The sequence below is a fragment of the Gymnodraco acuticeps genome, unplaced genomic scaffold (assembly GCF_902827175.1).
Source record: "Gymnodraco acuticeps unplaced genomic scaffold, fGymAcu1.1, whole genome shotgun sequence".
Lineage (NCBI taxonomy): Eukaryota > Metazoa > Chordata > Actinopteri > Perciformes > Bathydraconidae > Gymnodraco > Gymnodraco acuticeps.
Window position 1 is genome coordinate 4,481,447 of NW_022990274.1, and position 288,358 is coordinate 4,769,804.

General features: G+C 39.9%; 5 protein-coding genes across 10 annotated transcripts in view; 3 read left to right on the forward strand and 2 right to left on the reverse strand.

The window, feature by feature from the left end:
* Positions 1-9,644: 9,644 nt before the first annotated feature.
* LOC117549510 lies at positions 9,645-13,126 on the reverse strand. Of its 5 annotated transcripts, none has more exons than XM_034221502.1 (12): positions 13,053-13,126; positions 12,222-12,291; positions 11,823-11,942; positions 11,680-11,712; positions 11,491-11,580; positions 11,336-11,394; positions 10,673-10,733; positions 10,550-10,600; positions 10,294-10,338; positions 10,116-10,177; positions 9,942-9,999; positions 9,645-9,855 (listed from the first exon to the last, which is right to left on the reverse strand). In XM_034221502.1, exons 3-12 carry the CDS (start codon positions 11,880-11,882, stop codon positions 9,796-9,798), a joined length of 579 nt encoding a protein of 192 aa, XP_034077393.1. In that variant the 5' UTR covers positions 11,883-11,942; positions 12,222-12,291; positions 13,053-13,126; the 3' UTR covers positions 9,645-9,795. The 5 variants fall into 5 exon arrangements, with proteins under 5 accessions (XP_034077393.1, XP_034077391.1, XP_034077389.1 ...); XM_034221500.1 differs by having other exon boundaries at positions 12,034-12,291; XM_034221498.1 differs by lacking the exon at positions 13,053-13,126 and adding an exon at positions 12,372-13,046 and having other exon boundaries at positions 12,221-12,291.
* A 23,799-nt stretch (positions 13,127-36,925) lies between these two features.
* On the forward strand, positions 36,926-38,973 carry LOC117549515. The gene is made up of 2 exons (XM_034221507.1): positions 36,926-37,483; positions 38,446-38,973. The coding sequence occupies exons 1-2, from the start codon at positions 37,172-37,174 to the stop codon at positions 38,908-38,910; spliced, it is 777 nt and encodes a 258-aa protein (XP_034077398.1). The 5' UTR covers positions 36,926-37,171; the 3' UTR covers positions 38,911-38,973.
* A 43,665-nt stretch (positions 38,974-82,638) lies between these two features.
* Positions 82,639-148,813, forward strand: tfpia (tissue factor pathway inhibitor a). Its single transcript, XM_034221509.1, has 7 exons — positions 82,639-82,780; positions 121,991-122,191; positions 141,540-141,716; positions 142,556-142,633; positions 143,308-143,367; positions 147,432-147,620; positions 148,069-148,813. Exons 1-7 carry the CDS (start codon positions 82,693-82,695, stop codon positions 148,134-148,136), a joined length of 861 nt encoding a protein of 286 aa, XP_034077400.1. The 5' UTR covers positions 82,639-82,692; the 3' UTR covers positions 148,137-148,813.
* A 1,619-nt stretch (positions 148,814-150,432) lies between these two features.
* calcrla (calcitonin receptor-like a) lies at positions 150,433-208,075 on the forward strand. The gene is made up of 13 exons (XM_034221494.1): positions 150,433-150,603; positions 175,706-175,814; positions 182,915-183,068; positions 183,434-183,544; positions 186,888-187,000; positions 189,953-190,044; positions 190,150-190,276; positions 191,193-191,346; positions 191,626-191,686; positions 194,132-194,198; positions 194,996-195,214; positions 202,433-202,474; positions 204,436-208,075. The coding sequence occupies exons 2-13, from the start codon at positions 175,740-175,742 to the stop codon at positions 204,655-204,657; spliced, it is 1,437 nt and encodes a 478-aa protein (XP_034077385.1). The 5' UTR covers positions 150,433-150,603; positions 175,706-175,739; the 3' UTR covers positions 204,658-208,075.
* Positions 208,076-286,166: 78,091 nt separating this feature from the next.
* The window catches only part of LOC117549532, an 8,498-nt gene continuing 6,306 nt past the window's right edge, over positions 286,167-288,358 (reverse strand). For both annotated transcript variants that reach the window (XM_034221531.1, XM_034221530.1), the window contains one exon: positions 286,167-287,292. In XM_034221531.1, the coding sequence (XP_034077422.1) occupies positions 287,014-287,292 (279 nt within the window). In that variant the 3' untranslated portion in view covers positions 286,167-287,013. The remainder of the gene's footprint in view (positions 287,293-288,358) is intronic.

Sequence of the window (288,358 nt, forward strand, 5' to 3'; positions counted from 1 at the left end):
TTTCTCAGCAGGAAATTGTGGCGTTGTCCAAAGTAGTGGAAAATCACTTAAATGCATCTAACACAGCCATGTTAGCCGAACATAAGGAATTACAGGAGGTTAGGACTGTAGCATTACAAAATCGTATGGCACTGGATCTTTTATTAGCCGCCCAGGGGGGCACATGCAAGGTGATTGGATCTGAGTGTTGTTCTTTCATCTCTGATGCTACACCTGAGGTCATGGATATGGCTCATGATACCGCCAGGGGGATAAAAGAGTTGCATGAAACTCATGGGTTTACCCTTGGGGATTTAACTGGAACTTTTGGATCGTGGGGTGCGGGGTTGGTTAAATTTGCAGTGACCGTTTCAATGTTTATCTTAGTTGTGCTAATTGTGATAATCTGCTTGGTCACTGTAGTTAAACTAGCCATACGAAAGATGACCAAAACCGCCCTCCAGGCTCCACAGAGACTAGTGGGATATTCCACAGTGGATGACTCCGTGTTGATGTACGACGCCCAGCTTTCAGATCCGTGGGGCACAATCACGGCTTCTGCTCCATGGGGACCCCCACAAAATGAATGACAAGTTGATTAAAATTGACACTCAGAATGTAGAAGATGTATATAGATTTTACCTTTTCGGGTTTTTACACTACGCAATAAATGTCTGATTCTTCTTTTTCAGATTTTTAAACAATGTATTTGACTAAAATGAATGTATAGATAAGTGCCTTACTTTTGACTAAAGCGTAGTGAAGTAATGTTAAAGCTTGAGGACACTGCAATTTTGCAGATTACGGATTAATCGAATCACCACTGTGAATGTTATACTTTGAACTGTGAATTTCAACTGGACCTTTACAATCCAGATTTTATACCTCAGGTGGATTGCTAATAATCCTAAATGTTAAATGTGTTTTTACTATAATTGTCTGGAAGCAAATCTTTGAGATGCAAGCTATTTTTAAAGTTTGTAATTTGATGATTAAGGAGGACTAAATGATAAATGATAAAAGAGGTTATTTGGAAACATATATTTTACTATTTTCTTCTATATATTTTTTGGTATGTTTATTTTTGTGCTATTGATGGACGATTTGTCTAAACACTGAGGATATATTTTGGTATTTCTACACGGTCATATGAAGTTGATATGTGGAGCCATTCCTGAATGTTTAAATAGTCTGAATCCCAGGTTATAATGTGAGTGTCTTGAAATAGTTGATCTCTTAAAATGAGACCAAAAGGGGGATTTGTAAAGTTATATTTGTATTTATTCATGTTAGCAAACTATGGATAAGCTTAAAAAGGGAATAATTTGGGTGGAACTGTGAGCTGGATGTGGGGCCTGTTTGACATATGTTTTTGAGGACAGAGGAAGATGGGGGAAGGTGAGAGCATGTCTTGAGTTGCCTTCAGTTTAGATCTAGCTACAGTGATTGGGGAAGCCTAAGGTCTAAGGGGTCTGTGATATTTGGGGCGGCCAATCAATGATGTCCGAATGGGAGGATCTGATAACTCCTCCCATTGTCACAGAGTAGAAACACAGAAACACAGGCGGTGTTCAGCCTCTTTCCTCTGGCTGGCTCACGTGCAGGTAAATTCGGGATCCCAAAGATTAACTGTATTGAATTTGTACTGTATTGATTGTATTATTTTGTCATATTACCATTAAAGTAGATATTGTTTACTTGGTGGCACTGGATTTCTTCCTGTATTATAACCAGCTTCATAGGAACGCGCGGAGATTTGAAAAGCGGATCAGATATCCCTTTTAATCTCTAACAGCACCCCTGTACTACAGCAAAAGTATTCTCCGTCGGGACTTCCTGCAACAACACCACGCCGTTATCAAAGATGTTCTATTGAGAAGACGATCACTACGTGACAAAAGTTTTCAAAACCGTGGTTACTGAAATCAATCAATCTTACTAACTGCTGTCTGTGCAATTTACTCCGCGCGAGTTGGCAGACTTTATTTTGCTTACTTTAACATCATTTTTCATGGTGGGGCTAAGCCATTTCTTGGTATGGGTGTAGCCTACCCCAGCCATACCCTGGCGCAGCGCTGCCACTGTTGGCACCGCGTATGGGGCGGGCCATTCTGCACATGCGTTAAATGCGTTAAATATTTTAACGCAATTAATTCAAAAAATTAATTACCGCCGTTAACGCGATAATTTTGACAGCATTAATTATATTATAATGTCACAACATGTAAAGCAGTTCCCAGTCACTATGTGGGCTTTTTGTTGAAGTTGGGAAGTTCTAGCTAGCGGCCAATGCATCTTAAATTAAATATAAATATCACAATAAATATATCTTTGTCAATAAATGGTCCTGCCCTAAAGTTAAATTCCTTATATTTGATTACTTTCAAGGCTTTTAATAAAACTATTGCATCCAGATTACCCCTTTGCTATCTCAATGGCAGCTAATCTTTCCATTAATAAATATGAGGAACAATCCATTTCCCTCTACATGCTGTGTGACAAATGCTTGATCTTTCAGCAGAGGAAGTCAGAGTCGGCTCTGTCTCCCAGCAGAGGCTGAGACCTGGGGGGTGTGCCTCACATGGAGACACTTGACCTATAAGTTCACCAACAGAAACCATCTTCCTGAAAAGGGGGCAGCCCTTGTTGGATAAATGGAGGGTTACCTGTGGCAAGACTCCAGTTTTGGCATCCCATTTTATTGTAACACTCTATACATCATCAAGGTTCAAGGTTCTTTATTGTCAAACTAACATAGCTACAGAGTAATTATGTAGTTGAAAATCTTAGGTCACAGGCTTCTCCAACAATGCAACACAATAATTATGTTGGCTGTTCGGTTTTTGCTATCCCACATCTGGTGTCTTTGTTTGTTTATTTTCTTTTATCTTTTTATTCAATGCATTTTTTGTTCCTATTCCTATCCCCTTTGTCCTTATTTCCTATTGTTTTATTCAAAAATAAAACCACATATATTTCCCCTTTGTCATATATTTATGTTAATTATATCTACCCCAGGTTAAACCAATGTTTAGATTGATGAAAATAATGTTTTAGGACCATTTAGTAGTCTAGTATAGTAGGTATTAGTTTGGTGTTTGGATTGGTTTAGTTTTTAGGGGATTTAGTTGTTAGGTGTTTTTGAGCTTGTAAAAGTTTCTGTGTGATGCATGACCGCTCCAACTCTAGATTTCTAAATTAAGAAATTGCTGTGTTAATATGACATTTTTGGGCATTTTTCTTCCAAGTTCCAGCGTAATTTGTTCTAGCACAAAGGTCTCTTGAGCAGTATCAGAGAACAGAATGTCCCTATTACTGACATAACAAGAGACCTCTGAGATATGATGGATGTTATGACAATTCTGTTTGTGGCTCCCTGGTCCTAATTGGTAAAAAGCAATATGGTTTCCCTCAGTGCAGCTCTAACCGAAACCAGGTGGAATCTGTTTCAATGCTTCACCCAAAAGACTGTCATAAAAGGATGATGATATTGAACTATAGAATTATTTATGGTGCGAATATATCCAGCAGATGGGTCACGGCCCATTTCCTCTTCTAGCTTCGGATCCATGCAGACACAGCTTAGACAGTCAAAGAGGAGATGATTAAAATGGGTTTAGAGAATTGGCTTTGCGTTGCATGATGTGATTGCATCACCTCAGAGGGAGCCTATTATTTGTGCAGCGGAGGAGAATAGCTTGTAAAGGGGAATCACTGCCATTTGGCTAAATTTGTTGAGAGGATGGCCTCTAATTTCAGCCTCTAATGTAATTATTACAGCATAGCCTTCTCCGCATCTCCTCCCTCACTGAGGGCCAGACAGGTTAATGTTCCCTCTCAGGCATACTCCTGTGAGTCAGCAACATTCATCAATTCAAGTTTGTCATTTCTCAATCTCTGATATGGGGATAGTACCTGAAAGACTTACGGAGCCGCTGACAAAGTCCAGCCAACAGACTTTTGCGGGGTTTGTATTTTACTGCAAACCCATATTCAGATTTAAATATATGGTCACATGAATAGGTTTTCCAATACATAGTTTTATGGGCTGTGATTATTGAATTGCCACTAAACTCTAGGAAACTGGCAGCGTTCACCCAACAGCTGTTGCAGACAGCGCTGCAGGAAGACAGTATAACCAAATCATCTGCGAAGTGAAATAAAAAGATAATGAGATTACTAAAAACACAACCTGTTTTATAGTCATTTAAGTGCCAGAACAAGTCATCCATAAAAATACATTTATTCATTTTTTCCGAGTTCATAGGCCACCCTGCTTCATGCCATCAGTGACATAGGAATAGTGGCATGGCTCTCTCCAGCCTAAATGGCATTTTATTCAACAATTCATTGAAACAGATAGACAGCAATTAAAGATTCTTTTTTTCTTGATGGTTTAAAAAAAGGAGCTGCCAGAGTTTGACAGTTTCTAAGCATTTTCAGAAATGTAGAAATAACTGCATCAACCATTTGTTTTCTTCTAAATCCTTAAATGTATATCAGTGATATGATTCTTTTTTTTTTTAAAGGAATGAAAATATAGCTAGCTTTGGATCCATGCAGACGCAGCTTAGAAGTTTTTTGCTCATTTTATTTGTGTGAACTCTTTTGTATATATAATGGAAATCAACATATGACATCACCAACAACTTAATATTTTTGATATAACTATATATTTATAGGGATTAAATCAAAGAGAATGTCCTGAATAGGAAACAGAAGCAAATTCTGAGCTTTGACAAATGCAGAAAACAAGGATGCATTTAAAATAAATGCGAACAAATTGATTGCCAGCTTTATTTTTGTTCTCTGCAGACTTAAAAGATAAAAGAAAAACGTTAAGAAAGAATTGTGTTACATCTATTCATTTTCATGCTCATTAAACCATGGGTCATTATATGTCCTCTTGCCAAAATGTTTCTAATCAAACACGGCATTAAGCTATTCAGTGAGCATGAAAGCATTTCCATTCATCATATATCTCTACTCATTTATTCAGCTTCTGCATTTTTAAGGACAATTCCGGTTAACATATTTCTAATTAATGTAAATCTGTAGGTCGGGTACTTTTTCCCTTGCCACCAGGCGACCTCCATGTTTGAAAGGGTTCATGTAAAATGTAGCATGCCCTTTAGAGCCACAATAGCAATATTTAAGGGTTATTAAACCATTTGAACTAAGCCATCATTAATGTGTCTTTAATTTGTATAATTGACTAATTATTCATGCTTTTTAGTTTTAAACCTTGTTGTTTCGGGATTTTACACAGTTTATATTTGTCTATGGTATACACTCGGATCCTGTTGACAGATCCTCAGATGACATTAGAACATTATCCTCTCAAAGTCAGGGGGGTTTATGTTCATCTCTGGGCGGCGCAGTGTGGGAAAGCTCTGACAGTCAGTCTGACCCTCTCAAGTTAAACAACAGTAAGTGATAGCACATGTTTTGGAAAGGCAACAACCACACAGCAAAATCAGCAGTGCTAATTTAACTCTTATAGAGTCAAATACAACACTTTTAAAGTGTCTATATTGGTCCACAGTTTTTAGTTAAAACTAGACTTTTGAAAGTGTTAAAAAGTTTACACTAGGACAGAGTTCCAGCAACTCTCTCTATAGTTAAAATGTAACGCTGGTCAACACTGGTCAGTGTTACATTTACGCAACACTAGCGTGCAGAGTCAAAAGTTAAAACCACAAGTGTAATTTTTTTTAACACTAAATGGAGTTAATGTCATATTAACACTATTAAGGATATACAATGTAACTCAACTGAGTTGATTCATATTTTAAAAGCACTGTATGGTGTCAATTTATAATCTCACACAATGCAACATTATTTAAAAAGACGATAAAAGAAAGACACAAGCCAAGTTTCAAAGTTTGCAGTTAACATCGAACTGTATTTGTGTAAAAACAACATATACAGCATTGGCTTACATTAACATTCCACAGTACGTCCATTCAGTCCTTAACAGCACAGGTCACACAATATGACAATGTGGCACTATGTATGTTTTTCCATCCATCTCATTAGAAAACTGTTTGTCATTGTCTACAATAACGCAAATCATCAATAGAAATAACAGAAAATTAATCAATTGTCTCCTCGATACAGTATGAATTATAGTGTTCACCAAAATACATTGTCCACTTTGCAAATCAAAATGAAAGCTTGATCTTCATTTAGAATGATATTATTGATTTTTCCAAAAACAGGAGTTTCTTTATCAGTTCTTATCATAATAAATATTCCAATTTGATAATCAGTTCCATAGTTCTTTACCCAGTTAGTAGTTGACACGTTGCAGTATGCATTCACATTAAATGCAGCACTTAAAGCCTCACCATCCTCCAAGCTGTCAATCATTTCCTTCCTGACTGGACCAAACTCGAACCTCTGAAAATTAAAATTCTCCCAGTGATAAGCCAACTTTCTTTGGTGTTGTTTTACTAAGCTTTTTGAAATTCTTTGCTGATCTTTAAAAAAAATTATGTTTGGCCTCAAATCTCATGCACCATACAGGGAGGAGTGGAGCTATTTTTTGATGTATCATAAAAAAATGTATCATATAATGATGCTTTGGAATAAGTCTTCTGCCAGGAAACAAACAGCGTGTGGTGATCAATGATTAAATGCTTCAATTAAAATGTCATACCATTTGTAATAATTGGTGAAAAAACCATATTCACAATCTGAATCAAGAGGAGGAGCAGATTCCAACTAGAGAATGCAATTCCTGAAGAAATTGCTAGTGGGAATGCTTTATGCTGAAAATCTGATGCTAAACTGCTATGCTGAAATGTAATGTGTAAGAAGAAAGTGAAGAATTTAGATTGAAATGATACATGAACACTGGGGGCTTGAATGTGTGATGAGAGAAGAAAAGAAAGTAAAAAGGCTTGGAAAAGCAGCAGAATATTTGAAATGCAAACTTCTGAACTAACTTCATGGTGAATGATCTGTCGCCATGCCAAGGGCATTTGATGACATCCCATAATACGCTTAGATGCGTTGATGGCTGCATCGTTACCAAACCTGTGAAGTTTTGAGCCATTTGGAGCATTTTCACTGAAGTTATGAGAAAACCGTGTTTCATGGCGGGCATTGTGTTGGCATGGCAACGGCATGTCCCGTAGATGTCTTCACGGCTGGACTGTTAGCACACATGTGAAGTTTGAGCACTTTTTGAACATGTTCATAGGAGTTATAGCAACATCGTGTTTTATGGCGAGGGATGCGTTTCCATGGAAACGGCATATGGTGAGATCTCAGATTTGGCGTAGAGCTGTTGAGGCATGGACCGGTGATATACAAGTGAAGATTGGGGGACGATTGGACCGTGTCCTTTGGACTTACAGCGACATGGTGTTTCATGGCGAGTGGTCTGTCGCCATGGCAACGGCATTTGACGACACCTCATAATACGCTTAGATGCGTTAATGGCTGCATCGTTCCCAAACCTGTGAAGTTTTGGGCCGTTTGGAGCATTTTCCCTGAAGTTATGAGAAAACCGTGTTTCATGGCGAGCATTGTGTTGCCATGGCAACGGCATTTGAAGAAATCTCAAAACTGTCCCGTGGATGTCTTCACGGCTGGACTGTTAGCACGAGTGTTGGGCAAGTTACTTCCAAAATGTAATATATTACTTATTACTCTCTTTTGAAAGTAATAAGTTACATTACAATATTACTGTCTCTGAAATGTAATGAGTTACACTGCTTTAGTTACTTTTTAGTTACTTTCACCAAAATCACCGCAAAAGAATGGCTAGGTATTTTAAATGCTAAAATGTAGTTTAGTGCAGCTCATTATACATCCAGTGAAGAGCAATGTGGTATAGCTTAACAACTGTGTAGGCCCTTAAGGCTACTAACAACTTATATTACACGGCTTAGTTGAATACTTGATTCTGATTGTAAATTCTTAACATGTGACACGTTGTTAATACAGCAGTACAGACCACTGTCAAGGACTGTAATGAAGGTTGCTAAGGAGGATCAAGAAAGAGAAAGGAAAAGAGGTTAAAAGACGGAGCGCTGGGCGTCAGATAAATCACCAGAAGAAGGCAGACAGGAAGTAAACACTAACAGGACACGGAATGGGCTCTGTAGTTTGTTTAGTATATGGCCGTGTACAGGCCCGGTTCCAGAACAAAAGGACTCAGGGTGCCTCTGAGATTACAGGGGGCGCAGCAGTAGTAGGTTTACAGAGCAATAGTGCCGGCAACAGCAATGAAAAATAGCATTGATGGTCCCCAATGAACAGATTATGGCATTTGTTATGTTTTGAAACCAAGCAAGTGAGAACATTTCAAGTGAGTTAAAAGTGCAATCCTGAAATATTTCATATAGTCCAAAGTGGACTATGGCAAAGAAAAGCACAAAAGCTTCAAAGCTGTACTGATGAAACAAATGAGAAGATATTGTAAATCAAGGCAAATATTATTTAAACCAGCTCATGGGTTGAAATGGCAAACATTGAAAAGCAAAAGTATTATTAAAACCATGTACTAAATCATCACCTTGGTCCCATCATATACTCTGGGAAGACAATATTTACTGTGCTTAAAAACTGGTATCACATCATCATGTGAGGTTGACTTTGTGACCTGGAGAACATTTCAGCTGCAACATTAGCTCGTTGATAAGCTTGGGATATGAGATAGTTTTGTAGCCATTCGTGGTGAAGGCATCTGTGCTATTGTATGCATTATGTTTGACCCAACATTTCTACAGGCATGGCAGAATATGGCACTATTTTCACATGAATATTCTAGCCCTTGTCTATTTTTATACCACAAGCTGCAAAATGACCGCCTAACCCCACTGTACAGGCGGGTACTTGTTTAGATATACCTGGGCAGGCTCTGTTTTGCCGTGGTATCCTGGCGCCTGCGGGCCGCTGAGGGGCTGCGTAGTTTCGGGCGACGAAGACGTAGTGCCCCTCACTGCAGTGCGCAGTACCTCAAGATGGGCGGGAGCTCAACACGGGCGGAGCCTCAACGCCCCTCCTTCTCAACCTTTGAGGCACGTGACGAGCTTCACAGATGACGCGTTGCATCCTGTTTCCGGGGTAGTAGTTCTGTTCTGTTAATCATAGCGTCAGAGTATTAACTATTTTAACATATTATATCTTATATTATTAATATATATATATATATATATATATATAATGATACCGGTAATATAATGATACCTTGAGGTCTGTGATGATGGCGAGTGATCTGTCGCCATGGCAACGGCATTTAAAAATGTAAAACTCAAATTAAACACATTAACAGCCTTCAAAGCATATTTTAATGTCTATTTGCATGTTAATTGCATCAATTATTTCAGTTATGACTTCAAGAAAGGGCCTTCATTTGTTTTTTAACGTACACCTTTTTAATTTTAATTTCAGAGGCAATATTGTATATTTACTCACTTTTTACTAAAAAACATGTGATATAAATGAAATCATATCACATTATTTCCTACCAGTATTTAAAAAAATATATTAAAAAAAGTGCCATCGTATTGACAAATTGATAGAATTGACAGGATAATATCAATGGTAATAAAATACTGTGAACAGAGCCATTCCACATGTACTTCTACTTTTGATACTTCGAGTACATTTAGCTGATAATACTTATAATCTTTTACTTAAGAAACACTTTGAATTCAGGACTTTCAATTGTATTGAACACAGAAAGCAACAGACAAGACAGGACAAAATAATACACAGACAGATCGTGACAACTAATACATTTTGAGGCATTAGTGAACCTAATACAGCTGATTGTAACAGCTCCCCCCCAGCAGCGGTCACTCATGACCCCATCTCAAATGATGGTCTGCTTCTTTTGTGGAACCTCACAACCTCTTCATCCTGAAATATATTTGACAAAGAGAGGTTAAATGTTTAACACTCACACTGGTTCAAGACTTTATCATTTGTGATTCAACAACTTCTACCTGCATTGCCTTTTCCTCCCGTCGCCTCTTGCAGTCTTGCGACCTCTCTTGTTCAGACCTTGGTGAATGAAAGACAAACATTAAAAACATTCATTAAACATGATATAGTCAGGTTACAGTGTAATAAATAGTCTCAAGAATGCAAATGTAAATTGTAAAATTAAAGAAACATACGGCATGGGAAAGTTTTTGAGGAGAACTAGGCACCACCAGTGCCTAATTTGCTGCATGTTTGTCTTGGAATATATAAAGCACACAACCAGATGGGTCAACAACACATGTCCTGAAAAGTCTTGTATCCACAAGTGATATCAATGAAAAACTGAAATATGAAACCCTTATTTCTACATACCTCATTGAAATCAAATTGGGCTCTTGCCACAATGTAAAATGCGTACTGTAAATAAAGAAATAGTATATTATGTTAGGTTGTTGTGATGCTATGGTGTTCATTGACAAATAATATGAATGTTGTTTTGGATATAAATAAATCACAGCATGAGCAATAATGGAGTGCATAGCATGCTGAAAGCAGTATACATTTGTATACATTATTATAAACAGAAAAATAGGACTACTATATGTATACTGTACATCCAGTATCTTACCATCAAAACAAACACCCCACAGTTGTTCGAGAACCCTTGTCTTGGAAGGCCCTGTAGTGTGAAAAGTGTCAAAATTGACAATTACATCATACTCTTCAGTAGAATAATTTTAACAAATCTAACCTGGACATCATCTACACCAAGACTTGCCCAAGGCCCAGGGCACAAGATCTGAGCAAGGTTTCTGTGAACACAATGCATGTGAAAGTTAAGAATAAGTACCATTTAATTCAACTTTATAAGTACTCGAAAATCATGCAGAAAATCTTTGAACACTGTTGGAACAGGAACAAACTTGAACTTCCAAAAAAAAAGTCATTAAGGGGTCAAACAGAACAGCCCCGCTGTCAAGTGGCATCTATGGTTCTGTTCAATGCCTTTTATTTAATACAATGCATCCCATGTTAGTTCAAATAAAACAGAGCCATAGATTCAAAAAAGATAGACAAGTGGTCTGAAACAGAACTACCACTGTCCGGATGTGATGGAACTGTGCGCCAAAAAACCTGAATGGTTTGGTGCGACTATCATCTCTCCAGCCAGCGCCACGGAGGGGATCTAGAAAGAAAATCTCCCTAGCTTGTGGCCTCAGTATCTGTTAATATCACATGTTCCAATATCAACAGGTATACTTTGACATACAAACGTTATATTATAAAGTTATAGGATCTGTATTATACAACTAAATGAAGCGTTGAATTTAAAGATAGAAACACTATTTGCGGCATGGCAAACTGCATTGTACAGTAAACAAACAATAGCAAAGACTGAACTACATGTACTCACACAGAGTGTCCAGGTTCCCACGCTGGAAGGAGAAGCCGTTGGAGGTTTGCTGCATTTTCCTGGAAAAGCAAAAAACCAGTTGTGTTGATGTGACTACAGTAATGAGTTGGTACGAGAACATGGAGCAGCAGCATGGATAATCATGATACAAATACCGGCAGGTGTTGCATCGGATTGATGGTGGAAGATGGTGGAAACCAGGCAGCTATAACATGGCTGTTGGCAGCAAACACGCCATCTACTCTCTGTAACAGATAGTTTCATAATGTAATATCTTATAATTGTTTGATATAATATAGTATGTTTTATACATATATTTACATATTTTAGAACAGCTTCAATACCTTCTCAATAACTGTAAGACAGCTGTTCAGGATCTGGCAGAATACAAACACACAGTCAGTAAAATACATGAAACATGCCAACAATTAAAACAAAATCAGTTAGAAAGAGTACAAGAAACAAAGAGCGTGATCACTCTGAGTACCATCCCATCCATGCCATTAGCCAAACACAAACTCCAAAGATCTGACCGCGTGAGAGCCATCTTGCTCACAAAGGCTAAATGTGTGCTTGGGCTTTGGGTCTTGTCCAGAACCTGTGCCAGCTAAAGGAAGAAAAAGTCAAATGAAAACCGGCATTTTAAGTCATATTTAGCAAACATACAATATTTTGAACTGCTGACTAGTTCACTTGACTTGTTTGTTTGAACCTCCTGAAGCTCCTGTCCCCAGCAACCTTTGCTTGCCATAACTGTGTTGATACTAGTAAAGTCTCCCTGGTCCTTGGCATCATTCACTTGATAACAAATCAACACAAAATGTATGTCTTTATACAGTACAACTTGTATGAATACAAGTTGTCAATATCAAGCAGATAACTTAACTCCTGTTGCTCCTGACCATCTCTGTGGTGTTCTGAAAATGCAGTGGCCTTCCCAACTTGTGAAGGAGGAGCTGTTGAAATGAAATAATATGAGTTCTCCAGATAACCACATAAAAGAACAAGAACATAATGATTCTAAGAAATGCTTCACCTAATGATATCCTCCCATTGACATCAGGCTGTATTTCCATATCTGCTGGGATGATACTTTTCAGATGATCTGTATTGCTCTTTAGCTTTGTTGTTTGTTGTCACATTGTAGTGGTGTAGTATATTTCTTTGCAGAAATATGTGTGTTAAGGGTGTTGTCATGTTCAAAAAGTAATTGTTTTTCCTCATTCCTGAGAACAGTTGTTCCGCACATTGACTGTGTATGCACCCCGCCAGCTCTGGCACAAGCTCTATCCTTCAGAGAACATCCCTTTCATCAGTGTGTGATGTGTTTCTGGTCAAAGAAAATAAACACTAACAAAATAGTTAGGCAATAGGCAGGAATAAAATAAGCTGCATATACATTTATTTTGTAAAAATCGAATTGAAATATAGGTTAGTATAGTTATTAGTATTTCTCAAGTAGTGCAAAAATAATATTAAAACTTTCCTAAAGTTTTCAGGACTTTGTTTATACAGCAATCCTACTATTTTGAAGCAACACAAATGTAGTTTGTAGTTATAATTAATAGTTATTAAATGTAGTTAGTTTCTGCATCACTAGGACATGCACGTCCTCGTAGCGACAGCGCACATTTGACAGCAAATAAGTGAGACTTAAAGTCAACACATTTTAAACCGCAGCAAAAACAAATAGTTAATTTATTCAGGGATTACTTACCTCCATCTTACTCTGACGCTATGATTAACAGAACAGAACTGCTACCCCGGAAACAGGATGCAACGCGTCATCTGTGAAGCTCGTCACGTGCCTCAAAGGTTGAGAAGGAGGGGCGTTGAGGCTCCGCCCATGTTGAGCTCCCGCCCATCTTGAGGTACTGCGCAGTGCGCACTGCAGTGAGGGGCTTCTCACGAAGACTGCTGCTCCGGGAGCGAGGGCGGCGAGTCAGGCGGGAGTAAGCTAGTGTCCACAACGGAGGGTAACGTGATGTCCCCATCTGACCTGTTGCTACTGTCTATAGTAGATGCAGTGTTGCTGGCGTTTAGTGATGGTTGCTTTAACCATGTTCGTATAAATGATTATCCACAGATGTGTGTCACTGCTGTGGAAGCACTTTGGAAATGATGCACGCGCAGCGGAGCAGGTCACGCGCACCTGACACAATTAGTTGTTTGTATTTTTCGCTCCGTTCTCTTTTTTGAATAGAGGGTGCATAACATTCAACTGCCCCGAAGATCCCGACGCGAAGCCTGAAGGGTAAACACACCAGGTTTACTAATCTACCCGCACAATTTGTCTGGTGTCGGAATGTCTCGCTATGTTAGTACTTTCTTAAAAAACAAAACACCATTTAATTTCGGGTCAAAATGTGTTGTAACTGCGTTACTGAGCATTGGAACGGGTAATATATTACCCACATTTCATTAGTAATGCGTTACATTACTTTGTTACAGCAAAAAGTAATATATTACTGTAACTCCATTACTTTTGTAACGCGTTACATCCAACACTGGTTAGCACACATATGAAGTTTGAGCACTTTTTTAACATTTTCATAGGATCTGTGTTTAGCCCTGAGCCTTTTTTTCAGGTCTCAGGCTCAAAAATGACATTCCCAGAACAAATGACCATATCTTCCCTTCTAAAAGCGTTAAATTAATAATATTTGTTCTCAAAGTAATGATAAACCTGTGAGTTGGATGTAGAAAAGTTAGAATCAATATAGATGTTTTTTATTTTAAAGAAAATTCAGATTGAACATAGTAAAAAACTGTAAATTATAGTGTCCATCCAAAAATTATTTTTTACTTATAGTGAAAACTACCCTTGGATTTAGGAATCCAAAGTACAACATATAATAAGTACTCTGTATCAAGACTGATGCAAAACAAGTGACATTTGACCTTTTTAGAGAGGTTTAGCAAAAAAAACTCCACCTCTGCTCGGAAGTGATTTGGGTGGAAATGGGGGTTTTACCGTTTCTCTGGAACCCATTGGTCGATTTTGGTGATTGACATCTCTTTCTGACCGTTAGAGCCAATAGAATCGAAGGGGGATCTCCCCGCTCACACACATGCTAAAACAAAGGTGGGGGATTCACTGGGTCATTTTTGTATGTGGTGCCTTTGGTGTCCCCAGTACAAAATGTTTTTTTTTGTCTAAATCTGGACAAATACTAATTACATTTTGTTTTTAATGTGTGTTCAATTGTTAATTTATTATTAATACAATAATATGCACATCTAAGTTTTTTTTTTCATTTTAAAAGCATTGGTTAAAGGGATATCGAGGAGTTTTTCCATGTCCCCACTGCTGGTCATTCAACTTAGATCTAAAATATAGCTATTAAAAACAAAATTAATTTATAAATATGTTATTATTATTTTATTTAACTTGTCAAAATCTATCTAATCAAATAATGTTTTTATTCAAATTGTAAAAAAAAAATAAGGTTTAATGTTTGTCCCCGAGGGTCGCTGTCCACCCTGTTGAGCTGTGTATCTGTCCCTTTAAGAAAAATACATATTTCTCAGTGACATCACACCTATGAACTTAAATGACACCAGAGGCGGGAAATTCAACTGAGGTAAGCTGTGTGGGTTTCTACTGCTCTTACAACTGATTTGGATATTTCTGTCAATTTTGTTTGATGTGTTTGAACATAACATGTCCAACCTGTTAGGCCTAAGTATGAAGGATATTAATCGAATTCTATTATTTTAAAAAGTTCCTTTAAAAAGTGATTGATTCCTCATAAAGTATCCAAGGTCATGCTAGCAAATATGCTAACACAGGCAGGGTAAAGGCTAACTTTTGCTCAAAATGTCCACCCTGTTAGGCTTATTAAACTAACAGGGTGGACAACATCCTAACAGGGTGGACATGTAAGTATTGTTTACTTATTACAACATTTGTTAATATTATATTATTTATTGTTATATTATTATATTACTATTATAACATTATAATAATGTTTTTATAATATAATAAATGATCACCACCATTAAATCTATAGGCACAACACAAACTGCTGCAAAAAATCTTAGGGAAACACTGATGGGTATATTATCTAGTATATTATGTACACAAGGGTTATAGGCAGGGCTGCACATAACTGGTGCGCATGCGCACCTCCACCAAAAAAAGAGCACCGGGTCATTTGAAACAAAGCGCATTTGCGTACCAACATTGAGAGAGAGAAGGGAGAATAGAAAATAGAGGAGAGAAGAGAGAGAGAGAGAGAGAGAGAGAGAGAGAGAGAGAGAGAGAGAGAGAGAGAGAGAGAGAGAGAGATATAGATATATTTATGAGTTGCATATGAACCATGATATGAACTCAGGGTCGGCCCGTAGCACTGGCTAGATGTTCGCCTAGGCCCTAGGCGCCAGATCTGTGGAGGCGCTGCGCTGGCAGTTCTGGGAGGGAAAAAAACATTTTGACCGTTGGGGCTCATCCTAATTTTCGGCCTTGATGTAACAATGTTCATAATTAAGTAAATGTAACACCCTTTTCACCCCGGTTACACGTTTCATTTGCCCTGTACGATGGGCGCTGTAAGTGATGAAAATGGGGGATGTTGGCTTATCTGGCGCCCGCAGCTCACAGCCAAAATGCGAGTGAGCGAGGGAGAGAGGGAGGGTGCACCGGTACCAGCGCTGTTGTTATTAGCATCTGGTGCTAGCTGCTCTAACGGATATAAGAAGAAGATGTTTCTACAATAATGTGGAGGGAGAGTCCTCTCCATTCAGACTGATAACTACAGCTCAGTGAGGTAAGGACTCTGAGTGTTTAGATAGTTCACTTTAGTCTAAGTTCAAACGGTTTGGTCACAATTTATGTAAACACATATTTCCAAGGCACTCCTTTATAATTATTGGGATCAGGTTTTAAATCATTTCAATAAGACAGTAACCAAAAATATCCTTTAAAACTGGAGAGATAAAAAAAAAATGCATAAATAAATAAATGTTAAGGTAAAATAAGATATGAATAAACAACACAAATAAAACAAGTTACATTCATTTGTTATTGGCTATAGGTTATTGGTTATGTTCACATACTTATTTGATTACATCCACTTGTCTAAGATGACAACAGAGACTTTCGACCCAAAACCAGCTGTTGACTTGTGGATGCAAGCAGCTAATCGCAGACTCAACCAGAGAGGAAGAAGTAGGCCTACATCATCAGCTACCATGTCTGACAGAGAGGAAGACAGTGAGGAGAACAGTCAGGAGGGTAGTGATGACAGCTTGTAGGATTACTGGTCGTGCTAATGTTGTCTTGTGTTCACCTCTGCATGTGTGTTCAGTGCCGTGTGTCTGGCAAATAAAGTCAAGACCCCCTCAAAAGTTACGGTTTATTTCATTTTAAGGATGAGCACCAAGCAACATCTCCAGGTGCTCCTTTGAGAACCAGGGCAAAAAAGTTATGTGCACCCCTGATTATAGGTATAGTTCTTAAAGTAATGGCATGCATTTGTATAGGAATGGCACCCCCGATAAGTGCAGCTGAATCACAGCGGTACTACAGAGCACGCCGTGATGCTGACCCAGAGAGAAGACAGCAATACCTTGAAAAAGAGAGAGAGAAATGGAGGAGGGACAGAGAGAAAGGCATAAAGATGGGTATTAATGAGGTCTGTGAGAGGGAGAAAAGGGCAAAAAGGAAGAAATGGAGGGAGGCAAAGAAAGCCGCAAGGGCCAACGTTTCCAGAGCCAGGGATTCCCTCAGCACTCCCCCTGCAACTCCCGAGAGTCAGTCACAGGGTTCGTACGGGTGCTTGAAATCCTTGAAAATGCTTGAAATTTGACGTGGTGTTTTCAAGGTTGGGAAAGTGCTTGAATTTTGGGAATGGTGCTTGAAATTGAGATAAAGTGCTTGAAAATGTAAATGCTTTACTTTTACAATAAATTGCTGTCTGACTGAATAGTTCGCTTTTTAGATTAAAAGAAAAATAATTGCTTCGCTTCTAAAACAGCTCCGCTGCGGCCTTCCCGCGCTATGCGCGCGACCTGCAAGTGTTTGTGTTACGTGTGACCTGGGCATTCTGATGAGCGATAGATGACTGTGTGCCAGGAGGTTGCCGTTTCAACGAGCGTTGGCTAGCAGAAGACAAATACAAGCCATGGCTAAGACGAGGGTCAAGCCCACGAGTAGCCTCCTGCAAAGTTTGCAAAAATAACGATGCGAGAGTCTGCGCTGACGAGCCACATGAAAGGTACGCCGTAGAAGAGCATTTTAGATTAGGCTAACGTTGCATGTTACGTTTGTTTAAGCTAACGTTAGCTAGCTGAATAGCGAACTCGATTGAGAGATAATATTAATTGCAGGGGACAATCATTTCAGAGGAGCGTACCTATGTTATGTGCGTTACAGTCGCCATCCTGTGGTGTTCAGAGGATGAAGCACTCACGGCATTTCGTGTTATAGTCACGAAATATAATCTATTGATTCGACACAGAGCGATTTTGAAAGCAATGTATTTCTACTGGTAGTATGTTTCGTGCCTAAACCAAATGTGACTTGCTATATCGAAATCAGTCACATTGACCCGAAGACACATTTTCGTTTGTATTACTGGTCTGGGGGAAGCTCGCGAGTGTGTTTGTGTATTTTTGCGTTTGTTTCCCGGGGAAACACTCACAAGAAACACCAGCTGTTGTTATGCTTGCTGTGAAGTTAAGTTACTCAGTTCTCCGCTTGTAATTATGCCGAAGCTTCAAAGTTGTATTTATCATCTGAATTTGCCGAAACAAGTTTAATATAAAGAAAGCCAAGAATTGTTTATTTGAAAACAGATGAAAACAAACTGTCTTTATATAAAATTGAAGTATTATACAAGTAAAACTACATGTTGCTTTAATCCCATGTAATTGTAGAATGAACACAGTCTTCCTTTGAAGATGTATAAGTCAGGTGTCTTGAGTAGTCAGCATCACCTACAAATCATTGTACACATTTGTAAATATTAGTTTCCACTTGTTACCATTGTGAGTCTATTTCTATGCAGCTCTGCGTGATTTTGTAGCTACAATTCAGACTAATACGCTACCAGAGGTGGAATAAGTACTCAGATCTTGTAGTGAAATTATAAGTACTCAGATCTTGTACTTAGCAAAAGTAGAAGTACCAGAGTGTAGGAATACTCTGTCACAGTAAAAGTCCTGCATTCAAAATATTCCTCAAGTGAAAGTAGAAAAGTATTCTCATCCAAATATAGTTAAAGTAGCGACAGTAAAAGTAGTGATTGAGCAGATTGGTCCATTTCATAATATATGATATGTTTTATAATGATTGATCATAAAAGTGTTCTCAAAGCTGGTAAAGGTGCAGCTAGTTTGAATGACTTTGTATACTGCAGGGTAGCTTGTGGATTTACTCCAGGTGGAACTAAAGTCTGATTCAACACATGGTTAGATTTCACATCATTCATCCACATCTGTGAAGTAACTAAAGGTATTAAATACATTTAGTGGAGTAGAAGTACACCATGTACCTCTGAACTGTAGAGGAGTAGAAGTACACCATGTACCTCTGAACTGTAGTGGAGTAGAAGTACACCATGTACCTCTGAACTGTAGTGGAGTAGAAGTACACCATGTACCTCTGAACTGTAGTGGAGTAGAAGTACACCATGTACCTCTGAACTGTAGAGGAGTAGAAGTACACCATGTACCTCTGAACTGTAGTGGAGTAGAAGTACACCATGTACCTCTGAACTGTAGTGGAGTAGAAGTACACCATGTACCTCTGAACTGTAGTGGAGTAGAAGTACACCATGTACCTCTGAACTGTAGTGGAGTAGAAGTACACCATGTACCTCTGAACTGTAGTGGAGTAGAAGTACACCATGTACCTCTGAACTGTAGTGGAGTAGAAGTACACCATGTACCTCTGACTTGACTTGACTGCCAACCTAAAAGTACCTCAAAAATAGTAATCAATAATGTATTGAAAAGTTATTTGGCTGATTGTTTTATATTGGCTCAGACAGGTTATATGGGACATACAGATGGGTCACTCATTTTGAAATATTAAACTTTGTTTTCTTTTCTTTAATTTTTCATCCTCGTGTAGAAGGCTATCACGAAACACACATTTGGTTGTTTATAGCATAAAGAACATCTGATTTAATGTGAGGTAGGGAAATAATCATTTGAGTATGTGCATATAAATATGTAATTTACAGCAGCTGTAAGATGCTTGAAAAGCTGGAAAATGCACCTTGAAAATGCTTGAAAAGTACTTGAATTTGACTTTGGAAAAGGTGTAAGAACCCTGCAGTCAGAACCAGAACCAGGGCCTTCAAGGTTAGTGCAAGTTTATAGGAAATGTACTCGGCATATGGAACACAATACACAGTTTTTAACACTTTTTGAGCTGTTTATAAGGACTTATTATGTTTGCTTTCGCTGTGTGTGTGTTTGTGTTTAGGCAGCGCCTTCAAGGGGAAAAGAGGGCAAGAAATGGAAGGAGAAGACTCCAACAGGAGCTAGCCTTTTTAAAGGCCAAGCTGGATAGAGAGATAAGAAAGAAAGAAAAGTATAAAAAAAGATTTTTACGGTGTAAGAAAAGCTCCTCATCCCCACGTGCATTGGTGAATAGGATGCTACATGATCAGAGGGTTTCTCCACATGTTCGTAAGAGCCTTATTTTTCAGTCTGCCCTAGTTGCGGACATAGCTCAAACATACAAAGCCTCAAGAAGAGAAAGGGTGAAGCAAACAATAGCCAAAGTGGCATGTGGTAGGCTATTAAAAAAAGTACAGACTGCAGTCATTTGCATTCAGGGCTCTTGGATTCTCCAAGAAGAGGGGGATGTTGGACGGGGATGCAGACCTTAATACTTTTCAGAGGAAGAAGAGTTCAAGGAGTCTAGAAAGTAAAGCCAGTATCCATACCTTCTTTCTTCGTGATGACGTGAGTCGTATGACAACTGGGCGCAAGCAGACCATCACAGTGAGGAAGAAGAAGATGCAGAAGCGACTGCTTTCTGACACACTCAAGAACCTTCACAGGAAATTTGGATCCAAAAACTCAGACAACGTGTCATACTGTCTTTTTTGTGCATGTCGGCCATTTTGGGTCGTGGCCCCTACTGATGCTGATCGGGCCACGTGCCAGTGTAAAACCCATGAAAACCTCCAGTTCATGGCTGACACCCTCTACAGCCATGGGATTGTCGTCTCCAAGAATATTGAGGAGATGGTTGACCGCACTGTCTGTGCCACAGAAATGAAAGCTTGCGCCTATGGTGATTATGTAGAGTGCCGCCTCACCACTCACCCAACCCTGAAATCAGCCACAGAGGAAATTGTACAAGTTGTACAATGGTCTACTGAAAGGACAGGTGAGGAAGAGAGGAAGACCATTACGCTTAAAAAAGAGGTCCAGAGCACTGAATCAGACCTGGTCAGCAAATTTCAAGAGAATCTATTCAAATTCCGTAAGCACCTTTTTAACATCAGGTGGCAATACAGTGCTTACAGACAGCTACGGGAAAGCCTCCAAGCCAACGAGTGCTTAATCCACATCGATTTCAGCGAAAATTACTCTAGCAAATATCACAACGAGATCCAGTCTGTGCATTTTGGAGGGTCCCATCAACAGGCAATGCTGCACACTGGTGTACTGTACACCACTGAACAGACACCACTGTCATTCTGTTCAATCTCATCCTCACGACGACATGAACCACCAGCGATCTGGGCCCACCTGGAGCCTGGTGAAGACCAAGTGTCCAAAGGTGGAAAGGATTCACTTCTACAGTGATGGCCCGGCAACCCAGTACAAGCAAAAGGTAAACTTTTACTTTCTCTCCACTAAGCCATTCAGGCTTGGTTTCAAAGAACTGACCTGGAATTTCTTTGAGGCCAGCCATGGCAAAGGAGCTCCAGATGGCATCGGAGGGACATTGAAGCGGTCAGTGGACCGAATTGTGCGCTTGGGGGAAGATGTTCCAGATGCCATCACTCTTTTAAAAAAACTCAAGAGACTGGAATCAACAGTGGAGCTCTTCTTTGTCAGTGAAGAGGAAGTTGAAGCAAAAACAGAGGTAAAGATGCCCCGCACCCCTGCAAAAACATTCACAGTAGTCAAGTATTTTGAGGCTCTCTATACGTTGATAGTTATTGTTATTGGCCAAATATTTTGAATATTATATCTCATACTACTGTATATCCTCTCTTTTCACCTCAGGTCCCTGCTCTGACACCTATTAAGGGCACAATGAGGATGCACCAGGTGATCAGTGTCTTACCTGGGCATATCAAGTACAGGGACATCAGTTGTTTCTGTCAGTCAGGATGGTCCACTGGATTGTGCCTGCTTCGACCTGAAAGTAGCTACTGTGAATGGAGTTCCTGTGACCCCCCCAAATCAGAATGAAGAGACCCCATGGCGACCAGCGGCAGTTGACAGCACACACATTGGAGGGTGGTGCGTCATTAAGTATGACGATGATGTGTACCCTGGCATCATCATGGACGTGGAGGGCGATAGCATTCAAGTGAAGTGCATGCATAGAAATGGAGTAAACAAATACTTCTGGCCAAGACCACATGAAGATGTCAGCTGGTATGCAGAGGAACAACTTATCTGTCTTATACCAGAGCCAAAGGCACTCAACAAGCGATCAGTCCAACTTGAGAAGCTTACATGGAAGTACCTAGAAAATAACTTTATGTAAACTAAAAATGTACTCGAAGTTATGCACGATGATCAGAGCTCTTGGTTAAGGTGTTCAGGCTACCAAACCCAGTGGTGTTCCACAAGCCACTGGTGGTGGCAAAAAACGAGCATGATTATAGTTGGCCTCAGCAAAGTGCCTCATAAAGCCTTTGCCTACCTGTTTGAGCCCTCCAAGTTTTGGTGTTGGCCTTTATTTTTCTGTGATTTTTTTTATTAGAAATTCTGCTGAATAAATGAATTATGAAGCAAATTACTGTCTTCTTCATTAGCTGCCATTTTCCTCAGTCTCCAACGTAGGGCAATAGCCTACGTGCCCCACAGCTGGAAAATATTATGACATCACACAGACTTGCTCACAGGTCCTAGGGGCGTACCAAAGACCCCAAATCAAATTCTGATATTTTTTTTTAATTCTGTTAATATTTGTTGCTACTCTAAAAGTACACATTCTATAAGAAAACCCTGCAACCACAGACACAGCAGACCTTTGGGACGGAGATAGCCTTATGAAGAAGCAAAGGCAGATATACAAAGTTGCAGCTCCAGCTCCAAATAGTGGGTATATCAAACCAAAACGATTTGATATATTCAAACAATTTTAATAATTTAATATAAAAGATTGTTTTAACAATAGAATGAATACTGTAATATTTTAACCAAAAATTACACTTTAAAATGATAGGGCCTGGAGAGAAGGTCCTGAAGACAGACTTCCACTGGTGTCCACCCTGTTAGACGTATGTCCACCCTGTTATGTTATATCAAATATCAAGTGTATATTTGTACTTTTATAAAGAAATGAGAGAGGTTGATTATATATTCTAGAAACTTTTAGTAATTCTTATTGTATTTAAGTTTTCTCATGAAAAACAGTGGAAAAATATGCCACGTTGTCATAATCTACACTTGTTTTTCTCAATATATACTACTTAAAACTAATTAGGTATGAAATATATATCTAATTAGAGTTAGGGACATACAACTCTTGTTAAAAAGTCACTTTAATTGTAAGAATGCACTGAAAACTCATTTAAGCAGTTATGTGTATGTCCTTAACAGGGTGGACATATCCCGGGTGTCACGTGTTGTTAATATATCTATATATATAAAGATTTAGGTGCCTGAGCTTGACCAAAATGTGTTTTAGCAAATTAGATATGTCCTTTATAGAATAGAACATTAAAAAGTAGGTAAATCAACTATTTATTTCACCCAACTTGTGAAGTCCAAATGGCACCCTATAAAAAAAATGACCCGCATAGAGTTTTGCATCAGAGTGAAAATATTTCTAGCTCTGACTTCTAGAAACGAAAAAGCAGGTTTATTGCTTATGGATTATCAGAAATCATTTCAAAGGGACACAGACACATTGGATTAACCTTAACTTCAGCAGCGTTTTTATCGTTGTAATGCCATTGAAGACCACTTTTGACCAGACTACGACACAGGTGAGCCATTTTAGCGTTTTTAGCTACCTAGCGCCACATGTTTTGATGTCTGTTCTTGTTATTATCTCCGCAAGTTTGTATTATTGAGTGATATTGTCTGCACCTATCGATCCTGTGTCATCTCACGATGTGAAACGATGTGTTGTTGGATGTGCAAAGATAAATAATAAGGTTTTGTGAGTGAATTTCGGGGGAAGTAATCTGTTAGCATTTTTCGCTCATTGCTAATTCAGAGGCTCAGCCTTAGCATTGTAGGGGTTTTTTTTTTTAAAACAAAATTAAAATGATCAGTTAGATGAGTTTATTCCCGTTACATGGATATAAAACATTCATAGTTTATTAAATGAACATGCCCTCCGACACTGTTTCCTGCAAGATGTTGCGGGAGGGCCCCGGTATCGGGCTCTGTCGGGCTTAACAGGTTAATGTATAGCGACATTGTCTTTTATGGCGAGGGATGCGTTTCCATGGAAACGGCATATGATGACACCCCATAATTGAGGTAGAGCTGTTGAGGGCAGGACCATTAACCATTATCTGAAGTCTGCTGCTCCGAGCATGTCAGTTGGAGTTATGACATCATCATGTTCCATGACACAGGTGTTTATATTTGAACTAACGACATGTGCAGAGATCACAGGTTTCCATTGTTCTGAATGAGAGATAAACCTCTTACATGTGAACGTTTTGTTGAAGAACCGTGACAGATATCGGTGAAATATCAAAGCGTGAAGCATCTCAAGGACCTTGAGTATCTGAAGTGTGCTTTTTGTGTACTTACGGGTCAATAATGTGGCCTTTTTGGCAGATTAACTAAAGGTGTGCGGCTGCTGCTGTGAGGAAATTTCAGCCTGAAATTACAATGGGCTTTAATGGAGACATGTTGAAAGTTTTTGTCACTTCATGCCCTCAAGAGGCATTTTCTTTAATTATTTTTTGCTTAATTATTAGTCATTTTTCAAGCTACGAGATGTTTTCCTACATTTGTCATGAAAAATTATGTCTCAGGAATGTAGGGTTTGGGAATTATGGCAGTTGTAAAAAAAATATGAAGGCAAATGTCAAGATTTCCTACACTCTAGCTGTGACATCACGCACTCTAGTTAATGTTAACATCTGAAGAAGGCCTCTATACCCGGGTCTAAACAAGTATTTCGCAAGATATTTTAGCTATGTCTCATCCATTTTTAAACCACTTGGCCTGTTCCGTCTCTCAGTATATCCATAGTTGAAACTTTGGATCCTCATTGACAGTGTTTCCAGAGATAGACACTTCTTATTGACAAGGTACTGAAATACAAGTTTCAGTTCGTACTGCACTACACCTTCAAGCAAATCGTGCATGATGTCCACCGCGTAGTTATTATCAGAGGTGTGGACAAATGTTAATGTATTGAGCAAGCATGTCTTCTTGACACCAAATGCTGACCCTAAAATAGGATTTTCTGTAGAGCTGCACAATGTTCAGTGAAGACAGAATGTAAATCTTCTTTTGTAGTTAAACAAAATCTACAACAATATGTTGCACTGAAACACTCAACAAAACCAAACAGCCAGTGTAAACCCAGATTATCACCTGTTGCTTGAATAACAGATCCTAGCAATGGTGAGTCCGAGAAAGGCACCTCTATCCCTTGCATTTCCAGTATTTTAAGATCATCAGGGAGAGGCTTTAGTATTGCATCAAATCCATATTTGTTCAGGTCTTGTGCATGAAAAAGTGCCACGACATGAACATTCATCAGCACAGAATTACATTTTGGGGGTAGGTTCCTCAATATAAAGTAAATACAACCAAACTTGTGTATACCCTTCTTTGAACCTAAGGGATTTGCTGTCTCAAAATCGTCATAATAGAGTTGAGCCTGTTTTTGCTTGGAAAACAAATCATTGCTTTTGAAATATGAACCATCACTTATGTCTTTACAAGTACCTTCTTCTTGTTCAATCAGGAGAGACTGTTTTGATGTGATGATACATATTTATTGCGCAGATACACAAATGAATGTGACAGTAGTTTTGGCGATTAGGCCCTGTTGTGCAGGAAGTATCATTCGGGAGGGTAGAACCGATCCAATGAAAACCCCCCGGGGTCTAGACACTGGTGGTGGTGAATGGATAGTTGGGTCGGTCTGAGGAGGAGTGGTTTAGCTTGACCCTGGATTCGGAGGGACGGGAGGTGAAAAGGGGTGGAGGAGGGTTGAGTTGAGTCACCTGAAATGACAGCTGTCGGAGGGGAAAGAGCAGAGTTTAAAGGGTTTGACGGCACGCTATGATAGGCTCTTGGGAATAGAGCGAAGTGATTGACTAAGCTGAAGAGTGACGCCCCCGGTCACTTATTGAGAGGAGAGAGAGTAGAAACATGGAGATATAAATACATGAATGAGTAAAGACGGTCTTCCTGGTTGAACTTGCGCTAAGCTTAATTTGTTTTGCCTGCAGGAATAATTCACATAGTTCCCTGTTCTTAAATATAGACTTAAGGGTTCCCAACAAGGGCACTACATACACAAATGTATCTGTTACAGGTATCTGATTCTATACTCCTGTTGTTCGATCTCTGCGTACATCAAATCTGACCCCAAGAACATACTCAACAGGTTCAACAATCTCCCACCTTTCTTCAAAGAACCTTTGTCGTTTGGATTGATGAATCAGACACCGCAGAGGATGAAGCATTGGTCACGGAGGATGAGGTGTCTGAAACGTCCGACTCCAGCAAAGTGTACGATCGATTTTGAAGCACAACTGCAAGATAGATAAAAGAATGACATACTGCACAGAAGAAACAAAACATACTTTCAGCCCTCGTAACGATGTTACAGGGTCATCTCTCAACAGCAAAAACTCAGTATGATCCCTGATTTTTCATTGTGAGTCTGAATCTTACCTGAAGACTGTAAGGTTCCCTGCTGTAAGGTTCCCTCAAAGACATATGCATCCACCACTGTCCCTGATTCATCAGTCAAGTGCAGCTCACTCTGAAGTGTTAAACCTAACTTTTTGTATGACTGAGAGAGAATATTAAAATGTACCACCTGACAACAATGATACATTTAACTAAAACAAGATTCATGTTTACACTCAAACAATCAGTGATACAGTATGTATTAAAGTTATCCATGCCTTTTTGAAGAAATGTACAGTAGCTTTCATAGCCTTCTTTAGTCTCAGCCACTTTCACATATTTCTGGCTTTCGCCATATCTTACTTTCACTAACATGGTGTCCTATAAGAATACAAATTCATAAGAAAACATATTACAGAAATGTCTAACAGACCTGTTGCTACAAAAATATAATTATGCATTTAAGTGTCGTTGAAATAATTTACCAAAGATCTTTCAAATTATTTAAACTACTAAAAATTGGACTGAACACCCACAAACCAGCAATGTAAATTATATGGTAATACTAGTGCCTTTTAATACACATTCTCTTACCAAATACAGCAAGCAACTATGAACACATGCAACCCAACTCCTGCCACTGCTAACACTGTTGTGCACCAACAGAAATGTTGAGATAGTCACATTTTATGTTGGTGTTTGGTTGTATTGTCTTCCACTTCCTGTTTTGTTTTGTCACTCATCGTTTACCCTGTCATTCCAGGCTCCCTGATTGTCTACCTTTTGTGTGTCTCCCGCGCTCATCAGCACCAGCCCTGCCCCTGATTGTTTCCACCTGTGTCTTGTTGTCGTGTGTTTAAATTCCCCAGTCTCCCAGTGTTCCTTTTCAGTTCGTCTTGTCTCATGCCTAGGTCAGATCTATGCTCTCCTTGTTTCAAGATATTTTGTTCCTCACTACGTGAGCGATTTTCTTTTGTTCTCTTTTTGTCATCTCATCCAGAGATTTGATAGTGATTATTTGTGTTCATCTATTGAAAATAAAGTATCTTACAAATACTTTACCTCTGTCTCCTGGCCCTTACTGTCAATATATTGCATTATTTTGTTTTCTGATTTACTGGTTAATTGAACAGATTTAATAAAATAAATCTTGCTGTTGGCTACACCAACTGATACTGATTAATAATCAACATGCAAAACATATTTATTCATATCTACAAAATATATTGAAGATATATAGAATAATATATTGTGTTAATATATTACAATATATTGATATGTAGAATAATATATTGTGTTAATATATTGCAATATATGGGATAATATATCAGTAATTGCCGCTTTCCATATATTGAGTAATATATATATATATATAAAATATATTGGTTGTGTATATATGTGAACATACATTTACTATATATTAACATTCATATGGGGACATGTATGTAATCTATATTCAGATGTATATGGAGACATGTATGTAGTATATATTCACAATCATATGGGGACATGTATCTACTATATATACAGATTTATATGGGGACATGTTTGTACTATATATTCACAATCATATGGGGACATGTATGTACTATACAGATGTATATGGGGACATGTTTGTACTATATATTCACAATGATATGGGGACATGTATGTACTATATATTCAAATTGATTTGGGGACATGTATGCGCTATATATTCACAATTATATGGGGACATGTATGCACTATATATTCAGATTTATAAAAGACCATGTACGTACCATATATTCCGAACATGAGTGCAATATATGTTCACAATGAGGAGAAATGCATGTTCTGATAAAAAAAATCTTTAATTCGTTTTTTTCTATCAATGTGTAACAGTTATCAAAATACTCATTAAAAGAAGGACAAGGAAAAATAAAATAAAAGGCCTATAAATAACATATTATGTAATGACTCAAGACAATTTCCACGTAATTATGTAATAAAACCCACATTTTGTAATAATCTGCTGCATTCTGTAATCAACAGCCTGAACACAATATAAAATACATTTCCCTGCATTTTGTAATAAATTATTATATTTTGCAATGGTTATTACAAAATGCGTGAGTTGCCCTTTTAAAAAACTGTAATATTCATTATGTAACCATACCCAAACTGTAAATATATCCCAAAATGTATGTTGATATACATGTTGGCTAATGAATATGGTAACACTTGATCTAGTTTTGGCCAATGAAAGATATTCTACTGAAATATTTTTTAATTATGAGTAAGGATGATTCATGTTTGAATAAATAAATAAACAGTTGTAATGTTATTGTTTGCAACTCATTTTGTAATAACCACTGCAATATATAATAATATATTTCAGAATGTGGCGACATGTATTACATATTTGCATTGACCTTGTTTACTACATAATGGGCAAATTATTACAAAAGGAGGTGTTATTACATAATGAAGGGAAAATGTATTACATTTTGTATAGGTATAGTTAATAAATGATGCATTGTTATTTCATACAGGGCCACAAAGAGCAGTCTGTTATCCTATTTAACAATCTTGTTTTTTGTTTCACCTGGTGACAACTTTAAACATGAGCTGATAACTCAAAAAAAAAAAACAAGGTCCGGAACAGGGCCAACAAAACAGTCTTGGACCCTATTTAATCGTCCATCTTGTTTTTTTCGCTTCACCTGGTGCCTTAACTCACAAATTATTGTGTTAATGGATTTTCTTATATCTGATGTCTTGGTCCCTGGATGGTGGTTTACTACAGCATCTGTGGAACAGAACAATTACAAATAATTAGAAGTTCACAAAAGACAGCAGGAATTATAACAATATATATATTAAAGCATGGGCTGGCTTGGTGAATAATGTGGGAATGCAAATAGTGGAAGAATAGGCTTTGTACATTTTCGTCTGAGTGTGGTCACTGGTTGGTATATTTTATGGAATTTGGACCAAGCATCTGCATCTGTAACAGTTCTGTTTAAAACTTTTTATATGTAAATGTAATTGCATTCATCTTTAAAGGTGGGGTAGGTAAGTTTCAGAAACCGGCTCGAGATACACTTGTTATATTCCATGGAATGCTCTTAACATCCCGATAGCAATGAATATCTTAAGTTCTTTGACAAAAAATCCATTAAAAAATGGCATCTCTGGAAGCCGTAGCGCTGTAAAAAGCACGACCAATCATTTTAGCCGGCCCGGCTGAAATGACTGGATGGCCTAACTGCCTGTCAGCCTTCCATCTGTGCACAAACTTATCTCGTGCCCTCATTGGTCATGTGCGCGTTCGTGTGTGTTGGAGGAGGGGCTCTGTAAGGAAGTGGCAGATTTTTGCCGGCTGTGTATTTTCAAATTCTAGCGCACTCAAGCTGGTTTCTCCAAAATTACCTAACCCACCTTTAAAAGACTACTTTTATTGAATGAGAGTTTTACCTAGCACAATGAGCCTGGGTTGGTGGGAAGGGAGAACTGGGCTTCGGCATCGGCAGGAGTTGTAGTCACCTATGAGTATTAGAATTTAGATGAACAAAGGCATAGAAAAACCCTGAAATATGTACTGACACAAAGCTACAACCCTCGATTTTGTAAGTAGTAGTAGTAGTAAATGCATACGTATATACAATATACAACAATATGCATAGTGCAATTAGCAGTACCAGTAATAAAATAACTGAATAAATAACTAAGCTGAATAGTGAATAAAGTGATATATGAAAAGTTAAATTACAGTTAAATTAAATGACAGTGCGTTCCTCACCACTGCGATCTGGCTCCTCTGTCCTCGTGTATTTTGGGTCTGATTCCTCACTACTGATGTCTGTCTCTCTGCATGGGCCCTCTCTCCTTATTTATTCTGCCTCAGTCACCACTGCTATCTGGCTCCTCTGTCCTCTTAACTTGTGGTTCTGCAGGCTTAGTTCGACCTATGAATTTCAACAATGCTCCTGTAAAATATATAGATATATTGTATTATGGGTCAACATTAAAATAACATACATTGGAGAGCAAAATGTGAAATTCCATTGACTGTAGGCTACATATTATCCACATAATTGTCAGCAGGGGCAATAACAACTCAAATGTGAACTAACTTGAATGCATTAGTCCACAACACATAGCCTAACTAATGTTAGCCTACATAGTTACTAACATCAGAACACATAGACTAACTGTGGTTACATTACTCGACTAGCTCATCATCTTCACCAGTCAGAAAATGTCCGTTAGCCACGAAGCTAATTTCCGCTATGTTAAACTCCATTGACTTAGTGATCTAAAGGTCCGCTATTTTTGGCTGTTTTGGGTCGACTTCAGTTGCCAATCAGATCAATCTATTGCTGGAGAGGGAGGGGGGCCTCCCCGAAATCTGTGAGATTGATTGGTGATGATCACTGGCACGTAATGTGTCCAATGAGAACGTTAACACGTTTTAGAGAGTTATAAAAAAATATTTGTTTAGCGAAGACGGAGGTCAGCCACTGTCAGCCGGAAGTGGCGCATTCGATTACTGTTTGGGCTTACTGCCGTGGATCATGGATGTATAATAAGAACGCCGTGGATGGGCTGCATTCCACTCCAAATAGCCGGTCGGCCGTAATGAAGTAAAGTGTTACAGCAGAAGGTTTAATACAGTGTATTTAAGTGTGTTAAATTTGAATGGCAGAAAGTCTTGTTGCAGTTTCCAGATATCAAGAGGGGCCCTGAGTCTCTTTGTTAATCATCAATGGTTTTTGCAATTAACAGGGGAACTCCGAGAGAGATTTTCCTCAGATATAATGCAGTTAAAGTCTTGTTAGTTAATGATTAATTCCCTGCAAGGCTCATAAAGAGGGCCTGAGGGTATGGGAACCGTTAACTTTTCTTGGTTGACTGATCCTGGGGAGGTCATGGGAAAAGGACAGTTAAAACCTATCCAAGCATAGCTTTCAGAGAGGAAAGCAGGTGACATTTGTGTGGGGGGCTGCATGTGTGTTCTCTATATATGTTTATGTAAGAGTTCTCACTGCTTGAGAGCAGAGGTAATGTTTTCCTCGTTATTATTGATATTAAAGTAATTTACATAGATTGCTTGTATTAGTGAACCATAAACAAACTAGATCTTAGACTTATCTTAAAAATGCCAAGGGTGTGTGGAGCTGGGTGAACTGATGGGGGAGGGGGCTGGAGAGAGGGAAGTCTCTGAAGAATGTGTGTGTGTGTGAAAGCTGCAGTAATACGAGACAGCGAACACCAGATGTGTTTGTTTTGCTTCAAACTAAGAGACTGTTTCCGGATCATCTCGGCTGGCGCGGCTGATTCGCTGCGACAGGCTGTCGTTTGTATATGGCCCAATAGATTACCTGTATGGGAGGAGCATCCACATAGCTCCTCCCGTTGTTCTTACAATATCTCCTGTTGAGTCCTTAGAGGCTTCTCAATACTCAAATTTCCCCTCCTCGACTCCTCGGTCCTCCGGTAGTGACCCGGAAATTAATTTCAGCGCGCCATTTTGAAGGACATCTAATTTCTCTAAATGCACACCGAGGACCGAGGATCGAGCGTCGAGGAGGCTCTCTGGAGGAGCTATAACCGAGGATACACTGATGGTTCCTCCACGGCTCCTCCACGGATGCATTTCCGGGCACGGTGGAGGCGTGACGCACGGCCGGACTTATCTCAGCCAATGACAGCTATGCATGCATCCCCTGGATATTATTTTAGAAACTGCTTTCATCGGGACGCGATGTTTCCAGAGAGAACAGCTGTAAGGTCCGTGCAGAAAGCAGAGCAGTGTGTATAATATATATCACTCAGTATAACAGGCCTACTCTCTTTATTTGCTTTAGTTTAGTAGATATCTACAAACAAAGAGTCGATATTTTTCTAAGACCATTGCTTCACATAATCAAATACACAACGGCTTATGCTTTAGGAGCTGTAGGTGTGTGTGGTACAGTGTGTATGTGTGTGTGTGTGGTACAGTGTGTAGGTGTGTGTTGTACAGTGTGTAGGTGTGTGCGTAAATGCGGCGGACAGACGGGTCTCAGTTGGTTTGGTGTCCTCTGCTTACTTTTAATAGGCCTACTTGTAAATACAACTTTTGGCCCGTAATTTCAATGGAGAGGATGAGGAGGAGGAGGAGGAGGAACTGGAGGAATTGGAGGAGGTGGAGGAAGACGAGGAGGTGGAGGATGAAGAGGAGTTGCCTGCCCCTATTTGGTCACCTTCAGAAGTAACTGGCGCCTTAACTGATGCCATTTTTAGAAGGGCCAAAGCTGAAACAAACAAGAGGATTAGAAGATAACTATTGTTACCACTAAGGGTCAGAACATTTACAATAATCTTTAAACCTTATATTGTGTGTTCAGAGTTTCACGCAGATCGGTGAAAATTCATATAGTGTTTTTCACTACATTTGAAATAGTGAAAAATATCGTGACCTGAAATGTTAGGTAAGTGAAACAATTTGTTCTTTAGGATTTATGGAATATGTGAGATAATTTTCATGACTCTAGTTCAAACGGGGCATGTGATATGCCTGTTCCAAGTTTCCCCCGAACAAACAGACTCAACATGTTTTAACAAGTGACTGTTCTTTCCCTCTCAATCCAACCCTCTACTGTCGGTTGATAAGTGAGAGAAGTGAGCTGGAGCCTGATCTGTCAAGCTCCACTCCACCATTTGGTGCTGTCCGTCCTATATGCTTGTCATGATATGTTGGCAGTGAAATGACTGAATTGCTGATGCAACTAGTCATCTGCAAGCATGTATGGCCTCATGGACTGTGATGAGAAATGTTGTAGGGCTTGGTGTATGTGCCTGTTTTTTTTCTCAAAAGCTATCAGATGCCAATAAGTAATTATTTAATCATTATTGATTTGCTTACCCTCAGCCAGCTGTATCCTCAGATAGTCCCTTTCGCTTTCAACAGTTAATAATTTGTCCTTTGAAGCATCTAGCCTTATTTTCAAGGCATTATTATCTCTGTTTCTGCGCTTCAGAGCTGCTATGGCTGTGGGAGCTGCAGAAACATCTGTAATGACAAAAATGGCAAAAAAAAACAACATTATCTTTTCTGTAGTTATTACACAAACAGTATGTATAGGCAGATTGTGGTTCCATGCCTTTGTTTAGCGTTTTCAAAAAATGTACAATAAAATGTCAAAATGATAGATCTAGGACCGCCTGTATTGTCGTGAAGTTGCAGACATGTCATTGATCACATTTAATAGAGACTGTTGAATTCTATATTGGGACTTGCAACTGCATTTAAACACTGCAAAACCTATGATAATACATTACAAAACATTACTATATTCACTTCAAGGCAACTGTAAGATCATTGATTCTGACAGGGGCTTCACAAGTAATTGCAAAAAATAACTTCAACTTTTAATATGCACTCAACCACACAGAAGTAAAATGGGCTCTAGTACATTTGCACAAGCGTTTACATTTTCGTTATGTAATATTTTCTTGTTCTAGTGTATTGTGCGATATTATATATATATATATATAAAGATAACACAATCAAAAAACAGTAACCGTAGATAAAATGTAAATGTAATGCAATGTCACAACACAACCTAACCTTTAGTTGATGCTTTAATAGTAGACTGCTGTCCTGTGAATGCATCCGAGTCAGACCCATCACTGCAGTGCACTACAGCTTTAAGAGGGGAGACAGAAAGTTCATAAATTAGAAATAGTGTTGACAAAATGGTACATATAGCGATAGGGAATATTTGAAATTGTGTAAAGGTCCAAAATGCCAAATTAGACCAAAAAAACATGGATGTCGTCCAAACCACTATCTGCCCACCCTGACCTCTACCACCAACAAAGGTATGGCAAAGCACAGTGGAAGAATCTCCTCAACACAGGAGATAACAAGGGGCTTCACTTTGTGCATGTGACATCTTTAATCCACTATACGTTTACATATTGTTTTTTTTACTGCTATCTGCTAAGCAACTACTTATTAGTACACCATCTGAGACTGAGTGGATCCTTAAAGTATGCTTAACATTTGAAAGCAAACACTTACCCATTTCCTTTGCCACAGTGTGGGAGCTGCATGGCTCTTCCTCAGACTGACCAGCCAAATATTGATCCGCTGTAAGATTATGGAGCACAGAAAGAGTTGTTGATGTAGAGAGCATTACTATATGGAAGTATGTTTGTTTTTTTTCAGCTATATTATAACTTCATTGGAACTATTTCAAAATTGGATATCTGAAAAGCCACTCTTGAATGAATGTATGAATGTACTGTTTTTAATTATATTTTCATTACATATCGCCCAATGCTGTGTTAAAATCAAAATACTCTCGTTTCTAGTGCCCTAATGTCATTTACTTATTTAAGAGTTAAGATAAAACGTTAAACCTTCGTAATTGAGATATTTCAGTTTATTTGACGATTTAACTAATTTAACCCATAACAACCCAGACCCATTTCTACTTTTGGGGAAATTAAGGGGAACATAATTTAGACTAAATAGACCACATTTCTGACAATGTGACATTGAACTTTAATGGTAAAGTAACTCTTATTTATAACTTAATTAATGAGGAGGATTTTTTGATTTAAATTTGTTTTAACATTCTTTGAATTGAAGAATAAAGAATATATTAACTAAATATAATTGGATCACCTAAATTAACTGAGCAGATCATACTCATATTTCTAATTGTGACATATGTGTTACTCCAGATTTACTGTGAAAGTTTAAGGTTAATGTCCCGATGTGACATCAGTGTCACATCGATATTTATCTAATTTGTTTCATATCAATTTGATCAAGAAATGTTAACAGGTTCAATGTAACAAAGTACATGTTATGTAAGCATTTTAATTCTTAAATGGCTTGATTTGTACCTTTAGCAACCAAAAACAAGCCTCTGAAATGTACCTAGTTCTGTCACATGTCTTAGCCCGGCACATGACCCACCAGACTTTTCAGGGTGTGTCACTTAAGGACTTTATGAGATAAAAACAAGTCTAAAGCTGTATAAGGAACTTTACAAAACATTTAAATGTCATGTAAGCGCTTTGAGCTCCAGCAAGGGGCTTTATACATGTAATGTATTATTATTATTATTATTATTATTATGTAACACGTGGGTCCTCGTGGTTTAGCTAGCAACCTCAAATCAGATAGCACAGAACAAAAAGTGTAATAACATGTGTCAATTGAGATGATTTCGCGATGCAGTGTTACTGATTTCTGAAATGACAAAAATAAATTTAAATTCATACTTACATTCTGACACTAAACACTTAGGGGGCCCCATCCTCTTTCGCTTGCTTCTCCTCGAGTCCATTTTCAGTTCTAAGCGTGTAGACTAGAGCATAGACTGTAGTGTACATATAAGATGGAGAGGTTGAGTTTTATCACTAGCCGAGATGCACGTGACAGGCTCATGGCCAATCGTAGCACTTGAATGCTATGAAGGGGCGTGTCTTGCATAGTGCTCCAGCCTGATCCCGATCTGCAGCGTATTAACACTTTATTACGGTTTTAATATTTTAATTGTATATCAGTGAATATAAAGAAGCTGTGCTTTGTCAATTGAACAAGGAAGATGAAATACCTGATTCAAAACTATTGGTTTGAATCGTGTGAACAAGAAATGAGGATCAGGGTGCTAGGGCGCTAGTGCGCTCAGCGGAGTTCCACTTCCGGTCTGGCCCAGCGGCAACACATCTTGAACTACGCTGGGTGTTAGGTTTTGTGGACGGGCCGGGGCCGCACTGCCGCAGTAACGCAGTAGTAACGCCGCAGTAGTCAGGTTTTAGATTATCATGACACTGCACACCAAAGTACTCAGTCTTATTGACGGAAGACAGACTTTTAAAAAAAAGAAAAAATTAATTGAATGGCTAATGAAAAAGGAATTGCTTCAAGGAAAAATGAAATGCAAACTCTGCAAAAAGAGGATGAAACTGGAGAAACACTCAAACGTCGACGGACTGCAGTGGTAGGCTAAGTCGTACATTTTTAGCACGGGTTTTAATGACGTTATCCATTATATGTTAGCATTGAGCTAGCAGACCAAGCGCTAGTTATTTGGCTATTCACAACGCAGGCTGCTTGGAGGTGTGGCGGGGCACAATGGCGCCGCTTTCACACCAAGCCCCCAGGAAGTGCGCCGGACTCTGAGGAGAACATTCGAGAGTTATTTCCCTCGGCATTATGAACGCGCATCCAACCCACGGGACCGCGCCGCCCGGCACCTTCATGTTACGTGTTCTGTACTACATGCGTTTTACCCTTAACCATAGACTGTATATATAAAGGTTTTACCTTTACCCATGGATGCACAATAAGAACGGACCCGTATCGCCTTGCCGTTCGGGTGTTCAGAGCAGAGCTCCCTGTTGGAGCGGCAGAGCGTGATGTGAACAGAATTTTTTTTCTGTCGCAATATTATTTAAAGAATCGTTGAGCTAGCTAACTAGCATACATTGTCACTATCTGCTAACATTAGCTTTAGCTTTCGTTTTCTAATAGTTTTTCTCATAGGCTATAAACAGAATAGATCTTGTACTTGAGTAAAAGTAGAAGTACTCAGATATTGTACTTGAGTAAAACAGAAGTACTCAGATATTGCACTTGACTATAAGTACTCAGATCTTGTATTAGAGTAAAAGTAGAAGTACCAGAGTGTACGAATACTCTGTTACAGTAAAATTCCTGCATTCAAAATGTTCCTCAACCAAAAAATGGGTTCAGAACGTTACAATGTGTGATTATTCTAATAGCTTAAAAATACATGTGTAGATGCTCTGATACAGGGAAACTTGATAGATAAAATTAATTAGCAACATTAAAATATTCTGTTTCATCTTGAGTAATAACAAATGTCTAATGTGAATTATAATTATACATTAGCCACTGGTGCTGAATGCGTTCTTCTTCATATGCTTTTGTTCATATTTAGTAATTCTATATTGATCTTTAACAGATTTTCCCAGGGACTGCAGCTAATGCAAATTGACTTGCTGCAGGATGGCGTGGCAGGAAGCAGTCGCACGCTGTCAAAAATTAGCCTGAAGTTGAGGAAGGTCTGCAAGAGTGCAATCAAGAGGAGAGAAAGGAGGGGAAAGCAGAGACTTGGAGGACCAAACGAATTTGTCATGCTGGACGAAAGCAACTTCTACCACAAAAGGAAGGTGTGTATAAACTACAGAGCCTTAGCCTTTGGCCTCACTAAAACTAAAACCTTTGTTTTTCAAGGTGAAATAACAACATATATTTTAAGGTCAGAGATTAACAAATGAATGAGCAAAGTAATGTAATTTTATAATTGTGTCATTCACACCCTTGTGACTGGCGAGACAAAGTATACATTAGAGAGAGCCAGCTCCACAGTGTATACACAGTCAAATAACTAAGAATTTAGAAGCTAAGAATTATCTCATCCAATCAGATCATTAAAGATGGGGTAGGTAAGTTTCAGAAACCGGCTCGAGATACACTTTTTGTTATATTCCATGGAATGCTCTTAACATCCCGATAGCAATGAATATCTTAAGTGCTTTGACAATACATTTAAAAAAATGTCCTCTGTAGAAGCCGTAATACTGTAAAAAGTACATCCAATCCGGCTAAACGGATTGGATGGCCTACCTGCCTGTCAGCCTTCCATCGGGGCACAAACTTATCTCGTGCCCTCATTGGTCATGTGCGCGTTCGTGTGTGTTGGAGGAGGGGCTCTGTGAGGAAGGGGCAGATTTTCTCCGGTTGTGTATTTTCAAATTCTAGCGATCTCGAGCCGGTTTCTCAAACTTACCTACCCCACCTTTAAGGAAATAAATCCTTATTCTTACTTTTTATTACTAACATTTTAAAAGTGCATAATCTTATTTATATATCATCTAATTACAATATCTATCTTACATTTTCATGTTTCTTGCAGCAAAATAAGCAAACTTTAACTTAATAAAATTAAACAGCCTTTTCTGTTTGTAGCACTACATTTTAATTTTTTTTCTCTTCTTTTTTGAGAAAGGAAGTGAATATTTTTAAATTGTAAAAGAAAGCAAATAAACACATTTCACTTTGTTTATCAATTGAAATTCCTGATGTTTATTTTTATATAACTGTGTTGTCCTTTTTCACTGCTTTATTACAGTATGGTAGGGGAAGATTCGGTCCTACGTGGAGGAGGAGAAAATGGGTCTTTGGAATGCTGGGCATCAGAGGAAAAAGGAGAAGACCTATCCTGAGGCTGGTGAAACAAAGATCACGGCGCCACTTAATTCCTCTGGTCACAAAATACGTTCGCCAAGGGACCACGGTGATAACGGACATGTGGAGGGCATACACCACTGCAATCGCAGAAAGTGGCTTTGTCCATTTCTCTGTGAACCACAGCCGGTCATTTGTGAACCCAGACACAGGAGCCCACACCCAAAACATTGAGCGGGCTTGGTCAACGTACAAGTCACAGGTCTGGAGACTGCGAGGAAACCGCACAGTGAACACTCTGAAGAGTCATCTTGCTTTCATCGAGTGGACACATTGGCTGGCAAATGAACACAAAGATGGTCCCTTAGGCAGATTGCTGCATGACATATGCCACTTTTGCAAGTTCTGATGCAACCTTGTTTTCATTATTAGTGTCCTTTGGATTGTTGTTTAAATAAAAATGTAAACTTGAGTGCACAGGGTTTGTTTATTTGTTTACTGCTTAACGAATGGTTAAGTAGGCATTAGGTAATGGGTAACTACTGTTTTTGATGCATTACTTTACTTGAGGGGACACACAATGCTTAACAAATGGTTAAGTAGGCATTAGGTAATGGGTAACTACTGTTTTTGATGCATTACTTTACTTGAGGGGACACACACTGCTTAACGAATTTTTAAGTAGGCATTAGGTAATGGGTAACTACTGTTTTTGATGCATTACTTTACTTGAGGGGACACACAATGCTTAACGAATGGTTAAGTAGGCATTAGGTAATGGGTAACTACTGTTTTTGATGCATTACTTTACTTGAGGGGACACACACTGCTTAACGAATGGTTAAGTAGGCATTAGGTAATGGGTAACTACTGTTTTTCATGCATTACTTTACTTGAGGGGACACACAATGCTTAACGAATGGTTAAGTAGGCATTAGGTAATGGGTAACTACTGTTTTTGATGCATTACTTTACTTGAGGGGACACACAATGCTTAACGAATGGTTAAGTAAGCATTACTTAATGGGTAACTTCTGTTTTAGTAACGGTAAGGTAATCATTAGGTAATGGGTAACTACTGTTTTTGTTTGCGTTCCTTGAGTTTACCATACCCAAACGGCCTAAGTAATGGTAAGGTAAATCGGATCCACCTCCACCAGTTGATCCAGGGTGGGACCCAAGCCAGCCGAAGATGGCAGGTTTAAATGTGCCCTGCTGCAGCGGACCATTGCTTCAATCAAAGTCTCCCAGGAACTCCTCATTAAGTAACCATTAACGAATGATTCATTAATACAGTACCCCAGTCTGTTTACCAGTAACTAAGCATTAGTTCACTCAGGAACTCCTCATTAAGTAACCATTAACGAATGATTCATTAATACAGTACCCCAGTCTGTTTACCAGTAACTAACTAACCATCCATCGCAGTCACTGAGGAACTACTCATTAAGTAACCATTAACGAATGATTCGTTAATACAGTACCCCCAGTCTGTTTACCAGTAACTAACCATAAGTTCACTGAGGAACTACTCATTAACTAAACATTAACGAATGATTCGTTAATACAGTACCCCCAGTCTGTTTACCAGTAACTAACCATCAGTTCCTCAATCGCAGTCACTGAGGAACTACTCATTAACTAACCATTAACTATCTAGTAGTTCCTCAGTAACTAAGCAGTAACTAAGCACATTTTGTGTACCTTATTGTAAAGTGTTACCTGCAAAAAGACAAACAAATGCGTCTATGATGTATTTTCGAGCAGACGAGATCTCTCCCCCTGTGTGCGAGGGGGCGGGGCAGTTTACACACACGTGGCTGCTACATGCAGCGGAGCACACTGCGGAGATGGCGGAGAGAACGCGCTCCGAGGTGTGGTTAAACTTTACCCGTCTCGATGTGGACAATGCTCGTTGCCAAAAGTGCAATAAGAGTTTATCATGTAAGGGCGGTAACACGAGCAATTTGTCTAAACATTTAGCAAAAGTGCACCACATTCAGACGGAGGAATGCACCAGGTTTGACAGTCTTTCTAGTTAGTAGCTATGTAGCCCAATCCACGAGTAAGGTTTCCACGTCAGGTATTATCGTCTATGGGTATTATGTATGCTAGCAGCAACACACGGAGTTAACTCCATTATACAAACATGGGTTAATGATTAGAGGTAACCGAGTTATTTATTTTGTTAAAGTTTCAGCTATTCTGTTTACAATTCTGTTATCACATTATTTAATACGATTTGCTAAAACATTGTTGTTTCTTTTTATGTGAAATATTATTTATTTTATTTAAATAAAAAGCAATGTTAATTTTGTTCAAAATATGTTTAGTTAATTTAATAATATGTATTTTTGAATCAAGTATTAATCTTTATTGTCTTCATTGTTAGTTTCCACATGCCTAAAACAACCTCAAGCTAAATCTAAAAGTTGATGGCTAAATAAGAGCGCTTGAGAAATTGTGCAAGGCATAATAGTCCGAATAGTCGATTAATCGTTTCATTAATCGATTATCAAATTAGTCGTTTGTTGCAGTCCTAATATATATATATATTAGGGCTGTCAAACGATTACACATTTTAATCAGATTAATCACAGCTTTAAAATTAATTAATCATGATTAATCACCATTCGAACTATGTCCAAAATATGCCATTTATTTATGTATATTGTTGTGGGAATGGAAAGATAAATGAAAGAAGGCGGATATATCCATTTAACATAGACTACAGTATCTATGTTTATTGTGTCAAAATGAAAGACCACCCACACACCTATCAATCATCAAACCGTGGGGTCTTAATTCATTACGTGTTGATTTCTATCAACGGGGGAGTACTTCAGGAAAGTCGACAGAGGGGGGGCGGCGGCTAGTGGAGTGACCACAGAGTGTGAACGATCAGCTGTTTTAGCGCAGTTTTCCAGTGAAGGGGGGGGAGGCCCCCTCCGCAGCCGGTTGGCGTAGTTTTGGCACAATTCCGTTGTACAGACCGACGTTAACAGCAGCCCTGTCTGTGCACACGGAAACCGACTCTGTCGTCCGGTGATCTAACCGCCTTCTGGAAAAGCTTCACAAGTAGGCTACGTCGGTACGCAAATGCGCTTTGTGACACAAGTGACGGTACGCATTTCAGATTACACACATAACCTGCGTACCAGTTATGTATGAGGGGCCGTACAGGCCGTAATTCATACTGGTCCTCTCACGCACATACATTCTCCTTTTACATACATATATTTTCACTCTTACATACATACATTCTCCTTTTACATACATACATTTTCACTCTTACATACATACATTCTCCTTTTACATACATATATTTTCACTCTTAAATACATACATTCTCCTTTTACATACATACATTTTCACTCTTACATACATACATTCTCCTTTTACATACATATATTTTATAATATATGCATGTCTGAAGAGAATATATGTATGCAAGAGAAGAATGTATGTATGTGTGAAGACTGTAAGAGAATATTTTCATCTGATCTGTTTATAGAGTCTTTTATGGTTCCTTAGAGTCTGTGATACTGCAAACATCTGCTTGTAGTCACTCAAAGACTCCACTGTAGGTGGAGGTCACAGGTCAAACGCTTCCCCGATATCCGTGGGGGGGGGGGGTTTGAGATCTAGCAGCATCTCTTTGAGACAAGCAGATCATTGTCTTGCATCGGCTAATTGATTATACGCGGGCTTTCTGGAAGCCCGCCTCTCCTCGTGTTGGTTAGATGTTTTGTGTCTTTTGGTTCAGAGATCGCTGGTGGAGCACTGGGCATGTGTGAAACTTAGATGATCTCCCCGGCCGTATGTAATTAATGTACTGTGATCAATAAACTCTTCAGTGCTTTTGGCTAACAACGGTTCCAGACTCCTTCATTCTACCTCAACATTGCAACAACAGAAGTTTACCTTCACAAAGACAATATATGTATGTGAGAGAAGAATGTATGTATGTGTGAGAGAAAGTATAGTGGAAACGGAAGGAGTATGGTTGAAACGGAAGGCAGGTTATTCTTGCGCTGTGATTGGCTCAGAAGGTCGAGCGGGGCGGGCTCATGTTCAGAACTTCTTGATTCAAATCAACATGATGGAGGGAGAGGGTTAGGGTTAGATGACTCCGTGTATCTACGGACCACTTGTTTTTCTTTATTAAACAAGTAAACGGAAGAGTGTCTGCGAGGCGTTTTTGCTTGTTACCTTACTAAATGGTCTAATGGTCACTGTAGCGAGGGGGGGGGGGGGGCGCGGAAGTGATTTCAAAACAAAAGCACTCGTTTGCTTGGAACGTTGAACATAATTATAAACAAGGGGAAACAAGGTGAATTTAGCGATCACAACGAAAACGGCCAAGACACACATTGAGCCCAGAAAATGAATGTTATTAAGGCTGTAAATATAATAAGCATGTTTCTAAAATGGACAACATTGTTAGGAGATTTAAACTATACAGCGATTCTGCGGTCACTCAGCCGTCTCTCGCGTTTGTCTTTTCAAATCAGCTGCTCTTCATATTTTACAAATATTTTTTACTGAAAGTTCTTAATAAAACTGACACTGTTGGACTCGAGGGGAGAAGAATAAATGGACAACATTGTTAGGAGATTTAAACTATACAGAGAGCCGTTTTTTCAAATCAGTAGCTCTTCATTTTCTTTTTACAAATATATTTTACCACAAGTTCTTCATAAAACTGACACTGTTGGACATTGAAGTACTTTTACTGTGTACTTTGTGAGAAATACTCTGTCAAAGTCCCCTCCATATAGCACATCATCTAATGCATCAGTCCGTCCCAGGCGGGAGTTTATAAACCAAAGAGTAACCGCCCTTACGGCACGCTCTGATAAGTAAAGCGAACGCACCCGCAAGGACACCTGGCCAGGGATGTGACAGTTTCAGGGGTTGACAAAATGTTCCTTAAAACCCCTAATGCTTGCTGCAATCTACGCGATTCATCTCCCTCCATCATGTTATGTTGATTTGAAATCAGAAGTTCTGAACATGAGCCCGCCCCGCTCGACCTTCTGAGCCAATCACAGCGCAAGAATGACCTGCCTTCCGTTTCAACCATACTCCTTCCGTTTCCACTATACTTTCTCTCTCACATACATACATTCTTCTCTCACATACATATATTGTCTTCACACATACATACATTCTTCTCTTGCATACATATATTCTCTTCAGACATGCATATATTATAAAATATATGTATGTAAAAGGAGAATGTATGTATGTAAGAGTGAAAATATATGTATGTAAAAGGAGAATGTATGTGCGTGAGAGGACCAGTATGAATTATGGCCTGTACGGCCCCTCATAGTTATGTGTTACCTGTACTACAGCAAAAGTATTCTCCATCGGGACTTCCTGCAACAACACCACACCGTTATCAAAGATGTTCTATTGAAAAGACGATCACTACGTGACAAAAGTTTTCAAAACCGTGGCTACTGAAATCAATCTTACTAACTGCTGTCTGTGCAATTTACTCCACGCGAGTTGGCAGACTTTATTTTGCTTCCTTTAACATCATTTTTCATGGTGGGGCTAAGCCATTTCTTGGTATGGGTGTAGCCTACCCCAGCCATACCCTGGCGCTGCCACTGGTGGCACGTATGGGGCGGGCCATTCTGCACATGCGTTAAATGCGTTAAATATTTTAACGCAATTAATTCAAAAAATGAATTACCGCCGTTAACGCGATCATTTTGACAGCACTAATATATATATATATACGTGCATATATATATATATATGCATGCATATATGCATATATATATATGCGTGCATATATATATATATATATATATATATATATATGCGTGCATATATGCGTGTGTCTGTATATATTTATAAACTGTATATTGTTTTCCATCATTCAATGGACAATGGAGTATTGTACTTTGTTACGACCCTGGGTCGTTATGTTGTTTGTGTGCAGGTATTTTCTTCTTCCTCCTGTGTCTGTGTGGCTGCGTATGAGTGAACAGGTGGTGCCCGGTAGCTGATTGGCTGCCCTCGACAGGCTGATTGGTCCACCTGGGGAGACGGGAGGATATTAAGCTGCAGCCGTGCAGTTCCTCGGCCGCTCTCTCTGACTCAACTTCTCCTACTCCCAACGCGGCGCTTGATTAGATATTTTGTTCTGTGGTGCTGTGTTCGCACTTTGGTATTGTTTTGTCCTTCTCCGCTGGCTGCGAGCTAGTTTCACATTACCTGTCTTTGTAAGACAGATTTATTTTCTCAGGAGTGCAAACCCTTTTTTTCTCTTTTCCCTTTCGGATTGTTCGTTTTCTACGGAGCCCCCTAGGGGACATGGAGAAGAAAAAAAAAAGTTATTTAAAAAAAAAAAAAAAGATCTCACAAAACCCCGTTGCAGTTTGTAGACTATCCCTAAGCACTCCTCTCCCTCCTCCAGCTGTGGATTGTGACCAATTATTGATGTTTAGCTCGGATGACGCGTGTATCGAACTGTTCTGATAAAAACGACTCTGTAGCTCGTTGTCTATCTTGCTATGATTGTAAAGTCATGTTGTTTGTATTTTTACAACGTTATGTTCATGAGTTATTGATCTGCGAAATTCGAATCTGTCAATAACTCAGCTCAGAGGGACGTGCATGTCCCCTCGCTCTGAGTGTTCTCTTGAGGTGTCTTCACTTATGTGAAACCCTTTTATATATACAGTCTATGTGTGAAACCCGTGCCTATTGCCAAGCACTGATGTTATATCTTAACATCTTTAAGGCCAAGCTCAAAGTAAAATCGATGAACCACTCCATTGTTGTGGTTTCTGTGTTGCCGTAGCAGCCGAACTGACCAGGAAATACTAAATGAAAAGTATTGCGAGATCTCGCAAAGGTTTTGCGATATTTCGCAAAGGTTTTGCGAGATATCGCAAAACATTATTTTTTTTTTTGTTCAAATTATTATTTTTTTTAATTTTCTCCATGTTCCCTAGGGGGCTCCGTAGTTTTCTCCTGTTTAGGTTAGTGTAGATAAGAAGCCTGTATATTTATTTTCTCCGTTAGGTAAGATTTTGTGTTTAAAGGTTTGTTATTTTTTGTTGGTTTTGTTACTCCTGTTTGTGAATAATTGTTGGTAATTAAATCTACCAAACGCTTTCTCTGACTCAGTGTCCATGTTCTTGGGAGTGGGGAGAGTGCGAATGTTGTGCTGCGCCTAGGTTCCCCTAGACCTGGGCGTAACAACTTTTTTAATATACTGTAACGGACTGGTTATAATGTTGATGTTTGATGTGTTTGTTGTTCAGAGTTTGTTTGCATTTTACAGAGTGTCAGTGAACGTGCCACTGTTTTTGATGGATGGTTCTTGTGACCTGTAGCTGTGGGGTTGGGTGGGAGAGTGTTGTCTGGTTGGTTGGGGCTGGAAGAGGGAGGTTCCTGGGGAGAGAGACGCGGGAAGCTAGGAGAGAGCTAGCGGGAGACGTGACGGAGAGTGAGAATATGACAGGGTTAGTGGATTGTTTTGGCGTGGTTACGGCCAACAGTAACCTGTGATCTATATAATAAACTCCCGGATAAAGGACAAACTAAGCCTCCATGTGTTCATGTAGCGAGACGCTACAATACCATCAACCATTATGTTCATATTAGGGCTGTCAAGTTAACGCGTTAATAACGCGTTAACGCAAAAAAAGATTAACACCACTAATTATTTGAACGCGATTAACGCATGTGTACTTTTTTTTCCTCGGCCGCCCCGTAGTTTCAGAGCGCATCGAGTTTAAAATACCATCTACAAGCTGATGCTGACAGCCCCGCTCCTGCCGCCCGCTTGTGGCAGACCACACTTCCACGCTCACCGGCAGGCTATTGGGAGGACCGGGAGGGTGTGTGTATGTGTGGCCCGAGCGAGCGAGAGAGAGACCTTACATGCATTGTTGTTGTTAGCATCTGGTGCTAGCTAGCTGCGCTAACGGCTATAAGGAGCTGTTCAAATGAAAACAGAGGAGTGACATTTCGCCACAACTGCGCCGAGCACTTGACTTTATGCAGGAAGCCAGACAGTGGGACATTGTACGAAAAGTCAACACACTCAGCACGGATAGTGCGCAACATGATTGCAGCGTCCAGGCAGCTCCCATTCGAGCATATGCCTTGAGTTGGACACAGCTCCAACGCGCGCGCACACACACACACACACACACACACACACACACACACACACACACACACACACACACACACACACACACACACACACACACACACACACACACACACACACACACACACACACACACACACACACACACACACACACACACACACACACACACACACACCATTTGTATTGTATTATTGTATGAGAGAGGTTCCAGATTGAATTGAGGCGAATATTTGTAATGTTCAGAGGTTGTTGTTTAATATTCATGAGAATATTTGTCATTGTTCAAATGATAATAAACATTAGCATAAAGCATATTTGTCCACTCATATGTTGATAAGAGTATTACAAACTTGAAAAATATTCCTCTAAGGTACATTTACAGTAGAACAGATAAAAAATGTGCGATTAATTTGCGATTAATCGCGATTAACTATGGACAATCATGCGATTAATCGCGATTAAATATTTTAATCGACTGACAGCCCTAGTTCATATATAAAGTGGGTAATTAACTATACAAAACGAAGTGAGATAACTGTTTATGGATATCTGTTCAATTGTATGTAAACTTGTGTAACTCATGAAAGATAAAGAGTGTTTCAATAAAACTATTACATATAAAAATGTATAGTGCAGTTTTTGTTTTCATTGCAATCTTTTTTATATGTATCAATATATAGCCATACATGGTCCATGCATATATTGCAATATATTTAAAAATATAAGGACTACTTTCCCAAATGTGGAAATGTATGATCCAGTATATTGTATTATATTTACCAATATATTACAATATATTTTTGTTTCATAAGGGGGGTCGTGCAATTGGGTCCTATACCCTGAGATTCTGAGTTTGTAACAAACACTCTGACATGACAATAGCCAGCCCAAGTCCCATACAAGGACCTGTAGCTAATTAACAATAGCAGCCAACCAAACACCTGCAGCTAGCTGATGATAAAATCAATGGTGCAGCAAGATGGCTGCCAACTATAATATTACTAACATATGTTGCTAAACACCTGTAGCCGCTGATAGTAGCTAGTATTGCTAACAGTGGAGCTCAAAACCAGTGGCTACCGATAGCAGCTAGCATGTGTTAGAAATTAAAATCAATGTTTGATAGCATAAAGTAGCAAAACATACCGTCAGTTTAAATGCTATTTTATTCTGGAAAAAACCGGAAGTTCTCAATACCAAGCTTTTATTCTGAAAATCCTTCATCTTCGGTTAGCATTTAGCATGTGGCTAATATATCATTTCCTATAGATGTGAATTTAGCAGCGAAATGACATGGAGTGATGCACACCGAAACCTACTGATTTAACACTACAACTAATTGAACCAAGAGATTATTATTGCTGAATATCAAATTAAGGTACAGTTTATTTGAATAAGTTATTGTTTACAGACGTGGGTAGCATGTGACAACTTCCGGAACTACCGGAAACCAAAATGCTGTGAAGTATTTCCTGTATTTTTTAGAGTGTTGATTTCAGCGTTTGAAATGTATTTAGATGAAAAGTCATGAAAGAGATTAGGAGGAGAAGAGGCGTGTCTAGTTATACAATGAATGTAAAATGTCGAAATCCTCCGTTTAACGCAATATCGGACACAGAAGAACGAGGGGGAAGTCTCCTACGTCACAGCCCCTAGAGAGGAGGAGCAAACAGCCAGCAAGCGGGAAGGACGAATGCTTGTGAGCTCTCTTCTGCACAGCCACCACAGGGAGAGGAAGCTGCAGCCTTTCTCTCCTGACTGAACAATCTCCTGCTTGTAACATTACCGTGCCTTTTTATTAATTAAAGTACCATTTGAACCTTCTCAGAGACTCAATTTAGTCTCCTTTTAAAGCTTCTCTCTTGGACGCGAGAATAACTAACATAGATAACACATGACATGTGGAGCTAAACACGTGGCTACCGATAACAGCGAGTATTGCTAACACGTGGAGCTAAAAACCTATGGCTAACGATAGCAGCTAATATGACTGACAAGTTGAGCTATTAGCTACTATTGTTAGCCTCGGGTGTTTAGCTTCACATGTTAGTAATATATTAAAGTAGCATCTATAAGCCTCACATCTTATTAATATTACAGGAGTTACAATTGTTGGTCACGGGTGTTTACCTCCACGTGTTAGTAATATTAGCTGCTATGGCGTTTAGCACCACCTGTTAATACTAGCTGCTATCGTTAGCCGCAGGTTTTTAGCTTTAACTATAGCAATCAGTGTTTCCCATACATTGATTTATTTGTGGCAGGCTGCCACCCCACAGATCCTCAACTCCGGTGTGTCTCACTCATTAACAACGCAACACAGACCAACAAGAACGTTATCTACAGTAGCCATTAACTCGCATGTGATTGAGGGGGGTGCAGTGCCCCCACAAATAGAATCAAATTATGTGGGAAACACTGAAACGTACTAACACTTGAAGCTTAACACCTGCAGCTAACAATAGCAGCTAATATTACTAACACATGGAGCTAAACGCCTCAATGACAGACTTTGTAATGATATTACAAAGAGGTTAGGCTAAACAACCCTGGCTAATGATAGCAGCAAATATTACCCAGCACGTGGAGCGAAGACAGCAGCCGTAAAAGCATTAGTATGTATGTAGCTGAAGGTAAGCGCTGGTTTATTAATCAGCTAAATAAATAAATACCTGTACTAGGCAACTGGGTCGAAACATTGACTGAAGTACTTACCATTTGTTCAGTTTATCCTCCAAATAGAATGTGGTGGTATGCTCCTCCGACTTGGTCTCCCGCCTCGATTGCGCACAGTCAAAGCCACACCCAACTGAGCAACAGCCAGTGAGTGATCCACAGAAAGAGAGATTGTAACACTGGCTTTGTAATTAAATCAACACTCTAGAGTTGTTTGGAGAATTCAACAATTGACTCCCTGTTTCAACACCAACTCGTTTTGAATAATAACTATCTTGGAGTTAAATGACACTTAAAATGAGTTTAAATAACTATATTTAAATTCCCAACTCCAACACTGAAAATATAACACTTTTGATTTTGCTTTGCAGGCTGTTTTCTTTTATCCAACACAATTTGTGTCTTTAAATAAACCTCTAAAGCTGAAACAGGTGTACACATAACTGTGTTTTGTTCCTAATGGGCAAACAACATTAGATGAAGGATGTTGTGTCTCTGTAGCAGTGTTGGCAACCTGGAATCAAAAGGAAAATTCATTTTCTTTTGACCTTGTGTTTAATGCACTTGTGGTTAATTATCTGTTCTGTGTGCGAGGAAAGCCTTGTTCAATTAAAATACATTTCATTTTGCTGAAATTAACCTTGATTTCAGGACAATGTGCTGATGAGGTTTCCCATTCTCTCAGGATAAAAACAAAGGCAAACAAAAAAAGTATTCTCTTTTCTTAGCAGATGCCTGCAAGCACAAAATAAGCAGTCATGGCATTTGTTTGTGTGTGTGTGTCTGTGCACTTATTTTTGCCTGTGATCCCACTTGAAAGCTTATTACTGACTTTGCTTTTGAATGAACGATTTCTTCAAAGTGGGTCTGCAGTGTCATCTTCAAACTAAGAATAGCTATCTAATATCTTGATGTCGTGCTTGCCTTTTATTTCTGCTACTTTTAGTTTAGCCATGTAGCCTAACCACAATCAGATACTCAGAAATAACTTGGTAAGAACAAGGACATTAATTGCAGAGCAAAGCCTTTCTAGTCCTATATGAAGTAATTGTGTGAGCTGGAAATCCCCTCAGGCTTCTTGTTTGATATTAGCCCACGTAATAAATCCATTTTAATCAAGTTCCAGTAGACTTTGACTTTAATTTGTGCATTCCATCTGACCTATTCATGCAGAGAGAGATATGTTTATTGCGACAAGAAAGAATTGTCCTTACTTGAACTAAGCAAAATGTTAACATGGTAATATGATTTAAAGCAGTAGGCTAGTTCCCAACCAGGGGTAGTCTAATGGTTTTACTGCTTGCTAAGTGGTATTAGAAAACATTGTGGAGTAGAATAACTACAAATAAATAGAAATTGTGATTTTATAATAAAGAATCTGCATTTGTCAGAAGGAAATTGCCATCAAGTTGAAACCATTCAAATAGCAAGACTTTCACCAACCTTACAACTTTATAACAATTATTGGCCCCCCCAACACAAGTCAGGCTCAGTGGCGGCGCCAGAGATTTCTTTTGGGGGTGCTATGGGCTAGCTTGACGTTTCATAGAGGGTGCTCAAACATTTAGGGTTTCCCATTAATGTACCGGGCGCTAGAGTGGAAATTTCTACTGCAACACTCCCCACACGCACATACACAGTGTTCCCGCAACTGTCACAATGAAGGCTCAATAATCAGCTCACGGCAGGTGTAAGCAGGGGTAAAGTGCTATTTTTATAAGCTCCCCCGGGAAGATTTATTTTTAAATATTGAAGTTAAATGCATCAATCTGGTGCACTTTGAGAGCAAAATGAAGAGATCTATGGATACATCTCTCAACACCCATTTGAAACAGAACTGTAAACAGATTTACTTTTTCTTTATGGATATTTTACAAATCATATAGTATTTCATAGCTGTTTTTCATTTATTCTCTTATTTTTTTATAACTATAATGATCATATAAATGTGTGCCTCGGAAATAATTGTTTACATTAATGGTGACCAAAACGTTTGAGACCCACTGAGATAACACTGAGAGAGTCCTTTAGTTCACTGAGTCTCACAGGCCGTGTCTCGATTCAGGGGTTGCATCCTTCGAAGGGTGCATTCGTAGACCGCTTACGTCACTTCCGCCAAAAGAAGGCTGTCCCAATAAAAAAAAAAGACGAGACTCCTCCGAATGCGGCCCACGAATGCAGCCTACTTTTCCCCAATTTCAAGGATACATCTGATGTACACTCCGCGGCCTACCATATCCCAGGGTGCAATGCGCGCAGGGAAGAGGGAGTTTTTTTCAAATGAAATGGCTTCAGGTCTACCCAGCAGAGTGGATTTAAAAGCAGCAGCAAGCGGAGGAATCACTAATAAATGTGAGTATTGGGTTTTAACTTACTTTAAATTAACTAACGTCACACATGTCAAACCCAAGGGGCATTAAAACGTAAATTTTCGTTAAATAATACGGATAAATATGTGACGCTAACTAGCTAGCTGGACGTACTGCACTGTTGTTCACACTTATTTTTAATTCAATTCAGAAGTTTACTAAAGTCATACAGAGATCTTGGCTCTGTTATAGATAAGTTATACTTTATATTACATAAAATGGTAAATGGAAATGGTCTGTACTTATATAGCGCTTTATCTTTACGACCCCTCAAAGCGCTTTACATACTACATGTCATTCACCCATTCACACCCATTGATACAGAGCAGTACCACTTGCTCTAGGACCTAACATTCACACACATTCACACACCGTTGGCCATGCCATCGGGAGCAAGTCAGGGTTAAGTATCTTGCCCAAGGATACATCGACATGTTGGCTGCACGGGCTGGGATCGTAGACATACATAGACCAAAGTGAAAACATTTAGACTGGTATAGACTACAGTACGGTGGGATTTATAAAACGCTACCCTGACGTTAGGGGGACCCTGATGTAAACAAGACGAAAGTCTTTCTCTGGTCTGCATCCCCTTAACAATTGTATGTTTTGCGCTGTACTGTACCCAATATACAAGCTGTTAATAAACTTTTCAATCAATCAAAACGTGTAGCTGCTGTTAGCTTTATTTATTTCTCTGACATGTTGCAATGTTTTACTGTTTATTGAACTTTGGGACAACATTACAACCTTTGTATTCAGCTCATGCTGCTACGTACGGCAAAAAAAAAGCCTATTTTCAATATTTCCACCAGATTTGATCATCTTTTATTTAGGTTAAAGTGTATTTAATTTATCCTGATCCCATAATAATAAGACAATCACAAATAGACAGCATCCTTTAGCTTGATGTTAGTTTGTGCTGTCAAAGGGATGCACGTGTGACTGTCATTTCATCTCTTTAGTTTTTTAAAAACCAGAACAGTACATCATTTTAAATAATCCTTTAGGGATTGTTTGTCTGAAATGCTGAGAGTTACATTTTGCAATAATACTTCTGCAACACTGTGTTTTATATGATTAATTCACTTTTTTATTTTTCTCTTGTTTTTCTCTGTAATTAGGAACATTCTGGAGAAATGGATCTGCTGGAGAAGGACTCCTAACCCCAGCGGATCATCAGGACAGAGCTGCCATCCACCTGAACCCCCCGAGGTGCTGGAGAAAGCAAAACGGCGATCAGGAGCATCCTCCACCCAGACCTCTGCTTACTGCACTCCTCCAGACTTGTGTCTTAGTTTCAGAATTTGATTTTGTATGTGTCCTTTCTTTTAATAGATATCTAACGATTATAGCTTGAGTCTGTCTGATTCCCCAAACAGCTGCTTCTATATACTTGCTGCACATATAATACAAATAAACAACTTGATAAACACACTTTTGCTGATATTTGTGTTACTGCTGTTGATGTTAAAGTACATGATTGATTTCCTCTGTCTCAATGATGAACGTTATAATAATAGAAGACATGAAGCTGCAGAGAGGATCGATATATTCTTACCTCTACTTTGTGATAAGATGAAAATACAATATTACATTGTAATTATTAAACACATTGTTTATTTCATTTACTGAGGTTTTAACCATTATTTACCACATGTGTACATAAGCAGTGGAATAATAGGGTATCTATAGGTCCTTAAACTGTCTTCAGTTTAATTTTATTAATACAAGAAATAGGTCATAGAACATGTTTAATTGTGTATTTCAGCAGAGCGGGGGGTCACGGTGCTGCTGGACCTGGAGGTGCTGACCTGGGGTCAGTGGGATATCATCTGGGCAGGTTTAGGGCAAGAAGGAGAATATAAACTGTTATAATCACAGCTATTAAGATTAGAACACTAATATTGTTAACAATCAATCAACAACATGCTTTTGTTCATTTAAAAAAACATTGTTTTATTAGTACAGAAAAATTAAGACTTATTTTAAATATGAAATATGATTAAATTACATCAGCTATATATACTTTACTTGTTAACTTACTAATGTAACATTACTGGGGGCTAAAGGAACAGCTTCATCTTATTTACCTGCACTGTAAGACTTTTTCCTGTAAAATAACAGTAAAGAGCTGGCAGCAGAGACGCCAGCCATTTACTGTTATTTTTACGGTATCTAACTGTGAAACGACTTGTCAGCCTATTGCTGTAAAAGAGAAATACATTATATCTTTCCTTTGTTTACATTTACAGAAAAAGTATTGGCATCACAGACCCCAGAAGTTTATTGTAATGTTACAGTATCCATACTGTTGAACAATTGTTCAAACTAATTAGCAGTTCAGAATATCTAAAAGGTTTATCTTAAATTGAATTCAAATATCATTCTAGCATTTTTGTTATGTTGGCTACATCTGCTTTAAAAAAGTCTTCATAATGAAAATGGTGCAAATGAGAAATACACATTGATTTATATCCATCAAAAAACATTTTATTTAAAAGGACAGTGTCAACATAAATAATGCTTTTCCAAAATACAAAAATGTTTGGACAATCCAGAGAAACAAGAGATAAACATAGCAAAATAAAATCTGATAATAGCCTGGGAGACCTTGCATTAAACAATGTGTCTTAATACTCAAGATAAAATAATATGAACAAATAATAAATGATACAAATAATTCTGTGACGTAAACCACTTAAAAGATATTTCTCTGAATTTGCTGCTGTGGATTATCTCGTAACTGAACTAAACTAAAGTATTTGGAGACTAAGAACATTGCATTAAGAACATTTGAACATCAACATTAGTAAAGACATTTTAACAATGTTATCGATAGCAGCATGTTTGCACGCTAATTATCTCTCTTTAAAATATATCTAATCGTTGTTTATTAAGGTTGACCCTGAGAGTTTAAAAGTTGAAATGTTTAACTTCTGAACCTTATACGAACATCTTGAAATATAAAATCTTACTTTAAACTTTTACTTTCCTTCATTGCTTTTGTTTTGTGCTGATTGTGCTGATTGTCTTTTTGTGTTGATTGAGTTCAAGCTAAATGAAGTCCCACTCAAAGTCCATTAGTTTCTTTATTAAGACGGACACATGTGTGTTTACCGTGGCAGACTTCTTCTGGACAATCCGTCCAGACTTCTTACCCTGGGCTGCCTTTGTGCCTCTCTCCGGATTTATACCGATGAAGCGCCTGAAATCAGAATAGTCTTAGATAAGAGACTGAATAGAAAACTATAAGGAACACAAAAGGGTAATTTGGGTATTTCAGGTTTAAAGAGATTACCAAGTTTGGAACATTAATTTGTATCAATTTTGGTCATTTATATTTTTTTGGGGAAATTGCCAGTTTAATAGTATGCAATTTGCATATTGACATTCACACGTCATCAGAGCTTATAGGCATATTATAAGAGAGTCAGCTCTACTACAATAGGCGCTTTCACACTGCGGTACTTTTCCCACAAAGGTTCATGTGAACTTAGTTCATGTGAACTCTTTTATCGCGTTCACACCAAAAAGAGCCGGTACTAAAATTAGTTCATGTGAACCTTTTTACCCCCTCGAAAGTCCCTGCTAGAGAGCAGGGACTTTCGAGCGGCTCTTTTGTGAGAAAAGAGCTACATTTCTGATTGGCTGGAAGGATTGCAAACCACGCCCCGCAAAACTCCCAAAAAGTTTTGTGAAGCCGCCATTTTATTATCCTCGCATTAGCATTATTAGCATTAGCATTAGCCCAGCGCAGAAACACAGAGAGACTAACTTAAGGCAACACAAAATAAAACATGGGAGAGGTGGAGATGAGGAGGTGTCGGCGTTCTGGCGATTTACTCGGAAGGCTTCAGTAGAAGCTGCTGGGAGTCCCAGTAGCTTCTACTGAAGCCAGTCCCCAACTCCGAGGACTTCCGGCCGGGGACTTTGGGCGGCAGTATACGCCGTGAAGTGGTTTGCGGCCTGCCAGTAAACCCAAAGCAGAAGAAGAACAAGTGACGTCAGCGGCTTCATTTGCCTAATCCACCCACAGGAACTTTTTCCAGTGTGAACGCGATCTGTACTTAGTTCATGCGAACTAAATAGTTCACATGAACTAAGTTCACATGAACCTTTGTGGGAAAAGTACCGCAGTGTGAAAGCGCCTAATGTATTGAAACAAATACATTGTTTTCAAGATAGAAAGATTGGACACGAGAATTATGCAGCAATGTTTTTGTGTGCTGTTGCTTCAAATGTTTTTGTTACCTGACCACAATTTACCTACTGGCAAAGACATTTCTCATCATGGTTATAATCTCAAACCAAGTTGCAATGTTAACTTTGGTAGGCTTGTCTATAAAATCAAAAGAAAATAAATGTTTTAATTGTATGTAGCCTTTACACACTTTTAGACAACTTTTCTCTTAAATATAAAGCACTTTTCTGCTTATAATCATCTGCATCAACATTATAACATTCTTGTTGAGTGTGTATTTTTGGTGAAGTTATTTACAAGCGGCAAGAGGCTATAAGGTAACGTTAGCTAGCTAGTTGGCTAGGGCAACCATCTTAGCTAGTGCGCGAAAATCAACAGCAAAAGAAAATGTTATTTTAATTGTATACACGTGTAGCCTAAACACTTTCACCCGACTTTCCTCTCAAAGATAAAGCACTTTTCTGCTTGGATTTATCCGCATCAACAACATAACCATCTTCTTTATTCAGTGCTCGATCACCAGAGTTGGGTGTAACGCGTTACAAAGTAACGCGTTACTGTAATAATATTACTCTTGTCGGTAACGGAGTAGTGTGGCGCGTTACTTTTATAATTCAGTAATCACACTACAGTTACTAACATTGCCCCGACACGCGTTACTTCGTTACTTTTATAAAATAATCACACTCACTGACAGACAAGAGGGGTTTCCGCCGCAGGTTTACAGTCTATGGTTTATATACATGTAGGCCTATGTAATCTGCGCAACTTGCGAGACCACATCTCCGCGTGCAGTGCTGCATAAACATGGCTGAGTCTTTTCATCTGTAAACTCCCTCAACGCCGGGGCCGCTCGCTCTCTTTTGTTGATCGCCCTCTCACGGGTGAACAGTTCAATGCCCCGCTTCATTGTAGGAATTCTGCCATGTCTCTACCACTTTAGTTTGACCATCTCTGTTACTAAGTTATGGAATACTAAATAAATAAGTAATTAGATACCTTACCGTTACTGCGCTCAAAAAGAATGATAAGAATAATGCGTCTTGAACTGGTTTAATTAATTAGTGTCTTGACGTTTCACAGACTGTTAGCTTGTTGTGGTAGGCTGGTAGCCTATTTTAGAGCATAAAGAAAGACTTGTGTTATGTCTTCCTTAATGCAATAGTAATTGGGGGTGCAAGTGGAGTCTCGCAGAGGCAAAACTGTGGCACGCTTACACTGTAGGTGCGCCGCAGTCTGCGTGATCTGCCTGTAGGTAGGGGCGGGCCGGCCCTGCGAGTAAAGTAACGAATAAAGTAACGAGTTGTAATATGTAATATATTACTTTTTTTTAAAGTAATATGTAATATGTAATATATTACTTTTTTTTAGTAACGACCACATCTCTGTCGATCACACAGTCAATGCTTCAACAGCTTGCTGGGCATCCGTTTTATTTCAAAAATTATTTTTGGGAAATTCCCATTCTTGAATTAAACACTGAGAAAGAGAAAAAAAGGTTTGTAATCACCGTCGATTTTGTAGATGCAGCCAGATGGATGAACCCGGAGTTTCTGTTGATGAGAAGCGTGCCTCTGAGCTGCAGGCGTGTTGGCTCCATACGCCCGATTTCCCAAAAATACTGTAGTTTACCGTTAGTTAACCTTAACCCTGTGAAGTCGGCCGGCGCCATCAGATCATGTGAATTGTTCAAGCCAACGCCGCATAAAAACAACATAGCGGACATTGCAGACTTTCTGTCGAAAGTATACTGGCTTGAAACTATAAGCCAGTCTTTGTTTCATTCAAATCGACCCAGTAAAAACGGAGATACGATGATTTAAAGTTGATAACAATATATTTTGTTCACCCGCTCAAAGGTATGAAAAAAGGAAGCGCATATTTGAATATCTTTGCCCTATTTTATAATTTTACTGAACGGAAAATGATGCTGGAAACTGTGGATCCTGCTCAACAGGAAGCATATACCCGGAAGGGGGGGCGGGTTATCAGGAATAAGCATTGAGAAAGGGGGAGACCGTTCTTATTATACATCCAGGATGTAAACGCAAACTATAATGTAGACGAAAACTATAAGCTTGTGTTTTGACATGGAGAAGGAGGAAGACAGTCCCTCCTCCTCACACTTTTACCTCATCATAATGACATCATTTTCAATATAAATGTTTGCGCTTTTGTGTGATTTTGGGTAAAAAAAACGTCATATAGTGTGTCAAAATGAAATAAATAACTATCAGGTTACATGATGAGGTTACATAAGATACACAATATTGACATGTTAAACATTTCATTGGGGTTAAGAAAGACAATTTAAAAGTATGTGAAAACGGCCAAATTAGCCCCAGGAGAGGAGTGCACCAGCTGGGCGTAAAAAAGTAGGGCTTAACTCTAACGTCGGGCTTAGCTACGTCCGACGTAGTGATTCGAATTTACACCGAGTGCACCAAGTCCATGTGAATACACGCGAAACAGTAATTGTCGCCAAGCAACGCCATTTTACCATTTTACAGACTCAGAGGACCGCAGAGAAGAGGGAATTCCCACACCCACAGCGTCAGCGATGACTCAAGGGGAATCCCAAATGGCCACACCCCGAAAGAGAAAGAGGGATTTGTCAGAGCTACAGCGGGAACTGACGGAGAAAGAAATTGTTCGTGTGGAGGTGGAGACCGTCAAATTGAGAGCGGAACACGAAAAAATTTTGCTGGAGAAGGAGAAATTGAGACTCTTCTTAATGCCCTTTCATTGTTAAACATGTAAACAAGACGCCCTGCCATCGTTAATATCCTTCTTGCCTGTTTTACGTTACTATGGATACTAGTCTGTCTTTCCGATTTACGCCTGCTCCATACTAGGCGTAAAAGTTACACCCGGGCGCAACGCATACAGGGCTTAAGTCTAAGTGGTGCACTAGTCATAACTTTAGTCTGGTCTTAACCTTCGGTTCTACGTCGGACGTAGAGTTACGCCCAGCTTACGCCCAGCTGGTGCACCCCACTCCAGGACTCCAGAGGGTTGATGAGAAGCGTGACTCTGATGCCCCGGCCACACGAGGACGAAAACGGTCGTTTGCGTTACTGTTTACTATTTTTCCTCCTGGTCTCTCGTGCCCCCTCTGGCATGCCTCTGCGCCCCCAGGGGGTGCGCGCCCCCCACCTTGAGAACCACTGGCTTAAGGTAATGAATGAACAACTGAAATAGTTAGCTAAAACTAATGATAGGCCCAAATGATTTGAATAGGCTAGTAGTACAAATACCTAAATGTTAAAATTGAGAACTTAAAGTAATGTATAAACTTCAACATCTTTGATAAACAGCTAGCTAGCTAAAGGTAATGGATAGACGTTAACAAGCTGAAAGTAATTGGTAAACATATAGCTAGCCAAAAGTAATAGGTAGGCTAAACATGGCTAGCTTGGATGAACAATTGAAATATAAATATTCTGGATGAATAATAGTTTAGGTATTGCATGTCTAGTAGCATGACTGTAAACGTAATCAGACCAGCTGAAACATTGACAAATTCAAGAGACATATATATATATATATATATATATATATATCACTGTTGTAGCATTACGTGCACTTTATTTCACTATAGCTCAATACATTTTTTACTTGTGTTGTCTATTGAAGGTGCAAGTGATATGGAAGTATGACCGACAAAAAGGTTTTTTGGAGAATATTTAGAGTAGTAGTAGCTTTTTGTTTTCAAGCACAAATTGATAACCTTGATATGACAGATTATCTTTTGTTTCTGGGTTTTGAATTACTTAATACCAATAAGCCTTAGCAAAAACTACTTTTCATTAATTGTCTTTCACATCATTTTAGTGGCATAACGGTGATACTTGATGATAGTAGGGATGTTCTTGTTTCCTTGTTTTCCCATGCATAGCCTACAGTAAATGCTAACTGCACAGAGGGAAGATTATCCAATTTAAATGAACTAATCCATCAATGTAGTTGAATCTGTTTTGGTCTTAACTTGTGAAATTAACATTTCCTGTATACACGCAGGACTGTAAAGTATAGTATTCGACTGTCTTTCTCCTAATGTTAAATGACTCATCAGAGAGATGCAATGAAATCGCAACTACTACTTGAGGTTAATGCAACCTGGGTTCAGACAGTGCCAAGGGAACGACTGTAAAAAGTAATGCATGGTGTAGTGTTGTGTTATTTCCTCTTGATAACTAGGCAACAGTCGCTTGTATTTTAGCCTTAGGTGAGAGAGCTTTTGCACACCGCCTTCTGTCAGTGTTCACAACCAATTCTAAGTTTCAAACATATCAGTGTGGCTGCCTGTGGGGTATTTCTATTACTTTGTAAGAGTAAACCCCAGCTCGGTTCAATAACCAGAACCCAGTGACCAGAGATAACAGGACTCATGTTTCAAGTTTACTTGCTGCACGGAGAATCGGCGAGTGACATGTCATGTCAACTCCTTAACCAACTCCCAGCTAGGAGAATCGGCCCTCAGCTAGGAGAACCAACTCTCAGCTAGGAGAACCAACTCTCACCAACTCTCACCAACCTTCTCTCAGTGCAGTCTTTTTATTTCAACAAACAGTAACATGAGACAATCATGTGGTGTTGACAAACGCCTTATTTGTTAGTGTGTGAATCTTGTGACTGTCAGTCATGTGAATCTGTGTGTGTGTGTGTATGTGTGCCATTTGACAGAGAACAGACTGTTCTCTGTTGCTACATAACACATTTTATGAGAACACATTTTATGAGAATACATTAATGAAAACACATTAATGAAAATAGTATAACATTATGAAAACACTTTTATCCTTCAATAAACTCTAACATTCCCTCCTGTTTTTCATAATTACTAGCTGGTTACAGTGTCTTTATAGTCATTAGTGTCAGACCCAGCAGGGTCACTACACACAACACCTCTCCCAACATAGTCTAGTTGTGATAGTGGTTCTGTTGTTTTCTTCACCGGGGTTGAGACCAGTATTTCCTAATGAAACACCGCCCTTTGTAGCCGGACTTCCACCACTTATCCGTCGTTAAGTTGGAGAGGTATTATCTTTTTGCAGTGGCTCTGATGTATCCACGTAGTTCTTTCGGCGATTTTTAGTGCAGTCGGTGTTGTCAGCAGTACCGTGTAGGGACCGTCCCACCGTGGACAGTGCCAATGCTTCCTCTTAATCACCTTCACGAGGACCTGGTCACCAGTCTGCACTCGAGTATCCTGTAAGGGAGTAGAAATGTCTGGCAGGTTATTTGTTCGAGCTATCTCATTGCTTCTGAAGAGTCTGCTCATCCATTCAGCTAATGTAGTCTCTGCCTCAGCATCATCCTCCTCCCTCACCTCGTCTGTGATTGGTAGTCTGAATTGCCTTCCTGTTATGATCTCAAAGGGAGACAACCCTTTTGCCGTGGGTGTGATTCTCATGCATGTTTCTACTTTCCTCTCTGTGGTCGCTCATTGCCTTGAGCATTGTCTGCAACATACTACACAGGCTCTACAAAAGTTTTTAGAAAATGTAATATAGTTGTATGTATGGAAGTGTTCATTTATTATTGTCACCATCCCCTCCTGTTGAGACATGGCACGGCCCATGACTCAAATGAGCTGCTGTTTAATAGAGACTAACAGGGAGTACTATCTTGTTGTTTATTCTGAATACTTCAGAAAGGTCAATGTGATGTGTGTGGACGTCCTCTTCTTCCTTTTCTACGTCTAGTCAGTTGTCATAACTATGTAGGTTATGTGAAGGGGGGGGGCCATGTCTTTCGTCTTTGTACTGTCCCTTTTGTCCCCCTTCTTTGTTCTGTGGTCTCTGTTCCTCACAGTCTCTCGCCATGTGCCCCTCCTTTCCGCACCTGTAGCAGAGGAATTTGCCTTCTGCGTTTCTGCCTCCTCCTCTGCCTCTGCCTCTATCATTCCCTCGTCCTCTGTTAAACCCGCCTCTCCCCTGTCCTGGTCCCACAAAGAAAATCTGATTTTCTTCCCCATCTTCTCCTATGAAGAAAGCTGATGCTGACGCTTTCTTATGTATTTTTTTCTTTGATCTGGGTTGCTGCATGTTGTTCTTATATCTAGTAGATATATTTTTACTTCATGTTTTACTCACAAAACAATATAACATTCTTCAGACTAGTAGTTAACTTTATATAAGTTGTACTCTCTCTGAACTCTTCAAAACATCTACTTCTCCTGTCTCTCTCTCTCTGTGCCCTGCAGCTGCTCCTGCACAAGCTTCTCTCATCAATCACCTCTCTGTGTTTAGCCAACAGTGTGCTTTTAGCCTCGTGCAGCACCTCTGTCATGTTTAAACATGAACAGATCCCTCCTGTTTACTTACTCTTTCTTCATAAACACAATTAATGTCTACTAAAGATATTACAAAAACTACCTAATGACAAATACCACTAAATTCACAATGCAATGCAATAGTAACAATCAGTTCTCAAAACTTCTCATGAAAACCACAATGTGACGTAACTGCATCCCACAAAAACTATGCTAAAAACGACAAATTATAGTTTCTTATTTATTTAAATATCTACGACACATTGATCTATTAATTTTCAATGTTATTCACTCCAACTTCAGACCAGTCGTTGATTATTCACTCCTTGTTTTAAATTCAACGCTCAGCAGCCATTTTTGAGGCATTTTGAGAAGAAGCACAAGCAGTCATACTTCGGGCTGCTGCTTCAGCAATTAGAGGAAAGCTGTGAAGAAAAAAGGGGGGCTTTCTTTTTATTCTTTGTTCCTGCACTTTGTGTTCTTCCACTATCACTCTCTCTTTCTCGCGGCATACAGCGTTAACTGACCCTGAACGCCCTGTCTCCTCGTCTGCTTTCACTGAAACAGCCGCTGCTATCATACCTTCTTCTGCACCACCTTGTTCAGCCCATAAAGCTGCAACCCGCAGTTGAGCTTCTAACTTCTTTCTTTTCTTGCCTTGTGTTGTTCCAGCTGTTACTGCTCTCAATTTGTCGCTTAATTCTCTTACTGCTTGGTGTTCCTACTGGACAACGTGCCGGTCAGAACCTAATTCCTAATTCACCACTAGTGTACTTCAACAGACCACAGAGTTGTTTGTAAGAGAATATTTTCATCTGATCTGTTTATAGAGTTTCTTATTGTTTTATAGAATCTGTGATACTGCAAACATCTGCTTGTAGTCACTCAAAGACTCCTGTGTAGGTTGAGGCTTGTCTGGATCTCTTTGAGACAAGTAGACTATTGTCTCACATCTGCTACTAATTAGGTATACGCGGGCTTTCTGGGAGCCCGCCTCTCCTCGTGTTGGTTAGATGTTTTGTGTCTTTTGGTTCAGAGATTACCTTGGTGGAGCACAAGGACAGTGTGAAACTAGGATGATCTCCCGGCCGTACGTAATTGTCTGTCTCTCAATAAATATCAGTGTATCTACAGGCGAATCCAGTTTCCCTCATTTGATGATGCGCTCAACATTGCTGCAAAGAAGTTTTTACTTCACAAAAGCGTCGCGAACGGTTACCAACAAATCGTCGAGCTGGTGAGTGTAATTTCAAATCTATATTTTGACATTGCCTCGCCAGACTCTGTGATTGACGGTATAAAATTACCTGTGGAACAGATAGATGCAATATTTTTGGTTTCCTCTGTGTGTGTGCACGGCAAATATTCGGAGAGACCTTAAAGAGGGCATCAGTAATGTGGAACTTCGGTTTAAAAGCAATGTAAAGATTTGTACTGAAACGAATCGCCGAATTCTGGAGATTTCAACGGTTTAACTAGTTAAATCAACTCGCCTCGAAATGTTCCTGTTGCTGCTGCGGGGTGCAGGGTGTGGGTAATTCCCCCCCCCCCTGTGAGGAGCAGCACACACGAGGATAAACACAGCACAGTGTCGTATCTTCTTAAATCGCACCATTATGAGTTTTGGAACTAAACAGAACTCTTATTAACGGGAAACGTGATACGAAATATTACGTCACGCTGTGTTTCATAAACTGAGGGGTTGTTGAATTTGGCTGTTGTTAAAATAAAGGGTACTGAATTCATTAAAAGTCTCTGCTCTCCGGATCGGGGAGGGCAGAGCACCACTAAATTAGCATAGTGGTTGTTGATTGAGAATAATGTGGTTATTACTCTTCAGCAGATTCCGTTCTTAGAATTAATTAAATTAATTAATATCTCTGCTCTCGGTCGGTTGAGCAGTTTTACCACTACATTTGCATAGTGGTTTTGATTGAGAATAAGGTAGTTTATTTCTCATCAACTGAATTAATGTTTAACAACACAGACTTGTATTTTTTGTTAATCACACCATAAGCTCAAGAACTAAATTGAGCTATTAAATGGGAAGGGTGGTGGCAGAATATTACATTCACACTGTGTTTAATAAACTTACGGATTATTGAATTGGATTTTGTTTAAAAAAAAAAATTTAAAAAAAAATTAATTAAAAAAAAAAACAATAAGTAAAAATAAGTACTGATATTTCCCTACCCCCGCTGAAGTTTCCCTAATTCGGATTAAAATTAAACTGGATGAGTTTAGCTGTCACCTGATATTTGTTGCGGGTTCATGTTTGTTTGTATAATTGTTTCGTGTTTGTTTGTATACCTGCCGTCTTGTGCATGTTTTTGTAACAACTAATAAAATTAATCAGTCCACAGCCAAGGTAAAATGAATCTAAATTTCCGCAAAAGGAAAATAAATAGCAAAAAAGCCTCTGTTTTACACCCGGGAACCTCAGAGGCATAACTGCAGGTCATCTGTCTGCTCAAATAGGTCAATGTTATATTATTTGTTTCATTTATTCTTAATCTATGTATTGTATGGTAATAATGAAAATAAAATAACCTAATGTATTGAACACATTCCGAAACAAAGCAGATAAGACAAGACTTAGACACAATGGTGATTGAACCTTTTGCACGATTGATGCAAAATGAAAACTTTGTCATTATCTGTTTCCAACTGGCCACTGGAATCAGATAATGGATATGAGTTGAAGTTCAATTACAGTTTTAAATATAGTTCAACATTCTTTATTTAACTGTTTGAAATTATTTCTAGTCAAAATCCCCTCCTTTTCTATACTCTGCTTGGTGCTGCAGAAGAAGAAAATAAAATAAAACGCAAGACACGGGGTCAGAGACAGGCGTGACCTCTGGAAGGAGAAGATAATCTGAAGCAGACCACGGCGTGACCCATTGGGGGTTTTATGACCACAGCACAAAGGAAGATCTAATTTCAGCAGTCAGTTTTTTTTTGGCAGAACTTTTGAGCATTTTGAAAATGTCTTTTCTTGCCTCTGTGCAAGGCTTAGTCTTTCTATCTGTATAGCCACTGGTGTAAAGTAACTAAGTTCATAAACTCCACAAGTCCTATACTTGGGCACAATTTTGAGATACTGGTACTTTATTTGAGTATCTAAAATGTTTTGCTGCTTTATTTTTCTACTCCACTACAGTTCAGTGGTACATGGTGTACTTTTACTCCACTACATGTATTTAATACCTTTAGTTACTTCACAGATGTGGATGAATGATGTGAAATATAACCAAGTGTTGAATCAGATTTTAGTTCCACCTGGAGTAAATCCACCAGCTACCCTGCAGTATACAAAGTCATTCAAACTAGCTGCACCTTTACCAGCTTTGAGAACACTTTAATGATCAATCATTATAAAACATATCATATATATTATTCTGAAATAAACCAATCTGCACAACGACTACTTTTACTGTCGCTATTTTCACTATATTTTGATGACAATACTTTTATACTTTTACTTGAGTAACATTTTGAATGCAGTACTTTTACTGTAACTTAGTATTCCTACACTCTGGTACTTCTACTTGTACTCAAGAACAAGATCTGAGTACCTAAGCTAACGTTAGCCAGAAACCTTCCATTTTGACACAAAGAACAATGGGGTAATTTCAAAGTAATTCGAAGTAATTCACACAGCCTCTTCCCTATGGGAGGAGCAGCAGTTTCAGCTTCATTTAAATATGTCGTGCAGTAATAGATGGATTTATTTTTTTCATCTCAAGAGAGAATGTGTATTTTATGTTAGTATTTCAAAAATCTCCTGGGGGAGAATCCCCCCAGACCCCCTGCGGGGGTTGGGTTTTCAGCATGTGAACTCTTTCACTTGTGAGGAAATGGCAGGATTGGCTCCAGGTCGCCTTTTTATTTACTACAAGACAAATGTTTTTATTTTATTTTAATTTCATACAGTTCAATTTGGATTGAGACAGGGAAATATTCTAAACCTCACGCGTGGCGTTTCACTGACAAGGGGGCGATATAGCGTGTATGTAATTACATTTCAAATACTGATTTGAGCCCCACCACTGTATGGGTTAGCCCTACCATAGATTATCTAACACAAATACTCGGGAGCCGATAAGTCAATAAGTTGCTTATCGCGACAGGCACACAATAAAACAGTGGAAACAAACATGTGTTTGACTTTCATTATTTAATGAAACTGTGTGCCCTTTATAGTCTGTGTCCAATATTGTGTATTTGTATATATATATTATATATATATATCCTAAATATATGCTAAGGTCCCGCTACGGACACGATAGCAGTCGCTTCGTGCGCATGTGTGTAATTAAACCCATGATATCAAAATCTCACTCCAGCCAGGTACCCAAAGTTAGCAACCCTGTCCATACCCCAATAATATTTTATTGATGACAAGTTTGCATCCCTGCCTGTTATCGTTTTCATCACGGAGCTGAAAAAATGGTGTATTGATTACTGATCTGTGCAAGTCAAATTTGTTAACTGACTTTGGTTCTAATGTTATGTTAATTTGATTTCAACCCATAAGTAATTATTTAAATTAACTCAACATTCCACATGATGGATTAGTGTTCCACATTTTTCCCACTAATTTGTTTATGATTAGGCCAATGGTAAAGAGAGACATTTATGACCCTGTGTCCTTTTTGTTAGCACGTGGTTCCATTTTGTCTAATGGCGTTGGACAGCTTCACTAAGAGTCACCCAGTTCTACCCTGCTACAGTCCGGCTGAGTGCAGTCACAGAGATGCTATGGCTGCTCTACATGACATTAATGGTTTGGTCCGAGAATGGACACCATTTCCTGCTCCCAGAGAGAATGACGCTCCTCACACTGAACAATACAGCCATTGACACTGTCTCACGTGGGTCTGCTCCCCCCCACCGAGCCATGAACTGGAAGCTGGAACACTTGGAACTGTCACACCAGCACCAACCCTTGGGTCAGTTAGATGAGACTAACGGCTTCACTTAGGGCATATGGGTCAGAAATATGACTCTCGTTACCACGGAGTGGGTTGTTTGTTTTTTTAAGGCTATTCATACTGCTATGCAGAGTGACGAGCCCCTACTATTTTAACAAATACGATGTCAGGGGCCTCTTACTGTCTACTTCTGCATGTATTCACATTATATGGACCATGTTTACACCTGTTGAAACTAGGGCTGCACGGAACTCAGGCTACAATACAACCATTTTGTTCTGCTCTAACGATTCAATTTATAAATTCTACATCAAAATAGTTCGGTTTATTGTTTCCAATGATAACGTCACCTTAAGTGGAGGAATGCAAACCTGTTTTAAAATGTAAGGTTTTGAATTTCTTTGACATTTCTCAGTAATGACACCCTCAGACGCCCACTATCATTTATGCCAGTGGTTCCCAAACTTTGTTGTGCCCAAGGCACACCAAAGGACAAGTAAAAAATCTCAAGGCACACCTATTGTGAAAAGATAGCCCTTATAACACGTGTTATCACTCATATTATGTAAAGTATCTGTAAATGTGCATAATTATTTACTAATGCCAAATAAAATGTGACAAAGACAACTATATTACGAAATATTTCCGAAATTAATTTGAAACTTTATCAAATTAGGCTTCATCAAACCAGCAACACACTCATTTACACCAGACAGGTCACAAAATAGAAAATGAGGCAAAGGAAACTCAGCAGAAATTCAACACAGACAACTGTCAATGCAATGAAGCTGCATTGTCCATGGTCCGGAACTACAAATTATAAATGTATTACTTTAAAAAAAATGTAATATATTACACTACTTCGTTACTATCTACATAAAGTAACTCGGTACTTTACTCGTTACTTTCCTCGCCGAGCACGTACAAACTGCGCATTGCGTGAGTGGCAATAACTTTCCTTACCAGCAGGCGGCGGTAGTCAAGCCCCCAGGTAGTGCGCCGGACTCAGATGAAAATATTCGTGCTGGCCAAACGGCGGTACTACACTTCCGGTTTGGTTGCCAGGCCCGGAAACACTTTTCCCATTGACTTACATGGGGAAAGAGTGGTCTGTAACTCGTTGGATAATTGTTTTAACTAAATAAACTACCCAGTATGAACACTTGTATAGCCCTTATTAAAAAACATTCGTTCCTCAAAGTTGTAAAACATTTGCTAATAACGTTATTCTGAGAGTTATTTCCCTCTGCATTATGAACGCGCATCTAATCCACGGGACCGCGCAGCCCGGCACGTTCATGTTACGTGTCCCGACCAATCAGAGCACACTGTGCTCACAGGGAGGGTGCTGGAGCCAGGCTCTGGCTGGAGCTTTTGGAGCTACAACGAGCGTTAAAGGCAGAGAGTGAAATTCAGTGAATACACGTAGTTTACAGAGATGCTGTATGAGGAACCAATGTGAGTTGCGTTTATCTTTACCCATGGATGCAGAATGGGAACGGATCCATATCGTCTTACTGCCATCCCACGGAGCTGTAATAATGGATATATTGCACATGTTTGCTGTAATTCATTGTCATACTACATGGGCTGTATGATTGAATCTTGTACCGTAAATGTTGTATTAAATGGAGTTAATATTACCGATATCACTAGATCATTACTAGCTAGCCGCTAGCTGCTAACTGCCGCCTCGTTCATATCAAATCCATGGCGGTAGTGTGTATTTGTCATTTAATACAGGCAACAACCGGAAGACAGAGAAGAAGAATAGACTGCGTGATATAAAAATAATGGGCATACCTCCACCCCTCGATAGTTATCGCTGACTCAGCCATGTTTATGCAGCACTCCACGTGGAGATGTGGACGCGCAAGTCGCGCAGATTACGTACATAAACCTACAAAGTACTGATATAGTAAATTAAAAAAAAAAAAAAGATTATTTTTGTGTAGTTGTATATTGAAAAAATAATGTATGGTTGTCACAAAATCCCACGGCACACCCGGACTTGCCTCACGGCACACCAGTGTGCCGCGGCACACCGTTTGGTAACGGTGGTAACTCAGATGCTTACATGGACTTGTATGTTTTTCCTTCATATCTAACAGAAATAAGAGAGAAAGAGATGGGAAAGTGAGTAAAGAGGGATAGGAAGGAGGAGAGATATTTGCGAGTTGCATACTGACTCTGAGTTTTCTCGATTAATAGCTTATATAGACAATACCATGCTTAGATAGACTCCTAAGTTATTATTTCATATGTGACAATATGTAAGAAAAGGGAGGGAAGAGTCAAATTATATTGAGAAATTGAGCAATTGATTTCATATTGGAACATTAATTTCTCAAACCTATGTTTTATGGAAGAGGAAATGTACTTCTGATAAACTAATCCTTGATCAAACGGTAAATGGTGAATTAATATAACATCTAGAATCATTGAGAAAGGGTTATTCCACAGGGACTAGCTCACATTTAACTTAAAATAACATTTATCTGCTTTGGACTGATGAGTATATGATTCTTGCATGTTAAATGACTAACACAAACCTTACATTTATAATGTGCATGTCTCAGGAAGGCTCCCAAATCATTCTGAGGGGCCTATCCTATTTTTGTAATTGAATGATAATGTGCTAATCCATTACCTTGAGTTGTCTGCACTCAGGAAAACATCCCTATCAAGTGTTAACCCAATAACTAGGAGAGCTCTGAAGGCCAAGGGTCAGAGAGAGAGGATCACACTCTGCGGCTGCAGAGAGCAACTTATCCACGGGCAAGGAGGTCGTTCGAGATGAGAGGATTCTAATCTTCAACTTTCTGATGAGATGGGATGCTTCTTCATTTGAAGCCATCGCTCGTCCTGCGAGCGATGGCTTCAGAGGCTTCATACAAGGTTCATGTTTCTTGGAGGAGCAGATGTTTTCATAACCTCTCCCATCACAGGGGGGGGCATCTGGATGTGCCACTTGGAATAGGCAGGTGCACTGCTCTCAAGCAGATAGCAGAAGGAATACAGGCAGATGAGCCTCTGTTTCACTGGGAGATCATAAAGTGCTCACTGAATTGAGCCACAAAAGCAGAGCAATTGGGGGGGATTGAGATATGGCGCTCTGATGAAGAAGAGTTTTGAGCCAATCAGCACCTCAGTGCTAATCTACAGATAATTGAGATATGGCGCTCTGATGAAGAAGAGTTTTGAGCCAATCAGCACCTCAGTGCTAATCTACAGTATCAGGATGCCTTTACACACCAGACATTCTGTGTCATAAAGAGAGGAGGAAAACATGTTCTTCTAGCTCTCGTACAAAGATAACATTTGAATTGAATGACCAGATGATTACAGATGTACAATTAATGATTGTTTTTGTATTCCCAATGAACAGATATGTGTTAAATAGTGGTGATAAATATATTTTATCAGATTACACTTTCACACTAAACTAATTAATTAATTGATATTTTCAGATTTATAAGGTATTGAACAATAATATATTTCTAATATTATAACAGACAATGTTACTATCCTTAATCATTACCAGGTAAAACAGATGTTTTGATATTGATCTCAGTTGATGCTCTGAATAAAGAACAGATGTTTTGATATTGATTACAGTGATGCTCTGAATAAAGAACAGATGTTTTGATTTTTTCCTTTTCAGGTTGTTATACAATAAAATGTTTGATTCTTCAGATTGTTAAACATTTTGAGAATTGTTTAGCTTCCCCTTCAGATTTTGAAATGACATAATGATTGATAGTTGAAGTAATGTAATTAATTAAATATCATGCCTTACTCTTGAATAAAGCGTAATGAAGTAAACGTAAAGTAATGTTAAAGATTGAGGACACTGTAACTTTACAGATTACAGATTGATCGATTCATCACTGTGAATGTATACCTTAACTAGGAACCTTAGCTGGATCTCTCATGATTCTGATTTATTACCTCAATTGGATTTCTTATAAATCCTAAATTCTAATTGTGTTTTTAATAAGTAATTGCCTTAAAGTAAATCTTTGAGATGTAAGATGATTTAGAGTTTGTGTTTGATGAATGAGATTAACTGAGTGATAAATGATAAAATATCTTATTTTTGAAACATATATTTTGCTATAATATTTTGTATCCCATGTGGTTATTATTGTGCCTTTTGCCAAAAGATGCCAAGCACTGAAGAGAGATGATTTTTATTATGATTGACTGTGTTCAATCATGGTGATTGAAGTGTTTTTCAATCTTGTTCTATTTTTAATGTAATGAATGTATCTGAGCCCACCCAACTCTGAGGACGCCTATTGATTTTAAGTATTGACTGAAATATTCTTAGACTAATGTTAATTGGTTATCAATAGATTGATAAAAGGGTGAATCTGTAAGAGAATATTTTCATCTGATCTGTTTATAGAGTTTCTTATTGTTTTATAGAATCTGTGATACTGCAAACATATGCTTGTAGTCACTCAAAGACTCCTGTGTAGGTTGAGGCTTGTCTGGATCTCTTTGAGACAAGTAGACTATTGTCTCACATCTGCTACTAATTAGGTATACGCGGGCTTTCTGGGAGCCCGCCTCTCCTCGTGTTGGTTGGATGTTTTGTGTCTTTTGGTTCAGAGATTACCTTGGTGGAGCACAAGGACAGTGTGAAACTAGGATGATCTCCCGGCCGTACGTAATTGTCTGTCTCTCAATAAATATCAGTGTATCTACAGGCGAATCCAGTTTCCCTCATTTGATGATGCGCTCAACATTGCTGCAAAGAAGTTTTTACTTCACATTGTTGTTATCACCGTTAGGTTTCCATTCTGTGCGCTGATTCCACTTGGTGACACTTTTACACACTGCTTTCACTCAATCACTCATAAGTGTACCCAAAGGCACGTCAATCCTCCTCCTAGGCGGAGTAGCCTTTCTCTACCTCCTTAAATGGCGGAGTAACCTTTCTCAACCTCCTTAATGGCGGAGAAACCATTCTCTACCTCCTTAAATGGCGGAGAAACCATGTATATCAACTTTTTATCAACCTCCTTAATGGCGGAGAAACCATTCTCAACCTCCTTAATGGCGGAGAAACCATTCTCTACCTCCTTAAATGGCGGAGAAACCATGTATATCAACTTTTATCTTACCCGTTATCTGTGGTCACTGGTCCGGTTGGATTCCGTCAATCGTGCCTAGGATGAGGGAGGTTGGACATATAAGCACCGGCCCGGCCACGAATTCTGCGTCCCGGGTCTTTCTCGGGGTCGGCTGATGATCCCGGCTGTCGACAGACTTGCGGCGTGTCTTTTCCCTCCTCCTTCCCGTCACTATGTGTTGGAATCCGGCTCGAAGGACCAATTAATGTGGGGTATTTCTATTACTTTGTAAGAGTAAACCCCAGCTCGGTTCAATAACCAGAACCCAGTGACCAGAGATAACAGGACTCATGTTTCAAGTTTACTTGCTGCACGGAGAATCGGCGAGTGACATGTCATGTCAACTCCTTAACCAACTCCCAGCTAGGAGAATCGGCCCTCAGCTAGGAGAACCAACTCTCAGCTAGGAGAACCAACTCTCACCAACTCTCACCAACCTTCTCTCAGTGCAGTCTTTTTATTTCAACAAACAGTAACATGAGACAATCATGTGGTGTTGACAAACGCCTTATTTGTTAGTGTGTGAATCTTGTGACTGTCAGTCATGTGAATCTGTGTGTGTGTGTATGTGTGCCATTTGACAGAGAACAGACTGTTCTCTGTTGCTACATAACACATTTTATGAGAACACATTTTATGAGAATACATTAATGAAAACACATTAATGAAAATAGTATAACATTATGAAAACACTTTTATCCTTCAATAAACTCTAACACTGCCTGCAGTAAAATAATGGACTGTTTGGACTTTTTGTGTTTTTCTGGAAGATATATAAATTGTTTAGACGGTAACCGCGGCACCATTTAAAATCAAACAGGCTGCTTGTTTATCGACCACTGAGGAGTTACAATAATTATATTTTGACAGACAATGATGTGCACCAGGTGGTTAAGAGTCTTGCAGGGGTGTTTCACATTAGCCAGCAGGTGTTGTGGCTGTGAATCATGCTCCGTACCTTGTTAATGTTAAAGTGTGTCCACACATTTCAACCCACACTGCGAGCCTTTACTAAATCTTTGGCCTCGTCCTTTGTCAATTTCTACTGAGTCATTAAATTAATTATTGATCTGAAGGTCAGCTCACTGTGGAGTGTTATGTAAATTGTTGGCTGCTTTGTCTAACTTTATAAAGGAGAACCAGTTTGAAGTTAATAAATAGGATGTGTTATTTGGAAAATAGTAACACAATAAAAGGCCAACAAAAAACCTAATTACCTACATTGCTAACTAAATCATTAATATTGAGTTTTTCTACCTACTTTTAAACTTATTTTAACTTTTGGCTCCAGCAGTGGGTTTTTAAATGGAGCTGATGCACCGCCAGTGTTATCTGAGCCAAGCAGGGTTTGACAGAGCGAAGAGGTCTTGAGCAGGGCTTAATCTGAGTCTTTCGGGGAGAGCTGTAAGAGGACAGAGTGTCACGGTGTGTGAAGCAGGTATAGGACCCAAATGCAGATTAAAGTGAGAATTCCTTTATTTCAAGGCTAGGTGCTAAACAAAGACAAAACAGAACACTCACCGACGAACTAGTCATGACACAAGACGAACCGACAAAGACAGACAGAAAAACCAGAACTTAAATACACACAAGACTAATCACACAAACAAGACACAGGTGAGGAGGGAGGAGAAAACACAGGGGCCACAGGTGAACACAATCGGGTAATCAAACACACCAGGGAAACTAACGACAGGGAACCACAGACAGATCCAAACAAGACAAAACACAACGCAGACAGAAAACCAAAAACAGATATAGACAAGACAAAACACCACAAAGACAGATCGTGACAGTACCCCCCCCTCAAGGGACGGATCCCAGACGTCCCAAAAAAAACCCCCCACAAAAGTCCAAAACCTCAAGCAGGGTGGGTGGAGGGGGTCCGGAGGAGGGACGTATCACTAGGCCACCAGGGTGGGTGGAGGGGGTCAGGAGGACGGGACTGAGCTGACAAGCCCAGAGGCACAGCAGAGGACCAGGAAGGGATCTCGGGCGGACGGCCCGGGGGCAAGGCAGAGTTCAAAAAGGGGGATTCGGGCGGACGGCCCGGGGGCAAGGCAGAGTCTAAGGTGGGGGACTCGGGCGGCCGAGCATGAGGGCGAAGGCAGCGGCAGGAAGAGTCAGGGGGCCGGGCTCGAGGACGAGGGCAGCGGCAGGAAGAGTCAGGGGGCCGGGATCGCGGGCGAAGACCACGGCTCACAGAGGGCCGGGATCGAGGGCGAAGACCGCGGCTCTCAGGGGGCCGGGCTCGAGGGCGAAGACCACGGCTCACAGAGGGCCGGGCTCGAGGGCGAAGACCCCACGGAAGAGGACCAGGACACGGGATTGGCAGGACCCCCGGCGAGACAGAGGATGGCGGGGCCTCCAATGGAACAGGACAAGGGGTTGGTAGGACCCCCGGCAGGAGAGTAGTCGGCAGGGCCTCCAATGGCACAGGACAAAGGGTTGGCAGGATCCCCGGCAGGAGAGTAGTCGGCGGGGCCTCCAACGGCACAGGACAAAGGGTTGGCAGGACCCCCGGCAGGAGAGTAGACGGCGGGACCTCCAACGGGACAGGACATGGAGTTGGCAGGACCCCCAGCGGAACCTCCAACGGACCAGGACATTGGGTAGGGACTTGAGACGTGACTCGAGAGGGGACTCGAGAGGAGACTCGAGAGGGGAACCAAGGGGGAACTCAAGAGGGGACTCGAGAGGGGAACTAGAGAGGGGACTCGAGAGGGGAACTAGAGAGGGGACTAAAGGAGGGAAGTCGAGAGGGAACTCGAGAGGGAACTCGAGAGGGGACTCGAGAGGGGACTCGAGAGGGGACTCGAGAGGTGACTAGAGAGGGGACCTGAGAGGGGACCTGAGAGGGAACTGGTGAGGAGACTCGAGAGGGGACTCGAGAGGGGACTCGCGTAGGAACTGGAGAGGGGACTCGGGTAGGAACTGGAGAGGGGACTCGGGTAGGAACTGGAGAGGGGACTCGGGTAGGAACTGGAGAGGGGACTCGGGTAGGAACTGGAGAGGGGACTCGGGTAGGAACTTGAGAGGGGACTCGGGTAGGAACTTGAGAGGGGACTTGAGAGGGAACTTGTGTCGGTCAGTACGCCGACAGGACACGGGGAGCTGGCGTCGTCTGGGGAGCCAGCAGGAGACGAGGTGCTGGAGTCGGCCGGTACGCCGACAAGACTCGGGGAGCTGGCGTTGGCTGGGGAGCCAGCAGGAGACGAGGTGCTGGAGTCGGCCGGTACGCCGACAAGACTCGGGGAGCTGGCGTCGGCTGGGGAGCCAGCAGGAGACGAGGTGCTGGAGTCGGGACCATGACTGTATGGGCCAGCTCTGGTGCAGGGACCACGGTTGTAAGATCCAGTTCTGGAGCCGGAAACATGGCTGTAAGGTCCGGAGCTGAAGCCTGGATCATGGCTGTGTGGGCCGGTTTTGGAGCCGGAAACATGGCTGCTGGGGCCGGCACTAGAGCCGGAACCATGGCTGCTGGGCAAGGAACCGGAACACGGATCCATGGCTGTGTGGGGTGGTACTGGAGCACGGTACCATGGCTATGTGGGATGGTACTGGAGCACGGAACCATGGCTGCTGGGTCCGGCACTGGAGCCGGAACTGGTGCTGGAACCCTGGCCTTTCGTCCTTTAGGAGTCTTTTGGAGGCTTCGTGGAGCTCCAAACGCCAGACCAGACCCCAGGAAAGGGTCAGAACATGAAGCCTGGTAGTCAGGGCTACGTGAGAAAACCCTAAGCCACTCGGGCAACAAGCTCCAGAGCCAGGGCTTGCGAGCAACCTCCTGACGTGCCTCCTTCAACGCAGCCTCTCTACCCCGTCTAGATGAGGCGCCTTTCCACGTATAAAAAATATACTCCAGAGAGTATCCAAGACTTTCCGCCTGTCGCATCAAAAGGGCTGAGTCTGCTGGGTCCATAATGTGGTCAGTTCGTACTGTCACGGTGTGTGAAGCAGGTAGGACCCAAATGCAGATTAAAGTGAGAATTCCTTTATTTCAAGGCTAGGTGCTAAACAAAGACAAAACAGAACACTCACCGACGAACTAGTCATGACACAAGACGAACCGACAAAGACAGACAGAAAAACCAGAACTTAAATACACACAAGACTAATCACACAAACAAGACACAGGTGAGGAGGTAGGAGAAAACACAGGGGCCACAGGTGAACACAATCAGGTAATCAAACACACCAGGGAAACTAACGACAGGGAACCACAGACAGATCCAAACAAGACAAAACACAACGCAGACAGAAAACCAAAAACAGATATAGACAAGACAAAACACAACAAAGACAGATCGTGACACAGAGAATGATGGCTTTGAAGACATTCACCCTTCAAAACATACAGACACTCAGTAACTGGGTGTCCTTGTATTCGTAGAGTTACGTGTATATATGGGATGAGGCAATAAGCTGTACTTATTTTTTACGTGAAACAACTTTTCAAAAGGCTTCTAACTCTTTCACAAGCTCATACTAAGTTTCAGCAGCCTCCTGAATCTCCACAAGAGGGAGATTTGTTTGGTTCTAAATGAATCATAAATGTATGTTAAGAAATTCCAGTAGGAAAATGTTTGACAGCAGACAAAATGAATTGAGGTTGAAGAATCCCCCTAAATTCCTGATTTCCCAAAGGATTCTCTTAATAAATATCACCTCTCTGGACATCTCTAAAGCTCAAACCAGTGATGTTTGGGGAAATACAATTGATACACTGTGAATGCCTCAAATCCAAGCCACACATTTTAATTAGGTGATATAACCTTTACTGTGAAATATCATCTGTGGCTGTGTGCTAATCTTCATACCAATAAGAGATGGTCTACATCGTTTCCATTAGGGATATTTTGACATTTATAACTGATTATTTTTAATTAATTAACTTTTAATCTTAAATCAAAAAAGTATGCATATTTGTATGTATACATTTATTTATTAATTACTTTATATTCTAGCATTTAAATATGAGTATTAAAATATATTTTGACTTTTCTTATTTTCTTGTTATTTTGCTTTTGTGTAGTGTTAGTGTAGTGTTATGTGCCATCTACGTAGGTTTGGGGGAGAGGGTGGGGGGTCTAATAAGAGCCCTTTGTGTATTGTCATTGAATGACAATGCCATATTTGTATACTACCTGTTAAAATGACACGCAAATTGTGTCCAGTAATATAGATGTATGTAAAGGCTGATGTTTTGCTATCATAGTCAATCTAACCCCCAGTATTGAAAACTGTGACCCCAAGAGGGAGCAGTTTGGTCATCGTCAGACAAGTTTTCATGCTAACCTCCACAACTTGTCAACATGTTAATTTAACTTCCTAGCACTGCATCATAAACATTAACTTTAAGAAACACCAACACAAGTCTGATATCTTGTAGCTCAGAGAAACCAAAGAGTTATGTTTATTTTTAAGATTATTTAATTAGTCCTGGAGATATTACTTTCTTATTATTAACTTGATAATCATTATCTTGTGACCCCCGTTGGGCCCAAAGTCCCAGGTTGGGAACCACTGTCAAGGAGACATACAAGTTATATCTGCTGCAATGTTGATAGCTAAACCACCTGTGGGCAACGAAGGTTACAGATGCTGTGCTTTCACTACAGCTGTATTTTGTGTTTATTAGAAGTTATATTTAATACCTGTAACTCAAATAAAATAGGTTTCCCATGGCCTCTCCATATTCCCCCCTGTAGACATATAAAACAAAGCTCCTACATTCATCTCTGAAGTTACCGGGAGGCTAGAGGGCAAATGACATCATGTCATGTACTACGAGCCAAAGTGTCTGGAGTCTCGTCCTCCAACGTTGTTTCAAATGAAAAATATTGAGGTCACAATATCGTGGGAAAATTAGCACACAGGAAATTCCATCAGACTTTGCTGCAGATACGACATGGTGACTTTTACTTTCTCTCCCTCTAAGACTTTCCATGCAGAATGTGGGGGCCACTGAGGCCCAGTTTCCCTGAACAGAGTGAGTAATAGCGCTGCATGATTAGTCTCGCAGACGGGCACATTCTTGTCCACTGACATCCCACACATGGGCACCTAATTTAAAACCAAGCATGCACACACTGACAAAGTGCCAGGGATGTGGTTACAAGACATGAAGTGTCATTTTAGGTCATAAAAGCTTGTTTTGTCCAGCACAAATCTGTCAATGGGTTGAGATGATTCAGCTTGTTCCCAGTATTATTTTTTTTGTTTCAAGAATCTTATCTTAAAACAATACAGAATATCATTTGAATGAAGTTATTTAAAATCATAATATATATATGTTAATTCTCACTGTTTATATTTGCGTGCATCACATTCGGGTCTATTACACATTGTAAATAACAAAAGTAAAAAAATAGCAAAGAAATAAACTGTTGTACATAAATCCAAAATATCCCAGTCAAGTATTACTGAATAGCACCAGAGATACTAATGCAATAATATAAATTACAATGTATTTTTTGTGCTGATAATTTCTAGTGGGTACATCATGTATGAGTACCAGCTGTCCTATTGTTCATAGAAAATCCATATATATTATTCTTAAGGAGCTAAAGAGATAATTAGGATTAAAGAAAACTCTTTTACAAGTGTCCTGGCTTAGACAGGTATTCAACATAATACGGTTATAAGTAAGCAGACCAAAACCAGCCTTATAAAGAAGAATTTACCAATGGTTGAGTCTGCAATTGGAAAACACAATCAAACACAAGCATACAAAAAACAATGGTGTGTAAGGGCTTTCAGATTTGCAATTTATAGATATTTACGTGGATTCACATTTTTGTAAGACTTTTAACTCATACTTATTCCTTCAATGTTGACGTAACAACTTTATTTGAGAAGAAGGTTCAAATGAATGTCATTCATAGAAGAGTGCTGCTGTTTGGACCCACTTGAGCTCCAAAAGTACTAGATGGTACCGCTGGTCTGACAAATAAAGCGGTTTAAAGTTGAAGAGCTGCTGAAATGTGGACCTCTTGAGTTGTCCAATTTCCTCTCTCCATGCACCTTGAAAGTAGGTGAAGCTCTGCCAGAAATCCCAGCTCTGCTTCTACAATACAGCAGGCTGCACCCCAGAATATGACACCTCTATTAACGATGACACACTATTTGTCAAGAAAAGCATTTCTCAAATCGATATTTCACAATGCGAAAATAAAATCATCAAGTCATAGTTTACTCAGGGTGGGATGATGTGATATAACTGACTCACACAATAACATCTCCGCAGGACAGTTATCTTAATGACATCTGGAGCGATATAGCACTTTTTTATCGTTTTATTATTGTGTTTCCCAACCTTTATTTGCCAAGGGAAGGTGGACTGAGCATATTTTCCTACTCTGCAACACACAGCCACTCCTGGGAGCAGATAAGTGTGACTGTCCTCTGCTGATGGTTGGTTTACGAGCCCCATGACAGCGGGTGGTGTTTGGAAAGGCTGTCTTGATGGCACCTCAGGGTCCCTTCAGGGAGAGGAAACAAATATTAGCTTTCCCAGCACAGATTTTCCCAGCTGTTCTAGGGAGTTGGACCAGGACCCCATGTGTCAGTCTTGTCCAGAATGAGTGCTTGTTTTGGCATCTTCCAAGGACAGAACAAAATGATTTGCCAGTTTCGGAACATTGACAGTTATCTTTCACTTTCTTCAAATATCTTTCACTTTCTGCTTGTTCTGGCACCATCTGAAGAGAGAACCAAAGGTTTCGCCATCAGTTTTGAAACAATGTCAGTTTGCGATATCTTTCACTGTCTTTGAATATGTTTCACTTTCCCTTGACAGCAGCTGTACTAAGGATACAATCGACCCAAAAGAGCAGTTTTAGTTGAACTATTACAACATTAACTAAAACCAAATCCTATATCCAAGATTAAAATTACCTATAAAGAAAGTATTTAAAAACGTTCAAAGTAGAAGTGTTCAGTTCTTGTACAAATGAATAATTACCACTGAATTCTTAAGCCAAACACTTTCATTATTTTGTGACTGAATCGGAGGCTTTGTGTTTTGGAGCTTACCTTCATTACACAGTATGTTACTGCCTGGCTGGAAGCTTGATGTAAGGCCACAAAAGCCACACAAAGATAATGAGTTAACTTTGGTGTTGATTGGTGGGTTTCTTTTGCTTCGCAGAATTTTAACAATGTTTACATCTGCCTAGTTTTGTAGTGAACAGATTGAATAAAGTTCAAATCAGCAACAGACTAAACTTAGATCTAAAAACAGTCACTAACGGCTATATATTTCAGAAAAAACAATGTTAAAGGAAAAGTTTACCTTAGCTTGGCACACATACTGGAAACAGCTATCCTAGCTCTGCCTTAATGTTACACATCTTTGGATAAATCCATACAATAACAATGTGTAAAAAGTAACGTTTGGGATGTTGGGGTTATGTTCCGGATTATTTCGTATTTGGGACCAGTAACGTGTTGGAGTCTTTGCTGATTGCATGGCGACTTGTCATGGTTACTACATGAGCTCTGTGCAGTTCATCTTGGCACACAGACACGACAATATTTCGATTTCGAGTATTACATCTTGTCACAATCGTGACAGCTTGTGGCAGTAGGGAATCTCCGACAAGCAAAATAGTCCTCTTTCATCAGCCAAGTCAATTTGTATGCCCATGTCCCTAAATCACAAATGTCTCTCGCAGGCCTTCACAAAGACGACACCAATCTTTAGATTTTGAGTAAGATAAGGATAAAATCAACTGAAGGGCCTTGCATGTCAGTGAAAGCCAGAATATTTATTCCGTGCAACCCCCCGCTGCGTATCAAATCTCCAGCCTTGGCATTTGTAGAGCCAAACGTATATGGTGTGTTAGTGCACATTGTGCTGTATTTAACACAGTGTAATGAATTCATTCAAGCTATGAAAGTATGGGGCACAAAGGCACTGGCAGACTGTAATTTAATAGGGTATGTGCCAGCTTGAAGCTCAATTACAGAATGTGTCACCAGCGGAGGCCTGCGGGAGCTGAAGGGGGCTGGAAAGCTCTCCAAAGGCCACAACTCAGATACAAGCAGACTGCTGAGTCTTGGTGGTGGGCTTCGGATGACATTTTCTCATCACTGTGAGATGAATTGCGGCGTATTAAAGTGCTGTTGAGAGAGGTTGAAAAGATGCAACCTTTGGGTGAGACAGAGAGTTGTATGTGTGCTAAACAGCAGAATCAGGTTTTCTCTAGATGCAGTTTCAGAAGTCCACAATCCTTATATTAGAAAGCCATTATTTCATACTCCAAGACTTTGCTAACTTGGTCATTTCCTTTTTGTAAAATATGATTCTAGATATATGATATGCATACCTTGATATTTGAAAAGATGATAAGGAGAAGACTAATAGATGAGAGCAGCAATACATCACTGTAGTGACAAAATGAAAGCCCCGCCCCAGGAGATCAATATCAATGGGATCGTTCAGTTAAAACGTGGACGTCTATCGGAAACACTTCCTCACATTATAATGCTAATCAGGTTAACATTCTTCAAAGTATCTTCAAATCAATCTTCAAAGTAAACATTCTTAACTTTAAAAGTCAAAGTATCATCATCATATCATCATATCATCATCATATCAAACATTCTTAACGTTAAAAGTCAAAGTATTGGCTGTGGATGCTGAATTTAAATATAAAACACTGACAAGACAAGGCAATACCAGTTTAAATGTTAGCCTGCTGCCTGACACTCATCCACCGGCATGCAGACTGGCATAGAAAAATAGCTTTAATTTAACTATTTATCGACGCTGATGATCGATCTCCGATGCCATCATGTAATCTTTTCTAGCCATCATATTTAGGCCCCTTGTAGATAAAAACATACAGTTATCTTTTTTTTTTACTTGATTAGCGAAAACCACTAGTCAAATGATAGCAAATGTTTTCACCCAAAAGGGGGCGTGGCTATGACATTGAGCTAAAGTACTCCAATGGATTGCTCATGTTTTGCCAACTTGAACTGTTATGCTAAAATCTATTTATAGTGAAATATTACGTGATTTGAATAACCTATTTGACTGCAAATAAACAATATCTATAATAATTGTGAAATAGAAAGAGGGGTGGGGAGGTACGTCTGGGAGGGAGCTCTTTGCCTTAATTTCCTTATTCTGTATTTACATGATTTGTATAATAAGTATCTGTATGTTTGGGCCATCCTGTGAAGATGGCTTGAAAATGAAAAAATAACAAAGACGTGTTTACTGGAAACATGATAATGTAATTCCTTGGTAAACGTTAATGATTCAAGTGAAATCAGAGACTACTGGGAATTTCCGTTTCATTCGCCCAAAGACTGTCATAGTGTTATCAAACGGAAGTACGCACCCACTCACAACTTCAGCCCTACAACTTGATGAAGTTTTCCTCCAACTTTACATTCAGCGCGGACCAGCCCCCAGATCAACAGCATGGCTCCATGCAACAAGTGGTGGATTTTGTGCGCAGTTTTGGTTTCCTGTGTCGCCCGTTTTGGGTCCTGCAGAAGACATAAAGCCGGTAAGAGGATAACCAATATAGATAAATGTGTTTAGAATGTTATTTTATTGTTTTCAGCGAGGTTACAGTTGGTCTGGGCGTTTTAAGGCAGCGCATGGGGAAGTTGTTGACAACAAAGTGGTGCGTAAAGTGGAGCTGAGTTTTTACATATTCACACTTTTATATATCCGGGTTTCAGTGTGTTCTTGTTTGGACTTTGCGTATAGGTTGTTTCCTTGTAGTGCGTTTTATTATACATATTATATTAATTTTATATTAATCGTTTTGTTCAAATATATGCCTTTCAAAATAAAAGCGCAAACGCACTTCGAAACGGAATATGTGCACCCCAAATGACTCGTTGCACTGCAAAATTATAATAAAGGCGACACTTCACGCCATTGTCAGTTAAACCCAAGGAGTGATAAATCATTGTGTGTAATACCACACACACTTTTAACACATTGTTTATTTGCTAACCAATGTTGTGACTGAAATCCTGCACCCTTTCAACGCACCACTGAGTTTGTTTTGTTGTGTTGGAGTCCTTTAAAGTCCTTATTAGTGAGAGGAGAGATGTGTGGCGTCAGGCAGGGCCAAAGTCCACTATTACAGCACTTCTTAGACCGGCCACGACCCACACCTGAACGCACCTCCTCCCGTCATGTTGCAACAGCAGCCTTGCACGCGGTAATGAGACAGCTGGGACTGGATTTCTGATACTGAGAAAAAGTGAAGGCAGGGTCTAAAGTGGAAAAGAAACTCCTAATACGGCTCCATCCCTGAGAGAAAAATACTGAGCTGGAACTAATAACTACACAGTATCATTAATGAAGTCTAGATTCTGGCTGAGGGCCACCGAGGAGGTTTGGTGCTGAACTCCACTGTTGGCTTTAATGCCAATGTATGCCTTTTCTTATCTCTCCATGACATACAGCTGGTTATATGCATCACTTCCCCGTATGGAAACATATTTTCAGTCCATGAACAGAGTTAGCAGCAGAGCATGAAGGCTGAGAACATTCTTATGAAAGAAAATGTGACATTTTGTTGCAGAAACTAGTATTTTTTAAAACCCTTACAAAAGTCGATTCCTATTTTTATGTAAAACTACCTTACTTCTTACAAATATTTGTTTAAATGATTTAATTGACAGTCTGCCAGAAATATTATGTTTTTGATGATGCATTTAAGTTTGGATTGCCAGGGCCGGATTAAGTCTTTTGGGGGGCCTTGGGGCAAATATGAAGTATGTCCCATTTGACCTTCCTAGTATTCGCACTATCTTTGCATTGTGTATGTATCCTGTTGTTTTAGTACCAATATGGCTCTGCAGACAACATACAACTTTTTTTTAATATTTGGTCCAAAGTACCAGAAACCAACCACAACTCAAGTAACCATATTTAATACCCTATTATTAAAAATAATTGACTTACTCCATCACGACATCAGACCATGCCAAGCCTTAGTGTATGTGTTTAAGATGTCTATAAAGGGACATCTAAACGAGATTATGAGCAGTGAAGGCAATTTTAGTGTGAAGTTTTGAAAACACACCGTTCTGGTCAGTAGTCAGTCAGCTGCTGAATTCTGAACAAATTCAGTATTCTATTGCTCGACTGCTAAACCAAGTAAACATTGCAATAATTGCGGCAGGAGGATATGAGGCATGTATAATTATCTTTTTGAATAATTAAAAGATTAGATTTAATTTGGGAGATTATCCTCAGCTGATGACAGCACGACTGGGCAATTTGCCTCAGGCTCAGTCAAAAACAACATCCAGATATTTCTGGGGCTGAATCTGTGTTCTGACTAAGGGGCTGTTTTGGGTTGTAAATGAGTTCAGGACCGATGATCAGGACCTCTGATTTAGTGACATGTTAAAACGTCTTGTCATTTCGATTTACACAGTCAAACAGTGAACCCAGGTTGCCATTGTCAATAGTTTTCATAAGACATATAACTGTCACTCGCCTTCCTAATGATGTGTAACCTGTTGGTCATGCATTTCTTACATAGCCCTTTGTTCATACTGTGGCCATTGTTGTATCATTGTTGTGTTTTGAGGAATAATAATGCATGATCATTTTACTCCATCACATGGTTTGGAATCAGTATCCTAAATGGTTACATAACAGTGAAACTGAACACATTATAGCCCAACCAATAGTGTTTTTTTGGCTGATATCAATAGTTGTGAGTTTTATAAATCTGATCTAAATAAACAGATATCAAATATGTTGGCAACGTGACAAGTTGTTGGCATTGGAAGCGTTATGGTTTGAAGGGAAGCAAAATGACAGAAGGCCAAGATAAAATTGTGGGACAAGAAATGTTCCATGAAATTCTTATTTACTAAATGAACTTGGCACAAGGCTTGAGAGCTAATTATTTAAAATAGTCCATGTTATCCTCCAAATGCTAGAATCTTTAGTGAATGACACATTTTATTGCTTTTATAAGCATTTTTCATGATCTATGTATTTTCCTAAAAAAAAAATGTTTCTGTTAATTAGAAATTGAGTAGTTTTGCAGATAGATGAACTTTAGTACACCTTGAAATAATGATGACTATTAAATGGGGCAACAGCGTAATAATATTGTATTTCAATAATAAGAACATGTTTTGCATAATACATTGTATCTCATCTTAATATATATGAATTTAAATTAGTTTGAGCTTTATTCATTACATGATTGAATATTCCCCTAGCCTTTCCTTCAACAAGCATTTAACATGTTTTGCAATTAAAAGGCTCAGTTCCCCACAAGCCGTTAGCAGACCTTTATTGATGGTGTACATTAGCAAACGACACACGTTAAGCGTTTTAACCTTAAAGCACATGAGCACAAATGTGCAAAGTGTTTAATATTCCAAAACAAAAATGTTAGCCTGCAGGCAGTATAACAAAATACATTACCATTTGGTGATTATACTTGGTATCCATCAGAGATATGAGAATACACGGCAATGGTAAATACAGAGAGGCGATGTTAGCTCCTTACATTACAGGGGCTTTGTTTATAGGGGAACATTAGCTTTTACTAATTGCTGTAGGTGCTCGTGAGAGGTGAAACAATAGGAAGCACCCTATGAAACTCAGCATCAGGATCATTGGTGCATGGTGATAGCAGTTTCACTCATCGTCTCACGGAGGGGTAAACACTGTGACTCATTCATTTGTGCAGACATTTAATTAGACCCTCACTTGCTGTTTGAAGTGGTCCTTTTATTAGGGAGCCTTAGGCCATAGACTGAGAGAAACGGCGTAGCATTTTAATTAGCATTTGCTATAAGAAGTAGCTCTCAAAAAAGCGCCTGCCTAAATTGTCACTTAAAACAGTCCGTTAGATGACCACACCTGTTACTGGAAAGTGTACACACTTCTTGCCACTTATGTGTGGCCTAAAGTTTTCTTTCTTTTTTATGCGAAAGTGTGGGTTATGTTATGTCTGTTCTCTGCACCCACACACACGTTCTATTTGAGCTAAGTCTCTGCTTCCAACTCATGCTATTTGAGTTCAATTCAATGTTGTGTCAACACAAACATTTCAATCTCATGCTATTTGCATGGCTCGGCTTCTTTAAAACGTAAAGCGGCTCCCTTAAAACTTGAGACTTTACTCTAAGGTAGTCCATCAATACCGTGATACTTTTTCAATTCGACATGTTCGATATGAATAATTTACATCATATCGGCAGCAAATCTGGATCAGCTCCATTGTACCTCCGTTTTTAGAGATTTGGATACGGAGGAAAAGAGAGAGGGTTTTATTTTCTGACACTTTGTGAGTTCCCTGGCACACCGGGGACACATATCTATGTATAAAAGACACCAAAAAGTGCATTTTGCATGATAGGACACCTTTAAAGGTCCCATGTCATGGCCATTTCTACTGATCATAATTCCATTGTTGAGGTCTACTAGAATAGATTTATATTGTGCAATTTTCCAAACTCACATTGGTTTCTCATACAGCATCTCTGTATAGTGTGTGTATTCACTCTGTCCTAAACGGCTTGTTGGAGCTTCTGCCCCCCCCCCTCCCTGTGAGCCCAGTGGCCGTCTGCGAGACACAGCGAAACCCAGCACGAACACACACACACGCAGCCTGGCTGGGAGTTTGTGTGTGTGCTCACACACCGACTCACAGCCTCGCCGCGTCCCGCCGTCTCAGGGAGGAGAAATTGGCGGAGCTGCAGCTGAGAAAAGATTGAGTGTGTGTGTGTGAGGAAGTACTTAACGTAACGGCTCCACGGATTGGTCCATTTGGACCAATGGGTCCATTTGGGCATGGGCACGTCACCATACCCAGGAAGAAAACAATGGAAAAAGATAAATCTCCAACGAGGCGTTCTGGGGCAGCATAGACAGGTCTTTTCTGTGTTAGAGTTGTACTCGCTACAGGATGTACTTTGAGGGTTTGTGACTCTGCAGACCCTTTACATGCAGAAAAAGCATCATAACACACAAGGGGACGGGTAATAACCAGAAAAGCATGACATGGGACTTTTAAGACTTCAACCATGACTTTGACCTTTGTCTTGAAGACTCTAGACTTGACTGCTCCCTGAGGGCTTAAGATGTGAATTGGTCTTGATCCAAAAAACTCTCAACAGGTCTGCATTTCATCTCTTGAAGGCTGGGATGTGGCGTGTAGACTTGATTTCAAGGAATAGTCCCAGCATATCTGTTTCTGACAGAAATCAAAATAAGTCTGTTTTTCGTGTTGTAGTAGGTTGTATGGTATTTTAAAGATGGTCAGTAGTGTAAAATAAGTCATCTTTGTTGCCCAAAGCACATTTTGTTTCTTTTTAGACATTTCATTACTGCCCTCATCATTACTGCCTTGTACGTTACCAATAATCTCTGTATGTGATGTTGTTTTGAAATGGAATGCAGACGTTATTGATTGCCATTGCACATGTGGCCTGGCATTGACATTCCCATTTTGCTCCAAACACAGCCCCATGGCAGGTTAATGTACCTCTCAGGGGCAAAGGGTTAATTTATTCTCAAGGTGGTGCTTCTATCACAATGAAAATCTAGCTATTATATGTTTGGTGTCTCTGTCTTCCAATGTAGTTGATCTATAATACATGACCTGATACTGTAAATGAATACACAGAAATAATGATGCCCCTGTCTGGGAGTCCTGAACTCATTATAACTCTTACAGTATGTAATCAAATTGACTGGGAACAACTTGTGCTTCTTGTCAATAGAAACAACTCCTTGCTTGCCACATACAGTATGGGTCAAAGTCCTTCTGAATCATCTGCTGTGAAATATGAAATAAAAAACATCCTGTTATGTAACACGACAGCAGGAATGCTAGTTTAGAGCGATAGATGACTGTTTTATGGGGGAGAGTGCATGTAATGTCACAAAGACTAGAATACAAACCAATAAACACACCATTCCAATATTGGATTAATCAGAATAAGAACACAGATGGTCCACCAAAAGTCGTCTTCAGGTGAACTGGATTTGAGTTTTGAACCTCTGAATTACCATGATTCTACCTTACGATAACTACATTGCAATATGGTGAAAATGTGTATTTCTGGGAAAATATCCTTCCTCTCTAGGCTGACACAGCAGTGGAAATGACAAATGTACTCCGAGTCACATAAGCCACAGGTTAATCTGTGTGTCCTGTGCAGCGTCCCCTGTAAAGAGTTGGTGAAGGATACTTACTCGGCTCTATATTTAGAAAGAAGTGTCCTTGGTCATTTCTCCACTAGCTTGACAAGATGGTTAAGTTAGCTTTTCCATTCGCAGCCACAGCAGGGTAGCCTCAGAACTGAGGGCAGAGCGAGAGCAGACTCATTCCCAAATCTGACAAGCGAGAAATCCCTCTGCCTCTTATTTGCTCACTGGCAGGAGAAAATAGGACAGCTCATTGGAAATCGGCTGATGGTGATGTACTAGACCAAATGGATAAAACCGAGTTTTATGATGTAGTGTTGGAATCATATTGATGGTCTACAACCAATGGTTACTTATCTGCATAGGAGTTTCTTTTCCACTCTGCACGCATCAAGATATGCATGTTTTAGAAAGCTGAAGTAGTTTACTAGCCTGAAATCACTAGACACATTTGAAATGCAAATTAGTCTGGAACCTGAGTACATTTTCGATTTCCAAGTGTTACCAATTTATCATCAACATGTGATTAAGCATTAGATGACCAGTGGCCATGTCTGCACGGTGTGGATTGCCAATCACAGCAAAGTTGTTTAAGCGAAAAACATCAAAACATCTGAAGATAGGGCGGAAACAAATAATGATGACCTGGGGCCTCATTTATAAAGGGATATACGCTCAAAAGATGGCGTACGCCAGTTTCTACGCAATGTTTGCGATTTATGAAATACTAACTTGACGGGAAAATGTGCGGTCCTCCACGCAAACTCTAACCCATGCGTACGCACTAAGCACAACAACGGGAGAGACGAGAAACTGCGACACCGTTGGCAGAAGGAAGAATGGAGAGAAATATGTGGAAATAATACCATAAATAAAATGTTACCTCTCATTTATCATATATGAAGAATTCATTTTCAAACATTGATTAAAGCCAATCTTAAAATGATTTAACGAACGCCTGTTTGAGACTCCTCAGTGCACACAAAAACATAACTTGGAGAAATAAATAAATACGGATATGTTATTGAAAACCACCTCGAATATGTTGTGTTAATGTTATGAAATGTTTTCTCATAAATTATGCGGTAAGCAGGAGGACAGAATTACGTCTAAACTGACGCCGTTTTGCAGTTCTATAGGTTGTAGTCGATACGAGCATGGTTTTATATACTATAACGTTTAATCGTGTTTTATGCCGTTTGCCAAGACTTGATAAGTCGCTCGTAAAACACAGGAGGTATGGAAGCTAAGAACACCATATGTGGTAAATTGTACAGCTAATATAACACAACACATTCGTTGTATTTCCTCTAACTGGTGGATATAGGGTTGCTGCGGGGGCGTTGAGACACAGGCTGCAGTGGAGACGCTGCGCACAGCTGATCGACAGCTGGAACACAAACCACCAAATACAAAAACAATAATTCAGATCCAGTCGTCATGACTCCACACCGGAGGGATTCCCCGTTCACTTCTTACAGTTTCTCATCAAGGGGGTGTCTCCTGTCCCCGGTACAAATACTGCCTGAGGAAGGCTATGTGTATTGTTTTTGTCATTAACCTTTTTCGGGCCATTTATTTAATTATTTTGGTGACGATCCTGTAGATCATTCTCATATGATTAAGTTTGTCCTTCTGCAGGCCACCGTAGCTGGTGCGTCACACGGTGACGTGTTAAGGTAATAGGCATTCAGTTGTTAGTCGGCATGCAACGTACATGTTCACTGTACCTGCTGTGGTCATAAATAAAGCCACCACTTGCCTATGCATTGTGTATTCCTTGTACATACACACATGCATGTATTAAGAAGTATTGACAACTTCTACATGGTGTCAGAAGACGGCACGAGCCTCTCCTCTCGTCTGGAGAATTTTGTTTCCACGGACCGTGCTAACGCTAACTAGCTGGCTGAAGCTAGCCCCAGCTACAATGGCGGATGGATTTCGCCGTCCGGACCCTGTTACGTTTGAAGGAAATGTCGCGGAGAGCTGGCGGATCTTCGAGAGGGAATATTAAATCTTCATCGCTGCAGCGCACCCAGACAAGGCTGCCAGGACTAGTCCTACATCTGCCAGGACTAGGCTTACATCCTCCTCAATCTCGCTGGACCAGAAGCCATTGAACGTGAACGATCCTTTATGTATGCAACTGAAGTGCGCGCGCCAGGCCCCGACGGTGCGGTGATCTCCCCAGCTGAATCAAGGGAGGACCCGGACTGTTTGATACGGAAATTCAGTGAAATATGCAACCCTCAACATAACAAAATAATGGAAAGGCACAAGTTTCATTCAAGAAATCAGAAGCAATGTGAGAGCATTGAGTCATTCATCCGCGATCTGAAGATAAAATCTAAAAGTTGCCATTTTGGAGATTTAGCTGAGGAACTAATCTGTGACAGAATAGTATGTGGCATAATCAATGATTCTTTAAGAAAAACTCTGAGAGACAGTGAACTGACACTTGCTAAAGCTGTTTCAGTCTGCCGTATGCACGAAATGACAGAGGAAAGCAGCAGGACGTTAGCCGTTCAAGCTACCAGTGTTGATGCAGTGAGACCTGTTTCTAGCAGAAGGTATCAGCCAAAGCCACAGTCACTCGCTCACTCCCAGAGCATCTCTAACTGTAATAATTGCGGAGGCAGCAATGCGAGAAAAGTGTCCAGCTTTCGGGCAAAAGTGCCATAACTGTGAAAAAGTGAATCACTACAAAAAAATGCTGCAAGTCTAAACCACGCAGCTACAGTCATTCAAATAGAAATAATTGTAACCAGTCTGTACATGAAGTAACAGTGGAAGAGCCCACAACACACAGAGAAGACACGTTCTATGTGGATGGCGTAGATGTCGAAAGACGTGTTGATAGTGTTAATCCTCAAGCTAAAGACAAACAAGAAGGATTTGTTACAATTCACATTAATGTCATACCAACTGAAATGAAAGTTGACACGGGAGCTAAATGTAATGTGTTGTCTCAAGAAACGTTCACACAAGTGACCAATGGCGAGCAACTTGTGAAGCAAGAGACTGCTATAAACCTTGTTGCTTATGGAGGAAGCAGGATTGAGACCAAAGGCCTGGTCACACTGCCTTGCTGCTTAAAGGAGCAGCACCATTCGTTACCTTTCTTCATAGTGAACAAAGATGTGCAGCCACTACTGGGATTTCGGGCATGCGTGGACATGGGAATTGTCACATTGAGCAAAGATGTCCACCAGATCACTACGGAAAGCAACACGGATTTCACCACACAGACACTCATGCAGTACAAAGACCTGTTTGATGATGAACTTGGAGAACTACCAATCACTTACTCCATGACAGTTGATCCTAGTGTACAACCTGTGGTGAGACCTACCCACCGCATTCCTATTGCAATGCAAGACAGAGTTAAAGCTGAACTTAACCGCATGCAAAACATAGGTGTCATTATACCAGTTACTGAGCCCACAGACTGGGTCTCATCTATGGTGGCAGCACACAAAAAAGACAAGCAGGAAATAAGACTGTGTATCAATCTACAAGACCTCAACACAGCGCTGAAAAGACCACATCACCCTATGAGAACAGTAGAAGAAGTTGCAGCACAGATGTCAGGAGCAAAAGTGTTTTCTGTGCTAGATGCTAAAAGCTCTTTCTGGCAGATACGTCTCGACAAGAAATCCTCCATGTTGACAACCTTCAGTACTCCATTTGGGCGGTACAGATTCCTACGGATGCCCTTCGGCATTAGTTCTGCTAGTGAGGTATTTCAACGCTCGATGGAACAGCTGTTTGCAGGTTACCCATGTTCTGTCATCGTTGACGACATCATCATTGGTGGCCGCGGAGTTGCTGAGCATGATGCCAACCTCAAGAAGGTGCTGGAACGAGTGAGAGAAGTCAACCTGAAGCTGAATCCAGCCAAGTGCAAGTTTCGCCTGGATCATGTAGGATATGTAGGTCACATTTTCACAAGTGAAGGCCTAAAGGCAGACCCTTCTAAGACAGATGCAATCACTAACATGCCAGTCCCCACAGACGTTGTCTCACTACAGCGTTTCCTCGGTATGGTTAACTACCTCGGCAAGTTCATCCCGAACTTCAGCGACATCGCAGCACCACTGAGAACACTCATCCACAAGGACACTGCATGGTGTTGGTTCCAGCAGCATCAGGATGCATTTGACCTTCTTAGATCATGCTTATCAAGTCCACCTGTCCTGTCATACTATGATGTCAAAAGACCAGTCACGCTCACCTGTCATGCGTCATGCTACGGACTTGGAGCAGCGTGCATGCAAGATGGCAGGCCAGTAGCGTTTGCATCACGCACCCTCACTGACACAGAGACGAGGTATGCACAAATTGAAAAATAACTGCTAGCTGTCGTGTTTGCCTGTACAAAATTCAAAGACTATGTGTATGGAAAGCCTGTAGTGGTGGAGACTGACCACCAACCTTTAGTGACTATCTTAAAGAAGCCCATCCACACAGCCCCTGCCCGTCTGCAGAGAATGTTGCTCCGGCTGCAGAGCTACGACATCAGTTTGGTGTACAAAAAGGGCAAGTATATGTATGTAGCAGACACTCTTTCACGTGCCCCAACCGCACAAACATCTCAAAGCCCTGCTGAAAATGATGCTTATGAAGTTATGTCTGTGAGCTACATCTCCACAGCCCGCCTGGAAGAACTCAGAAAGCACACAGCAGAGGACGAAGATCTGCAAGCCCTCAGTGCAGTCATTAAAGCCCCTGTCACACTGTCCCGAAATTGACACCCGATGGACACACGATAAAGGAAATGTTCAAATTCGGCTGTGATCGTAGCAACATCGGGCCATTCGTGAGGGCATCTAAGCCATCGTATGACCGCCGGTGGAGTTTCTCAGGCTCCGGCAGCAACTTCGTGAGCGGCAACTTCGTAAGGCACTCGTGAGGGCATCTTGTCAAATCGTGTCATCTTCGTGTTATCATCGGTGCATTCACCCTCACTCTGATCGGGGCGAATGCCCGATGGCACCGATGATAACAAGATGCCCTCACGATGGCCTTACGAAGGGCAAAATTGACACACAAATTCAACACGAAAATGAACCTTCGCAAGGTCCTTCGGCAATTTTTTGGCATGCCAAAGATTTTGCCACCGCTCAGGAAGTTGCTGCCGGAGCCTGAGCAACTCTACCAGCGATCATACGATGGCTTAAGATGCCCTCACGAATGGCCCGATGTTGCTACGATCACAGCCGAATTTGAACATTTCCTTTATCGTTTGTCAATCGGGTTGTTTTATTGCACAACAAAATCATGTAAATATATTATGTATATAACCCAATTTATGTTCTGTGAAACTAAAAAGGATATAATATATTATTTTGAAGGACAGTTGACTGGAAGTTGTTGTTATGGAAACAACATTACGGAGAAAACGTAATATTTTCTACATATAACGACGGATAAAGTAAAGAACAAAGTCTGAAGATATCAGTACAGTATCATAGTACTGTAACATAATTGTTTTTGGTACTTTCATTGCAGTTGTATGTCTTAAATGTAATGTAAATGTTGCCTTCGTGTGTGGTTCGGGGCCATCTTCGTGCGAAATTCACAATTCCATATTCGTGTGTCCATCGGGTGTCAATTTCGGGACAGTGTGACAGGGGCTTAATAGAGGATGGCCCATCCGACAGAATCAGCTCCAACCTGCTGTCCGTCTCTTCTTTCCCTACAGAGATTAAATGACAGTAGAAGAGGGAATTGTCATGAAAGGCCACAAAACTGTCATTCCTCAGTCCCTGCACAGAGAGTACATCAAAATAGTGCACAGAGGACACCCCGGCATTGAAGCAACCAAACGCAGAGCAAGAAGCATCATCTTTTGGCCAGAAATGTCTAGAGACATCACTGAGGAGTTGCTTTCATGTGCAGTGTGCAACAGCACCAGATCCCATCAGCAAAAGGAGCCCCTCCAGCTTCATCCTGTGCCAGATCTCCCATGGTCCACAGTGGCAACAGACATCTTCGAGTGGCATGGAAAACGGTATCAGGTGCTGGTTGACTCATACTCTGGCTGGTTTGAGATCGACCTTCTCCGGGATGTGACCTCATCAACTGTGATAACTAAATTGAAGAGACATTTCTCTGTTTTCGGCACACCACACACACTCATCTCTGATAATGCTGGACAGTACACCAGTCAGCATTTCAAGGACTTTGCAAAACAGTGGGACTTTGTTCATATCACCAGCAGTCCTGAATACCCACAGTCAAACGGACTAGCAGAGAGAGCAGTCCGCAGTGCAAAACAGTTGATGGAACGTTCACACAGAGATGGCACAGATGTCTTCCTCAACCTGATAAATCTCAGAAACATTCCCCGTGATCTGACGTTAGGCTCTCCTGCTGAACGCCTGATGTCGCGACAAACACGTGCAGACATCCCTGTGAGCACCAAACTGTTACAGCCAAACCCAAAAGATGCACAACTAATCAGAACACAACTCCTCAACAAGCGGCTCATCCTAAAGCGCCACTATGACATCTCAAGTTCTCCTCTGAAACCCCTGGCAGAGGGACAAGTGATCAGGATGCAGACCCCAAAAGGATATGATCGGCTTGGCGTTGTCAAGGAAGTGAGCGAGAAACCACGCTCTTACATAATCCAAGCCAACGGGACTTCATACAGACGGAATCGTCGTCACATCATTCCTGTTCCCGAGCCGTCGCCCCAGCAACAGCAGCCTCAAAATTTCGACCCTCACAACACCGACCCCTCTATGATGGACTGTGTACCCCACACACCACACACCTGAGAGAAACAGCAGGCTGACAGAACAGTTCCCCTTCACTACCAAGACACACATCACATTTCCCTTGCAACAACAGTGACACACCATACATAACACGATCAGGTCGCACATGCAAACCAAACCCTAAATATGTGCAGTAACACTGTTGGACAATCTTGTTAAAGTGATATGTTTAGTCATTTCCTTTTCCTGTTACCTGGTAAGGTATTTAGTAATGGTTTTATTGTTTGTGTCACCAAATGCTAAAGGAATGTTCAATATCATCTGCCTTAAATGTTATTTACTTTCAGATAGAAACATCAGCTAAAGAGAAGGGATGTAGATCATTCTCATATGATTAAGTTTGTCCTTCTGCAGGCCACCGTAGCTGGTGCGTCACACGGTGACGTGTTAAGGTAATAGGCATTCAGTTGTTAGTCGGCATGCAACGTACATGTTCACTGTACATGCTGTGGTCATAAATAAAGCCACCACTTGCCTATGCATTGTGTATTCCTTGTACATACACACATGCATGTATTAAGAAGTATTGACAACTTCTACAGATCCGACCTCCATGCTGCTACTCTGGTTCAAACTGCATCCACCAAACAATATGATTTATCTCGACCTCCCCAAAATAACCAACATCTGACACGGTGTGAGATGTCTTTTTTAGCTGTTCTGTCGTCATTTCCTGCTATCTTCTTCATAAAGTCAGTCAAAATGAATGAATGAATGGGCGTTTCTTTGACTATTTATAGGCAAATATGGGCGTTACGTGAAGCCCGCAAAAGCTGCACCGCATTTCGAGTCGGTTGTGATTTATAAAAGGAAACCGGCGTAGGCAGTGCTGTATGCACTTTCCTCGCCGGTGCGCAATGTTTGGTGAATCGGAAAATGTCTGTACCTATTTTTTGGATTTCTACTACGTTAGCAACCTTCCCACGTGAATCCTACGCACGGCGTTATAAATGAGGCCCCTGGTATTTAATGAGTTGATATTTTTAACTTTGACCTAATCCTAGAAGAATATAGCTATAATAAATAGTTAAATATTCCCCCAAAAACACACTCATAGGCTTAGTGCAGCAAATTTGAATGTTTTGCCCACCTGTGAATTATCATCACTTTTTTTCTTCAAATCGAGTCTTTAAGCATTAATCTATGCAGAAACAATTGTGATAATTCTAGTTTTCCAATATGACGATTTGCCACTTTTCTGTGTTTTATAATTATTGTAATTTGAATATATTGTACGTTTTTGTTTGTCTTTGGGTCAAAACAAGATATTTGAAGACCACCTTGTATTTTGGATGCTATTCACTATTTTCTAACATTATTGTCTTATCTGTTATTGATAAAAGAGATCAGAAGCTTAATTGCCAGTTTTTAAAGTAAATCATTAATTTTAGCCAAACATTTCATGTCTTTGTCAGAGCAAAGTTCAAGCAACAGTGACAGGAGCTGCGTAAACATTATGTTTGTGAAACAAGGCCACTATAGAGTGTTGCATTATTGATTCCTAAAGCCAGGAAAACACTAAGCTTGTTACTACTTCTAGGTTCCCTTGTCTCGTAATCAATGGTTTTCTGAATGTGTTTGCGGTGAGAAGTCTGAAATAAGGTCTGTGGTTAACACAAGCTTACGAGATTTTCACTTTGTTTTACAACATAAAATACTTACTTATAATTACCCCACTCATGAATGTTCAAAGCTTCTTTGTGTCATAAAAACGTGGTTGCGAACAAGTGACCAAACAAACTAAAGTTCAACACTATGACTCATGTCCGCCTTTAGCTTAGCGGTTGTGGTGCGCAGCCCTTTGACCGCAATGTATAGTTTGTTTATAGCAATTCGCTTAGCTTCATAATCAATCATAAATCATAACGTGGAGTCAATATTTGGAAATTATCCTGTTGAACAGAACATGATGAGTATCCAATCCAATGGGTAAATCTCATTGCTTTTTCTCAAGGGAGGCCAGGGGCGGTGGGTAGGTACTGTAGTGAAGGCTAAGCCTTCCCTAATATTTGGTAAATATATTAGGGAAGGGAATCTGGTAAAATACAAATATAATGTATAATGTTTGTGTCTTTGACATTAGCGCTGCTATGCAGCCACCTGCGCCCTGTACTACGAAGCCAGTTCAACAGACCCTGGATATGTTTGAGTTATATTAACAAACCCTAACAAACGAGATCTCGCTAAGCGGTCCTACAACGCTGGTTATCAACTCGGTAAATCAAGCCGGGGTTTCTCTCTCCAGCTGAGAGCGCGTTCACGTGAAAGGGGCGGGGTTAGCTACATTTGACCAATCACAAACAGGGACAAGTGTACTGACAGCGCAGCGTCATACTTCATTAATGAAAAGTAAACTAATATTAGACAAATATGAACTTTAAACATCCATGACTTAAACATTTAATCCAGGATACAAGCCACATAGATGCACCTGCAAGGTGAATATATAACAACTGGTTAAAAAATAACTACAGAGTGTTTAAAAGCGTACAACAGTTTTATGATATCACTGCCCCATCTAAGACACGAGTGGATCTGACTTTAATTACATTTGAGTTGAGTGTTTCGTCAACTTAATGTGTTGCTTAAAATAATACGTCTGCATACAGTATGTGACACTGTAAGTGTTGCACGGCCAGATACGGCTCGAGAAGCTGACTCAGATCAGGAAATATATGATATATTATGATATTATATGATCGATGATCTGATTGATGATGTGATGTCAGTGTGATATGAATGATAAGTGCGACATGTCGGCGTCTTCTCTGCATACGGCAGTTTAAACTGTATTTCCTTTATCCTGTAATATGACTTGAGAGATTTAAACTCCGCACACTGAGCCCTGATTGGTCAGCAGGCGGTGCTTTCACTGAGTTGATCTCTTTTCTATAGACGCCTGAGGCCAACACACTCTCACTCCCTAAGCGTCCAGGAGCGACGTTTGGTCAGTGTCCGTGGCGTGCAGTTGTGGCGCTCCTAGGCTCCTTCAGCTTCATAAAGGGACGCAAATAGCTTTCAACTGATTGCAATGTATTCCCATCTGAGGCGGGATTTGACGCTCATGGAAGCACGGCATTCGTTTGTGTCGGCTGCCCTTAAAGGCAATGTGAGCGTCCATTCCCATTGGATAACGGAGAATTGTACACCCGGAAGTAAGTATTCCCCTTACTGTCGATTGATTTTACAGTGATATCTGCACTACTCATCGACTAAAAAACACCAGATTATCCTTGTTAATTACACAACATTGATTGGTTTAAATTGTGTGCAATGCTTTTGTATTTTTCCCCTTCGATTCGGAGAAACAAATATTTTTTCTGAGTAAAGGATGGCAGAAGACACTACACTACCCATAATCCCCAGCTATCATTTGGACTACACCATGTGCTCTGTTTGACAAACCCCGTGATAGTCCTCAAGCTCTGTGATTGGAGAGTGTGCTCCGAGGGTTACGCCGATTCTCGAACAGCACTTGAAATGGGATGGAACCACGGCAGACTGTCCAAAACTGGATTTGAACGGGTCCACCGCGTCCCCCCCCCTCCCCCACCCCGTCCCCAGAACTACACATGCTGGCTATTCTGTTTCGCAACATGTTCTCTATCTATGGCACGTCTCTACTGGGAGTTGTAGTTTTAAAAGACGTTTTCGTATTTCCCATAATAAGAAGTTGCCCGTATTAAACTGTGTACATCCCTGGAGGTTTAGGGGATAGGAAACACTCACATTTAAAACATATAATTAATAAATGGGTGAAAATTGCTTGTGCCCATAATGGGCAGCATTAATATATATACACACATGCCAGCTAAGGTCAGAAGAGCTTTATTTAACAGCTGGTCTTATGTTTGTGGCCCCTCCTGTTGTTAATTGATAACATTACATTACATTACATTAATTGATAAGCCTGAAACATGCACTTGTCAAGGTTCAGAGGCAAATTTAGCAAATATGGCAGTAGCCATCAATCAGCTTAAGATAAGATATACTTTATTGATCCCAAGTTGGAACATTTGCGTTACATCAGCATGTGTAACAGTTGTAAATATGCAGTGGTGTTTATTTGTAAATCATTTAGTATAATCACACAAATTCTGTGTTTTTATATTTAACAATTCTGTGTTCTTTATTTATTGATTGTTCAATACCTGACAAGGCCGGAGATGAAATATCTACATACATCTTATAAGAGTATAATACATTATGTATAATATCAGTTGAAATAAGTGCTTCAACATAGTTAACATTGCTGGAGGTATGCACAAATATTGATAGATGTCTTGTAATGCACTATTGAGGAACCTGCGACCCAAGGTTTTCATTCAATGCAGAACTACACCATAGTTGTGTAGGCCTATATGATATGTCAATAAACCTTAGAAAATCTTGAAATCTTGAAAGGGATGTGCAAAATAGTCATTATATACAGTCTTTAATTAACTATTAGTAGAGAATAATGAGTAATGAATATACTTTATAGGGATCCTATTAATATCTAATAATAAAAATAATAAAATTCAATAACATGCTTAACCACTAGGTGTCCCTTTATATCAGCTGTGCACATTTATGGTGTAAATACAGCCTATCTACCAATTGGATCAAATATAAAAGTCAGCCGAATTAGTGTTGATACTGCAAGGAGACGTATTGTGTGAAAAGAAATGTAAGATGTTGTTTAATGGCTGATATATTTATGATCCACGTCACGTTTTCAGTTCCTCATGTTTGTCTAGAAGTCTTCTCATCAGGGCTCTATAAATACAGAACTACGGCAGATATGTAATATTTAATGCAGCCGAACCGTGTATTACAATGCCGTTATGTGATGACTTTCAAAGAGAAAATCAAGCACACTCGGAATAAAGTATTATTGTATTTTTTTAAATTTGTTTCGGTCTGTTTCCGGTATTTGTTAATGACGATGTGCTGTGAGATGTGAGACTGGAATTGCACAGGGGAAAATAACGTAGGCTATCTTTAGATGCGGATTTTGTTAAACTAATATGTTTGCGCTGTGGACCAACACTATACATTGACGGGGAAGGGGGTAGCAATAAAGATAACACCATTAAACAGTTACACAACATAACAGAAATAATATCGATAGCAGCGTCCCTAGCAACCACCTTGGTAACAATGAAAACGTCGCGATTTCCTGAAGTAATCTTCGTAATAACTAGCAAACTAAAGATCATGTACATCCACTGCACACATAATCTGAAATAACAACTCATATTTCTCGCATCAAATGACATCAAAACGCATTTTAATGGCCAAACTAACTTTAAAATAGGCATTTTCCACCGAGAATAAAACGAAGTTCGGCCATGTTTTCTTTTTCTGCAAGGAGAAATTTGAACATCACGTGACATAGACGCCAGCCATTGGAATGAATGGTGAAAAAAACGGGGTTTGTCAAATAGAGCACATGGTATAGTCCAAACGATAGCTGGGGATTCTGGGTAGTGTAGTGTCTTCTGCCATCCTTTACTCCGAAAAAATATTTGTTTCTCCGAATCGAAGGGGAAAAATACAAAAGCATTGCACACAATTTAAACCAATCAATGTTGTGTAATTAACAAGGATAATCTGGTGTTTTTTAGTCGATGAGTAGTGCAGATATCACTGTAAAATCAATCGACAGTAAGGGGAATACTTACTTCCGGGTGTACAATTCTCCGTTATCCAATGGGAATGGACGCTCACATTGCCTTTAAGGGCAGCCGACACAAACGAATGCCGTGCTTCCATGAGCGTCAAATCCCGCCGCAGATGGGAATACATTGCAATCAGTTGAAAGCTATTTGCGTCCCTTTATGACGCTGAAGGAGCCTAGGAGCGCCACAACTGCACGCTACGGACACTGACCAAACGTCGCTCCTGGACGCTTAGGGAGTGAGTGTGTGTTGAGTGTGTGTTGCTGAGGCAGGTAGGCAGCGTCAGGTAAAACAAGTTATTCAGCCTTCCCAAACCTGAGCCTCACGCGCCGCCTATGAGGGAGCCCTTTGCTAAACTTTGGGGTTGGCCTACATAAATACATCATCACTGCACCAGTCTATATGGGGAAACAATTGACACACACTCTTCCAATTACATTACACTATTAAATAACCATGGATACAAGTAAGAAACATTTAGTGGTCAATTTCTGTCTTTTTCACTTTGACTCTAATTCATTTTTAAAGATGATGCATTTTAGTATTATAATAATAATCCAGTGTTAACACAGATCGGACTGAAGATAGCACTGCAATTAAAGTAGAAAAACACAACTTTTAAACACCCCCTTTAAAGAAACACTTTTTTCAAGTCACTTTCTTTGAGAAACTTTACCCACTGAGTTTGTGGTGTGTGGTGAAACATTTCTCATGTGGTGCCTGTGTAAAACGTATACTTTATGATTTTGATTATTTAGATTCAGCAGCCAAAACAGACAAAAGTAGGCTTTTTGATCAAATGTCCCTTTATGTGTGGACAAAGGAGTCTGCTGTTTGGGAGAGAGTATTACTGTCTCTGTGTAGCATACAGGAAGCTTTAATCTCTTGGATGTTGACAGCTAATAGGATAAATATATTGCTTGTTGCACAGGGGGTGAATGACACCAACAAGGAGGATAATTAGGGAAGTGCTGTAGTCCTTTCCTATTCATGCCTCAATGACTCGTTCTCCTTGGTTTGTTTTAAAATATACTGGTATCTTTTGTGAAGCCTGGAAAGTGTTTGCATCTGGCCATGTGCAGATGGATAAGGCTTTGCTGGAGTTTCCTGTATGAGTCGCACTGACCATAATTGTAAGCTTTACTTAAAGGATAGAGTTTCAGGAAGTGATGCATTTAACAGGATACTGAACTTGTGGGAGATAACCATAATAGTAAGTCACTTGGAAATATACAGATGACAACATACTGTATTATGTCAATGGAAATATGTCTTATGAGATATATAGTGGTGTTCAGTTGCTTGTTACACATTTTATGAAAAAAATAAATAATAAAAGTATGTTTTGCGAGTGTTAAAAATGATGTCGTTATCAGCAAAAAACTTGTATTAGTGTTGCCAGAAATGTTGCCTAATATTTCTTAAAGGGGCCCTAGTATGATTTGGGGGTATCATTTTCCTGTAGTGGGTTAAATCGTTTTGTTGTGCATGTAAACAGCCCCCCCCCCTGCCTGAAACTCCTCCATTAGACTCCTTTGTTTACTTCCAGAACGTAAGTATGTAACACTTGCGCTTCTATTGGCTAGTGCTCCAACACATTGTATGTGATAGGCTTAGCGGCGGGACATCTCTAGGCGGTTGGCCAATCACAACAGAGCCGGTCGGCTGGGCTCTGGTTTCAGACAGGGGGTGAAAAGAGGTGCTGCAGCACAGGCAGTGTGAGAAAAATAAAGACCTTTTTCAACATTTAAGCATGAACAAATCTGAACCTGACAATGAGCATAAAGCAAAGAAAACTCTACCACTCACTAGGAGGCATGGAGAGACTAATTGTAAACTTTGCGCTCAACCTTAGTAACCCATGTGAGAGGAGTGTACAGCATGTCGAGGGAACAAAAGAAAGAAGTGGACTGAGTCTGAACTTGTTGAGGAACAGTAGCACCTAATAAAACACATGATGAAAGAGTGATCAATTAGTCTCCGTGCTAGTTCAGGCAAGATGGGAGTGGACCATGGGAGTCTTGTTTGAACTGCTTGGCTTTAAATGGTATTGCCGTTGAGATTGCTCCATTTATAAAAGGTGTAGTTGATGTTGAATATAAAGGAATCTGCTGTCAGCATTGCGTGTAGCTGGATAATGTGATTGGATCTGCCTTTGTTTACTTCTTAGCAGATGCCGAGCTTTGTCAGGTTCAATGCAAGTCCATCAAAAGTACAACGGATTGCACAACTCTTCACGTTTGCAGCAATCTTGCCCCCATCAGGGTGGTACTATCAGCCCCATATCAAGACCTTTAAACATATGAACAAGATTGAACAACACAAAAGATAGCAGGAAAAATGCCAACCAAAGCCAACAGATTCTCTCTTTTTCAGTTTTCCAGCATGTGCAAATACAAACAATGCAGCCGGATGAATATTAAAGCATGTTTAATATTGTCCAACTCAAGGATTATATAGGTGGTATAAACTCTGGCTGTGAGAATGGAAGCATAGAGATAACATGGACATTTTATTATTAGAAATGTGGTAGTTGTAAAAGCGTACAGAGATGTGAGAATATGTACTCAGATAAAAACAGCAGGAGATATTTTTGCATCCAAAAATAGAATGGGAATTTGTAAGAGAACACAATGATTCTTAGATCACCTGCTGTTTTCTCTGCTGCCTGTGTTTGTCTTCAGTTCAAACCAAACCCAGAACTCACCAGAAACTCCGGTTCTTCCTGTTGTTCTCTCCCTTTTCTCTGTACATTTATAAAGATAAAGATACATAAGATTTGCTGCAACATTGTGAACTTGCACTGATGCATCTTTTGTCAATTTGAGTCTCAAGCTTATTTTATGTGTAAATTAGTTCTCCTAGATCCCAGCAGCTCCCCTCTCATGAAACTTTCATTTTCACTAAGGCTCACTAATTGCAAGAAGAGGATATGTTCCCTTTATTCTCATTTGTTTTGTCTGACAATAACCCGTATTGCAGATAACGACCGCCGTATTGATCTTCTCATCTAATCAAGAGTGCATCTACAGTACAATCAGTCGAGGATGACATTTGCACAGACGTGGAACGAGCCACTTGCCCTCGCTGTCTTTCTGTCCCAATTGATTCGGCTCGGTAATCTCATCCACATCAGTGGAGACGAGGCTAAGACACAGAGACTCATGGATGCAGCCTGGAGAGTGCTCGATGTACCGTTCAATGTTTGACAAATTACATCTTGATTATATTGGCTGTAAAAGATGAATTTAGAAAGATGAGCTGGAATTGCCAACTGGGGGTTATTATTTCTTTCCATGTAGTAAAAGCCATCGGGGGTCGTTCAGAAACCTTGGGTGTGATCTTGTGCTGTTGGAATTATTGACTCGCTAAAGTGTGGTCTTTCCGATTTCCTGACAGCAAATAATGTGGTTACCAGCTCACTGCTCCCACAGGATGTAATAGTATAGATAGGTAATATACTGTATTGGATTCTTGATATTGAGATAACCCAATATCACAGTATTGCAAAAAGTGCAATATTGAGGTTTTAAAATGCACGTTTTCGATGCAATATGATGCGAAGATAAACACCCTGTTGAAAATAATAAGATTTTGCGGCACATTTTTCAAAAACATACAACGCTCAACAATTAACTTCACAATGTATTCTTGTGGGTAATAAAACACTACTATACATTCCACTTTCTGCCAGTCATTTCTATTGAATATAGAGTATGAAGACTTTTGTTTATAGCTTTTGGCATCTGGTAATACATGCAGGGTTCCTGAGTTCAAGCTAAGCCGCTACATAGTTGATCGACAAGCTACATTAGATCCCAACATGATGTGCTGCTGGCCTCAGGAGCTGTGCAATATGTATTAAACCCTATTTAGCGATGTGCTGGAGTGGATTGTATAGTGTGCAAATGTGTGCGTGTCTTATTTGTTGTATGTAATTTGTTACTGTTGTATAACACTTACATGGCTTCTAATTAGAGCTTATCTTCAGTTACATGCATGCCTGCCCCACGGGTACAAGAAATAAACATGTCATTATCGGAATGACAGAGCCTACTTTTATTTGTGCTTGTATTGCAGTAACAATGTTGCCTTTTAAAGACAATGTGTTCTGTTTCACACAGGCTCCACTCTCTAACAGGTCAGACATTAAATACACAGCAGATCTTAATGGTTGCCAACTGTCATGTGGCTGCCTGGTTTGTATACAGTAAGCCTCGAGAGAAATTTCTCTGACCTCATTTTTAAGAACTGACATAATCTCAGGTTATATTCTCTGCTATTAACTCATTCATACCTTTAAAACAAATAATGACTCATCAAGGTTCTTTGTCAACCAAGTCATTATGGTTGGTTCCATCATCCTTGCCATCTTAAATAGCTCATTTATGGAACTTAACATTTTGCTCAGAAGGATCATCTCCACATATTAACACCACTGTGTGATCTTTGAAGCTAAATGCTGGCGGAACTAAAAAGCTAACGTAAGGCTATACATGAACTACAACATTGTTGCATGGCTGCTCATTAGCACCACTAAGCTAAAGGCAGACTTGTGTCGGCATGATGACGTTGAATAGTCTCATAGTTACTTTTTGCAAACACTGTTTTGAAACACATAGAAGCTTTGGACATTCATAAGTGAGGTATTAACTGACATATTTTATTTTGTAAAACAAAGACGTGAACATCTCTTCTAATTCTGTTTATCACAGACCTTATTTCAGGTTTCTAACCACAAACACATTAAAAGAACCATTGACTTCAAGACGAAATAACCGGAAGAACTGAGTATGTTCTAGGTTTACTGACTCATTAGTGCACCACTCTATAACAGTACCATCTCAAAGTCACCCCTCTGGTCCTAGAAAAAAAAGCATTTCTCTCCCAGTTACTTCCTCTCTTCGAAACATTTTTCAGTCACGGTTGACAGTCAAGAATGATCCTTCCTGGTCCACAATGAACTTCTTCAGACTGAAACTGAGCCATTCTTTTCTTGACCCCAGTGCTGCCTTTAACACATTGGATCAATCCATTCTCAATTCTCAGTTAGTATATGATCTCAAACAAGTAAATCATTTGGCCAGGCCAAAGAAAAATGTTCTGTTACTTGTGTATAATTAAATATCCCAATATATTCACAAGTAAAAGGTAAGTAAGTAACATTTATTTATAAAGCGCTTTTCACAGACAAAGCCACACAGTGCTTGACAAAACAATAAACATCATAGGAATCATACAATGATAAATGACCACACAAGCCACGTGTTAAGAAGTGATAAAAGCACAAAAACTCAATAAAAAGACAATACAAACATAGAATAAAATATAATAAAATCAAGCACACAGGTTACCCAAACGCCTGCCCAAACAGGAATGTCTTTAAATTAGTTTTGAAGGAGTCAACAGAGTCTGCGGACCGTAGGTCAAATGTTACTCTACTAGACTCATCACAGACTTCTTGAGAACACAAGTGAAGCATGTTATACATTTGACTGCCTATGTGTGCAAAAAGGTTGTTACAAAGTTGCCAGGGACTGAATCCCACTGTGGTTGTGCTCTCTACGCTTTCTTGTAGCTCCCTTTTGTGTCATTTCAAAAAACATTTTGTTGGACCAGCATTATGATAATACATTCTGCTGGCCTACATTCCAACATCGGTCAGCAATCCACCAAAATGTACAGTATTACAAATAAAAAGGACTTTGCTGACAGAACACATTTCCGGTGTTGAAATGCAACTCAAATCTTGAAAGAAGATTAGCGAAGGTTTAAGCCTTTATAGACTTTAACCAAATAATAATAAGTAACCCCTAACATATTGTTACTTTTCCTTTGTGTGAGATTAAAATAATTGGATTTAATTTAAATTAGCATTCACTTAATTAAAGTCACAGTTGTGCAGGACCTCGGTTGCACTTCAGGCATTCTCAGAATCCTAATCAAATTCCAACTTTTGCTTCTTTGTATGAAAAGCCTTTGATTTCCCCTCCCTTGAACATTTTCTATCACTTGGTTTAATACCTCCTTTCGTGTGAATCTTGTAGCTTTTATTGCAAGTGATGTGATGAAAAATTCACTGACTGTTTTGTAATTGGGACTTCCTCAAGTTGGCAGATGGCGCCTTGGTACTATCTCCCCTACAGGCTTGTGCAACTTATGGCAAACGTATGCACTCATCATTGTTTGCCATATGCTCCTTCTGGACTGGGACATCATTTCGCCCCTGCAGATGCATGTTTGGTTTCTTGCAAATGCATGACCGGTTTGAAGAAAATCTGTCACCAACCTGCAGTCGAGCCCACACGAGGGGGCTGCCCGGAAAGCCTACTTTGTCCAATTGATTGGCCGAGAAACAGTCGAGACAGACTCTAATTGGCATTGAGTGGGATTGTTCGGTTCGGCAGCGCTCAGACTTTGCAAATGTCAGAGCACGGATTTGGCAGAATCACTGAAGCAAGAGGGATTTCTGGTTCTCACTATTGTTTTGTTATCAAGACCAAGAGGGAAACGGGTAGGGGCTCAACTTAGATATTGCCAGGAAAAGATAATAGCTTTGCAGAAGGAAGACAGCATGGAGATTTCTACCACTGAGCAGTCAGTCGATAAAAACAGTTGAATAGACAGACAGAAGAGAGTTAAAGCCATGAAAAGGAACGTTTGATTTCCTCTTCGTTAATATGTTCAGAGTCCCCGGTTTCAAAGAGCAAGACAAAAAAAGATATCAGATGCAGTGGGTGGAAAAGGCAAGCTGAGATGAATGTTAACTCTGGATTGGCAGGGACAAATGGGTCTACGAGAGCTATCGAGTGGAGCGACCATTTGCTCGCTCATTGCATCCCTCCTCCCTCTGCACCTGCCATACCAACACGCAGTCCCTGATTAAAAATGTATGTGTCTCACAAGCCATTCAGATAATTAAGAAAGGTTTCCCTGCAGTGCTCCTTGCAGGAACAAAGGAAAAAGGCAATCTTTTCAGCAGCGCCACATGAAATACACACATGAATGGCTTGCACAGAGATATGTAGGCTGAACGATATTGCATGATCTTTTATGCAAGTGAAAACTTTTTCCACTATCCGCTAACAATCAAACCACCAATCGTGACAGAGATTGTGTCATACTCTATGTACTGAGCGCTACAGGACCAGGCCTGCCTGAACACAAGGATCTCTACTCACTCAGCCTTCAGGGTAGCCCCCAGTCTGATTCCCGAGAACACAATATCTCAACGCTTCTATTGTTCATAGGAGTGGCAACAGATTTCTCCTGGAGGCATGAACTGTCCTTGGTTCAGTGGGACTCCTTTGATCTCCGAGAGAAAGTGCTTTGGAGGTGCTTGAAGCCACTTTGATCTCCCTACATGAAGCGCCATAGAAAGAACTCTCGTGTTTGCAAGATCGCTGCAGGAATGAGATCATCTCTATTTAGCAGCTTGAAGGCAAAAGTGTATTGCCTTAATGAACTGCATTTGAAATGATCTGCAGGTTCATTTCTAGTTTTTCTGTAAAACCTTTTTCAAGTTCCCCATTACTGAGCCCTCTTGTTGGCTGTTAGTACTGTGAGGCATGCACATTACATTTCTATCTTCACGCTTGAGTTAAGTGTTCAGAAACCCGTTCTGCTCATCTTGTATTTCATCCAAATTGAGATAAAGGCATATCAAAATATCACAAGTGAAACCAGTATGTTTTACGGACAGAGAGACAGATTTACACAGTTTACAGAGAAATTAATATCATTTTAAACGGAAAAAAACAACGAAAAATAAGGTTACATAAATACAGGCATGCAACACATTTTAGATGTTCTAAATGTAATGCTGCATACTTGTAAAAAAGGTGTTTTAATTTGCCAACTTTCAGGTTGTTTCTACTTCTACGAAAACACAAAAAAAGGCCACAATGTTATCATAATTGACATGATTAATACAAGAAACAACTATTTGATTGGCCTTAAGGACGACTGTCGCCAGCATATTTACTTAGCTATTGCTAATTAGCATGAATTATGTGAGTTGTAAATTATTGCTCTTGCCTGGTTAATCTGCTCTATGCATGCCACTCACACTTTTTACGCTTTGTCACAGATTGCCTTGAAGACAGTTGCTAGTTGCTACTCTTTTTATATAAACAATCCATTGATTACCTGACAGCAATCGCAGACAGAGAGCTAGCAGGTGGCTTGGCAGCTGGTCCAAGGTTCCAGGTTCTGAGCACAGCGTGTTGCTGGTTTAAAACGTATCACCTTCAAATACCTCAATACTCACTTGAGGATTCAGACAGTTCTTGTTAACATCAGCTCAAGCACCTGCAGTGAAGAGCTGCCGCAGTATTATTACTGTAGGTGTTGTGAGTCTGATATCCAAACTTCTCAAGTGTTCAATTATTATCTTAAGCCTCAACAAACAAGCCGTCCATATTCAACATCTGGAGATTAATAACAGATAGAGTTGGCAAACCCATCGGTACATTCTGGTCCTTGAAGCGCTTACTCTTTTACACAATTTAACATTCAATTATAGTAAAAGACTTAGGCTTTATTGACTTTTCACAGTCACATACACACTCTCCTGGCATACTCTTGGAAACAGTCACGGGAGAAAGAATGATTTTCTCTGACAGTTAACATTTCTCAGACTTCCTTCGTGGGCTCGCCGTCTTCCAACATGACTCGGCATGACATTGTAGTAGTTGGACCTCTGACAAGTGACTGTGTCCATAAATATCTACAGTAAATGTCAGCTGAAGACACTTTCCATTTGTTTGAAGGTTGTATAGATCATCTGCTGTAACATGAACCAGCAGAAAACTTCTTAGTACATATTGAGTTTTGGACTTGTATTTGCATCAGTATTTTTACAGTGTAACATTGGTACTTTTACTTTAATAAAGGATCTGTTTACAGCCTCCACCACTGCTTACTGTTTAATTTAATACTAACTAATTGTTACTGGCTTGAAGTAGTAGATAAACTGATAGATAATAGCTAGCAACATTAAGTTAATTAATAACCCATAATTCAGCAGTATTTACAATTGATAGGCTTGCTCTATAGCACAAGGGCTTTGAACTTTCTCAATTAATTAAAAGCGAGCATCTGCTGTTTTCTGCCTTGAATTTTAAACAACTTAATTTAACTATTTGTTCTTAAAGTACCAGCTTCCAAGTTCATTTAGATGCTACACTGAAGATGGAGTCAGTCCCACTCTGTGCCCTCAACGTCTGTTCTTCCACTTTGGTGAAAGAGTCCTACAATCACCCAAGAGATATCAGTCTTGAGTTACATTTGGTAAAAATTTATAAAATGTGTGTGCAGAAAATATTTTCAGGTTTTCTCTGGTTATGTGTTCTTGCAGCTTTACCTCGACTCTGTTGAATTAGAGTCTTCAGAAAGCTATACCTGCTGCTAAAGTTAGGCTAGCTGTTAATTAGCTGTTAGCTCTGTTAGCCACAATGCCACAGCTTGGAGTTATAACCACAGCGGGGGGTTTAAGGCCCAAGTTAGGGTAACGTTGGCGGCGAGTGGTGCACAAGATCTTGAGTTCTGGGAAGAACTTGAGCTCGGCGAGCAACAGCGCAAGCTTAGTAATTTTAGCTAGCTTCTGTTTGTAATTTAAGCTAGTTCGCTATGTTACATTACATTACATGATATATAGCTGACACTCGTATCCAAAGAGACTTCAATGCAGTAGACATGCCTAAGGGAGCAATTTGGGGTCAACTATCTTTCCCAAGGACATTTTCACTGCAGACCCGCTGACCTCCTGATTAGTACACCCATATAGCCACTGTGCCATAGTCTTGTGTTCTTGCACTTCTTTAATGTTTGGCTGTGTTCGCATACAACATTTAAATAGACATTTAATATAACAGCAGTCCATATTTATGACAGTGGTTTGTGAGAAAATTGAACTGTGAAACCGTGTGGTCGCTTAATAGGAAAAATCACACACTACTTCGACCTTATACAAGCCCCACTTTCATCACACTTCCTATACATTCTTGTTGTGTTCTTAGCACCCATTTTACATTTGCAGCTGCTTAGAATGAAACCCTTGAAATCTAAACACAAAGAAAAACAACATGCATATTCACACAACCACACAGCAACTGAGAGAAACACAGGTATAAAGACAGAGAGCCTAATTTGTTTTAAGTTGAGCTGTAAAGCCTTGGGACGGGCTGTGACTCACCCTCAGCCCTTTGTCCACTGGCCTCAGGGCACGGCTCTGATAAACACTGACAGCGTTTCTGACGTTGCAAGTATATCTACCCTGGCACAGTGATGCACCCTTTTTGTTTCTATACCAAGGAAACTTGTACTGCTCTGTTATGTGTTCATCATCACTTTTATTTCATGGAATTTGAACCCTTCGCTTCTTGAACAATTTAACCAAATGAGTCATCAACTAACAGTAGTGACTAACTTGCATTTTACTTAGGTATACCGTAAGTGAGTTCAAAGTAGGACAACAGAAACTTGTAAAATATATTTAAATGATGTAACCACATGATAATGCCAGTTCTGATTCATAAGCTTTCAGCTGTTTTATTTTTTATTATTTTGAACTAATTGCTATAAACAGAGCTGCATTTTTGGAGTTGTTGATGTCAGTGATTGTAGATTGCTGCCAGATGGTGTTCACATATTTAAAAGGCTGTATCTGACACTTAAATTATGCTTTCTATTAAAATGTGTGTTTGTAACATCTGCTTTACATAAAACTCACTGGAATAGCAAAAATAAATAGCAAAAATAAAGTAGCAAAATGCGTAACCAATCCAGGCCCTCCTTCATTATGAAGGGTTACGATTACATATCTGTTTGTTAGCTGGCATGGCAAACAATATAAATGTCTCCAAAAATGATTAGGTTAAATTCTTTCATTGGCCTAAGATTTCTTTAATGTAATCCAATAATTATGTTGTAACAGGGCCCCCTTTAATACAACACATTATTGCCAGTCACTTACACTTTTTTCTTCTGAATCCAGTTATTTCGTCATTTCTGATTTTACTGTTTCGATTGACAGTAATGTCTAGTGTCTACACATGGCTATTGTTTACAGTTATTCAACTTAGGAAAAACAAATATTTTTACACTGGTTCTTTCTCAATTAAACAGTATGGGAAAAATGCTGTAAAGGACACCCTCAAGAAAGAATACAATTATTTTTTCCCAAGGACTGTAGAGTCAGGGCTGCGGATGGTAAAACCACTTGAAGCTGTCAACACTGTGGTATTGCTCCGCTCTCTCACTGTGTTTATACATCTGTCTGACTTTCCCTGGCGAACATTAATCGGTCACTTTTACAATTACAACTCTGTCCTTCAACCGTTTAAAAAAAGAGAAAGAACTCTGGAAAAAGGGCTCTAAAAGGATCTGCCTCTCCACAGCCTAACATGTGTTTAATGCTAACACTGCTGCAATAACAGTCAGGGGTGCCGCCAGGGATTTTGGGCCCCATGAAAATATATCATATTGGGCCCCACCACCAGGCCCAGGCCACGCCAACCAAGCACAATGCTGTAACCACACCTCCAGAACCCAACCCACTCATTTATGCTTTAAATAACTATTAAACTTGACCTCTTAAATTAAAATAAAGTGAACATTAAAGGTGGGGTAGGTAAGTTTCAGAAACCGGCTCGAGATACACTTTTTGTTATATTCCATGGAATGCTCTTAACATCCCGATAGCAATGAATATCTGAAGTGCTTTGACAAAAAATCCATAAAAAAATGTCATCAGTGGAAGCCGTAGTACTGTAAAAAGCACGACCAGTCATTTTAGCCGGGCCGGCTGAAATAACTGGATGGCCTACCTGCCTGTCAGCCTTCCATCTGTGCACAAACTTATCTCGTGCCCTCATTGGTCATGTGCGCGTTCGTGTGTGTTGGAGGAGGGGCTCTGTAAGGAAGTGGCAGATTTTTCCCGGCTGTGTATTTTCAAATTCTAGCGCACTCGAGCTGGTTTCTCCAAAATTACCTACCCCACCTTTAACATCAATATTATCATTTATAAAATGCTATAACAGAAAAAATAACATAAGCAGCAGATTTTTTAATTAAATATACATACCAACTACAAAATAAGCGGGTATTAAAGTGTAAATGGACAACAAAACGGAAATGGAAGTGAAAAGGCCTGATGGTGGTGCTAAATCAGAGCCTATTACCTGTTCTCAGTCTTTTTCTCATCATGCATCTTGTGTGTAGTGATCCAATATCATTAACCTTTAACAGTTATTGCGAGCCCTGGCTCAGCCTTACTCACCAAGAGCCCGGCGCCTAGCCTTCTTACAGGCAAAGTCACTGATCAAGTCCTTGAAGTCCAGCTTTCTAGCCAACTGGCTTTCAATGGACAGCATGGCAAGACTGCAAAGCCTTATGGGGGGACAGGCCTGCTGAGCCTAGAGATGGATCTGTTGGTCCTCCTGGCACCAGGGGGAGGACAACTGATTTAGTATGAATAGCTGCTAAAAATGTACCTGCATTTATTAAATGTCAGCTAAAAGAGGAGTGAAATAAAAAACCTCAGCATTTTCTGTGAAGATATTAACAGTACTTAATGACAGCAAAACATTACAATTATTATTTACAATGGGCTAAGCTTAGCTAGCAGACTCACTTTCCCTTTGTTAAAAGACTTTGTATTGGAGATACAGGATAATCAGCTATATCAAACAAGCTGGGACTGGGCCTCAAACTGAATCAACCTGTCCATCTCGGGAATTATGGAGGTGCTTGGCACAGTGCTTACGTTGAGCAACTCAGATCTTTATCCATATGGGCGAGTGTGTTTGCAAATCTTGGCCAAGCTCAACGATACACATGAGGCTTACAGCCAATATAAATATGATGCATCTGAAATCTGATTGCACGGCCTATATTTCAAGTAGATGGCTGATTTGTTGGTTGGCTTCCAAGGGTTTTGCTGATGCATTGTGTGATAGAGCTTTATTTATTTACCCTTTGTTCGACAACATGGAGGATTCCTTACTAGATTTGGAGCTTTAGGAGGATTTGTGGGTTGTTTTGGAAATGTTGTTCCCGTTCAGAGAAAGGGTTCAATAAGTTAACAAAGAAATCCAGTTCACTTCAAATATTAGTGTCAATCTGCAACACCACATTCATATGAATACAACATAAATTAATCATTAAAGAATTAAAGCCTGCAAGAATGCTAACAGTTCCACATGCATGAGTTGAGGTAAAACTAAAAGAAAGTGAAATAATAGTTCACGCTGTTCAATCACTCCACCTACATGTAACTGCTATCTTGAAGTAGAGCTGTGTGTGGTATAAAGCCAATACGATAAACAAAGGCTGTCACATCCTCAAATACTGGTACGTTTTTAGAAAATCCCACTATTCAAATTAAATATAAGGCCTTAAATTCCTCTGTCTGGATATTTGGCATAACTGATTAAGGGACAAACAGTACTTTGGTCAGTGTCAGACAAGACGAGAAGCAATCTATAGGAGGAACTTGTTTTCACTCATCTCCTTGGGTGGCCAAAGTCAGACTTATTGAACATTTTAATTCTGAAATGAAAGATGACATGTCTGTACCATGTCTGTAATGTTAACGCCCAAAACAGATGGAATCTTGGCAATGGACAGGAAAGAGCAACAATCTAAACGTCATTATTTCTTTACTCTCTGTGCGGTTCAGGAATGCAGAATGCAGAGTGTTTACATAGTCAATTAGGGTTGTGTACTGTGTGGCTGTGTCAATTCCCACTGCTAAACGACTCAATATTGTACTGCTTATCAGACACAACAAGAAATATGTAAATATAAAGCAGTCTGTGCAAGGAAGCCCTGTTGCCCCCATCCGAGCTCACATATGCAAAAGCAATACCACCGTTCGGGTGGAAGGAAGGACATTGGGAGAGTTGGTGTCCCCAATCCCTGGTTATAAATTAGAACAGTGGCGAGCCATGACTTTTATACCTAGGCCCTCTGACCCCCCCCTTCCCTCAAAAAAAAGAAAAAAAGAAGAGTTATTGCGTCACAGCGTATACTTCAGCGGAATATCAAAACAACGACCCGGGGTGCAAAACGCATCAATGACAGCGACCGTCTACCACACAAAACAACACCGTTTATCTAAACACCTATCATGACAGGGCACCCACAGCCAAGTAACAATTACGGCGGCACACATTGAAAATGACTTGGGCCTACCTTTGATGATCAAATCACTTAAACAAAAAGTCCATCCTCCTGTCCTTTTGGATGAAGCACTTGATGGCGGGGTCATTCAGCTGATCCTTTGCCACTCCAGTTCATCATTGTAACTCAATCTTGAAAATGACTCGGTTAATAATTTCACAACAATGTCATCACTATCACTGACATGAGCCATCATGAACAAACTTATGCTAATTAGCTACTTCCGCCTAGCTTGACCCGTTGTTATAACACATGCATCAACTTCACAGCGGGCGGAACTTGTCAAAAAGTCCGCGAAAATAAAGCCCACCCATTTAGAGGGAAGATATGATTGGTCAATTGTAGTCATTTGACATTACTCTCTCGTTGAGTTACTATAATGAATTTATAGCTGGACCACCAATCACCTCCTATCTTCAGTGACTCGCAGAGGCGGCCAAAGGAGCTTCTTTCATTTAACCCTTCACATTCCAACAGGCAGATTAGAAGGATTTATTTCTTTGGAAATGTTATTTTAAATACAATTAAATCAAGTTATTTTGGTAAAACTAATGAAAAATATAACAAAAAATATATATTAAAAAATAATATATTTTTGTAATGTTTTCAAATATTATTTTTTTGAATATCTTAGGCCCTCAGAGAGGGCCTAGAGGGCCCTGACGGCTCGCCACTGAATTAGAATGGGATGGGTGGATGAGCAGGATGTAGGGAGAGCGGCTGCCCTCATTACCTCACTGGCAGAGGGACTGTTTGTTCACTGCTGTGCTGATAGGACAGGGCAGGGTGGTGCCCATTAGATGATGTTCTTTGATAGAACTGGAAAGTTGGAAAACAAACATTAAGTTGGATGATGATGAAACCAAAACACTGATAGTCCACAGCGATGCAGCTCCGTGAGGAACTCCATGGTGCCTTCAGCTAAATGCTAACGCCAATATCTAACATGCGAACAATGGCAAATATTTGTTTTATCCATGTTCTGATCCTTTAGGCACGTTACATTTGCTAAGTAGCACTAAACACAAAGTACCAGAGACAGACTGAAAAATGTGCCAATGTTAACTTTTTGCGGGTGTATCGTATCTGTATATATATAAGAAAAAAGAAATTGCTGTACAGAAATAACAAATTCGACGTGAGATAATTCAGAAAAACAGTTTTTCCACCAGAGAGTATTGACAAATGAATATAACTGTCAGACGTGTAGCTAAGTGTGCATTATGGCCACTATACTATATAATTGAGAAATCTCGAAGTTTTGGTTTTAAATGCCAAATATCGATATCAGTATAAGCTCAAAAACACAGCTAAGATTTATGGGAACGTCAATTTATTTGGAATATTTTCTCAAAACAAAAGGTTTGGATAAATGTTTCAGCTCATCTTCTAGGGCAGTGGTTCTCAAATGGGGGTACGCGGACCCCTAGGGGTACGTTGGAGTACTACGTGAGGTTTATTTTATGTTAATGAGAAAAACAACATAAGTAATGCATTTACACAAACTGCTCAGTAAGGGATAATGTGCAGTGACGCGGTCATTATGGGGAAAAGAACACCGACAGGCTGATCAGGAGCCCGACGCGAAGCGGAGGGATCTAGATCGGCCTGAAGGTGTTCTTTTCCCCATAATGACCAAGTCGCTGCACATTATCCCGCTTATTACATGGCCACATTCTCAACAAAGTAACGTTATGAATCCCAATATTAATTGAAATGCTTTTATGGATTTAGAAAATGATTTTATTGATTTAAAAAATAGTTGTATTGATTTAAATTGACATGCATCCGCTAAGAAAAATAGTCCGTTGTAACTGTTTGAACTAACGTAGCAACGGCAGGAACTGCTTCGATAGCGTTTTTGAGGAACTTTTTGATTACAGATTTGAAAACATGGCTGCTTGTTTTAAAAGTAGCACAATTCATTAAGTCAAACCTTGTAAAGTATCTAGATACTGAATATGTGTCGCCGTCTGATGTCTATGTCTGGACCGCTGCGTAAAAAGGAGGGTTTCTGCCCGTTACTTCTCCGCTGTTTTCTTGTCCCTCTTGTCTTTTTCTTTTCTTCACTGGGGACTCATCAGCCACTAACCATTAGGCCTACTCCAAATTACTGTGCTCTCCAAATATATTAAAATTAATGTTAAAATCCTCCATGTTGCTATCACACGACAGCGGAAAACTAAAGACAATCAGACCGTTTGCTTGCTTTTCAAACTGTTACATTTGAAAAACAGTTAGAGCGTCTCTTGTCTTCAGTTTGAAAAGCCAACGGTAGGAACTGCTTGCGTTTTTGAGGAGCTTTTTGATTACAGATTTGAAAACATCGTTGCTTGCTTTGAAAGTAGCACAATTCATGATGTCAAACCTTGGAAAGTATCTAGATATCCCTGCCCTAATGCCAAAGTAACTGGCAACTGAATATGTGTCGCCGTTTGATGTCTATGTCTGGACCGCTGCGTAAAAAGGAGGGTTTCTGCCCCGTTACTTCTGCGCTGTTTTTCATGTCCCAGTTCGAATAGCAAACTGCATGCAGTTTGCTATTCGGCCCAACGGTATACAGTTAAATCGACCGGACTTCTTTCTGAAGATGTGAGCGTCCTTAACAACGGTCAATAAGTCCTTGACAGCGGTCTGTCTGTTCGGTATTAACAACTTGTCACGTGTTCTGAATTGACCAATCAGAATCGAGTATTCAACTAAGCCATGTAATAATAGTAGATTAACTACTTTATTCAAAGGTTTATAGTAATTCTGGATAATAAAATGGGAAAAATACACGGGTGATTTTTTATTTTCCTCTCCCTCTCCTGACAGCCCGTCTGCTCGCTGAACCTGTAATAAGTGACCCGACAGTAAAGAATACATATATGTATAAATAGTTTAGCTAGTTCCAGAGTAGATGAACTAGCTAAGTGTATTAGTTCTAACTCTTAGTGTATTTTGGTCAGCTCACCGGTCCGTCACAGCGACGGAGGTGTGATCATGCAGAGCTGCGTGTTCTCCGTCAGCAGCAGCTGATCTGATCTCTCGCTCGCGTCCGGTCTTCACTCGCGTTTATGTCCAAATCTATCAGATCTTGCTAGTTCTAGTTAATGATATGACTGCCTGCTTATCAAAGGACCTAAACAATAAGCGTTGCTTGGCATAAATCTATCGATTACATTTATGATTCGAAAATTATAAAAGTAGGGTAGACATGTGGAGATTATCCGACTGAACAAAACGTGATCCGTCTCTTAAATGTGTGTCAACCACAGACCTTATTTCCAGCTATTTTCCAAAATTCTATGGAGAAATCTCATTGCTTTTTTGTTGAGGGAACCCATGCGCAGCTTACTTCCGGGTTTTAGGACAAAATCCCATGCTCATAAAATGCTCATATATATTTTTCTCTTCATTCCCCACGCCTCAAAATAAATAAATGTTAGGAAAAGTAAGGAAGTTCGAGCAGTGTGGGTTTTATATGAACAGAGTTACACATATTTCAAAACGTGAAGTGTAATAACTGCAGTTTGCCTCCCTGTCAGAATGACAAAGATCCTCAGTGAAGCACAAGCCCATGTTTCTCACTACATTGTAAGTACAACTTATTAAAAAGATCAGTTCAATGCAACTAATGTCGTCTTAGTGTTATTGCATGATGTTAAAATTGGTTTGCCATGAATTTAGTGATGGATTGTAAACATTTGAAATGTAGCATTTAAGTGTTTCTCAGTTACAAGGTTGTTGTTTTAATAAATCAGACACCGATGGTGCAGCACTGTACTGTACCTCTTTATAGGCTTTTCATCCCTAACAAATTGTTTATGCGCTGATCAGGGGGTACTTCGCTGCATTTCTTTTTCAAAGGGGGTACATTATTGAAAAAAGTTTGAGAACCCCTGTTCTAGGGGACATGAACGTGTTAACCAAATATCATGGTATTCAATAAAATAGTTGTTATTGATATTTTACATTTTAAAACCCACCAATGTTTACCCAGCTGTTGCTGTGAGGTAAAGTCTACCAATCGCATACCAATCAGACGTTTTGGTGATTTAATTCCCAGGTCCCTTCCTCAATATCTTGGGAAGAATACCTACATTTGCCTTTGTATGAACACATGGTTGCAAAGAGTTGGAAAGCCCTATATAAATGCAGTCCATTTACCAGTTAACACTAAATTAGCAGTAGCAGAAACATGAGGTGATCACCAAAGTCAATAAACTTAATCCTCTGGGGAACACAAATGTATACGCAACAAATCCATGGAAATCAAGGCAATGGTTGTTGAGAGAAAAATATCTTAGCTATAGTGTTTGATCCATTAATGCAACATTGCTAGCATGGCTAAAAACCTGACCAAATTCATATTCCAGCCTTAGTGTCCTTTCAACCTTTCCATTATCACCTCACAATGTTGTTACCTGTAGTGAAACCTTCAGTGAAAGACAATGACATTAAAAGGGAGATAACATCAACATCATGTAATACATGGAGAAAAACTGCGATCCTTTTGGACATAAATCCATTTATTCTCAGTCATTTTTCAAGTAACAGCACTGCTAGAGGCAAACATAACAGAGACCTGTCCTAAAAGCAGCAGGACAGAGGGTATAAAGAGCCATTTCCCAGCCGCTCACTGAGACATTGATTCAACATTCGCAGCAGTGGTCAGAAGAACTCACAGGGTCTCATGTCACCTCTCCTCTGGATCTATAAGCAGGCATTTATGAATGATAATGACAATAATAATGGGACCTCTGTCTCCTGCTGAATATTAACTATACATCCACTGATCAAACATGCTCTGCACACAGGGAAGATCTATAATCATCCAGTCTGAGCTGTGCAATATACTGCTTGATCTGCTGTGTGCTGCATTCTGGGAAATGTCTGCTGCTTTTACCCACTTTTCTCCTGCCACCTGCCTCGATCTGCTTGTATGTACTGTGGGGATTTATAATAATGAATAATAATTCATTTATTTTATATAGGCGCCTTTCAAGGCTCTCAAGGTCGCCGTACAAACACATAAAAAACAAGATACACAATACTTAACACCAGCATAAGAGACATAAACAAGACAATGCAGTATATAACAAATCAAATAAATAAAACAGAGGATGTGTGATGGATAATGATCAGGGTGGATATGCGAGTGTGAAGAGATATGTTCTGAGGCATGATTTGAAAATGGGGAGAGTCAGTGTTGTGGATGTTAGGTGGGAGGGAGTTCCAGAGGCGGGGTGCAGAGCGGCTGAAGGCTCTAGACCCCATGGTGGTTAAACGGAAGGGGGGTGCAGTGAGGCTGAGGGAAGCAGAAGATCTGAGTGTGCGGATGGGTGTGTTGATGTGCAGGAGGTCGGAGAGGTACAGAGGAGTGAGGTTATGGATGGCCTTAAAGGTGAGGAGCAGAATCTTAAAAACGATACGGGATTTGACGGGGAGCCAGTGAAGTTGCTGAAGAACAGGAGTGATGTGGTTAATGGAGGGGGTTCTGGTGATGATGCGGGCGGCAGAGTTCTGAACCAGTTGAAGTCTGTGGATGGATTTGAGAGGGAGACCAAAGAGAAGGGAGTTGCAGTAGTCGATGCGGGAAGTGACCAGGGTGTGAACAAGAATGGCGGTGGTTTTAGGGTTAAGGGACGGGCGGAGGCGGTTGATGTTGCGTAGATGGAAATAGGCAGACCGAGTGATATTACTGATGTGAGATTTGAATGAAGGTGTGCCGTCGAGGATGACACCCAGACTCTTAACCTGAGGGGAGGGGGAGACTGAAGAGTTGTCTATAGTAATGGAGAAACTGTCAGGTTTGGTTAGGGTGGATTTTGTGCCAATGAGGAGAACCTCGGTTTTACTGTCGTTAAGTTTGAGAAAGTTAGAGGAGAACCAGGATTTGATGTCCTGTAAGCAGTCAGACAGGGAGGATGGAGGGAGGATGGTGGTTGGTTTGGAGGACAAGTAGAAATGGGTGTCATCCGCGTAGCAATGAAAGTGGATGTTGTGTTTACGGAAGATATTGCCAAGAGGAAGTAAATAGATGATAAAAAGAAGAGGCCCCAGGACAGAGCCCTGGGGAACACCGGTCGTGACTGGAAGTGGCTGTGATTTGAAGGTTTTGAGTTGGATGAACTGAGTGCGGCCAGAGAGATATGATTTAAACCAGAGGAGGGGTGTGTGGGTTATGTGCTCCCTCATGGTTCCTTATTCCCAGTGCAAGTCCAGAAAAACACCTGAAGGCGTTGTTTGTGACCATCAACTGTATTTAGAGAGTATTTAAAAAAAGAGAGTAATAGTATAGTGGTTTTCCTGGCTTTGTAATATATGTTATCATTATTGGTTGACACAACTAAGATTGTACATGAGAACAATGCTAAAATAAACAATAAAATACAAATACATTGATTGACATGACATCTTTGAAGTAAATACACTTTTAAAAAATCAAATATATTTAAAATAAATAAATCCACAATAATAATAATAATAAGCAAATAACATACATATAAAACATAACCCCCCCCAAAAATAATTAAATGTTACAATGGTTCGAAAGTATCCTCATTTTCCATAAAATGCATATAAAGCCGGCAGATATAATTAAAGGCCTCCTGTTTTACTTTAGGAAAGTAATTATTATCTTTATTAATCATTAGGCACATTTCATTTTTAAATATTGAGTCCAAATGTTCAGTCAGGTCACACAGTTCAAGATGCTTTGCCTTTTCCAAATCCCTCACACAGCATGCCTCTGCTACAGAGCATCTAAGAAAATATAAGCTGTTAAACCATACACTGAAGTCTTTCGGAAATAACAACTTTAACTCATCTCAAAGCCCGATGTGAGAGTTTGATGCTCTGACCTCATTTATTCCCACTCACAAGAAAAGCCTTTTCACAGAGTGCAACAAGAAGCATACTAAAAGCCTTTTTCCTGTTCCATCCCAACAGATGGAGCTCAACCAGAGCTCTTCATCTTCAATGAGCTGTGCGCCCTGAAGGACGAGCCGGGGCCCTGCAAGGCCATTAAAGAACGATTCTTCTTCAATGTGGACACAGGAGGCTGTGAGCTGTTTGAATACGGAGGCTGTGGGGGCAACGAGAACAATTTTGAGACCCTGGAAGCATGTGAGGAAACATGCTTGGTCTCAGGTGAGTCTGACCCTTACATTATAACATTATTGTGAACCATCTTCCCTTTAAGTCAACATATGGACCCTGAAAACTTCATTTGAATGGATACAAAAGGTTTATTTGTATATTGCAGTGTTGCATTGTTATATTGTTGCTTGCAAATGATCAGTTATGTTTTCAAGGACTGTACTCATTAGATGTAATCACCACCTTGGGCTTACAACCCTATTACAGACTCATTGGAATGCTGCTAAAATGGAACATTGCCAGCACATTCATTTTGAACAGTTTATCTTAAGGCATGTAGTTAATGAAAAGTATAAGATAAGATAAGATGAACCTTTATTAATCCTCGAGGGGAAATTCAGTTGTACAAAGCAGCAACAGGGTAAGTGTGAAACAAACAGTACAGCAAAGATTCACACAGATCAATAAAATCTATAATAAATAATAAATAAAAACATTTAAGAGAGGCAGCCAGTCGTGTATTATTTATAGGTTGTGCATACTAAAGTTATAATAAATTGAAGTTTAGTTAAATTAGTATATCTAATGAGATGGTCTTTAAACCCTCTAATTTCCCAATTCTCATTGGAAAATTGATTGTAATGACTGTCAAACTGACCATGAAAATATAAAACGCAAAATGACACCTCAACCCTTGTTATATGGTAACCATAAGAAATGTGAAAGAGGCAAGGGTCAATTGGTCTTCCTAACAACATTATGACCTCATAATAAAAGATGGAAAACGTCATCTTCTGATGCCATTAACAACTTCTCGCCTGGTTGAATGTGAAAGTAAAATGTTCACTCACAATAGATCAATTATTTGCTAAGGCTTGCCATGCCTCAAGGGCTTTACAAGTGCACTTAGCCTGGGGCTAAGGCTCGAGGAGTAGAACACTTTTAAGAATGTCACAATCCTGAAAATGGGCTAACCCAAACTTGTGCCCTGGGCTATCTGGCCGTGCTTGAGTTAAGGGTTATCCCCTAAAGTGTTTGGGCCTTTTGGTGTCACATAACTTAATCTGTAGTTATGTAGTTCCACCATTTGGCCACTACCAAATGTTGCTTGAATGACCAGCTCACTTATTTGGAGCTTCATTTGGGCTAGAAGTAGTGCAGTATGAATCATATAGCCCTGGGCTTTGGTTAGCCTTTACTTGACAACATGTTTGTAAACAATGGCTTCAATTATCCCGGGGTTAATTCCTGAGAATATGCACATCTAAAAGCCTATAACTTTCTGTTACTATGCAAGCGTTGAATTCTAGTGAGGCACAAATGATATTGTTGGCAGATTTGTCAGCTGACATATGGTCTTTTTTCCAACAATGCCTCTGTAACTTCAGTGTGAAGTAGGCCAAACCAGGTTTGCCATTTTTATTCTGCAACTGCTGATTTGAAGGGCTGAAATGAAAAATGTGGCTGGCAGCTTGAATCAGCAGGTGCTACTTTGCTAATTAAACTGTCTTTAATCGGCAAAAGGCCATTACGCTTGTATTTGTTAGCTACCCTCGTGTACATTGTATACTTGACAATTTGTAAAAAGAGTAAGACTGAAGTGTCCATTAAATAAACATTCATGCCAACAAACAAGTAGTATTGTTCAAGTGAATGGGTTCAGCTGGGCTATTGGAAGGTTGGGTGCTAAGGCCAAGCTCAGTTGAACTAAACATACACATGTTGTAAGAGCTGTAAGGTTATGAGGCTATGTTGCCTGTTAACCCACAACATATTTTAGTAAGTTCTTGATTCTCCAACGTTTAGTTCTGTTCTATTGTCTATTGTGAGATGTTTATATTTTATAATTGTTTATTTTCTGATCTTTTTAAATTCTAATTATATGCAATTGCTGGTTGTTTATGCTGCTGTAACAAAACAACATCCCAATTTATGATCATGAAAGTATATCTTGTCTTATGTTATCTCATACAGTATGCAATCCCTTTGAATGACTTTGTTACAGAAGTTAAACAAGCCAATTGGGCAATACTTTTAAACTAGTCTCATTTGGATTCCATGTACAACCAAGACTCCAAAGATTGAAACCTGGTAAAGTAAGGAAACAGGAAGCAGGAATCCACATTCTCCACATCAACAGATGGTCACCCAACACTGACATATGGTAATCGCTAATAACTCCCAATAAAATATTTTATTGTGCACTTCGATTAGATTTAATTTCATTTCAAACCTTTATTTATACAGATGAATCCATTGAGATCATTGATCTCTTTTTCAAGGGAGACCTGCTCAAGTAGTTCCACATGAAACATAAAAACATAAATAGAACAACAAAAGGACATCATACAGCATCATTTACATAATTATCCACATAAACAGGTACCAATAGCTTCCGATTGACTAGCATCCAATCGAGCTTTAAAAACATTTAGTGGCACCAGATTGTTCAGTTTCCATTTAATTTGCAGACTATTCCAAGACAGAGGAGCTGCGCATCTAAAAGCTATCTTCCCTAAGACAGTCCTAGCAGTTGGCACATTTAATAAAACCACAGCATTCGATCTCAGGCAGTAGCCACTTACAATTTTCCGTGAGATCAGGGAGCAGATATAAGATGGAAGTTTCCCTAACATGGCTTTGTATATAAAAATATACCAGTGACTGAGCCTCCGTACAGTTAGTGAAAGCAAACCAGCCCTTGCATACAGGGTACAGTGATGGGTTAATGCTTTACAGTTTGTCACAAATCTCAGTGCACTGTGATAGGCAGCATCTAACTTGACCAGGCAATTGGCAGGTGCATTCATATACATCAAATCACCATAGTCCAGCACAGGTAAAAAGGTAACAGTGACTAGCCTTTTCCTGGCCTCAAGCGAGAAACAGGACTTGTTCCTGTAGAAGAAACCTAGCCTAACCCTCAGCTTTTTAAGCAGGTTATTGACATGAAGTTTAAAAGTGAGACAATCATCAAGCCAGATACCAAGGTATTTGTAACAGGTAACCACTTGTTTTATTCCTTGCGTAGTTACAATATCTAAAACAGGCTCTGGTGTCTTTTTAGCTTTAGAAAAGAGCATTACCTTGGTTTTCCCAACATTTAAAAGAAGCTTTAGTTCAGAGAGCTGAGTCTGAATAATGTTAAAAACAGCCTGTAATTTAACACCAGCCTCCTTAATCGAGGGACCTGCACAGTACATCACGGTATCATCCGCATAAAAATGTAAAGTAGCTTCATCCACATTTTCACCTAAACTGTTGATGTAGATGGAGAATAAAAGTGGACCTAAAACAGAACCTTGAGGAACACCATTTGCAATGTTCAACCACTCAGAAGACAGCCCATCAAAGTGAACACATTGGGACCTTTCAGAGAGGTAGTTCACAAACCACACCACTGCATGGCTGGACATGCCTATACTGGCTAGCCTCTGCTTTAAAATGTGATGATCGACGGTGTCAAACGCTTTTGAAAGGTCAATAAATAGAGCTGCACAACTCTGCTTATTATCTAAAATACTCGCCACATCATTCACCACTTTCATTGTGGCAGTGATGGTGCTGTGTTGCTTTCTGAAGCCTGACTGATGTTCAGACAGGATGTCATTTGTACATAAAAACTCCTTTACCTGTTCACTCACTAAGCGTTCAAGAACCTTAGCCAGAACTGACAACTTAGAGATTGGCCTATAGTTATTTAATAAAGTGGCCTCCCCTCCTTTTAGCAAAGGCAGGACATATGCTGACTTCCACAATTTTGGAATTGTGTTAGTGTTGAGGGAGAGGTTAAAAAGAGTAGTGAGAGGAAGAGCAATAAAATCTGCAGCTATCTTTAAAAAGAAAGGTTCTACGTTGTCCAGGCCGGCCGGTTTCTTAGGATCTAACTTGGTTAAAGCTTCACGAACAACATCAACAGTAAAAGGAGTAAAACTAAAAGGGTTTTCCAACACACGTTTTTAAGAGACACATACTGTAGTGTTCACAGAAGCAGAGTTAGTGACAGAATCAAATAGAGAACCACAGGACACAAAATGCTCATTAAAGCAATTTAGCATAGTAGCCCTGTCCGATATAGAGCCAGAAGCTGTGGTAATGCACGGAGGTAGCTCATTACGGATATCGCCAGTGGATAACGATTTAATGGCTTTCCTAAATGTTCCAGGATTATTCAGATTATTTGTGGTTACTGAAAGATAGTACTTTGATTTAGCACTTTTGATTTGCGATGTGAAGCTATTCATTAGCTGCCTAAAATGCAGCCATTCTACCTCTGAGCCTGATTGCCTTTTCCCAGGCCTTGTTTCTCTCATGAAGGAGACTGGACAGATTAGCAGTCCCTTTACTCTAAATGTACGCAGGGGTGCATGTCTATCAATGATCTCCATAAAACCAAGATAAAAATAAGACCATGCAGTTTCTACATCAGCACACAGATCGATTTTACCCCAATCAAAATCAAACAGATCATGAACAAAACCCTGCTCCACAAAATGTTTTATGTCTCTCTTAATAATAATACGAGGTTTAACCTTTTGGACCTTAGTGTTCCTAATTGTGGCTACAGCACAGTGGTCACTCACATCATTCGCAAATACTCCCACAGATGAATATTTATGGGGAACATTAGTTAGAATGATATCAATTAGGGAGGATTTATTTGGGGACTTAATATTAGGGCGAGTAGGACTGTCAACAATCTGAGTAACATTTAAAGAGATACAAAGGTTTTTAAAATCCTCTGACACTGCAGTTAACCAGTCCCAGTTAAAATCTCCAAGTAGCACTATTTCCTTGTAGTCTACTTGTGATAAAAGATTTACTAGTGAAGACAAGGAGTCTTTGATAGCTGAGGGGGGTCTGTGACAACTCACTTCCATGACCTGTTGACCCTTTGCCACTTCTATATTTATGGCTAAAAATTCAAATTGCTTACTGATCGATTTGGAAACTAATGTGGTTACACTGAACTTATTCTTAAAGGTCCCATGTCATGGCCATTTCCACTGCTCATAATTCCATTGTTGAGTTCTACTAGAATAGATTTATACTGTGCAATTTTCCAAACTCACATTGGTTTCTCATACAGCATCTCTGTAAAGTATGTGTATTCAGCAGTATTCACTCTCTCCACTAAACGGCTCGTTGCAGCTCTTTCCCCCCCCCCCCTCCCTGTGAGCCCAGTGTGCTCCGATTGGTCGGGACCAGTCGGGACGTTGTGAATCGCGCTGAGCTCCGTGGAGGTGTGATTTCCTTGTTTAGCGATACACAGCGAAACACAGCCAAACTCATCCTGGGCACACACAAAGTCACAGCCGAAGTAAAAACAATAAGTGTGGCTTGATATTGAGTAAGAAAAAGGTTGATAAACGCTGTGAGAATGGGTCTGCAGAGAGAATGGGTCTGCAGAGAGAATTTCGCCGCAATCCCAACTGTCTGTTATCAGCCTGCAGCCAGGGAGGAGAAATCAGCAGAGCTGCTTGCACTGAGTGTGTGAGGAAGTCCGTGGATAGGTCAATTTGGACCAATCAGCTTGGGCTTAACGTAACGGCTCCGCGGACGTAACGTAACGGCTCCACGGATTGGTCCATTTCGTTCCGGGTACGACATGACATCATGATGTACCCGGAAGAATCAAATGGACAGTGACGTATCTCCAACGAGGCGTTTTGGGGAGGTATTTTCTGTGTTAGAGTTTTACTCGCTACAGGGTGCACTTTGAGGGTTTTGACTCTGCAGACCGTTTACATGCATACAAACCTTCATAACACACAAGGGGATGGGTAATAACTGGAAAAGCATGACATGGGACCTTTAACATAAATGGCAACGCCACCACCTTTATTAGGCCGGTCCGAACGATACACATTATAACCATTTAAGGCAATGTCAGAGGCGAAAATAGATTTGTTTAGCCATGTTTCTGATAAAACAATGACGTCAGCGTCAGTCGAGCTTGTCCAAATACGGACAAAATCTAGTTTACCTAACAGACTGCGCACATTCAAGTGGATGAAACCCAACCCAGACCTAGCTTTAAAATCAGCAGGAGTAGCGATCTGACTACTACTACTGGGCGGACCAGGGTTAGGTTGTACATTTCCTGACAGTAATAACAAACAAAAAAAACAGGCATCTTTTCCTCTTAAACGATACACATACACCGTCATCTACTCTAGAATCACCAGCAAAGTCTGTGAAAGTGTGATTAGAGCTTAAGAAGCAGTTCTGAAGAACCATCATCGCAGGAAAACAAAAAAGACAAACATATTTTGTCGAGCAGATTGTCCGCGACAAGGCAACCGGCAATTGTTTGTGCAGCACATCTGAACCTCCGCAGGGGATGCCCACCGCGGGTAGCAGAACAGACCTGAATCCAGTAGACCTCTCAGGATTACTAGAGATCTTCTCATAGTCCAAAACAGCAAACAGGCACAGCAGAAACATGACATATGCCATTCACCGATGTTCCCCGGGCAAGAACCCTCCTCCTCAGCCACACCGCAGCCAGGAAAAGTGGAAAGCAAGCCCCAGCTGTGGCGAATCCTCCTCCGCACAGCAGCACATGCCCGACGGGAGCAGGCCCCAGCCCGAAGCGTGGAGCCACTCCGTCTCTCTGCGACGTCCTCGGGGCAAAATCCTTCTCCGCACAGCCGCACTCCACAGGTGGGAGCAGGCCTCTGCAGACCACAGACACCAGACAGGTGGAAGCAGGCAGCAGCCGGTGGAGCCGCTCCGTCTCCTCGCTCCGTCTTCGTCGGGGGGAAACCACGCAAGCACAGCCGCACTCACAGGGTCGGCTCTAGAACAAATCAAATGGGGGGGGCAATCATTTACCAAGGGGGGGCACATACTGCCGTCAACAACCAACACACAAACACCAACGCAACTTCAATTAAAAAAAACATGCTGTAAAGTGTATTGTCTTTCACACACATTGCAGGGTGTAGTGCTATTTTATAGCGGACCTATGACTTGTGCATACATGCAAGGTTGTGGCACGACCACCAAAACAGAAACATATGGACATAGGCCACCATATGAAAAGTGTGCAAATGTATTTAGTATCCTATCCATGTGAACATGTTTTAGGTGGGTGTGGACCTAACCTCCTCTAGGAGGGTCCGGGGGCATGCTCCCCCGGGAAGATTATTTTTAAAATATTGAAGTTAAAAGCATCAATCTGGTGCACTTTGAGAGCAAAATGAAGAGATCTATGGATACATCTCTCAACATCCATATGAAACAGAACTGTACACAGATTTACTATTTCTTTATGGATATTTTACTAATCACTCCCCTTTTAAATGGTATTCTTGTGTTATTGTCCTATAGTAGGTCATACCCGTTTTTCATTTATTCTCTTATTCTTTAATGACTATAATGATCATATAAAGGTAGCCTATTCCTCGCAAATACTTGTTTACATAAATGGTCACCAAACCGTTTGAGACCCACTGAGATAACTTACACTAAAGTGAACTATCTAAACACTGAGAGTCCTTACCTCACTGAGCTGACGTTATAAGATCCTCACAGTCTGACAGGAGAGGACTCTCCTCCACCTTGGTGTAGAAACAGCTCTTTATATCCGTTAGCATAGCTAGCTAACCAGATGCTAACAACAATATTCCACGTTACCGCTCGCGCACTGACAAAATGCGCTCGTGCCACACACAGAGAGCCGAGCTTGAATGAAACACAGAGACCCATGTACTTGTACTGTACTGTATATCATATTATTTTCGATGGCTTTACTGTATAATCAGCATAACAGATGGACAGATCGCCACTGGGCTTTCATCTAAACACACAGCCACGTAATGATAACAAAACAAAAGTCGGGGTCATTGGTCAAGCAACACACCAATCAGAGAGCAGCAGTGAGCACACCTCAGGCTGTGTTTCATATAAAGAATAAATAAAGAATACAAATGTGTATTCTTTATTTCTGATGTATTTCACACAAAAAACTTTTGGTGGAAACGTTTTAACTTATATGATTAAAAAAAAAAAAAACGGCAAAGTGGCAATAAGGCTTGCCCACCCTGCGTTGGGGGGGGCACAGTGACTCATTTGGGGGGGCATGGCCCGCGAATGACCCCCCATGACGCCGACCCTGCGCACTCAACAGGTGGGAGTGGGCCTCCGCAGACAACAGGACAGGACCAACAGCGACACGGTCTCAACACGAGTGACGAGCTTGCACGACGAGTGAACGGCATCCCCTGGCAGATAAAGTTGTAATTTGAAACAACTTATGTCAACCAAGTGCATAAACAAAGCAATACATAAGATCCAGGGGACGTATGGATGGTTGAATATGTTATAGACCTGTCTGTTCTGACATCCATATCAATTAGCTTTTTTGATCAAATGGAAAACTTGACTGTAGCATCGCCATCAATCAGAATCAGATTTAGAATACCTTATTTATCCTGTGGGAAATTGGGTTTTCTGACAGATGCTCCATTTTAGAACAACATAAATAAAAGCTATAAATAGATAATACAAATAATATATATTAAAATCAAAACTAAGGGTATGTACGGAGCCCTGGAGGGTTCATAAAAAAATAAATAAAACGTGGCCACGTTTTACTTTCTCGTGCGCACGCTTTAGTAACTCGTGCGCACGAGTTACTAAAGCGTGCGCACGAGTTACTTAAGCGTGCGCACGAGTTACTAAAGCGTGCGCACGAGTTAATAAAGCGTGCGCACGAGTTAATAAAGTGTGGCCTCGTTTTATTTAAATTGAGGGATTCCTGTCCGTGACTCACAGTATCTGCTGCCCACAGCTGTTTTATAGAAGGAAAACCTCCTTCACTTTATGAAATCTCTGTGGCACCAGTGGCCTGCACTACGAAGCAGGATTTGCTATTTACACTATTCATTCATGAAGTATGACGCTGCGCTGTCAGCACGCGTCTCCATGTTTGTGATTGGTCAAATGTTGCTAACCCCGTCCCTTTCACGTGAACGCGCTCTCAGCCGGACAGAGAAACCCTGGTTGATTTACTGAGTTGATAACCAGCTTCGTAGGACCGCTTATCGACATCGCGTTTGTTAGGGTTAGTTAAGCCGGATAAATCGAACATGTCCAGGTCCAGGGTCTGTTGAACTGGCTTCGTTGTACAGGGCACTGGAGGCAGTAACGTGTAACTCAGCAGAATCTGAGAAGAGCAGCACCAGCTGCAAAGAGCTGTGCCTTTTACTGTTTACTTCACTGCGTTTCCCTTCATTAGAACCGCTGAATAGAGATCGAGGCTTCTACGTTTAACCACACACACCTATACACACATCGAACTACCAGAGTATTCTCCCTCGTTTTATGAAGGAGATGTCCTGTCACCGGGGCGCATGATGTGTGTGTGTGTGTGCTCAGCTCCGCTCTGTGTGCGTGTTTGTGTGTATCCGACACCACCGGCATTTGTTTTCAAATTACCACGAACAGTACTTTAAACAAATCTGGTTCCCCATAGTTAAGTGTATTCCCAAGTGAAAGAAATGTGTTTAATCTTAATCTCGATGTGCTATAGTCCTGCTGGAGTGCACCGGAACGAACAATACTATCATAAACAAATGCCCACCCCCCCACACACACACAAAACGAGGCCATGCTTTATTAACTCGTGCGCACGCTTTAGTAACTCGTGCGCACGCTTTATTAACTCGTGCGCACGCTTTAGTAACTCGTGTGCATGCTTTAGTAACTCGTGCGCACGCTTTAGTAACTCGTGCGCACGCTTTAGTAACTCGTGCGCACGAGTTACTAAAGCGTGCGCACGAGAAAGTAAAACGTGGCCACGTTTTATTTATTTTTCTCTCTATGAACCCTCCAGGGCTCCGTAGGTATGAATGTTAAAAAATATATTTAAAAAATATATAAAATATAGAACTTCTTATATATAGATATAAGACGTTCTTGTAAAATGTCCAATACAATATTAAATAATATAGCATAATTGTTATTATTGAATATATCATTGGCAAATACACCCAACACAAAAAATTTAATAATTGTAGCACTTTGAAAACTAATACACTACCACTAAGGCTTATTTATTGTATTTATTTGAGGCAAATATATCTGCATTTTTCTTGTTATAGGGTTGTTAGAGTTTTTACCTTGCTACCTTCACACAGAAAATAAATTAAATTAAATGTAGTTATGTGGCAGCTGTTTAAAATGGCTCTGGTGTTGTGCGATGTAAATGATGCACACTATTGAAACATGCTGTTGTATAACCATGTAAGAGCAATTAGGGTTGACTGAAATCGAGGATTAAAGGTCACATGGAGTGATTTCACAGAAGTGCTAAAAGTTGAAATGAGAGAACATCTTTCCTCAATCAATTGTTGAGTGCTATCTTCACAATACATTGTGTTCCTCACTATAGTGCACTTAAGCCTTTCTAAGATGTCAGTAACATACAATAACACCGCTTCTCTTGAAAAGCAATCAAACTACAACACTTCTACCTTTCACTCCTGGGAGACCAATTGTCCTGCGCTTGCTTGGTTCAAAAACACTTATTGGAGCTGAGTTGTGTAAAACACGACGTCTACAAAAGGAAATTAAATAAATGGCAGAAGAACACCTTTCTCTTTGACATAACAGCTCCATGTAATAATATCTGTCATTTAGTGCAGCAAACGACACACCTTTAAAACTCAAGGTTTTCTGATTAACTTGAAATATGTCCTTGCATGAAAGCGCTGACACATTCATCATAGTATTTTGACGGCGTGTTATTCTGTGCTGTGATAAAGTACTTTCTCCCACCAGCAAAGAATAACCTTCACCTCCTTATTGCATGCCACGCTGGCGATACATAACGCAGTCAGACAAGAGGATCATGAATTAATTTTGCGACCTGCAGGGCATTAGCATATGCAGCAGGCGCATCGATTTAACGTCCGTTGTCTCCACACCGACACATCTGCGCTGTAAAGATGAGTCTGCGCACACGTTACATTAAACTGGGCAGGAATATGAAGGTGAATGTCAGATATTAAAGCTGGTCTGAGTGTACAGACTTACTCATGAGTGGGAAACATGATGTTTTTTGAACATTGCATTAAACGGAGCTATAAAAGGTTCATTTGTTCCATGGCATTTAAAGGGCACTTTCACAAAACACTTTTTATTGGTTTTTGGTTGGACAAAAAGGACAGGCATAACACCTATTAGTGGTTGCTTTTATCTAAATTGAATAGACCTCCATGAGTAGGTGTCACTTTTTTCCCGTGCTAGGAGGTGACTTTGGATTATTGGCCAAAGTCAAAACTAGAATGAAAGAGGTCCAAATTCAAACAACATCATTATTCTAAGCAGGTTTTGACGATGTAGTGAGTGCACAATGAAAACATTTTGAAACACACGCGCACACACACACACACACACACACACACACACACACACACACACACACACACTTGCACACTCAGTTGAGCTTGCGACTACACATTCTCATTGACAGATACATGCGATTTATGTTCTTTAGCACAACAGCTTAGAAATGAGCCCACATAAGACAAAGAAGAAGGCAGAGAGAAAATGAAGATAAATGTTAATGCAGTATTTACAATTGGCATATGTATTTTGAAGATGGACCTTTACAATATTAATAATATATTACTTGGCAAAAACAATGTGCATACTAAAAAAGACTTGATTTATGCTCTAAATTGACATTATTGTGCCATGTGAACACATCTAATCCGTACACAAATGCTGGAAGAACTGTCAAATGAATTTGTTCTCAGTTTAAAGTACACCACGTGACAATTTTGAAATTAATAATAATAATTCATTACATTTTTATTAGAGCGCTATTCCAGGTGCTCAAATTATCCAAATTGTAACAATTTGGTCCAATACCGTTCAGTGAGGAGTTATTTTTATTCATATCTTGATGTTATCAAAATTAATCTTTGATACTACATGCAAAAACAGTATAATAAAAATATGTAATGTATTACAAAAGATCTGTATTTTGCATGAAATTGGAACAAATCTTTATTCAAAAGAGATTTGAAATGAGATTGCTGTAAACAAATGAAGCCATTATTGAGAGTATTATTTAGCCTTGAGCTCCATTGCAGTCAAATTCATGCCACACTTTTCTTGTCCGCCTTATTAAGACTAATTCATTTGATATTTAACTAAAAAACTACAACAGTCCTATATTTTTCAGTGATTGAATATTTGTTCACTTTCCCTCCTACAGTACACTATAATCAGGGGTGCACATAACTTTTTTGCCCTGGTTCTCAAAGGACCACCTGGAGATGTTGCTTGGTGCGCATCCTTAAAATGAAATAAACCGGACCTTTTGAGGGGTACTTGACTTTATGAATGGTGGGGGGGGGGGGAGGTGCGCTAGTGAGCACGCTTATGAACTGTTCGCCGGAGCCTCGCAGCAGGGTTACCGTGCGGAGCGCATAAAGCAGACCCTTCACGCTAGGGATGACAAATCCGGAGTCTTCTGAGTCAGTCATTGAAGAGATCCGGATCATACGAGTTATTTGAGTCATATGAGTCAGCATCACCTATCTCAGGGGTGCCCAACCTTTTTTGAACCGAGAGCTACTTTTAAAGTTGCCAGTCTGCCGAGATCTACCAGTCCAAATAGAGAGGCATAGCCATTACTGACAGCCTACCAGGTAAATACACACTTCTACTTGTATAAAACTGACCTTTGTACGATTAATACTTCATAAAATACTGCAGATCCTTTATCTTACCTCTTTCTAATCTACACACATACAAGTGTTTAACTGAAGTTACACAACAGTGTTGTTGATACAGAGTTGGAGTTTATTCACACGTCACATACTACAGTGGGTAATGTTTTCAAGAAACATTGAACAGTGCTGCCACATATGACCCAGGAACAAAAAGAAAAGACCCTTTCTTTGCCATTATATAAAAATAGTGTTGCTACAAAAGTATAAATGAGGCTTACTAATAAGACAACTCAGATCTGAAGCTACACAGGAATCTGCTGCCAAAGTGCAATAAAAAAGACAAAATTAATATAATCAAACCCTTTTTTTGTTGCATTTTAGTAGATTATAAAAATAAATGCCTTAAAATAGGATGCAAGCAACACTAGTTTCTTAACCTGAATTGATGATAGACTATAATCAATTTAAGTTTGCATTATAATGAATAAGTTCAAACAAACTAAAACGTACAGCTGATTAATAACGGTATCTAACTTAAGTTTTTAATAAATCAAAAACCTGTTGAAATGCTACTGTTATTTTTACTGTCCCCCAAAAGTGCGTCGGCAGCCTCCAGGAATGCTTCTTTCACAACTTTGCCGTCTTTGAAAGACTTCATGTGTTTCGCAAGAACGAGACTGACACGATAAGATGCTCTGGTAGCAGCCTTGCTCTTGTTGTTGGGCCTGGTGAAAATGGACTGCTGTGCATTTAGCTGTGCTCTCAGGCCCCTCCCCTTTTGGGAGCGTAGGGCAGAATTAGGAGGGAATTCCGTCTCGTAGCGTTTGTGCACTGTTTTGAAATGCCGCTCCTAAATTACTCTTCTTCGATAAAGCCACGCTCGCAATGCAGATGAGACAGATGGACTTTGAATTGGAATAGATACAAAAATAATCATCCTCCCACTCGGAGTGAAAATTATATATTTTGGGCTTTTTTGCTTCTGCCATAATTGCGGTCTTGTGTGTGTGCGGACTGTCACTCCTGTTGACACGGACAACGTCAGCGAAATAGTGCTCACTGCCCACCAGCCAGCCAGCCCTGACTATAATGTTGACTTGCACTTTAGATTGTTTGTGCAGCTAGACTTTTTCATGAAAGATGGCTACTGCCACTGTCATTTGAACATGTCATCACTACTGTAGCTCACAGATAACAGATCTCAAGTGCCAACATATTTTCACACATTGCAATTTGACCCATCCTGTGTAGCGGGGCCTTTATCATCAATTACATTTGAACTCTACAAACAGCACACACACTTCGAATGACTCTAGCATTGGTTAGCCATATCTTCTCCTGTTTCTTACACATCATTACATGGCCTCGGACAGAATGTTCTTGTAAAGGTCACACTCCAATGTGAGGAACATTCTGTCTTTCTGACTGGGGTTCCTTTTCCCTCCCACCCTGCTGTTTTACTGACACCCCAATTAGTCATAAGCATTGTGTTCCAAACTCTTTGGTTGGTTGACCCTTTTACAGCTCTTGAACCAACCCAGTCTCATGGCATTTCGTGTTCACCAACACGATTTTTAATCTATTGATTCGTGTTCACCAACACGATTTCCCCCTTTTTTTCGTGTTGCACAGACGATTTTAAAAGCAATGTATTTCTACTGGTAATGTGTTTCGTGCCTGCAACACGTATTTTTCTCCGGTCGGGTCGTGGAAGACCGGAAGCGGTGTGGTTCATATAAACATGTTCTTACTCAATATCAAGCCACAATTATTGCTTTTTTTTTAAATCGTATAATTTCGGACTTTTGTTGCCGTCTGTGAGGAAAATAAATGGGGCTCAGAGCCTCAGAATACTGACATTTGTATTTTTCAATATTTTTTTCCTTCTAATTTGTTATTATTTTCAAAATAACACACTGTTATTTACTCACCAATAACACAATAACACAATTCAAACAATAACATTGTAACATAAATATCGTAGTCCTTTTTATAAAAAATATATAGTTTGACTTATATTGTTGGTGATGTCAGTGTCTTTCTATGTGATTCGATTGATTCTGTCTCCATTCAGTTAGAACTGTTACTTTTATGCATGAGTTCATTTATTTTTCTTGCATTTCTATTCCATTAGAGATCAGTCATCTTTGTTTCAAGAGGATTCCTGGCCAAGATTGTGTCAGCACTTTTAGAGGCAGAAACAAAGAAAACATTTCATAATTTGATCAAATCCTGTATACTGAAGAAAAAGCTGTAAGAAAAATAGATTAACAATCAATTGAGCCAGTGAAGAGATAAGAGATGGATGGGTTCACACAAAGTGTAGTGTAAACATTGCTAGTTTGCAATTTATTGTTCTAAAATCTCATCTTTCTGGGAAGGAGACTAAAATGAAAATGAATCTTTTTTTTTCTTGAACAAACAAGGCTCTCTCTCTTACACAATCATCCGAGCCCTTCTTAAATGTAGAACACTGTCTGAATTAAATATTGAGGTTGTTACTGGAAAGCAGTCAAAACTCTTTGGGAAACAATGGACAGTATGACAAGCGATTGAAAAAGGAGCTGTATCACCTCTTCCACCTTCACAGCTCCGATAGAGAATTGTTTCTGAATTATTCATTGCTCCGTTGCTCTAGAAAGTCCTTGGACATGTATCTTTGCCCAGTGGTATTAAGTCAAAGTCACTTCTTTTCAGATGCTACAACGGTAGCCTTTTAATCATGGTCACCCTTCAGTAGAGTGTGGTTACTCAAAGACTTAGCAGAGAAAACAGATAGTGAGTTTGTAGCTGATGTAAGACATCCTCCGGCAGCTGTTAGGACACATTGTGTTTAATCAGAAGTTGCAATTGAATACTAATTTAGTTCCTAACAAGGGTGATTGAAGTGAATCCCAATATCTGCTCAGCTAATTGTTGCCTTGTAGTAAATCCATGACGGCTACATGTCTTAAGCCCCTTTCCCAACAGGCAAATAACCTACTTACACCCACTTAAATCCGACACTAACTAAATAAAAAACTAATAACAAGCGTCTTTGTTAGTATTTCCAATGTTCCAAGAATCACAAAGTTTGGTTTGAAAGTTTTAAAGAGTGTAGAAAGAAGTAACCACTTCTTAATTTTACCTGTGGAAAATGATGTACTCTTTGGACTTATATCTAACCAAAATGCAGACACGTTTATCACAAAATGTTGTTGGGGATGGATAATATAGCATGAAATAACCAAAAATCTATCTATCTATCTATCTATCTATCTATCCATCTATCCATCTATCTATCTATCTATCTATCTATCTATCTATCTATCTATCTACCTATCTTTGTTTGGGTGAACCCAAACTCATGTTTGGAAACTCATGTTTGGGTTCACATGAGTTTCTTCAGACGAGGTTAGAAGTCATTCGTCACTGTTCTTTCCTTCTGTTTGTGGCTGGGCTTGGGAACCAGAGTCTGCTTGTCCGTGGTCATCAGAGTTATTGGGGTGAGTCAGCTACAGCTCTCTGACCTCTGCTATAGGCAAGTCCCAAGGAATGCCCAGACTTTATTGAACTGTCCTGATCACAGCCTTTGAGTTCCTTACTTTCAGACCGTAATAGAGGATAAAACACTCAAAGTCTATTTTGTTGACGCAGCATTGTATAGCCTGTAATTGCGCTTGCGATCTAGCACCTAAACACCTTGTGTTTTTGGCATTGGGTGGTGTATGTCTTCATTAGAAGTGATCCCGCATTGCGGCAAGAGCTTGTCCCTGTGATCTATCAAGATTGTTGCATAATGTGATTATGTTTTGTATGTGTTCGTACTGTATACTTGACCAACCAATCTTCTGATGGTTTGACTTGGCTTGGGGTTCAAGAGGTTTACTTAAGGATTTCACCTCTGGACTACTCTAAAGTGAAATGCCTCATCATTGTCGTTTCAAATGTGATGTCATTATGAAGACTTCCACATTGCAAAGACTGGAATGTCTGGACTTAAAACCGCAATATGTTTTGATAAATGATTGTATATCTGTGTGTTGGACCATACAACCCAGTAGCCCACTGTATACTTACCGTGGTGGGATGCAAAGACTGTAATATGCTGTTGGCAAAACATTAATCAACTTGTCACAGCTTCTGTGGTTGAACATGTCTTGGTTGACAAACCCAAACAGTCCACTGCAATTGATTCATTTGCCACCATGGTTGCAATCATGTTACCAAGTCAATTCAAGCATGAGCCTGTCATCAGCTTGTACATTTTTTTGGTTTCTAACATCGCTCCAGACCAACTCTGCTGTCAGTGCTGTTCAGTGCTCTACATTGTTGAGGAAAATACCATTTGAAGTTACATATTTTCAATTAAAGACAATCTGAATGGAGTTTGTACAATAGAAATAAAGTACAAGTAATATCTAACTTTTACATTTCCCTTTCAAACCCCAAAAGGATGGATTTCTAAATGATAAGATCGCCACGAAAAGAAAGTCAGACAAGAGAGACAAAAACGTACTATTACAAGAATCTTACACAATAAAAGATGCAGAATTTAGAAGAACATGAAACTCTTGCTCAGAAGGACATTGCCCTGATTCTGAAACTCCAAGACCTGAGGGTGATAATATATGCAAAAGGTTTTCAGAAGTGAAACATCGGGAACCAGAGCTGAAGTACAGTAATGTGTAGAAGACAGAAAGGAAGGCAAAGAAGGAAGACATGACGTGATGTGAATCACTGGGGATAAAAAAAAAGTTCTTGCAGGAAGGCTTCACTTTGAGCTAGAGGAAAATCAGGAGTGTATCTGAAACCTGACTGGAGTGGAAATGTCCCTGTACTGCCTGGGAGACAGGAAGTGGGCAAGCTGTGACAGAGTGGCCAGTGATTGCAAAGTGTGTCATAGCCTGCGGTTCATTTACTGGACCTTGTACTGTTTACAGACTTTGAGTGGCTATATCTTTCCTCCCTAAGTGTTTATTTTGGTGCTGCCATGGGCGCAAAGTTATGTTTTAAAGTGGGGGAGAAACTTGAAAAGATACATAATTGTAGTTGAGTCTTGTGGCCTTCAGATTCAAGACAGTCACCTTGTCTAGATAAATTAGATGTACATATAGGGTGTATATATACCAATGACGCATAAAGAAAACAATTGGTGGTTCAGGAAAGGAAATTATTATTCAAAGAATGGCTATTTTATATTGGAAGTTCTATTAATACAAATATTATATAGCCTAAAATGGTAGTAATAATAATAATATATTTAATTTATATAGAGCCTTTCAAGGGACCCAAGGCTGCTTTACATATGGTAAGGACAGACAACAAAACAAAACAATCAAAGGCAGCAGGGGGACTGTGATGGGTTAGGGGTCAAAGGCCATGGTGACCAGGTGAGTTTTTAGTGATGTCCAGGGAGGCAATGAAAATGTCCAGGGAGGCAGCATTGCAGAACTCAGCGGAAAGAACGTTCCAGAGGGTGGGAGCTGCAACACTGAACGCCATGTCTCAAACAGATCGGAGGCGAGAGTGGGGACTCAAAAGCAGAGCACCGCAGATTCAGAGAAGGGGGGTAGGGGTGGAGGAGGTCCACCAAGTACTGGGGGGCGAGGGCATGGAGAGACTTGTACTTGAGGAGGAGTGTTTTGTACTGGATCCGGGACTTGACCGTAGTAGGTTTTTTCATTAGTCAATTTATTGAACATGTTAGAAACAAAACTAATAATAATAATAATTAATAATAATAATAATAATAACAAAGAGAAGCAAAATATATATATTTTTAAACTTTTAAGGTATACAAAAAATTAAAATTCTCAAATAGTTTCAGTCATGTTCAAAAGGGGCAAGGTGACTGCATATACACGTGTTTAACCTTAACTACATCCAAAAAATCAACAGTGATGATGCATATTAAAGGGCCCATGTCATGCTTTTCCAGTTATTACCTGTCCCCTTGTGTGTTATGAAGGTTTTTCTGCATGTAAACGGTCTGCAGAGTCACAAACCCTCAAAGTACACCCTGTAGCGAGTAAAACTCTAACACAGAAAATACCTGTCTATGCTGCCCCAGAACGCCTCGTTGGACATTTCTCATTTTCCATTGTTTGCTTCCTGGGATCTGTGACGTGTGAAAACCCAAATAAACAACAAATGACCAGATTGGCCCAAATGGACCAATCCGCGGAGCACCTCACACACCAGGATCCCTTGGCTAACTAACAGGGAGTCCCCATTGACTTATAGAGCACCCTGAACGCTGGTATTAGACGAGTTAGGATTGCGGAGAAATGCTCTCCGCAGACCCATTCTCACAGCGTTATAAACCTTTTTCCTACTCAATATCAAGCCACACTTATTGTTTTTACTTCGAGTGTTTGTGTGTGCTCAGGATGAGTTTCGCTTGTTCTCGCTGTATCGCCGACCCGGAAACCTGTCCGCTCCTCGCAGCGGACAGGTTTCTTTTTTTTAACCTGGGTTAGGGTTAAATTAGTGAAGAACTGTGCCTGACTTTGTCCAAATAACATAAGGAAAAGGAAAGTTATATCTATAAGTTCAATAACTCAGCAGAAAAGTTATATTTCAGCCCAGGTTGAAGACAAGGTAAAACCATGAGCTGCTGTGCACTTAAATGTGATATTTACTATTTATTCATTAAGCGACAGACACAATAATTCATAGTTTATTTTCTTAGTTGCTAAACATTTTTCTGCCTCTCTCTTTCCTAGATGACAAGAGCCCGTGTCACCTACCCGAGGCTCCTGGTCCCTGTCGAGGACTCCTGACGCGATACTTCTTCGACAGCATGAGTCAGCAGTGCAAGCATTTATTTTACGGCGGCTGCTTTGGCAATGCCAACAACTTCAGAAGCATGGCGGACTGCCAGGCCAAATGTCAGAACCCAGGTAGGCCAGATTGAACTTGTAATCCTTTTACAGTAAAGGCGGGCAAACAGCCAAGCTGTCCAAACACCCACATTATTAGGTTCTATTCCGAAACAATAATTACATCTGGACAGTTATTGTGTCCAGCAGCTGTGAATGCTCCAAAGACATTGTCATGTGGTGGGAAATTGACTGTATCTCAAAAGAGGAAAAATAAACTTGTTACTCTATGGCCTAATAGGAACCAAAGTGTCTACACCTAAACCTTATAAGTAAGCTGTGACAGAAAATATTTTATTTCGCTGACATTACCTCAAAGGCATGCAAGCCAAACTCATTTCGTATTGGTGACATGATTGAAATAGTTGTCTGAAAATTTACTTTTGAATGAGTCTTAGCTGACCATGAAATCACATCCCACCTTGATTTAGTATTTGAATCGTTTTAAATTGGACAAGGAACACTCAATTATTCCACACTTAGGCACAACTTCAAAGTAATTTAGATATTGAAATAGTCGCAGAAAATAACGAGTAATTTGCTCGAGTGTGACCAATTCTGCAAACAGCCCATGGACTGAAAATCGATTGGAAAAGCTTTTTTCTTTCGATAAGTAGATAACAATTTCAGATTGATGCCTCTGTCTGTTTTTTTAGTATTTTATATGTGTTTGCAGAACACCCTTTCCAGTCTGACACTGATGAGATTAATCTTGCTTTAATGATGATTGATCGTCCGGATTTAATTAAATCTGTTCTAAATATAGGCATGGATTCCTTTGATTCATGTTTCATAGATAGCTGTGGAGAGAGACAGATGTTCTTTGATGTTACTTTTTCTATTTATTTTCGTTAATATAGCAGAACCCACTGAGGCACCAGAAGGCCACATAATGTCTGCGAGAAGATCTGACATTGTGCAGCCGACCAGGATAACTGGTAGGACTGAATGTACACCACACTATACTTCAAGTAAAAGTGTTGATACTTGTTGTTCTTGTCTAAAACACAGAATTAAACTAGTAAAATATCATTTTCAATATCATTCTAAGAATTTGTCATCAGATCAACTTCTTTCAATCAAAAACTTGTTTGTGTGTTCAAGTAAATCAATCAAACACATTTAAAAAAGTGTAGTTTTGCAACATGTGTAATTTGAATGATCTGCTTTCATTCCAATTACAATACTATATGTATCTGCAGTGTTGTTGTTGATCTGAGTTTGTATCTTTATGGTTTATTCTAAATATTGTAAGTTGCTTTGGATAAAAGCATCAGCTCAATGAAATGTAATGCATTGTAAAAGAGCGATACCAAGTATGTCTCTGTGGATGGAGTATGGATCTCATGCCAGCAGCCAATTAGCATAGCTTAGCATAAAGACTGGCAAGGGATACCAGATGTCTTGTTGGAGAATCAAACAACAGCTTGACAGACAAAAGTTTGCATGTAGTTGAAGCGAGATTGAAATTGCCATGAAACATGGTAGAGTTGGTACATTGAAGTGTTGGGCAGATGGATAAACAGTTTTTTTTTGTCTGCATGCAGTCTTCATGCTAAGCTAACTATTATGACAAACGACAGATCCCTTGACATATGACTTTGTTTCTCAGGGGAATCAACTGTAGCTGAACCTCAGGTGCAAGCAAATGTCACTAATCCAGAGCCAAAAGGTAAGAAATAATATATATCAACATAACAAAAAACACACACACAGCTGGTGCATGTGCTACTAACTAGCTTACAGCTAACGTCTGTACAGTTGGTACATAAGCAGTGTTTAGCAATTAGGACTGCAAAACAATCCTGCATTAGATTTAAGGAAAACATTATTGCTGCTTTCTATCTGAACACGAAAGATTATTCAGTGATTTCCACCAGGTGTGCTTCTCTCTCACCTCCCAAACAAAGAAGAATTGAATTGCACACAATTGTCCAGTCAAGATGGCGGCAGAGATAGCCAAAACAGGGATTTATTCATCGTGTACAGTATCTTGCCTAAATGTGGTGTATCATAACTTTGTATGGAATTAATCTGCAGGCGCTTATGTTCGAAATTAGATTACCTGTCTTCCGGGGGATAATGCACAAAAGGAAACAAGTCAATCAGATATAAGCATACTGGGACGGGACGGAGTGGCGCAGTGGGCTGTGCATTGATCATCAGATCAAGGGTGGCGTTGGGAAACTCCAGTTCGAAACCCAGTCCGTTGTGTCCTTGGGCAAGACACTTCACCTGAATTCACTCCTGTTGGTATTGTCCACAGTACATGACCGTTACATGTGTGTAATGTGTATTTGTAAAGCGCTTTGAGCATCTGGAAAAGCGCTATAATAAATGTAAGGAATTATTATTATGAATTATACTGAGTTGCTGATAACAGTTTTTAAATCCATTCACCTTCAAGATTTCTGAAGAAATGTAAGATGAGATGTCCTTTTTCTGTCTCATCACAATGTAGACAGCGAGGAAGAAAGCCAGAAGCAGTACATGCAGTTCATAACAGAAGTCCCAGAGCAGCAGACATTTTGGATACATGAACTGTTGTTAAGCATAATCAAATCTATCATCCTGTCTTCAGAGTAGCAACCAGTCCATGCTGAATTTCTCAGTTATGTTTATAACTCCAATTAAGCTCCAGTTATTTTAATTAACCATTGTGTCTTGCCAATAACTTCACTTTAATAAAATAATAACTCCAGCTGCAGTGATGCATAGATGGTAGACAGCTTGCAAAATTACTTCCGCAGTGCGAGGCAAAGGGCAACATCGAAATGCATACTGTAGCTTCTCCTTCCTACAATTTGTTACGTATTCCCACTTACCATTTTTTTGGTAAATTAGTAGCAAGGGAATATATATCATCGTTCAGGGCTCTTTTGTACCCAACAAGAGAGCACTCACCTGGACTGCTTCCCTGAACTCATTCAAGAGAGTTATCATTTTTAAGAATCCAATTTCCTTCTTGTCAGGAAATATAGTGAGGGGAAGATTCAGGATAAGTTCGCCTCAGTGCTGCCTCCGCAACCAGTCTATGTTCTTTATTTCCGCCATGAGATCTCCAGCACAATAATATATTTCAGAAACAATGCTGGCATCAAAGTAAAACACCTCAAGAACTTACATTTGACAGATTTAGAGGATATATTTTTAACAATTCATATCAGTCATCAATATCAGATGATTTTTTTACTGCTGAAATTAAATTGGGGCATTTAAAGTTTGAAGGCATTAGATAATTGTCATAAACAGTATCTTGAGTATGATGGTGGTCTGCCAAGCATATATTCTATGTTGAAATAAAATACTGACATCTTGTGGTTATACGATGATGTACATTCTCAGTGCCATTGGGAAAAGCTGTATTTTAGAGCTGTGTGACGATAGATCATTTGCATAACAAGCTAAAGCAGCGCTGAGTTAAGGATTTGATACCGCTACCACAACTATCAATTTTCATCTGGCCCTTTCTTAGAATAAAAGTTTTTCAACATTGTGCAGTTTTGAATTTGATTAAATTCTTAATGGTTTTTCAGTTAAATGGTATTCAAAAAATGTATTCAAGCTTGTGAAATTCTTGCAGACTGAAAAAATGTAATTGAATGTTTTTTGACAAAACATTTTTTAAGGAACATATCAATCAAATTCCAACTGAAAGCCTAAAATAACACTCCTTTGGTTTTTCAAATTCCAATGTGATGTTTCATTTCAACCAACTAAAGTGGATTTATGGTTTATCAAAATATCTGTTTTTCTCGGTCTTGGGATTGGGGTTAGGGTTATAGCAAAACAAGTTAACAGCCCCATTTATGTTCATGATACAAAAACGTTGGTAAATTATATTTTAATAAGCTTTCCAGTTTCTCCCTCAGATATCATGGTGGTGATTGTTGTCTCATTGAAGTGCAGAGGATTTCTTCTTGTATAACATTCTTAAATAATTATAATCAATAATAATAATAATATCAATATTGATGGATAGTTAAGATCATTAGGTGACATAGATGCAAGTTGATCCCAACAAGTTAGTAATACATTTAGGCCCCGTTTACATGGATACGGTTCAGGTTGTATCTGCTACTTTTCTCTTTCGTATAGCCCGTTCGTTCACACAAGGCCGTAAGGGAACCGCGGAAACGGACCCCTCAAGCGATAACGGGTCCGAGTGTACGTCCTATACGATCATTTTCCTGATAACGATGAAGCCATAGCCCCACCTCTGCTGCTCATTGCTGTACAGATGTTAGTGCAAAATCTACAGCTCCTCTACCACAACCATCAGCAACAAGTGGACATGGAGAACTACATGAACTACATGTTGCTAAATCCACCGTGGAGAATAAACAGAAGGGCAACCAGGCAACCATGGCAACCATGCTCGGGGGTCTTCTTCGCTGCTTTTGGTGTATTTTGTGGCGGAAGTACAGCGCCACTTACAGGCCCGGCATATGTACTACAGCGTCTCCAGCGGGTCGAGCTGTCTCGTGTGAACGGACACATTTATTGAGCCGATTGCGTCTGAACGGAAGACTTTTTTTATATCGAATTCGGTTCATCTTTGTTTGCGTTCCCATGTAAATGGGGCCTTAGTATAGGGCCTTAGCAGTAGTGTTTGCCTGTATGTAAATATGTGTCCTGCAGTTGTGGAAAAGAGCACTCATGGCTGCTAACAAGCTTCCCTGTGTGCCTCACCATGAAGCCAGCTAGAGAATAAATCAAAGAGGATAGCTAACACCATCCTGTGGGAAGCCATGATAACAACTCTCTTTTTCCAATCTTTTAATTTTAGTCTGAGAGCCTCCAGACAAAAATATATTCCAAAGCCAGACTGAAGCTTATGTGGTGAGGAGATGAGCCTGTGTGGAGTTAAAAGCTAAGAAAATGTAGATGAAAAGAAACATGAGTCTTCTTTAGGTGCTCCGCCTCCTTCATGACTCTTTAGTAAAGATGGAACGGATCCAAGAGATCCAAGTAAATCATGATATAACATTTCATAGACTAATGCAGTGTCTGTTTGGCCACAGAGTGGCCTCTGGTATTGCTGCAGGCCATTTAGAGAACCACTCATCTAAACAACTTCACACTTGACACATGGCTTCCTTGGGTATTTAATAGAGTGGTGTAGGCCGACCCGTAAATTAGCATTGCAAGGGCTCCTTTGACAAACAAGCAATGGGAATATTTTATTCTGGAATATTGCGGTAAATAATCTCTATGATACATTTTGTTTAGCAGGATAGTCTCCCCATATTAACACAACTTGTATGATTTTGGAAGCATACATGCTTATGTTTATTTTATTATTTATATACATCCTTTTTTTCTTGGTTAGTTTATATATAGTATATGGCACATTTCAAATACAAAGGCAATTCAAAGTGTTTTACATTATCATTAGCACACAAGAAAACTTTAATAAAACAAAATGAAAAGAAGACAATAAATAAAGACATTAAGGGTAGTTAAAATGGTCATTGTCAATACAGATAATGCTGCAAGAGGTGCAGAAGTATAATGTGAAAATGTTGTTAATTATCTCTGGAAAAAGCACTGGTAGGTAGAAATGTTTTTAGACATGATTTAAAAAGACATCTGAGTCTGGATTGTATTCCAGACCTGCAGAGCATAACAACTTGAAGCTTCTTCTGCGGTTAGAAAAGGGTTAGGGTTAGGATTAGTTTATGCAGTCCTAATTTCAATATATGAACTTTTCTGTCTCTAACTCCTGATTTACAGAGGTGAAGCCTACAGACCTGTGCCTTAGTCCGGTGGAAAGGGGAACATGTGATGGGGCGGAGAAGAGGTTTGCCTTCAACTCTAATACCAAGAGATGCCACGCATTCCACTACAGCGGCTGCGAGGGGAACGAGAACAACTTCCAGTCCCGGAAAGACTGTATCATCAAGTGCATTAAACGCAGAAAGGGTACGGTTATTTCATGTATTAGCATTTTCAAAATGTATTTTATAAGAACTGAATTGGAGTTAATTATTTAGTATTATTAAAGAAATAACATGCACCTTCAGTTAACATGTTCAATTGTAGAATATTATTTTTGTACGTTTTTTAGTCCAAAACAACAAAAACAAAATAAAGTTTTACAATATCATACATATTTTACTAAAGATTAAAACAAAATGTACGTGGTAATTATTCTAGATTTGTTGATCAATTGTTTGGTCTTTAAAATATCAGAAACCATTTTACAATGTACATCCCAGTTTCTCAAAGTTTATGTTTTTAAAGGGCTTGTTCTTTAAGTCCAAACCAAAACACATTACATTTGATAGGATATTAATCAGATTAGCTTCTTCAAGAAAATCTTTGGTAAAGAATCATGGAATTAATATGATATATTTCCGTTCTGTTGCAGCTCATGGGAGAGGGACGATTCGGATAAGGAAGAAAAACCTGAACAGCATCGTGAATCGCTCAGTCTGAACACTTGGCTCTGAATTAGATCCTGCAACACTGTGGAGCCACCTGTATTTATGTCCATCTAAGTCTAGCTTTACTCATATCTATTGTTTTCTATGGGTGCAGTACTTGTATAAAAGTCATGTATTGTACCGAATTCCCTCGTAGAGTTTGAATGCAATTATAATCTTTATTTACTTTGTTTTAATCTTGACAAGGACACATTTGTCTTGCTGATCTCAACACTGATGCTGTGTGTATCAATGCTTGTTTTTAAACGTTATATTGTGTCATTTTGATTTTACAGTTTCAGGGCTCTACAATACGGAAATCCTCAATTTTTAAGTCTGATCTAGATTGTTCTCTCAACTGTGTCTGTGGGAAAAAAAAAGTGAAGTGAAGTGTATTCATGTTTTCTGAGTTTCAACTTCTCCATGCACTATATAACGCAATGAATCCTTTTCAATTTTATATTGCAAAATGTTTTTGTCTGTCATAATGTTTTCCTTTTTTCTGTCACAAACGCAGAAGGAGAATCTGTTTAATTAAGACTTAGAGAGTTGATAACCAATTTGTTTTGCCTCTCCGGTCTTCCATACTGTTATAATCATACTGATATCTTTTTTTGTGGGAAACACCAAAGTTTAAGCATTATTCTCGTTCAATAACATGAATGCTTATTACAGTATGTATTGTGTGTGCATAGTGCGTGGTGTTTGTGTTCAAGGGTATTGCTATTGTTAATCAATTTGAACAGCAGCATTAGCAGATTAAACGACTGGCTATCCGTATTCCAGGATCAACCACAACAGGATAGGGAATGATGTCAGGCACACAGATTCATCAAGATGTCCTCACAGCTATAAATCGTTGTGAACAAGGTAATGACTGCTTTATTTTGGTCGGAATTAATATGAACTCTTTTTTATTTTTAATCAATATTATGCAGTTTTGTAAATCACTGTGGCTCTCCTGCTGGTGTTGTTGGTAAGAAAAAACAGAAGGGGGCGGTGTTGTGTAAAGTACGTTTTCAAAGAGGTTTTCAGCACTGTCACTTTACTATATATTTTTATTATAATGGCTGTAATGAAATGTAAGAGTATATATATATATATATATATATATATATATATATATATTAAAGTTCAACTATCTTTCGTCCGGAATTATCTGCTTTATTTCCCATGTGTATTTTGTTACCAATTTGAGTGTCTTAGCTTCTAATATTCTGAATTAATACATAACTTCAAAAAAACTAAAACTAAATCCATGTTTTCATTGTTATTTCATGTGCATTTTGAAAACGGCAGGACCCTGAGAATTTAAAAAAAATGCAGGAAACTCAATGGAACTGCTGCTATACGTTTAGGACACCATTTGACGGCGAACTGAGAACAAATGTAAAAGTAGTAGTAAAGATTGTTTGTTTAAGGAGAGTGTCAATTCAAAGAAACATACATTTCATTTAGTTTCTTTCATTTTCAGGGAATAAATATAAGCGGAACCGTACAAAATAATGAAAGTAAAAAGGTAAATATGTAACAAGTTCATGCTTCAGCCTAAACCTTTGAACTCAGCATATGTTTGCAATGGCATTAACATGTGCCTAAACAAATATTTTGATAATCGATGAATCTCCTGATTATTTTCCAGATAAATCCATTCATTGTTTGGTCTGTAACATTTCAGAATAAAGTGGAAATTGCCAATATAGTTTATATCATATATTCGGTTTAATATGATGTAAACCAACAAAACAGATAAAACAGGGACATCTCCAGAATGTATAGGATGAAAAAAGCATTTTCTGTCATGATTATCTATTCTCAAAATAGACTACATCTAGTTGTATACATTTAAAATGACAGAAGTTAACAAAACAAAAGCTTTACAATAACGTTCAAATGGAACAACAATATTATTTTCATTATTATCATCAATTAATCTCCAAATTATTTTCTAGATTAACAGATTGATTGTTTGGTCTGTCAAATGTCAGAAAATGCCTATTCTAGTTTTTCAGTCTAAAATTATGTATTGGTTTGTTAGTCCATAAAAGTAAACCACAAAACAGATAAAAGAAGGTCATCCTCAGAATTGATCAATTGAAAAACAGCATTTTCAGTCATTATTTTGCAGGAGAAATTGATTCCCAAAATAGTTAGCATTAACTATCTATCTAACTATATTCGACTAATCGTTGCCGCTCTAATGTGACATAACCATTACAATCGACACATTGTATCTGGAGGCTGACCCTCCAGTGTGTGGAGTGTGGGAGCTCCTCAGCTGTACTCGCCGTGATGTAACAGGAAGTAGTGGGTTGCATCCCGACGTCAACCTGACAGCCGCCTCAGCTGCTCACTGAGAGCCGGAGATCCGCCGTGTTCGCTGCTCTGCACCGCAGCCGAGGACCGGAGCCACTTTACGGGATTGCCTTGCAACTTACCCGGTCTGACCCCCCTGCGCTGCGGCTGGATTGTACTCTCCGGTAGGACGCGCTGGGTGTGAAATGTTTGCGATACGCTGTTTTATTTTCCACGTTTTCTGAGCCATTGAGCGACTGTAAACGTCGAGCAGAATAAACAGCGCGGTTGACAATGCGTGTTGTTCATCGCTGTGTGTTTATTCAGGTCATGTCAACTGTTTGTGCATATTTTACAGAGTCAGGCAATACGATGCAATGTCCTTAATCCATCGTAGCAGCAGCATGAGCATTCACAACTGCATTAAACTGCATTGTGCTTCTGTCAGGAGCTGAATGAGAAACATATGGATGCGATATAGTGGAAAAGACAGCAGTGTTGTGTGGGGTTTGGTCACCATATGTCCATCCAAGCGCTTTGTGCATGGTCATGTAGCCTACCATATGCATAACATATTCGGATTATCATTTATTTGCTTTACAGAGGTTTTATTCATGATGTGTAAGGTTGTACGTCGAGTGGTGTTGTAAAGGTATTTTCAAGCTCTGGGGCCAACGGTATATCCAAGCTTCATGGACACGCGTGAAAGCCGTTTAAATGGATTAAAGTACGCAACTTTTTTTTAATCGCTCGGATAAAATAGATTAACACTGTTGGTACACAAACTCCATCAATTTAGACATCCACTTGCATGGATGAATCAAATGTAGATAGGAGTGCTCCTGTACAATCCACCAGTATTTACATCCATTCAATAGATAACAAAATAATGTAAATACATGAAGGGATGACATACAGCCAGGCTTTTCAGGTTAATTGAACTGGAAATAAATAGTGATTCATCTCCATTCAGCACACAGGCTTTCATGTAAGTGGCTCGCTGGTTGCTAAATCATCTGCATGGTTACATAAGCAGCGGATTTGGACATGCTGGAAGTTTGTGGGCTGGGCAGTAAAAAAGGAAAAGGGTAGTGATGATGGTGATGATGATGTTTATATGTAGGAGTAGGATATGATGACAGTGGTTACTATTGGTGATGAGGAAAGATAACTGGAGTCAGTATTAGGGAGGTGGCAGAGCAGAAGCACAGTCAAACCAAAGCAGATTGGTTTGTGGACATGGGAGAACTTTTCTGCCAACAGGTTAAAATTGAGTGTTGAACTGCAGAATTGTCATGCAATGATGAAAGGGATTGTCCCCTTATTGCTTCATATGTGTATTCATATTAACACTTTGGTATTGATTACAGTGAAAACAAAGCTATGGAGAAGAAAAACCAGATTGATGGTTTAAATCGACAGGTTTTATGTGGCTTTCAGACCATGCCGTGCCTTTTTAAATGTGTTTAGAATTGCTTCACATTACAAAATGTTTGAATCCTGCAAACTAAAGTCAGTTCATGTGTGTTTAATTTGGGAAACTTAAACAACTAAGATTTGCAAGAAAAAGCACTTATTGTAAACTATTTGAAAAGGAAAACAACTGTTTGATGTTTAAAATCGATACAAAGATATGTTGTTAATGGTACATTTCTATTCGAAAATATAACCAATTCATGGCTAAATAAAACTTAAACTATGTTTTGTGCAAAAAACGTATTTTTAAAAAACGTATTCCTTGAAAAACAGTTCAATAGTAACGTTTGGGTGTGGTATGATCATGCTTGATCGAACAGCCCATTACTGTCATCACATTTGATAACATTTTAATTGGCGAACATAAATACATACCCCGTACTTAAAATCTGTGAGAATATCTCATGTGACTTTTGGCAGATGTTTGTGTTCAACTCATCAGTTGTAGTAAGACAAAAAAGTGTTTAATCTCCCCTTAAATCCAAGCAGTGTCTACCTGTAAACTCCATCGCTAGCTGCATATGAGAAAGAGTTGTGAGCAGTTCAACCACAACTTATTTAAATACTGTTAAGAGGCTTGAATAAATGAAATTGTCATTTACAAGAAAAAAGATATAGACTTTTAGAAGTAAAAAAATATCATCCATCTGTCGATTATTTCCCACTCTTTTGGAGTCAGGTCATGGGGCAGCAGGCTACCTTAGCCATTAGCAAAAATAAGAACAAAACAGCATTTTTCTGTTGTTCTTTTTGTCTTGACTCTTGACTGATCTGTTGATCAGTGCACGACCCGTAAGATATATCTTACAGTTAGAAACTCCATAGTTGTACTTATCACAATGCATTATACATGGATATATTAAAATCCATCAATTATAAGTTATTACCCTAATTCTAATTTGTTATGGTTAAAATTGGTCTGGTAAACTGGGTCTTTACTCCACTGCCCATGCACGTAAGCCATCAGGACTCTTGGACAGTGAACACATCAATGCTGCCAGTTGGCATCGCTGCAGATGAGTCTGTGAGGCCTTTCTGCTCTGACATCTTCCAATGCGCTACACTAAATACACAAGCCGATTGTGCAGAGGGAATGTCATGCAACTCAAGGGATTCAACCCCCAAACGGCCCTGTTGTGCATTTACTAAGTCAAGTGAACCGCTGTTACATTTGTCCGACACAAAGGTCTCGGCTGCATAGCTTTCAGAGTCTTTACGATCTCCATGGTATGGTGGATGTCTCCCTATAGCAATGGCATTTAGGAGGTGGTGCCAATGGAATCTCATTCACACTGACTGATACTGGTGTACAGTGGCTGTGTGGTGCATGGGGGTTGTATTTAGGATTATGCTTCTTTGCAGTCAAGCAGTAAAGGGGAGATTTCCCTTTGTACTTTTCCTTTAGGAGCTGTTGTTGTGGTATTATAAAGGCTGTGTTGACACTGAATGGCCATTTTGCACTGATCGTGTCTGATATGTGTGCTCAACTGACGCTATAATGGGAGATGCAACTTCCTACAAACACTTCTGGGAAACCAACTCTGATGAGTGCGAAGGCCACCTGACTCACAGTCAAGAGTAATGACGGTTCCCCGGAAACGTAACCCCTCATAAATCATCAGAGCCCACTAGACTACTGCAGCCTGTGAGTTATTGAATTACCATCTAATATTTTCCCTTTCCTGCAGTGGACTGTGGTTGGGCCACATGTTGCATTTTTCTAACTACAACACAAGAACAACAACTGATGATTGCCATTATTCAAATTTGTCCTACAAGATCTCAATCAATTAACTACAAATGTTTTTGTATTAAACCTTTTAAAAATACAACTGTACACCTTCTGAATGAAAGTTCCCCTCTGGTTTTGTCTAAATATAAATCACTAATTTACAAAGTTAGATGTAAAAATATCCCGAATCTTCGCACAGTTTTTTCTCATGGGAGGCAGACAATTAAATAGTCAATAAAAAGAAAGAGACAAAACGTAACAGCAATGTACTCAGCCAATCGCTGATATATTGGACGCTAATCGCCCAACAATTTTTCTCAAACATATGTTTGAACAATGGAAATGATGTATTTTATGTTCTTCCAGCATATTTTATTTTCCCCTAAGCTCATTCATATTGAACCTTCACTGTGTTTCAGATCGGCAACCCAAGTATACATTATGTTTTTTTCTGTCTGCTTACCCAAGGCCAAAGTTATCATATTACACAAAAGCACAATGATGCACACATGCACCGGTCTGAAAGCATTCCCCTTAGGATCTGGATTTAGTTTCGGGGATGTGAAACCTTTTGAGCTCATTTTTCCACTCATATATTATGGAGGGTCATTAATTTTCCCTCTCCTGTTTAATTTCAGCGCACAAGGTGCCTCATGAGAACTGTCATGGGCTAATGTCTTCTGAAGCAGCGGGGGAGCTTTGTCTGTGTGCAGTGGTTGGAGGTGTTTTGTTTTTTTGGAGGACAGTGGAAATACGCTGTGTGGTATTTCAAAGGGTGTTCCATCTGTGTGTGAGCAAACCAAACCATCAGCGACACAGGCTTCCTGATTTACTGCAGGGGGCTTCTGGCATATGGAATGGAGAGGAAGTGATCCTGAGTAGCTCTGTATGTCCATTTGTCTTCCAAAGGTGAACCTATAGTATTGTGTCGTGGTCATACTATGTGCACATTTGACTTTTACAATTAATTTTGCCAGAAAGATATAGGGTAGGGCTACATGATATTGGAAAAAAACATTGTGATATTGGTTTTTCCTGCAAAATACTAAATCAGAAATTGTCACCAGATGAAACCTACCCATTATTGGTCATCTCTATCCTTTCTGTAGCCAAATGATTGTGGGTTTTTTGCAGCCAGAACCTCTTTAAAAACCATGTTTTGTATTACTGGCTAATTTCCAGGTTGTGTTTAATGGCTATCAGGGTCTGCTTGGATTGTTTGATTCATCATGAATGATAAGGATTGGTGGTTCGCTGTGAATGCAGAACCAACTCACTACCAACATTACATTACATTTAGCTGACGCTTTTATCCAAAGCGACTTACAATAAGTACATTCGACCAGGAAGACACAATCTTGAAGAAAACAGAATCATATAAGTACATCAGGTTTCATAGAGCCAAACATTTCAAGTGCTACTCAACTGGCTTTAGGTAAGCCAGTCCTTTATTAGTATATAAGTGCTTTGTTAATAGTTCTAACGCTCGAAGTGGAGTCGAAAGAGATTAGTTTTCAGTTTGCGCCGGAACAAACTTCATATATCTAAGAACCAGAGGTGGGACCAAGTCATTGTTTTGCAAGTCCGAGTCAAGTCTCAAGTCTTTGCGCTCAAGTCCAAGTCAAGTCTCAAGTCAGGATGGGCAAATTCAAATTCAAGTTCAAGTCCAAGTCCTAAACTTTGACAAAACGAGTCATAAACAAGTCATTATGTGCTTTTAACCAAATGTAATGACATTGATCAACAGAATAATACTTAATAATCAAATTGCTCTTTATTACTCACATTAATAATTTAATAATCCATTTTCTCTCTGCTTAAAATAAATCCTGAGTGGTTACCAAAATAAAAAACCCTGCTCTGAAGGTTATTTTCATTTTACAAATCCTGCACTCAGCTTTGCTTTCTCCAATATCATTGAAAAGCAGCCAGATGCTGCTTCTTTTTTCGGTTTTCGCAAATGTCTTGACTTTTTCCGACGCGCTTGCATTTAAATCCGTCTCCCCGTCGCTCTGTGCAGCTGGCCTATACCACTACACCTGCTGTGCCCCCCACCCTTCTTTCACATAATGGTATGATCCTAGTGTGTCCTCGCATATGATTGGCCGCATGGTGGCCCAGCTAAATAAAGACCCGCCCCTGCCTACAAGGATTCTCAGCAAGAGTAGGAGCGGCTGAAGATTCTGCTTTCCCCGACGGGAGTCTACTCTTCTAGCGGCAGCTCGCGATCGGCATGTTGGAGACCTCTGAATTAAAGTATCAAGTCACCTCAAGTCAGAAGGCTCAAGTCCAAGTCAAGTCCTGAGTCATTGGTGTTCAAGTCGAGTCGCAAGTGTTTTGTGATGTTGTCAAGTCGAGTCTCAAGTCATCAAATTTGTGACTCGAGTCCAAGTCATGTGACTCGAGTCCACACCTCTGCCAAGAACCGTTAAATATGGGTATCATCAATGTAAGTGAGAACCGTTCAAGCTTTCATTTTGTATCAAGCATCAAATGTTGCAGCCTGACGTTTGCAGTGCACGTTGCAATGTCAATGCTGACACAACATTGAAAAGCCCTGATATAAACCAACAAGGCGCCTCCTTTTCATTTCTTGTAACACAATTGCACTATTTCCAGCTGATAGACAGTGTTTTGGAACTCCGCCCTGTATTCTTTGCTGCTGGGATCAAATGTCTGCAGCAGACATTTCTGTTTCATCTCCAATTAGCTAACCTACTCTACTGTGAAAATGTGACTACTATTATTGTCAGGCATAGGCTGCTGCAAGCTGTGCCAAAAACCTTGCAGTTAATGGTTTCCAAGGTTAATGACTGTCCCAAATGACTTTGTTCTCTTTTTATTACCACAGTGTTTTGTTTTTAATACCCTTGATACTAGTCATTATCACAACTTGTAGCCTAACATGCATCATTTCGAGTGCAAGAGATAATGAATTATTGTAATTAGTTTCTGAAAACATAAATGTTTTTCAGCTGTTGTTTGTTGCTATTCATTAGGTTTAATGTTGTTTCATATTCTAACCTATGCACACTATTTCACCTGCAAAATGTTTCTTCCAATCAGTCTTGTTTTATTGGCTACATAGAGGTCTGCTGTGAGTGGTAGCCCTTGTATTATGCCTGCCACTATGTTGACAATGGTGGTTGTTAGCAACAGTAATCACAATCTAGATTTTTCCAATAACACATACACAGCATTTCAGGATTTTCACAGTGTCTCACTCATGTAAGCAGTTAAATGTTTTTGTAACACAAACCCAAGGCATACAGAGCAACTTGAGCCTGTTAGTAATGACGCGAGTAGCTCCCCTAGAGGTCAAGTCTAGGGCCCACAGCGAGCACATGGAGGATATTCCTTGGGGCCGTCTTAAAACAGCCGTGAATTTGACCGAGCTCCAGGGTTATTTTGGTCGTGGCAATACCAAAGGGGAACCACTCACACAGCCCCTCAATGTTTATGTGGTTAGACTTATATACTTTATATGTTTGGGGACATTTACCAAAGCTCTGCTGCTATTCAATATACATGATTTTGTTTGTGTCCTGTGTTAACAAATAATGTTATATTTCTTACGTTGGCAATTTGAGATATCCTTTCAGAGTGTGAGTGTGGTATGGAGCTCTGGCAGTGTTTGGATGGATAGAATGAGACTGAACATTGGGAGGATTAGTAAGTGGTGCTTGACTAGCTTGCAGAGAGATCCCTAAGGGTGTCTTTCCGGCTTTATAATGTTTCCAAGGCCAGAAGAAAAATGGCTGATAATTAAGCTGAAGCATCGTTGATGGGGCCAATTGATCTAAAGAACCATTATCCCCCACATAAAGACCAATTCAAACTCTAATGACAGTTTTTGGCATGGAACTCCCCTTCCAGCTCTATGCCAGTTTAATGACTGCTAATCGCTGCAGCAAACACAGCCATGAAACTAAAATCTGTCAAAAGCGATAGCCATTTGGGATACAGAACCAGGGGCGCCGCCAGGAATTATGGGCCCCATGAAAAGATATCACATTGGTTACTTAAACATTTTTTTCTTAATGTTCGAAAATAGTTTGGGCCCCTGTCAGTCACGGGCCCTTAGAATCGTCCTAACTTTTCACCCCCTTACGGCGCCCCTGTACAGAACAAAAACCAAGAAAGCTTGTGCTATTGTGTAAAGCGGTCAGCCTGTCAGTGCACTTAAAGTACTCGACAAAGGAAGTGTATTGACCTGTGAAAATGGGGCTCCATGTAAGAATCAGTAGAATTAGCCACACTTACCCAGCAGACTGCACTGTACAGTATGCCTCAGGTAAAGCACATGAGCCACACTTACCCAGCAGACTGCACTGTACAGTATGCCTCAGGTGAAGCACATGTTCAGAAGGGTAGGCTACTTTAAACGTAGCCTAGAAGCTCTATAGCTAAATCACAACATTTACATTAATACCAAGGAGATTACTAGCAGCTATGCAGGTGCAATGCATGATGGATGCTAGTTTATTTTTAACCAGTTTATTTTTATCCAGGCATTTGTGCTATGTTTTCCTTTGCGTAGACCAGAGGCCTCTGTAATGGGATTCCTGTATGGTATAACCTCTAGTCAGGAGCGCCGCTAGGGATTTTGGGCCCCATGAAAATATATCACATTGGGCCCCACCACCAGGCACAGGACACGCAAACCAAGCACAATGCTGTAACCACACCTCCAGAACCCAACTGACTCATTTATGCTTTAAATAACTCTACCTGTACAGGCTTGCATCTATCTTGTAGTCCAATACTAACTGCACAATATTTACTGACACTGAGCTGTGAACATATAACACTGTGCAGACGTGCAACATTCTGCTGCAGTAGAATTCACTATTTGATATAACACTAACATTCCTGACAATAGACCTCAATAGTCATCTTTTATGGTGTCATGCCTTTTTTAATAACATTTTTCAATGGAACATTCATAAATCAAAATAAATATAACTTAAATACACATTACCTCTTAATTAAAATAAAGTGAACATTAATACCAATATTATCATTTATAAAATGCTATCACAAAAAAAATAACATAAGCAGCAGATTTTCTAATTAAATATATATACCAACTACAAAATAAGCGGGTATTAAAGTGTAAATGGACAACAAAACGGAAATGGAAATGAAAAGGCCTGATGGTGGTGCTAAATCAGAGCAAAACTGGGTGACATACTGTCGCTCTCTCTTATCTTTCTCTCCTTTCTTTTCTTTTTTGAAAGCCTGATTTTGTTAGTCGTTGAGACATCGTACACACGTAAGTACTAGCATCCCTGCTCACATTAGTGATGTGTCGGTCGCGAACGAGCCAATTCTTTTGAACGGCTCTTTGGTACGAACAAGGGGAACCGAGTCGTACTTGGTGAGAGCCGTTCTTGTTATCGTTCAATCGTTGGTTTGACAGGCACTGACTGCCTGTCAAAATCCACTCGCCTGTTAAAACTCTTGATTTTGTTCCCCAAACGTATTCTGTGAAGACCCGCCCCTACTCTGATTGGTAGGTTTCAGCACGAGGAGTGAGGTGGGGTGGGTCTTAATGGAATATGCGAGAGAGAGAAGTCATAACAAGTGGTACAGGACAGGTACGACGTGTTTTTCGGATGGAAAATGAGCCAAATGCGAAAACGCAGCAGCATTTGGATGCACTTCAACCAAAACCCAGGCAGTGATAAAGCGCACCATTTGTAAAGGCAAAATATCCTTTAAAGCAGGGTCAACAAATAATCTCCATCGCCACTTAAAGGTGGGATAGATACGTTTCAGAAACCGGCTCGAGATACACTTTGTTATATTCCATGGAATGCTCTTAACATCCCGATAGCAATGAATATCTTAAGTGCTTTGACGACAAATCCTTAAAAAAAATGTCATCTGTAGTTCTGTAAAAAGCACGACCAATCATTTTAGCCGGCCCGGCTATAATAACTGGATGGCCTACCTGCCTGTCAGCCTTCCATCTGTGCACAAACTTATCTCGTGCCCTCATTGGGCATGTGTGCGTTCGTGTGTGTTGGAGAGGGGCTCTGTAAGGAAGTAGCAGATTTTTTCTGGCTGTGTATTTTCAAATTCTAGCGCACTCAAGCTGGGTTGCGTTCCGATAATCCAAAATGTAGCTCCTAAGTTCTAACCCTATCTCCTATTCCTTGACCTCTGAGTGAAACGTCACGGGGTTAAGGGATAGTGGATAGGAGAATTCAAAAGGACTTAGGAGAAGAGACTGTGGTACTAGAGAATCCGAATGCACTTTCACTATCCGACGTGTTTATGATGCGCCAGCGGACGTCATGAATGTGCGTCTGCTGCTGTGGGGAAACTATGGAAACTACAGTTTTCTATACAGCGGACTACAACATGGATGTTTAATAAGAACGAGGGACTACTGTAAACTCATCTAGAGACTCTGCACCGTGCTCTGATGCTGTTGCTTTATGCTTTATGAATGTGGACAACAGAGAAACATATTCTTCATGACCAAAGTTGGAATTGAAATAAAAAAGGAAAGTGAAACTTATGCTCGTCACCCTCTCCCTCCGGTCCACATTAATACAAATGATCCCAATACGTATGATTGTATGAACTATGAAAAGATCTTAAAATCAATACAAATGTATTTATTATAAACATTAGTCCTTAACATCTATCACTGTGTATATCACCATTCAAACATCTTTTAAAAGTTGAACAACCCCACACAGCTCAGTAAAGACTGTGAAATGTTGACTTTATTTGATCATTTCAGTAAAAACTAACGTTCATATTTCTCTTTTTGATTATAATACTGATGAACGTTCAAAACAAAGCACTTTGGCAACTTACCACATACGTTTTAAAAAGCTTAATAAGCACCGTAACTTTCATGATATCATTTCTCCCATTATCGTTTGTGTCCGTGAACGGCCGACTGTTGAGTGACGGCAAATGCTGCGGCTGCAATGCATTGTGGGGCAGCATTTTCTCCTCTCCTTTCGGCTAGGGAGGTCCAGTGGTTCCTAAGCTAAAGGAGGTTATAAAGGAAGTTTGAAACCTCCTTTCCTTTCATTTGGAGAATTGGAACGGCACTTATCATGGCTGCCAGTGACGTACTTCCGGGTCATTTCACTTGGTTAGGAAGGTTCCTAAGCTAAATGGACTATTGGACTGGGCCCCTGGTTTCTCCAAAATTACCTATCCCACCTTTAAAAACACAGTATCTAATATTAAGAGTTGCGTGAATTTCATTCAAGGCAACTTTATTTACTTAACACATACAGAGGGTAAATTCAAAGTAGTACATTCACTGACATGAATGACATGGATATGGCGCCACCTTGTGTCATGTTTACAATGCAGATTATTGACATTAGGTCTGGCAATACAGTCTATCATTATCCTGGTGATTATTTTGCAGATAAACCTAGTAAGCCCGCCCCCTTTAAAATAAAGGGCTCTTTTCAACGGCTCTTTGAAAGGAAAGGAGCAATGAGATCCGGCTCCCTTCAAAGGGCCATAATTCCCATCACTAGCTCACATGCTCTCACTCTGCTAGAAAATGCGGTGCCGCACAGCGTTTGGAGACAGGACCAAACCATTACATGTAAATAGAGGGGGGTGTACAGAGGCTTTGGATAATTAACTTTTCGAACAAAAAAAGTGAAATGAATCGTAAGTTTAGTGAGTACATTATCAATATAACGTTATAGTAATGTTAATTATTGATGATTGATGAAAGGTTACTTACATTTTTGTTCTTAATGTTCTAAAATGTTTTGGGGCCCCTGTCAGTCACGGGCCCTTAGAATCGTCCTAACTGTTCACCCCCTTACAGCGCCCCTGGCTCTAGTACTCCGTCTCCTTTTAAAAAAAACTACTGGAGACAACCATGTGTTAGTCATGTTTGAATAAGGACGTCATTGTGTTGAAATTAATGCTATTTCAAGTTGAGAATATCTTTACAGTAACTAATTCATATCTTTGTGGAGAGATAAGGTAATACACTTTCTTGAGAGTTTGATAACCAGATCATTACCACTCTTTAATGTGTACATGGTAAATACAGTATGTGCCTAGAGCCAGGAGAGAGTTAGCGTAGCTAGCATAGCATTGATGCTGGAAGCGGCTTTGTTCCATGGTACAGTAACATAATCGCCTGCCAGCATTTATAAAGCCCTCTAATCAACACATCGTGTCTAGTTGTTTAAAAAAACTATAATGTGTTAACTTGTGAGCTTTAATTGCACTTGTAGATTGTATTAGCTTTGGTCCAAGCCATGCAGCAGTAAAATACTATGACCCTTGACTTGCAAATGAACGTAATGTAAATATATTTAATTTCAAGAAAAAGTCCTGTGTTAATGATCTTTCAAGTACAAATATGTAAGCATAAAAATGTATTTGATTAATATACTTACTGACTTAATGTCGTAGCTCCTTCCAGCTACAACTCCGGGATTGGGTAATGATTAATTAGGAAAGAACAAAAAAAGTACTCATACATAAGTAAAGAGACATTTCTTTAAAATTGTATATAAATGCTGTGTTTACTTGTGTACAGTGTTTAGTAACTTTCTCCCACAAGACTGTTTCCCAACATTTCCTGTCTTTATGCTAGGCTAGCTTGAGGATGTTTGCTCAAGCTACATTTTACAGAGAATGTTTTTTGAGTTAAATGTTGAAAGCTAGTTAAAAAAGTGGATGATTTGGCTTTACCGGGACTCATTTTCTAAATATGGAACAATCATGCAGCAACAGCAGGTTTTAATTAAATTCTGTGTTTTTAGTTTTGAGGACTTTTCTTTTTAAATTGAAGCCATCATCCTGGTACATAAGAGTGTGTTTCATTTATCATTAAGCTGTTTTATTGTTGTTTTTCACACTGTTCTTGTGACTCATGTACCTTCTGTAGAATTCAGGCACTCAGTAGTTGACATCTGTGAAGCTGACCGTTGAGCGGCCCAGACCAAGCAAGGAGGCAGAGGCAGAACGTCCAAAAATATAACCCGACGTGGGCATTTATTACAATCCTGGGCACAAAGTTCACAGCCTCATTCCTGCTGTTCTCCTTGCACCCATCCTGCAGCCACAAAGATCTCAAAAACACTCCCAAAACAGCAAGAGCCCAAATGCCCAACCCAATCAACCCAACAGGACACAGGTGAGGGGGGAGGAGACAACACAGGGCACCAGGTGCACACAATCAACGGCAACAGACATGGGGAAAAGGGAACACATTTCAAAATAAAATACAATTAACACTACATCAATCAATAGTATAAATTGTATACAAATGTGCACACATGCAAGGCCCGAAGCCATCTCACAACATCATTCGGACTTTGTTTGCTGCTTGCTTCATGATGTTTTCCAAACTCCCATTAAACTGGCAGGCATTTTATTTTTTAAAGCTAACAGATACTTGACACCCGGCACAGTATGACTCACTTGCGTTACTGCCTATTTTAATGGAGGCTTGATAATTGCAGCTTTGTGATGATTTTGCTCATCTTTTACATACTATATATTGGAATAAGGATGTGAAACTTGATCTTTTAGGGTGTACATTAACTGTGCTATTCAGAGCAGCCATTTCCTCTGTGATAAGCGTTCATCTGGTTTTCAAAACACTATCTCTCTCATACAATGTTGCAGTCATTTCCAACAAACTTATTAGCAACTCAACTCTAAGCCTGGACACTGTAACATACTGTTTAATTTGCAAATATAAATCAGTCAATTGCAAGAAACAGTCTTTCACTAAAATATTCCGATTTATTTATCTTTCAAAATTAGGGCCGGGACTCGATTAAAAAAATTCATCTAATTAATTAGAGGCTTTGTAATTAATTAATCGAAATTAATCGCATTTGTAATCACATATAAATATTTGACCTGAGAACAGTGAGAAGCAATTTTTTTCACATGGATTTTAGTATACCATTAGGCGCATTCACACCGCAGTACTTTTCCCACAAAGGTTCATGAGAACTTAGTTCATGAGAACTCTTTGAACCTGGGGGTGGATTAGGCAAATGAAGCCGCTGACGTCACTTATTCTTCTTCTACTTTGGGTTTACTGGCAGGCCGCAAACCACTTCACGGCGTATACTGCCGCCCAAAGTCCCCGGCCGGAAGTCCCCGGAGTTAGGGACTGGCTTCAGTAGAAGCTGCTGGGAGTCCCAGCAGCTTCTACTGAAGCCTTCCGAGTAAATCGCCAGAACGCCGACACCTCCTCATCTCCACCGCTCCCATGTTTTATTTTGTGTTGCCATAAGTTAGTCTCTCTGCGTTTCTGCGCTGGGCTAATGCTAATAATGCTAATGCGAGGATAATAAAATGGCGGCTTCACAAAACTTTTTGCGAGTTTTACGGGGCGTGGTTTGCAATCCGCCCAGCCAATCAGAAATATAGCTCTTTTCTCACAAGAGAGCCGTACGAAAGTCCCTGCTCTCTAGCAGGGACTTTCGTGGGGGTAAAAAGGTTCTCATGAACTAATTTTAGTAACGCTCTTTTTTGGTGTGAACGCGATAAAAGAGGCTAACGTCCACGCTAGCTTCCACGCTAGCTGCTATATGTTTTGCATTGAGGTGATACTTGAGGCTTGATGTGCTGCGGTGATATGCGAATTCCTTTTTGCATAATTTGCACACAACCGTGCTCTTATCAACGCTTCCATCCGTCCGTTTTTTAAAACAACATTTCCCACTGTTGTTCACTGTGGTTTGTTGTTGTCTGAAGTCATGAACGTTAGTTGGTGCTCCAGTATAATCGGTACGCCTGAAACTCATCCAGTGAGAAACGTTCCGCGGTGCAAAAATAAGTGCGATTAAAATGCGTTAATTTTTTTAACGCGTTAATTTTTGTGTAATTAATTAATCTTAATTAACGCGTTAAAGTCCCGGCCCTATTCAAAATGTATTGGGTTGAGGGTAATTATTTATTCTGGGATTCCAAGCGGATACACCTTTTTGTCAAATTATGAGAGAGAGGGGAAAGAGAAGTTGGAAATACGTCTATTGCCATCAATGTTTCTTTACGTTATCAATGACTCAAATGTCAACATTATTAACGGAGCTTCTAAGATATTGGGACAAACCTAGAAGCCAAACTACACTATTACATTACAGCTAATAAGGTAGATGCATATTAGGGATTATACATTTAAGATGGAGATTCCATTATCAATTCCTGGCTTGAAGAAGGACACAGGTATTTTTAGCGCCACACATTTGAGCATATCTTTTTCTCTACCATGGCTCCCATCCCAAATAAACTGAAACATGACACACTGTGCCTGTGGTGTTCACTGTACTCTGAGTCCTGTTATAAATAAAGCTTGCATTGTACAAGGGACAACTCTATCACCACAAACTCATCGGCCACACATATACTATCTTCCCTCCTCTAAAAAGAGCACACTGTGTTCTGCACTAGCACTGGCATTGGCTTTGTATGAAGATTGCATGTGACAGAACCTTTCAATATTCATAATTTCTCGGGATACTGTGCTGCATCATCTTTCCTTTACCGTAAAGCCTCGAGGGGCCTGAACGACCACCATGAAGGGTTGCATATCTAGCATATGACATCATCTAACAATATTTAGAACCAGCCTGAGCCTCTTCTTTCTTATTTCCCCCATGAGCTACATATATGTATGCCGTCTTTTCCTGTTTTCGGTACCGTAGTTGTAAGTAGATTCATGTGCTTGCCCTGGGAAATGGCATGCCTGGCAATGAAGGCGTGAAAGCAGTGAGCACTGACATGAATACTTTGGTATTATGTTTATTTTCTACTCTGTAACTGTGGAACCTTCCTCTTTCACCGTATTAATGCAAATAATATTGCGTGCATCAGTCAGGGTGGGTGAATCCAGAGTTCAGGAGGTCTTTCAATTAAACAAAAGACGTCCCCTCCCTCACATTTGTGTGGGACTGTTATTTTTTTCCCTGACATCTGGTGGTGCCCTTGGCAACACAGGTTTGCATGAGGTTTGCTCCCATATCCTAGGCTTGGTGAAATCAGTTGCTCAGATGTTTAATCTATTTCAGGCCCTTTTTCAGTCACAAGGGAGGGATTATCTGCATGTACAGATTCCCTCGTGGGAAATGCCCACTTGCCTATTTGCTCTTGTTGATTGCAAGAGGAAGATCTCAGATGGGGCTGTTTAACCACAAGGTTGTAAAAACCTCTTGTTGTTGTATTTACATGCCCAGCTGTTACTGAGGACAGCGTTGCTTAAAATTTCCTGTTTCCTACAGTCTTCTTCGTCCCATCTATTCAGTTGTCAGCTCTCAAAATGACAAAAAACAGTGGGAGCTAGGGCTGTGCAATTAATCGTATTTTAATCGCGATTACGATTATGGTTTGCGACGATTAGGAAAACAGCATAATTGACAAAATACGATTATTTTGCTGGGTGCGCTTTCGCCCCTCCCTAAAAGCCCACTCGGCCACGTGGGAGTGACATGTGTTGTGAGTGTTCAGCGCAAGCGAAGATGTCAGAACAAGAGCAGCAACTAGTTAAAAAGAAGGGTCGCGGGGAGATTCCCAGTCGATCGCGAGATGTGTCTAAAAATAGAACAACAATATTCTGTTTTATCGTTAATGTCCTGTAACATAATGTTCCCGTGCCAGAATAATGCACATGAACGCATCAAAGCTTTGTGATTGGCCGGCCTCACCCCATGTGTCCGGGCGTGGCTGGTGAGCAGTGCACTAGTTCGCTGACGTTGTCCGTGTCAACAGCATGGATGGTCAACAGGAGTGACAGTCCGCACACACACAAGACCGCAATTATGGCAGAAGCAAAAAAGCCCAAAATATATAATTTTCACTCCAAGTGGGAGGATCATTATTTTTATATCTATTCCAATTCAAAGTCCATCTGTCTCATCTGCAATGCGAGCGTGGCTTTATCGAAGAAGGGTAATTTAGGAGCGGCATTTCAAAACAGTGCACAAACGCTACGAGACGGAATTCCCTCCTAATTCTGCCCTACGCTCCCAAAAGGGGAGGGGCCTGAAAGGACAACTAAATGCACAGCAGTCCATTTTCACCAGGCCCAACAACAAGAGCAAGGCTGCTACCAGAGCATCTTATCGTGTCAGTCACGTTCTTGCGAAATACATGAAGTCTTTCGAAGACGGCGAAGTTATGAAAGAAGCTTTCCTGGAGGCTGCGACGCGCTTTTGGGGGACAGTAAAAAATAACAGAAGCATTTCAACAGGTTTTTGATCTAATAAAAACTCAATTTAGATACCGTTATTAATCTGCTGTAAGTTTTAGTTTGTTTGAATTTATTCATGATAATTATTGTACAAAATGGTATAAGAATGCAAACATTAAGATCTGTTCTGTTTACATTGATTATAGTCTATCAGTTCAGAAACTAGTGTTGCTTGCATCCTATTTTAAAGGCATTTATTTTTATACTCTAATAAAATGCAACAAAAAATGGGTTTGATTCTATTAATGTTGTCTTTTTTATTGCACTGTTGCTGCAGCAGATTACTGTGTAGCTTCAGATCTGAGTTGTCTTATTAGTAAGCCTAATTTATACTTTTGTAGCAACACTATTTTTATATAATGGCAAAGAAAGGGTTCTTCAGAGTCTTTTCTTTTTTTCCTGTGTCATATGTGGCAGCACTGCCACAAGTTCCTCTTCAGAGAGGGTCTTCAGTACAGGTGGCAATATCGTCACCTGCCTGCGCTCATCTCTGAAACCAGACCATGTAAACAGGCTGGTGTTTCTTGCAAAACATCTTTAAGAGATGACATGAGCAGCCCAACCAGCATTTGCCATGGTGGCCTAAACATTTTTATTTGGTCTTAAATTGTAGTTCAACATTTATTTCCTGTTACTTCTGGACCATGACGGTTGGCCAGCCTTCAACGTTTAACTGAGTGGAATATGTTGAATATGTTTTACCAAAATGTTGGCTATATGTTAAGGAGTTTTCAGTAGGTTGTGACAGTGCACTGCAACATATTTGATTTCATTTATTTTGGTCTAATTTATTTTTATTTATCATATTAATATATGTTTAGTATGGTTTTGGAAGTGCGCTCCAACACATTTATTGATCTTGTTTATTGGTAAAATATTATTTGTTTTAAAGTTCAATAAATGGTCAATGAATAATCGTCAAAATAATCGTGATATCAATTATTGACCAAATAATCGTGATTATGATTTTTGCCATAATCGCACAGCCCTAGTGGGAGCCCAAGCTGGCTGGAAACTGAACCCATCCTTCCTCCCCATCAGGATGAAGACTTCCATGTCAGGAGCACTTGCGCAATTTACTAAGTACTATTTTGTTAACTAGAAGAGATGATAAACCTAGTTTCTCTCAAATCTCAAAGTTCAATCTGATTTCTTAAAATGTCATGTTTTGTTGGTCCAAAATCCAAATACATAAAAAAAGCAGGACATTCCTACATTTTGAATGGGAACTGAAAAATAATGTTTTGCCATTTTTGCTTTTAAAAAGTGACTTTTTAATTAATCAATTATCAATGTTGGCGGTTATTTTTCTGTCAGTTAACTAATTGATGAGTAAAATAATGTTGCAACTCTAAATTAAATATCGATACAAAAAGCGAGGAGAAGTAAGAAATAACAAGTTACCCTAACAAAATCGGAGTGGTTTTAAATAGTTTTCTATTATCTTCATCTGATTTTAACAGCAAACATGTGTATGGCCAGACAATTCAGCTGGATGCGGGGTGTCCACTGGCTCATTAGTTTGGGGTAACGTACTGCACTAACGCCTGCTCTCCTCAAGCTGTTTCCCAACAGACGTCTTTGATAAAAAAGGAAAGTAAGCAGAGCTGTTGAAGACATAGACCCTAAACACGTGTTGCACGTGCAGCGAAACTGGGCTTGATCGAGTCAAGGCAAAAACGTCATGATAGAGCACTTTCTGTCTGTTTACAACATTACGTTAACAATGAACAAAACACTAAGAAACCAATATGACGGGATGCAGCGAACATACAGAGAATGTTGACATATCTCAGTGGGAGCATATCATATGCTGCCAAAGGGGTGATGTACATTCTTACATCGGCACATTTTATAGTATCTCATAGCTTTTCTTTCATACAGACTCATTATGTCATATCTTTTGGCAGCTTCATGTAAAGATATAAAGTAAGTTGTGGCCATCCGGTGCCTTGGTTGGATAGTGACCTCCATCATCAACTCATACTTTGGCTGAACATTCCCACATCTTATTCCTCTGTCACTCATTTACCAGCTGTAGACCACGGGTATTGGAACGTTTCCTAGCTACTGATCAACTCAGCCTGAGGGAGGTCCCTATTTTTATAGCTCCCCCAATACTGGATTTTCTTTAGGCAGATACTGATAATGAAATTGAGAAGTATCTTTTATTTTTACATTAACTCCCAAAAAACAACAACACTTTTGATCATGGATTTTGATTCTTAGGTTCTTTACTTTTTATGGTGCAGACAAACTTTCTAACTGTCATTTTTATTTTTTGTTTGCATTTTTTTAATTTACTACATTTCCTTGTCATCCGACATCAGTACCTATGGATACCTCTCTCAACACCCATTTGAAACAGAACTGTAATCAGATCTACTTTTTCTTTATAGATATTTTACAAATCACCCTTTTAAACTTTATTCTTGTTTTACTGTCATATAGTATTTCATACCTGTTTTTCATTTATTCTCTTATTTTTTTATAACTATAATGATCATAAATGTCATAAAAAATCATAAATCATAATCATAAAATCGGAAATAATTGTTTACATTAATGGTGACCAAACCGTTTGAGACCCACTGAGATAACACTGAGAGAGTCCTTTAGCTCACTGACTCTCTCAGTCTGACAGGAGAGGACTCTCTTCCACCTTGTTGTTGAAAAAACTCCTTATATCCGTTAGAGTAGCTCGCTAGCACCAGAAGCTAACAACAACGATCTCAGGTACTCTCTCTCTCTCTCTCTCTCTCTCTCTCTCTCTCTCTCTCTCTCTCCTCTCTCTCTCTCTCTCTCTCTCTCTCTCTCTCTCTCTCTCTCTCTCTCTCTCTCTCTCTCTCTCTCTCTCTCTCTCTCTCTCTCTCGCTCTCTCTCTCTCTCGCTCTCGCTCTCGCTCTCTCTCGCTCTCTCTCTCTCTCTCTCTCTCTCTCTCTCTCTCTCTCACCCAAAATGGCTCGTTCCACACACACACAGAGCCGAGCTTTAATGAAACACAGAGCCCCAGACGTAATAGTACTGTACTGTATCATATTATTTTCGAATCAATAATCTTTCAAAATATGATTTTTTTTAAATTTATTTATTTTTTTAAATAACCATTTTTCCTCCTGGTCTCTCGCGCCCCCCCTGTCATGCCTCTGCGAAAAAAAACTGAATTGTAGGTTAGGGTTAAGGCTATGTGTCCAAATGAACCCAAAATAGGTATACAGTTATTAGTTCACACTGGTTTAAAACTGTTTTTGCTCAAATTTGTTACAGGGGATAAGTAAATATATTATGTTCTATTATCCCAAAAAAGGAATCTAGATGTGAAATGCTTGGGTGATTCAGTCCGCTTTGGAAATAATCAACTATATTCAAATGCTTTAAATAAATCCAACTGCGTGTGGAACGTGACCTCTAACCATAGGTTCCCTGACTCCCACTGTTTACTGGAATGAAATAAGACTGCAGGTCATTTGAAATCACAACTGAGCTATTTATCATGCCGGGTACTTCCTGTTTACACGGCACACGATACATACCCCAGTGTTGTGTTTGGTTTTCAAAGACCAACAACAGAATCAAGCAAGCATTGCAGTGCTACAGTACAGTGTTTATTTTTGCCTTTAACGCCAGATGCTGCTTGATGCATTTAAAGAGCATGCAGGATCAGTTTACTTTGTTTTTGCTTTTCATTAAAAGGAATTTTGAGCTACAGATTTGAACGAATAACTCATTTTAGAGTGTGATTATTTTGTTTGTGTTCATTTTTGCTCTCTTTATGGAATTTAAAAGTACCACTTTTACAGGATTATGGATCTATTACCATGTTTTAACACCAACTGAAAGTATTTACCTCAAACTCAAGATTACACTACAGGATAATGGAGCATTTCACATGTTCAATTCCTCCTTAAATTAAGAATTACTTTATCTTATACTGTATGTATTACATCAAATTCAATCATTTAGATTGCCTTATTTGCCATACTGTAATCATTTTAGCATCACATAATTCCCTGATTGATTGTTAGTGCTTCATGTGTTCTCATGGCTACTCCCTTCTCTAGTTAAGCCTGTATCCTGCTTTAGAATGGGGCAGTAATGATGTTATTGGCCCTCACCAGCCTAATGGACATCCGAATACCACTGAGCGGAACTCGGAGTATGGGGCGGCGAACATCCTGTGAGGGCAGAAGGATGTTTACAGCACTGCAGGGACAGTGGGAGTTAAGTACAGGCTGAGTTCTGGCACCGAGCGAGAAGACAACAGCTGTTATGCATAGAATGTTTTTCCAGGTAACTTTGTACGTTCTAGCGGATGTAATAGGTGATGTCAGCTCTTGTGCAAAGTGTACATGACTAACCACTTCTGCGGAGCTCTCTGAGGTACTACAGATAATAGTGGACCACCCACAGCTCACACTGGTTTGTGGTTGGATGAAGTTGACCCAAACAGATCAATAATCAAGTATTGTTCCTCTGTAGAGCTGGAACTCTTAGCTTAGAGCTGAAATTAGCAAAGTGTTACTTACTTATATGATTGTTTGGGGGATTGCTGGTCAACAGTCAAAGGTTGTTGTGACCTTAAGTCTTTCCATTTCTTGTGAGTCAATGTCTCAGGAATGCCTGGATGTAATTTCTTCCTATTTGGCACAAACCACAACTTGAACTTAAACTGATTAGAATTGTTAGTAAAATGTCACTTTGACTACACTAAACATGTTTTAGGCCATAACTCAATAAGTATTGTTCTAATATACACATTTTGCACATTTTATAGCGTGAAATAATAGAGGGATTTGTTAAAGGCATTGAATAAAACGTCAACAGGACTGGTTGGCAGAGGCATGCATACACAGAGCAATACTTCTTGTTAAAAATAGACATACACTTATTCTGAACATGCTAAATAGTCATAGCAAACGCATCTGAACACCTTAGCTCATGAAGACCATATCAGAGATAAAAGTATTTGACTGTTGAACTACAATTACGTGTGGTCGCCAGGGGAGGAGCTGCAATGAGATAACTATGTTACTGTAGGCAACTGTTTGCTAGCACATACACAAAAGCAATGTTATAGCAAGATTATACGTCTCTCAGCTGGATTTGGAGTTATGCTCCAGTGGCCAAGGTCATGTTGCTGCAACATTAAGGGCCTGTGTCCACATTTTTTCTGGCATTTGCGCATGGTGTCGCATGATTACGCGTTGAGAAAACCTCTGCACTTAGCACCTTTAATCTGAGCGGCCCTGCATTTTTGTGCAGCCACTTAAAGCAATTATATTTGAAAATAATATATTTTTTAGGACGTTAGTCATGTCACTTCAGAACAAAGACTAAGAAGCCAATTTCTTTGAGCAGATCAGTCAGGCTGACCCTGGATGTTGCCACCGGTCAGTGTTGTACTTGTATCGCTCTACGCAGATCTTCCTGGTGATTGGTTATCACAAAGGAGTGCCTTACTGTATGACAGCAGGATAAAGGGTTGGTTTTAGACTCATACAACTGAAAGCTTTCTCTGTAATAGCCAGTGTCATTTGATTGCAATAAAGGAAAGCTATTTGCCTTTTGTCTGAGCAGAAGGTATTTATAACTTTGCATTCGATCTAAGATGTTATGATTAATTCACAAGCCTGCTGTTGATCATGCTTTCTATCGGCTCTTCAACACCTGTTAAAAACATAGCTATGTTTTGAGTTTCCATCGTAAACAAGATATTTATGGCAGAAGTGAAAAATATCCTCTTGGAAATGTCCACTATGGCAACTAGATTCCATCAGATGGGAGGGTTTGTTGTTTTATTTTTCTAATATCTTCTTAAGAATGATTTAAATGTGAAAACAAGGAAGAGCCATAGAAAACGGGATTAGAAATAAATCATAACTAGCTAATTGCAACGTTTAAGCAGCTATTGGGAAAACATTCTGTGTCCTGACAAGATATCCACTGTATCATCTGCTTTGTATGCAATGCAGCCTTTGCCAAGAACCAGCTGGGGAACTTGGCAAAGCAGACTGCTGTGTGTGTATCTGTCTGTCTGTGCATGCGTGTGTTTTCATGCACGTGTTTCAGAGCAGCTGATCTTTTCCTGGCTGTTTCCAATTTGCACATCTCCATAATGTTTTACAATCCCACTTTCAGTAAGCCCCTCCTCTCCCTGGGGTAACGCAGTTTTAACTGAGAGCAGACTGGAGGAGGCGCGGGGCCGGCCCCCGTGGAGACAGTGCTGCGGGGACACTTGTTACAATCTGCTGGGTCAAATCCCTCAGGGATGGGCTGTCTGACGGCCCCTCACCGTGCCACTTTTACCTCATCAGTGTGTTGTAAGACTGAACTCGTTTTTGTACTAAGTTTTGGCAAACAACCAATGAGTATTCAAGCTTTTAGCAAAATGGTAGCTGCATGAAGCTGCAGCATTTGTAGGGCTGTGGGGACATCCATTTATGTAAGCCTTCATATTTTCTAAAATCAATCCTTTTTTTCTACAAAAGAGCAATGGTATTGCAACTGAAGGAGTAATTCTAGACACCAAGCCAACGTTTTGTCAAGCATTGTTGTGTTGTATGCTGCAAGATCACAGTACAATCGCAGTTATTTTGTGTACAATTTCCTTGCTTTTTAAAAAGGCAAGTATCTGAGAAATAAGCTAGCTAGCAGCTAACCTGCCAACTTTATTTACAGGCAGCATTTTTATTTTGTATGACTTTGACTTCTTTAAGTCACTGGGATTTGAAAATCTAATTTGGTTTGACATTACAATCAGTTGAAATCACTTTTTAAATCTTAAACATTCTTTTAAATAGCACCACTAGTTATGGCTAGATATTGAAAATAACCATGACACCAATCATCCAAATTAAAACATACTTATGTTAACATATTCACATATTTTGTAACATTAAAGTGAGTAAGTAAGTTATAACCATACATCTGTAAAAACAGGATGACACAAAAATCTGTTTGAAAACGAAATTACAAAAACGTATTTTTGCAAAAATGATATTTAAGTTCAGATACTCAGTGTACAGCAGTGACGTGCGGTGAGGTTCATGGCTGGTGAGGCTCTGTCTCCCCTGACTGCACGTCGCTGGTGTACAGCATGTCTGCAGTTCATAAAGGCAGAACTTCACTCTCACAAACTGTTTCTGCGGAAAGCCAATGATGCACTCTGAGCTGAAGGGGAGGTTTCTATCCTGGGATGTTGAACATTCTCCACCTTCATACTTTTGATTCATGCAGTGCATTGCACAAAACCACTCTTCTATAAGGGGGGGGGGCGTTCCCAAGCTGAGGGGCCTTTGACTTGAAGAGCACACATATTTGTTTTTCATCACCAATGATATATCATTGGTGATGAAAAACAAATATGTGCGCGCGCTCTTCAAGTCAAAGGCCCCTCAGCTTGGGAACGCCCCCCCCCTTGGTTTCCTGTTGCAGAGTTTGTCTGTTCCATTGCACAAAATGTAATTTAGATGTGCGATGTTGAAAAGTGATGAACTAGTTCCTCTCGGGTGTTAGAGACCTTATTTACTTTGCTTCTGAATGAGACGTAATCCCCTCCGGAAGGCCATGTACCTAAAAGTAAGTCATCCTTGGTTCAGCTCTTCTCTCAGCCCTCACTACAAACCTGCCGTCCATATGAGTATGTATTATGGATTGCAAAAGAGATATGGCTCACAAAGCTCACAGCAGCGGGAGAGCATGGGGTTTAAGTGTCAGCTGTGCCAACATGACTTTTGTCAGGGAACTGGAACTTTTTGTTTAGTTGGGCAGATTCCAGCTGCTTATTGTGTCCGCTGTGTTCTTTGATCACTTCAAATAAACTATGGGCACATTTCACTTTTCAACTTTCTTAAAGGAACACTTCACCCACCCAAATGACCCTTTGTTACCTTGAATTCTTGAAGAACACATAGATTTATTTTCGCACTCCCCCATGCCAAGAATCCAATATCAAAGAAAAGTCTAAACAAATTGAAGTAGATGGCGTTGTTTATGTTTAAAAACAGCAAAACTATACTTAAACAAAACTCTAACATTTGTAACACTTGTGTGAACATTCAAGGGTTGCTTACAAAAGCGGGCTTCTAGTTAATTTGATTACGTTTTTTAAATACGAAGATTTTAGTGGAAATGTACGTGTTTGGGAAGTAATACACAAAGGACTTTGGTTGTGCATTACTAGTACTGTACACACCTGTTGTGCAGAGTTATATGGGTGGTTCTGACTAGTTTTGATGTTGTTTAACGCGCCTCAAATTGACTTTAATTCAAAAATAACTTGAACTCTTTTTTTTTAATCCACTTTAGAAGCATGCGAGAATGCTTTTCTTCACAAAAGGTTACACAGAACAAGATATTGATATAAACATGATCATTTTGTGGTAGAAGTATTGCTTTAAAATGTACAGTCAGTGCTAGTAGAGTCATCTTATGTTAAATGTAAAATGGTAGACATGCGTGTACGACTCAGGAGCAGTTATAGTTTAGCAGCTTATAAAAGTCGGGAGTTAAATGCATAGTGTGTTGTGTTTGAGGATTTATGGATCCAGTTGCTGCTTTTCGATCCCATTACGACTATTTTTAACATGTTTGACTTTAAGGACTTGGATTGATGCCTCCGTTTTTGAAATTAAACAAATAGACGAATCAGATATGAAGTCATATGGGCTGTTGAATGTAGGTTTCAATAATCTTTTACTCTGTTCCCAGCTTAATCGACTGTGATAGCGAATACAAAAGCAACATTTCAGAGAGCCGCCGGTTGAAACATGTATTGACAGTGGGAGAGATAAGGGCCTTTATGAGGGGATTTTATTTCACTTTTTAATGGCGTTGCTTAATTTTTTCTTCTCTGTTCCAGATCTGCAGCTCGTAAATCATCGTCTCGCTTTGACATGGCCAAAAGCAAGATGGATAGCATCGAGCGGAGCGGGGTGGTGGCACTCATACTGCTGTGTCATCTAACAAAGGTAGGAGAGTCTGTATGCAAACAGGCACTGAAAAACATACCAAATATAATTCAAATCAGAATACTCTATCGCAAGAGACATCGGGTTTGGTGACAGTTGCCTTATTTTAGAAGTAAATAAAATAACAGATAAAAACATAAATCAAAAATAGAGTTAAAATGTGTTGTAAAAAGAAACAACAAAATAAAAATACATATATATATATATATTAACATATTAAAATGTATTTGAAATGTCCAATAAAATAGAATGTATTCTTGTTAGCAGTGGTGTGATTTTACATTTACTTAAGTTCTCTTCTTCAGTATACATTTGATGCACTTGTACTTAAAAGCCTCTTGGATCAGTTGAAAAATGCCTCCTGTCACCAAGCTGAAAACAAGACCGTTTTTAGAGAAACTCATGAAAAAGTTGACTTTTTAAAATGATGTGGATCTCACAGGACAGAGACGCTTAAAAGATATGCCGATCTTATACAATATGATGTATTGCTTTACAATAAACTACCACACAGTATATAAAGGAGTTCAAATATTTATAAAATCCACAGCAGTAAGATCTAACATACATGTGGCATACTGTACTGCACCACTACCTACCAGAGAGCAATTGCCGCGAAACAACTCAACAAAATAACAGCTATACAAAATGTCTATACGTAAGTAGCGATCTGTGCCCAAATTCCACTTTGTCCGTTTATGTCGGAAATTCGATTGTCTTTTTTTCCAAATACATTCTAAAACGGTCCAAAGCTGTGATCCTTCACATTTAAAATAAATACAAAATCTTTCATTGCTTTTCCTGAACTTCCTGTCCGAATTAGTGTTGTCAGTGTGAGTGATCTGATTACACGTAAATGTGCTTACCTCGTGCTATTTCCTATTTTTTCACGGCCATTTTGTGTCAAGAGCATTTTGTTATGACATCATCAGAAGATGAAATTGGCATCCATCTGCTGATGATGTCATAACCTGACGGCTTTGATGATGACCTCATCGTGACCTCATCGTGACCTCATCTGCTCACGATGAGGTCACGATGAGGTCACGATGAGGTCATCATCAAAGCCATTGGCATTCTGAACATGTGTGCAGGTCAAACGGATTGACTTCATACACTTACTTCCACGGAAACCTACATTCACCATAGGAACAATACAGTCCCATACAGACAACAAGTCTACTCAAAACATTTACCGTCTTCTACAAAGAAATACGGTCTTGCACAAACACACTTTCATTATTCTACCTACGCTCAATTCAAGACTAAAACAGACTTGTGCCATGGCTGGAATAATGATCCCAGCAGTGTGTGAGCAGGTGAGCTGCAGACAGGAGAAGGAGCAAGCCGCCCAGAGGCTCACAGAGACCCGAAACACGCTGGGCAGCAGAAATACTGCATTGGAAGGTGGTATTAAACACTGGGAGTTCCTATATGGACTTCTGGACAAGCATACACGTGTCCTGGCAGAGAAAAACAAGCACTTTGAGGTGAATTGGCCTAAACACGAGAATATGTTGAATACCAGGATCCAGCAAAGGGACAGTGTAATCAGGGGTCTGACAGAAGCCAACAAGATCCTGTCGAAAGAAAATGCCGACTTGGTGGGAAAAGAGCAGAGCTGGCAGGATCAGACCCGCCACATGGACGCTGCAATCGTGCGTCTGAACAAGGAGAAGGAGCTTCTCTTCCAGAAGCTTGCAGTGACCACAAAGAAATACAATGTACTCATCGTGGAATCTTTGGCTGTGGAAGCAGACATGAGTCCAATGGTCCTGCAAGAGGAAAAGCAGTGTCCAGAGTCAAACATCGGGACAAGCCATACAAGGAATGAGGAAGATAAAAAGTCACTGGCAGAGAAGTTCAGAAGAGACATGGCTGAGAAAAAAGAAAGCTGGGCTTCTCTAACCAAACTGATGAAGGAGAAACTCCAGAAGATTGAGGACAAGAAGACGCATCTGGAGGAAATGCCCACAAAGGTCCTGCCTGAGAAGCAAGAAAGCTTGGCAGAGGAAGTCAACTTGAAGTCTGAAGTCCTCAAACTGGAGGAGAAGGTCACTGAGGACTCGGCTGTGAAACAACATAGCGTGGAGACAGTAGTGGTGACAGAATTAAAACAGGAGGAGACGTCCACAAAGGACCTGGTTGACAAACCAAATTGCTCTGAGATGAAAGTCACAAAGATGATCGAAGTGAAGGAGATGGAGGACAACCTGGCCAATGAAGACCACAGCTGTGGAACCAAAGAGCTGGAGGATGAGAGGAAATACCTGGAAGAGTTCCCCTACTTACCGGCGACCAGAGCAAGACGGGCCGTGCCGCAGGACCAGGAGAGCAGACGGCAGGATACACTTAACTTGGCAGCAGCGGTGGGGACGGTAGTAAAAGAAAGGACATATGAAATAAAGTCCACAAAGGACCTAGTTAGGAAACCAAATAGCTGGGAGATGAAAGTCACACCGACGGAGATGAAAGTAACAGAGGTGGGGGACAACCTGGCCAATGAAGACCAGAGCTGCGAAAGCAAAGTGAAGAAGGGGGAGGATGAGGAGAAGGACCAGGAGGAGTTACCCCACTTGAAGAAGACCCAGGCAGGAGAGGCAAGGCTGCAGAAAAAGATAAGAAGAAAGGAGAAAAAACAAGAGAGGAGACGAGACAAGGAGAATGCAGGCCGCTGCTAGTTGTTCATGACAACAGTAGCTCCCTTTTATCCCCCCTCTTCCCCTCTCTTCGCCTCTCTTCCCCTCCCTCAACCCTCCTTCATCTTCCTCACCCCACCTCCACCTCATGCCCGTCTTTCATCTGCCCTTCTTCCTTCCCCTCTCTATAATATGTTTGCATTGGGGTTTCTCCTGGAACGCAGGTTTTCCCACTTTACATCCAGAGGCATTTCTTATGCCTCTGGATGTAAACAAAAAAACACAGTTAAAGAAATACCTCCATCCACCTCAACTCCCTGCCTCTGCCCACCCGTCTCCCTCACCCACTGCCCACCCGTCTCCCTCACCCACTGCCCACGACTTGCAATAAGTGCAAAAACCATAGAGATTCCAACTCCGAACAACAAAAAGTGCAGATATATTGACTTCAAGCAAGTCATTCTGACCTGAAGTGAATATATCTGCACTTAGTGTTGGTGCTGGTGAATTAGATACAAGTCCTAAATTAACTTTTTTAATTAACTGTTTTATTTATTTGTATTGTATTGCCAAGGTACAAAAAGCCAGGCATTAAAGTCAGATATATGCATTTTCATTGAATACAAATAAACTAAAGCATTTCATTAAAACTTAAAAAGTCTATATTCAATGTCTCCACCTCACTTAAACATAAAGAGTACACACATTGTTATATGATATTTTGTTGACTAGAAAGTTCAAGTACTGCAAAATGTGAACAATAGACTGTCGTTTAAAGGGCTGCCTGCGACTCAAACATGTGCTCGTCTAACAGCAGTCGTCAATTCAGGCGATTAGTCGACTAATCGTCGCACGTTTATGATATATCATTATTATTATTGAACTGATGAAGTTAAACTTTATTATTGAAAAATCCCACAAGATGTCCGGTAATTACAAGTTCAGTATCGTTAACTTCAATATTTGTTATTGTCTTTAAATAAAAACCTTTAGCTGTATAAACCCCACTATCAATTAAAAACGTTGCTTAGTGCTCAAAACTGAATATAGAGATTTTTTGAAAACTGATTACATAAATATTATTATTATAACTGCACTATTTCACTATTTTTCTTTTTGTATTTACTTGTCCTAAGATTTCATCGTCCTAACTCCACGTGTTGACTCATGTAAACATTTTAAGTAAACATTATAAAACACTTTCACACAGACAATTTAAATGCAATTCACTGTTTTATTAAGTAACCATAAACCATTTACCAAAGAACAAAAAAAAAAAATATATATTGTTTGCCAAATAATTCACTTTTAAATAATAAACACCTTAAAACTGTGCAAAAGACTTTGAGAAATGTCCAGCGACATATTTTGAACCATCACTTATGAGTGAACACAAAGTTACCTGGAGCAGTTGTGCTCATTCATTTACCACATGGACCACAGACCCCATACATATAGAAGTATCAAAGAATGTACTGACACATTTTATGACACCAAATGTTATTTTAATGTTTATACCTTAAGTAAGTACATACTTCCTTGTGTTTTCTTAAGCAGGGTTTTGACCAAAGGACCTGTATGTGTAGAAGAGCATTTTTACAGTGTGTTGTAAAATATAGTATAATGCTATATGATTACAGCCTGTCGTGTTGTTTTTCATCAGGGTAATTGGATTTATGGTGTAGTGAAATATACTTAGCAAACATTGTAGTTTACTATTAGCTTTGGTTTGACATATTTAGACTTACTTATGTCGGTTTATGTTGTGTAAAAAGCTGCTTTAGGTTTGTGTTTGCTTGTCCTATTTTCCACAAATGGATTTAATGGAAGCTTGTGTATGTTAGCCTCCCTTTTCCAGCGTTATAAGGAGGAAATCATGGACTGTCTTTCTTGAACGCATCCCAAAAGAGTCAGAACAAACAGCTGAAATTGAGTCCAGACATATGCTTTCACGCATACTTTTTTTATTATTACATTATTATTACATTGCATTTAGCTGACGCTTTTATCCAAAGCGACTTACAATAAGTACATTCGACCAGGAAGACACAACCTTGAAGAAAACAGAATCATATAAGTACATCAGGTTTCATAGAGCCAAACATTTCAAGTGCTACTCAACTGGCTTTAGATAAGCCAGTCCTTTATTAGTGTATAAGTGCTTTGTTAATAGTTCTATTGCTCGAAGTGGAGTCGAAAGAGATGAGTTTTCAGTTTGCGCCGGAAGATGTGCAAGCTATCTGCCGTCCTGATGTCAATGGGGAGCTCATTCCACCATCTTGGAGCCAGGACAGCAAACCCACGTGTTTTCGCCGATGGGAACTTGGGTCCCCCTCGCAGCGAGGGTGCAACGAGTCGTTTGGCTGATGCAGAGCGTAGTGCACGCGCTGGGGTGGACGGTTTAACCATGTCCTGGATGTAGGAAGGGCCAGATCCATTCGCAGCATGGTAAGCAAGTACCAGTGTCTTGAAGTGGATTCTAGCAGTTACCGGAAGCCAGTGAAGGGAGCGGAGTGGTGTGGGAGAATTTAGGAAGGTTGAAGACCAGACGAGCCGCTGCATTCTGGATGAGCTGCAGAGCTCGGATGGCACATGCAGGTAGACCAGCCAGGAGGGAGTTGCAGTAGTCTAGGCGTGAGATGACGAGAGCCTGGACCAGAACCTGAGTCGCTTTCTGTGTCAGCTGGGGACGTATCCTCCTGATGTTGTAAAGAGTGTATCTGCAGCAACGGGTTGTAGCAGCGATGTTTGCAATGAAGGACAGGTTGTTATCTAGGGTCACACCCAGATTCCTTGCAGTCTGAGTCGGGGAAACAACTGAGGTGCCGATGTTGATTGTTAGGTCAAGAGTGGGACAATCTTTTCCCGGAAGGAAAAGCAGTTCAGTCTTGTCAAGGTTGAGCTTGAGGTGGTGAGCAGACATCCACTGAGAGATGTCAGCTAGACAAGCAGAGATGCGTGCAACGACCTGGGTCTCTGAGCGGGGAAAGGACAGAATTAATTGGGTGTCGTCAGCGTAGCAGTGGTATGAAAAACCATGCGGGCTAATGACTGATCCGAGCGAGTTTGTGTACAGGGAGAAGAGGAGGGGACCAAGAACAGAGCCCTGAGGGACCCCCGTAGTTAATTGACAAGGGTCGGACTCAGACCCTCTCCAAGTCACCCTGTAGGTGCGGTCTTTGAGGTATGAGGTGAGGAGGGAAAGTGCAGAGCCTGAAACTCCAAGTTTTTGGAGAGTGCGAAGGAGGATCTGATGATTCACCGTGTCGAATGCAGCAGACAGGTCCAACAGGATGATGACAGAGGAGAGGGATGCAGTTTTGGCAGTGTGCAGTTCCTCCGTGACAGCAATGAGAGCAGTTTCTGTGGAGTGACCTGCCTTGAAACCAGACTGGTGCGGATCCAGAAGGTTGTTCTGATTGAGATAACAGGAGAGTTGTTTAAAGACAGCGCGATCAAGTGATTTAGACAGGAACGGGAGTAGAGAGACAGGCCTGTAGTTTATAACATCAGACGGGTTGAGAGTGGGTTTCTTTAGGAGAGGGTTTACTCTTGCCTCCTTGAGACTGTTTGGAAAGTGACCAGAAGTTAGAGAAGTGTTGATGAAATGGGTGAGAACGGTAGAATATCAGGAGCGATAGTCTGAAGGAGGTTTGAAGGGATAGGGTCCAGAGGACAGGTGGTAGGGCGGGCAGAGGTAATGAGGGTAAGAACCTCACTTGGAGAGAGAGGGGAAAAGGAGGTTAATGTGTGGGTGAAAGGTGGGTCTTGTGACCCAGCAGTGAGTAAAGGTGAGTCAGAAAAAGAAGAGCGAATATCATCAACCTTTTTTTCAAAGTGGGTAACAAAGTCGCTTGACAGAAGTGAGGAGGGGGGAGGAGCTTTTGGAGGGTCCAAGAGGGTGGAGAAGATGGAAAATAGTTTTTTAGGATTGGAATAGGAAGATTGGATCTTATCTTGAAAGAAAGTGCTTTTTGCCTGAGAGATCGAAGCAGAGAAAGAGGAGAGGAGAGCTTGATAGGTTAGGAGGTCGTCACGGTGTTTGGATTTCCACCATTTCCGCTCTGTTGCCCTAAGGACGGTTCTATTAGCACGCAGTGCATCATTTAGCCAGGGAGCCGGAGGGGACTGACGAGCCTGCCGAGATGTGAGAGGACAGAGCGACTCCAGAGTGGATGAGAGAGTAGAGAGGAGAGTTTCTGCAGCAGAGTTTGGAGGCAGGAGTTGGAACGAATCAGAGGAAGGGAGGGCTGAGAGCACCGACGAGGCAAAGGTAGAGGGGGAGAGGGAGCGAAGGTTACGGCGGACAACTTTTTCTGGCATGAAGCTCTGTGGCCATAGGTGTGGATTTCAAAATAATATTATTACTACACACCAGCCAAGATCTGTTTGGAAAAAGAACAATTTTGATTAAAGCAGGAACTGAACAGTTGTATTCCGCCCGTCTATCCTTCTTTGCAGATTTTTGTAACGGCAAGCCTGGAGGTGAATGAAACCCAGCAGCAGCATCCGACCAACGTCTACCACGACATTGGAGTCACCAGGAACAAGATAGTGACAGCACAGTTTGAGTGCTACCAGAAGATAATGAAGGACGATCCCCAGGAAAGAGAAGGTATGCTTCATGTTTCTGAACTGAAGCTGTGGAGTTGGAATACGCTGATCGTAGTAAATCTAAGCTAATACCTTGTAGCATCTCAGCTAAAGATGGAAAATACATACTTCATTGATCCCCAAGGGGATATTCAGTTTTACTTTGTTGTTGATATACAGTTAAAGTTAAAATGCACAATCAGGACTACTACTAATTCAGAAATACACAGATGCAAAAGCAACGACCAAGCATCTTGTTCCAAAGCCAGACCCCTACAGACTAAGCTAGCTAGTAACATTTGTTGAACTCATTTGTATTAGTTATATACTTCAACATTCTTGCTGACACACATTTAACACATTAAACACCTTTGTCCTTGGTTGTAGAGCCCGTGTGTAACCGCACCTGGGATGGCTGGATGTGTTGGGACGACACCACTGCGGGGGCTAACTCGGAGCAGCACTGCCCCGACTACTTCCAGGATTTTGATCCTTCAGGTAAGATATGTGGCCTACAGTAGCACTAAAGGGGCATTTACACCAAGCTTCTTTGGTATAAATTCAGAAAGAACACGATATACCTTCTTTTTTTTGTATGGAAAAATGCAAATATTCCAAGCGGAGAAAGCTTGGTCTGTATCCGGTGTTAACTTTCACCCGCTGGCAAGCACCCCAACCCCTATCGAGGTCATTGCTTTTGATTTCCTTGATTCGAGGAAGAGGAGTTAACTGTGAAAGTTGTGCCTACAAACTGCTTCTAAAAAATCCTATTCACTTTGTGCTTACAGTGGTTGTCCAGTGCTTTAGTATTGCACTTCCATAAAGTTGTGGAAAATAACAAATATAGATTGATGATCAGAAATGTAAACAGCCAAAGTGATGATATCCTTACCCTCACTTTGGGTTTATATCCTACATCAGGGTTTTTTAAAGTGTTGGAAGGTGAGCCTCCCCCCAGAGAACATAAGAACAGCCGCACCCCCCCTCCCAATTATTATTATTATTATTATTATTATTATTGTTGTTGTTGCTATAATGCATTCAATTGCATTTCAAAGAGGTCCAGTAAGAGAAAATGTAATTAAATGCTCTGTTTTCGCTGTCAACCTTTCTCTTTTTTGAGCACGCCATTTGAAATTACTCCGACTGTTTCTCTCTTCTTGTCTCGTCTCTGTTGCCCCTTTCACACCAGCGCTTTTTCAGCTCCGGCTCGGAGCTGGAGCCTGAAAAGCGCCGGTTTTTCCTGTTCACACCGCAGCGGCGCCGGCTCTTAGCTCCGGAATCGGGTTCACTTCCAGCTCCAAAAAATTGTCGGTCTAGAGGCAAGAGCTTCGGAGCTAAGGGGTGGCGTCGCTTACGTCTCTCTTACGTCGAGGCGTGCAGGAAACTAAACCCACCTCCCCTGAACATGGGTCGACTGTCATGCCTGCCTACAAGCAGTAGTGCTTGTAAACACACTTTATAAAGTCAGGCAACACTAACCAGGCTTCGTGTGATTCTGTTTATTTGTACCTTACTTTGACCATCCGTTCACTGTTATTGATCATTGTGGAGAGAGGCAGACGTGTTGTTTTGTATTATAGCAGCTATCGGATGGAATCAATACATGGGCTGCACAGGTTGTCGTGTCCGACTATCACAAGTAGAATCATAATAAAAATACGCCGGTAAAATGTGCGTGTAGAAAACGGTTTATGCCACAATAGGATAGCAATAGCAAGTAGTCAGTTTAGCTTCGGTTGCTATGCTAACATCACCCATTTTATACCAGAGAAACTTTCATAACAGCGTTGTGATACCAAACAGCGTCAATTCAGACTGACACACATTCACTTAGGCTAAGGGGAACTGGGGATATGTATCAGCTGCTTGTGTGAGTCGGACAGTGAATACTTTAGAGCGGCCGCTGCAGTGTGAGCTAACCGGGAGCTAACGGGAGAATAAACTCCCGTGGAAGAGCAGCCAACACTGTAGCGGTCGGTAAATGCTGCAGAAACACATTAATAAACAATGAACCACGGCACTCTGGAGCAAAGTATAAGGTTGGAGAAGTCGTTATTCAATTTAATCTGGCTTCGTGTGATTAAAAGCAACACGATCATCGACCCGACGCAGTTCCCCGTTGTTGTTGTGAGCGCCGTAATGCCGTTGGGGAGCAAATCAGCGATGTAAACGGTGACGTCATGACGCAGCAGCGGCAGCACCAGTCGGGCTCTGGGCGGTGTGAACAGAGCGGGAGCAGAAAAGGGAAACCGGAGCTGAACCAGAAAAGCTCTAGCTCGGAGCTAGAAAGGGAAAAACGCTGGTGTGAAAGCCGCATGAGTGTGTGTTTGAATCTATCGTGCTGACTCACTGACTGTACCGATTTGATTGGCTGAGTAGCGTCACCTCCTTAAAACATAAACCTTTTTATCTTTATGTTTTAAACATTTTTTTAAAACATTTATTTAAAACACTTAACATTTTCAACATCGTGGATACATCCTTATATGCTCCCGGCAACACACTGAACGTCAACTTTGCCTCCTTATTACACTCACCCCTACTTTAGTGGGAACAATGAGTCTGCGTCTTTAATGAGCACAGGCGGATGATGCGGGGATGCTATGTAGACAGGAACTAGAAAACCCAACATAATGTATAGCCTCAATGTCCTGAAATAGCTGAATAATGTAATAGTTGAATGGTTTCTGTAGCTGAAAGTAGGCTGAAGGAGTTAGATATTAAATATAAGTAATAGTGAATGAATGTTATCAAACACCTGTGTGTGTGTAAGCCCGGAGATCAAAGGTTACCATGGTGACAACGTTATCAAACACCTGTGTACGTGGGCCCAGAGATCAAAGGTTTCCATGGAGATGTGCTGTGAAAGGAGAGCCTTTCCATTGTTCTGAATGAGAGAGCGACGGAGTCTGCTTTTTGTGGACTTTCTGGTCAATAATGTAGCCTTTTTGGCAGATTTACTAAAGGTGTGAATTTACAATGGGCCTTAATGGAGACATGTTGAACGTGTTTGTCACTTCATGCCCTCAAGAGGCATTTTGTTTAATTGTTTTGCTTTTTTTCCTACGTTTTTCATAAAAAATGATGTCCAAGGAGTGTAGGGTTTGTGAGCTATGGCAGGTTTAAGACATTTCTTTGGGCGAATTTCAAGCTCTCCTCCACTCTGTTTTGAGATCAAAGCACTCTAGACTTAAAGAGCTGCGCAATACACACTAATGTTAAAATCTGAAGAAGGCCTCTTTACCAAGCTCCAAACTAAGTTAAATATCTCAAAAAGTGTAAAACATATATAAAAATCTGAAGAATAAGTTTTATAGCTTAAAGTTGGAATGAAGTCTCTAGCTGAAAGTATGTGGAAGGAGAAGCATTTGGCACACGGTGTAGGTAAAAGAGGATTTGAAGGTTCCTCCCATTGACTTCCATGTTAAAAAAAGAGTTTAAAAAGCTGAATATTTCAAAAAGTATAAAATATTTTGAAAAAGTTTAAAGTATCCCATCATGTGCTGAAAAAATTACCATTAAATATAAGGCTTTACTTATAAGTACATACAGTCAGTAGCAATTCTACTGCTTGTGTTTGTTATACTTAAAGTTTCATTAAAAAAGCATCGTTTTTTTATGCAAGCTTTTTCTGTGTGCATGCATGTGTTCGTTTTATTGTTAGAAGATTCTGAGCCAAAGCTTCAGTACAGCACTCCCTTCATCAGATATGCAGATGCATGATTCGATTCAGGTCCTCTGATCATGGCTGTCTGTGTTTAATCTGATGAATGCCTGGTAATCTGTCCAATGGAATTTCTACACAGCCTTCATATGTTTGTTTCATGTTTACCTGCAGAGATGGTGAATAAGATCTGCACAGACAGCGGTATCTGGTTCCTGCACCCAGAGAGCAACCGGACATGGACCAACTACACCCGCTGCACCGAGCACACCAACGAAGGCAGAGTGGTAGGTCTTTTTATGAAACTGTATTAAACGCAATCAGATTACACAAATACATATGGTTGGCACTGACATTTAAACAGATCTGTTTTGGTATATTTTTAAGAAGAAAACGGGCAACTTTATACATTTAACTCTGTTATTGCCTATTTTACGGCATCAGGGAGCTGTTGGGGGTTTGATGCCTTACTTAAAGGTCACCTATTATGTAAAATCCACTTTTTCATGTCTTTTAAACATGTGTCCCATCGGAACAAAGAACCCCTCTCTTTTTGTCCTGATCCATTTCTATAAAAACCTGTCTGAAAATGAGCTGATCAGATTTTGGTCACTTTATGATGTCATAACGATTTGTTGGCTCGTGTAACCATTAGCCAATCACCAACCAAGGTAACCCCCCCCCCACCTTCTCACCTGAATCTCCTCCTAGAGCACCATTGTATTTTTTCTAACCAAATATCTCTCAGAGGGGCGTGGCTCCTTATTTTCATCTAAAGTAACAGACAGAGGCTGCTTCTCACTTCTCTTATTTTTCATTTCCTCGCTCCTCGCTCCTCGATATCACCGGAAGCTGATTTGTCTGCGCCATCTTGATGTTTTTCTGCTATTTTGAATAAGTGTTAAAAAACCTTTCTTCATGAGACTGATATTATTGGAGTACTTTAAGAGGAAATGGTAGACATGATATCAGCAATACTTCCAGTCAGCATTTGTACCCCTTGGAAAGTCTTTAGATCAGGGGTCTCCAACACGTCGATCTTTTTCAGTAGTTCGCCGCTCGCTGTAGAAAAAATCCGACAACAATAAATGCACCTGAATCAGTCCGTTTTGGTGGATTTAATCAAGTCTTGGAATGCAGAGTATGAATGTCCTCTTACTATTTTCAGTTGATAAATACTTGTGTAAAGTTTGTGAAGGCAGGAGGAAAAAAGCTTCCGCGATCACCGGCTCCTCTGTTCCTCCAAACCCCGCCCCCTCCCTGAAAATAATGAGTGACAGGCTGATAGTGACCGGATAGAAACGTTATTATTCACTTTATCACTGATTGAGATATGATGAAGCTAACTTAATCTCATACATGGGATTTATGCAACAGTAAGACAGAGAATGTGAGTGTGCACCCACATGCACTATTTTAGTTTTTACATGCTGTTGTAAATACTCCTGTTGTCTGCTGTGTTCAGACTTAAGTCATGTGATGCCACATTCAGGACATTCAGTGTCCTTTGTTTGAGCAGAAGACCGTTGCTAGAAGCTGCAGCTAGACTGCAGAAGTATTAGTTTTTTGTTTTTGAGGATGGAACAATTGCATACACAGATATAGGGAGGCCTATACAATTTGATTTATTATGGTTTATAAATGAATGTCAAGACGAAGAAGAAAAAGATGGCTGAACTGTTCAGTGTCAATCCTGTGAAGATGGAGATGGAGGTTATAAATCTCCAAAATAATGTTCAGCTTAAGTCTCAGCAAAACTCACAACATTTCTGGAGCCTTGTAGACCCAGAAAACTATAAGAACATCACCAAGCAGCACTGAACATGTCTGCTTTATTTGGCTCTACAGACCTTTGTGAAGCAGCTTTTTCTGACATGAATATCATGAAATCTAAATACAGAACAAGACTGAGTGATGAACATTTAAATGACTCTGTTAGAGTGAACCTAAGTGAGTACATATGGAGCTATTTCAGGGTCATAAGTTTTGATCATTCAAAAAAATACAGTTTATTTAAAAGTTCAAGTTTTTATCCTGAGCTTTGAAAAATACAATGATGTATTCAAAATAAAAATAAGTATTTCAAATAATATTTCCTATAATAATATTTTATTCCAAAAAATTGCTGAACTGAATCAAAACAATATTCAACCTGAAAAATGATTTCAAATACTTATTTTTATTTTGAATACATCATCAAACGGACGTCGCTTCATGTGACGCTCCGGAGGAAAGGACGTTCCATTGCTCTTAAAATGCTTCCCTGGTGGGAGGGACTAAGACGCAAGGAAAAGACGGAAGTGAAGGACGCAAGGATTGCATTTAAGAGAAGTGAGATGCAGCCAGAGAATCAACCCTTTTGAAACGGAGGGGATTATGGGATGCTGCAATGATCTGTTTGGTATTTCGAGCCGAATACTTCAGAGACATGTTTTGTATATATCTGAGAACTATAATATATTGATGACAAACAGTATAATAGGGAACCTTGGCAATGCTCAGGAGATAAACTTGCAGCACGACATGTGTACTTTTTGTCCTATCGGGACTTGAACCTGCGACCCTTTGATTCCCAAGCCAAGTCCCTACAGACTGCTGCTGCTGCTGCCTCCGATATTTGTTTGAGTGAAATGTAATAAAATAATGATGTATTGAAGTTTAAAATGTGCAGTTTGTCCCGAGGGAGGAAACAAATCGTGTGTACTTTGAAGGCATTAAAGAAAATTGAAAAAATGTATCCTCTGGGGAAGCCTCTGGGGAAGCCTCTGGGTCCCATGGAAATTGTAATGGCAATCGACTCATTTGTGCATGAGTAGTGCCTCGATGGAACGTTTGGGCGAAAGGCACTGATAGAAGAAAGGTCAGGGGGTTAAAACGTCCCAATTAATCATCTGGAGATTATGATTATTCACAGCAAATGGAAATCTGGCCATTGACGTATATATTGTGCCTCAGTATGGACCAAAGTGAGGATTAATGGGAACTGTTGCTCAATGGGACTGCACAATACATTCATCATTGTTACTTCATTCTCTGGCGACACAATATAGCCGTTACTCTTTGACATTTCATAAACTTAATTCACACTTTAACATGATTTCATGGTCATCCCTCCATACATTAGGGGTTTACTGTAGGAGTAAAGGATATGGGTTCTCTTCAACAGCATATTAATATTGCCTCACAACATGATTAGTCATTAGCAGATAATCTAATCCATGTCTCTTTTTTCCTTCCAGACGGCCATGAATCTCTTCTACTTGGCTCTCATAGGACATGGCCTGTCCCTGACCTCGCTCTTCGTCTCCCTGGGGATATTCTTCCATTTCAAGTGAGTCACCAAATATATTCCTACCATGCTTTGTACGCAGATATGTCCTACTGAGTGCATGACTTTATAGCTCCATGATATAATGTCTCCTTTCTCTTCTTGCAGGAGTTTGAGTTGCCAAAGGATCACGCTTCACAAAAACCTCTTCTTCTCTTTTGTTCTGAACTCTGTCATCACCATGATTTGGTTGACAGGAGTGGCAAACAACCAGGAGCTGGTGCAGAGGAATCCAGTAAGTTCATGTATTTATGTTTATATTTTACATTATAAATCATCTACTTTTTTTTTACATCCAACATTTGTACCTATTTGGTTTGAGCTGTTCCTTTTTGTGACCATTGTTTCAGTATTTAAACATACATTTATTATAGCGTCAGGAGATTGAGTTATTCATTTCATATCCGAGCCCCCAACAGTTTCAGGATATTTTTGTTTTCTTCCTGTCAGATTGTTCTCACTGTGGCCTCATTCTTCACTGCAATACACCTTAATAAAGACGGCACAACCATGGCTAGAAATAGAGAAACAAGAAAAAGCATTCTCTGCAGTTAAACAAAAATACGCAAACTTCTTTGGTCATTTATTTTAAACAAATATGGTTAAGTGGAATCCATATAGAACATTTTGTGTGCCCACAATTATTAATTACATATTACTCCACATGCTAAACATATTGACTGTCAATATTTGTACTACTTAAAACCACTTATGTCCTGTCCTTATGTCAAATAATTATTAGATTTTTTTGACACATGACTATTCGTATGAGTCAAATCAATCAAAGCTTCTCAATTGTCTTAACAAAATGCAGAATTTAATGTTTTTTACAGTATCTTTTTAGTGTGAAGTGTTGATTTCTGGCAGAATATTAAATAAGACATATAGAATAAAGTGATTTTAATTAAAAATATCCCTGTTTTAAGCATGCATTTTTTTCCCTTTTCTGTTCAAGGAACGTTGAAAAGTTGAAAATCAGTTATATAGCTATGATAAATAGTGTAATTTTGCCAAATAAAAAAGTTAAGAAATATGCTTTTCATACCTTCAGGCTTGTTTGTTTCAAAGGGTTTACTGCTCAGGGAAAAAACGGAAGCTGAGTTAAACGGCCGCTCTCACATTAATTATGTGTATGTGATTTTCCTCCTCAGACGAGCTGTAAAGTGTCCCAGTTCATTCACCTGTACCTGTTTGCCTGCAATTACTTCTGGATGCTGTGTGAGGGGATTTACCTGCACACTCTCATCGTGGTGGCAGTGTTCGCAGAGAAGCAGCACCTCATGTGGTATTATCTCCTGGGCTGGGGTAAGTCAGCATAATGAGTTGTCATTGATAGGCACTCACTCTGCTGGGGGAAAGAGTCTGTTTTTTATTGGGTTATGTTGTAGTCAGTCTCCTATTCCGGTTTGATAGAACAGAGAAATAAGGTTTTGTTTACCTACTTATGGCTTGAAGGGCATTTTAAGTACATGATTAGTATAACAAGTTGTCTCAGTCCAGAATGATACACTTACTTAAGTGTTATTGCAAGGTCTATTAGCCTTAACTGCAACTCTAATTCACTTTAGATGTTTTATTTTGCAGGTTTTCCTCTTATTCCAGCTACCATACATGCCGTTGCTCGGAGTTACTACTACAACGACAAGTAAGCATCCAAGTACATGATTGATAATTTGTACTATAACAGATTATAATAATAAAGTAAAAATAGACTAAATGAATGCCACACAATAATTATTTTTAAATGTTTAATTAACATGTTGCATATTGTAGTACAATGTGCACATTTTTACTTTAACTTCTTGTTTTTTATAAATATTTATTAATAATTTGTTATCTATCTTTTATTGCACATTTTATTTGAACTTATTGTGTTTATAAACCTATCTGTATGTTATTTTATATTGTTATTGTACATTCTTACTTTAATTTCTTATGTTTTTACATACTCATTCTATTTTTACATTTTAAACGTTATTATCTATTTAATTCTTAACCCTCCTATTGTCTTCGTTCCCCCCCCCTTACTTTGGTGTTCTCGGTCAAATTTGACCGGTCCTGTTTTAACTGCTATTACATTAACCTGTTAAGCCCCAAAGACCCCTTCGGCCGGGTCTTTTTTTTTTTTTTTTTTCACGACACTGTGTCTCAGGGCATCTTAATATTTAAAAACCTATTCATGTGTTACCAGATTAATGGGAATAATCTCAGCTAACTGATAATACAAACCATTTTTACCAAAGCAAAACACAAGTCTTATAAGAAGCATCTAAATGACCCCTGAGCGAAAAAATGCTAACGCACTTTGGCACAGAACTCAAGATAAAGATACCCTTATTACTTATCGTAACTACACATACAAGATATCCGATTAAAGCTGAGGTTCCACAGATTATTTAGGTATATCTATCATCAGTGAATTATCCAAACTGGCGACACGGGAAGCAAACACAGACATCACAACACGTAGCATTATGGAGCAAAAACGGGACATCGTCTCACTTTAGCTGTTATTCTGATCAAAAGTCGTGTTCAATTGCATTTTAAACGAGAAAAAACGCAGCTGAGGGTTAATCCATAGGTAAATTGAATGTGTCTGTCACAAAAAATTATTTATAATCCATAATTCCATTTTTATGTAAAAATCGGAGAGTAAAAGTTTGCTGCTAATGGTAGCCACCAGAGTTATCGCAGCTTCCGGTTTTGGCTATGTGTCACGCTCACTCCTTATTTGCTAACATGTGTGTGTATGTGGGAGTTCCCCTCAATTCCATTGGCTCTAGCGGTTAACAAGAGATGTTAATCATCAACATCGACCAAGGGGGGCCAGAGATATGGAAAATCCACCCAAATGACCCCAGAAGTGTTTTTTTTTGTTGCTAAATCTCTCTTAAAAAGGTCAAATTTCACTTGTGTTGCATCAATCTTCATACAGGTTACTTATTATATATTTTAGTTTGGATTCCTAAAGCTTTTAATCTACCATCCCATCATTCAAGGGCGGTTTTCACTATAAGTAATAATTTGTTTTTGGACGGACACTATAATTTACATTTTTTTACTGTGTTCAATCTCAATTTACTTTAAAATAAAAACAGCTATATTGATTCTGACACTTCTACATCCAACTCACAGGTGTAACCTTGCTTTGAGAAAAAAGATTATTCATTTAACCCTTTTAGAATGGAAGATAATGGTCATTTGTTCTGGAAATGTCATTTTCGAGCCTGAGACCTGAAAAACAGGCTCAGGGCTTAACAAAAACCATGAATCATCACCAAATTTCATTTAACACCCTTTCAAACTGTAAATAGTGTATCAGACTACGGGTATACATGAAAAACTGCATTACATATACAAAGAATAGACACTGAACATGTATTGTGTGTGCCAGGTGTGATTCACATGGGGGGGATTGGGCACATAAGGGGGGGGGGGGGGGCACATCTAGAGTATGTGTGTGTGGGTGTTCGTGTGTTTTATCTGATCCAGATGGTTACTAATTCCTTTTCTTTATGGCTGTCATTTTTGACCGCCATTTTGTTACAAAGTTGACTAAATCATCCGAAATTCAATGAAAGTGGTGGTCAGCAATTTGATATGTTCAAATGTCTACTGTGAAGGATATCATAAAGCCTTAATGCAATTGAATCTAAAACAAAAAAGTTATGATTGATGAAAGTAGTAAATCTGTCAGATTTGACCCGAAGGCAACAGGATGGAGCAAATGCCAAGTAACAAATTTAAATAAACTGTTTCTAATTCTGCTCCTGAAAAATCATAGAAACCAGTTAGAAAACTGTCTCAAATGTGAAATGCAGAAGATTAACGCAGCTTAATTTCAGAATAATAATAATGAAATGTTATGTATATACATTATTAAAATGATTATTTGATGTTTATCCGCACCTGGCAGAGTTCAACAAAGCATTCAACCTTGCTGATGGCTTCTTTAATCAATCCCCCCGCTGAGCTGTTGATGCTAATTAATTTCTCGTAAAACCCATTGATCTGCATCGTGGGTCGGCGGTCATGTGATGCAATAACACTGTTGGGTAAACATTTCTCTGGCATCCTCTCTTCTCTGTAGCTGTTGGATCAGCTCCAAAACATCGCTACTCTACATCATCCATGGCCCCATCTGTGCAGCTCTCTTGGTAAGACTTCACTATTTTCCCTCAAACCAATCAATTACAGTAGAGTCAAACACAATAACAACATTGTGTTCCATTCTTCTCTTTGTTTAATAGCGCAACAAAAATAATAAGTCTGTTTTGCCTCTTTCTGAGTGAACTCTGTGGGTGGCCTGAAACCAGAACACGGTTTCATATCATGCGTAAATACGCTGATCTTGCTAAATCAATGCATCTGCCCCTGTGAGGATCCACCCAATGGTCTTCTGGCCGAAGTTGCATTCTAGGAATTCAACTAAACAGAAGAGCCAGGCACGCTTCAGAGAAAAGTGCTCCCTGAAGACTCTCGTAGGACTAAATGTCCAGTTCTGAAACCTTTTACAGAAACTTGGCCGACAAATGTCTTGGTGTTGTTTTGTTCATGATGGAACATTCTGTATTTGCTTAAACCTTACACGTACTGACCAGTTGAGACATGAACCACATGGGCAGTTGTCCATGGGCAAGATAACATGTAATGTAATGTAATGTAATGTCTTGAGACAAAAGCTGATTGGTTTTGAGATTGCAATGTGTTCCGCTTTTTTGCTTTCTACATGGACTCCTTACTTGCATACAACCAAAGCCCAATGAAATGTGACCAGATACGTACGACATTTGGTCAATACTTCTTGACTACAAATGGAAACCAAAATGCTTCCAATACCAAAATGTTGTCGCATTGCCAAATGCAGATTCCGCAGATTAGTCTTTAACAGCAGCTATTAGCCAGAATATTCTGCTGATGTATTGATGTCCTCTCTGCTGCTTTCCGCCTCTAGGTCAATTTGTTCTTTCTGCTCAACATTGTGCGAGTCCTCATCACCAAACTGAAGGTGACCCATCAAGCGGAGTCTAGTCTCTACATGAAAGCCGTGAGAGCCACCCTCATCCTGGTGCCTCTGCTGGGGATTCAGTATGTCCTGTTTCCCTACAAGCCCGAGGGACGGGTCTCCTCCGAAATATACGACTACATCATGCACATACTAATGCATTACCAGGTGAGACGATGGTCAAATGGTCAAAGGCTTGAGGTCCAAGGAATTTTTCCATGTAAAAGAATACATAAATAACTGTATGTTAGTTCATGCTTGTCAACTGCATGTCCAGAGTATATTTTTTGAATCAGAATCAGAAATGGGTTTATTGCCAGGTAGGTTCACACATACGAGGAATTTGACTTGATGTCATGGTGCATACATAAAATATAAAACGAAGAATCTCCATATAAAACAAGAAATGTTTAAGGACACTGTATATAAAATATAGTTAAATAGCAATACAATAAAACAGTAATTTACAGCGAAATGGAATGCAATGAGTTATAGAATATGAAATAAGACTATGTGCAGTAAGCAGTATTTGAACATTGTGTGCATTAATGTAATGCATATAGAGTCTACGTTGTGTCAGTGGGGGGGCCGGGCCTTGTTTAAGAGGCCGGTAGCAGAGGGGAAGAAACTGTTCAGGTAGTGAGAGGTTTTGGTCCCGATGGAGCGCAGCCTCCTGCTAGAGGGGAGGGGGGTGAACAGTTTGTGTCCAGGGTGGCAGGGATCGGCCACTATCTTCCCTGCCCGCCTCAGGGTTCTGGAGGAGTGCAGGTCGTGGAGGGATGGCAGATTACAGCGGGTCACCTTCTCTGCAGAGCGGATGACACGCTGCAGCCTGCCCTTATCCTTGGCTGTGGCTGCAGCGTACCAGATGGTGATGGAGGAGGTGAGGATGGACTCGAACATGGAGGTGTAGAAGTTCACCATCATTGTCTTTGGCAGGTTGAATGTCTTCAGCTGCCTCAGGAAGAACATCCTCTGCTGGGCTTTTTTGATGAGGGAGCAGATGTTCTGCTCCCGTTTGAGGTCCTGGGCGATGATGGTGCCCAGGAAGCGGAAAGACTCCACAGCAGTGACTGGGGAGTCACACAGAGTGATGGGGGCGGGTGGGACTGTGTTCTTCCTAAAGTCCACAACCAGCTCCACTGTCTTGAGAGTGTTGAGCTCCAGGTGGTTGTCCCTGCAGCAGGTCACCAGATGGTCCATTTCCCACCTGTAGGCAGACTCGTCCCCACCAGAGATGAGTCCGATGAGGGTGGTGTCGTCTGTGAACTTCAGGAGCTTGACAGACTGCTGACTGGAGGTGCAGCTGTTGGTGTACAGGGAGAAGAGCAGAGGGGAAAGAACGCAACCTTGAGGGGAACCGGTGCTGATGGTCCGGGGGTCAGAGACCTGTTTCCCCAGCCTCGCGTGCTGCTTCCTGTCAGGCAGGAAGTCTGTGATCCACCTGCAGGTGGAGTCGGGCACGTGCAGCTGGGAGAGCTTGTCTTGCAGCAGAGCCGGGATGATCGTGTTGAAGGCGGAGCTGAATTCCACAAACAGGATCCTGGCGGAGGTTCCTGCTGTGTCCAGGTGCTGGAGGAGGAAGTGAAGGGCCATGTTGACAGCGTCGTCCACAAACCTGTTGGCTCTGTATGCGAACTGCAGGGGGTCCAGGAGGGGGTCTGTGATGGGTTTTAGGTGGGACAGGACAAGGCGCTCAAAGGACTTCATAACCACAGAGGTCAGGGCGACGGGTCTGTAGTCATTTAATCCTGTGATCCTTGTTTTCTTGGTAACCGGGATGATGGTGGAGATTTTTAAGCATGCTGGGACGTGGCATGTCTCCAGTGAGGTGTTGAAGATGTCTGTAAACACCGGAGACAGCTGATCAGCACAGAGCTTCAGGGTGGAGGGGGAGACATTGTCAGCGCCAGCCGCTTTTCTGCTATTGAATTTTCTAAAAAGTCTGTTCCCCTTTCATTGATTGAGAGAGAATTTGATGTGTCGGGGGAGGTCAGTGGTGTAGGAGAGTGGGACACTGAAGGGGAGGGGGAAGTGGAGGTTTGAGACTGAGACCCCGTTTACATGGAGATGGTTCGTGTTTATCTGCTACTTTTCTCTTTCGTGTAGCCCGTTCGTCCACACGAGGCCGTAACGGAACCACGGAAACGGACCCCTCGAACGATAACGGGTCCCAAGGTGGGTAGATCTGCGGACGGAACGCTCTGGGGGGCCTAACGGCTCCATGTGTACGTCCTATACCATAGTTCAGTAACAGGCGGACCGCGGTCCGTATCCGGACCAAGACGCCGACCTATACGGACCCGGACCTATAATCAATACATTAATAGGGGATTTACATTTTGACGAGGCGATTCTATTTTAACTGCCGCCGACAGGGGGCGAAAGAGACAAGTGAGCGATACAGGGAGAGAAACACAGAAGATGAGAGAGCGGCAGAGAGAAGCGGAGAGGAAAGTGAGTGAAGAGAATAATTAGCGATACAGGGAGAGAAGACGGAGAGGAGAGTGAACAGGCGTGTTAGCGGCAGACAGTGAGAGACAAATAATTACACATGGTGCTCTCCAAGAAGAGGAAAGTGGACAGTGAGAACAGAGCTTTTAACCCTGAGTGGACTCATTCATGTTCATCTTGCTGGGAGCACAGAACCAGTGTGTCTCGTTTGTTCAGAGACCGTGGCGCTCATTAAAAGTGCCAAAACGCCACTATGAGACAAAACACAAAGTGTTTGACCAAACATTCCCTCTCAAGTCAGAACTGAGGTCATAAAAAATAAGCAGTCTCAGAGCCCAATATGATCAGTCGACCAGGATCAACATTAAAACTAAATATCGTTCCAGCGCAGGCTAACCGAGGCTAACCAATGAGCACCTGCATGTGTGTATGAGAATGGCCCTGACACCATTTCAGCCCAGATTTAAACTCCTGGCAGGACAAGCTCCAGCTCAATTCTCGCACTGAAATAAAAAAAGTGAGTGATGGACTGCAATATAAGAGGGAAAGAAAGAGACACTTTAAAACTGTTCAATTGTTATGATGTGTAAAGACTGATATTGTTCTATAATCGGCTGAAACTGTTAAGTCATGATGTGAAACGGTTAACAAAGAAAAAGGGAAACTCAAGCTGCTGCTACACTTTATTTTATTTATCTAAAATTAAGCACTTTTAAGATGCACACATTTTCAAAAGCTATTTGATTTATTTTTAAATGCAGCCCGAGAGGAACATTACACATATCCACAGTATTTTACAGTATATCTGTATAGTTCAATGTTAATTGACAATAAATATTGTTGTTTTTGAATTGTACTTTCTTTATTTGATTAGCAGTCAGTTGTTGATTACATGCAGAAATTGATAAAGCTGCAGGCTACTTCAATATATATCACACTAATTCATAGAGGAACTTAGACATTTTGATGTTCCGGACCTTTGCATGGGGAGATTTTCTCTAACAGGACCTCATTGAATTTTAGTTGAATACCCCTGTCCTATACGATCATTTCCTGATAACGATGAAGCCATAGCCCCACCTCTCCTGCTCACTGCTGTAGTATGGTCAGTAGCTACTGCTACTGACCATACTACAGATGTTAGTGCAAATTACCGCAGAGCATAAACAGAAGGGCAACAATGGCAACCATGCTCGGGGGGTCTTCTTTGCTGCTTTTGGTGTATTTTGTGGCGGAAGTACAGCGCCACTTACAGGCCCGGCATATGTACTACAGCGTCTCCAGCGGGTCGAGCTGTCTTGTGTGGACGGACACGTTTCTTGAGCTGATACTGTGTGAACGGAAGACTTTTTTGATATCGAATTCGGTTCGTTCTCCGTTTCGTCTCCATGTAAACGGGGTCTGAAGCTGTTGGCAGGTGTCATGGGGGATGGTGTCAGGACTGAAGTCTTTGTATTCAAATCTACAGTAGAACTGATTCAGATCGGCGTCGGTCATTCATGGAGAGTGATGCTTTTGGCTTGTAGTTTGTGATCTGTCTTAGACCACGCCAGACAGAAGCAGAGTCGTTTGCTGAGAGCTGGTGTTGGAGTCATACTTGCCAACCCTCCCGATTTTCGCGGGTGACTCCCGATTTCACTGCCCTCTCCCGGTTTCCTCCCGGGGTTATATTTCTCCCGAATTTCTCCCGATTTCTGACAAAATCAGATTTACTCACGACTGTTTCCACTCGGACTTTAGTACAGCTACACCGTGGTTTGGTTTCCATGGTAGCGCGTCTCTTTAGTAGCGCGCACAACTGAAAGTCTGAGAGGGAGAGGCAGATAGTCACAGAAAACTGAACAAGAATCGACAACTCGACCCTATGCTCACTCAATTCCTGTAAAAGACAGGTCCAGCCACACCAAGGATGGTGCTACAGGCTGCAATTTACAACTACAATAAGCATGTTAATGTTAATCTACAACTCCCCCCCCCCCCCGGTTTTGAAATGATTTCTGAGGTCTCAAGGTTGGCAAGTATGGTTGGAGTTTCTCAGAGTATTGTCTCGTTTAGCATCTCTCACCACCTTGCTAAATACGTACTTCGACTCGTGCCTTATCGCCACTCCTAAACGCCTCCTCCTTTTGCAATCTTAGCTGTTTCAGTTTAGGTGTGAACCAGGGCTTGTTGTTGTTGAAACTCACCATGGTGCGTGCTGGCACAGAAGCTGATGTATGACGTCACAGCCTCTGTATATACATCCAGACTTTGAGTAGCAGTCCTAAACATGTCCCAGTCAGTACAGTCCAAACACGCCTGAAGTTCCTCCATAGCTTTACTGCTCTACTTCCTGAATGTCCTCACTACAGATTTACACAGTTTGATTTTCTGCCTGTATGCAGGAATCAGGTGGACCATGGTCTCGTCAGAGTGGCCCAGTGCAGCGTGGGGGACGGCGTGGCTCCCTTGATGGTGGTGTAACAGTGATCCAAAATATTCCCCTCTCTGGTGGGGCATTTAATAAACTGTTTGTATTTTGGGAGTTCGTGGCTGAGGTTACCTTTGTTAAAGTCACCAAGAACAACAAATAGGCAGTCCTGATAAGCAGTAGCGTGGCGTGGGGGGAAATGTAGGGGAAGCCCATTTTTTGGGTCGGGCGGGTGGTCAATAACGTAACCAGAGGAGTGATTACAGCGCCCGGTATCGTTTGACACACATTTGTATCACACAGATGCAGGACTTGCACACGCCTGTTATCTAACCGAAAGGTCCGCACGCACTCTCCAGCTGAAACTCTCTCCTTATTAATTTAAGCATTGTACTTATTAATGTATGCAGACAATCACACAATCTATGTGATTTTTGGATTTACCGTGCCTCTCAATTGCCCGTGACAGGTTGGCAAGGTCGATGAATCCTGAAGTTGCCCAAGGATTGTTCAGGGAGCACGAATCCTTGTCAAAAAGAAGACATGGCCAGCAAAATAGACGCTGAAGTTTAGCGTTTCCAGTTAGCCACTCCGTGCGGACATAATTGTTCTCATTGAACATCCGATTCTCTCCCTTTTTCCTCTGTGTACACACAGCTCGAGTGTGGACATTGGCCTGTCATCTGATTTAATTTTTAGTTGCTGCTGTAGCGGAAGTTTAGTAAAGTTATGTTTGATTAAGTACGCCAAATCTCCACCTTCCATAATGCTTCATTTGCTTGATAATTTCTAACGGCGGTGATGACAGTATTAAAACTGATGTTGATGTGATTTGATTGGATGGCAGTGTCCAATCAAATCGCCAGCCGCCAGCCGCATCTGAAGGGAAGCAAGAGGCGGCTGGCTTCCCTTGGCAAGGTCCTGACCAATCACAGGTTGGCAGGGGCATCACGTGGGCCTCATCTGATTGGTCAATCCCTCCATTTTTTTTCACCAAAGGAAGCCAGATTCGGCTGGCCTCCTCTCGCAACAGAGAGTGCAATCTACTGTTTCACCATAACATCTAGAGGGGCGCTGTTTCACTCTTTGTAAAATACTCAATGAGAATGGGGGAGAGACGGGCCGGCAGCAACACACAGCAAAGGAGAATTATCGAAACAAAACAAAGTGTTTTTTATTTATTTATTTAAATTATAACTACAATCCGAAAAAACAGGGGAAGCCTGGCTTCCCTTGGCCTCCGGGAGAAAACGCCACTGCTGATAAGTCCTCTCCACACACAGTAGGCCTATCTGATCGGCAAGTGTGCGCTGTGCCTCCTGCACGTTCGCATGCGGTGGGATGTAAACACCGATCAGTTTGAATGAAGAAAACTTGCGGGGGGAATAGAAGGGTTTGCCGTTGATGATAACAGTTTCCAGAGTGGGAGAACAGTGCTGCAGAATCACTGTCACATCGTTACACCAGCCACTGTTAGTGTAAAAACATATTCCTCCACCTTTTGATTTGCCAGAGAGCTCCGTGTCACGATCCGCTCTGAGCAGCTGGAAGCCTCCCAGCTGCAGCGCCAAGTCCGGAGTCGATCCACACAGCCAGGTCTCAGTGAAGCACAAAACACAAGATGAAGAAAAGTCTCTGTTTCTACTAACCAGTAGCTGAAGCTCGTCCAGTTTATTGCTTATGGAACGCACGTTGGAGAGAAATATTCCGGGTAGCAGCGTGCAAAGTCCGCGGCTCCGGAGGCGCACGAGTGTCCCGGCCAGTTTCCCTCTCCTGTGGCGTTTCAGTGCTCGGATGCACGTGAGGGTACCTTTTACAAGAATATCCAATAATTCCACGGAAGAACAGATACAAGTGGGAAAGTAATCCGCTGAAGTTGTTTCTCTAATGTTTAGGAGCTCTTACCTGTTGAAAGAGTTTGGTGTACTGTATGTAAACTGAATTAACGCACAAGACAAAACAGAGCGCACCAAAACACCGAAGCAGCCATCTGCGGCGCCATCTTAGTTCCGAACATATTCAAGGTTTATTGTCCGCTGTACTGCAGTGTCCCTATGCTCTATTCATAAAGTCATGGTGTCCTTGCAACATGTATATCATTTATTATTAAACTTGGTTACATGTAAGTGGCTTACTCCTGCATTCCCGGAGACATATACTTGTTTTTTTGTTTACTAAATTAACTTTTGCCCGGGTATCCAGCATCTTAGCTTTCAGTAAAAAGTTGAGCATTCCTATCACAAGACTTTGTTTATGCTGTAGCGCAGGGAAGAACAGCAGGAAGGAAGGCATGAATTATCTGTTGAGTGTTGGTGAGGTGTTATCTGATCATTCTGAGCTGTCCCAGCATGGGCACTGCTGGGAAAACGTATTGAGCAACAAACCGAATCCGATAACAATAGTTACTTTGCAGAACCGTAGACCTTTAAATATCACCAGTGAATAGCTGACAGTCGAGGCTTCAGACCAGTTATTAAGGTGTGTATTTTCTCTAATTTTCATGTATATTTTCTAAATTTCAGGGTCTGCTGGTGGCCACCATCTTCTGCTTTTTCAACGGGGAAGTAAGATGTTTTTATTTATTTATTTAAACCTGCATGCACACATACTGTACATCCACACTCTTCCAAACTTCCCCTATGTGATCAGGGGCCTGTACTACGAAGCTGGTTCAACCTAACCTGGATATGTTTGAGTTAGCCGGTTGGCCTAATCCAAAACATACGCGCTCTCGCTAAACGGTACTACGACGCTGGTTATCAAGTGGATCGCTCAAGCCAGCCGTGTCCTATCTAGTTAGGTGCGCGTTCACATGAAAGGGGTGGTATTTGGAGCATTCGACCAATCACAAACATGGAGAAGCGCACTGACAGCGCAGCGTCATACTTCCTGAATGAAAAGTGAACAATAATATTAGTCAAATATGAAGACGTTAAACTTTAAACATCCATGACTTAAACTCTTTATCCAGGATAAAAGCCACAGAGCTGCACCTGCAAGGTGAATACAGCTGGTAACAGAACAAGTGTTTGAATGCGTACATTAACAGGTTTATGATATCACTGCCCCGGCTAAGACACGATCTGACTTTAATTACATTTGACTCGAGTGTTTCGTCAACTTAATGTGTTGCTTAAAATAATACTTCTGCATACAGTATGTGACACTGTGAGTGTTGCACGGCCAGATACGGCTCAGCTGACTCAGATAAGGACATATATGATACATTATGAAGTGATATGCCGCGGACTGTACTTAATGTTACTCTGATCCGGTTACTTGTGTTGTGGCATATATTTAAGTAAGCTTTCTTAACGCTAATGTTATAATAGTCAGATTGCTCTGAAGATGGAGGTGATATTCTATTAATGTTCACGTTCACACAGTCGGTGATTTTTGCCGGCCGTCTTTCCTGCGACGGCAGTTTTTCTGTATTTCCTTTCTCCTGTAATATGACTTGATCGCTTTAAACTCCGCACACTGAGCTCTGATTGGTCAGCAGGCGGTGCTTTCACTGAGTTGATCTCTTAGCCTGCAACCTAACCTGGTCCCGACCAGGTTAGCCGCTAAGCATCAATTACCATGGAGATCTAGCCCGCTAAAAAGAGAACCAGCTTCGTAGAACCGGAAAGCCGGAGTTTTCCCTGAATTCAGCCGGCTAAGCGAAAATCCTGCTTCGTAGTATACCCCCCTGGAATAGACAAGGCAACTTCCTCTGCATGACCCGCAGCAGGATGGTAAATTAGCAGAATGTCTTCGGGGCTTTGCCGGGGACTTAGCATTGTTTACTGTTGGAAAGCAGCCATAGATTTTACTCTTGATTGCTTTCAATTATTCACGTGATTGATCTGCTTACAGAATAGCTTGTTACGCCAGAAGTGAATATCTAAAGGGCCATTAAATAACGCCTTTACCCTGTTATTAGGTGTTAACATAAAATGGAGAAAAGCACCGCTTTATTTTACACTTAACTGCTTTGAATTTCTATTTAACATCTTATAACAATAAGCTTATTGTACGCTCAATAAGCTTATTGTAAACAGTGGCATTGACTTGTCTTTATATAGGAATTTAGGCACACAAAATAAATTGATATATGTCTTTGACTAAAATATATATTTGACAGCACTAAAGAGCCATATTGAAGATATGTTCAAGACAACAAGAGTCCAAGCACATCAAATGTATTTATGCATCCACATTTGTTTTAAAAGAACAAGTCTGCCTTATCAAAAACAAACAGTTTTACTAAGAATTAGTGCAAAAGCAGTTAACAATGACTGCACTCCAAAGTAATTACAATTCCTGAAGGAAAGGTTAATATTTGGAGAAATAGCTATTAGGCTAGCTTAGCACAAATCTGTGTATCATTAGGAAACCTCTACACTCATATTACCCTTGGAAACAAAGCAAATGTGTTTTTTTCCCCAACACATTTAACTTGTACTTTAGGTGCTTTACCCATAGTTGTATCTCAAATATGTATCCATTTCCATTACATATGAATTCTGGTTTCTCTGGTTAGGTCCAAGCAGTTCTTCGGAGGCATTGGAACCAGTACAACATCCAGTTTGGCAGCAGCATAGGGAACCACTCGGAAGCAATGCGTTCGGCCTCCTACACAGCCTCCTCCATCACAGAGGTACAGGGCTGCTACAGCATCGACGGCCACACAGAACACATGAACGGCAAAGGCTTCCACGACGCCGACGCCTCCATCTTGAAGTCAGACAGCCCCTTTGCCTGACAACATTCCCGTAACCCTGCCTACCCCACCCACAAGCCTAGAAATTGCAGCATGTTTGGAGAGACAACCAGAGAACTCACCTTTTCCTTTTGATACGAAGTCAGAAGCAATGTTTGAGGAAAAGGACACACTCTCACCCACCCAAAGGAAATTGTCCCCTCTCGGTCACACCGCTCTTTATCAGCATTGTACGGTGAGCTCAATACAACCACTCCTGCGCTTTGTGTACAAGTTGACACAGAACTGCTTCACTCGATCAAGATGCATTCTGATAATCACAATAACGTTGCGAACTTTCTGCCTGACAGAATTGTTTTAAAGTGGATGAACATTAACAGCTCGACCGTCCTTCGGGGAACATGTTGTGCACAAAAAGCCTTTGGTAACACTGTCAATTCTTATGACATGGTTAGTGCCAAACCAAGAAATCTTTGCCTGCCTCGTTTTTTTTTTTTCAATACAGAACCAGAACGAAGATAGGACGTCTAACAAGTGCATAATAATATATTAAAGCTATATTATATATTTCACATGTTAAACTTAATTTATCTGAACATATTATTGTTTGTTGAATAAATACCATACAGTATTTATTGAAGTTGATATGATATATTATTTTGGAAATTAATATGACTCATTGCTTCAGGCAGACGTTCAATGTATTTCTTGTTTGTTTCTGTGTGCAGTTAATGCAGATGATTTCCTGTAAACCACATATTAGGTTGTTATGTAACTTCTTAACACAATATTTTCACAGAGAAGCCGTCTTGATATCACATGTTCACCAATATTCATTACACTCGAATGTAACAGTGAAGTTTGAAGACGTGGCTCTGAACATATACTGTATGTACCACATTCCCATTCACTGCTGTCTTTAGCCTTACTGCTCTCAGATTACTTAAATATAACCACTAAATAAGCATTATGGGGTGTTCAGACTGAATGGTACTGTGTTAGAAATGCAGGAGGCTAACGGTAAGATAATGAAATACAAGTCAGGAAAGCAATTCTAAAGGAAAGGGTTGGATTTTCAAAGTCAATTTTTCAACATCAACTTACAAGGTAACTTAGGAACCGTAGCTATTGCACTGTATGTATGTATATTACATCCCATTCGTAACTTACTTAACTTATGTGCAGGATTTAAGTTAACAAAAACACCTATTGTCTTTTAAGGTTGTTAGCAAGCTAGAAGCTAATGTTGTTTATGCTAACGTTAAACAACATTATGCTAAGGTTGTTAGCACCAAGTAGCAGGAACATGCACCTGCGCAAAGTGAATTGGTCGATGCAGAGCGTCTCAAGGTAATGATGGATTGCATTGCAGCAAAATTATATATATGTTTTATATCTCATTCATATCAATTAGGTATATGCTAACTAGTGCTAGCGTCAGTCTGAACACATGCCTTAGTCAGAAGTGATATCCTCACCGTCTCTCAAGAAACTGCAAAACATAATACTGCAAAAAACATTCTTAAAAGCATTTAGCAAGCTGGCCAAACAGTTCTGCTGTCATTTCATCCTAAAACCTTCATGTACGTTTTGTTCATTTTAGAACCATTATAGGCTACTGCTGGGAACAGGATTCACTATCAGCTGATGTAAATCTCTTTGTAAGTCTAGTTTCTGAAAAGTTGAACATGTGAGAGTGACTGGCGTGTGTGCATGATTTATAAATGTACAGTATTTATGAGTACATTATACTCTGACGCATTCAAGCATAAAGCAACCGTCTTATGTGACAGTGTGTTGGACGTTGATAAAGACATTGTTTGTTCTACCTTTGGGTTTGAAAAAGGGAGGATGGGGAAGCGGTGGGATCTGTCTGCTCGTATTATTTACCATTTTTTGTAGAGTCATCACCTTTCCACTCTGCCTGTATTTGAAAGTGAAGAAAGAAAAGTAGCACTGCCTTCTGTGTAACTTATTAATGCCATATTATAACAGACGGAGACAATTAGTGTTAGTTTGATATGTAGAAACTCACATGCAACTTTCCAAACAGCATGTTTTCTTTACTATTTCAACGAGTGTTGAAGACAAACAATATATATCCTTCATAACAGTATTCCAAAAACAAGTATACATTTGTTTTACAGTCAGTTACTTTTATCTTTGGTGGATGAGTATTTTTGTAGATCATGAATTTCTCAATAATCTGAACGGTGAGGACTTATACGGTGGCCAACAGGTGCAAACGCGTTACAACAGCCCAAAACATTTCCATTGGGAGAAACGCGGCGCAGTTTAAAAAAACGGTGCACATACAAAAACATAAATGTGCTACAACACATGCAAATGAAGAAACAACTTCGCCAACACTAACAAACACAAAGCGCACTTGTTGACGTTTGGGGATTATAAAGTTGGCCAAATGTCACTGTCTTTGGAAACTCACCTAAAATGTAATTATTAAAGTCTTATTTTAACAATGTGATCAGATGATCCCTTCCGATTTTTTTGCGTATCTGCTATCTGCGTATTAAGCTAGCTAGCTACCGTAGATAACCCAATCATTTTGAATATTACTAACTTTGACGATAGTGACAGTTGGCCAACTTTATAAATCCCGAAAACCTCAACAAGTGCTCCGCTCCCAGCTGTGTGCATCACTTTTTAGGGTTCCCTGGTTTCCGTGTGATGTGACCCATTACAGCATTTTGTATTTGCAGCGCTTTTAGAAAATGCTGAACATGTTTCCTACAGTTGGCGAAGATGTTTCTTTATTATCATGTGTTTTGGCAGATGTGTTTTTATATTTGCATCGTTTTTGAAAGTGCAGTGCTTGTCTCCTAACAGGTTTTTTGGCCGTTCCAGTAACATATTTAAAAGAAAGTTCTATAGTATTTTGATATGTGAAAAAGTGTTATTGGATGCCAATGATAACGGGAGTGGGTTAATTACAGGATATATGCAGAGTATTCTTTAAAGCAAGGGTTCAGTATCACACATACATTTTGTACTTTGTAATGTCAGATCTGCAGGACAGTTTCTCTGTATAATTCTAAACTATACAACTTACATACGTCGATCACAGTGGAAGTCTTTATAGACCAAGTCATTTACCGTGTAGTGATGGTTTTATAGTAAATTAAACAGTATTTTCATCACAAACTAAGAGATTTCTGGAAAATGTAGTAACTATGTACCATTTAAGTTGTGTACTGTATATATGTGTGAAATATGTTCATATGACTCTCCAAAGGGTTTGTGAAGTCCGCTGGGACACTTTGGTGAAATGTTGTGAAGTATGACAAAAGCATTAATGGCAATGTCTGTCGTTTTTGTTTATACTGTACTGTATTTAACTTTGGCAGTCTTGACACATTGACTCCACACTGCTGTTTGAATGTAACTGGTTGTGTTTTATTCTCTGTGAAAAACATATATATACATATATATTTACGTACAAGGTGTCTTTTTATTATTTCACTGATTAGACAATGTTGCTTTCTGCATTTAATACAGTTTAGAACATCAACAACAACCATCATCAATTATTTAATTTTTTGGCTTAATTGTTTGTATTGACACACATGTTTAAATAAAAAGCACATATTTGACTTTCACTAGTTCCAGTATAGGTAGTTTTATGGTCAGTATAAGGGATTATGTTATCAAATATGTGCAATCATACAATTCCAGAACAGAAGTATGAATATAAGATAAAGTAAGGTTCAGAATTCAAAGCTTTTTTAGAAAAGTGGTTTTAAATGTCTTTGTGTCACTCCAAATTTCAGAAAATCCCCAATGTTTATGGGATTAATAGTGATACATCAAGCTATGAATCATTTATGGAAAAGCCTTTCTTTAAAAAAAACTGTTCAGAATAAGGATTCAACTTTAAGGTTTGTTTAATAGGTGGAGATTTGTGTTGATAGATATTTAAATAGTATTGTTCCATCTTGTACAATTATTAACATTTAGCAAGAAACTACAGATGAATTGGAAAAACAAATGGATATCAAAATACTAATTTGTATTTTGACTATTTTCTTTTTAGTAGTCTGAAAGAAGACATGTTATGGAGGCAACCAAAGAACGCAAAGTTGGCCAGTCCATACAAATTGTTTTCGCCTGAAGTGTATCAGCGTAACATCCTTCATATTTGTCTCATTGATTGCAAACAATATGAGTTAAGTGTCGAAGTATGGTCTTCCAAATCCTTTAGAACACGATGTAACTAATTTGACACCTCTGTGCCTGGTGGGGGGGTGTTGTAATAAGAAACATCTACTACACTGGAAAGAGTCCCCACAGCAACTGTCGAACACAAGCTTTATTTTGTAGAACGCCCAGGTCCCAAATATTTGTTGTTGTGAGAAGTGGAGAAAATATATATTAAAAACATGTAACAGCACAGTGTACAGTAAGTGTAAAGATACGTATAGTGTATGGCAGACATCTGATAACATGTCGTAAAATTGAATGTTTTAGATAGAGAACCCTAAAGTATAAATTCACTTTTTTTTTAATCAAATGAAATGGAAAAAATCTGCCTTCATCTGGATGATACCTCACTAATGGTTTGCATTTTTCTCGAACAACATAATAAGACAAGATATATAAACACATTTTCTTTGTGCAATGATTACTCAAGAAGTTGATGGATAGAGGTTGAATATGGACAGATATTATATTTGATATAGTTTAAATATGGTCTGATATAATATTTGCTTAGTGGAAATGTGTCTGATGCTCATTTATTGTCCTATTTTACTTCTCATCTTGGCCATTGATAACTATATATAGATCATAATGTGGGCTTGTTTTCATATGGAAATATCATGGTTTAAAGGGAAAAAATAAATAAAAGCAGTAATATCCTCAACAAATGTTGATTAAGGTATGTTTTCTAGTAAAACAAATACAAAAAGTATGACTTTTAGGATGAACACATGTTTGCAAATTCTGAATAGTTATGCCAATTATTGCAACATATGTCTGATGAATTATGTGATGACCTACACACATTTTCCAACCTTATCTAGATTACAAGTTTACAAAAGTGTTTTTCTGCATATAATTTATTTTCATAATTCACTCATTTAGATTTGGAAATAATGCCATACATTCTAAAGCAAAGCAGTGTGGGGCTTACCATTAACAATACATTATAGACACTATTCAGTTAATCAAATCCTGCTCTGAAAGTATACATTATTAATGCGGACCTCAGATTAGAGCGGTCCTCATGGTACATTTAGTGGTGTATTATTATTTATGAAATTAAAAGAAGCATTTATGCAGCACTGCTAGATTATGCAGCAGTATTTCATGTTGTTATTACCAACACACTCCATCCCCCATGCTCCAGAAACTGTACATCCATAAATAGATCCTAATGGTTTGTTTTGACGGTCTTTTGTTTTCAGTATACGCATTTAAACAAAGAAGTACACTAGCACAGTTGGCAACAGAGCCCTATTGAATGCACAGTCGTCTCTACACTGGAATGTACTCGTACTGTAATTCAACAAGTTCAAAAGTTCATTCACAACTCTAGCTGTAGTCTGTACAACAACACAGGGCTAAAGACATATCCCCCACCCTTCTGAATCCCCCTTTGTCCAATTATAACTCCCAGTACCACTCATTTATACCACTCCACTGCCTCCAAACACCCTGAGCCGCCACATGGAATTTCTTTCGACCCGTTTCTAACTTTTCCGCACGTAGCAGCTTTGACCACAACAGCAAAAGTTGTAGAAATGGTAAGACTTGCACATGAGTCACACGTTCTTTGTAGTTCTACGTGAACAAACATTTCATGTGTTTTCTCTGGTAGCTTGTCTCGATTTTTTCCCGTGACCTAAATAAGTATGGCTGCACACCACTGGCTGCTCACTGGTGAGGGGGGGGCTGCTTTAGGGCGCTGTCGCCTGCACTTAGCCTCAAAGGTGGTGATACATGTGTACACTACACAACTCGGGGGATGGTGCATTGTTCTCTTACTTACACTTTTTGACTATAGTGAGAGTTTATTTTATTTACCTGTCTAAATATATGAACTCATTCTAAATGACACGGAAGGAAAAATAATTGGTTTGCCATGAAAACATTCCAACACTTCCTACTTCAGACTGAGGCAGTTTGACATTTGAGGTGAGCAAAAAAAAGCACATACTTTGTCCTGACATTGTTTAGTATATTAAGTCGTTTACATTTAAGCTTTAGAAACAGAAAAAAATATCTTTATTATCAGGTTCATATCCTCTTTTCACGCTCTGTCTGAAACCCGAGCCCAGACTGCTCTGATTGGTTAGCTGGCCGGCTCTGTTGTGATTGGTCAACCACTTCGAGGTGTCCCGCACCTTAGCCTATCACTTACAATGTTTTACAGAACTAGCCAATAGAAGCGCATGTGTTACATAGGCGCAATTCATGTAATGCGCAAATGCGGCACAATTGTGCGCTCCCCGCTGCGAGGCTCAGGCCCTAACAGTTCACGAGCGTGCTCCACTAGCAGGTTTTGTGGAGTGTCATAGTTTGATGCCCAGAGCTACCCAGAGTTCGTAATGAGAACGCGCTGACCGAAAAGTAATGACATAATTGGCAAATTGTTGACCTAAACTGAAATCTTACTTAAATCATCAAAGAGTTAGAAGCCAATCAAATGTTGTGATTTGCTCTAGGGAATCTTTTAAACCCATTACAGACAGGATCCAATCGCAATCCAATCCATGGAAGAAGATAACAATTTTGCCAGTGTCAGTGCTTGATTAACGGATTAGTACATGAGCTTCCCATTGAAGACGAAACGTTCCCCCCTTATTCGCGAGTACGGGGGTATGGAGAGAACAATGTAGTATCTCACCTTTACTGCACCGCACAAAAAGCTCCACAGGATGAGGAGGCGCCAGTGTGGGTGCTTGTCGCTATCTAATCACCCCCATCCTGTAGCCCTCCATGACAGAAGAGGAAATGGGGACGAAGGGAGGCCTTTAGTTTCATGAAAACATTTACCCTGTCCTGCACTGATAGCTGCTGCTGTGTATATGTAGGAGAAAGGCCAACTTCACTGGAAAAACGCAGGAAGGATTCTTTACCTTTGGGGAATCTCCTAAATGACTGTCAACAGGTCAGACAAGCAGGATTTCAGGAATGTTGCCAAAACTCAGGAAAGATCTGAGGCAGTGAACTAAGACCAACTGTTGGATGGACTTTTTTTAAATCGTGATTGTCTTCTACAAAGGTTTATGGGAATATTAAGAAGGGTGTTTTCAATTTATTTTGAGAATACAATGGCATAATGTATGTGATGTGTATACGATTGTCTTCTTAAATGCAATAGGTCTATCATATTTTACATTCTTAACTCTCCCTAAACATAACTTTTAATCAACGAGACTAAGTATTTCCATGCCTGCTGAATAGGAGTTACTCGTTGTCATAATCTGTCATTGTGTTTTCTCTTTTATTTTGAAAAGTGTTCAACCCCTGTGTTGAGTCTGCTTTTACTTCCTGATTGTCTGCCCCGCCCTGATTCTGTTCACCTGCTGCCCTTGTGTTTTTTTGACCGCCCCCTCCAGCTGTGTATTGTCAATGCGATTGGTTCTGCTTGTAATTAAGTCCTTGTCTTTTGAGGATCCTTGTCGATCCTTGTATGGGAAAGTTCTGTTCGGTTTCATCTTGTCTTGCCTTGCCCTGTCCTGGATTCCTGACATAAAAGGTATATTTCTGTTATGGCTTCCTTTGAAGTGCTTCTGTGTAATGCATTTGGGTACCGGGCTCTGCTTTCCATGACACTCTAATGGCCTTATGTCCAAACATCCCTATGTGTGTGTTCTTCTGTTTAGGGTTAGGGTTAGGGTTAGGGTTAGCAGAACATCTTTGCTTATGAAACATCTGGGGTAATGTCTGTGCTTAAGTTCTTTTTTAGGTTAATTATTCTTCCTGCTGTGAAATATCACATGGTTTTTCCAGTGTATTCAATAAAGGATGTATTACAGAGTTGGTGGGGGGCGCAAGATTTGGAATGGCTTAAAGAGGTGATTTTGGTTTTCAGTTATTTCTTGACTATCTTAATATTCTGACTCTATATTAACTCTTTCTCTTACTCTCCTTCCTGTCAATCTCTCCATCTCTCGCTGAACCCTGACAAACTTCTCTTTATAGCCTATATAGCTTCCCGGCAGGGGCCTCCTTGGGATCGCAGTGTGGACAGGTGCTCCCGTAGATGTTAAACTGTAGAAAGTCCACATCATGTGATTCACATCATGTTCATACTCATCAACACATGCAGTGACCCCTCCTGCTCTGTACAGCATCTGCATCCAATATGTTTCCTATTCAGGCCTTTTTTTGCTTTAATTTGTTTCCTGTCAGTTCATATAAAGCTTACTCTGCATCAAGTGAAAGTGTCAAACTATAATATGCACTCACACCATCTGCAGGACACTTAACCCTCATAAGTCCAAGAACATTAACCACATTCCACCTACAAGGCACTGCAGAAGTCAGAAATGTCGGCATCATGTGCAAAGTAGTCCTGCTGTAGTTGGTCTGTAGCTAGCGCCCCGACTGACAAAATACAGAATTACGTTTTACAAGTCTGAAATAAAATAGTATATTCTGTTTTGTATTTTTCCCAACTTACTAACAAATTACCAAGGACCAAATTATCTTTTAAATTCTAAATAATAATATAATTTATTTATAAATCACTTCTTATAAAATAATATGCGGTTCGGTACGGTTCGGTACAACATGAAAAAGCAAAAAAAAGTCCCAAATGCATAATTCCAGGTTTGTTGTTATTTATGTTTGAACAGTAGTGCAAGTTTCAGTTTAAAAATAAAGAACTCTGACATATAATAATTAACTGTATTAAACAGTTAAAAACAAACCATACATGGGCGACTGTGGCTGCGAGGGAGTGCGGTCGTCTTTCAACCAGAAGGTTGTGGGTTCGATCCCAGCCCATGCAGTCAACATGTCGATGTATCCTTGGGCAAGATACTTAACCCTGAGTTGGCATGGCATGGCCATGTGTGAATGTGTATGAATGTTAGTTCCTAGAGTTAGGTACACTGCTCTGTATGAATGGGTGAACGACATGTAGTATGTAAAGCGCTTTGAGGGGTCTTAAAGACTGGATAAAGCGCTATATAAGTCCATTTACCATTTACCATACACAGTACACTCAGATGGCCATCTATAATGGCTGATGTCAAACAAAAAGGTTTCACAACTAAAAAGAATGTCTTGAAAATATGACATCATAAATAATAAGAAAGTGTTTCAAGAGCGCAAAGTCGTTGAAAAACATATGCCAAAAGCTTCCGTTATTTATTTTGGTCTATTGTCTATTGGCTTCTTAAAAACAGCGGGGATCAGCTGCTGAACTGCTGCTGTCTTTTGCCGGGTTCCGGTGATTGGCAAATTTGGGTGATGCCTTCTGATATGATTTAGCATGTTTGGCGTGTGTTACCATTAGCATACCGCACCACTGTAGAACAACGGCGACACACCGTCCTCGTCCAATCCACCACTCGCACACTTCATCGTTATTGTAGTCCACAGGGAACCCGAAATGTTCCCACACAGCTGATTTAAAAGAAGCAGGTGGGTTCTAGCTCCTGTGTGTTATCTGAAATCGCCATACTAACTTTTCTTCTTCTTGTATTTTGTTCGTTTTGTTGTTTTGTTTCTTCTTGTTCTTCATTTGTTGTTTAAGGGCGGCTGGCAAACAGCTTTTAGGCGCAATACCGCCCCCTGGATTATAAATAGTGTAGTGGATACTGCCCTGAATGACAGACTTTTTTCCCACTCGTAAAAAAAAGGCGTATTCGTCGTGTCGCATGTGCCGAACCTTGACGTCCGAACCGTGACGGTACGGGACGAATACGGATACCGTTACACCCCTAATCCTTAGTGGCCAGGTCGACTGAGGGCGATCTACTGTACTCTACTGTAGTCTGTAACTATTATTTAGTCATTCACACCCCTGTCCAGTTGGTGGCGAGTGTGTGTATATTAAGTAGCTATTGTCTAGTCCGGCTTTAGCAATCGCAAAATGTCACGGCAGCTGATCGTCCGAAGCTTTTTTAATAAGCCCAGTAATTGTGATGGTGTGGATAAACGAGGTGAAAAGAGGGATTGATGCGGTGGAGGATGAAGGACAAGCCAGTAAGACTAAAACTGACAATGTTCAGCCAGCGGCAGAGGGGCAAGCAAGTGGCAAGGAGTTCAAGCGGGAGTACCGGGTTCAGTGGGAGCAAGAGTTTAAGTGGCTGAGGAGGGAAGATGGCAAAATGTTCTGCGACATCTGTAGAGAAGCTAAGATGAGTAACGGATTTGTCCGAGGGTGCACGGCGATGCAGAAATCAGCGTTCAGGCTAGGCGTCAGCAGGTCAATTGAGTTGTTCTTGTAAATGTTTTGTTCGTATTTTGATCGTAATTGTCTCATTTAAAACGATGGCATTGTTCATATTTGCCTGTTTAGGCACAATGGTCGCGGTGCTTTTAGCGGCCTCTGCCCCCCTCTGCTGTGCTGTCAGTGCAGGAAAAAATAAATCATTCATGTTCGTGTTGACATGAAAAGTGACCACACGGTCGGTGTCTCTGTTCATCTTTTTTTTTCTCCATGCCCTTAAAAGTTCTGTATGAATCATTAAAAAAAAAAGAATGAAATTTGCTGCTCAGTACCCAAACATACATATTAAATATGTCTCATCTCATCATTAAAACATGAAAAATAAAATGACGGGTAATAATGGATTATGACGGAAATGTTACGATCCTGTCCGTCAAAATGACGGACAACGAAAAAGTCTAACGCAACCACTGCCCGCGTCATTAATGTGTTTCGCCAACAACAACCGAGTGTTTCGAGCCAGGTCCCCGGTATCTCGCAGGGCACTGCACCCAGCAGGAGCCTCCAGCTAGATTTGATCAATATAGACATAAAAGCGAGTGACGTCTAATCAGACAGGAGAGAGAGATCAGAGTTCAGCTTCTGCTGACGGAGACACGCAGCTCTGCCTGATCGTTATCAATTTGTTTTAAAGCTCAATAAATAACAAAGAAGACCTTTGACCGGCACTTTTCTAATTTTGTCCGGAGGATTTAAACTTTAACGGACATGTTCACCGGCGAAATAAACAGAAGGGCAACCAGGAAACCATGGCAAAAATGCTTGGGAGGTCTTCTTCACTGCTTTTGGTGTATTTTGTGGCGGAAGTACAGCGCCACTTACAGGCCCGGCATATGTACTACAGCGTCTCCAGCGGGTGGAGCGGTCTCATGTGGACGGACACGTTTATTGAGCCGATTGCCAGTTTGGCCTTGGTAGGCCAGGCTCACAGCTGTGTTTCCATGGGGTAGTAACTATAGTAACGACGCAGTGTAGGCGGGTGATCGGCGGGGTGATCGGCGCTGCGTAAAACTGCCGTGACGTCATCTTCAATGTGACACAACTCACCAACACTAGGATATGGAAGCGATCGTGTACTTGGTTCTTGATTTTTATCACAGCAAGGAGGCAAACTTTGTTTCGGAAAAGGCTGCGTATAGCAAGACGGAATACAGAAGAAGCGGTACCACTTTACAATAAGACAATAGTTTGTAATTCATTTATTAATTAGGTTGTGAACACTTTATAAATCATGAATAAGCTTTTATAAGACATTATATAAACAGGGCAACTGTGACCAGTTGCTTGCCAAATAGTGAGCCCAGATTTATCTGTACTGCTAAGCCTTATATTGGCTACTTAGCTTACTTCATCTTATTCATCAGCCAGCATCCTTGGTATCTGTTATTCACTGAGTTGATTCTCCCTCCATCCATCTTGATGTTTCTTGGCATCTCTTATTATAAGCCAGTCTATTCAAATGATCTGCCAAAATACAATTAATTATGAAAAAGGTTAAACTCATATGCTTTAAATGAAGAGCTACTTTCAGACCATATAATGTGCGGACAATTCTGAACTATTGTCCAAACCACTCATAAATTACGTTGTCAAATTAATATTATTGTGTCGTCAAGTTGCAGGATATAAAATTGCATATATGTTACATAAATACTGCGATTTTTTTTTATTTGCATGTTTTTTGACACGCTTGTGTGTCATTGTTTCTAAATCTGCAGCATAATAAAATGGAAGTGTTTTTGTTCGTTGTAGTGTATAATACACTACAATGTGACACAAGCGTGTCAAAAAACATGCAAATTAAAAAAAATCGCAGTATTTATGTAACATATATGCAATTTTATATCCTGCAACTTGTTAGTCCATCCATCCATCTTCTCCCACTTATCCGTGGTCGGGTCGCTCCGAGTCCCTCCCGGATGACTGAACTTCTCACCTTATCCCTAAGGGAGACACCAGCCACCCTGCGGAGAAAACCCATCTCGGCCGCTTGTTTCCGCGATCTCATTCTTTCGGTCATGACCCATCCTTCATGACCATAGGTGAGGGTAGGAACGAAAATGGCCCGGTAGACAGAGAGCTTTGCCTTCTGGCTCAGCTCTCTTTTCGTCACACCGGTGCGGTAAAGCGACTGCAGTACCGCTCCCGCTGCTCCGATTCTACGGCCCATCTCACGCTCCATTGTTATCTCGCTCGAGAACAAGACCCCGAGATACTTGAACTCCTTCACTTGGGGTAAGGACTCATTCCCTACTTGGAGTGGACAGTCCATCGGTTTCCTGCTGCGAACCATGGCCTCAGATTTGGAGGTGCTGATCCTCATCCCAGCCGCCTCACACTCGGTTGCGAACCGATCCAGTGAGTGCTGAAGGTCGCAGACCGATGAAGCCTTTAGAACCACATTTTCTGCAAAAAGCAGTGGTGCAATCCTTAGTCCACCAAACTGCAGACCCCCTCCCCCACGACCACGCCTCGAAATCCGATCCATGTATATTACAAACAGGATTGGTGACAAAGCGCAGCCCTCACCGGAAATGGGTCCGACTTACTGCCGAGGACCCGGACACAGCTCTCGCTTTGGGAGTACAGAGATTGGATGGCCCTGAGACCCCCTCACCCCATACTCCCGCAGCACCTCCCACAGTAACTCCCTGGGAACTCGGTCATACGCCTTCTCCAAGTCTACAAAACACATGTAGACCGGATAAGCATACTCCCAGGCCCCCTCCAGGATCCTTGCGAGAGTAAAAAGCCGATCCGTCGTTCCACGACCAGGACGGCATCCGCATTGTTCCTCCTCAATCTGAGGTTCGACAATCGGCCTGACCCTCCTTTCGAGTACCTTAGAGTAAACTTTCCTGGGGAGGCTGAGTAGTGTGATGCCTCTGTAATTGGCACACACCCTCTGATCCCCCTTTTTGAAAAGGGGAACCACCACCCCGGTCTGCCACCCCGGTACTGTTTCCGACTTCCACGCAACGTTGATGAGTCGTGTCAACCGTGACAGTCCCTCAACACCCAGAGCCTTCAGCATTTCTGGGCGGATCCACCCCGGGGCTTTGCCACTGTGGAGTTGTTTGACTACCTCAGTGACCTCCCCCCGGGAGATTGGTGTTGATCCCCCGTCATACTCCAGCTCTGCCTCTAACATAGAGGGCGGAGTTGTCGGGTTCAGGAGTTCCTCAAAGTGTTCCTTCCAACGCCCTAACACTCCATCGGTTGAGGTCAACAACGTCCCATCCTTACTGTACACAGCTTGGATGGTTCCCTGCTTCCCACTCCTGAGGTGTCGGACAGTTTTCCAGAACAACTTTGGTGCCGCCCGAAAGTCCTTTTCCATGTCTTCTCCGAACTTCTCCCACACCCGCTGCTTTGCCTCGGCCACGGCTGAGGCTGCTGCCCTTCGGGCCCGTCGGTACCTTCCGACTGCCTCGGGAGTCCCCCGGGATAACAAATCCCTTAAGGCCAGGGCCGCCTTAATGCACGGGCTGACCTGGGCTGAAGCCCAGGGGCCTACAGAGATCGGGGGCCTATCATGAGCCAATACAAAAAAATAAAAACATTTTTTTTTTCTTTTTTCGGGTGTTTTATTTTTATTTTTAAATAAACAAAGTCTTGGCTTTCAGAATATGAAACTTTTATTTCCAAAATCACACGATAAATACATTTTTGAAGCTTGTAAAGGGAAGAAGACAGCTCTCCCTCGCCACTCTGCTGTTCCGAAGCGCTGCCCCCCTCCCTACGCTGATATTATGAATGTAAGACGTATAGTAATCATAGATAACACGGCAGGGTCCGTTACAGTTTGTTTTCATCTGATTTCAAATAAACAAAGTCTTGGCTTTCAGAATATTAAACTTGTTTTGGCAAATTCAGATGATAAATACAACTTTGAAGCTTGTAACACCATAATTACAAGCGGAGAACGGACAGGGTTGGGAGGGTTACTTTGTAAATGTAATCAGTTACTGATTACTGATTACATGACTCTGAAAGTAATCCGAATACAGTTACAGTTACGTGTCTTAAAAAAGTAACGTAATCAGATTACTTTTAGATTACTTTTGGATTACTTTCTTTTTCCATCACAGATGGGTATGTTTTGGTGAACAGGAGACACAAAAAGCAAAAGGAAACTGAATGTGTTTTTACTGTTTTAATGGCTTATCAAGAGCACAACTGAAACATAACATCTGAAACAATGCAACAACATAATACACTTTTTGAGGATGCAGCTTGGGATGTGAGGAGTGAGGGACACGGCTTAGAACGGGCGTGTCGCCTTCTGTCCTGCCAGTGTTGGCAGGACATTAATTAAAATGTCGAACTCGGACTTCATTTTAAGGACATTTCGGCCAGGGGTAGAGCTATATTTGTTTAAGCACCGGATTGGCAAAACAGGATACTCTGTGCACCAGTCTGCCTTGATCTATGAATTCATGTCCGTGACACTCACAGTATCTGCTGCCCACAACTGTTTTATAGAAGGAACACCTCCTTCACTTCATGAAATCTCTGCAGCACCAGGAGGCAGCGGGAGGGTTAACTCAGCCTCTGAGAAGACGAGCGTGCAGTGCCTTTCACGCACCGCCTTTCACGCACCGCCTTCGCTGTGTTTACCTTCAGAATAATAAGGCTAAAGAGCGACCGCAGGCTGATGTGTTTTAACCACACACACCTCTACACATACACGACTTAAACGCAGACTTTTGTTCCTCCATGTTTCGTTATTATTGTTTCACTGAGCGGACCCGCCCCTTTTTTTTCAAACGCTATAGAGGCTTTGAACACCGACCACTCTTGTTCAATGTCCCCAACCTCCACAGGAATGCCCAAAAAGCTCCGCCGGGTATTTGTTAGTAACCATCGTTTTTTTTAAGTTAAATGGAATTTAATTGAACCAAGGATGATTTATACCAAGATGGGGAATATGGTACATGTTTGGTTGTCAGTAAGACTCCTCTCATCAGATACAGAGAGCTGCAGATTGAATGGAAAAAGCCGGGCTCCTGGCAGGAGCAAGCTAATGTGACCCTGTAGGTTCCAGGACAGCAGTAATGGAAGAAGAGGATATGTTACTGAGAGGTGTGTCTTCGGTGAGAAGTAATCTGAACTGAATGCTTTTGTCACTGGAGGATATTTTCACTGAGAGACAGAGCAGCGATCAAACAGGCAGCACAGATCTTATTCTGTTCTGATTTTGGAGGATGTGTCATAAGGGATACCGTTGCATTATACAGTATTTCTGACTAATGTATCTCAACCTGTTTTGTTTGGGTATAAAGTAACCATTGAATAGAAAAAACAGAAACACAAATTAATTCCTTATTTATATTGACTGAAACACTATAATAGTTTGCCAGTGCTGTTAACCCAATTACAGTAAGGGCTGTCACAGTGTCCAATTTGTAAAACACATTTATCATGGCAGAAAAAAATCATATGAGCATTATTATTGCAATATCTATCTAACATTTGAGGCATACAATATAATGCTATCTGTCAAATTCATCTTTGACTTATTTTATTGAGCATTTTGTCTCTTTTTGAACCGAGGAACCAAAATAACTCTGGAATATTGACACAATAATACCACCTGTATTGTTGACTTTCTATCAATATTGGATTTTAGCTATAAATTGGCGCTATGGCATTGATTGCAAAAATAACCAGGCACAAAAACACGTTTTCTGAGGGAAGTTATAGAGAACCGCAGTGACGCGTCCTAAAACCCAGAAGTAAGTTAGCATTTTTACCACTTCCGGTTCCTTCGACAAAAATCTATGCATTTTCTCCATAGGATTTTGGGAAATAGCTGGAAATAAGGTCTGTGGTTGACAAAAATTGAAGAGACAGATCACGTTTTGTTCTACGACATTAAATACATCAGCAGTGACCCCACTGGTGATTTTTGAAGAGTTTACGTGTCTGAAAAACGATGGTTGTTACCATGTAGCTGAATAGGACTACAGAAGTTGTCCAGGCCGTTTTACGTCATTACACCGAACACGTAAAACACTCCCGCTAAGTTTGTTTTCCCCGTGTTCTGCTTGAAAGCAAGTACCTGCGCTCTTGCAAACGGTTAAAACAAACGCTTCAACTTGTACAATTTTGAATCTGTAGTTTTTAATATGAATCTTAAGTTGGCGTGACGTTGAAGCAGCGACCCTGTTGTAGTTTGTTTATAGCATAACGTTAGCATTTTGCTTCTGGCGACTAGATTTATGATTAGAAAATTATAAAAGTAGGGTAGACATGTGGATATTATCCGTTTGAGCATAACGTGATCCGTTTCTTAAATGTGTGTCAACCACAGACCTTATTTCCAGCTATTTTCCCAAATCCTATGGAGAAATTGCATTGGTATTTGACGAAGGAACAGGAAGGAGTTTACATCTGGGTTTTAGGAGGCGTCACTGTGGTTCTCAAATCATTGTCCTTTAGCTACAATGTTAGATAAAATATCCTTACAATTTTCAAATGAACCCTTTTGTATCACATGCTGTACAAACGGTATAGACAGCTATACATATACATATTGCACATAATCATCAATAAACTATTGATTAATTCTACCTTTTTTGTAGGATACCACCTTAAAGAAAATCTCACCTGGTGTTTAGACGTTTGTTGTTGGTCATTGGTTTCTTTTGTATGTATTCCCCCTGATTTTCCCATGTGTACATACTAGTCCTGTCTTCTCTTTATCTTCATTTATCCCAATTTGTTTTCCTTGTTCTTAGCTGTTATGTTAGATACTGTAGGCCTACATTGAAAGCCATGGAAAAGAAAGCATAAAATTCCTTGTATGTGTTTGCACTCCTAACCGTTAAAGCCGATTGTGATTCTGATAGAGTTGCAATATTAACGCTGTGGTTATTGTTACATACTAATCAAGCTGCAGCACTCACTGTTTAAAATGCAATCTGCTAGGAAGGCTAGCAAAGGCATTGAGGTGTGTATGCATGCTGATGTGTCAGTCTTTGCATTCTTAACAATCAATGCCTTTTGCGTAGTATTTTGCACCCATGTCGTCAAAGCACCATATTGCACAGTTGGAGATACAGTATGTTAGCTTTCTGCTATTTTTTGTTTAGGTTAAGGTTAAGATTTTCTAAAATATCCATAGATAAGTGGGATCAACTCGACATCCTTCTCAGGAATACTTTTTGTTTAATAAAAGTTCCAGTCAGCCGTTGGCAGCTTTATCTGTGGATCACTGATACTGTGCTGTGTGTGTGGGTCTATATCCAGCATGAAGAGCTTCCAGAAAGCTGTTTGGCAGCTCATATGGTGTGATGACAGGTGTATCGTAACGGTGGCACGGACGCTGCAGAAAGTCAGAATAGAAGGCTAAGCCCTGACAGAGCTTTGTGCGTGTGTGTAATGAGAGATGAGCAGTTTTCCTTGTATGTGTGTGCATTGTGTGTGCATGTCTGTTTCTTTGTGTGTACGAAAATAGTTAGTATGACACGTCTTGCAGTGCTAATAAAAATTATTTCTGTAGAGTAATGCCGCTATATATTTAGTCCCTTATCGTTGAATTCTGCAATTCATGTATGTTGTGCATTTGTGTCCATGGCAACAAACATAACGCTCATACTTCCTGTGCCCTTGGATTTGACACCGGAGGTTCAGAGATTTAACTCCTTGCTAAATCTGTTGCCTGGAATCCGGAAGAGATCTGCCGGTCAACTAACACCAACAGCAGCAGCACCCGTTCCAAATTCAATAAGACCAAGATCAAGTTCAAGACTGCTTTCGTTGTGCCTTATGATGAGTCATTTCAAATAAGTACTATCAATTAGTTCTATTGACCTGTCTAAAACATTTTTTTTCACAAAGCGTAGTTAGCCAAGATTAACAAGTGACATTATACTTTGGTAACTTCTATTTACCTACTAAAAAAGGTAACATCACCATAACCAAATGCTGTTTTGTTATTTTCTAACTAGATTGTACGGTGGCAGACGGGTGCAAATGCTTTACAATGGCCCAAAACATTTCCATTAGGAGAAATGCGCTACACGTAAAAAATAATGCAAATACAAAAACACAAATGTGCAATGTATACATGCAAATAAAGAAACTTCTTCACTAACTTGACAAAATGCAACACAGCCTGTCTGCATCACCTGGACACCTTAAACAAACAGATATATATGTAAAGTACCATGTGTACAAACAATATAACTGATTATCTTCTGTTGGACATGTTGGATTGTATATTGTCCGAGTCAGGGTCCTTTTTATTTTACTGTAACTTTGGAAGTTGTGTTACCAATGCTTACTGTTTATTTGATACCCATTTGGTAATACAATTAATAAAAACAACACGGTTTGGGTTCGTTCTTCAGATGACTGTGACGTTAACGTGTAAGCTCGATAATGAACTCCAGCTCAACCAACCATATTGTAATATCTAAGTAATCATCTTGAAATATGACATTAATAATTGTAATATACACACATCTTATTGTGAGGTTGATTTCACATACACTACTTTGACGTTAGCTTGTCTACATACTTGAGCATAGCCAATTTAAATGAACCTTAGCGATGCATACAGTTCCTACCTACATAATAAAATATATCTCTAAGTTACAAGGATGACCTTATTTTATCAACCTCAAACAGAAGCCGTTTGTTCTACAGTATTATCCCACTTAACGCTTAACACTTGTCTATTTCGTTTTAACCTTTATATATATATAGTCTATGATTTTAACTTGGAGGCTACTATTAGCATTGTTAGCACCGATGTAGCTACCACTCGCTACACGCTAACCCAAGCCTTACCATTCATTACGTAGCTGATTAAAATCATTAACACATAAATAAAGCACTAGAATTTCACTTACCGCAAAACCGCATTCATGCACCGTCTGTTTCAACCGCAGAGCGAGTCACAATAGTCCGATATATAAGCATGAAGAACAAACAACCACGGCCGACTTCAATTTGTGTTCCCTGGATGAACTGAGCAGGCAGAGTCCCTGTAGCTAGCTTCACGGAGCAGCTAGCAGAGAGACAAGAAGCTAGCAGCAGCAGTCACTTGACAGAGCTGTCACTCAATGTGACCACACCCTAATTTATGCAAAAACTTTAAGACCTAATATAAATAAAAGGGTCGCATTAGAAAACAATTTACTCACAGATTAATAATCATGAAGGTGGAATCTAACTATATCCGTAATAATATTTATTGCAGCCAGGGGTAGAAACATGTTTTTTTCTGCTGTAAAGTGTGGGCATTTTAACAAGGGGGTCTATGGAAATTGCTCCTTTCTGCAGTCATCGCCTATCGGCCGATATATGTACTGCAGTTGGTGGCACTTCCATATTGGCGTCTCTGCTCTTCCCCAGAGTTTGCCGCTTGGTTTGCACCTGTAGCAGGCAACCATGAGAAGGGCATGTGTAGAGTGCAGACTCCGGCCAAAGATGTTTCCATAAGTAAAAAAGAATACATGTATCAGAAGCGTCTTTTAGATCTGCTCTAAAACTGAATGGTGTGATATAGTGAGTATATTAGAGGGAAGGTGCATCCCTTCAATTGGATGCAACAAGGACTACAAATCCCAAAGTCTGCAGGGTAGTCAGGTTAATGGCTGCTGTCTAGCTGAACCCGATGAGGCTAATTCAAGCCCCCAGGAAGTTCTCCTGAGGAAAATATTCATATTGGCCAAACGGCGGTACTACAATTTCCGTATCAGTCCGTGACGTCACCCGGCCCAGGAAGCCTTTTCCCATTGACAAACATTGGGAAAGAGATGCTGTAAATCAGCAGATACTTTGTTTTAACTAAATAAACTACCCAGCACGAACACTTTTATATGCCTCATTAGAATCATTCGGTCCTTAAAGTTGTAAAATGCACTAAAAGCCGAAACCATCTCTCTCCATTTATTCTACGGAGCCGAGAGCGGGAGCTCGGGGACGGGGCTTAAGGGGAAACTCAACTGCGCATGCTGTATGAGCGCACATACGGGTACTTCTGCTCTGACAGCCAGGCATGATGGCTAATCTCTGAAGTTTTGCTCCTCGAAAATGTCAGGCCATTTTGTCCTCATGCGCCAATGAGCAGCTCTCATAGGAAAGAACGAGACCCCGCCTCCGACGCTGTATCCAGTTCTTATCATCCATGGACAACTTCTGAAGATAGTATCTTTGATGCTCTCCCCATACTTCTCGCTTTTCTCCAACTTGCTTTATTTTGAGTACTTTTTCCTTCACAGTCAAATTAATCAACAAGTACATGATGTATAGTTGCGACCAGTGTTGTGCTAGTTACTGAAAACCAGTAACTAGTTACCATTACTAGTTACTTAATTTCAAAAGTAACTCAGTTACTTTACTAGTTACTTACACCAAAAAGTAATGCGTTACTGTGAAAAGTAACCTTTTAGTTACTTAAAAAAAGGGCTCTATTAATTATTCTCCAATGCAATAACAGTACTGAAATGAAGGCTATAAGGATAGCCTTCATTTCAGTACTGTTATTGCATTGGAGAATAACACAATCTGTTGATCAATTTGACATGCATTATATGCAATCTGGATTGCATCGATATTAGCTGGCTTTCCATTTTTGTATATTCTTTCTCCAGGTAGTTGGAAAAAGTTTTCCGTCCCATATGCCGTGTGCCGCCCGGACATGGTATCATGCTAACTAGCTCCCTGAAAGCGGGTGACTCCACTGTAGCAATAGCCTGCATGTGTTCTACAACATACCGTGCAATGGCTTTATCGACGTTTCCCTGGCTAGCAGTCCCTTGGTTAAAATCCAGCCGCTGTTGCTTAGGTGGAGGTGGAGTGGCGTCGGCTGAGTCTCTGTGGTCTTAGCTACTAGCTTCGTAGCATGTTGTTTTTGCAGATGTTTTAAGAGATTTGAATTACTGGTTTGGGCAGTAGATAGGATCTTTGACCCGCCAAGACACAACTTACATTTAACTAAAACGTTATTTTCTTTGTGCTCGACAAAAGTGAAATAGTGAGAATATCTCCAGGTGGAGAAACTAGACTTGAGCTCCGCCGCCGCCATGATAGTCTTGTTAGTAAACAACACAAACACGCCCACAGCCCGTCTCCGCATGTGACACAGGAAGTATCTAAGTACATTTACTCAAGTACTGTACTTAAGTACAGTTCTCATCTCTGTTCGCCTGGCTGTTGACTATATAAAAAAAACTAACGGAGTAACGCACCATGTAGTAACGGTAACTGAGTTACTGAATTTAAAAAGTAATGCGTTACTAGTTACTGCTAAAAATATCGGCGTTACAGTAACGTTACTCTTAACATTGGTTGCGACAGACATTTACTTTATCATGAGGAAGAATTGCTATCACTTTGTTGACTTCCTGACCTTTCATCTAGCGCCATTGTCAAAACGTTTAATAATTAATTTGTTTGACCAAATACCTGTTAATTGCTAGTATTCCCATCAGCTGTACTGCATGTTTATAGATGTTAATAGAGCAAATGATCTGAACCATCAGAGTCTTTTCTAAGAATGATACTCTGTAGCTTCTTCAGGTTGCAGTTATGTGTACCGATACACTGATATACCCACATACTGCTAGAATGTTCCTGATTATTTTTATTCCACTGTATGCAGACATGAATGATCTTGACCTTTCCACAACAGAAAGTCTAACACACACGCAGTGGCGACTGGTCATTAGGGGCAGGTGGGGCGCTGTGCCCCACCTGCCCCTAAATGACCAGTCGCCACTGGGTGTATTAAAGTATTAAAATAATGATTACAACAAAATGCAAAAAATAAATTAAAAAATATATAAAATATATTTTAAGATCATGTTTAATCATCTGATTCGTCTGTACATTGCTGTTTAGTCTGTGTTCTTCTAAATACTGTCTACAGTGTGTGCCTATTGAGCTGTTTAGAGCCATGTGGGACAAAACCCGATCCTGCCCCTCCCTCTCACTGTCTAAGTGAACGGTGACTGTAAAAACTACACTGCGCATGCTCAGAGTATTTTCCTATTTAACGTGTGTGGCAAAAAATAATGACCATAGGGGCACTAAAGCTGCCATCCCCACCATACGTCATCTCACATAATTCAGAGCTGATTGGCTGTAAGTACGTGTGTCGCGAAAAGTGTGGTGTGTGAAGAGGAGGAGAGAGACGCGTCCTAAAATCCGGAAGTAAGCTGCGCATGGCTTCCCTCCACAAAAAAGCAATGAGATTTCTCCATAGGATTTTAGAAAATAGCTCAAAATAAGATCTGTGGGAAACGTAGCTGTTAGATAAATGCACGTTTTGTTCAGCCAGATAATATCCTACTTTTATCATTTTCGAATCATAAATCTATCGATTAGATTTATGATAGACTTTTGAAACTACAAGAAGATAAGGAGGACTTTTACAAAAAAGTAATAGAGATTTTTGTCCAGAAGGATAGGCAAATGGACTTCATCTTCAAGTCAAGGTAAGACCACCATTTTATTGAAAATAGGATCTTACTAAGAGAGAACAATTCAATATTTAAATGATACAATTACATGTTTTGGGTATCCTTCTGTTGAACTGTCTGTTTAAAATTAATTGAAGCATCAGACTAAAAAAGCTTTTGAAAATAATATTATATTTTGATTTAGGTCAAAATATAATATTTGTAAACCTGAAGAGTCAGTGCCAGTGCCTCACCAGCCATGAACCTCACTGCAGAAGCTTATATATAGACATCTGAGTTTTTTGTGCCCCACCACTTTTGTACATATAGAAACGTCACTGCACACACGGCTTGTTTTCCTATATCAAATATTATAGACATTTATACGTACACATTAAAACTAAAATAGGCAACAGGCCAGCATTATGCATCTTAGGTATTGTTGCCATAGTATTGACCTGTAAGGTATATGATCACTCTACTAACTTTACAATGGATTTAAATTGGACCAATGCAATGTATCCCATATTTATTTTAAATGTCATATTCAGTATTTTAAATACATGTAGTGTTTGCATGTTTTTTTCAGAAAATTATTGATGGAGAAATGTTGACAATTTGTTTCTCTTGCTTCATGAAGACAAAACTGTTTTCTCAGGCAAGTCCGTCATCCAGCGAGACATAATGTTCAACAATTTACACAGAGTTAAGCAGAGAAAAGGGGAACAAGTGGTTTGTTTATGGAGCCGCCTGTTCAGGACGTCTGCTAACAAGACAAACTGCAGAGTGCAGCTCTGCTATCACGAGGAAATGTCTGCTCAGGTCGCTCCTCGATGAGAGGGCCATTAGCACTAAAGACTTTTCCTGCAATTGTGAGAAACCGCTGCCTGGAAGTGTGAATACCCTCTCTGCTTGTTGTCGTAAAGCAAGTTATGGTTCTCCACCCAAATGTAACTCATACCGGTGTGTAGTCAAGTGATAATCGGAGGGGGAAAAACATTAGAAAGCAAAATATACTGACATTTCTGTCAACGCCTCCCATTCTGCAGCTTGTCCGGTGTCTCTGCGTGTCAAACTCAACATACCCCTCTCTCAGTTCGTCACGTTGGACTGCTTCTTGTGGCTTTATATGAATGGAGTGAAGGAGGAAGTTGGGTGATGTAGTTTGAAGAGCAACAAAGTCCACTTACGGGTTAGGGTGGATTGGGGTGGACGGACGGGTCAAACAAACACAGGACTTTCACATAGTGTTGGTTGACCGTGTGAAACCAGACGTCAACGTTGAATATCATATGTAAAAAGAAATATCAAACTTAATAAATGTTTGATCTTCTGCCAAACTATGAGCAATCTAATACTTTTAGCTCATCTGGGACAGGTCTGCTTTCCGTCCCCAAAGTCAAAACTAAACAGGAAGCAGAACCCTTTGGTTATTATTATTCCATATACTGTATCTGGAACAAACGATCATAAAATGTCAAGTCCACTGCATTTATTTCTTATAGTACAAATGTCAATATAAAACAGGAAAGCTTGAGAAAAAAAAAAAAAAGAAATACAAAGAAATTAACGTATATTTAGTTTTCTTTACTATTGTTAATCGTCCAAACCACAAAATCCCTGTCTTGGGAAGCACTGTCCTAATGTGAGGAACAGATTTATTTAAATCCCAAATGTAACATCTTGCCTATAAGCTAAAATACATTTTAGCATGATCAAACACGGAAAATACATAAACATAGATAGAAAATGTTTACTCTTCAGGACTGATTTATTTTTTTTTAAAACCACAATTTGACCACAGTCGTGTTTATGATTATATCTAGTAGTTGTGTGAGTTGCAATGTTTTTTTCTGTTTCGAGTTCCAAACAAAACAAGTCTTCCTCGTGTTTAATCTCCTGCACATCCCCAGATAAGACATTTCTCTAAACAGAGGATGTATCGTTTAAGAAATCTATGTTCCTTCTTTTGCCCTTTGCTCGTAAACGCATGCAATTAAGGAAATTATATTGAAATGATGTTGACTTCATGGTGGGAGTTCTGCCTGGCTTTGCATCAGGGAACAGAAAGAAGAAAAATAACTGATACTTGTTTATCATTGTTGTAGACCTCGGAAAAGAAGAAGATTTGGCTTGATTTGTCAAGCATACAAAGGTATATTAAAAATATGTGTTATATAGATTTTGGTGCATGTAAATGTTCTGCAAAGGTTAACATCTCTGTGTTCCCTCCCTTTATTTACTTCCGTGACATTGGGTCATCACTATGTAACACACACATTTCTATTGGCGCACCATTACATTGCACATGCTAGGCTAAGAGACATCTCTATGCGGTTGAACAACCAATCAGAGCAGACTGGGCTCTGGTTTCAGACAGAGGGTGAAAAGAGGTGCTGCAGCACAGGCAATATGAGAAAAATAAAGAGCTTTTTGAACATTAAAGCATGGAGACATGTCACAGTAGAGACACTGCATACAAATATGAATCTGAAAATGAGCAGAATATGTCCCCTTTAATATCTAATCTGTTTAGAGAAGTCCAAAGAATGTAAATAGTATCTGGTGAGGAGCAACAGAAATAGACACATGCCTTCAGATGCTTGTCTTAACAGCTTTTAGTATACTCTGCTGTGCATGAAAAACCTTTTGTTTAACTTAACCCTTAAGTAACCTTAGTACAAAAATAAATCTAAATGAATTATAAGCCAACCCAGTTTTACTGAAGTCTGAGTCAGACCAGTAGATCTTATTTATTTAAGGAAATTAACAAAAACAGAAACGAGAACCTGTTAGTTAGCAACCCAGACATCTATAACAAACCCCGCTTTGATTTCTCAAGAACGTAATGGAGCTTTTTTTGTTTATAAAGCACTGTTGCTACTGTGACGACCCCTCCACACCACTAGGTGTTCCGTGGTCTCTCTCTCTTGTTTACAGGTTCCAGTGCTGTGGGTGGTCGTGGACTGACGAGCTGCACCTGGGCAGCTCCATTCCTCTGGGCACTCTCTCCGTGCCAGCCTCGGGGAACCTGCTGCTGGCTTTTGTTCATTTATTGTTAACATCAATAAATCATTGTTAATTGGTCACACCTCGTCTCGACTCTCCAGTTTATGTTATAGCCCCAGAGCCGGCCCATAACGCTACTTACTGCCAAAGCTACTTTAATCCTAAGTGGTCTTCCTTTCTCAGGGCACCACTTTAGAACATCTTGTTTACACCAGTAGAGACATATGATTATATAACAATGTTCTGCAATGTATGAGAACAAGTACAGGTATATATATACCTGAAAGAAAGAAATACAGACAGTATTGGTTATAAGGTATGTATTCCATGTGAAAAGTAAATGATCAAACAAGTTTGCAACATCCTGCTGAATAAGTGTTTGACTGACTTTTAATTTATGTTAAAGGTTTCATGCATAAAAGTTCATCCTTGATGACCAACCACATGACTTACTAGCTTTTTCTGGAGCTTTCACCTTTTCAAATAGATTTGTCCCTGTTGTCATGGAGATCTGTGGATATACAATGATGTCATTCCCCAGACACGTTCTGAAAGTGTTATGGGAAAAGCTATAAAAGCTACTGAGCTGGTGCGTCAGCAGCTTCATCGCCACGGCAACTGATCCAACTCCATCTTCTGACAAATACCATGCACTGTGAACACTGTGAATTTCAGGGTAGCTTTTTTTCAAATTGCACACTGCTGCTGTGATGTAACCAGAAGTGATAATCATCGTTGTTTGTTTGCTTAATAGCTAGCTAGCTAGCTATTAATGATCGTTTGCAGTACCAAATTATTACAGACAGCTCAATCCACCCTATAAAATCAATCATGTATTTTTTCAGCATCGGTATAGTAGTATGCAACTTAAAAGGGGAAAAAAACTGCTTATAGACTTTTGTTTGTGTAGTGCTGTGTTTACCCAAGCAATTGCAAATGTGTCTTACGCTTTCCTATCCAATATGGCCACCATTGAGTGTGAGAAGTGTCCAGGGTTCCACCTTTAACTTTTTGAACGTTACGGGTACATATTCATACTTAAAGCAGCCTATTGATTGAATGCTCAAAAAACAAACTAGTAGATGGGCTTAGACTTTCTTTTGTGTTAGCTTTGTCACATTCGTCCTGAAAATTACAAAATATTGTGTTCACTGGATGCTTTATATTTCAGGCCCCCAAAATGTTAGACCTATAGTTTACTTCAAACATTTATATCTACTGTAGTGTTTTTGGAAAATAAACTATGTATCTGATGCAGAGTTAGTTCCAGAACTGCAGCATGAATGACTCATCAAAACAATGACTAATTCGACCTGTGAGCCCACTTCAAGTGACAGTCAACTCACAGAAAATAGAATTTGCTTTCACTCTGTTGGATTATGGAAAAAAGGCAAAAGAGCCCACCCACGATTTCAAGTACTCAACACACAGGTTTGGATGGCTTACAGGAATAGTCCGGCCAACAAAACTCAGTGCTAATGCATAACATATGAAATCATGTCCTTATTCAGTTTCGGGTATCAGTTGATGTGGACTATCAGTTATGCATTTTGAAATGAGACATGTTTTGTGAAAGAAATCTTAAAAAATGCATTTCATAGATCGCTCGCAAGCTCGTTGGGAAACCCAAAGTATCGCTTCCTGAAATGACACACAATAGCACAATAATAACTCAGGAGGGACAATAAGTGTTTGTCCTCATATTGGCATACCATTAGAATTAGCATGCACTTGCATTGCATTATTATTACCTTAGTCATCATTGTTGTTTACACTTATGTAACACTTTAAAAGCATTTCAATTATTTAAGTTGTAAATAGTCTATAAGAATGAAATGTAACTAGCAAAAGAAAACAGATGTATTCTGACTGAGCTCCTCATACAAGTTGTTTTTAAAGATGACAAGGCCTAATGGCTAAAGCCAGATCACTTGTCTTCAATCCACAGCCAGCAAAACAGCTAATAAAAAAACAGCTGGAGGACCTGAGGCTACAGTCATCTGGAGTTTAACCAGCTGCCTCATCAGATTACACTGCGTCTAACTTTAAAAGGAAGTGCTTTCCTGTCAGAGGTGCCACAGGGCAATGGTGAATTGAGCATCTGCTTTGTGCCATTCCAGTCAATAGTTGCTGAGAAATGTAATTAAAAACAACCAATGTCAACCTCATGGTGGCATTAAAGGTTAAATTAGGGGACAAAGAGGGAAATCATGCTTCATCATCTGGGCAACATTTATATATGTACAAAATCCCCCCCAATATTTGTTGAGTTATTATAGTCTGGCCACCAGCGATAGACCTACAAACAGAGTTGAAGTGTGTCAAAACTTAACAGAGTTAATTCACTGAAGTCAAGTTGCTAGTGTAGCCTCAAAACGTACACAGATTGTGATAGTGCTCATTGCTCCCCAACATTTCACCCAGTTCCTGATAATTGGGGGCATTTTTGGGTGTTTATGTATATACATTTAAGGAATGTTTTTTTGTGCTAAACAAATGAACCAACATTATTATAGATTTACAGTTTTGTTTCATGAAACGTGCTGATTGTAATTCCAATAACCACTCTCCTTGAACCTCCGTTTTGGTCCCCACCAACTGGAAAAATGTGTGTTTTGGCTGCCAAATGAGCTTCTACTACTTCAGAAGCTAGTTGCTAATCATTGGTTATTGTAAGAATCGATTGGGGCTTCTGGAATTCTGGTTTAGCCAGCAGCATCTGGATAACGGCTAAAACACTTTCCAGTAACGAGACATGAGAATGTAGTTGGAGTTGAGAAACAAAGTGTTTGACCAGATTGTTTGCAAATTGGCCAGTTTGCATTCAGTTTAGATTATTTATTTATGTTTGCAAATAAAAAGCAAAATCATCATCAAACGATTGTCGATCGATTTTTTTCAAGATTGCTATTTGTCTAATTTATTATGCCTCTTTTTTTCTCCAACTGGACTGTTTACCTGAATGTAAGCAAAGCGTGTTCAAACATGATCTGTCAAAACGAATCAACAGAAACAAGTAGGTCCTCCTTTATGGCATTGCACCGCGCTTTTTTTACTTTGGGTATTCTGGGGCAGACAAACAATAGCAAAAGTCCCTTCTTGGATGCCCCTCTGGTAAATACAATATGATAATTTTTGTATCTACTGTTAATAGAAATATTAATAGAAGCAGCTTTAACTATCGGACTGGCACATCTGTCACAAGTTAGACACTTCTATTATTGTTTGTTTGGTGGCTCAACTAAACTCTCCTGTCATTTCAGATCCCGCCTTCCTCCAGGCCCTTGTAATCAGCTCACTTCCCTCACCTGGTCTCCCCAGCCCTTCCCTCACCTGTTACTCATTCCCTCATCACTCCACAGTATTTATACCACCTCACTATCACTTGTCCTTTGCCAGATTGTCTTGTCGTTTCCGCCAAGCTCTCCAGTGAGTGTTGTGCTCTAGCCTAGATTTTTGTCCTGCCCGGTTTTTGATCCCTGCCTGCCTGTTTACGGATCTCGAGTTCTTGCCTGCTCCCTGTCTGGTTTTGGTTGCCTGTTTGACGGATTTACTGGTTTTGACCCTGCCTGTCCCTGACCTGAATAAACTGAACATTGCTATACACTGGTTGTATCTGAGTCGTGCTATTGGGTTCTGATCTGTACCTGTGATCGTGACAACATCAGATAATGCTCAGAGGAGCGATCAAAAGGTGTAGCTTAGAAGGACTTAGACCTACTTTGCCGTGAATGTCTGGGGATTTGTTGAGGTTTTTGAAACCTGTGTCAGACAACACTGAAGGGCATGTCAGCGCCATTGAACAGCTAAGATTTACAGTGCAATACCTCATCAACCTATTCTGATTATATCAACTATGCAGCCGAGCAGGACATGTTCATCTACTGTAAACTGAGTCCCATACAAAAGACAATGAGCCTATTCATGCCTGTTTCTGTTACAAATAATTACTACGATATGATTTACAGTAAGCTCCATTGTGTTTGTCTGCCTGTGCAATATGCCGATAGTGCCGATTTTGGAACGATTTTGATCTTCCAGCTAAACTGTAGTAGGAATGTTTGAGAAATAATGTGTTCTGTGCAGATCAATTCCATTCATTTTCTGTCAGTAATAATCGCTTTAGGGTAGAATATTGTAGTTTATTTTCATGATTTTAAATAATTTGGCATAAGAAAATCATCTAAAAGCTAAAGTGTGAAGATGAATGTATTTATTTACATTATGTTATTTTGGGTTTATTGCGATTTATTTTCATTAATTCATAATTTATATGAGCCATGTATAATCTAATGTCACAAAGTCATCAATGTAGTTGTATTGCATATTGACTAATGTCGCATAAATTCAATTTTAGTGTAGCCTATCTATATCATTTACAGTACACTATTTTAATCAGATATCAATTTAATCACCAACTGCTTCACTGCCTATTTTATTATTTATTTTAATTTGTGAACTACCTCTCTGAAAGGTCCCAATGTGTTCACTTTGATGGGCTGTCTTCGGAGTGGTTAAACATAGCTAATGGTGTTCCTCAAGGTTCTGTTTTAGGTCCACTTTTATTCTCCATATATATCAACAGTTTAGGTGAAAATGTGGATGAAGCTACTTTACATTTGTATGCGGACGATACCGTGATGTACTGTGCAGGTCCCTCCATTAAGGAGGCTGGTGTTAAATTACAGGCTGTTTTTAACATTATTCAGACTCAGCTTGCTGAACTTAAGCTTCTTTTAAATGTTGATAAAACCAAGGTAATGCTATTTTCAAAAGCTAAAAAGACACCAGAGCCTGTTTTAGATATTGTTACTATGCAAGGACAGGTACTAGAAGTGGTTACCAGTTATAAATACCTAGGTATCTGGCTTGATGATTGTCTTACTTTTAAACTTCAGGTCAATAACCTGCTTAAAAAGCTGAGGGTTAGGCTAGGTTTCTTTTTCAGAAACAAGTCCTGTTTCTCACTTGAGGCCAGGAAAAGGCTAGTCACTGTGACCTTTTTACCTGTGCTGGACTATGGTGATTTGTTGTATATGAATGCCCTGCCTATTGCCTGAACAAGTTAGATGCCGTCTATCACAGCGCACTGAGATTTGTCACAAATTGTAAAGCACTTACTCATCACTGTACCCTGTATGCCAAGGCAGGTCTGCCATCATTTACTGTAAAGAGGCTCAGTCATTGGTACACGTTTATTTATAAAGCTGTGTTGGGCAAACTCCCGTATTATATCTGCTCTCTGATAACACAGAGAGTTGCAAGCAGCTATTGTCTGAGATCGCATGATGTAGTATTGTTAGATGTGCCAAGAGCAAGGACTGTCTTAGGTAAGACAGCTTTTATGTGCGCAGCTCCACTTGCTTGGAACAATCTTCAGCAAGAATTTAAACTGAGCAATCTCATTCCTCTGCATGTTTTTAATGCTAGGCTAAATGAAATGCTTGTTGATACTATGGGCACTTGTAAATGTCTATAACTATGTAAATGTATCCTGTAAATATAATGTATGATGTCCTTTATTGTTTTATGTTTCATGTGGAACCTATATGCTGCAGGTCTCCCTTGAAAAAGAGATCTATGATCTCAATGGGACCAATCTCGTTAAATAAAGGTTTGAAATGAAATGAAATTAACCATATGTAACTCATCCTTCGGATACACAGCGGGAGTGTCAAGGGTTAAAGTTACACTATAAAGGGTTTCACACTGAGAGCTTCAAATAGAAATGCAGATTTAAAGACATCAAGGATGGACATCTTTTTGATATGCTTCCCCATTTGACCAAGATCTGGGTCCCGTGTGTGCTATTCTCATTTCTGTACGAAAAAAAGATAGTCATCTTCTGGCTCTTGTTTTATCGATTCAAAATTACTTAGATAATTTCAAGTTTCTTCAAGACTCCTTAACCATAGCTTTTCTTATAGCATCATTCCAAGGCCCAAAACCTGGAGATAGATACAGATGAACTGGATGACTTTAAAAAAACAACTTGGGTGAGCCTGAAATGGAAAATATGAAAATGATGCCCAGGAAAGATGAATTCACTACGGTTGTAAAATATAGGTGTGGTGATTGAAGATGAGAGCACTTTGTGTCCTCAAGGCACTTGCTAGGATGGGAAGGAAGGATAAGGTGGAGCTCCTTTTGGAGCGAAGGCAGAACGTATAAAAGTTAGCGCTGAGCTTCAGTCTGCAATGTTCAAAACAACAGATTAAGCCAGAAATCTAGGTGTAGTCATGGACTCTGACCTGAGTTTCAACAGTCACATTAAAACTGTTACTAAATCAGCCTACTGTCACCTAAAGAACATATCTAGGATTAAAAGACTAATGTCACAGCAGGATTTGGAAAAACTTGTCCATGCTTTTATCTTCAGTAGACTGGACTACTGCAATGGTGTCTTCACAGGTCTCACTAAAAAATATATTAGGAAGCTGCAGCTGATTCAGAACGCCGCTGCTCGGGTCCTCACTAACACTAAGAAAGTGGATCACATCACTCCTGTTCTGAAGTCTTTACACTGGCTTCCTGTGTGTCAAAGAATAGATTACAAACTACTGCTGCTGGTTTATAAAGCACTGAATGGTTTCGGCCCAAAATACATTTCTGACCTCCTGCTAAATTATGAACCATCCAGATCTCTCAGGTCTTCAGGGACTGGTCAGCTTTCTGTCCCCAGAGTCAGAACTAAACATGGTAAAGCAGCGTTCAGTTATTATGCTCCAAATATCTGGAACAAACTCCCAGAAATCTGCAGGTCCGCTGCAACTCTGACTACTTTTAAATCCAGGCTGAAGACTTTTCTTTTTGTCGCTGCTTTTAATTGAACTATTCATATCTTAGACTGCACTGTAACTTTTATCCATGTATTTTTTCTTTTAATGTTTATTTTATTAGCTTTTCTTTTTAATGAGTGATTTTAAATGCCATTTTCTTAATGTCTTTCATTTTTTGTAAAGCACTTTGAATTGCCTTGTGTTGAAAAGTGCTATATAAATAAACTTGCCTTGCCTTGCAAAGACAAACTAAGAGACCCTGACACAGACAATAGTGTCAAATTTGAGCTGGAACCAAAACCCTTTTAATTCCTCTTTCTGCATACAGTTAGCTTTTTTTGTAGGTGCAATGCTAAGATAGTAATGTATAAGTGGCAAAAAGCTATGCAAAACACAGGCAAAGTCCTCCTGACTTTGGAGCACATATTGCATTGTCCAAAAATGTGTGCCAGAACAATTGTCTGGTCCCTCTCAAATCCAATATTGTAACAAAATGTTCGGATATCTTCCATTCAGCTAGGCTCTAGGACTTTCCGAACATTTCCCTTGGAGAGAAACTGCATCCCAAAGTGCTCATCGAGTGGTGGAGTGTCATGTGAAACAAGATACAGCGAGCCAGCCAAACCTCTTGAACAAACTCACAGCAACTGTTGAAAGGAAATGGGAGTTGGTGGTGGTATTAAATATAATTAACAGCCTACGTGGTGTGCCTCCACTGGGGATGGCCTGTGGAAACTTCTTGCATGTGTTGAAAAGAAAGTCCCTGTGCCCTTGATTTGGAACTAGAGCAAACTGGACCATCTGCATTCTCCTTTTTAATTGACCATTAGCTTCCAAGGACTTATGTTTCGGAAGCCTCCTTTGTTAAAAGGTTAAAACAGCTTTTGTCATTGTGAGCATGTCTTCTAAAAAATGCTTTAAAAATTCAGTCCATTAACCATTTGGATCTTAGGTCTATCTGATCCAAGCTGAGTAAAAAAACATTCAGAAGAGAATCATGAATATATCAGACAATTAAGCTTTCAATTCTAGTGAAATCTTTAAATCTTCAAGTACTAGAAACAAACTGTAGTGTAGATTTAAATGAAAGAAGTGTTTCAAGATGGTTTGGAAACTTCAACCAAATCACTTTTTTAATGTCCAAGATGGATGGACTCTAATGAGGTCCATTTAACTGTCTGACAAAGAAAATGACGATACCATGCTGTCTTTGCTACACAGGGTTTCACAGCTGAAGTGTAGATGGGGCAGCAAAACACAAATTAACTAGAAAATGCATTTCCTGCTGAAAATGCGTGCGAAAGCTGTAAACTGTGTACATTTGTTGCTGAATTTAGCTGAAAATGCAGAAAAAGCTGAATATTTTATTAGTTGAATGGTCTCTGTAGCTGCTTTTAGCTACAAAAACCAAGTAAGTGTGTTGCTGAACTTAGCAGGGAAATGCAGAAAAGTTAAATGATTTGAATCAAAATTGTTAAAGCTAAAATGCATTGCAATGACTTTTTTGGAAACTTGAAAGTGAAATGTTAAACTGGAAGAGTAGGACAAATAGTGAAGAAGCTTAATATTTAAAAGAAAAGGTTTAAAAAAGGTATAAACAACAACATGTATAGCCTCAATGTCCTGAAATAGCTGAATAATGTAATAGATGAATGGTTTCTGTAGCTGAAAATAGGCTGAAGGAGTTAAATATTAAATGTAAGTAGTAGTGAATTAATGTGTATTAAGAAGAGAAAATAAATTAAAAACGCTTTGAAAAGCATCAGAATATTTACTGCAAACTTTTGAACTAAAACCAAACGTCATAATCTATAAAATGTGTGGAACGTGTTGAAGTCAGTTTGAAGTCTCCATCAGACAGAAAATAATAGGCTGAGACATTCTGTTAAAGTCCAGTCTGTGTTTGAGGTGACGTTATCAAACACCTGTGTGTGTAAGCCCAGAGATCAAAGGTTACCATGGTGACGACGTTATCAAACACCTGTGTGTGTAAGCCCAGAGATAAAATGTTACCATGATGACGACGTTATCAAATACCTGTGTAAGTGAGCCCAGAGATCAAAGGTTTCCATGGAGATGTGCTGTGAAAGGAGAGCCTTTCCATTGTTCTGAATGAGAAATAAACCTCTTACATTTCTAACTATAGTTTAAAAACGGTAGCTGCTTTTGGTAAAATGTCAACACGTAGAGGATGTCAGGACCGTGAGGAGCCTCGGAGTCTGCTTTTTGTGGACTTTCGGGTCAATAATGTAGCCTTTTTGGCAGATTAACTAAAGGTGTGCAGCTGCTGCTCTGAGGAAAGAGCAGGCTGAATTTACAATGGGCCTGTTAAAATCTGAAGAATGCCTCTTTATCAAGCTCCAAACTAAATTAAATATCTCAAAAAATTTAAAAGATATCAAAAATCTGAATAAGATTTTAATAGCTGGATTAACAGCTATTAACTTACTATTAACTTGACCATTTTAAAGTTGGAATGAAGTCTCTAGCTGAAAGTATGTGGAAGGAGTAGCATTCACACTAATTACCTTCATTCATAGTTATGGACAACAGTTCAGTGCAATGTTGCTAGACAATAGGCTACCTTTTGATTTAATTGGTGGTAGATTGGGATGGATAATTAGGCTGTATTCCAATGAATCTCCTTTGAGTGGCAAGCTATAATTTAGGTTGACAGGGCACTAGTGGGCTCATCTCTGGCGTTGGCTGATAAGTGATGACGAACAAAGCCACATGTCACTTCAGTTTAATAACTACGATTAAACTATTTTCCTTTTCACATTAATATTCTGCCATAGCACGGTAATAAAACTTGACATCTGTTCAGACTTTGTACTTAAAAAAAAATTCATAACTGGTTTGAGTTTGCCATTAAAGTGAGGAAATACAGATGGTTTAATATGTTCTACCACTACAACTGTTTCTCAGTCTATTCTAGTAGCAATGAGTACACATCAGCAAGTAAAGACTATACAAATATCCCAAGGTCTAAGACCCCTTCAGTGTACAAAGTGGGCAAATAAACCAAGTTAACAACACAGTAATTCAATGTGTTCCAGAACATGATTGAATAATGGTTTGAACCACGCCCCTTAGCTGTGATATAATGAACATATACCACGGCCTGTCGTGAGCTATTGCTTTTATAAAACGGTTACCAAGTGTGGCAAGATGAAAGAAAAATACACACTCTAATTTAAATAGTTTTTATTAGTGAATAATGATGTTCAAAATGAAATAGTCCCTCCATTGCCTTCTGCACGAAACATAGTGCGAGGTGGTTGCTATGCAACAACACTAATAGCTAGCGAACATATTAGACAGAGAGCGTTGATCCATTATTTGGCTATTTATTTACATTCATTTGTATGTTGCCGTTTATTGTGCAGCCACTGAAAAACTGTCCAGCGTCAGTAGAATGGCTTACGAGGTTACTTGGATATGTTGAGGTTGTTCTAGGCTGTTGCTTGGCGTGGCGAGAATATTGCTCCACTTTCTCCGGTCCCCGAGATTGGGCTTCCAGTAGCTCTGGAGAGAGCTTTCGCACCTGTGGCCACTAACGGTCATCATTTCTCAGCTTTGTTTCAAGACCCGCATCAGAAAGCTTTTGAATGGTGGTACTTTTCCAGTTGGTCTATACCTGCTCTTCACGTAGCTCTGCATGTCGTCGTTTAGGTGCTTTTTTTTCTGGAGATAGGCACTGCTCAATCCACTCCTCCATAGTAAGACCCCCCCCCGGAGGTTGAAGTTAATCTTAAATGTTTCCATCTTATGCTTTGTAAGTTTGTTTCGTAACGGAAGAAATTTAAATATATTTATAAAACTGACAAGTCAAATCAAGCAATCTGATTGGTCGATAGCGTTTTTGCGGACCTCTTTGATTACAGATTTGAAAACATCGTTGCTTGCTTTAAAAGTAGCACAATTCATTATGTCAAACCTTGGAAAGTATCTAGATATCCCTGCCCTAATGCCAAAGGAATTTATCTCCCACTCTCCCCCCCTTGCCTGAAACGCCTCCATTGGACTCCATTGTTTACTTTTGTAACATAATGACATCACTACGTACAAATCACACTTCTATTGGCTAGCACTCCAACACCATCCATCCATCCATCTTCTCCCGCTTATCCGTGGTCGGGTCGCGGGGGTAGCAGTTCCAGCAGAGAGCCCCAAACTTTCTTTTCCCTGGCGACATCAACCAGCTCTGACTGGGGGATCCCAAGGCGCTCCCAGGCCAGCAAAGAGATATAATCCCTCCACCTGGTCCTAGGTCTACCCCTTGGTCTCTTCCCAGCTGGACGTGCCTGGAACACCTCCCTAGGGAGGCGCCCAGGTGGCATCCTAACTAGGTGCCCGAACCACCTCAACTGGCTCCTTTCGACGCGAAGGAGGAGCGGTTCAACTCTGAGTCCCTCCCGGATGACCGAACTTCTCACCTTATCCCTAAGGGAGACACCAGCCACCCTGCGGAGAAAACCCATCTCGGCCGCTTGTATCCGCAATCTCGTTCTTTCGGTCATGACCCATCCTTCATGACCATAGGTGAGGGTAGGAACGAAAATGGCCCGGTAGACAGAGAGCTTTGCCTTCTGGCTCAGCTCCCTTTTCGTCACAACGGTGCGGTAAAGCAACTGCAGTACCGCTCCCGCTGCTCCGATCCTCCGGCCCATCTCACGCTCCATTGTTCCCTCACTTGAGAACAAGACCCCGAGATATTTGAACTCCTTCACTTGGGGTAAGGACTCATTCCCTACTTGGAGTGGACAGTCCATCGGTTTCCTGCTGAGAACCATGGCCTCAGATTTGGAGGTGCTGATCCTCATCCCAGCCGCTTCACACTCGGTTGCGAAAGGAAGAATGTCATCGGAGATATTTCTTTTTTCAGAGAAGAAAGGAATTTCACTAAGCTTTCATTTGCTGGGTGAAGAACTCCCACTTATGATATATGGGACTTAAAAAGCAACCAATATCCAGGATGGACATTTTTAAGCCCATGATATAGTCATTTGCAATTGGGTGTCAATTTGTATGCTATTTTAAATTGTAAGCCTTATTTAAAATGAGGTGATACAGTAATACAAGTGGCGAATTGGAAATTAATTTACTACTCTTCCTGCTTGCTTTCATACACCATAAAAATTACAGTTTGATGGTCTTTTGAAAAGCTTTGCCAAGCTTAACTGCATCCCTGCATGACTTTTAAATCCTTTTACTTTCACTAAAAGAAGAGAAATTCACTATTTAACTTTCTCATTATTGATGACTGCTCTAAATAAATACAGGCAGTTGAAATATACATACTCTTATGACTTCTTCACCTTATAACGAATGGGTGGCTGTTGCTCAGCCGGTCTTCTTATGGGGTGCCAGACATCCTTAGCTACTTTGAATTTTGAGCTAAAACAAGCCAAACTCATAGCTTAATATACAGACATGAACATGTTTTTCTGACCCAGAGGACAGGGTTCTCACTGTGGGAACATTTTCTAATGCAGTTTTCATGGCGTCTTCCTGAGAGTAAATGTTCCAGAGTGTCATGGTGATGGATTATGGAATTCAAGGATGCATATTGGCTACTCAAATCTCCCTGTATTGCTTTATTTCAGGGAAAGTGGGTCAGTTTAACCCAGTTAATAAAGCGGAACCATGCACAGATGTGGGACATAATTCATGCCACAGCTGTGATGTGCAAGTAAAATCTGTTCATGTAAAAAAACGCTCTGACGGGGCAAAAGCATAACATTTGGTACGGTCATGGAATTCCCAATTTACAAGACGTCAAAAGCACTTCCTGTGAGAAAGGTATTGCAGAGCGTGCAGTCAGTTTTTCCAGACCTGATCTGAGCTGTTGTGAGATTAAATCAGTTCTCACTGGAAGAGCTATGGATCTATCTTTAACCTTTAAGTCTCATGAGTCCATTCAAAATGAGTCACCTAGTATCATAATGAATCGCTCGTTAGGGTTATTAACTTTAGTGTAAAGGCAATGATAAGGATCATTTTCTCTGCTGTCAGCGGATTTCCTCGTGATTGATTTTTATAATTACTCCACCATTATCAGCTTGATGTGTATTTACTTCTGTTTTAGTTTGTTTGTCTTTTATTCTGTCAAAAGGAATTACGAAAAAACTACAGGCACAATTTTATGAAACTTTTCCGATTGTTGTATACAATTTACGAACGTCCCCTCAAGTCAACACAGTACAACACATCGTAAAGAGCTATACCAGTTCAGAGCTATAGAATAAAAAACATCGTCTTTTTAGCATTCAATTAAATGATTTAAAGCTAATGAACACACTATAGTCAGAAGAATGACTTCCCAACTCAGGAAATAATTAGACCATCCAAGGGACGTATTGATGCAACATTAGTCTGGGCAGAGGACTGGTACTACTGGAAATAGGAGTTGGTGTATCAAGAAAAGTAGGTGGTAGCACTCATTTTCCCTCCAGTGGACATCAAGACTTCAAAACATACTTATTAAATATGTAGTATACATTTGAGGAGAACATACTCATTTGCATTTTGTTGTGGCAAAAAATATATAAAAAAATAACCTTCAGATTTACATGAGATTTGCAAGAATTATTCCTGATCCCAAGAGGCTGACTAATTCATCAGGCTAGGAACTTTACCAAGCTATTTTGTGTGTTTGTTTCATTTTATATCTAATATTTCCCTACATGTGAAATACTTATTCCTCTCGCTGTCAGCTGGTCCTTATGTTCTGTGACCTCTGACCTCAGAGCTGAGAATCCTGCAGATGTCTGCACTCTGCTTTTGTCTCGCAGTGACCTCTAACCAACACTTGTCAAAACTGTATTTTGAACACTTCCAACTATTCTTAGAGTTCAGTTTGTTTTGTTCAGCCATCACAGCACACTTCATGTGGCCCTCCCACGTATTGTAATAATAATGTGTTACAATATGTTTTGCAGGATAAACATTGAAATTTGTTACATTTACATTTACAGTGTGTGCATTATTCTGACTTATAAGGGTTTATATGCACACTAAAAAGTACTAACAAGAGTAGGTAAATATTGGGTGACTGCAATAATATATTAACTATTAAGTCAGGTATTTATATTTGTCTTTCAAGGCCAAACCGACACTTTTGTATTCCTGCAAACTCTGATATCATTCTGTTTTGATAACAAACGGTGCCTAAAATAAGTAGAGGAAGTGTGTTCCAAAGTTGAAGGAAATATCTTTGAGGAAATCGCTGTCTCTAACATTATTATATCGCTGCTGTGTTTTTAACAAAAAAAATAAACTTCCTCAGATAGAAGCTGGACACCAACAGGTGCATCCACTCTCGTTCAAAACACAGATGTGCCAACGGAATTATTTTGGAGCAGAAAACGAACGGAAGTCCTGAAATATAACATTCAGTCCTGAAGGGAAACAGACAGGCAGACACTGCGGCCATCGCCGGTTAAATTATAGAAACACGTTTCCAGTGATCTGCTGTGTACACTGGAATCTCATGGCAAAATCACAATCTGAAAAATAATCTCAAATTATATAGACAAATATAGGAGATAGAAATAGATATCCTGTGGGACCTGAGCATCTCATTTCAGCCTGATCCCCACAACTCTCAACTGAATGTTCATCATGTACACAACTTTCGACAAAAAACGAGTTTTTTATTGTTCTGACCCATGGTGTTAACCACACAGGAACGTACGTTTTAACCCTTTAACTGCCAGCACCACCATTTGGTAGAGCACATTTTGTGTCTTGATATCTTGTTGAAAAAAAAAAAAAAAAGTTTAACTCCATCTGATTCAGCCAGCTCTACCCTTTGGTTGACATGTTATGCACAAAACAACCTCTAGATGTCACTGTGGTTCGAACAGAAAGCCCTTCAGCTAGCTTCCCCTGAGGAAGTTGGCAATGCTAAAAATCACTGCTGAAGAAATCACTCTTTTTGGTCAACTTTTGTAAGGTAACCATATCCTTTTTCACATATTTTAGTGGCAGGGCACTGACTGAACATAATTAGATTGATGCACAAAAAAAGTTTTAACAAGGGTGTAATTCTTTTTTTGAAAATATGCTCAACCAATCGGTCGAATTGGCCTTTTATGGTAAAGTAGCAATATGACTTTTTCAGAGTTTCAGAGATGTTTTCCAATAAAATATGGTAAATAAATGGCTAGATTTAAGGGTGGTGGTTGGAGTTGGTGTGTGTAGACAAACTAACATCTGCACCTCATGTGTGGTTGAGTTTAGTTCTAGTGCTGTAAAGATTCAAGGTTTAATGTCACGTGCTCATTTAAAATGTGCTCCGATCATGGGGCACGGTACTCATAAGTACTTTTCCCAGGAATAATTCCGATAGTTCCTGGGATTTTGCATTCACACCAAAAAGATCTGGAACTAGAACTTTTTTTTGCCTCAATTTCTGATTGGCTGGGCGAATTGCAAACCACGCCCCGTGAAAGCGCCTATTGTAGCTATGGTAAAGGATCCCTGCTAAAAAGTCAAATTGACCACCACCTGCTAACAGAGATAACTACATAATATAATGTCAGGTCTATTCTCTACTCACTAATAACCAGATCTTGTAAAATACAACTGACAACAGACTTTCTTGTCAGATAACATTTTTATTGCACGGAAACACTTTATTGACCAGTAAAAGCTCTCGGTCCGATCATCATCAACTGAAAATGCAATTCACATTGAAATTAATGATTCTGCCAAAACGTTGGTTAGTTTAAATGTCGTATATGTTAAGAGTTTGTATCAGAATTGGTCAAGGATGGTGAAATACTTTAAAATGGGGTTAGGGTTAGAAACTGTCTCAAGGTGTACATGCCATGACTTTCCTCTTAGCACTCTATCCTAATTCTGGCTGGACGTTAACAGATTGTGCTGGGTGTGTTCCTTATCAAGACAGGGCAGTAGAAGGCAGTGTGAGTGCTCGGGGTGATGTATTATAAATGACCAGGCTTGTCACCAACCAGCCAAAAGGAAAAACAAGACAGAACAATAGAAATAGAAAGTGTGGACGTTCAAACTCTCCATGTTCTTCTTTTGTCCCCCTCTTTGGGTGAGAGAGTGTGTTATCGAGAGTCTCTGGGTGTGTCTGTTTTTTTTATGTGGGAAATGGGGTTGGTGTGTTGGTTGAAGACCCACACTCTGAGAACACAGGAAACCGAGGGAAAAATAAGGAAATGGCTATAAAAATGTTTGGGGAGGCTAGCAAGACAGTGTCAGCATACCAGACTTAGCTTCTGCACATTCTCCACTCTCATGATGAGTAAACAAAATGGCATTGGTAATGTATGTTGCAGCTACCATTAGTCAGAGACTGGAGACAGTCAAGGAGTCAATAGAGGAAGGAAGTGGCCATGCTGCCGGCTGTCTGCTAACTGGCTGGCAAGGCAAGAGATACTCTGGAGGAAGGATGTAGAACAAGCTTCCAGGAATGTTTTCACTAATTACAGTCATTAGCCTCAAATAGGCCTAATACTGCTTGACAGACAATTCAATATCACTCCACCATTTATAAAATCTTAAAAGTTCTAAAAAATAATTGTACTCAAATCAATTGTTAAGACATATAATCAGCAATATTTGTCTAAGTTGAACTCATTATTGCCACAAAATGATAGAAAGAATCTATCAGGACTCAACATTTTAAAGGGACTCTGTTGTGCAAATTTTCAGATTCATATTTGTATTTCGTGCTTCTACTGACATGAATTGAACATGAAAATGCTTTAATGTTCAAAAAGCTCTTTATATTTATCATACTACCTGTGCTGCAGCACCTCTTTTCACCCTCTGTCTGAAACCAGAGCCCAGTCTGCTCTGATTGGTTAGCTGGCCGGCTCCTTTATGACCGCTTAGAGATGTCCTGCCCCTTAGCTTATCATGTAGAATGTGTTGGAGCGCTATCCAAAAGAAGCGCATGGGTTACATAGTGATGTCTTTCTGTTACGGAAGTAAACATAGGAGTGTGGGAGAGAAACTTCCTCTGTAGGGAACACAGGGATTTTAGCCTTTGGAAAAAATGTACATGCACAGAAACCATTATAACACACTACAGGAAAGGGAAATCCCCAAAAAGCACATTAGGGCTTCTTTAACTTTAATCTAGAACAAAGTCGAAAACAAAGAGTTTTCTAATAATCAGGGTCTATTTCTTGCCCAGGATCAGCAACTTTATAATACAGTACAGTATACAGTATATACAGTATAGAATTTCCAACCACCGCACTTAAAAAATGGTTCCCATCGTTGAGGGATTTGACCTTTCACCAGAGAATTTGCCCTTTCTCACCGTCTGTACATAAGGTCCTGTCTGCAAAATCCCAGCTCCATGAAATTATATCCAGATGTTAGCCAAGAAAAATGTCACAGAAAGAAGGAAAAGTATGCATCCAAAGGGGGGAAACAAAACCATACAGGGCCGATCACATAATTGATTACTATCACTGACTATCCTGTTAACATCACAACAACCTGTTGCCATGATTTACAGATTATTATTTTATTTTACAATAGGAGACAATGTTGTTCCAGCCCTTCATCAGCTCATGAAGTTAGTCTGATGCCATGTTGTTGTCGAACAGGGAAAACCCAATTGCGCAATATCAATAGGTAGTACAACTGCTGAGTATGCCATATTTTGGACACTACGATGAACCATTTTCTAAACATGTAAAGTGAGTAAATGTCAGCACCTGAACCCTTGACAGCCCAAAGCACAGCGACTGGTCTCAAAGTTACCAGGACAACTGATGACCTGCTCGCATGTGTTGGTTGAACCTTTGTCATACTTCTTCCTGTGGGGCCTTAGGGTCGGGAAGAGGTGGCATATTACACACTGTACGACACACTCTGAGTGCCCTGCACAATATTAAAAACTTAGCACAGTATCAAAGAAGGCTTAGTATTGTATTTGTATGTGGAATGAAACACGCAGCAATTTTGAATGGTTCATGAACCCTTCTGGGAAATTCAGATGAAAGTATGCAAATCACAAAAAACAAGTCCTAAAAGATCATATTGTCGGTGTGAGATTCATTCAAGGGATCCATTGTTAATGTTGCAATGATGTGGTGTTCCGCTGTAATCTTGAACATCGATTACTATTATGTACAGTGGCCGACAGGAGAAATTAGCTTCAACGACCTAAAACCTTTCCATTAGGAAATATGCGCTGCAAACTTCAGAAACGATGCAAATATAAAACACTGAAGTGCCAATCTTCACCAACTTGACAACACACTATCATGTTTACGAAAATCGCTGCATAAACGAAACACAGCACAAAGCTGGGACCGGAGCGCTTATTGATGTCCGGCCAACTGTCACTGTTGTTGGAGGGTAACCAAAAATGTAGGTTTTATCAGATTATTTTAACAATGTGATTGGAGGATTCCTTCCGATATTATCAGGTTAGCTAGGTTAGCTAGCCCTGAACGTCAACAAGCGCTCCGGTCCCAGCTGTGTGCGTCATTTTTTATTGTTCCCTGGTTTCCGTTATGATTTGAGCTTCTTGTAGCCACTTCCAAACATACTTTTCTGTCTCGTTCAAACTGCCTTAGTGGTCTCTAGTGGCAGGCAAGTGTGTTTTCCCAGTTAAAAAGTTTGTGTTCATTCTCTGTTCGCCATTTTGTATAAGAGCCACATTGGGAGTAGGCTCCTGCCTCAATCTACTTGAAATAGCATAATCAAAAATGTGAAGTATGTTTACCATATGTTGTGATATCATGTGTATAATTGTTACAGAGGTAATAAGTAATCCTTTATTGATTGTTTCAGTGCATTTAATTCGTTTTTGGAGAGAAGTACATGGCATGTTGTTGCTTGGTATTTATACATGTCTTTTGTTGTCTCCTCTGGTCATTTTTTGGGAGAGTGTTTAACCCGCTCCATAGCCACGTATTTGCACGTGTGATGAGGGCAGAGGAGCAATTTTTTCCAGGATGGCACAGTGGTGGTATGAATAAGGCTTTCTGTCAAACATCTTGATAGCTCTCTTGTACAGCTGTTCTATCGGTTTCAGGTGTGTGGCACAAGCAAACGACCAGTTTGTAAAACAGTATTCAGTGTGGGATGGTATGACTTTGCAGCATTGACAGTTAAGAAGGGTCTGATTTGTTTAACATTTTGCAAGTTGAATTTAATAGTATTGGATACTTTCTTGATATGTTTCTTAAAATTCAAGTTCGAGTCCAGTATGACTCCTAGATACTTGTGGGAGACTAGTTATATTTCTGCTCCGTTTAGAAACACGTTGGATCCTTTGATTTTGACGGGTCGTTTACTGAACATCATGCATACTGTTTTTTTATGTTTAACTGTAAGCAAATGTTGTTCAGCCAGTGTTTAACCTTGTCCAAAGCATTTGAGAGACAAGATAAGATTATTTCTGTATGTTTCCCGTGTATAAAGATGACCGCATCATCGGCATACAATTGCACATTCAACTCAGGACATACATTAGGCAAGTCATTTATGTACAGTGAAAAAAGTAACGGTCCAAGAATGGAACCTTGTGGAACCCCAACAGGGTTGACAAAGTAGGGCAATTTTGCACCTTTGACCAGAACACACTGCTTTCTGTTCGATAAGTAGGACTCGAACCAATGTATAGAAACTGCATAAAAATTGAAATAAGTCAGCTTTGTAAGGAGCACTTTGTGGTCAACAGTGTCAAATGCCTTCCTGAGAGATTAAAGGTGAAAGGTTATTTTAACCTAGAATGCTCAAGCAATATGTTGAGTGAAGGGCTATGCCAAAATACTGGATAGGAAAAGGTATTATTGTAAAGTTTAAATGATTGAACCACGGGAAGTCTGCATGCAAATGTATGTGTTTGTCAAACTGTGTTATACGGTGCTGCCAACTTCCAAGAAATCACACTCCCATTGTTTCCAGGAATCCATTAAAGCTTGCAGGGATATACAGCTACCTTAACTACCCAAACCTGGGCCTGAATAAACATTTTCTATTCTAATCCTAAATCAAATGTGAATAAAATATCTCCCTGGATGACAATTTCGTTTTTGCTTTACAGTTGCTGCATTCGATATTTCACTAACATTAGACACGGAGAACATGTACCTCTATTCCAACAGTAGTTTCAGTGCAAAAAAATAAAAATAGGAATATGCATCACATTTAAACCTTTTATTTTTGGCTTCATAAAGTATGGTTAGAGAAAACTAAAATGTTGGTGAATTTGAAGATACGGTATGTAGATATGTTGTAGTGTAAGATGTTGAATTACAGATTACTAGATACAAAAAAATAAAGTTCAAATTCCCAGGTTTGTATTTGCGTTATGTATTTGGATATACCCCTTCCTGTGAGTTATTACATGTTATGCTAACAGTGACAGTGAGGATTAGAAACATACCGTATGTTAATGACATTTCTGTTAAACCCTGAACATGGTCCTGAAGATGAATGAGCGTTTCTGAGAAATATATGCAGTGTCTTTAAAGGAAAATCTTTCAGGGTGAATGTTCTTTACTTCAAGAGGTAAGACTTCTTTGTATGAAAATCAGCTTTTTTAGATGTACAGATCTTTGCCATCATTAGGAACATGCAGGATAACAAGCCACCTTGTTAAGTGGAGTTGCATGATCAATCATCTGACATCAAATGGGGAACCATCACAACAGATCAATAAACATAGCATTCACATAAAGGCATTATCAGCCATAGAGCAAGCCCTCCCTGACATGAATTCTAAATAGGACATTTTACTGTGGGGGCCTGGAAGCTAATTTATTCTGGTTAGCTAACATAGCTATCGTAGAATCTGGCAAAGGCCAACACACTCCATTATAACTGCTTGACAATTGGCATCCCCCTCCCCCACACCATCGATGGATTAGGGCGACTGTTTCTGACCATTTCTGTAACATTCACATCCTGTAGCCTTTAGCCAGGGTCTGGGAACGTCCTCCTCCAACGTCCTATGGTTATTCCGAAAGGGGGGGTTTCTTTAGCTAATTAGCCAGCATGCCAGCATAACAACATGTATGAAATACTTTGGTAATGAAGCGATAATAGCTGCTGTACTGCTGCTGACATGGCCTTGCAGGACTCCAAGTGATGTAAAACTGTCTTTAACGCTCAATTATTGGGGTTTTGACCAATCAAATTTGAAACTTGCCTAAGGCACATTAACAGCACTTGACTGTATGGGATGTGCAAAGACTTCCAGTCTTGTGTTCTAGCCTTTTCTCCCCTTTGTTCAATTTGTGACAAGACCAACATATCTATTCATTGCGGCATTATTTCCCAAATCCACAGGGGTTTCTGCGAGACAGTTGGTGCTATTCTAAAAGAAAATTGGCTTTGGCAGTGAAAGAAAAAGAGCCAAAGGGCAGAGAAAATGCTCAACTTAAGGTTTGTTTTTACTCAGATTGTATCATTCTTTCCCTTTTTCTTCATCCCATCAAGAAGACCCCTGCTGTCTAGAGATAACAGTGGTACAGTTAAATCTGTGAAACTGCAATGTCATGGGGAGTTGAGAGACAGAGGCTGGAGAAAAATCCAGGGTTGCAAAATGTCCTAGAGTACAGTCAGCACATTTTGTGTAGATATTGTATTATACTGGCCCATCTCTGTATTTCCCAAATAAAAGTGTGTAATTTCACCCCGAATTGCTTTTTGCAATACAGGACAGATTCTGCTTGACTGCATTCTAATTGTCCTTAGGTAGATAATCAGGATGTCCAATCTCGCAAATCTCCTTTGTGTCATTTCTGATATGATTTTATCCATTTGTGAATTAACTTGAGCTGAACCGCATTGAGGAAATGTCTTGTAGGAATAAATGACATCATTGGGAGGCTGACATGGTTTATGATCATGGACCATTAGCTCACATTGGAGTTGCATAAGAACAACCATTTCTCCACCATGTCTTTCAGTGATGATACCAGACAGGAGAGGGGAGTCAGATTGTGAAATGAGCAGTGTAGCCAGGCCAGTAACTCACATCGCCTCTTGTCTCTGGGGAGCTAAAGGTTTGGGAGTGGGAGTAGAAATACAAGTAAACACTTTTTAAAATAACCAATTCCTACAGAGATCATATCAAGTACATTTAATGTCTTTAATGTCTCTTGTTACAAGATAAGGCCTGGGATTCTACTTGACCGCCACGTCATTTTAAAGCAATGCTAAAGACCATGTGCAGTTCTCCGAATGCGTGGTAATATTCTTATAAATCTACATCATGGATGTATAAAGAGAATTAGATACAGCGTTGGTGGCGGGACCCAGTCAATTCCTATGAAAGTTGAAAATAAGTCTGGATTCGGCTTTTAGTGCATTTTACAACTTTTAGACACTAATGATTTAAATAAGGATTATAAAAGTGTTTGTACTGGGTAGTTGATTTAGCTCCTAGAATTTCCCGCTATTTTAAAGACGTCAATCGGAAAAGTCTTTGTTGGCCCAATGGCGTCACCGACACTGCAGTTGTAGTACCACCGTTTTTCCACTATGAACATTTGCTTCAAGATCTGGCACACTTCCTGCGGGCTTGATTTACATGCACAGGAATATTTTTACATGTGCTCTAAAACTGCAAGTGTATGCCTCTAGTCGCTATAGTGATTATAATGGGAGTATGACCACTAAGGGAATAGAAGGGATGGATGAACAGACTCAGGACTATTTAGCCATGCCTTATTTTCATGCTTTATAACAGCTATTTATATAATTGTACTTTCTCACTTCAATAGATATGCATGCTTTTTTCTGGGGTTTCCCACTATCTTCAACAAGTACTATTAAACCTTTAGGCGTATCTTGTACTCAAATGCTTTGAAATATCTGTAGGAACAGCCTGCATAAATTGCTTGGTTTAACAAGGAAACGTAAATAATCATTAGGTGCACAGATGGAGATCATTAAACAGGTTGTAGTGCCTTCATGCCGGCATGATTCACAAAATAATATACATGCTGCGTGACTCATCAGACTGCTATCTAGCAGAGGAGAAACTGAAACAGACCATGCTCCAGGTCCACAGATTGATATTACTGCTATGGTAGATTAACACAGATATGCCTTGTGGCCTCTGACTGCACATCAAAAGGTCAATTATCTACTGTACAAAAGGGTAAAGTCATGCTACCAGGGGATTTATTCTTATCATATCTTCTACACGTCCATATTGCTATAGATCCTCATCTCCCTGAACTCTCAGCGCAACCCCCAACAACCCCTCAATTAAACTGACATTTGAAACTTTGCCTCAGTCTCATATTATCCCATGTTCAGCCGCGGCTGCACGTACACACAATCATTTGTGTGCAGCCACCAATTTGCAATTTAGCTTTATCTCTGTGGCTAGGAGGAATGATTTATTTTCAAAGCCAAACGCTGCCTGTCGGCTTATTGTTTTGCAGATAAACCATGGCTGGCTTCCCCTCAAAAGGCTGTTTAATGTTCGAGTTATTTTATTTAACCTTTCATCATTGGTGCTACATCATTTCCTTGGTGAAACAGATGTGTGAAGGATACACGTACAGGTCATGTGATCAAACCCAGAGCCCTCCTTTTTCTGACCCTTATCTCGCTCCATACAGGTGTCAGACCACAAACATGGCAACTCAAACACATTATCCCAGCATGGAGCCCGCTTCCCTTTATTTGTACAGCTGAAGCCCCCCCCCCCGCCGCCTAGGCTGAAAGGCATTGCACATCACTTGCATGCACTTGCATTAGAGAGCAGATGAAGGATGGACGACCATGAGAAAGTCAAGTAAAACAAACATGTGTGTCCTTGGTTTGACCAGTTTAGTCATAACCGGCTGTCATATCTTTGACAAAGGGCTTTGTGCCGTTTGATTTACAGACTACGCTTATAATGGCTGAACATAGTAACATTTCCCATGAGTTATATCTAACCTCTCTTTGAAAGTCGTTACATTCGTCTTGTATTAACCAGGCAATTTGAAGTGCCTTAAACTTAGATATCTTTTATAAACAAGTATATTAACCAACAAAAAAGTATTTTGAGAAAAGGAAAGATGTGATTATTGCTATTAATCTTGAAGCCTTTATGCGTAAAAAGAAAACCTAAATCAATCATATTACTTTGTTTAACCCAGCGGCTTTGTCCTTGCTTTAGCTAAGTATGAGAAAAAGTGAACGGAAATCATGCCAATAATTCAGAAATAATGTTAAAGATAAAGTGAAAAAGCCTCTGGTTTCTCTTACCAGTATGAAATGCATTTCTTAATTACTATACCACGTGTGTGTGTTTTATCTCCATCCAAAATAATATAAGTAAATACTTGTATTTTAAACTTGTGATTGTGAATAATCAATCATGTCAATGCAACATTAGCATTCATTTGTAGACATGTCAGAAGCTGAAAGCAATACTATGAAAGTATTGAGAATAAGGCAAAACATTAAAATTCATGCCCGAAAACTCAAACAATAAGGTAATAGATGCTACAACACTTCATATAGCTGGGAGGAAAACAGAGTTTTATCATCATTTTCTGTAGGTTTTTCATTTTGAACGAAACCCTTAACACTTTATGATAAATGTTTACTATAAAATTGATTGTTGGACGCTTTATAGGCATGTTTCTAAAGGTTTTCAGAGATATTCAATGTCTTAAATGAACACAGATGACATGGGTGTGGCTTTAATTTAAAATCAAATGTAAAATCAGACTTTTAAGTATAAACACAAGAAAACACCCAAGATCAGCAACCATCTGTCCAATGCGTGACTGAAATGGAGCAGAACATGAAAAACATGCCAATGTAGAGAAACGTCCCCACCATCAAAGATAATCTCACAAAACAGAAAGTCTGTTAAGCATTGAGCACAGCAGACCACAGACAGAGAGAAACCCAGGACCCTTAGAGGGCCGTTCTAGTGACATACATTGGACCCAGAACAGCATGAGAAACAGCTGGGCTGCGTTTGCACCCCAAGCCAAATAAATATTGTAATGTGTTCCAGCTAAACTTTATAAGCAACATTGCTTTTCTATCCGCGCAAGGGCGAATGTTTGTATGTAATTCAGTCAGCTGTAGAAGGCTGACACAGCAAGTCCCCCATCATAAATCAATTTGGTGTTTTTCTGAGGCTTTAAATCTATTAACTGATGTCTTTGATCCACCCTGTCTGCAGAGCACATGTCCCATTTTGTATTTCCCACAGCTGATCAGAGTCCTTTTTGAAATTAACACTAATGGACGCTGGGTTTGTGCAATTACATAAATAATTCAGCCTGATTTCATAGAAATATGTGAAATGACCACAACAAGTGCATTACATTGCCTTGTGTTGAAAGGTGCTATATAAATAAACTTGCCTTGCCTTACATGGTGGTGGCTAGATAGTATTACAATCAAGTACCACATAAACAATAGCAATCAGATGTTAATTAGGAACCATTGTTGTATTGGACCCCAAATTCCCAGGCTAGAGAGATTTGATTTATCAAAGCCTATATATGGAGGAAATGAAGGGGATGGTTGGGTAGAACATGGGGCTTTTACCTAGGAGACTGCTGTTATTGTCTCGTAAAAAACCAAAGGGCAACGTTGCCTTATTTTAAATGATTTGATTAACTTTAGTTTATTTCCTTCTTTACAATTATGAACTAAGCATGGAAACTACTACTGTTGGCAGTTAATGTGTTTTCTCATGTTTCTGTTATGTGAAGCTTTTCATATTTGCGCTGTGCTAATATAATATACGTAATTTACGGTCAACTTTTAGCAGTCTAAAACACAAATCCTTCTGGATTAAAGATATTTTTATGATGATACTTAAGCCTTTGATGAAGTAACAGCATTCCGTAACTAATCTAACTATTTATTTTGTTGCATTTGAATCTCACTTTATATAGGATATATTTTTTAACAATTGTTGTTAGGCAAATAGAATGTAGCGGCCAAAATGCTGTACTAGATAGCGGATCTTACGCAGGGCAATGATCATCCAAGTCCAGACAAGAACCTCGATTTGTGCATTTTATTCCAATAATAAAGTAGCAATGAACAGGTTTCCTATATCTCTTTTCCTGAAGCCTTTCCTATGGCTTTCCTTTGTGTGGCTTGAAACACCCTGGTAAAAAAAAAACGTTTGCCTACTAGTGCTCTGCCTCCCACCTCCACCTGTCTCCAATATATACAATTACACCAGGTGCTCTAATCACCCAGTGCCCAAACATGCCTTCACAATAAAAGCATAGCAACTACTTTAACTAAGAATACATTTACAATAAACACTATAAACAGCAAGGAAATAAATGTTAAACTATTAAATAATATAAAGAGATATATAGCTCCAACATTCCGGCCCCTAATTGTGGCCAGTGTAAACACACAATTACTTATAAAAAAAATAACGCCACTAATTATTTTAACGCGATTAACGCATGTGTATTTTTTGTCCTCGGCCGCCCCGTAGTTTCAGAGCGCATCGAGTTTAAAATACATTCTACAAGCTGATGCTGACAGCCCCGCTCCTGCCGCCCGCTTGTGGCAGACCCGGCAGACCACACTTCCACGCTCACCGGCAGGCACCGACTGGCCATCGGGAGGACCGGGAGGGTGTGTGTATGTGTGGCACGAGCGAGCGAGGCATACCTTACGTGTATTGCTGTTGTTAGCATCTGGTGCTAGCTAGCTGCGCTAACGGATATAAGGAGCTCTTTCAATGAAAACAGAGGAGCGACATTTCGCCGAGCACTTCACTTTATGCAGGAAGCCAGACAGTGGGACATTGTACGAAAAGTCAGCACACTCAGCACGGATAGTGTGCGCAACATGATTGCAGCGTCCAGGCAGCTCCCGTTCGAGCATATGCCTTGAGCTGCACATCGCTCCAACGATCCATCACACACACACACACACACACACACACACACACACACACACACACACACACACACACACACACACACACACACACACACACACACACACACACACACACACACACACACACACACACACACACACACACACACACACACACACACACACACACACACACACACACACTTTGTATTGTATTATTGAATGAGAGAGGTTCCAGGTTGAATTGAGGCGAATATTTGTAATGTTCAGAGGTTGTTGTGTTTAATATTCATTAGAATTTTTGTCATTGTTCAAATGATAATAAACACACATATAAAGCATATTTGTCCACTTATATGTTGATAAGAGTATTACAAACTTGAAAAATATCCCTCTAAGGTACATTTAGAACAGATACAACATTTGCGATTAATTTGCGATTAATCGCGATTAACTATGGACAATCATGCGATTAATTGCGATTAAATATTTTAATCGACTGACAGCCCTAATATATATATATATATATATATAAATGGAGCTATACTCTATCTTTATCCTAACCATACCAACAATCATCTGCATAGTTTTCATGCAACAGCTTCCTGGAAAAGAAATGGAGAGAAAGAAAAATAGTCTAGAGAAACAGAAAGAATAAATGTTCATGATGCTACGCTGCTGCATCCAGGAGCAGGCGGATCTTCAAACAGGTCTCTCCATGACACTTGTCTTCATTTGGGGCTCACAGAGCTGACCAATCCTTGTCCGTCCTTTCCCTCATCCAGGGTCCACTTGTATTTGCAATAAAGAAAATATCTCCTGTTGGAAATCCTTTTCTGGGCCTTTTCCATTCGCTCTGTCATCCAAATCCTCTGTGTCTCCATCACTGTTCACACCATCTATCTGGAGGTCGGATTCCATTTCCTCATCCTGTGTTTCAGTCTGATGTTTATGATTTTGGTGAGGCTCTGATGTCTTGGAGCTGGTCTCCTCTTTGTGATCTATTTCTTGCTCCTCCTCACTCTCTGTGTGCTTTTCACATTGCACTGTTGATGTTTTTTCTTGTAAATCCTGATGGTATTGATGTTTGATGGACATCTTTTCTTCTTGTTCCACTGCAAGCTTAGAGGTTAATACAGGGCAGCCAGAGCTGAATCCATTGTCCTGTCCACCGGCCCCAGTATGAACACTTGTCTCTGACTGTCCAGGTGAAACATGTGTCCTCATCTTCAATGTGAAGAGCTGACAGTTGCTTCTGGTGACACACACTGCACTTCAAATATCTCCAATAGCAGAGGTGGGGGACTTGAGTCACATGACTTGACTCGAGTCAGACTCGAGTCGCATATTTTTTGACTTGAGACTTGCTTGACTAACATTGATAAAAGACTTGACTTGACTTTGACTTGGTATTCATGACTTGAGACTTGACTTAAGCTTGAGATAGATGATGAAATTAAATATTTGCGTTTGTTTTTGTAGTGAGATATTACATTTAGTTTTTTCGAAAAACGTGATTGGGTGATTATAGCGCCGTGCGCGCAAACATGGCAACCCACTAGAAGGCAGGAGTCTCAGTTAACATGGCAGCGGCTAGCTTTACTCCAAAAATAGTGAAGTTTGGATTCAAGGATTATTTTGTCGATGACGGTAATAAGAAAAGAACAGCGGTATGCAGGGTCTGCAGCATAAAGATCAGTGACACGACCACCACAACATCCAACTTCATTCGTCACTACAATACTGACCGGCTGTCAGGAGAGAGAGAGAGAGAGAGAGAGAGAGAGAGAGAGGAGAGAGAGAGAGAGAGAGAGAGAGAGAGAGAGAGAGAGAGAGAGAGAGAGAGAGAGAGAGAGAGAGAGAGAGAGAGAGAGAGAGGAGAGAGAGAGAGAGAGAGGAAAAGAGATGCCTCGTTTATTTCCCCTGTGTTATTATCAGAAGTTACTGTAAACTTTTGAATAATGTAGTTCATCTACTTTTAGTAGTTTGTTTAAATGTTTTAATTATGTTGTTTTTGTTTGTAGAAGTGCATCATTCCTTGATTTATTGTCAAATGAATCTGAACTTTTTGATTTTTAAATTAACCCAATTAAGTGAGTTTTAAATCGTCCTACTTAGTTTATAAGGAAATTATGAAGAGGAACAAATTAAATGATTTGAAAATGATATCTATGTAGGTGCTGACGCTGTTGGAGGTTCTAGTGTTAACATACATTTAAATTAAATATGTGTAATGGCAAATGCCATCTATGATTTCCTTACCTGGAATTCTGCCTTTTTAATTGAGTCCTAGCTTATTGTCTGCAGTTCTAGGGTTAATATGAATCTAATATGATTGTCATCGGTCTAAATTAGATTTAAAATGATTAACTGTGTATGTAATGAAGATCATAGTGTGGGTTGAATCCATTTTCATAACCACTGTCTTTGAACTGATGTGGAAATGTGGAAACTGGGCTTATTCATCAGAATTTCATATGACTTGACTTGACTTGCTTGACCTGAGCAATGACTTGACTTGACTCTCATCACAGTGACTTGGGACTTGCTTGATACTTGTAGGTCAAGACTTGAGACTTGCTCATGACTTGCACATGTAGGACTTACTCCCACCTCTGTCCAATAGTCTTTGCTTATGTGACCAGCAGGGCAAACAAAACTAGATCCATCTACCTTTATGGAATTTGTTTCCTTATTATCTATTTTCATATTGAAGCTTGAACATGTATCCTGTGACTGATGGTTGTGTTGGAGAGAAAAACAGTTGTAGTTTGGGGCAGAAGGAAACTTTATCTTTTCAGATTTCTGTTTGTTACCATTTTCAACAGATCCTTTGGATTCACGCCTCGAGTGGATTTTCAGTATGTCAATTTTGGCATTGAGTGCAGTCAGTTTTAGGTCAAAAGCAAGTTTTGTCTTTTCTTTTCTTTTCTAAGCTCCTCCTCTTGGGCTTCCAATGCATGCTTCCTCTTCAATGCAGCCATGCGTTCTTTAAGGACTGCTAAATCCGCTTCAGCTTTGATTATTGCAGATGAGCGGTATGATAATCTGAACAACTTCTGTGGTCTGGAATCATTGTCCTTTAAACATAACATGTGTGGTGCAATGTCCTTAGGATTTACCTCGTCAGAAGATCCACTTCTGTCCTTTGATGTGACTTCTTGCATCATCTTTGATTGTCCTTATTTAAATATCCACGTGTGTTACTTTTATCCACAGGAGAAAACGCTGATGCATGCACGTGCCTGCACGTCAGAGTGCTTAATCACTGTGCGCACCCGTTCCCAATGTCCGACTATTCTTTAAACTGTTTCCACTGTTCATTAATATGCGGCGAAACAATGACTCCAGCACTCCAATAGTGAGGCCATTTTCCTATACAGCCACTGCAGATAATGTTCACATACCGCCCATGTTCCTGTGCCGTTGTTGAAGTCCGTCCAGGGCCCGATGTGTCTTTTAAAGTGAAATCCAATACTCCACTTCAAACGCGGGCAATCCAAAACTCCACAAAAAAGAACTTTGACGGCAAGGCAAACATAGTAAATTCTGATTAGTTGATTGTAGAAGAACATAATTTATAGGTGTTAATCGCCTCATCCTGCACACATTTAAAGTTGCACAGCACAAAATGGACTTAAGTGTAAACTGAGTCCACTCTAGATGTTTAGATCGACAACCTATATGCCTGGAATTCCAATGGTACGCAAGTCTGTGTGACACAAACAAAAACGAAGGAAATGAGATGACACCCAGCTGTCTGCACCTTTTCAACTCCAGGCTATTTCTGAACCCTTTTACACCAAGTGGGGCTATTTTGGGGCAACTGGGGGGGCTGGAGTGCTTTGTGTACAAGTGCAAAGTAAAGAAGGGTGATTGTGTTACACTCATTCCGAAGAATATTAGTAAATGTGATAATCTGGCATAGATTGCTTTAACCAGTTAAGCCCCGAGCCTGTTTTTCAGGCCTCAGGCTCGAAAATGACATTCCCAGAACAATTGACTATCTTCACTTCTAAAAGGGGTAAGTTAATAATCTTTTTTCTCAAAGCAATGAAAAACCTGTGAGTTGGATGTAGAAAAGTCAGAATCAATATAGAATTTGTTTATTTTAAAGTAAATTCAGATTGAACATAGTAAAAATAATAAAATGATAGTGTCTGTCCAAAAAAAAAACATTACTTATTGTGAAAACCACCCTTGAATGATGGGTTAGTAGACTAAAAGCTTTAGGAATCCAAACTATAACATATAATAAGTACCCTGTATCAGGATTGATGCAAAATAAGTGACAATTGACCTTTTTAGAGAGATTTAGCAACAAAAAAAACACTTCTGGGGTCATTTGGGTGCATTTTCCATATCTCTGGCCCCCCTCGGTCGATTTCGATGATTGACACCTCTTTTTAACCGTTAGAGACAATATCGAAGGGAAGTTCATAAAATCCATCTAAACATTACCCATTGGTGAATGAGTGATGCGTAACCAGAATGAACCGGAAGCTGTCATACTCTAGTAGCTATCGTAGCAGCTAATATGAAATCTCCGTTATTGACATAAAAATGGAATGATGGATTATCAGTAATCATTTCAAAGTGACACAGACTGATTGGATTAACCTGTGTAACACGAGCACCAAAAGTTAATGCACAGTATTATTTATACGAATCAGTTTCAATAAAACCTCTCTAATATAAGTGAAGAAGAGTCAGTGTGTGTGGACCAGCACATCAGAAGTCTGGTCGCTCAGGAGAAAATGGATACTGTGCAATAAAAGTGAAAGACACAAAGCAGACGTTGTTTGGAAAAGGTAAAGAAAGCTATAATATGTATTCTCTGTTCCCTCTTTCTTTCAGATAAACATTTTATATATATATTATATAAAGGACCCAAGATCCGCGTTTCTCTAACAGGGCTTCAAAAGAGGGTTTGAGCAGTATGTGGCATGGCTACAATGGGTGAACTGTTTGGTATTTTGAAAAAAAAACTTCACAGACATGTTTTGTATGTTTTGGTACTACAATATATGTTTCAAATATAGCATGATAGGTCCACTTTAACATCCGTATTTTTACATGCAACTCACCAAGGGAATCATTTTGTTTGTGCAGATCCGATAAGTACTAAGGGTATTTTAAAGTGAGTTCTGTGCTAAGTGCCTTTGTTATTACCCTTATGTTTCATTTTGCTAAAAATTGTTAATATTGTCTGATAGAGCTGAGTTTCTTCCCGTTAAGTGGATATGACACTTTCATAGTTTATTAAATGTTAAGAAGCCCTCAGACTCTGTTTCTTGCAAGATGTTGCGTTTTGCTCCCGCTTGCGGGGCCGTGGGGTTTAATTAAACGTCCAATCTCACAGCTCCAGCCACCAGCTACAACCTAATATTGTTTGCAAATAAATACAAGTTAGGATTCTCAAATGGTGATCGACAATTCAAATCAATGCTGAATATTAGGCCACTGTATCCAGGTCAACCCCAAAGTAGTGTTATTTTCAACCAAGCTTTAGCTGGAAAAATAATTGTTTAACTTATATTAAATGTTTGCATGTAGGATTAAATAAACCATTTATTACCATAGTGGGGTTAGGGTTAGATAGTTGTGAACAAATATCATGAAAAGTCCAAAATCAAAAACAAATTCTCGTAACAAGTGATGACGTTTATCAAAAAAATAGGTATCTATCTATCTAGTCTTGGTCTCTCTTGATTATTTTGTCTGTGCTACACAGATATATAGCTGTATAAACCTCCATCATTGTAAAACCACAACAAAAGTAGATTCATCCTTGTCCTCAGAAAATGCATCTCCTGTTTGTGAACATTTTCCTAAATCTACACGCCCCAGTTGTTTCACAAAAATCCTACTCAAGTAATGTATTCAAGCAACATTTTGAGGTATATTTATTTTACATGGGTATAAATGTTTTGCTACTCTGTACTTATACCCTACTACAATTCAGAGGTACATTTTTTTATTTTACTCCACTGCATTTATTTTTTCCCTTGAGTAACTTTACATATTTAAATTAATGATGTGAAACATAATCAACACTTAAATCAGACTTTAGTTACACCTGGAGTAAATTCACAAGCTAGTATACAAAGTCATTCAAACTAGCTGCACCTTTACCAGCTTTGATAACACTTTAATGATCAATAATTATAAAACATATCATATATATTATTCTGAAATGGACCAATCTTGACTACTTTTACTTTTGGTACTTTAACTATATTAAGATGCTTGTACTTGTGTACTTTACTTTAAGATCTAAGTACTTTTCCTACCTCTGACCTTTTTTGGAAAAAGTTGCTGTTTCAGTGACAGATACTTGGCTTGGTGATATTCTATCATTTGTATGACATTCACAAAATTGTGAACCATGAGGTATAAAAAGCGACAAAGAACACAACCCAGAAGTCAACATTGGATAGTATACAGGTATAGCCACATCTGTATTTATTTGAACCTAAGCAGAATCATGTACTTTTTTTTCACCTGAACCTAACCATGTTTTTTACTATGATATGAAACGTTTATTTTGAATAGACTAATGTAATGAGAAGGAAGTGGCATGTGTTGCTTGACATTCGGAGGAGAAGGCATTAAAAGAAATGTGTGAGATGTCAAATGAACCATTGCATGAGAATAAGTTGTCAGGTGTGTTTTCCTTCTATTGTTTGGAGTACTACTATCTCCACTTCACTACTGCATGACAAAAGACAAACTGCAGCTTAATTAATTATGACATTCAACAAATTGAATAACAACTTCCTCGTCGCCAAAGGTCCTGCTTCTTAACTCAAAACAATCCAAGTGTGGCACTAATGATCTCTAACACACCACAAAACCTTTAGCCTGAAAGGGCTGCAGAAGCTCATGGATTTAGTTTGGGAATTGGTAGGTCACTGGTATGAGTCCCAGAAAGACCAAGTACTTCTGAGGTGTCCTTGAAGCACTGACCCCTACACTGCTCAATGGGTCCAATGCAGATTTAGGGCTGTCAGAAGCTCAGTCTTAATGGACTTGACACCAGAGGGTCATCGGATCAAGTCTGAATTGGACCAAACATACAGAGTGCTGGACTGGTAGCTGGAGAGGTGCCAGTTCACATGAACACCAAACCCCCAACTGTTCCATGGCGCTGAACCATTAGCAGCCTCTTTGCTCTGACACCTCTCAACCAAATCATGTGTGAAATCTTTTAACCTGTTAAGCCCGAGAGACCCCGGTACCGGGGCCCTCCTGCAACATCTTGCAGGAAACAGTGTCTGCGGGCATGTTCATTTAATAAACTATGAATGTTTTATATCCATGTAACGGAAAGAAACTCATCTAACTGATCATTTAAAAAAGAAATACAATTAAAAAAACACAATGCTAACGCTGAGCCTCTGAATTAGCAATGAGCGAAAAATGCTAACAGATGACTGCACCGAAATTCACTCACAAAATCTTATTATGTATCTTTGCTGCTCATCCAACCAATCGTTTCACATCGTGAGGTGACACAGAATCGAGGGGTACCCTCATTATCACTCAATTATACGAACTCTCGGAGATAATAACAAGAACAGACATCAAAATATATGGCAATAAGGTAGCTAAAAACGCTAACATGGCTCACCTGTGTCGTAGTCTGGTCAAAAGTGGTCTTCAATGACATTAAGGCGAGACACGGCAGGCAAAAACATCGTTTTTCAAGTACTGGTCAATTTTGAAATGTTGTGCTATTTTGATTCTATAACATGTTTTCTTTCAGGCTTTTGGAAGGAAAACGTACAAAATACACATTTAAGTGTTTATTTTACTATAGTTTGTCTATTTGCGTCTGTAGATTTCTCCTAAATTCACCAAAAGTTAGCATTCTAACGTAACATAAAGTACCGCGACCGCTGTGTGCACCATGTCATCAGAGATATCGTTGGAAAGCTGTGTCTCTCCTGCACAATCTCATCGGATCCAAATATGGTGATTTCCTTTGTATCAGCAACCAATCTTGAAAGTACAAAGGGGTCTTAAACCAAAAAACGAAATCTCATTGGCTGGTGTCAATTTCGGACAACGTGATTCGTTCAGATGCGTCACGTGGTGTGCTAAAACACTTCCTGGTTAGCTTTCCGCCAGAAATTGAAATCTCAAAATGGCAAAAGAACGGCGAAAAAAACGTTCACAGAGAAGACGACAACAATTGTCACTTGCACGAAGCAAGGTTATACAAAAAACAAATGACCCCGAACATGAAATACCTTCACGGAGTGCGTCGATGCGCAAGCTGTCATCCAAAGAACAGGAGGGTTTAGCTAGCGCCTCACTGCAATCTTTAAAGGTCGTTTTCCCAAAATGAGTTTTTTCTACTACTCTGAGTTTGAAATTTCAACTTCAGTAACACGTAGATACACCAAACCTTCCAGTTATATTCCTATCAATATTATGAAGGCTTTTACAGAAGGGTTTGTTCATATATCATTCATAGCCTGAATTATACAACATTGTAGCTATACCTAAAAACATGGCGAATATTGATATATTAGGGCTGTTAACAGTATTTTCTGATTTATGGAGTGATAAAAAGAGATATCCAATATCCCTTCTGTAAAAGCCTTAGATACTAATATGACTACAAAATGAAACAAGAATTATGAACCTGGCTTTATCCAAAGTTCAGATTTCGATTCCTGAAATGTGTTAAAATATGCGCATATTTAATGAGATAATGGGTAATTAGCATATTTAAACATGCTATTTCAGGAAACTTGTAATACAAAAAACAATTGCCTTATTGTAAGTAATTAACTGGAGAAATGTCTAGCTGATAAGTTACAAAAATTACCCTTTTCACCTGGGGTATCTCGCCTTAAAACGATAAAAACGATTCTGAAGTAAATCCATAGGTTAATCCAATGTGTCTGTGTCCCCTTGAAATGATTTCTGATAATTCATGAGCAATAAACCTGCTTTTCGGTTTTCAGAAGTCAGACAGACAGCTTCACTCTGGTGCAAACCTGCATGCGCAAAGCCCCCACCTTTTTGTTTTACCATGTGTGTGAGTGGGGAGATTCCCCTTCAATTGTATTGGCTCTAACGGTCAGAAAGAGATGTCAATCACCAAAATCGACCAATGGGTTCCAGAGAAACGGTAAAACCCCCATTTCCACCCAAATCACCTCAGAGGTGGAGTTTTTTTTTGCTAAACCTCTCTAAAAAGGTCAAATGTCACTTGTTTTGCATCAATCTTGATACAGGGTACTTATTATATGTTGTACTTTGGATTCTTAAAGCTTTTAGTCTACCTTACCATCATCCAAGGGTAGTTTTCACTGTAAGTAAAAAAAGAATATTTGGACGGACACTATAATTTACAGTTTTTTACTATGTTCAATCTGAATTTTCTTTAAAATAAAAAAACATCTATATTGATTCTGACTTTTCTACATCCAACTCACAGGTTTATCATTACTTTGAGAAAAAAGATTATTAATTTAACCCTTTTTAGAAGGGAAGATATGGTTTGTTCAGGGAATGTCATTTTCGAGCCTGAAACCTGAAAAACAGGCTTGGGGCCTAACAGGTTAACAGATAACATACAGGAGGTTGTACTTTGACCAACAATGTCATCCTTCTGCCACCATCTTAACAAAGGGTCTAAACAAAGGGTCTACATAAGTGTTTAGACCCTTTGTCTTTATTACTTCACATGATTGGAAACTCTTGTAACTACTCAAGACAAGCATGCCGGCTAATAGCCTGCTGTTAAAACGAATACTGTTGATCTGGCCTCTTGCCTGGGTAACTGATACCCCGTTTTCACAGTCGGGTTGCATTCGCTGTCTGGCCTGGCAGGGGTTCATGTTTCGAAAGCTTGGCTGTGCAGTGGCATGTGAAATATGTCCCCCATGTTGGGACGACAGGAGGAAAGTAGAACAATAGGGCATGCTAATGTGTCCTAAAGCGTGGTGCAACTGGAATAGACCAAGGCCTTGGTTAACAACACATACTGTGTGTGACAGAATGCTTTATAACGGGTGGAATGATGGGTTACTGAAACTATTATGTTTTAGGATTGGATTATCAAGGAACATTAATGAAGTAATCTGAAGTCTATGGTATAAAGTCTGGTTGATCCGGAGTTTATCATCTTGAACAATCGTGGTCAAATTCACAACATGTTTACAACCGTAAACCCCTACAACTTGGGTTACGTACTGTAACCCAGCTTCTATGAGTATAGGCGCAGCCCTCTAAGGCTATCGATATTGGGTAATCCCACTGCACATGTGCAGCACTGACAGACTTAATCCACGCTCACCTATGAGGTGGGCCCCACTTACGGACTCACTTCCGTATAAATAGGAAGTAGTCCCTACAATCTGCTCCCACACAAACAGCTTTTCTCCAGCTATTCGCGGAGCCAGTGGGGCCCGAACCTTAGAGGGCTGCGCCTATACTCATAGAAGCTGGGTTACAGTACGTAACCCCAGTTCTATATCGTATAAGGCTTCACTCCCTAAGGCTATCGCTATTGGGTTAAGGGCGAAGCAGGATGTAGTCTACGCCCCACTGTTCCATCCGTTTACCAGAAGCATAAAAACACACCTACTCAATTAATAACCCATGTCCATTTCGCCATGCTTAATGGAGCCTCACATTCCCAGGGAATATAGCATTAAACAATGAATATTCTCCATAAGGGAAAGAAGGTAGGCTAAATAGGCTACCTGTCGTTATAAAAAGTAGAGACCAAAGTCCCACTTGTTAAAACGATCAAAGAGGGGGAAAAGGGCAGCTCTCTAAGTGCCGACAGGCAGGAGAGAGGGCACGCAGTTGAGTACCCGACATTACTTACTCTTAGGCCCTGGCCACACGAGGACGATAACGGTAAAACCAAGCGGCAAACTCTGGGGAAGAGCCGGGACGCCAATACGGAAGTGCCACACACTGCAGTTCATCCAGTGGCCAGTAGGAGCAGTCTGCAGAAGGGAGCAATTTCCATAGACCCCCATGTTAAAATGCCCAACTTTACACCAGAAATAAACATGTTTACATCGTGGTTCAAAAAACCATATTCTCTGTATAGTTAGATCCCCCCTTCATGAATATGGATTGGGGGGGTGAATTATTTCTCAACTCATCTGTTGAATTAATATTAAGCCTTAAAGTTATGCATATATTAGGGCGTGGTCACATTGAGTGACAGCTCTGTCAAGTGACTGCTGCTGCTAGCTTCTTGTCTCTCTGCTACCTGCTCCGTGAAGCTACAGGCACTCTGCCTGCTCAGTTCAACCAGGGAACACAACTTCCCACAAAGCCGGCCGTGGTTGTTTGTTTTTCACAGTGGCGTTTTCTCCTGGAGGCCAAGGGAAGCCAGGCTTCCCCTGTTTTTTCGGATTGTAGTTATAATTTTAATAAATACATAAAAACACTTCGTTTAGTTTAGGAAATTATTTGTTGTGTGTTGCTGCCGGCCCGTCTCTCCCCCATTCTCATTGAGTATTTTACAAAGAGTGAAACAGTAGATTGCACTCTCTGTTGCAAGAGGAGGCTAGCCGAAATTGGCTTCCCTTGGTGAAAAAAAATGGAGGGATTGACCAATCAGATGAGGCTCACGTCATGCCCCTGCCGACCTGTGATTGGTCAAGGCCATGCCAAGGGAAGCCAGAGGCGGCTGGCTTCCCTTGCCTCACAATCCAATCAAATCGCATCAACTTAGTGTTGCAGTGACGCATCCTAAAACCCGTAAGTAAGCTGCGCTCGGTTTCCCTCCACAAAAAAGCAATGGGAGTTCTCCATAGGATTTTGGAAAATAGCTCGAAATAAGGTCAGTGGAAAACGAACCTGTTAGATAAATGCACGTTTTATTCAGTCGGATAATATCCACATGTCTACCCTACTTTTATAATTTTCTAATCATAAATCTAATCGATCGCCGTTAGAAAGTAGCAAGCAACTGAAGCAAGTGCAATTATGGAGGGTGGAGATTTGGAGTATTTAATCAAAAATAATTGTACTAAACTTCCGCTACAGCAGCAACAACAAATACAATCTGATGACAGGCCAATGCCCAAACTGGAGCTGTGTACAGCGAGGAAAAAAGGAGCAAATCGGACGTAAAACGTTAAAGGTCTCCTGATTTAGTTTGTGAATGAATGCTTATTAGAGTTTGGGCTGGAGAGTGCGTGCGGACCTGTCGGTTAGATAACAGGCGTGTGTAAGTCCTGCATCTGTATGATACAAATGTGTGTAAAATTATACCGGGTGCTGTAATCACTCATCTGGTTACGTTATTACATTGACCACCACACCCCCAACCCAAAAGAAAGGACGTATTATTGGCTTCCCCTAATTTTTTCCCCACGCCACGCTACTGGTTCTTCATACTTATATATCAGACTATTGTGACTCGCTCTGCGGTTAAAACAGACGGTGCATGAATGCGGTTTTGCCGTAAGTGAAATGTGAGTACTTTATTTATGTGTTAATGATTTTAATCAGCTACGTAATGAATGCTAAGGCTTGGGTTAGCGTGTACGCGAGTGGTAGCTACATCGGTACTAACGATGCTAATAGTAGCCTCCAAGTTAAAATCATAGACTATATATATATAAAGGTTAAAACGAAATAGACAAGTGTTAAGCGTTAAATGGGATAATACTGTAGAACAAACGGCTTCTGTTTGAGGTTGATAAAATAAGGTCATCCTTGTAACTTAGAGAGATATTAAATTGGCTATGCTCAAGTATGTAGACAAGCTAACGTCGAAGTAGTGTATGTGAAATCAACCTCACAATAAGATGTGTGTATATTACAATTATTAATGTCATATTTCAAGATGATTACTTAGATATTACAATATGGTTGGTTGAGCTGGAGTTCATTATTGAGCTCACACGTTAACGTCACAGTCATCTGAAGAACGAACCCAAACCTTGTTGTTTTTATTAATTGCATTACCAAATGGATATCAAATAAACAGTAAGCATTGGTAACACAACTTCCAAAGTTACAGTAAAATAAAAAGGACCCTGACTCGGACAATACACAATCCAACATGTTTAACAGAAGATAATCAGTTATATTGTTTGTACACATGGTACTTTACATATATATCTGTTTGTTTAAGGTGTCCAGGTGATGCAGACAGGCTGGAGCAGAGAGTGAGAGACAGAACTGGACTCCTCACAGCAGTGAACTTCAGCACAGGTACAAAGACTCTTTTTTCATACTGTACAAAGAATCAAGAAAGATATTGGTTTAAATAAATGAAGTATTGACTTGAATACACTGATATACATTCCATTAAACAATACTAAATACTAGATCACCTACACATCAGTGAAGTTGAGGGTTTTTTCCATGCAAAAAGTTACATTTAGATATTTAGCAATATGACTTTGTCAGCTTTCTAATGTAATGTATTGAAGGCAAAGATATTTAACACATAGTGAGAACTACTATTTATCTCTCAATATTGTCTGTAAAAAACGTCGTAAAAGTTATTCTTTCAGTGAAACAACAGAGCAAGCTTCTACAGTTGCACTACACACACACACACACACACACACACACACACACACACACACACACACACACACACACACACACACACACACACACACACACACACACACACACACACACACACACACACACACACACACACACACACACACACACACACACACACACACACAGTATTATTGTATGAGAGAGATTCCAGGTTGAATTGAGTCGAATATTTGTAATATTCAGAGGTTGTTGTGTTTAATATTCATTATAATATTTGTCATTGTTCAAATGATAATAAACACACATATAAAGCACATTTGTCCACTCATATGTTGATAAGAGTATTAAAAACTTGAAAAATATCCCTCTAAGGTACATTTAGAACAGATACAACATTTGCGATTAATTTGCGATTAATCGCGATTAACTATGGACAATCATGCGATTAATCGCGATTAAATATGTTAATCGACTGACAGCCCTAGTTTCCTGTCGTTTCTGTTAGGAAAGGACATGCGTGAAAGACACGACATTTTCTCCTTCTCTGAGGGTCAAGAAGAACATCCAAGAGGACCATTAAAAGCTGATGTTATGAGATTTTACGCAAGGTAATTTTAGTTTGTCAATCACAGGGCTCGACATTAACGACTGCCCGATGGCCCGGGGCCATCAAGTATTTAGCTCGGGCAATGAAGCCTCACCTGCTGGTTGCCCGATCTGGCAATCTATTATGCCAGTATCATGCAGCTCGCGGATCCATTAATGAGTGACCCGACAGTAAAACTAAACATATCTATAACTAGTTTAGGTAGTTTGAGAGGTAATTAAAATAGCTACGTGTGATATTCTAACCTGAAGTGTGTGTTTTGTCCGCTCACCGCTGCAGGTGATTATGCAGAGCTGCGTGTCGAGTCTCGACTCGTCAGCAGCAGCTGATCTCTGTAATCCCGTCAGATTAGACTTCACTCGCGTTTATGTCCATATCGATCAGATCTAGCTAGTTCTAGATAATGATATGACTACCTGCTTATTAAAAGACACCTAAACAATAAGCGTCGCTATGCAACCGGGTGAGGCCGCAAAGTATAGCGCAGCATTATGCATTTGTTTACATGTCCACCGGAACCCAGAGGCATTACCAACAGATCAACGCACAATCAACCCATACAGGACATCTCTTTCTCCACATTAAGTGTTAGACATTAGAATTGACTATTCTTGTATGTCACATACTCTTCTTGTCTGTCACATAAGTGGCGCAACTGAAGCGGTATTGCACTAAAGGGAAATTATTTTGACCGAAGAGATTTAGATTTGCAGGCTAACGGGAACTCTGAAGTCGCCATTTTGTGTGCTACGCGGATGCGCTCGGCTCCTCTCGACTGCTGCTCGGGTCTGCTCCCGGATGAGGAGGCATTCGTTCGACCAACTTACAGTAGATAACATTACAAACATTTTTAACAGGGGCCATAATAGTGTAAATAACGTTTGTTTTGGCAGTTATAACTGAATGTAATGTTTTCTACTTTTTTACATCTGGGAAGGCATTTGCCTTCATCAGATGGAACGTGTCGAGTGAATGAGTGAGAGCAAGATGATTGACATTGATGAATGAAAATAGAAGATCAATTTATATTCCTATAGTACTACTGACTTGTGAGGATAACTTGTAATTAGAACTGAAAACAGATACATTTATTAAACTGTATTATGGAACTTCTGTTTTTTTATTATCATTCATACCACTTTTATTGCCAGATAGAGGGTTCCGATCATAAAACACAGAGACCATACAGCCATACCATATTGAATTGAAAAATACAAATCAGAATTCTTCAATGTTGACATGACAATGATAAATTAGTCTGGATATTGAGAAACAATAGAAAAACATGTCTTAAAACAACTCTCTTCCCTTCTACTTTAGGAGAGGCAACAGATCAGACTAATATGCATATGTTTAAAAGAATAAGTATTTTAAACTTACATGGTGGACCAGAGTCTATGGTGTGATGATTAAGTGACAAAAAAGTATCAAATTATATGTATTCTGCATAATTGGGGGGGGCGACGATACAAATTAAAATTTGGGACACTGCTGGTTATATCCGGGACAATACAAAGTAGAATTCGGGACAGTTGTGGGACACTGAGGAAAAAAGTTAATTTCGAGCCCTGTACACTCCATCAGCTGATTATTTCTATTTGCTTCACTTTATGAGCTTCACATCACTTGTTCCTTGTACCGCAGAGTTTGCAACATCACAAATAAATGGGGCCAATCTTCAGTCAGATGTGAATGTGTAATCTAACATTTTCAGTAAGAATAATGGACAAAAGGAGTGCAGATACAAATACAATTTATTGAAATGTGAACCAAAAGTTAATCAAATGTTTTAAATAAAAAGCACATATGGACAGAAGGTGTAAACCTATTAAATGTAAACACATTTAGTCAAATAAAGTGTCAGACTAGGCCTGTGCAGTTGGTATCAGCTGTGCCCAGCATGGGCTCCTCCATCAGGCCTGGTCCTCCTCGCTGAGGAAAGACCCTCAGTCCTCTCCAAACCAACAGACAGGACGTCCATCACACGGAGGTTTCTCCCTGAAGTCTCTGCAGCTCTCTGGACAACACGCTGTCTCAATCCATCCACACTGAATATGAGAGGAGGAAAATGAAAATAATAAATGCTTTAGACAATAAGAAACATAAAGTTGACTGTTGAGTTGCTCAGTTTTTTTAGATTGTCAATACTATTACTGTATAACTAATATATCAGGTTAAGAGGCACATTCAAATAAAGATTGGTCTTTAAATACATATTGTCTTTTGAATTGTTTGTCTAAAGTCAAGGATCTAGAACTGGTACTTAGTTTTAATGATACAGTCTGGTTATTATGCTGTTTGGAGGAGGCCTCACAGGTAAGCGCACTAACTAGCTACCATCACATGTACCTTAGCTTGGCGGGAGATGAACTCTGACGTCACTGTCGAGCCGTTAGTGGCCGACTCCGCCTACTAAGGGCTTCTGTGACGGACCGGTGAGCGGAGCGAAATACACACAAAGAGTTAGACCTAACACACTTAGCTATTTTATCTACCTCTGGAACAAGCTAAACTAGTTATAAATATATGTATTCTTCACTGTCGGGTCACTCATTACTGGATCAGTGAGCTGCATGAGATACTGACAGGCTGTCAGGAGAGAGAGGGGGAGAGAGGAGAGAGAGAGAGGGGGAGAGAGGAAAAGAGAGCGCTTATCCGCTCATTTCTCCCGTGTTATTCTCCAAGTTAATGTACATTTGAATAATGTACTTAATTTGAATGCATTAATTATGTTGGTTGTTGTTTGTGGAAGCGCCAGTGAATGAGCCCCATTAACTGAGTTTTAAACATCACTTTAAAATGTATAGTGATTTGAAGTGACTTTTTCAGTCGGGCCCCCCTTGGGTAATTGGAAATATTTTCGGGACCCCCCAACCCGGTTCCCATCTATATTGGTAGGATTAATTGTATATTGTTGTAAAAACATTACATTGTCTCTAATAATAATAATAAGATCAAACTATAATTGTATATTTTATTATGGATTACACATGAACAAAAGTGCTTGTAATGGATACTGTGAATTAATTTGGCCTAATTAAAACTAGCAGGCCTTCTTCCCTGAGTAGTAGATTTTTTAATTCAAATGTCATTAAGGAAAATATATTAATGAACTACTTTTTCTACTGCAGGTTGCAAACGATCACATCACTCTACCATTCCTATTCCACACGTAGCCTATCAATGACTTGTGTGTGCTTGCTTTCCCTTGCAGATCTTCTCAAATCGGGGCTGTTGTTTTGAGACTGCCACTCTCAGTTCATTCTCAATGTTCAGCATCTCGTTTTGATGGCAGCAAGAAAAGCCTATCTCACACAATAGGATGTTGCAAAAGGCAGCATTATGCCAACAGCTCTCTGACCAATGAGAATAATAATAATACATTTGATTTATATAGCACACTTTAAAAACATAATCTTTGCTTCACAAAGCTAAAAGGAGAAAATAATAAAATAAAAAAATCTTCCCGCGCCCCCCCTGCAGTACCTCCGCGACCCACAGTTTGAAAACCACTGTTTTAAATGGAAGATCCCCATAGGCCCCCGCCCCACTCGATCGGAGCATCCCTAATGTAAGTTGCGCTGACAGGTCCACACACTAGGCTTGTTTTAGACGAGCTGCGGCTCGCCTCGAAAGTAGACGAGAATAGCCGATCGCAGCCGGGGGAGGTCTCAAAAAGCTCGCCTGAAGTCGGACGCGCGGTGCTGTTACATGTACAAATTGACGTGCTTGATGCGAACAAGCCTTTTGGGGGGCGTGGTTAAAGTTGCGCATGCTCTATGAGCGCACATACGGGTACTTCTCAGGCATGACGGGTAATCTGTGACGTTTCGCTCTCTCAAAAGTTGGGCCATTTTATCTTCATGTGCCAATGAGCAACTCGCATGAGGCCCCGCCTCCCACGCTCTATCCAGTTCTTATTATACATCCATGGTGTAAGAGCACTGAATATAACACAGATTCCAAGCTGTCAAGTTGCATTGTGGGTAATGTAGGCACCAGGTTTTAATAAAGAATATGGATTCATGGAATACAACAAGCAATATTTGGATTTGCAGTATCTCAGGTTTTGATTTTATAGTGCGATTTTGATCCTTTGTATAAAAAAACTGTTTCAAGTATATGAACAAAGATGGGTGGAGAAGTTTTATCATGATATCCACAGTTGATAAATGTAAATCTCTTGGCTGCAACATTTCAAGATGAAAAAAGCTTATTGCATCAAAAGAGGTAAGATCAAATAAAACGAGAGAGGAAATATATAGCAGTGAGGCAGGAGCACGGTTCACTTGAGGTGTCATTGGCTGTTCCCAACGGGCCAGCGCTAATCCTGCTGCCGTTTTATGATCTACCAAGTGCGTCAAACAGTTTCCATTCCAAACGAATCCTCCAGCTACCTTTCCTCTGAACTCTTACTCCACACATCCAGGGATCCTTGGTCCAAAGCCAGAAACCCAAGGCCTCCATCCAAGGCAGGGTGTTACTGAGAGAGAGTCAAACATATTCAGGTTCATCTGTCAGTATCTCTGGAGAAGAAGCAGCTGGATGTGATCCAACGACGAATGTTCTTTCAAAGGGAATACAATGAACCGTCAGGGTCTGGATGCTCTCATTGGGTAAATCTTACCCTGATGAGATCAAGTCGAGTCAGCTTTATTACTGATTAAATGAAATATGCCAAATGTTCCTGACATGTGTTGCTGCAAACCAAAGAGAGACACAAAAGTGCTCAAGAGGAAGAATCAATCTAATTGATTTATTTGTGTGTTGGAGGAGAAACGTCTTTTAGATACTTTGTTCAAATGTTTGTATATGTATTATTTGCATGATTCTGTCCGCATAGTAGCCTCAGTGGCCACTCGTCAGGTGGGGCACATTCCCACCTAGTGTCAGCAGAAAGTAATGCAAATAATAATTCCAAAAATATGCAAAAACAATATATGTTAAAATTAATGCTGTCAAAATTATCGCGTTAACACATTTTTTGAATGAATTGCATTAAAATATTTAACGCATTTAACACATGTGCAGAATGGCCCGCCCCATACATCCCACCAGTGGCAGCGCCAGGGTATGGCTGGGGTAGGCTACACCCATACCAAGAAATGGCTTAGCCCCACCATGAAAAATGATGTTAAAGTAAGCAAAATAAAGTCTGCCAACTCACGGAGTAAATTGCACAGACAGCAGTTAGTAAGATTGATTTCAGTAGCCACTTGTCTGGAAATACCGAAGACCAGAAACGGTTTTGAAAACTTATGTCACGTAATGATCGTCTTCTCAATAGAACATCTTTGATAATGTCTTCTGGCCAATCAGAATCAAGATAACGGCGTGGTGTTGTTGCAGGAAGTCCCGACGGAGAATACTTTTGCTGTAGTACAGGTAACACATAACTGGTACGCAGGTTATGTGCGTAATCTGAAATGCGTACCGTCACTTGTGTCACAAAGCGCATTTGCGTACCGAAGTACTTGTGAAGCTTTTCCAGAAGGCGGTTAGATCACCGGACGACAGAGTCGGTCTCCGTGTGCACAGACAGGGCTGCTGTTAACGTCGGTCTGTACAACGGACTTGTGCCAAAACTACGCCAACCGGCTGTGGAGGGAGACTCCCCACCTTTACTGGAGAACTGCGCTAAAACAGCTGATCACAACGTTCACACTCTGTGGTCACGAAGTACTCCACTAGCCAGTCTCGATTGAGGCCCATCAGCTCTGATCTGTGGCCACTTCCCCCCCCAGAAACTGTATTTAATCACAAATCACAACAGACACATGCATTTATTTGACGTAGCCTGCGATTTTTTTTTTTTGTTCTGACATCACATACATCGTAGCATAAAAGTTGTTTTATAAAAGATTTTTTTTTTATAAATATAAAAAACGTGTTTATTGGGGGAGGGCAGGAATGTCAAATGGGAGGGCCTGGCCCTCCCACGGCGCCAGGCATGTATTGAAGTCAATGGAGAGAGAAAACGTATCTTTCAATCCCGTTTGAATTGTGCCACGAATTACACATATGATGTTTGTCAATCTTAAATATCATTTCCATGTCAAAAAAGACACAGTTTGTCGAAAAACTGTTGAAATATAAGACTGAAAAATACGCAACTAGAAAGACTACAAATCCCAGAGTTGCGTAAGAGATGTCATAACTGATGTCACAATTGTTTTCCTCCGCTAAATATAAGATAGCTAAAATAAGATAACTTTAACAAGATGCCTGTGTGCTTACCAGGTTGTTACCAGCAATGGGTCTTGCTCGTTCTTTCGGTTCCCGTCTGATGAAAGGACCAGGAGTGGCTGGATCAAGTTAGCTACCTAGCTAGTAGCAAGCACGTTAGTTAGCATTACAGCCTTAGCCTTGTCATTTGTATTAGCCTTAACATGAAGTAACATTAAGTAACCCAAAATGTTAAACAGTAAGAGTAGTAGTCATATTTCGTGAACCCTTTGAAGAGTACTGTCACACCGGTGTGATCATTCTATAATACACCATTTAAGCCCGGGGGAGAAATGCTAACGCTAATGCAACATTAGCATCGACAATCTTTTGTACTTCATGCTATCTGCACAAATGGTTGACATTAAACCAACCCGATATCACAGCAAGACGTGACCATGTGACGATTTACCATGCTGTGAGACGTGAAGATGTCACGATTTCGTCCCTTCAAACGTGACAGTTTACACGGTATTGTTAACCCATGTTAACCAGTGGAGAAATAACCGGAAATGCCAAGCAAATGCTACCCCACGACGGTCGGTTGTTATTGTCAACATTAATATAATAATGATTTATTTTTTAATAGTCACACTCGATTACGCCGATGTTCTTGTTGCCCCAGCTGGTCGATACCTCTTTTAGCAGAAACAAAGGCTACATTAATGTATTAAATCGATGTTAATCCATGCGTGTGGATGTGGAATTAACGGACGTGACGTTGTGCGATTGTTTTGCCAGGCAACAGCTTCGGTTCATGTTAATTTACAAACTCTTCAACTACAATCGTAGTTATATTTAAAAACATGTTAGAAGGCCTCACGAAATACTTTAATGCAAATTAAAATGTAAATGTAAAGGAATGTGTGTATAATAAAATACATCTGTCATAAACAATACCGGAAACAGACGTAGGCAAGATCCTCAGCTCGATGATTGGATGGTTTAGCCGCAATGCATGCTGGGATTTGGTGTTTGTGATGTGAAATCTGAAAACGTTTTTTAAAATGAAATAATACTTTATTCCGAGTGTGCTTGCTTTTCTCTTTGAAAATCATCACATAACGGCATTGTAATACACGGTTCGGCTGCATTAAATATTACATATCTGCCGTAGTTCTTTATTTATAGAGCCCTGCTGAGAAGACTTCTAGACAAACATGAGGAACTTCCGCCAAAACTGAAAACGTGACGTGGATCATAAATATATAAGCAATTAAACAACATCTTACATTTCTTTTCACACAATACGTCTCCTTGCAGTATCAACACTAATTCGGCTGACTTTTATATTTGATCCAATTGGTAGATAGGCTGTGTTTACACCATAACGGTGCAGAGCTGATAGAAAGGGACACCTGGTGGTTAAAGCACGTTATTGAATTGTATTATTTTATTATTAACAAGAAAATCGGCGTAATCGAGTGTGACTATTAAAAAATAAATCATTACGTTGGGGTAGCGTTTGCTTGGCATTTCCGGTTATTTCTCCACTGGTTAACATGGGTTAACAATACCGTGTAACTGTCACGTTTGAAGGGACAAAATCGTGACATCTTCACATCCCCCAGCATGGTAAATCGTCACATGTTCACGTCTTGCTGTGATACCGGGTTGCATTAAACATTAAACAGATCAGGCAGTTCAGAGAGAATCAAAGGAAGGCAGGCAGGCAGCTTTGCATGACATTCTTCTGGACGTGTTTCATTGTGGTGATAGTGAGGGTAGTCAATCCATTGTTTAGCAAGACAGTAGTGACGGCCATCTTGGTGACGTGTGTTGTTGTGCAAGACCAGAGATGTAGTTCATTGACCGTTTCACACACAACAAAAGGTGTAACTTCACAGTTTTACGACACGTTTTTTTTTTTTTTACTGGCAAAATTATCTTTTAAATTGACAAACATCATATGTGTAATTCGTGGCACAATTCAAACGGGATCGAAAGATAATCTTTCTCTCTCCATTGACTTAAATACATAATTTTTCCGAAATAAGGTCCCATAGAGGTCCACCGGAAGGGGAGGGACTTCGCCACTCTATAGCGGTGTCAGTGTCACTACCCGATCTGCAGCTCTGCCCGATCTGCTGTGCGCATGTGCGAGATGGTCCGCCATATTGGACAACGCCGGACGGCAACCCAAGTAGGACAAAATTCACATCTCGACCGTCTGAACCATTCGCAAGTTTTTACATGTGACAAAATATGCATTGCGCATTCGCGAGTTTTTACATGTGACAAACGGTGATTTGCAGAGTTTTTACATGTGACAAACGGTGATTTGCATTGCATCTGACAGAATGAAGACTTTAGTGTTTTACAACAATTTGAGAGAATACATGTCTGAAGGTGAATTTCACACAGACCTCTCTAAAAATGAGCGAGATCAAATGCGCCGTGCGTCATCGTACTTTACAGTATAAGGTAATTAATTATCATTCTCCTGTTATTTTGTGTTGTGACTAACTGATCAGTTACTTAGCTCTGTCCCAAGTTTTGTATTGTATTTTTATTCTATTGTATTTGTATTGCCTTTCTAAATGAAATAATACTATACAAAAAAATATTTAATTCAATATTATTTATAATATAATAATTGTATTCCTGAATGACCCCTTTTTTATGTTTGTGTTTCTGTTTTTTTAATTAATCAAGCAAAATTAAAGGATAACAAACTCCAGTTATATAAATCCATATGAATAAATAATATTACATGCAAATGACATTTCCTGTAGGATGCTGAACTCTCTCCCACCTCTCCCCTCTGCCCCCATTGGACCTGGATCTTAACACCCCCCCCACCCACACACAATATATTTATTGCTGTGCCTTCTTATTTGCTCGTATTATGATGGGATATGGTTTAATTTAGTAAATGGTTGTGTGTGAAAAATGTATATCTCTAAAATGTGTGTTGGTGTATGATCACATTTGTATATGAAAATGTCTGAAGTTCATAAAAACATTCTCAGTGTTCAAGTCAATCACTGCAAAGGGTGACGATATGGCAGAAGGTGCTATATATATATATATATATATATATATATATATATATACACACACACACAATTCCAAAGCTGGTAAGGACTCTTTCAAATTTAGCAATAATAGTCTGAAGAAAAGGACTGATAACAGAGATTTGCTCTAATATGTATTCAGTATGATAGGCTCTGTCTTAACCCCAAATAATAAAACACAAAAGTCTTCATTCTGTCAGATGCAAAAGTCTTCATTCTGTAATAAAACACAAAAGTCTTCATTCTGTCAGATGCAAAAGTCTTCATTCTGTCAGATGCAATGCAAATCACCGTTTGTCACATGTAAAAACTCTGCAAATCACCGTTTGTCACATGTAAAAACTCGCGAATGCGCAATGCATATTTTGTCACATGTAAAAACTTGCGAATGGTTCAGACGGTCTAGATGTCAATGTTGTCCTACTTGGGTTGCCGTCCGGCGTTGTCCAATATGGCGGACCATCTCGCACATGCGCACAGCAGATCGGGCAGAGCTGCAGATCGGGTAGTGACTGGCAGTACCAGATATGTTCGGGCTACCAGATATGTTCGGGTGTATTTCCGTCGCATCCGTCATCCGTCATATACTCACCTCCCTCTGCTCCCAGCGCTCTGCTGCCACACACCGGCCGTCTGCGGAACTGCAGCCGGAGGAACTCGGGACAGCTTGTTATGTGTGGGGTGCTATGGTGGGGTCCCATGTACTTGTGCACATAAATAATGTTTCTAATTATTTACAATTACAAAAAATATATATTCTGCGTTACTTTAGCCAACACTTTTATAAGGCCACTAGATTAGATAATTACGAAATGTGTAGATAGAATACATATATTTCAGGTTGTTATTTTGTCATTATGTTTTATATAGTATCTGAACTTCGGAAAGGAGTTGGGAGACACACGACACATCAAATCACATCTACAGATCAAGGCGAAGCGAATGGATGTACTCCCATACTCCTAGCGTGAAAATGTTTGTGAAAACGTGTGCAAAGTCTCCGAAAATCCTAAAAATAAGCTCATATTTGAATTCCCCATAAAAAAAAACACATCATTCAGTAAAAACAAGGCCCCACTGATCATCTACTCTCTGAGACGATTCCATGGATGTCTGGCTTGAGTTTCGGCCACCAGGGAAAGTGGACAAAAGTGCCCGAGATCAGCCTCTTAATTTACCCAGGGCCTAGTGCTTGGCTTTGGGCATGAAAATTCAGGGGCCTATACTACGAAGCTGGTTCAACCTAACCTGGATATGTTTGAGTTAGACGGTTGGCCTAATCCAAAACATACGCGCTCTCGCTAAACTGTACTACGACGCTGGTTATCAAGTGGATAGCTCAAGCCAGCCGTGTCCTATCTAGTTAGGTGCGCGTTCACATGAAAGGGGTGGTATTTGGAGCATTCGACCAATCACAAACATGGAGAAGCGTTACTGACAGCGCAGCGTCATACTTCCTGAATGAAAAGTGAACTTTAATACCCTACTAGTCAAAAATGAAGAAGTTAAACTTTAAACATCCATGTCTTAAACACTTTATCCAGGATAAAAGCCACATAGTCTGCACCTGCAAGGTGAATACAGCTGGCAAAAGAAAACGTGTTTGAATGCGTACATTAACAGGTTTATGATATCACTGCCCCGTCTAAAACACGATCTGACTTTAATTACATTTGTCTCGAGTGTTTCGTCAACTTAATGTGTTGCTTAAAATAATACTTCGACATACAGTATGTGACACTGTGAGTGTTGCACGGCCAGATAGGCTACGGCTCAGCTGACTCAGATAAGAAAATATATGATACATTATGAAGTGATATGCCGCGGACTGTACTTAATGTTACTCTGATCCGGTTACTTATGTTGTGGCATATATTTAAGTAAGCTTTCTTAACGCAATGTTATAATAGTCAGATTGCTCTGAAGATGGGAGGTGATATTCTATTAATGTTCACGTTCACACAGTCGGTGATTTTTGCCGGCCGTCTTTCCTGCGACGGCAGCTTTTCTGTATTTCCTTTCTCCTGTAATAGGACTTGATCGCTTTAAACTCCGCACACTGAGCTCTGATTGGTCAGCAGGCAGTGCTTTCACTGAGTTGAGCTCTTAGCCTGCAATCTAACCTGGTCCCGACCAGGTTAGCCGCTAAGCATAAGTTACCATGGAGATCTAGCCCGCTAAAAAGAGAACCAGCTTCGTAGGACCGGAAAGCCGGAGTTTTCCCTGAATTTAGCCGGCTAAGCGAAAATCCTGCTTCGTAGTATACCCCCCAGGAAACTCCCCTGAGTATTTTATTAAATATCTGAACTTTGGAGAGGAGTTGGGGGACACACGACACATCAAATCACATCTACAGATCAAGACGAAGGTATTGGAAGTAGTGATGCTAGCTTTGCGGCTAGCGGTTAGTTGTTATTGTTTGAAGTTGTTGCTATGGAAACATGACGGAGAACAAATTAATATATTCTACATATAATAACGGACAAAGTAAAGAATGAAGTGTAGGCTATGCCTGTTTGAAGTTGTTGCTAAGGAAACAACATGACGGAGAAAAAGTATAATCTTCTACATATAATAACGGACAAAGTAAAGAATGAAGTGTCGGCTATGTTTAAATGTTCGGAATTTGACCGTGATGGCCCTCTTGAGTTGTCGTAAAATATGACGAATATGACGGATGACGGATGCGACGGAAATACACCCGAACATATCTGGTAGCCCGAACATATCTGGTACTGACAGCGGCACTGCTGGCATACCCACCAAACTTCATCTCATAATTCAGAGAGCTGATTGGCTGTAAGTACGTGTGACGCGAAAAATGTAGTTGTGAAGAGGAGACGAGAGAGAGGAGCGTATAGCGATTAAAATCAGTAAAACGGAAAGAAAATGAATGAAGTTGACCATCTACTTCAGCTTTGGTAAGGTAATTTTATGTCATATATTTTGTTGATCTTCTGTGTTTTGCCAATCGGCTATTGTTCTGCTGGATCGATTGGTATTGTGACCTCGGTGATGAGTGTCTGTGTTTTCCTCCCCCCTCTCTCTACCGGAACCATGGATAGCCTACAGCTATTTGTTTACGTGTTTAAAAAAGCATCAGAAGCTTATATACACACACATCTAAGTTGTTCGTGCCCCACCACTTTTGTACATATAAAAACATCACTTTAATACTTAAAATGCGAGGTTAGTGAGAAATATTATAATGTTGAATAATAATTTAACTCAGATTGTCGTTGCGGTGCTTGAATTAAAAGTATTTTGTCTGAAATACATTGCAAATTAAATACAGTTTTTCCTCGATTGCTAACATCCATTTTTTTTTTAAATTGCTCAGTTTCTTAGAACACTAAACACTATTCACAAAATCACACACCCAAAGTGCAAAACACCTAATTTCTCCTGCTAATAGTTAGTTGTTTCTGTAACGCAAAACAAAAATGATGCTTCTGTCAAATACAGTAGATAGAAATAAAAACTTAGAGTAAACTAATATTAGGCTGAACCTTCTGTCCAGCCTCTCTCATCGTCAAACCATGGTTGATAACATGGTCAACCAAAGTGGATTTCATTAGAGTATTTTTCTTTGTCCACGTCCTCTCCCTCCAGCTCTACCTCTCATTCTTCCTCCTCTCACTCTCACCCACCTCTTCCTTCTCCTCCTCCTCTCACTCTCACTCTCAGCCCAGCTCTTCCTCTTCCTCTTGCTCTTGCTCTTGCTTCCATGTTGGCTTCCATTGTTGCTGTAAGAAAGTACTCACCTGTGGTCTTTTTATAGTGCTAACATCCTGATTGATGAGCCAACAATTATGCTATCAGGTGTTTGGTCAGGTGGAACGTGTTTCTTGATCATTGGTCCATGTGTGAGGCATTTTGAATATCAGTGTTTTAAACCAGCTAACACGTGACTTTATGTCAGATTCCTGTGTCTTACGTGGAGAAACGTGTGCAGTGGTTTGCACAAAGTGCCATGTTGATTTGCAAATTGTGTGAAAAGCTGAAAACGTTTTTGGAGATTTGAGCCGATGTTTTGCTCTTTGAGTGTCAGTTAAAATAATTGTGCTTTATGTATAATTTTATTGTGTTAGCGAGAAAAACTGTAACATGACAAACCCATTCATTCAAAAACAAAACCGTAACAGTGGTGACCTCTAGTGGCTTAAAAGATGAAGTGCAGCAGTCTGCATTCAACTACAACATGTGCATTATTAGTTCATTCATGTAGTGGACTTCAATCAGAATGTATCAATGTATGGACCCATGTGGATCAGTTGGTAGAGTTGTTGGTCCATGAAGTGGGGCTCGGTCCCCATGTGGAGGACCTGGGTTTGAATCCAACCTGGGACTATTCGCTGCGTGACATCCCCTCTTTTTCCCGCTTTCAACACTGGCACTTTAATAAAAGCACTGGTTGCCCAAATACATCTTTTACTAACAAAACAATATGTACTAATGTCTCCCAATAACAGATAATATTTCAAAAAATGATAAATAGGAAACTAATGTTTATAAGATTACACTTTACAAATGTTGATTCTGACATTATGTACGATCCTTTCAGAATGTTACTAAAAAAGGAAGAGGCTGGATTTCAAAAAAGTTGTTTAATATTTTAGTCAAATTTCAAATAGACGGTCAAGATAAGTTGATATAATGAATGTGTTTCGGTCAGTCAATGAGTTCCCATCATTTTCACATCAGGGCCCTGTAAAATAAGCTGGTTTTGTTAATTAATCCTAAATGAATGAGGTTTTTAAGATTTGGGTCATTGGTATTCGGGAATTTTTACTCTTACAACCCCTGAGTTAATTTCATGATTTCATACTAGATTGATTGCTTGAGAAAACCCACTCTTACCAGTCTTACGTCTTCCTGGATCACTCACTGTTTCAATCTTTAGGAGATGGAATTTACTTTTGGATCTGTTATCTCTGCTGATAACAACACTGTCAGTGAACACAGTAGGATTGGACGACCCTGAAAATATGAACAACAATCGTGCTTCTGAAACGTTTTAACAAAGAATAAGGGCTGGGGACTTTCTCCGTCTGCCTATGGGCGGACGGGGGGGAGCCCTCAGCACTCTTTCCGAGCACACTTTTCGCAAGGTAAGCACGTCAGGGTGTGCTGTCAGCCGCAGCCCGGACTTCTCCACGGTTACAACCGAGGGAGAGGTGAGTGAGGCGCAGCGGCTGCTAAAGCCGGTCAGGGACAGTGAGGTGGAACGGTGTTGTTGGACGACAGTGCGTGTATACATCGGGGCTCCGCCCACTGTACCCATAGAGTCCAGTAGAGGGCGAGCCCGTGAGAGACATAACGAGGGGTTACGTATGGTAACCCTTGTTATATAAGCACAGGTGGAGCCCTCTACTGGGGCACTGTCTGTCCTATACCGCTCCTACATTACTTCAGTAAAAGGTTTTCATGGAGGATTTGTTATGTCATTTATTTCTGTATCTTTTTTAAACTACAGTCAAGCTTACTACTAGGTTTACTTAAGTAAAAGTTAGGTAAATATTTCTTAGATTGTTAGTTTTTAAAATTATTCACAAGTTTGACTAAAATGCTCATTGCATGTTTGAATGGAATCAAACATCAAATTGTGTTAAACACAATGCGCATTTTACTAACATGACAAACAAATGATAACAACAAACAAATCCTTAACAATTGCGACCTCTAGTGGCTCATAATAGATATTACTAGTCCATTTACTCAGGAATATCCAGTATCTACATTTCCTTTTTATTTGTTTTCTCCTAATGACAGATGACAGATATTGGTGCAAGCTTTTTATCAGGTTTAAAACACACATTTAAATATCCCCAGGATCCCCAGTGTGAATGACAGCGATTGGCTCCTCATCAGGAAGCTATTGCAAATAGTGATTTTACCTTAAGGGTCACCAATTATGCCGTATTCACTTTTTCATGTATATTATACATAAATAAAATCCGATTGTGGCCACTTTATGATGACATCATTCGTTTTTTGGGTCGTGCATCCACTGGCCAATAACCAACCATGGTAACAACCGCCCACCTTATCACATGAATCTCCTCCTAAAGCAATATAAATGGCTTATTCTGATGGGTGTATGGCATGCTACAATGCATGATCTCTTAGGGATTTTGAACCAAACACTTCAGAGACATGTTTTGTATATATACAAATACAATAGCTGTCCACTGCTCCTAGTACTAGACCCCTGGTACTAGGATGGGTTAAAAGCAGAGAACAAATGTCACTGTGTGCTCTGCATGTGTGACCATTAAAAAGGGTTTCATCCCTCCCAATATTATTATTATATCTAAGGATCTAAACAATATTGTTGAAAAAGAGTATAATAGGGGACATTTAAAATACCAAAACCTTTTCCAATTGTAAGCTAAAACCCCTAAAATGCAAACATTGGCTGTTATCCTTACTATGTGTAAAGGATGTATTTCAAATATGTACTTTTCATCAGAAAAAACAACAGTTAATAATGAAATATACAAGACAAGATAACATCATAACACCCATGTCTTGTTCACCTTAACTGTTAATACATTGTTTCCACTTCTGCTCATCACCATTGGATTTCGTTGAGATTCGGATAAGTCTCAAGAATATCAGGCTGTTTGAGAACTTCAAGAAAAAGAGAGCAGGCCTTTTCATCTTTTCTAATCACTAGGTCGATGAGCTTTATGATGGTTTCCTCTCGCTGTGAGAGATCTTTCAAATTCCCATATTGTCTATTTGAGACAATATTCTTTTGTTGCACATTCTGCAAAATGAAGGATGGATCCGCACTCAGGCAGTCAATGAGTCTCAACTTGTTCGAAATAATCATTTTGGCAGCCGGGCCCTGGAACAGACAGTAGAATTGATCATCAATATTTAACAAAAGTTTAACTTGTATTATGGACAGGACAATGGTTTTGTCCACTTTAACTCCCAACTTTGTGATGTAAGCTCTAACTGATATGATTTTAAAAAAATGTTTTTACGACTGACACTTTTCACCAAAAACGTTTCACATACTGTACATCTGGAGCCTCAAAATGGTCAGATAGAGCCGCCCGACAATTAGCTTAGCTAAGCACACAAACTGGAAGCAGTGGCTGTGTACATTTTGACAATTATCTTCGTAAAAATACATGTTTGCATTGTAAACCAGTCCCGCCTCAAAACCCACCTTTTCAACTCTTTATCTATAAAGCCCCCCCCCTCTTAATCAACTTCCTCCTGACTGCTTTTCTGTTGTGTTTTTTTGTTTTGTTTTGTTTGTTTTTTTGTTTTGTTTTGTTTGTATACCCCCCCTCCCAAATGTAAAGCGTCTTTGGGTCCAGAAAAGCGCTATATAAAATTAATATATTATTATTATTAAACATTTATGCAGTTTATGAATTTCGAACAGCTTATATTTATGGGCTCAGAACAGTCTCATAATACACACATGCACACAGAAGGATTCACACTTGTATTTCATGATCCGCAAAAGGATCCACACTTGTGTTTTTCAATGCACACACAAATGTGTTCCGTTTCATATACATGTAAATAAAATCCAAATACAGAAAAAAGTTTTACATATGTATTTTTGATCCTCACATATTTGTTTTCCGTTTAAATCCTCTGAACCTGCAAACACAAACCGCTTTCTGTGCACGGATCGCTGTGCATTCGTGTGTGGGTTTTTTGAGACTCCCCTGACGGTCAGCCGATTCGTACTTGTAATTGTTTCTATCTATAGTCAATCAGATGTCTCCTCCATTCTAAGCCAATCACATGAGGGTATGATTTATTGCGTTCATGACGTAGCACTTCATATACGCATTTTGCGCTGTCCTGAGATGACAGGTCCATGGAGCCTGCAGGCGCTAATCTCAGGACTGAAGGACCGTAGCATAGTCGTCTTTATTTTTACGGTA

Bases quoted from the DNA above. Each gene is read 5' to 3' on its own strand.
- LOC117549510 (XM_034221498.1), bottom strand. From the start codon at position 12,411: ATGGAAATACAGCCTGATGTCAATGGGAGGATATCATTAG. The intron at 11,581-11,679 runs GTATTGAAGCTG...TATCTGTTACAG, and splicing joins GTCTTACAGTTATTGAGAAG to AGAGTAGATGGCGTGTTTGC. The intron at 10,000-10,115 runs GTATGTTTCTTT...TCATTCACCAAG, and splicing joins CTCAAAAACTTTCCCATGCC to GTCTGAACAAGAGAGGTCGC.
- tfpia (XM_034221509.1), top strand. From the start codon at position 82,693: ATGGCTCCATGCAACAAGTGGTGGATTTTGTGCGCAGTTTTGGTTTCC. The intron at 142,634-143,307 runs GTAGGACTGAAT...TTTGTTTCTCAG, and splicing joins GCAGCCGACCAGGATAACTG to GGGAATCAACTGTAGCTGAA. The intron at 143,368-147,431 runs GTAAGAAATAAT...CCTGATTTACAG, and splicing joins CACTAATCCAGAGCCAAAAG to AGGTGAAGCCTACAGACCTG.
- calcrla (XM_034221494.1), top strand. From the start codon at position 175,740: ATGGCCAAAAGCAAGATGGATAGCATCGAGCGGAGCGGGGTGGTGGCA. The intron at 175,815-182,914 runs GTAGGAGAGTCT...CCTTCTTTGCAG, and splicing joins TGCTGTGTCATCTAACAAAG to ATTTTTGTAACGGCAAGCCT. The intron at 183,545-186,887 runs GTAAGATATGTG...GTTTACCTGCAG, and splicing joins CCAGGATTTTGATCCTTCAG to AGATGGTGAATAAGATCTGC.
- LOC117549515 (XM_034221507.1), top strand. From the start codon at position 37,172: ATGTCTAATGTGAATTATAATTATACATTAGCCACTGGTGCTGAATGC. The intron at 37,484-38,445 runs GTGTGTATAAAC...GCTTTATTACAG, and splicing joins ACTTCTACCACAAAAGGAAG to TATGGTAGGGGAAGATTCGG.